Raw genomic sequence first — 202,577 nt, forward strand, 5'->3', positions numbered from 1 at the left:
CAGCCCCGCGGTACCGGGGGCTGCGGAGCCCCTCCACGGCACGGCACAGCCACTGGGACTCACTGGGAGCTGCTCCCTGTGCGCGGCATCTCTGCCCAAAGCATCCCAAAGTGCCGCCCGGAGGTCCCCCCACGTCCCCAGTCACTGAACATCCCCGTCCCCACCGGGGTGTCCCCAACTGAACATCTCTATCCCCACCGGGGTGTCCCCAGCTAAACGTCCCCATCCCCACCGGGGTGTCCCCAGCTGAACATCCCTATCCCCACCGGGGTGTCCCCAACCGAGCGTCCCCATCCCCACCCGGGTGTCCCGTACTCACTCCGCGACCCTCCTGCGCCAGCGCTTGTTCTCGCTGGGGTGGTGGCGGTAGGTGCCGTAGTCGAACAGGGAGTCCATGGGGGCTTTCTTGGGCGCGGGGACCACGGGGGACTCGTAGATGGTGGCCTCCAGCAGCTCCATGGGCTTCGGGGCGCCTTTCCGAAAGGCCCCGTGGAATTTCATGCGGAGGTTTTGCTTTCCATCGCCGGCGCCGGGGGGACCCCGGGCTGCCTCGGCGGGGCTTGGGGTGTCCTCGCTCTCGAACAGGTTGGCCAGAGAGGAGAGCGGGAAGGATTCGTTCTGGAGGGAGCCGTCCTCCCCCGCGCCCTCGCCGGCATCGCGCGGGGCGTCCTCGCCGTCTGCCATGGTCCCTGCGCGGAGGGACGGGCACGACTGACCTGCCTGGCTGGCTGTGACCCCCGGCTCCTTCCACGAGAGCAGGAGACCTGGCGGAGGAAAACCCCGTGTCACCCCCGAAAATACCCTCCCCATCCGAGCCCCGAGCCCCGCGGCGGGACAGGTTCCACACCCACCCTGGCGGAGGTTGGAACCCGCTGTAGCTCAGTCACCCGGATGGTCCTGCCTTGTCCCGGCTCTCCTCGGCACCCACCCACCCTCTGCGGGGACCCCTCACGTCTGCGGGGGCCCCTCTGGCTGCGGCGCTGCCGTGCTGGGCGAGGGCGAGCCCGGCCCCGCTGCGGTCAGCCGGGGTGCAGCCCAGGACAGGGCACAGAGCAGACCCTGTGCGCTGCGATCTGCCGCCCAAGGAAAGAAAACATTCTTGGGATACTCCCCACATCCAAGGAAGCGGCCAGGGAAGCGCCCAGAGGCAGCAGGAGCTGCCACCGCAGCAGGGCTGGGAGCGGGGCCAGGGCTGCTCCTGATGCTCCACAAGCCAGGGGGGCTCGGTGGGACGCGGGTCTGGGCACCGGGAAGGGACGGGCGCGGCACGGCGCGGGGCAGACACAGCGGCTGGGAAGAAATTACGGGTTTAGGTTACCCAGAGGGACGTGGAGATGAAGGAGAGACGTGCCACCAGCGCGGCCAGCAGAGCGCTGTACCGTGTCACCGCGTCCTGCCCGCCACGCCCGGGACACGGACAAGTGACCGACCCCAGGCACTCCCCCAGCCCCGCTTTCCACCAAAACCCCCCGGTGAAACCCAGCAGCGTTAGGGCTCAGCACGGCTCCCGCCCGCGGGGAGCTCAGCCCTCCCGGGACGGAAAAGGCAGCGGGAAACGTGTCATTTTGTGCTGGGCTGAAACTCTGTGCGACAAGGCACAGCGGCAGGCTCGGCCCTGTCGGGAGCGCAGCCTGGCCGGGGAAAGGGCTCGAATGAGGCAGAGGGTGCTGGCAGCCACACGGTGCTCCCGTGGGCACGGGGGATGAGGGTGGCAAACGGCCCCAAACCCTGCAGCAATAGAGAGGGGGCTCAGGCAGTGGTCCTCCTCCCTGCCACACTTGGGGACACCCAGCGGGGCTGGTGCAGCCCTGGGGGACACCCAGAAAGGACAGTGCTGCCCTGGGGGACACAGAGCTGACAGTTTCTCCTCTTTGCTGACTTTCTTGCCATCCCCACCTCTGCAAGAAATTCCACAAGCACCTGCCAAAGCCCGCAGGTCCCACATCCTAACCCCATGCAAACAGGGGCCCTCGCATGGCCGGTTTGACCTTGGACAAGGGAATTGCCGAGCACACGGACCCTGCGGGCTGGTAATGGGGATGGAGCACCTGACCTGCCCAAACTGCTGGGACCCGAAAAAATGCAGTTTTAGGGAAAACCCGGACACAGTACTGGCTGTCCCACACCTGCTGTCACCGGCCTTGAAGCTTGAAGTTTGTGTGGGGAATGAGGGACTCAGGGCTGGTGCCGTCAGCCCGGATGCTGCCAGGAAAGGTGCTGTCACAGGGGTTTGATTTGGCCCCTTGGTTATTTGGGTTTGGATTTTTCAAACTTCCTCACCTCATGGAGTAACTGAGTCAAGGCACAGCTCTTGCATCCAACACAAACCCCACGTGTGCTCCCACCTCTTCCCAGCATCCTAACCTCCCAGCTGGACCAGTGTCCCCAGTCAGTGCCCACTCCTGCCCACCACGGGGGCACGGACGCTGTCACCAACACCGGGATGTGCGGGGACATCATGGGTGGGCGGCAGGGAGGGTGTCCCATGACATTAAAGGGTGATTAAGGGTGGGAGTGAAGCACTGAAACCACAGCGAGTTCTAGTCGGAAATCCTCATCCCGAGTGATGCAGCTGCTCCCCAGAATCATCCTCACTGCCGGGCCCGTGCTCACCTCGGCAACAGCCAGGAGCTGGTGTGGGCAGCATGGGGGGTTCGGAGCCCCCTCCTCAAAGCTCGCCTGGGAACCCACCCGGCACCTCAATCTCGGATCACGAGTCCCCAGGCTGTCCAGACAGTGCCGGGGCATCCATGAGGGTCCACCTGGCCCTGCCCAGCTCAGCCCTCGACCCCGGCCTCACCTGGGGTCTCCATCCTGCCCCGCTCGCCCTGTGCTGCCCGGAGAGCCCCATCCTGCCCCAGTTTCCGTGTCCCCGCACCGGAGGCTCCATCCAGCCCCGGTGCCCGTGTCCCGGCCCGTCCCACTCCCGGTGGTGGCCCCCGCTGCCCGCTCCCCCGGTTCCGTACCGCCAAAGGTCCCGTGGAAAGTCCCGTAGGCTCCGGCGCCGCCGAGTCGCCCGGGGCCGGTCCCCAGAGCGGCCCCTCCCCGCCCCGGCCCCGGCTCCAGCGGCGGAGGCGCCACCGGGACCCGCCCTCGGGATCGGCCCCCGCCCGCCCCCGGGCAGTCTCCCGGGAACACCGGCCACAAAACAGCCCAGAAGGAACAACCCCAAAATACCCTGCAAAAAATAAGCCCCCCAGGAAAAACGTCTCTGGCACAGGACTCCCAAAGAACAGCTCCAAAAACCCTCCCATAAACAGCTCTCCTAGGACACAGCTTCAAAACAGCCTCCCAGGAACAGCTCCAAAACATCCTCCTGAAAACAGCTCCCCTAGGAAAAAAAAACCCGAATTTCCCTACCCAAAACAGCCCTGCCCCAAAAGAGTCTCCCCAAACACCCTTTGGGGCTGACCCAACCCCAAATGAGGCTCCCAGGCCATGGGTACTGTCAGTTTTTATTAATTGCTGCTCCTGGGGCTCAGGAGGCAGGGGGGCTCATAAGGCACCGCAAACACCACGGGGACAGTCCCTGGTTTCTGAATCCCAGCACAGGGGCTTGATCCCAGGCCAGCACTGGAGGAATTGGGATCACCCAGGGAAGTCATCAGCTCCTCCTCCATGGGCATCATTCCGGACAATCCAGTGCCAATCAACACGAGGTGCCCGTCGGTGGGTTCCAGGCACAGCCCGAGTGCCACTTCATTCATCAGCAGGACACTTCATTCCCTGCCCCACTGGAGACAGGAATCCAGGGGTTGGGACTAGAAACACTTGTTCTTCCTCTTGGGAAATCCAAGGGTGACACCCACAATTGTTTTATTGCCTATTCTTAATAGAATATTAAGAATGTTATTTTTTTGGTTAGAAAAGACATTATCCACTGCAGATCCAGAGAGGAATCGAAGTCACCAGAGAGCAGGGAGCCGCCCCAGCTGCCTCAGCGATGAAGACATAGGTAACACCCAGCACACGTTATTTAATCTGTGCCAATCCTGTGCCAGCTTTAGGCTTTGTAGCTCAGCTCAGCGTTCATCTTCGTGTACATCTCATAAATTGCATCCAGGATTGGAGTGACCCTGGTGAGAAACTGGTGGATTTTTTCTATGCTTTCCTCTTCCTTGACTTCTTTACCCTTCTCCAAGGCCTTCAGCAAATCGGATTTGTAGGGAAGAGCATAGACTGAGCCCTGTAAAACAGGGAGAGGGTGTTTGACTCCCACAAACCCAACAGAGACCATGGGTTGGGTTGTTCTATGAGTCAGTGCTGCGGCTCTCTGGACACTTGTCAGTGCACGGGAACAGCTTTAGGGATGGTGGTTGGGTGCTTGGAGAGGGAGGGGATGCTCACCGTGAAGAGCTTCTGCAGCATCCAGCCGTGGTATTTCTTCAGCGCGATCTCGTAAGCCTTCAAGGCGTTCACTCGGATGAGGTTGGGATGCTCCTCATCCCTCTCACCGTCAGAGATGCTCTGCAGCAACACCAGAATGAATTTCAGACCCCTGGGAGAAGAGCAGAGATGTTGGGCTCAGGGAAGTGGGTGCTGCTTCCCAGCTTCCAGCCTGGTGTTTCCAAGTGCCTGCCCCTGTCCCTGTGTGTCCATCCAGGGAAGAGAGAGAGAGAGAAGGGCTGTATGGAGCCCCCAGGGCAGCATGGAACCCCCAGGTGAGGCCAGGGCTGAGGGCTGAGCTGGGCAGGGTCAGGTGCAGTCCCATGGATCCTCCAGGCACTGCCCTGTCTGATTTGTGGGCTCATGCTCTGAGGTTGAATTCCCCTGTGCATTCCCAGAGAGGAGATTTGAGGAGGGGGTTCCCAACAGCTGTGCTCCCAAAACACAGCACCCCACTTCCAGCTGCCCAGCCCCAGCCCACAGGGCCCAGCCCAGCACAGGCAGCCTCCACTTGGAGCTCTCCAGCTCCCCACATGCCGGGACAGAGCCACAGCAGCTCCCGACGCCGTGAGTCACCTTTTCAACCACATCAGCGCCAGCGTCGCGCCTGTCTTGGGCCAGGCCGAGCCGTGCAGCTCCTTCTCCACCTCCAGGATGTTCTGCAGAGTTTTGAACTTGGCAGGGTTGGAGTCATAAACCGCCCGGATTTTCTGAGGGCAGAAAAGGGGATTGGCACCCAGGAGCAGGGACTTTGAGCAGGAGCTCTGGGAATAAACTGTGACTGGGTGAGCCACTGCTAAGCCAAGTCCCCGTGGGAAGAAAAGCCTTTTGAAACACCTCCAGTCACTCAGCATCTCTCCCCAGGGATTCTCCTCTCTCAGCCCTCTGAGTCCCTTCCTACCTTGATATTTCCAGTCAGGTCTGCTTTGACCGGCGAGTAGACGATGGGAGTCCCCAGGCAATCTGTGGAGACAGGGAGGGAGGACAATTAGACATTGGTGACACAGGGGACACCATACACTTCCCAAAACCAACGGGTTTCACTTTAAGCACAGCCCAGGCACTGAACTCAAAAAGGGATCTCTGAGCTTCATACACGGCTGTTGGCCCTTGGGACAGCCCTGCCATCTACTGCGGCCCCACCAGTGACCTCCAATCCCCGTGGCTCCGGGACACAGCCCTGGCAGAACATCCTGGAACAGCCTGACCGGCACCGGACACTGCCCGTCCGCAGGCAGGCAGGCAGCCCCACGTCCTGCCCTTCCGGGGCTGCCACCGAGCCGCCACACAATAGCTGACATTGTGGAGGGCAGCGGGCACACTGTGCCACGAGGGCGGCCACGCCGACACCCACCCGTGTCCCGACACGGGGTGGGATCCACGGCTGGGATGGCAGCGCCTGCCTCGGGCGATGCCTCTGCATGGGGTGCTCCAGGACGCTTCCCAACGGGGCTGCTCGGCGGGTTTGACAGGATCGTGATGCAACCCCGGTCCTGGCAGAGCAGCCAAGCCCGGCGTGAGCCCTGGATCAGGTAGGGGGGTCACCACCCAGAACCGGTGAGGGGGCACGCGGAGCGGCTGAGCCCGCAGCAGGCCTGGTCCCAGCCCGCATCTCCCAGCCCCGGCTACCCCGGTCTCACCGAAGAACGGCGGCAGGTGCGCCACGGCCTCCAGGAAGGGCAAAGTCTCGATCTGCTTATCAGCCGGCAGCGGCTTGAACTCGTGTTCCAGCAGCAGCGCCATGACCGGCACAGCGCTCCCGCTTTCCCCCTCACCGCTCCCCGGCTGAGGGGGCTCTGAGGCAGCGGGGGCCGACCCGGCAGCGCGCCCACGCCACGCTCCGCCCCCCGCCGCTCCGACCAATGGCTGCGCACCTCCCGTACGGCCGATGCGCAGCCATTGGTCAGGGCGGCGGGGGACGGGACTTTCATTGCAAAGAGGAAACCACGCCCCCATCGCCCCCTCAGATCGGGGCCTGGCCGTGCCCGGGGCCGTGCGCTGCCCCGGCCGCGTTCTGAGCGCCAGGCGGGCCGGCGTTAATTATTCACGGGTGCTAAATATTTTATAGGGAACAGATGGAAAACAAACCTCAACGCGCGGCAGTGATGACACACCTCAGTGAGGGGTTGGGTGGGAAAATGACACCGAGCGGGGACACGGAGAGGTGAAGAAGAGGTGGGAGCGGAGGGAGGCTCAGCTCGCCCTCTGCGTGGGGAGCGGACCTGCCGGTGCCAGGGCCCCACATACGGTGTTTTTACCGGTTATTCTGGAAAAACAGGTCGTGGGGCGATAGCGATCGGTGCCTGGCAGGGCGGGTGCGGATACAAGGCGGGTGCGGGGAGCTGCGGGTCACCGGCGGGGGCTGCCGGCTGGTGCCGCCTCCCTCCCCGCTGCCAGACTCCCGTGCTGCCCGGAGCCCCTCCCGGGACTCTTGAAGCCCTTCCTGGGGTGCCAGGAGCCAGTTCCGCGGTGCCTGCGGTACCCTGAGCCCACCCCAGGGTGCTCGGAGCTTGTCCTGGGATATCCAGCGCTCACTTCGAGATGCCCGGAGTCCCTCTCGGGATGCCCGCAGCCCCTCCGGCGCTGCCCAGGCTGTCCTGGCTCACTCAGCGGCCGGTCCGTTTGGGTTCGCTGCGGGCGCCGCCGCGCTGGTGCCCTGCCAAGGCGGGCAGAAACAGAAACCTTTAACCCCTGAGATATTCACAGGGCCACAAACCCCGCGGTGCTGCGCGCTCCGAGCCGGCACAGCGGCACCACGCCCGGCCCGGGCTGTACCCGCACACCCAGCGAGCGCTCGGGACGCGGCAGCACCGCCGGGCCGGGTCGGAGCGAACCGATCCCACGCTGCCGCTCCATCTCCCGTCCGTCCCTCTCTCCCCGCCTCCCTCCGTCGGTCCCCGCCTCCCTCCGTGCTCGCGGAGCCCGTCTCGCCGTGTCCCTCGGCGGGAGCCGTCGCGGGCGGGCGCGTTGCGATGTCGCTGTGGCTGCGGCGGGGCCGCGGCCCGGAGCGCTGGGCGGCCGAGCGGCGGGAGCTGCAGGAGCGCAGCCGGCAGCAGTGGGAGAGCACCAGCCGCGCCTTCGCCCGCGCCGCCGCCGCCTGCTCCCTGCAGGCGCGGTGGAGCGAGCCCCGCGTCCCCCCGCCCAGGTACGGCCGCGGTCGGTGCGGCGGGTCCCGGGGCGGTGCGGGGATCGCGCTCACCGCCGGTGTGTGCGGCAGCGCGGCGGCGGCGCGGCGGGACGCGGAGGAGGCGGCGGCGCGGCTGGAGCGGCGGCGGGAGCGGCTGCGGCGGCTGCTGGGCGAGGAGCGGGAGGCGCTGGCGGCGGAGCTGCGGGAGCGGCGGCGGGGCGGGATGCGGAGCCAGGAGCTGCGGGACGGCCCCGGAGAGTGCGGGAGGAAGGTGAGGGAGCGGCCCGGCCCTGCTCGTCCCGTGCTTCAGCTGTACCAGCGGGACTTGCTGGAGTTGCCAGCCCTGAACCCCTGTCAGCCTCGGCGGGGTTTGGGATGCTGAGCAATCCCGTATCCTGACCTGACCCATCTCTGTATTCCCAGTTTGCTGAGCCGCCGCTGCAGGAGCGCTGGAACAAACACAACGCGGAGGCTCCGAGAGGTGATGTTGCTTTCTCTTGAGTCCCTGCTGCCTTGTATTTATTAAACTGGTTTTTAACTTGAAAGTCATCATATCTCTACTGTGGTCGCTCATCTTACATCACAGCAACTGCCCCAAGTTCTGATAAACAAAAGGCAAAGAAGTGAAAGGGTTTAAGTTCAAATAGTTTTAAGAAGTTCTCTCAAAGCTGTATTTTTAAAAGTCAGAAATCTGTTCAGACTCTGAGCAAATTTCCAGAACTCACAATGTAAATATCTCAGGCACATAAAATATAAATAATACAAAAAATATAAATCTTAATATCTCAGCTGTACCTGCCATGCTGTGGTGCTTCCTCATTCTTTATTCCACCCACATGCTGCTCCAACATTACAGTCCTGTATCACTGTCACTGTGGTGTTTCCCAGGTGACAATGACCCTCAGGACCTGGTGGGCACCTTGGACACTCAGATGAGCCCACCTCTGCAGAGGCAGATACTCCTGGGATTTCAGGTGCTGCTCCAGAGAGTCTGGAAGGTCCTGGGGGACAGAACCTCTGGCACTGATGGCCCTGTTACATCTGTTGTGTCTCCAGGCAGAGTCTGAGCTGCACAGGAAGCACATGAGGGAGGCTTGGAGGGATCAGCTAACACAAGAAAACAAGGTATGGGGGCTGCCCTGGTGTTCTGGTCACTGGGAGGACTCTGAAATGTGCGTGGGTGGAGGGTGACACTTAGGCCATGGGAGCTGCTGCCAGGAAGGGCACTGTTAACAAAGCCATCCAGCTTGCTCTGTGGATTTTCTGAGCCAGAAGTTGTCTCTTTGTGTCAGGCTAACCTGAAATGCTGTTTTCTTTTCTTTGGGAAAGGAAGAGGGGACCAAGCTTGTAGAGAAGAAACGTTACGAAAACAGGTACGAAACGGCAGGAGGGGAAGCGCTGGAAGGAATGAGACAAGAGGAAGAGAAGCCTCAGCTGGAGAAGACCTTGCTTCAGCAGATAGAAGAACTGAAACTGCAGGAGACAAAGGTAATCTTGACTTTCTCCTCATAGGAGAGAGGAATTTGTTGCTTCACTTGGAAATACAGCAAGGCTGACCTGACCTCTCCATGTTTGCACTGCAGGGAGGGTTTTCCCTGCCTGCAGAGGAGCAGAGCAGGGTACAAACTCTGGTCAAGCATGCTCTCTGGGATGTTGTACTCTCTCTTGGTGCTTGTGTTTTCCTTTTTAGGCATCAAAGCTGAAAAAGGAACAAGAGAATTTATTAAAGCAGCAGTGGGAGCTGGAGAATTTGGAAGAAGAAAGGAAACAAATGGAAGAGCACCGGAGGAAGAAAGAGCTTGGGTAGGACATCAAGTAGAGCTTGTTCTGGATAGAATCTGTTCCTGTGCCCACACCACTACTTGGGGCACAAGGAGATATTCCAGGTAGCAGTGGTAGGATGTAAATATCTGGGTTTTGGTGGACTTGCCCACAGCAGCCTAGGAGCAGAGGCACTGGTGCTGTTACTGCTTTTTGTTTCTGGTAGCAGGTTCCTCATTGTCACAGATGTACCTCCCCAGGTGCTGCTCTACAATGATGTGCTGCTTTAGAGTCAGTGTGAATGTTTTTGGTTTTTTTTTTTTTAATTTTGCTTTTTTTCCTCCTTCAGTCGCTTTTTGAAGCATCAGTGTGATGTCCAGTTAAGGAGACGAGCGCAGCTGGTACAGGAGGAGCTGGTAAGAGATTAATTTATACTTTATAGATGCTGTGTGGTGAAAAACTTGTTGTGTGTGGTTTGTGTCTGCCTCTGATTCCTACAGATCAGGAGGCCCCTTCCAGCTTGTGCATAGGGCTGGAGCACAGAGCTCACAGGGAAGCAGCAGATGGAGCATCTTGCTGAGCACACCCTTGACACTGTCACCAGTAATGCCTAGAGGAGCCCTGCACACAGGCTGGAAGGCTGTTGGATAGTTGTTAATCCATGGTTTTTTCTCCAGGAGACAGACAGGCAAATCTTATCAGTCCTCCTGGAGAAAGAAGAGGAGGATCAGAGCTGGCAGAGTGCGCAGCGGGGACGCGCGGTGGCAGACGTGGCCTGGATGAAGAAGGTCATTGAGGAACAACTCCAGCTGGAAAAGGAGAGGGAAGCAGAGCTTGAGACTATCTTCAGGTGAGTCTGTCCACCTCTGAACCTCACCTGAAGACTCCATGTGTGCTGAGTGTTCCAGGTCAGGGGGGTCACTGAGAGGTACAGGTGGGATAGACACACCAACAGGCAGGGAACAAACCTGAAGAGAAACCCAAGGTCTCCTCTAAAGCACAGGATAGCTTGTCTGTGCCTGTGGGGTATACAGGGGGGTTAACCTCAGAGATAATTCCTCCTCTCTCCTTTAGGGAAGAAGCAAAAAAAATGTGGGAGAAGAGGGAAGAAGAATGGGAAAGAGAGAAGGTGGCCAGAGATCGCCTGATGAGTGAGGTGATGACCTCTCTTGATGATGTGTCCCCCTTGGCTCAGTGAAACCATCATTCCACTGGTAACCCACCACCCTCTGGAGAGCTAGAGCCTTCCATACCAGGGTGGAATTTTTTTGCTTGTCTGGTGTGTTTCCTGGGAGCTGTTTCACCATCTCCTCCCTTTGCACAGGTCCTTGCAGGCAGGCAGCGCCAGATCCAAGAGAAGATGGAGCTAAACAGGAGGGCCCAAGCAGAGTCCATTAAATATCGAGAGCAGCTGATCAAAGAACTGGAGGAGGCCAAGGAAGGGACTCATCGGAAGCAGGAGCAGGAGGAGGAGCAGCAGAGAGCCCACAGGAGGGAGCTGCAGGCACAGGTAGGCTGAGCTCCCTAATACACACCTGGCTGCTGAGGCTGCCCCATCTCACCCCATTTCCCCTGCACAGGGGACAGAGCTCAGCCTGGGAGAGGAGGAGCAGCAGCAGGAGGGATCAGCCCGGCAGCACCTGGAGGCCAGGCAGGGCTGGCACAGCAGGGTAAGGTCACACCCTGGCACAGGGGTCACCCCAACACAGGAGCCCATCTTGGAGAGTGACACCATCATTGTCTCTGCTCTGCACTTTAGACAGCACAGTGCTAGGGCACTTCCCCTCACAGAACTCTACACTTCTCTCTTTTCTTTTTTTGATGTTATTTATATATTAGGCCTTAATTTTTAAAGAATTTTTGAGGCAGATGTGTTGCTAATGCCTCAAATCTTGCTCTGTGCTGAAAAGGATTTATTTTAAGTGCATTAGAGCAGTTGGTATAGTGCAACTTCCCTGCTCAGTGTCTTTGCTGACTGTCCTGCTTTGCCTGGCTCTAAAATCAAATTTGAGTAACCCTACCTAAAGCCCCTGCCCAGCCCATCAGCTCCTGTGCATGCTCAAGAGTTTGTGTGGATTAATTCCAGAGCCCCTAAACCTGTGCTAATCTTTGTTTTGACCCCATTAGTTCTACAGTTACCCAAGAGCAGCTTGGACCTGAGGAATGAGCATGAGATGCAGCTCCAGACTACAGAAAGAAAACTCTGAGGACTCAAGGAACTCCTGAAATATTGATGCCTCTGGAACAGCCTACTGTGAGATCAAGACTTGACTCGGTAGATTTCTGAAAACATTTAGTTGTGGCCAAGCTGAAGAGAAGTTCTACTGTCTTCAGGAATGTGGAGGTGTGAGCACCTTCAGAGAAGTGAACTGCTTCACTTTGCATTCTGGAGTTGTGCTCATGTATTTCAGTATGTGAGAGGCTGAAGCAATCCAGCAAAAAAAAAAAAAAAAAAAAGGGCCCTGTGGACCTGAGCCACAAAAGAATCTGTGTCTCCCCAGGAAGAGGAGCTGTGGGGCTGTGTCACTCCCACCTTGGAGAATCAGGCTGTGCCTGGCTTCCCACTGGACTGTGAGGAGTTAATTAATAATGTATATGCAGATCAGCCAGATCGTGTGTGCTGTGGCAGCAGTGCTTGGCCACTTCCTCTCCAGAAGGTGCTGGAGATTTAAACATTGTTTTTCACTTGTTTCATAAATAATGAATAATTGAAACCTGAACAAGGATTTGGTTTTGTTACATGAGCAAACTACAGCAGCAACAGGAGAGGAGGCTGAGTTGATTATTGCAGCTCATTCCTTGCTGTTACCATCCACAACTGCAGCTTGACATCAGTCCTGTCACAGTGCACAAGGAGCTGTTACAAAGGCTGGCAGCACTTTACTCAAGAGTAGAAACCTTTCCAGAGATCTTTAGAGAACCAGCAGTGAAATAAGCCCACATTATTTCACACACTCAAAGGGTTTTAGCATTTTATAGTAATACTGTAAACAAAAGATTAAAAGTCAAAATATTGTACAGACAGAATGACACTGATAAATACAAGGTTTGGAAAAAGGCAAAAAAAGCTTTTCCTTTCCTCTGCAGCATTTTGTAAAGGAAGAGCAAGTTTGTTTACAGGGGAACAAGAGATCTAGTCCTAAAAGAAAAACACACCTTTGTTACTTGAGGTGCTACAAACTCTGTGACTGCAGTGCTGTGAGTGGAGGGTTCATGAACTTGCTGCTGGGGGTTCCTGTGGGGTGTGGACCACTCTGATTTCAGTGTAGCTGGAGCAGGGGCTGGCAGTTACTGAAGTGTCCCCTTGGTTTTGGATCAAAGGCAGGTTTAAATAAGTGATAAATTACACCATAGCTCAGTGTCACCCTGCTTTGGAAAGCAGGTAAGATATGTTAAAGAACAGCACACAGTGGTGTCCTGGGAGACTGAAAAATACCATCTGCTGCCTTTCAGCCATTTTTTAAGGAAAAGTTCCTAGAAGATTCTCAATGTGCTTAATTAATTGCCAGTTGCATGATTTTGAAGTAGGTTTCACAAAGGTCATTTGCAGTTTTAATCCCAGCCTGCCTCTGCTGTCAGCCTAGAGCTGCTTCTGGGGTTCAGAAGGGCAGAAAGGAAATAAAACACCACAGTGAAGAACATTAATTTACTGGGCTGTCATCTCCTCTCTCCATTCCTTCCCTCCCTCAGCCTCTGGGAGCCAGACAGCACCAGGAATCCAGCAGTGCTGTGGCACTTGTGCTTGGAGATATCCACACAAACACACCATGGCTGGCTCCTGGGCAGGGACAACACAATTCCAAATGGGACATCGGCAAAAATCAGTGATTTCCTGCACCACCTAAAATTCAGACTCCCAAAATTATTCTCAATTTTTAAATTATGGACTGACACACTCCTGTGAACTGTTATGGATGAAGAAACCTGGAGCACACATGGCCACTGGGGCCAGGCAGCCTGGCAGGGGTTACTCAGCAAGTTGTCAAATTTTGAAAGATTTGCATAAAAAACTTAGAGGAGATAAGAGAAACGTTTTCACATTTGGATATGTTGAGGTACAGAGGTTATGTGCTGTGGCAGACACAGCTGCTTTTGCACTGGCACTCTTCTAACTTCCTTTTTTTTTTAATAAGCACAGAAATCTTTAGTGAAATTGCATCTGGAGTTACTGAGAAATGCTGCTGCAAACAAGACTTCAAAGATGACAGGAAAATTCTGCAGGAAACTTAACAATGAATTACTAACTCAGAAACAAAGGATAATATTTTAACCACTAATGCCCTAAAATAACATCAAACATATATTAATGGCATAGTGACAACTAAAAGAAATAACTATTAAGTTTCAAATTCCTTCCAAAACATAAAGTGACAAAGACCTTGTAGAGCTACACGTAACAAGCTTGGATGCCCACAACTACTACTGGTTTAGCAGACTAAAAAAAAAAAAAACAAAAAACAAACATATTGCACAACAGTTGATATGGGAACAGAGAACGTCGGGCTCGCACCCCGTTACCAGGACAAACCTTCTTCCTGCTGGGAGCAGTCCTGGAGCCTGGGGAGCCTCAGCCAGCAGGATCCCAGCATGGGGAGGGCTCCAGAGGGATGGAAATGCTGCTCTGCCATCCGTGCAGTGGTGTCAGAGCAGTTCCACCAGCAGGATCTGAAAGCAGAACGTGGCCCCAAGGAAACATCTACAGCGCTGGGACATGAGAGTGGCTCAACAGCTACTTGCAACATGCTATTATCCATAACTACACTGGCAACACAGGCACAAAATAAGGCAGTGGGTTAAATTAATCATAAAATTGTTAGAAAACATGCAAAAAATAATACTGAGTTTAAAAAAAAAAAAAAGTTTCTTGCCCCTTGAATTTTTTTCTCCTCGTAAAAATGCGCATAGTTCCACACCTAGATGTTGAAATCCAACCTTTAAAAAAAAAAAAAAACCAAAAACCCCAGAGTAAAAAGCCTCGAGTGGCTCAGTTGTTGTTCTCTTTGGTTGTGATGGTGACCAGCTGCTTGGCAGCCTTGGCGATGTCGTAGGCGCACTGGATGACCTGCTGTGTCACCAGCTGCATGTCGGGCGCGGCGCTGGGCTCGGCGGGCAGCGCCTTCCTGCACTCCGACTGCAGCCTGTAGGCGCTGGAGGTCAGCAGCCGCAGGGAAGTCCTCACCAGCTCCGACTTGGGCTTCTGGGAAGGGAAAAAACAGACGCTGCGACAGGCAGAACAACACAACCTTTTAATTAGCGTGCTCACAAGGGCTCTTTGATGCGGCCGAGCCCTGATTCCCCTCGTGGCAGCGGGCGGAATTTCTCCCTCCTCTCGGGAGATCCCCAAGGGCTGCCAGGCAGCAGGCAGGGATTTTGCTCCGTGCCCTTCCTTAGGAAGTTACTCATGGACATTTCTGGCGGCTGTTTACTGTCCCAGCCCACGTCCTGGCTGGCAGGAGGGGACAGCATGTCCAGGGTGATGGGTGCAGGCGGGACAGCAGCCTTGGCTCTTTCCTTGCAGTTTTTGAGAAGTGGGTAAAGACTTTACAAGAACTTGGTCATGGGGATTTCAGTCCCTAAATCCCCATGACCAAGTTCTTGTACAGTCTTTACCCACCTCTCCAAACAGATCACTTTGATGGGTGGGTGGATAACAGATCTAAACGTGGCTGCCAGGAAAGAAATCCAGGTGATGGCACTCAGATGGAAAAGGGGGTGATGAGTCTGGTGAAATCCCCATATAACCACACAACTCTTCATGCCAGATCCAGTTTTGTACAATTCTTAAAGAGTTTTACATTCGAGAGTACAATTAAAGGCCTGGACTCCCACTTCAGCCTTTCCCAGTTGCCATGCTAATAAATACAAAGGTGCATCATAAAACCCCATCATTTCTCCCTACTGTTTTCATTTTGAAGAGAGAAAATTTTTGATTTTCATTCTGAAGGGGAATTACACATAAAGATTGAGGCCAAAACTGATGGTGGCAGGTACTTACTTTTGGGAACAAGGCTGCCATCTCTGTCACTGCCACATGTATTCTCTCGGAGCACGGTATATAGCTGCAGAAAGATGCCCTGGGTTATTCATTGTGTACAGACCCCCCCTTCCCTCCTCCACTTCACTGCTCAGTGATTGTTATTCTAAAAACAACCATGTGACTTCAGAAAAAGCGACAACTTAACCAAAAGTGCAAAATTATTGCTTAGATTTTCATTGTTTTTCGGAGTTGGTTTGAAGGAATAATTTTCCATACTTTTTTTATATAAAAAAAACTTTGTTAGGAAAGTCTCCATTTGTGTGCAACTCCAGAACACCAAGATGCCTTCTTGGATTAATTAACACCCAGTAAACAGACAAGGCAAATTCTTACACACATGCATCCCCAAACTACCAACTGCACTCACAGTCTGTGAATTCTAAATATTCACTAATTCTGATGAGTTATTTAATAAAATAAAACAGATTCCATGAATCCTCACAGATTTCACTTCTGATTTATATACAAAATGAAAACTGGTCTGTTCAAAATAGAACTATTTCCCATGAACTGCTGTGAATAGTGAAGTGTTAGTGTGCTCTCTCACAAATCTCATTTCAAAAGACTCACTTTTAATGCTTCAAAAACTCAATTTTAGCATAAGTTAGTTCACATGAGAATCTCAAAACTCACAAAGCATTCAAGAAGACTATTCAGCATGTGTGGGTTATGGTAGGCCAGTGCCCTTTCAAGCAAAAAGAGCCCCCAAACCCCCCCCCCCCCCCCCAGTCATTATTTGTTTGATCTTCTTGCAACACCAAAGGTGCAAAAAAATCATTCACTTGCAAATGCACTGAGAGAAAAGCAACACACTGGGGTCATTTTGGCAATGCAGGAAAATTGCTTCAAAAGGAGTATTGCCATGTGTCTCGAGTCACATGAGTTCTCCCAAATAAACTAAAAGTGGAGAGAGGTCTTCCCAAGTTCACCACAATTCCCCTTCTGCTGTGGAGTTAATGATTAATCTGCTCCCGGCAGTCACAGTGACCAGCACCCTACCTCATTAAAAAGTCAATTTACTGATTAAACCCTTCACTAACAAGGCAGAGAAAGCCCTGAGAATAACCTGAATGAGACACTCAGGTGAATAACGTTTCACTGTATGTTCTCTAGGTCAGCTGCTAAATTTCCAGTGTAGCCTGGAGGAATGGCTTTAGTTTAATGTCTAAACACTCACTGTGAGATGCTCTGACACTGTGTTGGGTTTACACACACTCCAGTGAGACATCAGGAAGATATTCAAGTAGTGACAGCTTGGGAAAGGAATCCCTCATTAGCAGTAAATTGTGTTAATCTCTTCCTCCAATCCTGACATTTGTTGGCTGGGGTTTGAACCTGGGCAGTTCTTTTTAAAGAGCCTCTCATGCAGATGTCACTTTTATTTTAGGCACTAACAATGGTTCAGTCAGGTTGGAAGATACCATAAACAAACATTTTTTTTCATGGATTTGGGATACAAATGATCTCATTTGACCCCCAGTTGTATAAACACTCCAAGGGCCTCAGCTGTCAGGTGTGAATGTTCCACTTTGGAAATGTGAAACTCCTGCTACTTTTGCAATGGTGCTAAGAAGCAGCAACCACGTGTTTTGTTCATAAAATCATGGAATGGTTTGGGTTGGAAGGGACCCTTAAAACCTCAAAGATTTCTTCCTAAAGGAAGAAATTCTTCCCTATGAGGGTGAGGAGGCCCTGGCACAGAGAAGGTGTGGCTGTCCCATCCCTGGAAGTGTCCAAGACCAGGCTGGGTGGGGCTTGGAGCAGCCTGGGACAGTGGAAGGTGTCCCTGCCCATGGAGGAGTTGGAACAAGGTGGTCTCCAAGGTCCCTTCTAACCCCAACTATTCTGTGACTCCACAAACCAACCAAGTTGTAATTGAATTTATCTTGACAGGCAATAAAAACCAAATCAGAGCCAGGAGAATACACCAGAGCCAGCTGCAGCTCCAGGCTGTGGTTCTGTTCCCCACTGACACCTACTGGGAGCTGAAGGGGCTGTGCCACACCCCCCTGGCCGGGAGGGGCTGCCTGCAGCTCCCTCATCCCCTGCAGCATTTCATGCATCGCCTTCCACGACCCCTGTGCAGCCAGAGAGGGAGGGAAAGAGGCAGCAGAGAGAAGGAGAAAGGACACTGTGCCTGGGAGGCAGGGACAGAGGCCAGAGTACCAGGAGGCAGGGCCGGGCTGCTGGCTGCTCTGAGGCTGCAGGGGCACTCGCTCAGGGCCGAGGCTGGGTCTGAGCTGGGATGGGCCCCCACGCTCCAAGGGCCTGCTGAGCCCATGGAGCACAGGGAGAGGGATGGGAGAGAGTGGGAAACAAAAGGAAGAAGGGGTTTCATTAATAGATGATACTCTTGCATTGTATTTTTTTTTTTACTCTCCAGTTAGGTATGCAGCATGTGATTTTTCTCTATGCTCCCAGCATGAACTTGGAGGATGTGTTATTACATCCTCAAGTGTCTCATTTTGGTAAGGAAGCATTCTCCTGTGTTAAGGAAACCAGGGAAGAGGAAAACAAACAACAGCAGCTTCCTAGTCCAGTGTTTTGCAAGACAACACTCATCTAAGCATAGGCAAACACCTCACTCCACGTGTGGTACAGAAAACAAAAATGCAGCATAACAGGCTTTTAAAAAACCTGATCAATTCAGCAACAAAAGCCAGTTATGCTGCCTTGTTTCCTTCAATGATTAAAAAAAATCACAACTTTATAGTGTGATGTACATAAAAACTACACTCATTTAAAGTTTCTCCATGTGAAACAAGCACCAAGAGACTGCACTGAAAAGGTTACACCAAGGGCAAAGAGCTCAGCACAAACACGGCAGAAGTCGTCACTTGGGTGAGAAGGAGAGGCCACGCCAGCCCTGCTAAAAATAGCAAAGTACAAGAAGGAAAAAACACAGAACAAAAGTGGCCCCATTGTTGTTCACTTCTCTGAGCGAGGCAGGAAGTGAGGGCTCAACACAAACCTCTGCTGCTCCTCCCAGGCACAGAGGGCACCGAGCTGGGGCCACAGCACAGCCAGACCCAGCAGCCTGCAGGGCCAGGTTTGTGGAGCCCAGAGTGTTCCAGCCCCAAAATGTGCTCACACCTTTAATTTACAGCCTTCTAAAAGAGCTGTGTGGGGAGCAGCACCTGATGATCAGCAAGGGTAGATCACTTTTAGTCAGCCACAGCTATTCTGGAAATTGTTCAGGTGGGCCAGAATTTCCCAGAGGGAGCTGAAGCTGCTGCAGCCTGATGGGCTCAGTCAGCGTTCTGCTTACTCAGCTGGCTCTGTATCTAAAACCAATAGCTCAAAATGCTTTTGCTGCTACAAAATTTGTACTAATACCTCAATAGGAAAACCAAATTCTCTCTTTTTCACAATTTGCTCCTGAAGCAAGGCTTGGTGTTACTATCACACTCTGCAGGGTGTAATTACCTATGGACATAGAGAGTGAAGACCCAAGAAAAACTTGCAGTGAGTTTTCTACAACACATTTGATTTGTGCCTATTACAACCCTGGTTTTGCAGGACTCAAGGGCAGGGCAGGCAGCACTGCAGCCAGAACCCCCTCACAAGGGGCTGGTCACTTGTCCCCAACTTGCCCTGTGGCACTAAGGACACCAGGGAACACCACAGACCTACACATTTTACAGGTGTGAAATAGAGGAGCTGTATTTCACGTTCACCTGTGCTACAGGTGAAAACACCTGAAGAATTCCCTTTGTTTCCTCCCCAACTCCAGAGCTTTTCCAGCCCTCCCTCCTTACCTGTCATGTTTGTTCTCCTGTGCTGCTCGCAGCAGCTCCTGGATGTTCTTGGTGATCTGCTCTGTTTTCCTGATCACATCTTCTGTACTGGGCAGGCTGGAGCTGGGGGCTGGGTCAGTGTCCTCAGGAATGGAGCCCTCCCCCTGCCACACCACGCTGCGCTGCCTGCCCTTCCTGCCCGACCTGCAGGGAGCAAAGCAGGGCTTGGAATGGGGACACAGCAGTGCCCTGTCACCCCCCAGCTGTGTCACAGCACCTACCCTGGCTCCTCCAGCTCCACGGGGGTGGTGGGGTTGTCATAGTCGCTCTCAGACACGCTGCTCTGCTTCTCCAGCTTGGAGGCCTGCAAGGAACAGATTTACTTCAGCCTGTGAAGGAAAGAGCAGCTCTGGGCTGGGCCAGAGCCATGTGCTGTGCACGGGGGTTTGCTCCTTGTACAACAGCTCTGGCATTACCCTGGAGCTGCTGTGCCCCTCTCCCCATGCCAGGCTGCTGCTCAGCTTGTACCCAAAGTCCTGGGCACTGCCAGCACAGCCCCACCAGCCCCTGGACACCCAGCACAGCAGGACAGACAGACAGACAGAGCACAGCATCCTTCCCTGCCACTGAAACTGCCCCAGGGACACACTCTGAGAGGCCACCAGGAGCTGAGGCCAAATGGAGAAGCAGCACCATGAAACAGGAGCCTGATCAATGAGTAAGAGCCACTGGAGAGGGAGAGAACCCCAGAGAGAAAGAGGCCAGACCAAGAGAGCAGAGCAGAGGCCAGAGACCATGGTGGGGAGGCTGAATGCAGAGTGGGAAGGCCACTGCAAAATGGGAGCCCAAAACAAGGGCTGAAGACTGTGGCAATGGGAAAGCCCAAATAAAGACAGGAGACAGAGATGGGGGAGCCCAAACTGCAGGTGGAAGAATGAGGGCATGTATGGAACTGATGAGACCTGGAGCTCATCACAATTTGGGGCCAGAGGGGTTAAAGCCCATTGCAAAGTGAAGCCCAAAACAGGGTGGGAGGCCAAAGTGTGAGGAACTGAGGCCCACTGAATGCTTAATGCTGGTACAGCGCTGGAAGACCAAAGTGAGAGTTCTGGATGCAACAAGGGCAGGAGGCCAACCAGGAGAGTAGAGGGCCACAGAAGAAGAGTGTCAAAAGGAGGAGAGGGGCCAATTCCAAAGTGGAAGCTGAAATGAGAGCAGGAGGAATGCAGGAAAGCAGAGGCTGGATTGAGCTCTGTAGGCCCACTGCAAAGTGGGAGGCTGATCCCAGAAAAAAGGCTGAATGAAGAAAAGGATATCAAAATGAGCTTGGAGGGCAAATCCTCAGCCAGGCCCCAGGATCACCACACATCTGCTTCCTCAAGTCTTCTAAAAACTGCAAATCTTCACCCAGGTGCCCAGCACAGTGTGACTGGTGTCAAATACACCATGCTGGTGTCACTCTGATCCCAGAGCAGCCCCAAAAACCAGCCCTGAGGCTCTTACAGAAACCCTGAAGTCATCATGAGGGAGTCTCCAGGGTTAATCTGTAAGGGACACCTCCAATCTGCTGATCAAATAATATTTCTGCCTCAAGGACAGACCAAAAATGTGACCAGGAACTGGTTTTCACTGACTGAGATTCAGAACATTTGTTAAGCACTCATCTGATGTTAAACCCATCAATTCTTAAGTGAAGCACTTGGAGTTAGGAACCCCTTTTCAATTTTAAAGTTACTCTGCACAGGAGGAAAAACTAGCATTTTTTCAACACTCTTCTTTGAGGACAGCTGGTAAAGATCAGTTGTAAAAGTGAAATGTATTTTGAAGGTAAGAAACTATTTTATGTAGAGTCTGACCTTTGTCTGACCTTTCCCCACTCCCAGGTGTACAGAGACAACAATCCTAATAAGTGGCAAAGCTCGACCATCTGGTCAGAAATACAAACAACAGTGATGAATTATAAGAAGAAACTACTATGGAATCACTAATATAGAATCAGTGTAGAATAAAAACAATCAACTAAAACCTGTGCAAGTTTCCAGTACCAGACAGCCAAGCCCAGATTTCCATTTGGCCAAGCTGGATATTCCGTTGAAAGTTTTTTTCTTCTATCCCTACTTGCAAATCTAATATTTTCTGAACTAACATGTCCAAATATGGCACAGTCAAAATAAAATGGGGACAGAAGGAATTAAAAAGCAGGATCTGTATCCTGGCAGAGAGAGACCAGAGTAAACATTTAAACCCCCAAATTTGTTATCTGTAAGGCAAACAGTCAATCGGGACCACCTGGATTGGTGCAAGCCACTGGCCCCCAAGGAAAGCAGCTTTGAAGCTGGGCCTCATGCAGTGCTTTTAGTCAGCAGCAGAGTTGTACATTGGCATAGAAACATCAGTGAGAGCCTGGAAAATCAGTGTCCAAACAGCAGCCAGCTTGTCTCAGGGCTGTTTTGCAGCTGAAGGAGTGACCTGGAGAACCGTGCGCGGTGTTAAAGGCTGAAGATGTGAAGTTAGAGAGAGGCGAGAGCCCGGAGCTGGGGGCAGCAGGAATGGAAGGGAGGAAATTCTGCTCCATGCAGGCTGGAAGGCCAGGCAGTGAGAGGGGGAAGAGAGAGGATGTGCTTCTGGGGAGATTGGCACCTCCTCCAGGGAGAAGATCGATGGGGAAGGTACTTAACCCTTCGTGTGCTCTCATCCCTCGACCAGGAAAGCGTGGAGGGGAAGGAAGGTAGAGATGAAGAGGAGGTCACAAACGCACTCCTCCCGATCTAAAAATGGTAAAGACAAAAACCAAAACCAAAACACAAACAAACTCTTAACTGAAATCAAAGGAACATGCTTAAAACCATGGAGATGACATAAAGCAAGAATGATGTTGAGAATCTGGCTTAGGCTGAGGGGACTTAATTCTTTCAAAGTATACAATTGAATTCATGCCCATTCTAATACTGAGATTCCAGAGGTGCCAAATTCCATGGAGAACAAAAAAAATTCGCCACATGTCAAATTAACTAACTCCACAAAACAAATCAATGCTTCAGAACTGCCACTGCTATCCAAATTTCCACCCAAATGACCAAAGGACCTATACAAAGCACTGTCACATTTTGCACACACTGTCACACACAAATGAATTCTGACATTTCTTGCTGCCAGAATGGCCATCATATCAACATGACAATATAATTTAAAATTATCCATATTTCATAGCTTAAATTGATTTAATTGATGGTGGGGATTGATTCCCTTAGTGCATTCAACTGTCTTCTGTGGAATGTGCATGGAATATTTGCCCTCCCTCATGCCAAAGGTACTTCAAAATACATTTTAAAGGTCTTAATGATTTGACTAGAAGGAAATAAAAGACAGTGCTACTAAGAGGGAAAGATATTGTCAAAAATTCACATATTTTCAATGCGTGTTTAAAAGATACTGTCCTGTATTCCAGCCCACAGGACAATCTAAGAAGGCGAAACAAAAAATTAACTGTGCTAATTAATTAAATGCACTTGTTAATTAAATGCACTAGTATGTGTTGGGTCACTTCTGTAAAGCGTGAACACTTCAGTGCAAAATCCCTCTGGTCAACAGAGAACTCCCTCCCCACATCACACAGGAAAATACTAAACCAGAAGAATCTGCTTGACTGGCAGATCTAAACCATCTCCAGCCTCCAGTTCTAAATTCAGAATAAGAAACTGGTAGTCTGGAGAAAATTTTTCAATTTTATTTTATTTTTCTAAGGTGGTTATCAAGTTCCACAAATTGATACCTGCATGTTTATCTCCAGAAAAACACATGAGTTTTACCTACCTTCTTGGAATACTATTTCTCCCTCCCTTCCTGGTTTTCAGACAATCACATATTGATATTTTTTATATATATATTGATATGTAGATATACACACACTGCTTTTCAAACCATCAGGCTCCTGCAGACATGTTAATACAGCAAACATGAACGATTCTCAGAGTTTTATCCCCCGTTTTTTTTTTTTTTCCCCTCTGAGGCAGAAGCTGAGTGAACGAGCGGCGTCGGAAGAGACAGCAAAGCTGAACATGAGAGGCAGTGCAGAAGCAGCAGCGCTTTTACTCACGTGTGGAGGGAAGGGCTGCAGCCTGGTGATGTTTTCCTCTGGGTAGGTGACCTCCCCCATGGGCAGGTAGGGCTTCTGCCCCGAGCCAGTCTCGTACATGGACATGGGCCTGCTGCCCCGGGCCGACGGGCGCCGCTTTAGGGAGGAATTGCTGCTGGGGTCTGGGTACTCAGAACCACTTTGCACCTGATAGATATTGGTTGTGGCCTGTCTTCTGAGGTTGGTATTTTCACTCTGGAGAGTTTGGAGCTGAAAGAAATGTTTAGCAGTGGGATTTGGTTTCCTAAGAGCAAGTGCCAAAAGCAAAGTGACCACGCGACACTCGCTTGTCAGCCGTACCAGAAAATCCAGGTACTGCTGCCTGGGGGTTCATTTCGTTTTCAAAATCCACTTGACTTGCTTGGTACAAGCATAGAAAACACCTTTGTTCCAGATCTGGAAATATTTAGGTGCTGATTTCCAGCAGCCTCTGGGATGTAAACTAAAGTTAGATGTTAAAATTGGCTGCTGTAGTTCAGAAACACACGACCCATTCCCTCCAGCCTGCTCTACTGGCACAGGAATCCTGGGATAGAATGAGGCTGTGGGGGAAGGACTGCCAACACAACAGTTTTCCAAGCAAAGGGATCCATTGCAGCAGCCAATATAAGGACTTAGAAGACTTTAACATAAGGCCAGTGAAATCTGACAATGCCAGAACTGCAGCACAGACACCAGAGGCAGCACAAAGGAACTTGAGCTTGCTCTGCAAAGCAAGGAGAGAGTTCAGCTTATGAAAATTAGGCATCAGCTATTGCTATCTAAGAAGCCAACAAGAAAGCATTTTAAAGCTTTTTATTATCATGTATTTATTTGATAGTGAAAATGTACCAATTCTGATTGTTTTGTGGACTTGGAGTAAGTTTGCTATATTAACACATCGGAAAGAAAAGATGAAGTGAAGAAAAACTGCAGGACAGCAAGAATTTCCCTTCTGCTACACCATGAAAATATCCTAAAGCCTCATTAATTCATAGGCCCCAAAGGTTTTTTTTTTACCCTAAATGATTGTACGTGTCTAAAGAAACCCAATCTAAGTGAAAAATGAATTCAATTGATGCAAGAGAAATGCTGAAACCAGTACAAGCTGTTGAAAGACCAAGGAAACACCCTGAGATCTCCCAGCGTTCACCATTCCAACAGAACAGAAGAGAATTGGCACTTTGAACAGACAGGGATATTCCAATTAATCTGAGGGTAAGCAGCCAGCCCTTTCTAGCCAGCCAGACAGGATAGTGAACTCAGATATAAACTGTCCTTTACCCCACAAAAATACAGGTAAGTGCACACACACAGGGTGTGCTGGCACTTGATTCCTCATTGTTTAAAGCTGCTTACATTGAAGCAAGACAGCAAAAACACCCAAGACTTGCAACAACTGTCCTGTCACTTGGAAAACTGATGTTAAATTTTGACATAAGTCAAATCATTCTCATGATTTGCAGGGCTGGGTCACCACCAGCACCATGAAAAAACAAGATTTAAAACCTGTGTTGCACATAAATATTTATAGTCTCATGTCTGATCCCAAAGCAGCTCCACTTTAAAATGAGTTTTCTCACTATCCTAATACTGGATTATTTCATCCTCAGTTCCAGCAGTTTTATTCTGACAATTTCAGACACTCCAAGAGCTGGAGAGAGGGGCTCCTCTGTTACCTTTTTCTGCATAATCCTCAGCTCATCACTCAGGTTGATGTTCACTTTCATTAACTGCTGAATCTTCACCTCAGAAGCCACCAAGGCATTTTTAACCTGCATATATTCCTGGGCTGTCACTGGTCCATCTGACAAATCTGAATCCAAGCTCTAGGAAAAAGGAAGAGAAAAATACTTACACCATTAAGAAGAAGAAAACAAGAAAATGAGATTTCAACGGCTTTTCATGTACTTACTTTAAAGGCATCACAGTTCAAATAAGGTTGAAATTAATAAGAGCCATTAACCAGAATCATTTGAAGTCCTCTAGAAAAGTAACCTGATGCCAATCAGCTCTTAGCTCCTCTAAAAATATTTGCATCAGAATTTCAGTGATAAAATACTGTTTTATAAGGGTTTTTAAAAATATGCAATAAAGAACCGCAAAGTTATGAAAGACAGACTGCTAAATACCCAGTGTGCATTTCCAGGGAAGATTAAAGTAGAACCACCAGGTTTTTCTGCCCTTTGATGCCATTCTGCATTATCCCAGGAATGGTTTGACTCACTTGGACACCATTGGTCTGCTGTGAGTATTTCTCCAGTAAGAAGCAGTAAATGTTTTTGAAATACCATGGAATCACTGATTTAGAGCTTTCTGGCAGATCCAATTATTTCATCTATGCAATTAAATCTGTAGCTTATCTCCAGCCATACACATTACTTTTCTAGAGAGGCTTTTTTTTTTACAATAAAAAAATCCTTAAGCGACAACATTTCATTTAAGAAAGTTCACAGACTGAGACATGATTACAAAATTAATTAAAATATTAATTTTCTGATAATTTATGCAAATTACCTTTATGAATAACACTTGGGGTAAGTATCAATATTTCAATCCTACCTTCTGCCTGCTTGATTTAGCTGCATTTGTTTCCAGATCTGTATCTTCATCTGAAGCAACACTGTCATAATCAGGCTGGTCATTGTCCTGACTTTCACTGCTGTGCTGATTGCTGATTGATTTCAGGATCAGCTCCACATTTTCTGCAGATCAACACATAAAACACATACTAGTAAGTCTGGAGAAGAAACAGAAGTTCATAATTTGGAAAAAATTTAATTTAGATCCACCTAGGAGGAATGAAGGATTAGTGTCTAAAACTTCAAAGTATTATGGTTTTGTCTTTTTATTTCTTCTAAGTTAAAATAAGTGGTGAGAATCCTTCAGCAGCTTAATAAAATTCATATAAATTAAAAAAACCCCAACAGACTACATTGGATAAATGGATGTCAGCATGCAAATGAAAAATATAGGGAAATACTAAAAGTTAGAAAAGATTTTTTTGGTATTTTGTCTGCAGAGAGAAAAGCATATATGAAAACAATATATAGATCTCTTCCATAACTCAGCTCTGCTGAGGGGCTCTGGGAGTGATTGAACTACTGAAGAAGTGCCTGCAAAGGAGCTGGCAAGAAAAGCTCACTCACCTTTGGAACCAGTGAGAGAATTCCCCTGTTGTCTTCGTTTGGCATCACTTAAAATGTCTATAACCAGTGTAGCAAACTCGTGGGCATTGAATCGAGCCAGTTTCTGCCTTCCCTAAATACAGAATAAAGCAGAGGAAAGAAAAGTACATCCTATATCAGAAGAACAGCAGAGTCCCCAGGAAAAACTAAAACTACACACTTGGAGTTGACTGTTCAACTACATTTATTGCAAAAAGGGTGATTTAAAGGGGAGATGTGAATTCACTTAACCTCTTTCCAAGTAGATGCAATTCTTCTACAATAATGAAGTGCAGTAAAGCAATATTACTTAGGCCTACTTAGTTACCTGGGCTGTTATATTATTTTTTACTTTATTAAGATTTCATACCTGATTCCTGGTTGAGGAGTATTCAGGATTTACAGGAAGAAAAGGGACCACAGTGGTCTCTGTCACCAGTGTGCTGTGGTTCTGAGTAGCAAGCCAAACTGCTCCAGAGGAAAAAAAAAAAGAAGAGGGAATAACCTTCCTGTACTGCTTGACAGAATTTCTTTGTCAAATAAAAGACTGCAATTTCAAACACAAACACAATCAATTCCGAGGAAAGCTTTTCCCCAGAGGGTTCTCTGCTCTGTGAAAAACACAAGATTCTTTTCAATTAACATCCCCTTCAGGCAATGCAAGACAAAGAAACTCCCCTCAGCAGTAATTGCTGAATACAGAAGCACTTGAACAGAACATGTGCTTGGATTGGAATTTTGTAGGTGAAGTGACAATCCAGACTTGTTTTATTTCATTCCACAAAGTCTCACCTGCATCTGTTTCCCTTCTGTCAACTTCATCATAAACATCCATGGCAAGTTCTTCAAATAAGTGGTTGCTTAGCTAAGGGTAAAGGAGAATAATTACAGTTTGAAAAGAAATGAAACCCAGTAAGATCTCTGATAACAGAAAATAACTGAGAAAATATAAGAGCACAACTCTGCTCTTTTCTCCAGCCTCTGTAATGCATAGAAATGCTCCTTTCTCAGCCTGCACAGGCAGCAGACATGCATGACCACCCCATTTCTAGGTACAGAAACAACCATCCTGTTCTACACTCCTCCTTTCCTGTTTAATAGATTTATTTTTTCCTCTCCCATCTGATCACAAAAAGACCTTTTGTGTTTGGGGTGAGGCAGAGGGAATGTGGGAATGAGGTACCAAAATGGCACTGGAGATGTGAACTCCAATGAACAGTGAGGATCACAAAATATTTGTGTGTTTCAAGCTGCTCCTACAGCAGATGGGTCAAGAGACACTTGTGCTAGGAGCCTGAGAGATGAGAGTTTGCCACATCTAGAAAAGGAGTTTTACTTACAGACTGAAGCTTCTTCTTGGCTGCTTTTGCCAGTTCTGATACATCCAGACTGCTATGAAAACAAGAAGTGATCATTACATCTACAGCATTTCATGGCTTCTACATATCCAAATTCTATATTTTGGTAACTCAGTGATTAAAATGTCACTTTTACCTTAACCCCCCTAATATTTCAGTATTTTTATCATTGTTTTTAACACACTGATGTTATTAATATTGCTACTATAACATCACAATTAGCATATTCTTAAGCATTCTTTTTAAATTTTAAATGAAATAATACAAAAAATTCTTTGGAATATGAATACCCACAGGTTTTTTACCCACACAATTTTTAAGTTACTGAAGTTTTTCACAGAAGTTTTGCAAGCAGGAGGTTGGACAGTGGTTTACTTACAGCCGTCTTATTTCCAATTGCACAGCAATAAAAGAGGAACAGGAACTTAAAATTAGTACTTGATACTTCTTATACAAATCTGATTTCATTGATCACAAGTTAAAAGCATTAAAAAATCAGGAAAATACTCAATTGGTCCTTAAATTATTTCCACAATCTGTTTCTTAGGAATTCCCTCTGTGTTTCCCTTCCCAGAAATGTCTCACCTTCTCCCTGCATTTTAACAAATACAATCAGCTTCTGTAATTTTCTAATTTTGCTGATATTCCAATATTCTTTCTATGAAAAAAAAGCTTTCAAGACTAATAAAGGCACACATAAAAAAGTTAGAATAGCCACAAGCTTAAAAGGTGTTTCAGAAAGGAAAGAAAACTTAATTATTAGGGGTTTTTAACTCTGATGTTTTCAGACATGTGATGGAATCAGCAACTTACCTGTCTGCCATCTGAGGTATAACAAAGTGCTGCCCATTTTTGTGCTCTAGAGTTGAAAACAAATTGTACTTTACTAGGATGGTACTGGCCAGCAGTTTTCAATAATAAGAATCAGGGAACAGTAAATAATTTATCTTGCATGTAACTACTCAATTAAGGCTTATTAGTTGTATTGAAATTCCGTTAAAAAAAAAAGAAAATTAAGTTCTAGCACAGGTACCTTTATGGTTAAAAATCTGTAAGTGTCCTTGTGTTCAAAAAGCACCCACTTAACAGAACACTCCCCTGCTGTTGCACTTCAATTAGAAGAAACTACTTGGAAGAGTTTCTACAGCACATAAAGAACATGTATTTGTGGAAAACCAGGAAGGAATTTTGTTTTTAATTTATTTCTATTTAAAACCTTGCTATTTTATCCTAATTTTAAATGCATCATCCCTAATCATGCATCTTATACTTTCTTTGGTTATGCGTAATTTATTTGACTATTTTGGAAGGGATACAAAAAATGCAGCGCACAAATATGACACAGCAGAGTCTGAATGTCCTGTAAGTGTCAGTGACAGGTCTGAGGGTGCAGGTGTGGAGCTCACCTGGTTTCCTGCCACAGAGGTAGAAAGCCAACCTGTCTGTGAGCTCGTACTGGATCTCCACCAGCCTCTCTGCCAGCTCGTGGTGCCCCCCTTGCCTGCTCACACACAGGGACAGGGGGCAGTCAGTGACACTCAGAAATGGTCAGACAAACACATTTAGTACAAGCCACCACTGCACTGTTTGGTGCATCAACCCATCACAGACTCACAGCCCAGTTCCACCCCCGGGCCTCGATCCATCTCTGCAGCTGGGACATTCCTACAGCAATTCCTGAGCTAACCCTCCTGGAGTTAGCTCAGGAATTGGGCAGAACTGGAGACTCCTGGAGCCTGAACTTGCAGAAACTCTTCTCTAATTAATTTCCTGTGAGCTGCTAGATTGGCACAGCCTGTGTCATTGGCATCATAGCTGATGTCTCAGGCACACAGAACACAGGCTGTGATCTGATGAAAATACTTATTCCTCATTTTTATTCATTCTTTCTTTCTGGAAAAAGTATTATTAGCATTTAGCAGACAAATTATTTCAGGACAGAAACGTAACTTAGCAGGTCTATTGTGTGATTTATGGATATCAGAGACTCCTACCTTGCATAATCAACTGGAGTTTTCCCATTGGAATCTTGTGTACCAGGATCAGCACCATAAACTGCCAACAGTTCTGCTTGCAAAGTCTGTCCTGCCTTAGCAGCAACGTGCAGAGGGGTGTTTCCTTTCTCCTGCAAGAGATTAAGGAAAAATATCTACTTAACCTACAGGTCTGAGTAGGACACTGAAATACAACATGAATCAGTTGAAATGAGTGTAAATAATATTAATTGGAATTGATTGTATATCATCAAAATAATGAAAAAAGTGTTCCTACAGGATGGAAGAAGTTGGCTTGAGCTCCTAAGGAGAGCAGTCGCAAACAGGTCTCCAGGTTCCCTGTCCTCACACTGGAATGGAGTTGCTGAAAAAGAAGCAGAATTATATTTAACACAGCAGCAGCAACGATGATTTAGCAGTTGTTTCTCAGCCATGCTTTGAGAAATAAGAGTATGCAGAGCTCTTACTACAGGTCTTTTGTGTAAAAGTTCTTCTCCAAAGTTCACCTCAATTAATGCCTCTCAATCATCACCTCCAGTGATACCCACAAAAAAGGGGCTTCAAGTTGAAGTCAAGCTTTATTTATTTATGTGATAGTGCAGAAAACCAGAAACAGTTAAGCCAAAAGCCAGCAAGGGAAGTCAGTGAGATCTGCCTGTGCTGTCCCAGGAGGCACTGACCTTGCTGAGATCCTTGGCAGTGACACTGTCGTCCTCCCGGCACGGCAGGCGATGCACAAACGCTAACATTTGATATTTAGCTCTGATGAACTCTGCTTTGTTGGGACTGCAAAGAGCAATCCAGGCAACAAGAAGGGAAAGGAAAGAAATATCAGTGTTTTTATAAGTAATACAGACGCTCCAGAAAAAGAAAAAATTTACAAGTGAGCATTGAATCCGAGATTTGTGTGTTGCTGATGGCAAAGTTAGGCATGGAAAAATATTTTCATTAAAAAACAACCCAGTGCAGATTGTCTGACTGTATAGAGAAAAAGTCTGTTACAACCATCAAATATCTGCAGACTGTAACATGTGGTGTCTGTTTCTTAAAAGAAATACAGACTTTAAAATCATGACAACTTAGAATCTATGCTTACTCTACACAGTTATTACATTTTAAAATGAAGCACCATAGTCAGGGACAAAAATCTGTGAACTTTTATTTAATTCCTCAACCAAACTCCATTTTGTTGGCAGCATTCAGATAACTGAAGCATATGACAAAGAAAAGTCCTTTGACTAAGGTGCAAGCAGAGCTCCTCACTATTCAACAGGAATCAATAATTCAGATAATTCAAGCACTGTATTCCTATTTCTGCTATAAATTAAAAAAAAAACAAAACAACAACTTGGAAATAAAAGAAAAAAATAATGACCAAACACACACCGGTTCCTGCGTGTTGTCCTGTCACTGCTGGATAAAATAATCCCACTTCTGTAAGATAACAATTCTGCATTTCCCACTTACTGCACTTTATCCTGCGGGCTGGCCTTGCGCCGCCCGCTCATCACAGAGGCAGGGTCCAGCAGGGAGTGCTCCCAGATGGAATTAGCACCATTGTTGTACAGAGTTTCCACCATCTGAAAGCCAGAACACACAGATATTTTGCTTCTGGCTGGATTAATCAACTATCTGTAATAATTTTCAAGCAACAGATTCCCACTTTGTGTGCCAGCATCTGTAACCTGCTGGGATATCATAACTGGGCACATGTTTAGGATGTTATGATGTGGAATTTAGTGAGAACCCCCTTAAAATTCTCTGCTCTTCCCAACAGCACCTACAGTGAAAAGAAAAATCAGGTTAAAGCAGATGTGCAGTGGAATTTCTTTCACAGATGTACTGTGAAAGAAAAGTTGAAGTGACCTTCCAAAGCAAAGGTATCAAATTCAAAATGCAAAGATAATTCTGACCTTAGTGGCCCACCACAAGAAAAGAAGAGAAACAAAATGAAAATAACTTAAAAAAAACAAAGCTTAAAAGGACCATCCCTCTCAAAAAAAAAAAAGGTTTAGTGATTTAAATGACATTTTAAAAATCTGGTTTTAATGAAGGAAACCAGCTTTCCTCTGTACCTGCAGCAGTGTTGGAGGCCACGGGGTGTGTTTGAGATGCCTCACTTGGGAGATGTGACGGCCCAGGCTCCTGTGCACACTGCAGCACTCATCACAGATCAGGATCCCCCTGTTTATGGATGCCCAGCAAGGATCTGCAAAAGAAGCCATCCATTATAAGACAGGAAGCAGCACGACCTTGGATTGCAAAAGCAGAGTCTAAAATGAGCATTTTAACCTTCCCTGCTCAGCCACTGTGTGAGCCTGGGAACGTCACAGCCTTGCTGGGGGCTCTGGATGCTGGGAAAATGGGAAACACCAGTCCTGGCACTCATGGGGGATGTGGGATTCCCAGGACAGTGAGAAGATTTGCAGTGGAAATTTGGAGAAAGGCCCCACTGCTTGCAGTTCTCCTTGTGAAAATACATTCCTTTCTAAACATAACAAAACATTGAATTTATGACCACCTTGAAGTGCTTTACTTGTTATTCTGTGGACTCCCACAGAAGTATTCCTAACAACAGTGCCTACTTGCTCTTTGAAAAAAACTCTGGTTTTTTGGGATTTTTTTTAAACTTCTCAAAAAATACTTTTTAAAAACACAAGATCTATACGTAAAGTTGCCACAGCACCAGCCTTTCCCCCTACTACTCAGTTTTCAGTTCCATAGTATAACAACATCTTTTAAATTTCCACTTTAAATAATAACAACACACAAGAGTGTCATAATAAAAAGGGATACATGTATGCCAAGTCAAAGGCTCAATAAAATCCAAAATTCTCAAGCAAAATAACTTCATCTCACAGCAGATCTGAACTGAACCATCTTATAAGCAGCCCAGAAAGAAAACTGATGGGAAGTGAAGTAGTAAATAATATATATGAGCTACAAACATCAAAAGGCATAAAATCAAGTAGGAATGGTAGATTAGGCTAAAACAATAAATGCCCACAGGACACCAAACAGGTCCTCAGCAGCTCAGAGCTCAGTCTCCAGAAGAAATTCCAATTTCTGTCAGTGACACGTGAAACTCAACGTGCCAGAACCCTGCAGGAACAGGCAACTGAGCAGCCAGACAGAGCTTCAGACCTGGCACCTCCCAGGAGAACAAAAAAGGAAATCAAGATCTCTTTTATTTTGGAAAAATCTTAATTTCAAATGCAGAGATGGGTCTGAGGCCAAATAAGCGAGCACAAGGCGAGCCTGGTATTTGATGAGAGAACTTCTGAGTCCTGTCAGAACACATCTGAGCACTGGTGCATCATATGGAAAAGTCTCCTCTGACCCACACAAATGGACTGAATCCCTGCAAATGAGATGTGACTTCCCAGGTTTCTGAGCAGAGTTGGTGATCTGGGTGTGCTGCAGGCAATGCAGGCAAACCTGTCTGAGCCATGAGGGACAGCAGCATCTCCTGACCCACCAGAACCAGCCCGGAGCCAAATTAAAGCAGGTGAGACAAAAAAAAAATCAATTTATTAAACAACAAATTACAACAAGCACATTGAACTCCTTGTTAAATCATTCTGTTATTTAAAAACTTTGATTTCCAAGAAGAAAAAGAACAGCAATGGAGTGAAGATGATTTCATGGCAACCTAATGACCCAAACTGAGGCAGCCTTCCAGATTAATGAGCCTGGTCCCTTCTTGTTAGAGACAACCTCATCACACATGGATGGGATCCTTAAGGATCCTTTCCCTTGCCCATTCCCTGCCTGTTTGTGAGCACTGCTCTGCATTATCAACAGTCAGCACTGGGGGTTTTCTTTATCTCCACCTCAACACCCAACGGCCCTGGATATTTCAGGTTTAAATTTAGTGTAATGAAGTATCTGTCCTGGAATTTGAGTAATTTTTAAGACAGACCTAATTATGGACTCAATCAGAATATGTTTAAGCCAGTACCAAAATACATAGAAACCCACAATCACTGAGGTTGGAAAAGACCTCCAAGACTGAGCCCAACCTTAGACTGACCATCCCCACCTTGTCACCAGCCCAGAGCACTGAGTGCCACATCCAGGAATTCCTTGGACACCTCCAGGGGTGGGGAATCCAAACTTCCCTGAGCAAGCCCTGAGCACCCTTTCCACGAGGAAATTCCTCCTGGTGTCCAGCCTGACCCTCCCCTGGCACAGTTTGATGCAGTTCCCTCTCCTCCTGTCCCTGTTCCCTGGGAGCAGAGCCTGACACCCCCGGCTGTCCCCTCCTGCCAGGAGCTGTGCAGAGCCACAAGGTCCCCCCTGAGCCTCCTTTTCCCCAGGCTGAGCCCCTTTCCCAGCTCCCTCAGCTGCTCCAGCCCCTTCCCAGCTCCATTCCCTTTCCAGGACATCCTCCACGTCTGTCTGGAGCGAGGGGCCCAGAGCTGGACAAAGCAACTGAGGGGCCTCAGTGTCCAGCTCAGGGCTGGTCCCAGCCTGGCCCTGCTGCCCACGCTGGTTTTGATACAAAGGACAATTGGGGAGAAGCTGCAGGGTTGGGCTGGCGCTTTCAGGAACCTGCAGGGTGGTTCAAAACAGGAAGTGTGAGATGGAGACAAACCCGGCCCTGGGTCTGAGAACTGAGCTCCTGCCTCGGGATAGGAAGTGCAGCACAAGAGCTGCTCTAAGATCACCCCCAGTCAAAGAAAACCCTCCACACACTCTGCCTTTGCAGAGACAAAGGGGGCATTGATGAGCTTCCAAGGGAAGCAATAATTAATGCAGGTGCTGGGCACACCCACAGTGATGCAAAGGCTGCAGCCCCCAGGTCTCCTGGCACAACCCCCCTGCACCCAGGGAAAAATTCTCTGGTTTAGCTAAAGGAAGGGGTTGATTTGTTTTATTTACAAAAAGATTAAATTAAGATTTCTTTCTATATCTGGATAAGCCAGCAGATTTCTAGTAAATAAGTAAAGATTTCTTTCTATATGTGGATAAGCCAGCAGATTTCTAGTAAATAAGTAAAAAGCTGGCAGTGCTCTAATGTCACGATAAAAGGCAGGGTTACAGGATTACCAGACAGTGATTCTGATACCCCCAGGAGCTTAAGGAACACAATTCACACAGCTTTATCTCCGAGCCACAACACCCCTGAGGTGTGCAAGAATAGATAGGCTGCCCTGTGTGATAGGGAAAATTGCCTGCCTGAGAGATGCCAGCTCCATTGAGTGTAAAACCAAACTTCTACAGGGGTTCAAGTAGAATCCAGGCTAGTTTGGGTTGGAGGGAGCTTAAAGCTCACCCAGTTCCAATCCCTACCATGGGCAGGGACACCACCCATCATCCCAAGCCCCGCCCAATCTGGCCTTGGATGCTTCCAGGGATGGGACAACCTTCTCAGGGCAGCCTGTGCCAGGTCCTCACGACCCTCGTAGGGAAGAATTCCTTTTGTAGAAAGAAGAAAGTAACTTTCTAGAAGTCAATTTAGAATTTTTATCATTTTTTTTTGAAACATAACTCAGATTTAACAAAAGTTGTCCTCCCTTCTTGCACATCCTATCTTCTGCCAATTCAAGCGTTATCGACATTACACAGACATTTACAATACACATGTAATAATAATGTATTATTACATTAGTGTTTTAATTCATTTCAGTACGTGCATAATTAATCAATTGTATTGGAAGAACCTGCCCAGAACACAAACAGCAAAAACTAAAGAGACAGAAAAGACACAGACAGAGCTGATGAAATAAAGCAGGACAGTTTTAGATACAAGAGCAGCAGAACTACAGATGGTCAGGAGATGCAACAGCCTTCCTAAAGACAAGATCTGTTTCCACACGCTCCCAAACTGGTCTGCAGTGGGATATGTGTCAGCCCAGAGCAGACACTGAGCGTCTCAGACACCTCAGTACAACTTTCCTTGGAAGTCTGGGACACCTACACCCATATCGGGCCGTGGGACAACTCCCAGCTTACCTGGGAAGATGAAGAGGGAATGGATGAAGAGCTCCGAGCCCAGCCCCGCTCCCCCAAAGCAGCCCCGTCCCTTCAGTGACACATTCCCAACCCACGCCCTCCTCCCGCCTTTCAGCCGGTGCATTTCTGTCGGCTTTTCTCCTTCCTAAACTGGGGAGCTCCGCGTTTCCTCCACACCGGAGATCTCCAGGATATCCCGGAGCTCTGCGTGCCCCGGGCTCGGGAGGGGCGGCGGTGCCGGCGGGACCCGGACGCTCGGACACGGAGTTATATCCGACCCCTGCGAGTGTCCCAGCCCGGGCTGCTGGAAGCTGTCCTGCCCATGGGCTTTAGGTCCCTTTCCACCCGAACCCTCCCGCTCCATCACAGGTGCAGCAGCGGCCGCTCCGGGGCGGTGACACCCCCGGGCCAGCGGCGCCCCCGCGGCCCCCGGCCCGAGAGGGGTCGGCGGGACGAGCCCGCGCGGTGCCGGTGGCGGTGCCATGCCTACCCTGGGCGCTGCAGTCGGCGCACACCTCGCTGCTCCTCAGGCGCTTCGCCATCGCGGGACCGGCGGCAGCGGCGGCAGCGGGGCCGGTAACGGGCCCCGCCAGCCCCGGGCCGGCCCCGCGCATGCGCACCGAGCCGCTCTGTGCCGCTCCGCATGTCGCCCGTACCGCCATCTTTACTGCTGGCATGGGCCTGACTTTAACTGAGCTCTTATTCAGCGGCGCAGCACTGAGCGCTCCCGCTCGGGGGTGCGGCCGCCCGCCCGCTGCGCCCTCTCAGCGGGGTGACGGGAGAGACGGGGCTTCGGAAGGCTGGTGGAAGAGGCCGCTGTGCAGCAAGCTCTGCCCTCACCCGCCATGGCGGGCGGGCGAGCGAAACCAAGGCCGGGCGAAGGCGGGGTGAGAGGAGCGCTCCCCCCCCCCGCGCGGAAGGCAATGGGACAGCTGCGGGCGGGACGTTCCATCTGTCCGCTCGCAGAGGGGGAGGAGGAGCGGCTTCCGCTTTCCGTGCGGTTGTCGGTGGCGGTAGAGTGCGGGGGACAGCGAGGAGCCCCCCCCCCTGCTCCGGCCGCGCTGTGGTTCGTCCCAGCCGTCCCCGGAGGGACAGGGAAGAGGGACGGGGACGGCTGAGGGGGCGAGAGCTGGGAGACCCCCGGGAGCGGCGCTGAGGGGGCTCCGGGAGGAAACCCTCGGGAGTGGGGGGCTGCCAGGGGCACCAGGAGCAGGGGAGACCCCCGGTAGCGGCGCTGAGGGGCTCCGGGAGAACATTCTCGGGAGCGGGGGGCTGCCAGGGGCACCAGGAGCAGGGGAGACCTCCGCGGTGGGGTTTGCATGGGGCTCCCTTTGGAGAGGGGTGAACGGTTCCTAGAGCGTTGTGGCTCTCACACACACACACACACACACAACACCTGGGCCAGGTGGGTGCCAGCAGAGAGCAGAAGCTGAAGGGGTCAGGGCTTGAGTAACCTGGGGTCTGCAGCACCCAGAGAGGGAAGAGTGAGGGGCCCTGGCTGCCCCTCCGCAGGTGTGTGCCGGGATGAGCTCCCCTGGCGGGGCCAGCAGCGCCTTCCCCCTGCACGTCCTGGTGTGGAATAACGACTACAGGCGGCTGGACGAGGAGCTGCAGGAGCAGGTAACGGGGGATCGGGGGCTGCTGGCCCTCGCTGTGCCAGGGGGAAGCACCCTGGTGGTACTGCCAGGAGCTTGAGGGATCCCTGCGTTTCGTTACCCGTTTATTTGTGGTGTGGGATTGATGTAAGAAGGTGGAGGAATATATTTTTATGTCAGATATTAAACGTTGGCTTCCCATCTGTAAAGCTTTGCTGTGAGCATTCCAGCTGCAGAGTAGCTCTTTGGGGGAGTCGCTCAAGGAGAGCAGCTGTGATGGACGTCAATTTATTTATTAAAGCAATAAATAGTGTTTATCTTAATGGGAAGTCAACGTGCAGCAAAAGTGGCTGCTGCTGCTGGACATCAAACCAGCCCCCACCTTGCTGAGCACCATCAGTTCTCATAGATTTGTTGCTGCCCAAGGTTGAGGGCAGAGTTTTTATATTGGTTGGAATGTTTTCAGTATCTCTGCTTAAAAAAAAAAAAAAAAAAAAAAAGGATCATTGTTCCGTGCTGGAGAGTAGAAAACACAAAGCTGTCCCCTCTCTGGGACATGATGACGTAAGGAAATGGCCTGAAAGCTGCAGCAGAGCTTGAGCAGCAAAAATCCTTCTGGCTGAGCTGCTGTGGAAAAGCTCTGACAAGGGCTAGAGTGAGGTACAGTTAATAAGCAGAGCTGATTAATTAATTATACCTGACACCACAAGTACGTGAGCCCAACACCAGCTGTGCCACCTCCTGACTGTCACCTGCAGCTCTAACGGTGCACCTGACTTACTAATTCCTGCTCAGAGCATGTTCCTGCCCTGGTTTGGGAGAATCTTTGGAATGCAGTCACTTCTTATCTAATTCATGTCACCTTCTGCATTAACCAAAATCTTTAACCTCACTGGCACGTTGCTCCTGTGTGTTTATTTCTGACACCTGTGAGAGTCTGTGGTTAAATAGGGATCACTCAGCAGCTCCCACCTGTGGAATGCTGCTTCCTCCCTCCATTCCCTGTGGAAACCAGCAGTGTGTGAAGATGGACTGTGTCTCTTACTTCCTTTACCTGCTTTTAAACACGTTTTTTTTTTTTTTTTTCTCTTTTTAAGTATTCCAAAGATCTATTTCCCCCTGCTTCTTCGGGACAAGCTTCCTGCTGCTGGAGGGACGCGGGAAGGGATCAAAGGCACCTCCCAGCTGCAGCTGGGGTGGCAAACAGGGTTGGGCATGTGGGGGGCAGGGAACAGCAGCAACCACAGTGGGGAGGGACACTTGGAGCTCTTTGGTGCTGCAGTCTTGGAGCTGCAGGAGGTGGGAAAGCAAATTGATTAATGTTCCACCCCAGAAGTGAAGAGAAGATGCTTTAAAGCGAAGCTTTCCCACTCTCTGTGAGATAGTCTGACTCGAAGCTGTCAGATAACGCTGTTAACATGCATAATAACCTTCCTTTCTCATTCTGCTATTGACTTTCCCCTTTTCCTTTAGTTATAGATGCTCTTCTGTTTCAAATCTCTAAGCTAATAGTGAAAAATGTGTAAGGTATGAGTATGTTGTGCTTGCATGTTTTGGATATTTGTGCCTGTGTAGTTTATTTTTTATTTTAGTGACTTGTAGAGAATGCCCTCACTCCTCATTGTGCTGTGTGTGCTTTGTGAAACACCATCTGCTTCTGTCCTTTCCAAAAGTGCTGTCCAAAAGCTGTGTTGTGTGCTCTGTTACCTTTTTTTCCTGTTTTCCCCCCATTTTGTTGTACAGTTCAAGCCCTCTGTGGGGTCTCAGGCTCTTGGCTGTCCGTGGGGTGATGCACACGGATGAGATTCCCCCCATCTCCTCCTGAGCCTTCTGGGGGGAGCCAGAGGGGAAATAATGACAGAAAAAGAACTGAAAAGCATCAACAGGAACTCCTGTCCTACAGATTTTGTGTCGTTTCTTGGGCCCCGTTCTGCCTCTCCTTTTATTCACGCGGGGAAGCGAGCCAGCCCTGCAGAGGGGCGGTGCAGGAGAGTTTGGGAGCAGGTCCATGGGAATGGCAGGGAATGTTGACTCCTGGATTAGCTCTGTTTGTGCAGGCTCTGATGAGCTCTGTTCCTTCTCTCCTGGACACTGGCAGGACGTTGACCAGCGGGATCCACGGGGCAGGACCTTGCTGCACTTGGCTGTTTCCTTGGGTTACATCGAGTCTGCCAAGGTCCTCCTGCAGCACAAGGCAGATGTGACCAAGGAGAATGCACAAGGATGGACGGGTAAGGACAGCCTGGGGTGTCTTTCTTTCAGTAGCAGATGTTCTGTGTTTTTATGGGGAATTTTGGTCAGCAAGCAAAGTGACACGAGGCTGTGGTTGGGTTTATTTCAGTTTTGCACGAGGCTGTCAGCACAGGGGATCCAGAGATGGTCCAGCTGATCCTGCAGCATCGGGACTACCAGCAGACCTCCATGACCCTCGGAGGAGTTCCTGAGTTACTGCAGAAAATTAATGAGGTAATGATTTATTGAAGTGTAAACTCTCACTGCAGACCGAAATCACTGCTTGAATTCTCATTCAATTGAATCTCATTCAAGCAGTTCAGTTAAGTGAACTATTGCAATTAGCTGGGCAATTGTGTTTTGTTCCAACCTGCATATTCCATAGTGCTGAGGGACATGGAGGCTTTTCCTTGACTTTATTTAAATCCTTGGTTATGTACTCCAACATTGGAGGCTGAATCTTGAAGGCAGTACTGCTCCTCCAGTAGAACAAGGAAGAACAGCTCCCCAGAAAGCAGCAGGGGCAGGGCAGTGCCTGTTGTTGCTACTTTCAATTTCAGTTTTAGCATTGGCTAATCATTTCTCCAGTTCTGCTCTCCTTTTTTTTTTTTCCCTTTATCTAAAATGTTCACAGGAAATGCTGCAATGAATGTCAAACTATTTCATGAGGTACTCATCAGATATTTTCCTTCTGCAGACTCCTGACTTTTATGTGGAAATGAAATGGGAATTCACTAGCTGGGGTAAGAATCCTGCTCCTTGTTACCAATTCCAAGCTGTAAAAATGAGTTTCAAATGTCCCACAGCACAGGCAGGGAAATATCTGCTCCCCAGAATCCTCCTCTCCTCCATCTCTAAATGACCTCTTGTGCTTTTGTTGCACAATTATTCTTTGTTTCCTGTGTGGTTGGTTGGTTAGTTTTTGGTAGTGGAGAATTTAGCTGTTGTTGCAGTTGCTGAAGACTTTTCTTGGGGTTTTTTACCTATCCCTGGCCATCTGATCATGTGTTATCTATGGATGCACTGGTTGTTTGGGAAGTACCTGCTTTTCCCTGAAAGGAATGAACACTAGGCCTCACAGCTGATTAAATATTTCAAATATAAAACTATTAGACCACCAGGCATGGGATTTATGCCATTTCACACCCTTCAGTCTGAACAAATATCTTCTTCCTTTTCACATTCCTCTTTAAATTAGGCCAGTTTTGCCCTAAGCTGGTTGTTCTTAAATCTAGAGAGGATCAGCATCTCACCCCCTCTGGAATGACATTCCCAGGAGTGAGCAATCCCTGTGCTGGATTTCATTTCCTCTGTGCTGCACCTGTTGCACATTTTCCCTTTGCATTTCTCCCTTTCTCCCAGTGCCCCTGGTTTCCAGGGTGTGCCCGAGCGACGTGTGCCGCATCTGGAAGAGCCGGGCCAAGCTGCGTGTGGACATCACCTTGCTGGGCTTTGAGAACATGAGCTGGGAGAGGGGCAGGAGGACTGTCATCTTCAAGGGAGAAGGTAAAGAGTTCACCTGTCTGCACCACTGACCCCCAAACACTGTGTGAGCACAGTGAGAAATCCTGATTTTACACCTAAAAGGCCTCTTGTGTTTTATGAAGGTTTTATGCTTGTTTGTGTCTTAAAGAGATACTGTTTTATGATGGCTTAACTTCTTTGCTTTGAGTGAATCTGAGGTAAAAATTTGGTGATGGGGTAAAATGTCAATATTTTTCTGTTTCCCTCCTTTTCTGCTGCCCTACCTATAAAAAATAACTTTAGTTCCATCTCCAAGCTTGATCCCATCTGAGTGCAGAAACACCCGGGTTTGATACACGATACACCCCCAGCTTTTCACCCCGGAACACTTGCTGAGTTTTTTAACTTGAAATGTTCCTTTTCTTCCACCAGACACTGGTGGCTGGGCAGAGCTCATTGAGATCAACCACGATGACAAGTTTGTTACAACAGAGAGGTTTGAGATCTCCCAGCACATGAAACGTTTGACTTTGGGATCGATGACGCCCAAGAGGAAAGATGTGGAGAGGCGCCTCACATCCCCAATCATCAGCACGTGCCTTGATACCAAAAACATTGCTTTTGAAAGGTAAGACAGAGAGCTTCTCTTAGCAAATAAGCATTTTGACGTTAGCTTTAATGACAAACTCACAAAAGTTTTGGTAATTAAAACTTTTAGGGCTAGGTCTGAAATTAATTTAAGCTTCATGAATCGATAGATGAAGAGATTTGGGTTGGTCAAATTGCCACCGTTGCTTGGCAAAAAGGTTCCAATTGAAAGAAATCAGTGGCAGAAAACTTCCAGTTTATCACATTAGTGGAATGGAATCATTAAGGTTGGAAAAGGCCTCCAGGATTGACTCAATTGCTCACTCAAATCTGCATTTCACACAAATCCATGTGCTGGAACCGATGGACAAGAACTTGGATTTGGTACCAAATAAGTCAACTCTCACATGAATACTTTAAATAAATGTGTACAGTGTGTCTTTTAACAGACACATTTGTCTTACTTCATGACCACACCTATTTATCCAGGTATCTGGGATTAATAACCTGTCAAATGTTCTTTAAAATGAGATTTAGAAAAACCAGCTGGGGGTTGTATAAAAATGCAGCTGTGTAGACGTTTGTGGTGTTCCCTTTTTGTCAGAACCACATCTGGATTCTGGGTATGGAGGACAGAAAAATCAGAAGGTGTCAATGGTTATGAAGCCAAGGTAAAGCCTGTTCTGTTCTTCTGACAGATCTTGCAGCAAATTGAAGTCTGATTGTGCTTTTTCTGTATTCCTGACTATTTCAGGTCTCAAAATTCCTATTGGGACATTGATTGTGTTGCCAGCAGAATTGGGCTGGAGTGAGGAACCTCCAGGCTTGTGGGAGGGATGGAGCCCATGTGCAGCAATGTCCCCAGGGGGATCAAAGAGGGGAGAGGAGGGACAGAAGATTCAGCAGAGCTGCCTGCAGTCCTTCCCTTCCAAAGGCTGGCACTTAACTCACGTTTGAACACTGCCATTGTTTCAGTGGGTGGAAGTTGAGGAACCTGCTGATAATAGCAGCACTGCAAGGCACCAGCAGCCATGAGTGGCATCTTGAATTCATGAACTGCACCTGGGTCACAGCTGCTTAGAATGGTTCCTCCTGACACTGGTTCTGACCTCTATTTCACCTCGGTGAAATATTTTTCAAGGTGGTTTTGCAGCCTTACTGTGGTCAGGAATTTAGGTTCAGAATCACAAGATTTAATTTCCCTGATTCGTGTTTACTCCAGGTTTGGGAATTGGTGCAATAAATTACATTTTGTAATTTAATTCACCAGAAGAGTAAGTCCTGAATAGCTTTTACATTTATCTGAAGGTTTTTCCTGATAAGACTGCAGGGCTGTTCAGCTGGACAGAGGGTTCATTAGTGTTCCCCAACTGTTACTAAATATAATTTCTGAGGTCTTATAACTAATTTCTGATTAGAAATAGTATTCCCTGGCTTTCCTTTTCCATTCCCTCTTAAAATCTCTTGGAAATGCCTGTCTGGTGTTGAGGTTGGTTCAGTTAGTTTTGTGTACATGATGTTTTACTGGGGAACTCCTTTTTTAACTTGTGATGTTGCTTGGTTTTTGTCTCTGTGTTTTTGTAAGGTCTACACGGCGAACAACGTGAACGTGATCACGCGGATCAGAACAGAGCATTTAACAGAAGAGGAGAAGAGAAGATATAAAGGTATCTTCCCCATAGGAAAATTGGGAATAAATACAACCCTTTGGCTGTCTGACACCTCCTTTGTGTCTGAAGAACTGGGCAGACAAACAAGGAAATTCTCTTCTTGCTGACTTTGCCCTGATTTTCTTTGACGTGTTCTGTGTCTGAGGCAGCTCATTATTTCACTCTTAACCTACAAATGAACCTGGTTTTATCCCAGCTGTATTTAGAGGAAATAAAAACCCTTCAAGCCTGTTGAAAGTTTGCTGACAGTTTAAAAGGCTGCACTTCTCTGCTCAGGAATGTATTCCTGCCCTTACTTCACTTTGGCCATGGATACGAGATTCACAGAGGCTTTGTTTGCTTGGAATTTTTGTTTTGCTCTACTAATATCTTCTGGTATTTGAATTAGAGTAAAGGGTGACCAGCCAGTAACTTTATATAGAAATTCTCCTACCCTGAGGCCACTGAGGAACTGGGACTCATAAAGGTGTCTGCTAATCATAGAAACCACTGAAAATCTGTGCTCTATTCTGTGTGTTGTACCTGTTTTATACCATCAGCTGTAGGTCCTGGGCTTGCCTGGTAAAGCTCACAGGAGATCTGAACAGCTTCCCTTTGGGTTGGAAGCCTGGCCTGAGTGCCAGTTTTACTGCTAATTAATGCTAATGGCTGTTTTTGTTTTCCCTCCTGTTACCTGAAGCTGATAGGAGCCCTCTGGAATCATTCCTGGGGACAGTGGAGCATGAATGTGGTGCTCAGGTGAGTGTCTGATGTCAGCACAGGTCACTGTAGGAGGAATTCCTGGTGTGTGGAGTCACCTCTTGTTTCCTTAGCTTGGCAGCAGTTTTCATTATGAGGTTTTCATTTGCCCTGAGGGTGTTTTTGTTTGGTTGGAAATAGGTGAACTTTGAGATCCCTTCCAACCCAAACCATTCCATGATTCCACCTGGCATTAGAAGTTCCCTTGCTTCTAAACTGTGAAAGAACAGTGGATAATGGATTTGCTGGTTCTCTGTCAGGATGGCATTGCACATTTACAGGGATTTTGGGTTCAAATCCTCCATCCAAGTTTTGACTTTAGTAAAGGATTTGGAGCCTGGAAATGCTGGGGCTCATGTGTGTATTTCTAGTTGGTTTCCATCTTTAAAGTGTCTTAAGATTTTTTCTGTCTCTAAAAATTTGGAGATTTTTAACCTCAGTAAAACAGAACAAAACCTCAGTCTAATAACAGCCGGTGTTTATGGCTGGGTGTCACTGTGTCTGAAATAGGGAAGGAGTTACTTCACAAAGGGTAAATTAAAAGTTTCTTGTTGTAACCACTGTTCATTATTTTTTGGGTTGCTTTTTTTCCCTCTCTTTCCTTCTAGAGTACATCCAGGACTACAGAATATGCTGCAACCAACAATCCCACTGCTATTACTCTGGAGGAATACTTCAACCCAGAATTTGATTTGAAAGGCAGAGACATAGGAAGACCAAAGGAAGTCACTGTTAGAACACAGAAGTGAGAAATACCATTTTAACTATTTCTAGTTTGTCTCTTCCCAGTTATCTAATCCCTGAAAACCATTTTTACAAATATCCAGTGTGGTTTTTTCCCCCCAAGTTTTCACAATTAATTAGATGAGAGATCTTGAAGTATACAGCTATAATCTATTTTTAATTCCACTGAGTCAAAGCAAACATTTGGGCTGGTGCTGTAACTTGTTAGTAACCTCCTGTCACTGCCCAACTGCCTGTTTTGCTTTGCATCTGTTCCTAAACTGTGAATTTAGGATGTTTTTTATCCTACTTTGTCTTTAAGATTTAAAGCAACCTTATGGATGAGTGAAGAGTTCCCCTTGTCTCTTATGGAGCAAGTCACTCCAATCATTGACCTGATGGCCAGAACCAGTGCTCATTTTGCCAGACTTAGGGATTTCATCACTCTGGAATTTCCACCAGGATTTCCTGTCAAAATCGGTAATATTTAGCAATTTTTATAGTAACATCTTGTCCATTTTTCCCCCTTTGGTTTCACAATATATTATTTAAAAAAAAAAAAACAAACACATTGGCCTTTTAGTTTTCTCACTGCTACCTGAAACATTGTTTTGTACATCTGGAGTCAATCCAGAAATATCATTTTAAAGACAATGTCATTAGTGTGAGCATGAGCTGCTGTCAGCCCCTTTCCTCTTAGCTTCAGTGCCTCAAATTTGGCAAATCTTATTTTAAAACAAGAGATTTAGAGAGAGATTGAGCTAAATAAATAATAATTAAAAAAATAAAAATTAAATGAATAATAATAAATAACTAAAGCCACCTTATTGGTGAGTTTAGTTCCTCTGTGCTTTGTCATTATAGGAGGCTGTTGTGGAAGCAAACATTTGTTCTCATGTTGGCAGAAATCTTGTTCTCTTACAGAAATTCCCCTGTTTCACGTGCTGAATGCTCGAATTACCTTTGAAAATGTCAACAGCTGCAGGACAGCTGAGAGAACCTCTCCTGGAGGTGCACAGAGTGATGCAGGTAAGGGATCTCCCCTTTTTACATCCCTGTCCCTGCAATGCACAGAGGAGGGAGAAGCAGGGAATGGAGCAGGGGGAGCTGCAAGGTGTAACTGCAAAACCATTCATCAGAATATATTCTGTTACAGCTTGTTACAAACAGGGCACAGCGTGGTTTTAGCTTTATTTGCCTTCTGTAGGTGCTAATTTCGAGGTTGACCAGTCGGTGTTTGAGATCCCCAAATCCTACCACATCCAGGATGATGGCAGGAACATCCTCGTGCAGGATGAGGACAATGAGATCATGCAGTTTGCCATCCAGCAGAGCTTGTTGGAATCTGGTGCAAATAAAGTAAGTGCTGGGGTCTGTACAGTGGCAGCCTGGGCAAGGACTGTGCAGCAAGAGCTGAAGGAAACCAGTGTAGGATCACTTTTTCTACTTTAGACTTTAGAAGATAAAAATAATGCATTTCAAAGAAGAAATAAAGGTGGTTTCAGGGTGACTTTCAGTGAGTTACTCTGCAGATCTGATAACTGCTGTGGAATTGTCTCTTTGCCCATCTCTAGGAGCTGGAGATGCTTTCCAACGGAGCAGTTGCATATTCCTCAGACTTCAACATGCAGTATCAGAAGTAAGTTTTTTTTTTTCACATCAAACCTTGCAAAAATACCCCCAGCAGTACCACGAAGCAATTTGGCTTTTTTTTTTTTTTAATATATATGAGCAAATGCACAAAACTCGAGATTTCTTGTTTTGCTTCTTCCAACTTTTCTAAGAAACAGGAACTCCAAACTGGGCCTCCCTGGTTTATGTTGTGTAGCTCTTTCCAGCTGTGGGGCTGGTCTGTGCACACAGCAGATTCTTTACCCAACATACAAACCCAGTCCTTCTCTTCTGCTCTTAAAACTCTGAATTTCCCTCTGCATTGCATCTTTGGTTATTAGAGGCTGCACACTTCAAGGCAGATCTTATTTCTTTTCAAAATTCTTATGTAATCCTTAAAAACATGGATTTAATGGACACTTAAAAATGGGCTCTGGTGTCTGTGGAGTCTTCCTGCAGTTAAGTGCAAAGAAACCAAGAACTGGATCTTCTGGGTTCTTCTATCATGAAAAATCCTTTAAACCAGGTGAGGATACTTTTAGAGGGCCCATTGAAAATATAACTGCTGGTATCTGTGAATGATTCAAAGGAATCCTTGTTTGTCATAGGGAATTTTACACGTGTTGGAACAGCTGCTCTCATATCCTCAAACTGTTTTCTCCCCTCTGGGAGAGATTTTCAGGTTTCTGAGCCTAAAACAGTTGCCAGGAAGGATCATTGCAAAGAATATGAGACAGGCTCTGTCTCTTTTACTTCTCAGAGTTGTTCTTTTCCATCAGGGCACTTCAGGAGAGCTTTCTGTCAAGATCAGGGAACTCCCACAGCAGCAGCTCCAGTGAAGCCTCCAGCTTTGAGAAGGACTTGCAGCTTGCCATGGAATTGTCAGTGAGGGAGCAGGAGGAGCAGGAGAAGCAGCGTCAGGAAAAGGAAGATGCAGAGCTCCAGCAAGTCTTACAGCTCTCTCTTGTGGAAAAATAACTCCTAAGTGACCTCCTGAAGCAGGGATGACCAAATCTGTGTAAAACTGGAGATTGTCAGAGCTGTCAGTCTGAAGACCACTCCTGGATTGCTTAAGGAAACATTTTACTGCCTTCTAAGTTGGCATCAGCTGCAAAAACCTGATTTATTTTTGTTTGGAGGAGTTGTAGATCACAGGACTCCACATCTGGCTCCCCAACCATGCAGTCTTAGCTTTGAAGGAAATGTTTTTATCTAAACTTATTTATTGAAGAGCAGATGGAAATTTTGCTTTGCATCAGGATGTAGGATTGCAGTAAAGCTTGAAAGCCTGATTTATGGGGAGTTCAGGAGGAAAACTTCATTACTTACCAAAGAAAAACTCATCTGCTTCATTATTTCTTAATAATTCAATGCCATTGCCTGTTTTTCCAGCTGTTCCATGGGAGAGCATCTCCCTGCCTATACACACAGAATAGTTCTTCATGCTGACAGATGTTTTCTGTTAGTTTTGTTTAGATATGGTTATCTCTCCTCTAGTTATTGAGATTTTTGGCTTAAGAGGGATAATTTTATACTTGAACAGCTCATCCAAGCTCCAGATTAAACTAGTGCTTTCTGAAAAAGGACAAAACAAGTAGCCAGTAATATTTTAGATGCTGAAATGGGACCATCTGTCCAGTACAGCAGCAGTTTCTGCAGTGATTCCAAACCAGCTCTTTCCCCTGCTCAGAGGGCAGCAAGAAATTAAGGGATAGATACAGGTGCTTCTTTGGGATCTCTTGGTGTGCATGGCTGAGTGTGGGTGCTAAATGCAGCCAGGAAAAGAATTCAGGGGAGATTTTCACGTGTCCTTATTGGAAGAGAAGTTTAATTCTGCAAGGGAAACGTGTGTTGCTTTTTAAAACCCCAGCGGCTTGTCCTTCATGTGAATGCATCTATTTTTTTACCTGAATATTTTTATTGATTTTTAAACCAAACCACTAGGCCTACACTCATCAAACTGGTCTTGTAACGATTCCTAGGTCTGTTTTAACCAGCTTTCCTCAGGTTTTTTGGCCATACAGGATCTTTGTAGCTCTTTTATCTGCACTCCTCTCGGTGTTTACAGTACTCACACTGTGACTCTCAAGTGCACTCCACAGGTACACGATGAACAGCCACAGGAAAGCCTTACACTTGTTAAATGTGAGCAATATCCCTCTGCTCTGCCTGGCAGGGCTGGAGGAACCTTTGGTACAGCTGCTCTTGAGCTTGCTCCTAACGTTGTTCCTGTTCCTCAGGCTGAACAGGGCAGTTCTGGGTGACCAACTATTAATTAACCAATGTAAAATCACTCTAAAATGGACTTGATCAGAACCAGTGGGGCAGTTTTAAAACCCTATTTTAAACCAATAATCCATTGTTTTGCATAGGAAATGATTACAATTCCTTCAGTGTACACTAGGACCGGCCTCTCCACACTGGGTTTGTTGTTCCCTGGCACAACTTGCATCCCTGAAAACAGCTGCTGGAAATGGGGACTGTCCTGCACAGGGGCAGTGGGCTGGGTTGGGATTTCTTTCTTTGCAAAAGGGGATTCCTGTGGCTGTCACAGGTGGGAGAGGGAAGAGGCCTCGTGTTGAGCTCCTGACAGGGTGGGAGGCAGGAGATGGAGCTGTGGGCATTCCTCCAGTGGGAATAAAGAGTGCTGTTGCCTTTACAAACCCGCCTGCCTGGCATTGCCTGTCTTCTGCTAAGCTTTTCAAAGGTTACAAGAGGGGTAAAAATAGCATTTTTCAAGCTGACTTGTTCTGGTTTTATATTTAAACTAAAGAACATTGAGCACTTTCAGTTAGAGTTCTGTTACGCTCCTGCTTCTTAGTCTGGGACTGTAAAATAAATTGGATTAGCTTTGGGTTTTTTTTTTTTTGCTTTCTTTGGCATTTGTATGATTCCAGCTAAAACTAGAAGGCCCTGCTTCCCTCAGCCAGGTGCTGCTTCTCTTAAAGCCTGACTTAACCCTTTCAGTGTAAGATGGACATGCTCTGTGTGCTGGAAGAAAAACCAAAGGTACTGCACATTACACCACACACAGGTATTTTTTTCTCACACTGTATTTGGAGTCTTTTTTTTTTCTTTTATGAATTATCTGTCTTTTTGTATATTAAAGTGACATTATCATCTGAAATTCTCCCAAGGTAGTTCTGGCTTTTGGACGTTTTCAGCCAAATTTTGAGTCTCCCTGTCTTGGAGAATCAGTACAACACAGAAGTTAAGGCAGTGAAAAGCAGGAAACCCTATTATTTTCTCTCTGCAGCTTCTTGTAAGAGAGGAGAGAGGGTTCTGAGTGGGTTTAATATTAAGGCCAAGATTGTTGTGTAAACAGAGTCCAACCTCTCTCTGAGGCAGCTTGAGGCTGATGTAGGAAAGAGAAGCTCAGAGTTACAAACAGCTGTAGCTTCTTCTAAAAAGTTCTTTAAGTTGATGCTGCTAGCTCCTGAAAGCAAGACTATGTGCTTTTTTTTTGTGCTCTTGACCCCATTTCAAGGCTTTTTACATCAGCAATTCATGATTTTGTTTATTTGGAAACCCTTCTTACACTGCTTTGGCTGAGTTTTGATTCATAGCTGAGCTGCTGGAAACTGCACAGCCGTTGTAGGATGTGCTTCCATTGTGCTGTTAAATGGTTCCTTGTTGACCAACATCCATGGAAACATTGTCCCAGCACTGCCATCCTCTTCCCTGGCTTCCCCCAGCACTGCCATCCCACTAAAAACAAGGTAGGAGCCATGAGGGGACCAGAGGTGGGGATCAGGACAGCCTCACCCCTTTCCAGCCCAGTTAATAACAAACAGCACAGCCATGAATAAATAAGAGCCTGGATTGTTTACTGAGCGTTTTATTTGTACAAAGAGGCATAGCAGGGAGTGAGGAATGAGAGCAAACAGGAATTCTGCTCCTGGGAATGCAGAGCTGGGGCTGGGAGCTTCACCATCCACCCCCACGAGCAGCACAGGCTGCAGGCCAGGCTTCACAGCGATGAAGGAGCAAGGAAAATCAGGAACCAGTGAGCAAAAGGAGGAGCAGAAAGCAATAGAAAGAACACTCTTGGATTAACAACTCCATCTGTTCGAGGCCAGGCTCACTCTGTCATTTCTCAAAACAAAGAAAATGCCTTTTCAATGCCAGCACTCAGTGTCCTTGAAACAGAACAGAAAACACCTCAGATGCAGCACGAGGGCTTGAGAACAGGTCAACAACAATTAGTCTGGAAGTTACATTTTTAAAACTCTAAATAAATTACTAAGCAAAACACCCCTATGTTAAATATTAAAGTAATAATTAGTAAAATCCAGTTACTACTTGTAGCAGTGCAAAACAAAATAGCAGCATTCGTATGGAAGTGGGATTCAGTGTAAACACTTGTTACTGAAACTGCATAAAATGGATCTGGCTGGAGCTCAAACTCTTCCAGAGCATCTGCCTGGCTTGCAGACCTTTGGAGGCTCCTGCTTGCAGGAGGACAGTGAGCAGCACATGCTGGAACCCCTCAGCTGCACCCCGGTGCCCAACAGGTTCAGCAGGGCTGGTTTGATGGGAGGTTATTTGGGGCTTTTTAGCCAGGAGTTAAAGCAAATAACGTTGGGAATGAGAAGCCTGGCTTGGGGAAAACTACACCAGGATCAGGTCATGCATCAGTGTTTCTGCTCACAGGCAGGAATGGACCAAACCCTCCACCCACTGCTGGCTGGCTCACTGAGCTTTTACCTTTGGAATATTTTTGAATGGGACCTTAAAGCTCATCCTGTTGCACCCCTGCCCTGACAGGGCCACCCCCCACTACCCCAGGTTGCTCCAAGCCCTGTCCAACTCCCAGAACTCGGCGTTCAAACAAGGACCTGAATTAATCAGAAAGCAAAAAGCAGACGTGGCGTGACCGAGCACGTGGAGCTGCTCCTCGGACAATGTCCCCAATCTCGTCCCGTCCTTGTGCCAACCGAGGCCCCGGCTGCCTGCACAGCCCGGGGATGCTCTGGAGCACACGGGGTCGGATCAGCCTCTCCAAAACGCGGGGATTTGGGAGGCGCTGCTCAGCCCCTGCTCCGAGCCAGGCGGGATCGCTGCGAACACGCCCCAGGAGCTCCAGGAGTCTGTTTGCTGAGGAAGAGGAGGATGATTTCCAGCACCCGGCCAGAGCACCGCTGGAAGCCACATCACGATGGAGCCACGGGATACAGCACGGGCAGAGATGGGGGGAAAGCCACGCTCGCATCCTCAGCGCATCCCCAGCAGCTGCCGGGAGCGGACGGGAGAACCGGGCGGGACCGGAGCAGCGGCGGCACGGTGGGTACCGGAGGGGAGAACCTGCTGGGTCCGGAGCAGCAGTGCCGGGACGGTGGGTACCAGACGGGAGAACCGGCAGGGCTGAAGCGATGCTGGGATGGCGGATTCCAGGTGGGAGAACCGGGTAGGATGCAGCATTCTCTCGATGCCCCGGCGGGTCCCGCTCCGCTACCGCCGCCGGACGGGCCGGTAGACACAGATGGCCATGAGGATGATGGTGAGCAGCAGAGCGCTGAGGATGCTGCCCAGCAGCACTACGGCGGCAAGAGAAAGAACATTAATTCAACACTCCCTGAGCATCTCCCGAGCCCCCGGCCGGGTCGTGGCGGGGCTATCCCCGGTGCCCCCCGCTCCTCACCCAGGTTCTGATGCTGCAGAACAGCGTAGGGCCGGCTGCGCTCCACCGGGCCCGGCGACAGCGGGGACAGCGCCCAGCCCCGCGCCGCCGCCAGCCCCATCGCGCCGCGACACCACGGACCCCGCCGGGCTTTGTGCGCCGGGCCCGGCCCTGCCACTTCCTGCCGCCCGCCCCGCCCCGGCACCGGCCTTCCGGGGGAGCGGGGCGATGGAACGGCACCGGGAACGGCTCAGGGAGCGGCACCGGGAGCGGCACCGGGAGCGCTGCGCCCCGCGCCCGCCCGGGACAGACCCCCGCGTCCATAGCGCGTCCCTGCACCCCCGTGGGCACCCTCTGCCCCTCAGCCCTGTGTGTCCCCCCCAAGTCCCGTGTGTCCCCCCTAAGCCCCGTGTGTCCCCTCAAGCCCCCGCTGTCACGAACGTGGGTCCTTCCCGGTGTTTTAAGGTCCCCAAACACTGAGGGACGGTGATGCTGCTCTGGGAGCGATGGGAATAAGAAGCCGCGGCGGGCATGGCTGACACCGGTCCAGGGATGCCTCACCCCGACCCAGGGTTTGGGTTTAAAATGAGATATATTAGGGGTTTTCCCCTCTTTAAATGCCTATTCCCTGCATCCCCCGGGATGGGGCGGCAGGAGGCACCGACCTGCCCGGATTCAGCAGTACCTGGGACCCACCCCCGGGCTCGGGCGAGTCCTCCGCCGGATTTTGGATCTTTTTAGCAGGATAAAGTGTGTCTGGACAGCGACAGCACCCCTGTCCCCCATCCCAGCCCGGGCTCTGAGCCCCGCACGGCGCTCCATGAACACAGCACTGCCAGCTCCGGCTCCTCTCCCTCCCCTCAGCTCCGAGCATCAGCATCAGCTTTATTTTCCAAACACTCACGGCACAGCTACAGACACGCACGGGGGGGAGCCTTGGAGCGAGGCAATTCCTCCATCTGCTCCGGGAGCTGGGCTTCTCCCCCAGCCCCGGCTGTTGGTCCCGCAGGGGCCGCAGCGCTGCTCCCGTTCTCCCCTGCCGTGCTTTCCTCCCTGCCAGCAGCGAGAACGGGCTCCGCTCCGCCGGGATGTGCCCTCGGTGATGCTCGTGGAGATGCCAGGTCCGGTCTGTGCTGAGGAGCTGCCCCATCGCTGTGCCAAGAGGGAGCCCGAGCAGTGCCCGCGTCCCCCGCGCTACAGGACCGGGGCCATGCCCACCCCCTCTGCCTGGGGGGCTCGCATCAGCTTTTCGGGCCGAATGCAGACGGCGAGGCGCTGATGGAGAGATAAAACACAGCGCGTCTCCTCCCTGCGCTCCCCCGAGCCCTCCCCAGGGCATTAAATCCCGGTGGGGTTTAATTGCCGCTCAACAAAGATGCTGAGGATGTGTCGCAGACATCTTTTATGAAAAATCCTTTCTTTAGGATTTTTCCTCCTGAGAAGCTGAGAGGCCTCAGGAACAAAATTTGATTATCTGCTGCTGTGGAATGCAACCGGTGGATCTTTGATTAGCCCATGTTGGTTGTTTCTAATTAATGGCCAATCACAGCCCAGCTGGCTCGGACAGAGAGTCCGAGATGAAGCCTTCGTTATCATTTCCTTCTTATTCTATTCTTAGCTAGCTTTCTGATGAAATCCTTTCTTCTATTCTTTTAGTATAGTTTTAATATAATATATATCATAAAATAATAAATCAAGCCTTCTGAAACATGGAGTCAGATCCTCGTCTCTTCCCTCATCCTCAGACCCCTGTGAACACGGTCACATGGATGCATCAACCAGCCTGGCTTCCCAAGGGGGGGTCCCTGCCCACCCCAGCCCACCCAGGAGCCCTGGGATTGTCAGTCCTGACCTGCTTGAGGGACCCTGGTGTCCAGACGAGCTTGTACACCATGTACAGGGGGATGCAGATGAAGGAGGATGCCCCGATGAGGAATCCCACGGAGATGCTCCACTCAGGGTACTGGTACTCAAAGAGGGTCAGGGGAGGCTGCTCCAGGAGGGAGCTGATGACAATGAACTGTAACGAGCAGAGCCACAGGGGCCTCCAGTCCTGTGAGCAGTTTGGGCTCCTCACACCAAGACAGACATGGAGAGGCTGGAGCGTGGCCAGAGAAGGGAACAGAGCTGGGGAAGGGGCTGGGAAAGGGGCTCAGCCTGGGGAAAAGGAGGCTCAGGGAGGATTTTCTGTCTCCCCACAACTCCCTGATAGGAGGGTGCAGCCAGATGGGAGTTGGGCTCTGCTTCCAGGGAACAAGGGACAGAACCAGAGGAAATGGCCTCGGGTTGTGCCAGGTTATGTTGGACATCTGGGAAAATTTCCTCACCAAAAGGGCTGTCCAGCCCAGGGCAGTGGTGGAGTCCCCATCCCTGGAGGGCTTTAATATCCCCCTGGATGTGGGCCTTGGGGACATGGCTTAGCGGTGGCCTTGGCAGTGCTGGGTAATGCTTGAACTCTTTGATCTTAGAGGGCTTTTCCAACCCAAACAATTCCCTGATCTCCCCAGCTCACCCCACAGGTTATCAGGGTGCAGGGATGGAACCAGATGATCTTTAAGGTCCCTTCCAACCCAAACCATTCTGCAATTCCATGATTCTATGAGCACCCTCCACGTCCTGCTGCTCCCCCTGTCATCCCAAATCCCAGGCAGCATGGGCATCACAGGGGCACCTCCCAGGCTGCCACCCTGGCTGGGTGAGGGCTGGGAGGCTCTGTTTGACAATCCCTGTGAGCTGCTGGCCTGCCAGGGCTGCTCAGCCCCGTGCTGAAACAAAACCCTCTGCTGCGTGTGCTTTGATGATAATACTCCTCTCTTAATAACCAGGGCAAAGTGCTTAGAGCCATAATTAATCCTCACAAGGCCTCTTCTCCTGCAGATCCAGTGAGATTAGGCCCCTGTGCCCACGGCAGCCTTTGAAGTGCCGTGGGAGCTGGCGTTTCAAAGGGATGGATCCAGCCCAGCACAGGGGACAGGGACCCGTGGCCAGCCCTGCCAGGGATGCTGAGTGCTGGGAGGATGAGGCAAAGCTGAGCTGGCACCCGTGTGAGCACCCAGCTTTGCCCTGGAGCTGTGGAAAAGGCTGGAAAATGAACTTCCAGCTCCCTTTCTCGGCGAGGTCCTGGGGATGTGGGCACTGTGGCTGGAGCAGCAGCATGGGGAGGGCTGGTGTGAGGTCCCACAGCCCTGTCTGCTCTCCTGGTCACCTCGTGTGGGTGAGAGGGGAGTGATCCATGGCACAGGGAGCTGGGCAGCAGAGGGGAGTGGCTGCAGGGTGTCCAGAGGGACAGCAATGACCTTGTGCATAATTTGGCCATGGACACTCACCGCCAGCAGGGCTGGGCTGATGGCGACCCAGCACAGCTTCCAGAAGAGCCCTGGGGTGAAGCCCAGCATGGCTTTGAGATCGTGGGAGAACCTCTGGATCCCTGCCAGAGGAGAGAGCCCTCAGAGCCCTGGGATCCTGCTGGGGATGTGGGGTCAGGGATATCCCCACGGACACAACGGCCTCTGCCCCCATCCCAGCCCTCTGCTCCCATCCCAGCCCTCTGCTCCCATCCCAGCCTGGCCAGGAGCCCCACACAGGATCCAGTGCCTGGGATTTACTCACCTGTGCAGGGTCACTCACCTGTGTAGGTGCCCCCAGAGTGTTTTCCACGACAGAGGCAGTTTCTTACCATAAAACCAGGAGACAGCGATGGTTTCCAGCAGCACCACTGCCAGGATGGAGCAGCCAGCACCAAACTCCTCCAGCAGCTTCACCACATAGGCTCCCCCCTGGAGCAGCAGGGGGAGGCTGCAGACCCCACGGGGTGCAGGAGGGGATGTGGGGGGCCAGGGCAGGGTGGTGCCAGTGGAACTCACGTAGGTGAGGGTGCTGAGGGAGCCCAGGAAGCAGACTGTGATGAGGCCGAGGACAAAGAGCTCCCGTCGCCCTGCCAGGACCTGGGGGTACTCGTCCATCACGGCCGTGATCACGGCCTCCAAGCCTCCAAACTGCAAAGAAATGCTGGTGAGGGGTGGAGAAATGGGGTGTGGGGACAGCCCTGCTCTCCAAGAAAATCTGCATGGCAGAGCGGGGATGCCCCATCCCATCCCATCCCATCCCATCCCATCCCATCCCATCCCATCCCATCCCAGCCCATCCCATCCCATCCCAGCCCATCCCTCCCCTTGTCACCCCACTTTCAGCCATGGGACATGGCCACCCCCGGTCCCTGCTGGGGACACAGCTGGGCTGTCCCCTCCTACCGTGCTGTCCAGCCCCAGGGTGATCATCATCAGGAAGAAAATGATGGCGAAGAAGGTGGATCCCACCATGTTGGCAATTGCTTCAGGGTAGGTGATGAAGAGGAGGCTGGGCCCTGGGAGGGGACACTGGCTTGGTTGGCTGTTCCCTGGCACAGCCCTGGGGGTGGGAAGAGGCTGCTGGAGGGAGGAGAACCTTTATCTCTGGCGACATCCTCCACCTCCACGTCCCTCATCTCAGCCATGTAGCCCAGCACGGTGAAGATAACGAAGCCTGAGAGGAAGCTGGTGAGGCAGTTCACAGCACTGGTGACCAGGGCATCCCTGGAGGGCAGAAAAGAGGCAGAGACCCCACTCCAGGTCAGCCCTCACCCTGCTCCAGCTGCCCTGGCCTTGCCCCACTCCAGTTCCCTCTCCTGGCCCATCACACCAAAACCATCAGTGAAATGGGGAAAGATGCCCAGGCTGCAGCCAGGGGGACCAGGGATGTGGCAGTGGGCACCAGGAGCTGTTGGGATGTGGCAGTGGGCACCAGGAGCTGTTGGGATGTGGCAGAGGGGACCAGGAGCTGTTGGGATGTGGCAGAGGGCACCAGGATCTGTTGGGATGTGGCAGTGGGCACCAGGAGCTGTTGGGATGTGGCAGTGGGCACCAGGATCTGTTGGGATGTGACAGAGGGCACCAGGAGCTGTTGGGATGTGGCAGTGGGCACCAGGATCTGTTGGGATGTGGCAGAGGGCACCAGGATCTGTTGGGATGTGCCTCCACTGCAGCTGTGCCCACTGGGATGGACCCTCACCTGTAGCAGTTGTTGTGGAAATGGTTGTAACTGGCCAGAGCAAGGAGGACTCCAAATCCAGGGCCCAAGGAGAAGAAAATCTGTGCAGCAGCATCCACCCAGACCTGGAGGGAGAAACAACAGGAGGATGGGCAGGGCAGGAGGTCCTTGGGGCTGGGATGGGGCTGGGAGGTGCCCCACAGTAGCAATGGCATGGACACCCCCTGGCACAGGGCTGGGGCTGTGCTGAGAGTGTCCAGAGAAAAGGGTCCAGAGCTCCTCTCCTGCCTGCCCTGTGCCCCCAGGAGATGTCCTGGGGGCTGAGGAGCTGCTGTGGCATGGAATGAGCTAATTTCCACCCTGGACACTCAGCAGTGTCACCCTTGGAGCAGGGATGGATGGAGGGGAGCCCCGAGCCTGCCGTGCCCGCTCCTGCCTGGCACATTCAGTGCTGGCAGCCCTCATTACCTTTAATGAGAATTCTCAAGTGCTGCCTGGTAATTACCCACAGGAAGCCCATTGTCAGCCCAGGGGGGAGCACAGCACAAACAAAACCGGCCAGAATGAGATGGGTGATTCAATTATGGATTTCCATTTCCAAGAGCCTGTCCAGGGCACCGTTTCTGTGGGAACAAGGGCCCCATTGCCCTGTGGTGGGGCCAGGCCCGTGGGCAGGGTTGGGTGGGTGCCCTGGGGAGGGGTTTTGGGTGCTGCCCTGACCAGATGGGTGGGTGGGTGTGTGACAGTGTTCACAGGGGTCTTAGGATGAGGGAAGAGACGAGGATCTGACTCCATGTTTCAGAAGGCTGATTTATTATTTTATTATATATATTATATTAAAACTATACTGAAAGAATAGAAGAAAGGATTTCATCAGAAGGCTGGCTAAGAATAGAATAGGAAAGAAATTATAACAAAGGTTTGGCTCAGACTCTCTGTCCAAGCCAGCTCACTGTGATTGGCCATTAATTAGAAACAACCAACATGGGCCAATCAAAGATCTACTTGTTGCATTGCACAGCAGCAGATAATCAATATTTACATTTTGTTCCTGAGGTCTCTCAGCTTCTCAGGAGGAAAAATCTTAAAGAAAGGAATTTTCATAAAAGATGTGTCTGTGACAGGTGTGCTCTGGAGGGCTCTGGGTGCTGCCATGCCCTGGGCAGGGGGTCCCACCCTCACTCACCGAGGTGCTCAGCAGCTTGCCCCAGTCTGGGCGCAGGTAGAAGACAACTCCTCTCCAGGCTCCAGGCAGGGTGGCCCCTCGGATGAGCAGGATGAGCAGGACCACGTAGGGCAGCGTGGCTGTCACCCACACCACCTGGGGGGGGAGGCACTGTCACCCTGTGTCACCACCCAGCACCCAAACCCTGCGCTGGGCCCGCCCAGGGTGGCCTCGGGGACAGGGGTGAGGAGGAGGAGGTGACATTCCCTCTCGGGGGTGGCAAGATCCTACCAGGTGAGGGGTTCCTCCTGCCCTGGCAGGGCAGTGCTGGAGCTCCCCTCACCTTCCCAGAGGTTTTCACCCCTTTCCACAGGCTGAAGTAGACGATGGTGAAGATGAGGAAGAGGCAGAGGAGCAGCTGCCAGCGGATGCCCCCGATGTCATACAGACCCCCAGATTTCTGGATCTCCAGCACCTTCCTCCTGCAGGATGGGATCCCCAGGGCTGGGAGCAGCCTCAGCCCCAGGCAGGCAGTCCCTGAGCTCCTCAGGAGCATTCCCACCCCAGAGCCCCTGAGGGATGTGCCCAGCTCACACCACCCACATCCTTGCACTCACGTGTAAAACTCCTCGGCGGGGGACCTGGAGAAGTTGGTCCAGGTCACGTTGCTCTTCCCAAAGTAGTTGGTGCAGTCAGGGGTGTTCCAGGGGTTGTCACAGCTTGCCCAGGGCAGGGTGGCCGAGAAGGATGAGTAGAAGTAGTAGAGAGCCCAGGCAATGATGGTGTTGTAGTAGAAGGAGACGTAGAGGCCGATGATGCAGATGGCAAAGCCGATGCCTGGGAAAAGCAGGATCGGGATCAGCTTTGGGACATGACTTTGGGGACCTGCTGGGGGTCAGGGTGTCACCCCAGCTGGGGCCTCTCACCTTTAAAGATGGGGCAGATGCGCTTCCAGATGGGGATGGCACCTGTCCTGTGGAACTGCCCCAGGGCCAGCTCCATGTAGAAGAGGGGCACCCCCCCAAAAACAGCCATCAGCGTGTAGGGGATGAGGAAGGCTCCTGCAGCGGGGGGGAGCAGAGCAGGGTGAACACCAGGGGACCATGGCATTGTCACCTCCCTCCCTCCCGGCACTGCCCCAGCAGGTCTGGATGCGTTTGTGGGAAGCTTTGGAGATTGTCTGGTCAGAGGAGCTCAGAGATGTGAGACCCTGCTTGGTGCTCCAGCAGCCCTGCTGGGGTCCCAGCCCTTGCTGGGGAGGCACCATTTGGCCAGGCTGGAACAAAGAACCACATAAACCATTGGGACACAGGGGAGGGGACACCCAGCACCCCTCAGGTCTGGAAGAGTTTTGGAGGAAAATCTGACTGAATATGCACAGCCACCCCAAGACACATAATTAGCGCTGTAATCTGCATTATTCATTACATCCTCATTTTTACTGGGGCTACACTTGTACCCCATGGAGCTTTTGGGAGTGGAACTGCTCTCTGAGTTCTGCTGGGATTAGTTAATTTAACCCCCACAGCTCCTCCCTCTGACAGATGTGAGTGTGGTGCACCCCAACATTCCCAGTACCCCCAGAACCCTCAGCACCTCCAGCATCTCCAAAACCCCCAGTATCTCCAATATCCCTGAAACCTCCAGTATCCCAAATATCCCAAACACCCTCCTGCAGCACCCCTGGCTGCCTGGCAGGGCTGGCCCAACAGGACCAAGTGTTTCCAGTGTTTTCCTTCCAGGCAGAGCCTGAATTGTGGGTGAGTCCAGCGCTGCCCATCCCCATGCTCCCCCTCCGTGGGGCTGTGCTCCCCCAGAGCTGCTCCCTGAACTCCTCACCCTCCCATGTGTGTGGGGCAGGTGGAAACCTCCCACCCGAACCACAGGCACGCAGAGGGGCTCAGCTCTGCTCCCAGTCCCAGAGGAGCATCTCACAAATAACTCTGTTTCAACGTGGGCACCTGGGATCCACAGTTTTGCCTTGAGTATGGAACTAATTACCTCTTTCTAATTTTCCCAAGCAGTGGAGGATGCTCCCTGAAAGCCAACTTTGGCAATTAAATCCGCTGCGCTTTCCCAAACAGCACAAAATTCTCATCCCTCCTTTTTCATTTCCATGTGAGGGGGGTTTCTATCCTGCTCCATTCCCAGCAATTTATTTAGTTGTCATTTACTGAAGGTTTTTTTTCCCTTTGTGGTGTTTTTTCTGTGTCTTTGCTTCCCATTGATCCCTCAAAACTGGGGCTGCTCGTGATGTCCAGCACTGCCAGCCAGGATCCACAGCAGGAGGATGGGATGCTCATGAGGATGATTTTAAACCAGGGGCAGCTTCCCAGAGTCTCAAAATCATGAATTGTGTGAACCTCCCAGCCCAAATTTACAGATCTTTATCCTTTTTTGCAATTTGGACCGTGCTAATTTTCCCTTTGTGATCCTAGAGCTGCTAACGCACCTCTAACCCCACTGGGGAAGAAGACCAGGAACGGAGGGAAAGACCAGGAAATGAGGAAAGGACCCCAGGGAAGGAGGATGGAGGGAGTGGAGGAGGATTTTGAATGAAGAAAGACACAAACAGGAAAGAGACAGATGTCGGGAGAAGTTGGGTCGGTCTTTAAACCGCCCTGTCTGAAGTGGAGCAGCTGGAAACAAAGAAGGAGAAGAAACAGTGAATTCTTCAGGGTGGGAAAGATAGAAAACGAGGAAAAAGGCATCATTTCTCCAAAAGAAGACTTAAATAAGCCCAGTGGTGTCCTTACCCCCTCCGTTCTGGTAGCAGATGTAAGGGAACCGCCAGACGTTGCCCAGATCGACGGCGAATCCGACGACGGAGAGGAGGAAATCCATCTTTTTGCTCCACTTGTCCCTGGGGTGGCTCTGGGGGTTTGGGGCTGCAGGGCTGGCGGGGGGACCCAGGCAGGGCTGCTCTGCCATCCTGCCACCCCGGCAAATCCTGCAGGATTCAGGCTGGGTAACTTGGGGAGGATTTCTGTGCGGCTGATGACAGATCCGAGGAGGGGAGGGTCAGGCTGAGCGCGCTTCCCCACCTCCCGCTGGAAACCCACGGCACGGAGAGCAGGGAAACAGAGCCGTGCTCTGATCAAAGGCAGCTGGGGAGGGCGGCCCCCGAGCCTGGGGACCAGCCTGACCCTGCAGGGATCAGCATCACCTCATGGGGACCAGCCTGACCCTGCAGGGACTGGCATCACCTCATGGGGACCCTGCAGGGACCGGCATCACCTCATGGGGACCCTGCAGGGACCAGCATCACCTCATGGGGACCAGCCTGACCCTGCAGGGATCAGCATCACCTCATGGGGACCAGCCTGACCCTGCAGGGACCAGCATCACCTCATGGGGACCCTGCAGGGACTGGCATCACCTCATGGGGACCAGCCTGACCCTGCAGGGACCAGCATCACCTCATGGGGACCCTGCAGGGACCAGCATCACCTCATGGGGACCCTGCAGGGACTGGCATCATCCCACAGGGACCAGCCTGACCCTGCAGGGACCAGCATCACCTCATGGGGACCAGCCTGACCCTGCAGGGAGCGGCATCACCTCATGGGGACCAGCCTGACCCTGCAGGGACCAGCATCACCTCATGGGACCCTGCAGGGACTGGCATCATCCCACAGGGACAAGCCTGACCCTGCAGGAACCGGCATCACCTCATGGGGACCAGCCTGACCCTGCAGGGACCAGCATCACCTCACCTTGTGTGAATAAGCATCACCCCGTGGGTCCCACCCAGGGGAGGGGATTCCAGCTCAGTTTTTGGGGCTGAGGTGGTAAAATGGGATTGTGTTTCCTCCTGACAGATCCTTATTTCTCTCTCCATGGTGTGTTTTGCTAAGGAGGTGACACTGATGCTTGCAGGGGAAATTCGGGAATCATGGGGTGGTTTGGGAATGGAAGGGACCTTTAAAGGTCATCTCATCCATCTGGGCTCGACAGGTCTCTCTGGGGTGTGAATTGCTGGGGAAAAAGCCACACGAAAGTGGAACAACTTCCACAGCTGAGCTGTGACCAGGAGGGGATGGCAGCGTCCCCAAAGCCCCCGCTCTGCCCTGTGACAGTTCCACAGCAAAATTCACTGCGGTGAAACGCGTGCGTGCAGGGCTTGCACAGACCTGGGGTCACCGGGCTCTCCCGGGGCTCTGGGGGCCTTTCACAGCCTTTCCCATCTTTAATTAAAAGAAGCTCCAGGAGAGCCGGAGCCGGAGCCGCGGCTCCAGGGCCATGGCGAGCGGGTTGCTGTGACGACGGTGACATCGTGACGCAGCTGCCGGGCACGGGAAGCCTCTGGACACTGTTAATCCCTCAGGCACACACACGGGGACCCGTCAGAAACCTCCAGTTAAAAGCACATTTATGTGGTTTTTTGTTTTGTTTTGTTTGTGTCCGGCCCTGGCTGCTTTGGCTGTCATAGGATGGAATCACAGAATCGTGGAAGTGTTTTGTTACAGACATGTTTTATGAAAAATATTTTCTTTAAGATTTTTTTCTCTTAAAGCTGAGAAGCTTCAAGAACAAAATGTAAACAATAATTATTTGCTGCTGTAGAATGCAACAAGTAGATCTGTGATTGGTCTCATGTGGTTGTTTCTAATTAATGGCCAATCACAGTCAGCTGGCTTAGACTTTCTGAAAGGAACTTTTGTTATTATTCTTTTTCTATTCTTTGCTAGCCTTCTGATGAAATCCTTTCTTCTATTCTTTTAGTACAGTTTTAATACATCATTTTAATATAATATATATCATAAAATAATAAATTAGCCTTCTAAAACATAGAGTCAGATCCTCATCTCTTCCCTCATCCTGAGACCCCTGTAAACACCACCACAATTAGCAACCCCAAGTGACGAAAAATTCCCACATTGTTTAGGTTGGAAAGACCTAAAAGTGGGTCCAGTCCTGTCAGTCCCTCCACGGGGTGGACTGCACTCCCTCTGCACTGTGGAACCAGAAATTATTGTTGCTTTAAGGTGAAATAATCGCTCTTTGAACACCTCTCCTGTCAAACACAGCAGTTTTCTGCTGGTGGGGTTATGTGGATTTTCCCCCAGTGAAGGGGTTGGGTGGAGGGGGGGCTCAGGGTGGTCCCTGGGCTGGGGGGGGAGCGAGCCGAGATTGGGGGGGTCCCAGCACAGCCCCTCCTTCAGCCCCTGCTCCTAAACCCGGCGTGGCTCCCCCCGGGCCCAGCCCCAGCACACAGGTGAGGGGGAGTTAATCTGCTGTGGTTTATGCGGGATTTGTGCCCCTCCTGGCACTTCCCAGAGCCGTGCATCCCAATCCTTCAGAGCTGGAGTGGAGATGGAAGCCGAGGCTGTGGGGGCTGCCAGTGGGGCTGCCCTTGTGCCGGGATTTGGGAGGAAGGGGAGAGAATTCCCTGCTGGGGAGTGGGGTTTAACCCCCCTGACCAAAGACCATCTCCAGGTGTAAATAACAGAACTGAGGCAGCTGGAGCCCTAACAACTGTGAAAAATAATAGATCACAGAGAATAGATAATAGAGAACAGCTCTTTCTCTGCTGCTGGCCCTTCTTTTCTCCAGGTGGTTTGCATGGAACGGCTCGGTGGGACAAGTGGGAGACCTCCCTGTGCCCACGTCCTGCCCCTGCTCAGGAGGGCTCAGCAGATGGGCTCAGGCACTGCCAGGGGTCTCAGGGGTCTGTGGGAAGCAGGGACAGCCCCCAGCATCCCTTGAACACTGAACAGTGACCCCTTTCCCAGTGTGGAGCAGCGGCTCTCCAAGCTCTGGCATCCATTTAAAACTAAGCTCCTTTCTCTCCTGAAGAGTCTCTTGTTTCCCTCACACCGAGCTATTGAATCACGCTCGGGGGGGCAGAGCTGGGCCTGCAGGAATGTCCGTGGCCGGGCCGTGCCGGGTTGGCAGCGCAGGGATGCTCCCGCTGCTCTCCGGGAGCTCAGGCACGGACCGAGCACGGTGGATGCCCCGCTCCAGCCCAGGGCTGAGCCGAGCCGTCAGTTCGGTACCTCCATGGCTGACAGAGCCCCCGGGCCGGCTGGGGAATGAGCCGTGAACGCTGCCGGTGCTGCCGTCCAGCCTGCGGGGCAGGGCAGCGCTGTCAGATCCATCAGCCGGGAGCTTTGACATCTCCGCTGCTTTGAGAAGCTTCAAGGCGGAAAGAGCTGCTGGACATGGGAGGAGGGCAGGGGGAGAGGGATCTCGGCGAGGTCATGGAATGGTTTGGGTTGGAAGGGACCTTAAAGGTCAGGCAGGGCCACCCCTGCCATGGGCAGGGACACCTTGCACTGTCCCAGCTGCTCCAAGCCCTGTCCAGCCTGGCCTGGGACACTTCCAGGGATGGAACAGCCACAGCTTCTCTGGGCACCCTGTGCCAAGGGCTCACTACTCACAGGGAGGAATTCCTTCCCAAAATTCTGTTTCTACACCTGAGACACTGTGGTCAGACAGTCTGTGCACTGTCTCACCCTGTAACTTCTGCTTTTTCCCGGTTATTTTCCTTATTCAAAGCACAAATCACTTCAGATTGAAAATGCAGAGTTTAAATCCAACTCCAATCAGATTTAAATTTGAATATCCCTTGCTTTAGAAGTTGTTTCTAAACACCAGGATGACTTGATTAGCAGAGTGCTTTTATCCCACCTGCTCAGCCATGCAGGGGAGTGAATTGTGGTCTTAAAACAACTATCCTGCTTAAGCCTCAGAGGCAGCAGTGGGAAGTTTAATTTAATTAGCATGATACTCGGAGATGTAACTTAATCACATTAAGTATAGATCAACGTGCTCTCATTTAAGCTCTCCAAGCTCCAGAAAACAGGGGCCAATCATCTCCCACCTGGCCTTAATCTGGGGAGAGGCAGAATTTTCCAAAGAAAAGGAACCAGCAAGACTTGAGGGGAGCTTGTCCCTGTGCTTTTTTCAGATTTTCTCCCAAAGATTCTGGGACCCATCTGGTCCAGCAATCGCATTCCCCTGAGTTGCACTTGTGCTAAATGGGTATTTAACAAGCAGACAAACAGTGAAAAGCAAACAGAGGACACGGAAATATGGGTACAGCCCAGGCTTCCACCTGGCCCTGGAAGGCACTGAAGGAGTGGAATTTGGATTAATCCCGAGGCCAGAGCTCCCTCCTGTTCTCCTGCCAGCTTGGGCAGTGGAGGGAACTGTTGGGGAAGAAGAAACAGGAAAGCCTCATAAATATGATTGCCTGGCAAAAGTTTTTGAGACTATGGAAATAAGAGAGATTGAAATGAAAGCAAGCTTTGAGATACCCCAGTTTCTGAACTACTGGAAAACAATGGTGTGGCTGGCTAAAGGTAATCCCCTTTTGATGAAACAACACCCTCTGCTTGCAGACAGGCCCAAGGGTCAGAGCAGACCCTGCCAGCTTGGCAGAAGGGGTCCAAAGAGGAGTTTTTAGGGTTTAAAATGTAACACAGTATGGTAATGTAACAATTCTTAAAGGCTGTATGTATAAATGCTATAGGATTTGTATATTGTACTCGATTGGTTAGTGAGAATGAGAATATTCAACACAGAAGAAGATTTATTGTATTGTAAGGGGAACCTCACTCTCTCACACTTTTGCTCTCTTACCCTTTTATGCTCTTACTCTTTTACTCTCTTACCCTCTCATCCTCTCTCCCCCTCTCTCCCCTCAGTCTTGCTCTGAGCTGAGGCTGGCAGCTCCCAGCTGGGCCCTGCACCCTTTGCAATGAACAGCAAGTTCCACAACCTTCCTTCAGGGATCTCTGTCCGTCTCTGTCCGTCCCGACGCTCCAACAGGGAACCATCGGGATGATGCTGGTCCCTGCTGTCACCAGAGCCACCGAGGAGGAGCAAAGCTCGGGGGCAGAGGATGCAGCCCGGCTCTGGGATCAGGCTGGGGGCTGCCGGGGGTGTCCCTGCCGGGATGGAGCCCCGGTGCAGCGGGGCCGTGCCGGTGGCCGCTGCCCTGGCACCGCCGCCGTTTGTAGTTATTGGAAACCGGACTGCGGAGGAGCCAGGATGCTGTTTCTATGGAAATGTCCTGGAACAGTAAACCAGGGAAGAGGAAAACAGAAGAGGTGGCGATGGAGCTGCAGGCAGGGCACGCTCTCCGAGGGGCTCTGGCGGTGTCATTTTCACAGGAGGCGTTGGGGGTCTCTGGTCCTTGTCACCTTCCCGCCGCGCTGGAGCTCGCCGGAGCGGGGCTGGATGGCTCACGCCTGAAAGGACGTGGCTGTTCCGCCCCTGTGAGGAACCCCAGAGCCCTGACCCCCCGTCCGAGGCCACACACTGCCCCAGCCATCCCCATGAGCGGCGACACCCCCAGGGCTCTCCCGTGCGGGGTCACCCAGCCCCGCCACCACCGTCCCCGGGCACCTCGGGGCTGGGATAACGGGGAGATAACCGGGGGTGCGGGGACCTGGCTGGGGGCGGGGGGCGCTGGAGGCGACACCGGGAGCCGCGGGACGGCTGTGACCGCACCGTGGGACCGGTCCCGGCTGCGACCCCGGCGAGAGCACCGGCCCAGAGCCGGTCGCCCCTCGGGCCGCCGCTGCCGGAGATGCCGGGGGTGTCGGGGGTACGGGGCGAGCCGGGGCTGCGGATGGGGGGAGTACCCGGGATACCGGTGCCATGAGTACCGGGGTACCGGAGCCGCGGGTGCCGGCGTACCGGGGTGCCGGTGCCAGGATTACCGGGGTGCCGGGAGTCCCGGGGTACCGTACCGGACCCATCAGTACCAGAGTACCGGGGTGCCGGTGCCATGAGTACTGGGGTGCCGGGAGTACCGGGGTACCGGAGCCACGGGTGCCGGCAGTACCGGGGTACCGGAGCTGCGAGTCCCGGGGTGCCGGGAGTATGGGGGTACCGGACCCATCAGTACCAGAGTACCGGAGCTGCGGGTGCCGGGAGTACCGGGGTACCGGACCCATCGGTACCGGAGCTGCGGGTGCCGGGAGTACGGGGGTACCGGACCCATCGGTACCGGAGTCCCGGGGTGCCGGTGCCGGTCGCGGATTGGCGGCGGCGCGGCCCCTCCCCGGCGGGGCGGGGGGCGGTGCGGGCCCGGCCCGGTGCCCGGCAGTCTGCGGGCGCTGCGGAGCGAGCGCGGCCATGGCGGCGGCCCCGGCGGGTACGGCGGGCGGGGACCGCGACCGGGCACCGGCACCGGGGGTAGCGGGGCAGGGCAGGGCAGCACTAACGGGTCTCTTCTCCTCATTTCTCCCCGCAGAGGCGGAGACCCGGCAGCGGCTGCTGCGCACCGTGAAGAAGGAGGTGGGTGCGGGACCCCCGGGAGCAGCCCCGGCCCGGTGCCCGCGGGGAGCGGCGGCTCTGCCCGGGGGGAGCCCCGGTTCCGCCCGCCCGCGGCATCCGCTGCTCCGGCTGCTGCTGCCGTGGGGTTCAGACCCCCCAAAAACCAACCCGGAGCGGGGCCCAGAGCCCGGCCGGGCGCGGTTGCGGGTCCCGGGCGGGCGGAGGAGCATCCCTGCAGCGCCAGTGCCTTGGAAAATCCTTGGGAAATCGCTTTTGGCTGGGGGCAGAGCGCGCCACAACTTGGGATTTTCCGCAGGGAAAAGGGGCGAGTCCCGGCGCTGCATCCTTCCCTGGGGAGCGGGGATGGGACGAGCCCTTCCCGCAGCTCCTGGGCAGGGCGGGGGGCAGCGGGTGCTGGGGAAAAGGGGGGGCCCAAATGTGTGTGCCCGGTGCGGGGGGATGGCGTTCCGCATCTCGCCGTGCTCCCCCTCCTCGGGCATCTTTAACTCTTATCAGTTTGTGCGCTGTTCTGTGCCTGGAGCTGCCCGTGTTTATCCCGTGTGTCACAGCCGAGCCCACGGTCCATCGAGTCCCGGAGCCGAGTCCTGCCCGGTGCCGGGGCACCGGGGGCTGTTGTCATGTCCTGCCCACGCTGTGTCCCCGCAGGTCACCTCCCGGGATGCCGGAGGGAGGGAGGAGGGTTTGTGTTTTGTTTCTGGCGTTACGAGCATCCCGCTATCCGGTTTACAGGGAGTGGGAGACGCTGCTTGGAGCCGTGGGTGGTGGGTCTGGGGAGGGTAACAGCGCTGCCCACCCCGACCACTTCCCACCTTTAATCCTATGCTGAGGAATACCACTGGTTGCCTCAGCAACGGCTATTAAGCCAGGAAAAGGGTATGACATTTATTTAGCGTTGTGGATAGAGCTGCCATCTCATTATTGCTGTCTGTGGCAGCTCCCGAGCGCAGAGACAGCTGCTGCAGGGTGGGAGCCTGGGCTGCTCCCGGCTTCCCCCAGAGCCCCTCCTGTGCTGGCCCTCAGTGCCCGGCTTTGCTGGCTCCCAGGGCTGGGGAAAGGGCAGCTGGTACCTCAGGGAGCAGAGCTGGGCTTGGTTCCTGCCCTTCTGCTGGTTTTGGGGGAGATAATGTGGGTTTGGTGAATGTGGGGAAAGCTTGAGGGAGGGAAGGGTGCCTGGGGAAAGCCCTCCTGCCCTGTGCAGAGCCACCACGGTGCTGTGAGCTGCGTTTGTCACTCTCTGGGCTCTGTCCAGCAGCCCCTTGGTGCTGACACAGAGCAGAGGCTTTTTGCTGGTGATCCCGTTGCTCAGGATGCTGGTGTGGGTTCCCTGCAGGCACCAGGTGGTTGCCATTGCCTTGGGATTTGCCGGCCACTCCCGCTGGAAGTGCTGGGCTCGGGCAGGGGCTGTGTCCAGCAATGGGGGCTGTGGGTGCCCAGCCACACAGGCGAGGGGGCTCCATGGAGTGGAATTCCCACTGTGCTCTGGTGGAAATGAAAAACCTGGGGAAACATGATCCTGTGGGTTATGGGGTTAATTATTCAGCACCATCCTGAAACCAGGAGCAGGTGGGGCATTCTGGTGCCCCTCTGCTCATGCTTTTGGTTTTCCTTCTTCTTCTTCTAGGCTGACCTCAGGTTAAGTCAGGAACTTGTGCAGACTCCAAGGAGCAGTAGAAAGGGCCGGGTGCAGAAATTTGGGGTTTTTTCCCCCCCACTCCCAGAATTTTAACCTTTCTAGAGCTGTATCATTCTCATTTCACCAGGCCACACCTGGTTTTGCTCCCTCAGTGCAGGTGAGCCCAGCTGAGAGCAGGGACAGTGCCTGGGGAGCTGTGCCACATCTGTCACCCCAGGGCCATAACTGAGAAGACAAACACTGGGAAGAAGGTCTGATCTGAGCAGGGACACAAACAATAAACTGGAATTAGCCAGGGCACTGAGCAGCCCTCACTATTTGGCTGTTGCCATGGTTAAGGACTGGGTTCTGGAGCAGTCCTGTGCTGCAGTGGATGTGCAGGTTGAGATGAGCTGTGTTATCTGTCACCATCTTCTTCCTCCCCCCGAGCCCATATGGCCATAATAAATCAAACCAAGCCTGGGAGCTGCAGGATTGACTGTTTGTCAGCAGGCTGCAAGGGAAGCAGTGGAGTCTGACTCTGTGAGGCATCCTCTGTGCTGCTATGCAGGATGAGCAGCATGACCAACACTCTCTGATTTTTTTAGGGCTTTTATCAGGTGGAATGAGGCTTTTTTACCAACCCAGAAATGCCCAGGTTTGGAGGGGTGAGGGTTTTCAAGTAGAAATATTCTTCTTGTAGCCTGTTCTCCTCCTTCTTTTGCGAGTTTTGTTCTGCCTGGGGAGTCCTGAGCTCTGTTTTCAGCCCCTCCAGGCAGCTGCATGGCACAGAGCAAGGGAAGCAGCTGTTACCTGTGCAATCCACCTGCACACGTGTCCCTGGAATGTGAGCTGAGAGAAAAGCTGGGTGGTGTGTGAAAGCAAACAGTCATCTTGGTCCTTCTTCTGCAAAAAAACCCCACCAAACTTAGTTTATGTTTAACTTGCCACTCAGGAAGCAGCTCTGAGTCTTTGCTCATCAGGAACTGTTGAACCTGCATTGAATATTTTGCTGCCTGTTCTTAGAGTTGTTTCAAATATTGGGGTTGACCACAGCCTGCTTGTCTTCTGCCAGATATATTGTTTATTTTTCAGTAGCTGGAATGGTTGTCACTGTGTAGCTGTTGACTAATTCCTTCATCATGTGTCATGGGAACAGCAGTCAGTCTCTTCCTCCCACCCTTTCAGAGGAGCCCCTGCTTTGCAGCCATGTTGCCTGGTTTGTGGCTAAATAACACAAATGACTGGTAAGAGCAGTGTTTTTGCAGCTTGGGTTTGTTTTTTTTTCTGTGTGCCTGCTATTCCAAAATATCAGATTGCAGGCATCGGTGCCAGCTATTTCATTCTGGATGGGTAGAAAATTGTAAATTAATTTAATGTTACTAAGGTTTGAAAAATTAATGTTGAGAGCTTTAAGTGTTCTCGAGGCCAGTTTATTAAAAAAAAAAAAAAAAGGGAAAAGGCCTTTGTTTAGCTGTCAAAAGTGTTCAGGCAAGATAAGGATGAGGATGATGAGTTTCAGGTTGGTAATGAAAGCTGCTGTTGGCAGAGGGGACCCTCTGATGTCTCTCAAGCACCCAGGGCAGCCTTTTTCAGATATTTCTGTACCAGGAGAGAACAGAGGGCCCTTAATGCAGCATTTCTCGATTGCCTGCATCGATCTGCTCTGAAGAGCAGCCCTGATCACTGGGGACCATTTCCTCTCCTCTCAGAGATAAAAGCAGGGCTGTGCACAAGAGCTCTCGTGCTCCAGGAACCCCTGCCTTGAGCCTCCATCCCCAGAGCAGCTTTTGTGTTGCTTTCCCCTTTCCTCACACCTTCCCTGGGCCAGGGGACCCTCTGTCCTCTGCTGCCAAAATTCCCTGCCCTCCTCCCTCCCTGCATCCTGGCTGTTGCCATGGAAATACCTGGGTTTGCACAGATTCAGGGCAGTTTGGGAGCTGGAAGTCGCCCTTGGTTTCAGCATCATCCTTTGCCACGTTCCAGTGAATCCAAAGAACTCCTCAGGGTGCCATCAGCAGCTTGGAAAAACAAGGAATTTGGGATGTGGTGAGAGCAGAGCCCAGCCTCGAGGCTGGGTGTGCTGGAAACACAGAAATGACTAAAGTTTGCCTCAAATGCTTCCTTAAATGTCTGCATTGAGCATTTACAGCGAGCAGTGCCCACAGATGGCGTGGAAATGTGCCTTTGACAAGCACAACAGGAATAGCACCAGCTAGAACGTGAGCTCAGGCAGCTTAAATTAGTGATGCAAGCAGGGGTTTTTTTGGCCAAAAGTTGATGCTCTGTGAGGAAAATCTGCTGCAAAACACTCTCAGCAAACACACGTGGCTGGGATCACCCCTGTGTCCCCCCAGGGTGCAATGTTGCATTATGGATCCTTCCATTAATGTATTTTAAATTCATTTTCCAGCAAACTGCACGAATATTCCGAGTTCTTCTCCTCCCTTATCCCCCCCCAGGAGCCTCACCCCAGTGCCCAGCTGTGAGCACAGGTGGTTCCTGGGGAAGGGCTGGCCTGGAATTCCCTCCTGTGTGTCACGTGGAGGATCCCTCAGCTGCAGGAGGTGCCATCTTTTATTCAGCAAGTGGTCATAAATAATGAAATAAGACTTTTTAGAAAAGCCAGAGGTCTCAGTGGGCTGCAGGGTGATCGATGTTCCTGAGGCAGCAAGAACAGGGAGCTGCCAAATGGCTCTCAAGGCAAGTGCCTGGTGCCACCAGAGCTGTCCCTGTGCTGTCCCCTCGTGCCAGGGGCCACCAAAATAAATCTGGGTGTAAATGGTGTCTGTGCCCTGCAGCTGGGGGGGTTTAACTGATCACAGCACAATTAATTGGGGTTTTGGGTGTGAATTCTGCCTGTGCCCTGCAGCTGGGGGGGTTTAACTGATCCCAGCACAATTAATTGGGGTTCTGGTGTGAATTCTGCCTGTGCCCTGCAGCTGGGGGGGTTTAACTGATCCCTGCACAATTAATTGGGGTTTTGGGTGTGAATTCTTCCTGTGCCCTGCAGCTGGAGGGGTTTAACTGATCCCAGAACAATTAATTGGGGTTCTGGTGTAAATTCTGCCTGTGCCCTGCAGCTGGGGGGGTTTAACTGATCCCTGCACAATTAATTGGGGTTTTTTTTGTAGTGGTCAGCCAGTGAACTCTTGGAGAAGTGGCAGAGCGTGGCTGCAGCTGGGGTGGTGCTGAACAGTGCCTGGCACCTGCTTTTGGGATCATCAGGGTGTTTGTTGCTGGCAAGATCAGGAAGGTGGTAAGGCACAAAAACCTGCAGCACCAAGTTTGAAATGTGAATTTCATCAACAAGGCTGCTGAAAAGGGGCATTGTAGCAACAAGACAGGCAACAGGCTGACATTTCATTTTCAAATGTGCAGATAAATCTGGTTGGTGAGAGGTTTCAGTCTGAGAAGTTCTGCTGTAGCTGGAAAAGTGGCTTTAGCTCCTGTGGTATTTTCTGGGACGAAGGGAGGGAAATGGTGAATCTGACTCCATGTTCTTAGAAGGCTAATTTATTATTTTATGATCCCTATTATATTAAAGAATGCTATATTAAACTATATTAAAGCATAGAGAAAGGATGCAGACAGAAGGCTAAAGGATAATAATGAAAAACTTGTGACTCCTTCCAGAGTCCTGACACAACCTGGCCCTGATTGGTCATTAAGTAAAAACAATTCACATGAAACCAATGAAACAATCACCTGTTGGATAAACAATCTCCAAACCACATTCCAAAGCAGCAAAACACAGGAGAAGTGAATCAGATAATTGTTGTTTTCATTTCTCTCTGAGGCTTCTCAGCTTCCCAGGAGAAGAATCCTGGGCAAAGAGGATTTTTCAGAAAATGTGATGGTGACAGACTCCAGCATAGGCAATGTGGTGAAATAGCCCAGGATTTCCATCCAGCATTCCCTGCACATTGCTGTGGGCACCAGAAGGACTTGGGGTTTGGAGAAATCCAATCCTGTGTCCTGGAGCTGAGCTGACTCTGCACTTGCTTTGCCTGGGACGCCTTTGGTACATCCAGCAGAACCAGGCCCACATTCCTGCTGGGAAATATCCCCCTGCAGTGCAGGGGAGGCTGGCTGTCCTTGCAGATACAGCCCTGCCGGGGGATGTCCTGTGTTGCATCTCAGTGATCTCCAGCCTTTTGTAGCACCTGAGAAGTGCTGCAGAGCTCCATGGGCAGCTGCTGCCTGGGGAGATTTCTGGGGAAAGAGACCTTGGTTGGGAGCAGCAGTTACAGGAGAGCTCAGACCACAGCAGGGAATGCCCACATTGCACCAAAACTGACAAGGAAAATGTTTTGGGTTTTTTTTTTTTTAAGTGCAAGGATTAACTTCAAACACATAATCAAAGCAGTGATGAGAACGCTGATGAGAACGAGAAAGCTCCAGCTTGGAAAAGAATTTGAAAAGCAAATGTACGAAAGCAAATCAAGTTTAAAGCCTCTTTCATCAGTGGATTGGGTGGTTTTGGGTTTTTTTAAATGATTTTGTTGTTTGTTTGTTGGCTTTTGAGGGCTTGCTGGTTCTCCTGGGCCAGGTGGATTGAACAGGAGCAGCGAACCTGGAAGTGCTGGGTGAATGGTTGGGCTCAGTGATCATGGAGGTCTCTTCCAACCTAAACAATTCCATGATTCTGTGATGAATTCCATGATTCTGAGGGGGTCCAGGCAGTGCAGCTTCCTGGCTCTGGTCCTGTAGCATCTCATCCACCTGATGTGACACCCTGTGTAGAGATGGATGTTCAGAGGGAGCAGGAGACATCTCCATCATCTCCATCATCTCCATCATCTCCATCATCTCCATCATCTCCATCATCTCCATCATCTCCATCATCTCCATCATCTCCATCATCTCCATCATCTCCATCATCTCCATCATCTCCATCATCTCCATCATCTCCATCATCTCCATTTTTAGCTGTAAATCCTTTGGGGGGGATGGGATGGGATAGGATGGAGGCTCTCCCACTGCTTTGGCTCCAGTGTGGAGCTGCTGTGCCACATTTTTTGCTCATCCAGGCATTTTTTGGTGCTGGTTATGGCAGCCAGGCCCATTCCTGGATCTGGTGGCCGGGAGCATCCCCACAGCTGCCCTCAGCCTGTGCCAACGTGAGCGAGCTTGACCCTGGAACAGGACTGGGAAAAGGATCTCCCTGGGGGCTCTGTTTGCATCTGGCTTGCTGTAAACAATTTCACAGAGTTATGAGCATGGCCAAATACACAGGAGGTGCTCTGCATCCACAGAAATGCCTTCATAGCCAGTGCAAGGCTGTGCAAGAGGCAGGAAAATACACTGCAAATGATCCAGGGTACAGGTTCTGCAGGGAAAAATCTGACCAGGTACAACAGTTGAGAGTGAATATTGCCTTGGGCTAATCAAACCTGCAGTTCTTGGTGTGCTCCTGGTCCCTGCACCTCGGTGGTGGCTGTGGCTGTGATAATATTTGGCTTGTTCCAGCAGTGTAAATGACAGCAGGGCTGGGTGACAGCAAAGCTGGGCTTTGGATGATGAATGTCCCTGGGAGTTTTGTAGCAGAGAGGTCTAAACCTTCATCCTTCATCCCTCGCTGGGGTTGTTGGACAGGTGAGGGTTTGATTTCCCTTTCCAGGGGGATTTGTCCTGTGCTCCCAGCTGGAGCCAGGGGGGCTGTTTGTGCTGTTGTGGAATACTTGATGATATTCCTCTCGAGTTTACCTACAGCTAAATTATTAGTTGCTGTTCTAATTTCCTTTCTAATAAAAGAAGAGCAAACATCTCATTTCTCTAGGCTGGCATGAGATCCAGAGTGGGCAGCTTCATCTGCTGGGATTGTTCTGGCTGCAGTCTGAGAATTAGCATTAAAATGCAGCACATTCAGAGGCTGTTCAAGGCTGCTCTGTGCAGGGAGCCAAGGGGTGTCACAAATCCCCTGGCAGATCCCAGCTGCCTGTGGGAGAGTCCTTTGGGGTCTGCAGGCAGCAGCACAGGAGATCTGTCAGGAGTTTTGGGCTTCTCTGGCTCTGAGCTGTCCTACAGGTGCCAGCTGTGTCTGTTTGGGCAAATTTAAGATGGTTTTGTTGGAAAACTTTCTTGGTAGGTAGATAAAGTTGGGATCTCTCGGCTCCATTGCCTGGAAGTGTTGATTCTGTTCCCTGGAAGTGCCCAAGGCCAGCTTGGATGCATCCTGAATTAGTGGAAACTGTCCCTGCCCATGGGATGAGATGGGATGAGCTTTTCCTTTCCCACCCAGCCCATTCCAGGATTCCAAGATCTCCCTTGTTCTGTGTTACAAGGCCGTGCCTGTCTGTCTGTGCTGGTGTTTGTGTTTGTCACACACCAGGTGAGTGCCCTTGCTGCCCTTTCCACTTCCAGTCCTTTAGACTTGGTTTATTTTTAGTGTTCCAACCTCAGTCAATGCAGTGCAAATTTTGTTTTTTTTTACCTTTAATGAGTAATTTTCCACTAAACTGTGTCTCTTGGAAGGTGTTTTGTTTGTGCCTCGAGCATGCAGGTGGTTTGTGCAGTGTTGGCACTGAAATGCCCACTCAGAGCTGTGTCCTGCTGTCCTGGATGGTCCCCAGGCCCTGGACAGACAGATGGTCACTGCCCCGCAGGCATTGTGTCAATGTACTGAAATTTCAACCAAATATTTGAATATACTCCTTATATTCCAGTATTTCCTGACTGGATCAGAAGCTGGTAAAGACATAACTCTGCAAATTGATTTTCAGGTGTATTTTGTGTGGGGGGTTTAAAATGCTGACACCACCAGTGCTGCCACGAGTGTACATTTAATATCTGTGTGTGAGAGAGAAGGGCTGAGTCCTGCTGGGTGAGGGTCAGGAGCCATCTGGACAAGGGTGGCTCAGCCAAATTTCAGGGAATCCCTGAGGGCCCCTGTGGTGGTGTTTGCAGGGGTCCCAGGACGAGGGAAGAGACGAGGATCTGACTCCATGTTTCAGAAGGCTGGTTTATTATTTTATGATATATATTATATTAAAACTGTACTAAAATAATAGAAGAAAGGATTTCATCAGAAGGCTTGCAAGGAATAGAAGAGGAAAGGAATAATAATAATAATATCTTGTGACTCTCAGAGTCTGAAACAGCTGGGCTGTGATTGGCCATTAATTAGAAACAACCACATGAGACCAATCCCAGATGCACCTGTTGCATTCCACAGCAGCAGATAACCATTGGTTACATTTTGTTCCTGAGGCCTCTCAGCTTCTCAGGAGGAAAAAATCCTAAGGAAAGGATTTTCCATAAAAGATGTGTCTGTGATGGCTCCTGGGCTGGGCAGGATGCCAGAATATCTCTGGTGGGAATCCCAGGTGGAGGGAGAGGGGCAGCACGTGGTGGACACATGGAGGTGTGTGCTGCTCCCCATCCCTGCTCCAAGGCCTGGGGATGTGTGGGGAGACAGAGGCTCCTCTGCTCTTGCTAGGGCTGCTCTGTCCCTGTTTCTGTTGCTGTAAAGTGTAAAATGAAATGGTGCTGGAGCAAGGAACCCTCAGTGAGGATGCAGCTGCCCCTTCCCTGGTGCCCAGGTGAGGCTCTGGGACCAGGGGGAAACTGAAGGTGGGAGATGAGGAGTGAAGGAGCACCAGGAGAAACCTGAAGGTGGGAGATGAGGAGTGAAGGAGCACCAGGAGGAGCCCTGACCAGGGGCAGCTGCAGTTTTAGGACACAGTAGAGCACTGAGGTGGAAGGTGGAGCTTTATCCTGGTCCTTGGGGTGTTCCTGCAGGTGGAATCACTGCCCTGAGCACAGGGCTGGGGTGTGGGAGGTGCAGGAGCTGGACCATGAGGAATCCCCCAGTGCTCTGAGGCACCTCCAGTCCCAAGCTCCACGTCTCAGTGACATTCCTTGCTGTGAGTTCCTGACTCAGTGCCAGCTCATCCTCAGCTGCTGGCATCCAGGGAAGTCTCAGGGCTCTGTTAGTCACCAGGCAGGGAGCAGTGCTGGGATCTCACCTGGTGCCTCTGACAGAGCAGCTCTTGGCTCACAGAGGCCTCTGCTCTTAATCCATGCTCAGGATTTCCTTTATGGAGCTGTCAGCCGTGCATAACTGCCCTTGATTACACCTTGCAGAGGAGTTTAATTCCCCAAATGATGCCATTAAAGGTCTCTCATTCATGCCAAGGTTTGCTTGGCCAAGTCTTGACCTGCTGTGTTCCCCTGTGCCCTCAGGGAGAGCACCTTGCTCAGCAGAGCTTCCTTCACACCCTCAGCTCTGTGCTCTCTGTGCTGGCAACACTTCCCCCTGTGTTTTCCAAAACCAAGATGTTGCAGAGGCACTGGAAGATGACATCCAGGCATGCTGGCAGCTGTGTTTGAAGGGAAAAGTGGTTGGCAAGGGAATGTTTAAGGAGCAAAGATTGAGCTGGGCTCTGGCTGCCTGCAGCAGGATTAGGGAGGGTGACAGCTGGGGATGGAGGTCACCCCCCTGCTGCCAGACCCTGTCCTGCTGGCTCTGACCTCCTGTCTGCTCCCTGCAGCAATTCTGTGCGGGGTCCTGTTTGTTTTTGTCCCCCTAATGGTGGCCCTGGTGAGCACTAAGTGACAGCTCCCCCTGGGTCAGCTGAGTGCAGCTGTGAGTCAGGGAGGGCAGAGCTGCTGGCACTGCCCTGCAGATGGGATTCCTGGGCACAGCTGGCACCAGGTGATCACTGAGTTAGGCACTGATGGAGAGCTGCAGTCATTTGGGACAGCTGTGTCACAGGAAATTTGTCAAGCAGAATGAGAGAACAGAACAAGGCTGTAAAAACCTTAAATATGAGATTTAGGTACCTTTATTAGATGATTAGATTTATTTATCTAAGTGATGCTCAGTTCCCTCAGTTAATTCTTGGCTCTTCGTTTTCTTACTGTGAAGTTTCTCAGAAAATGAAACAATTCTTATTTATTCCTGACTTTTTGAAGTAGTGGTGATGCTCAGCAGGCAGAGCTGCACCAACCCTCTGTGAGCTCTCCTGTGCCATTGGGATAACCTGGGAGCAGAGGAGGCTCCTGTCCACCCACCCCACTGCAGGTCCATGGCTGAAATTCCATGTTTTCCCTGAGTGCCTCTGTCCTGCAGGTGAAGCAGATCATGGAGGAGGCTGTGACGAGGAAGTTTGTGCATGAGGACAGCAGCCACATCATCTCCTTTTGTGGTGAGTCTCCTGTGCTGGCCTGGACTGGGGGTTTTGGTGCTCTGCCACTCCTGGGAACCCACTCCAGCTCCAGGACCTTGGGCTGGGGGAATGGGGAATGCCAGAGGATGGATTGTTCTGGCAGAGGTCACAGTCCCTGAGGTCTTTGTGCTTAAAATATACAGGGATGTGTCAAAAGAGGGAGGGATGCTGGCAGTGAGGAAGGACTAGAAACAATGTTTTATTTTTAAATTCCCTTGAGAATTGATCCAGCTGAAAGTCTGTCAAGTCCAAATCTTTTCTTTGCTGTTATGGAATAGGGGTTTATGGAAAGGTGTGACTGTGTTCACAGGGGTCTCAGGACGAGGGAAGAGAAGAGATGAGGATCCGACTCCATGTTTCAGAAGGCTTGATTTATTATTTTATGATATATATTACATTAAAACTATACTAAAATAATAGAAGAAAGGATTTCATCACAAGGCTAGCTAAGAATAGAATAAGAAGGAATGATAACAAAGGTTTGTGGCTCGGACAGAAAGTCCGAGCCAGCTGGGCTGTGATTGGCCATTAATTAGAAACAACCACATGAGACCAATCCCAGATGCACCTGTTGCATTCCACAGCAGCAGATAACCATTGTTTACATTTTGTTCTTGAGGCCTCTCAGCTTCTCAGGAGGAAAAATCCTAAGGAAAGGATTTTTCAAGAAAGATGTCTGTGACAGAAAGGACAGTGGGCTTTCTCCTTTCCTGCTGGGCCCTCACATCAGACACCCAGGAGCCTGTTCCCAGCCCCTGGCCCCTGTGTGGCTTTGAAAGAGCAGAGCAGACCTCCAGGTGTGACTCATTCCCTGCTTTTCTGTGCAGCACGAGGCTCCTCAAACTGCCATTATTTATAGGCCCCTGTGGCAGGGAGCTGAGGCATGCAGGCACCAAGGGCTCCTTGCTTCCTTCTGGCCTCTTAAGGTGCTGCTGCATTTCCCTGCTTCCTGGTGTCCCCCTCCTGCTTTCCATCTGCTGGAATGGAGCATCTCCATCCTTCACCTTCCCCAGTGCTGTGGCTCTCCAGGAGCTGGGTGATAAATAACCTCTCATAAATAACCTCTTTCCCTGCCAAGCAGAGTGTGCTGCAAGCCTGGCTCTGGCTGCCAGAGCTGCCCTTTTCCCTGGAGACAGCTGCCTTGCCTTGCCTTCCCAGCAGAGCCCTCTGCACAGCACAAACCCCTGGGGATGGAGCCAGGGGTCTGGCAGGGGGGGGTTTGGAGCAGACAAACACGAGCTGGCATCTGTCACACCCAGGCTGCCCTGGGAGGCTGATGGGGAGCCCAGGGTTTGGTGCCCACGTCAGCCAGGGCTGCTCAGCCCCAGGGGTTTGGATCATGTCAGAGCTCTGGGCAGCTCAGGAATATTTTCAGTCTTTTGCCAGGAGTCAAAGCTTCCCCCTTAGCTGGGTGTAGCTGATGCACCATAGATTATATCCTGGATGTCCTGGCTCTGCTCTAAGTTATATCCTGAGGGGTGAGGAGAATCTCTTTGCAGTGCTGACAAAACTGAGCTCCAAAACTCATCCTAGTTAAAAATCCTGCCATCACCCCTGGATTTACTAGAGCATGGGGAGAGTTTTTCCTGTGGAAGCAGCACATTTCCCTGTAGTTTGCCAGCAGGAGAGGTGTTTTGCATGGGTTCAGATCTGGCACTGGGAACAGATGCTGCTGACAGCTCTGTCTTGGTGCTCTGTGCCAGAGGCCTGGCAGGAGCTGAGATTTCTCCCTGCCTGGCAGGAGCTGGGATGTGCTGCCTGTGACCTGAGCACAGTGAGGGAGCACCAGTGCTCCCATTTGTCTGCTGGGAATTTGGAATGGAACTGGTGGCACTGGGAGCTCCCTTTCTTGGGAGTGCAGCAGGAGCAGCCCTGGCTGCTCACCCCTCGTGGGTACCTGAGCTTTCAGCATCAGCCTGAGCTGGGCACTCCAAATGGGCACCCCTGGGTGCAGTCCCAGGCAGGTGGGGCTGTTTGTCACTTGCATTTCAGCCATGGAGCATAGGACACATGAGGGAGGTGTTGGCTTTTCTGGCAAAGCCATGGAGCAGTTGGGTTATTTGTGGGGTTTATTTTATTTGTGGCTGCACATAATCCTGGGGCAGATGAAGCCCTCTGGGCTTTGGGAGGGCTTGTGCAGGGGCTGGTTTCAAAGCCAGATGTCCGTGCAGTGGCTCTGCCTGGCTGCTGGGGGTCAGCAGGGCTGGGCTGGCCCAAATCTGTTGTTGTTCTCACCCCCCTCTGGGTGCTGCTGCTGGGCACTGAGCTCAGGCATGGATCAGGGCAGGATAATGAGCCTCTCCCAGCCTGGGAGCTGCTGAGATGGGGCTGCAGGAATGCCTTTTTCCATGTCTCCATGGAGTTGTTCAGCTGTAGGGAAGTGTGCCTTTCCAGGCAGGAGGGGAAGCAGCGTCCAGGCTCAGCTCAGCAGCGCTGGCTTCCCAGGGAGGAGGGAGCAGAACTCCTTCCTTGTCAGACCTGCATCAAGGGCCTGAGCACTGTGGGTCTGTGTGATTTTCCAGTGCTTTGATCAGCCTGTTTAATCAGCCTGTGTTTGGCACCAGATATCCATCCTGAGCCTTCCCAGGGGGCTTTGGGAACGAGCTGCTGGCTGAGCCTGTGTGTGTGTGTGTGCCTTTCTGTGGAGTCATGGCTGATTCCTGGCATCCCTGCTGCCCCTGGCAGGGCAGGGAAGGTGTCTGGGGCTGTCTGGGCACTCACTGGGGTTTGGTGAGTGCCTCTGGGCACAGTTCAGGACATGGAGTCAGGCACAGCCTTCCACAGGGGCTTAATGAGTCCCTGTGTCCCCGAGTGCCAGTGGAGTCCCCAAAGCCAGACTGAGCTGCTGGCACTGCCTGTGGTTTATCCCCAGGGTCTTTGTTCCTTTCAGCTTTTCAGGAAAATGTTTGTATGAACATTAAGGTTTTTTGGGGAAAGTTGCCCCATTTCCTGTGCTGCTTTAGAAACCTTCAGGGTGCCTGTCCTTGCTCCTGAGTTTTCTCCTCCTGATTTGCACCATCCCAGCACAGGGAGTGAAACCTCCTGTTCCAGCTGTGCCCATCTCTCAGACTGGGCTGAAGGGAAAACATCAGGGAGATGCCGGTTTCTCCACAATCCACAAGAAACCACAAAAAAAAAAAACAAAAAAAAACAAAAAACAAAAAACCACAAAAAGAAGAGTGTCAGCCTGTTTGCCCTCCTGCCTGGAGGAGCTGTAGTGCTTGTTGTTAATTCCCATGTGGGATAGGATTACAATTTCCTGAAGGCAAGGTGGGGATGTCTCTGCCTACTGTCTGATGAGTTTTAGGAGGTTCCATCCATGGAAGTGTTCAAGGACAGGCTGGATGTGGCTTAGAGCAACCTGGTCTAGTAGGAGGGCTCCTGATGAACAGTCCCTTTCTGGATTCCTTGTAATCCCCTCAGGTCCTGGGGGTTGCTGTGAGGTCTCCACACAATCTGCTCTTCCCCAAGCTGAACAGCCCCACCTCTCTCAGCCTGACTGCATAGAGAAGGTGCTCCAGTGATCCCAAGGTTGGCTCAGTTGCGTAGAGCATGGCACTACCAAAGCCAAGATTGCGTGGTGCTAAAACTGTGTGTTCCACAATCCCTCAAAGAGCTGGACTGGGTGATCCCTGTGGCTCCTTCCAGCTGGAAATATCCTGATCCTGAGGCCTGTGCTCTCTCAGCCTGGCTCCATAGGGAAGGTGCTGCAGAGACCCCGAGCTGGCTGAGTTGGGTAGAGCACGGTGCTACCAAAGCCAAGATTGCGTAGTGCTATAACTCTGTGTGTTCCACTGATGGGCCAATCCCTCAAAGAGCTGGACTGGGTGACCCCTGTGGCTCCTTCCAAGTGGGAATATCCTGATCCTGAGGCCCTGTGCTCTCCGCAGCCGCCGTGGAATGCTGTGTGCTGTTCGGGCTGAAGCGGAGGGCGGCCGGGTTCCTGCGCAGCAACAAGATCGCAGCGCTCTTCATGAAGGTGGGCAAGAGCTTCCCCCTGGCAGAGGAGCTCTGCAGGAAGGTGCAGGACCTGGAGCAGCTCATTGAGAACGCGTAAGGCACCAGCGTGGCTGCCAGTCCTCTCTGCTCACTCGGGTTTCGGGCTGGGAAGTGTGGTTTGGGTCCAACTCGAGCCTCGACAGCAGGAATTGCTCCTTCAGTCTTCTCTCCTGGGTTTTTTATATCTTGACCAAACTGGTTGATGTTCTAGGAGGCTGAGTTGTGGTTGTGGTTTAAGCAGGGGTGGACAAGTTTTAAGTCTCTCTGCCTCAGGTCTGGTGCTTCAGGCACAGCTGAGCATGCTGCTCCTGAGCTGTCACAGTTTATGGACCAGTTCACCAAGCTGGAACCACGTTTGGCCTGTCTCAGTGTGCAGGGCTGGAAGCTGCAGTAATTCAGCTGCTGTTTGGGAGAGGATTACTCATCCTTGGACAATTAGCAGGGAGATGGATGCAGCAGCTACCTGAGGGCAGGAATTTTAAGCTGTCCTAGATGAGCTGCTCTGCCTGTGAGCTCAGCCATGGAAATGTGTGTGGGCTGCAGGGCTGTGCTGAGGGAGAGCAGAGTTCTGGGATTGTCTTTACAGTGGGGAACTGATTTGGTGATGTGGTTTCAAATGCAGGTGTGGCCCCTCTGGAGCAGGGGATGGGATTTGGACAGGAAGAACCTCCAGAGCTCTGTCCCAGGAAATTCCCTGGGATCCCCCAGCCGACACAGTCAACACCCCCAAACCCCTGGTGGCAGGGGTGCCCTGGGCTCCCTCAGAGTTCAGGGGTGAGCCTGTGGTGTTGTTGTCTCTTGTCTTGTACCTCTAAAGGAGAAACCAAGCCCAGGGGGTCCCAGAGAATGTGCGCAAGGTGCCGAAGCTGCCCAACCTGTCTCCTCAGGCCATCCGGCACCTCTGGATCCGCACAGCCCTCTTCGAAAAGGTCCTGGATAAAATCGTGCACTACCTGGTGGAGAACAGCAGGTGAGCACTGGCACAGCCCACCCGTGTCCTGCCCATGGCGCTGGGGGTGTTGCTGGCTGGGGAACACCTGTGTCCACAGGGGCCAGGGAAGTCCCTGCATGGCACAGGCCAGGTGTGTCACTCAGCGGGACTCTGGTGGATGCCCTGCTGCTGGTGACCACTGTGCACTCCTTAAAATACAGACAGGCCACACTGGCCCTGGTGATGGCTGGGTTGTCAGGGCTGCGTTGTCCTTGTCTTCTGGGATCTGCATGCTCAGGTGTCTGTGCTGGGACAGGTTAGTTAGGAGATGGTGATGCTTGCAGTGTGCTGCAGGAGGGTTGCTGCTCCCCAGGAATTTCTCAGCCTGTTTAAGGCTTCTTGCCCTCTCCCCATCAAGGGGTGATACAGAAAGAGAAGGGCATGATGGGGATTTAAACCACTGTCTGTAACTTGGCAGTGCTCCAGCATTCTGCTGTCCTTTATTTCTTCCAGTAAGTACTATGAGAAGGAAGCTCTCCTGATGGATCCTGTGGATGGGCCAATTCTAGCATCTTTATTGGGTAACCCTTGCTTTATTTGCTTTCCCTCCTTGCTTTCCAAACCCATGCTCCCAAATCTGTGATCTGCAGATCTGGGAGGTGACCGCAGCCGTGGGATCAAGGATGGTTCCCTTATGTTTGGGGCGTTCCTCTCCACAGTGGGGCCCTGTGCACTGGAATACACCAAGATGAAGACTGCTGACCACTTCTGGACAGACCCCTCTGCAGATGAGCTGGTCCAGAGGCACAGGATCCACAGCTCCCACTGCCGCCAGGACTCGCCCACCAAACGCCCAGCGCTCTGTGTGAGTGGGGGAAAAACCTGTCTGCTCCTCCCACATCCACACATCTCGGCTCCCTTTGCTTGGCAAGGCCTCTGGAGCCCTCTGATGAGGGAAGTCTTTGAGGTAGAGGTGCTGGGAATGTGGCCCATGGAGAGCACTGGCATGCCAGTCCCCTCTTGGCACTGCATGCCAGGGTCTGTGTCCCTGGGATCATCGTGTATGAACCGAAAGCTGAATCTGCTCTGTGCATTGCAAACAAAATTCACTCCTGGGGCTTCTCTGAGCTTGGACAGAGTCAGGAATCCCCTTAAAGGACCCTGAGGGAAAGACTTCTAGTAGTGACTCTCATAAGTGAGGAGGGAGTGAGGTTCAAAGGAAGCTTTTGGGAAGCCAGAGTGTGTCTGTGCTCACCTCACATTTGTGAGTGTGTCTCTTGCAGATTCAGAAAAGACATTCCAGTGGCAGCATGGATGACAGGCCATCCCTGTCTGCCAGGGACTACGTGGAGTCCCTGCACCAGAATTCCCGAGCCACGCTCCTGTACGGCAAGAACAACGTCCTGGTGCAGCCGGTGAGTCCTGCTGGGCTTGGAAACTCTGCTCTGCCCAGCAGCACCTTGTTCTGTCCCAAACAGATGCAGAAAAGCACATTTTCCATCTGGGAGGGCAGTGAGTGGGCTGTGTTTGTGGAGGTTTTGGTGATGGAAGAGCTCTGCTCCAGCCTGGGTGGAAACACAGGCTCCTCTCCCTGCCTGTTCTTTGCCACCAAACTCCTCCTCCTGTCCCCTCCTGCTTCTTGTCGTCAAATAAATGAAGTGCAAACTGCTTTTAGTTAGAGCTATTAGGTTTTCCTTGCTGGGAAATTGCTCTCAGCCCTTTTCCAAGGCCTTGAGGTGTCCTGGAGTCTGTGCTAGGAGGTTTTCCAGGGACACAGTGGGTTCCTCCCTGGTTGTGGCTGGGTGGGCAGGGCTGTGTGAGGGGCCACAAATGGGCTCCGGGGCTTTGTGCTTGTTCCAGCTCAGTGTGTCACTGTGTTTCTCCTCCCAGCGAGATGACATGGAGGCAATCCCAGGGTACCTGTCCCTTCACCAGACTGCTGACATCATGGCACTGAAGTGGACCCCCAACCAGCTGATGAACGGCTCCGTGGGGGACCTGGACTATGAGAAGAGGTGACTGTGGGGGAAAGTGTTCCCCTGGGTCAGAGCTTGCATCTGGGATGCAAAGCCATCACTGTTTTCCCAGAGAAACACCATCACCCTTGAGCCTGTAATGGGAAGGAGGCAGGGAGAGGGTGGCAGGAGGTGGTGTGAGATGTGTCTGCTGGGAAGTGCTCAGAGAGGGAGTGGGGCTTGTTCCAAAGCACACAGAGTGGTTTTGTTTGTTGCCCTGGGGGATTTTTTTGAGGGGAATGCTCTCCCTCCCTCCTGGCACACTGTGCTCCCAGGTTTCTCCTGGCTCCAGGAAAGTGGGAGTGTTTAGGACGTTGATGCTTTAGACTAGAGATCTTCAGCAGAACTTGGTCTCAGTTTCATTCATTGTCAGCTGTAGTTTTTTGTTTACCTGTGTACTTTTCATCTCCCTTTTCTTCTTGGCCCCTGGGCCCTTCAGTTGAGCCTGGTACCCTCCCCTAAAATCTGTTTTCATCTCTACACTCCTTTTCTGAGTTCTTGCCTTGGGCATCAGCCTAAGCTCTAAAAATTCCCAGTGTCAAGACGTGACCAAGGAAGAGAGGAGGCAGATGGCACAGTGAGTATGACTGTACAGGGAGTCACTCTTGCACACCTTCCTGTCCTTCATGAGCTGTTTTTAATGCTATTTAAGCACTATTTTTACAAAGTGGCAGAAGCTGCTGCTGCTCAGAATCTGGAAATTTGCTTTGTTGCAAAGCAGTGGGATGTGATTGAGTGCTGACACCCTTGGACAGCAGTGCTGGGCTCTCCACAGGAATGAAACCCTTCCTCTCTGCTCTCTCTGGTGGCCACCAGCTCTCCAGCATGTTCTAGATCTGCTCAGACACCTCGAGGTGCCTGTGCTGAGACAGTTCTTGAACAGAAGCAGCTGAGACCAAATCTGTTGTGAGCTCTGAAAAACCCCACAAATTGTGAGGGTTTATTCCCCTCCCTGGGGCAGAGCAGCAGCCCAGGCTTGGACCTCACTGCACATTTCCTGAGGGATGCTTGGGATGCTCCTGAGGGATTCTTGGGATGCTCAGAGGAGAGTGCTCAGCTCTGCAGGGCTCCAGTCCCTCCCTGCAGTTGCCAGGATCCATGGGCACATTTCCTGTGTCTGGGAACAGTGTGAGGGCAGAGGAACCACCCAGGACAGGCAGGACAGGACTGGCCTGGCTGAGCTGAGGTGGCAGGGACAGTTCCTGGCTCTGGAGGCATGTTGTCACTCATCAGGCTGGCATCACTGCTCTGGGATCTCACCCTTTCTGTGGCTTTGGCTGCTGCCCAGGGGTGAGGAGCAGGGTTTGGTGCTGCTGTGAGCAGCAGCAGAGCCTCTCACACCCTGGAGGCTCACAGCTTCTCTGTCCCTCTGTTGCAGCGTGTACTGGGACTATGCCATGACCATTCGCCTGGAGGAGATCGTGTACCTGCACTGCCACCAGCAGGGTAAGGCCACACCTGGGGCTGCTGGGGGCTCTGTCACCTGGCACTTGATCCCTTACCTCTGGGACATAGTTCTGTTGTGGCTCCAGGGCAGTTCCCAGAGCTCTGGGTGGTCACTGTGATTTAAGTGCTTCTAGAAAAGTCTTTCCCCTGCTCCTGGCTGTGGTGTCACAGACATGTTTTATGAAAAATCCTTTCCTTAGGATTTTTTTCTCCTGAGAAGCCTCAGAAGCAAAATATAAACAATAATTATCTGCTGCTGTAAAATGCAACAGGTGCATCTGGGATTGGTCTCATGTGGTTGTTTCTAATTAATGGCCAATCACAGCCCAGCTGGCTCAGACAGAGAGTCTGAGCCACAAGCCTTTGTTATCATTCTTCCTTTTTCTATTCTTAGCTAGCCTTCTGAAGAAATCCTTTCTTCTATTCTTTTAGTATAGTTTTAATGTAATATATATCATAAAATAATAAATCAAGCCTTCTAAAACATGGAGTCAGATCCTCGTCTCTTCCCTCATCCTAAGACCCCTGCAAACACCACCACAGTGGTGCTTGGCTGGGAGTGCTCCAAGGGGGCGATCCCAGCAAGACTTTTCCAGGGTCTGTCTTATCATGGAGTTAGAGAAGAATCCACACCAAGGAGAAAGTCCTTATTTTCCATTCCCTGAGCTTTCTTGCCTGTGCTGTTTTGTGACCGTGTTCACAGGGGTCCGAGGATGAGGGAAGAGACGAGGATCTGACTCCATGTTTCAGAAGGCTTGATTTATTATTTTATGATATATATTACATTAAAACTATACTAAAAGAATAGAAGAAAGGATTTCCTCAGAAGGCTAGCTAAGAATAAAATAAGAAAGAATGATAACAGAGGCTTGTGGCTCAGACAGAGAGTCTGAGCCAGCTGGGCTGTGATTGGCCATTAATTAGAAACAACCACATGAGACCAATCACAGATGCACCTGTTGCATTGCACAGCAGCAGATAACCATTGTTCACATTTTGTTCCTGAGGCCTCTCAGCTTCTCAGGAGAAAAAAATCCTAAGGGAAGGATTTTTCAGAAAATATCATGGCTGCACCGTTTCCCTCACTGATGGCTGTGTCTGCTCTCGCTGTTGCCAGCAGTAGACAGTGGTGGCACGGTTGTCCTGGTGAGCCAGGATGGCATCCAGAGGCCACCTCTGCGCTTCCCCCGTGGAGGACACTTGCTGCAGTTCCTGTCCTGCCTGGAGAATGGCCTCCTGCCCCACGGGCAGCTGGACCCACCCCTCTGGTCACAGCGGGGAAAGGTGGGTGCCTCTTCCTGCTGGGACCCTCTGCCTGGCATTAGTGGCTGCTGTGTTTGAATTAATCCCCTCCCCATATTAATACATTCAATTAATTAATATTAAAACGTGGTGGTTGGGTTTAGCTCATGCCAAGCTAAACAGACCCTTCTGGAAAGCTGTGGGAGGGCTGCCCATGAGGGTTTGGCTCTCTGGGCTGTACTTACCCTGTGCCCAGTAGGGTTATGGAGTCACCTGCCACTGGAAACTTGATCCAGGGAATGTGCAGATATAGCAAAGCAGGTGGGGCAGGAGCTTGGGAAGGGAGTGGTTGGACCTGGGTGGCTGGTGAAGGGCAGGTTCTGCTCCCCAGGGAAAGGTGTTCCCCAAACTGAAGAAGAGAAGCCCCCAGGGCTCCTCTGAGTCCGCATCTGACAAGGAAGATGATGAAGCCACGGATTATGTCTTCAGGATCATCTACCCTGGGACTCAGACAGAGTTTGGTGAGTGCAGGGCAGCCTTTGGGGGGCTGGAGAAGCTGGGACATGGCACTGGTGGGCACAGGGCAAACTGGGAGGTGGTTCCAGGGGAAGGGCTCTGCTTGTGCCACTGCTGCCTGATTTCAATGTCATCATTTAAATCAGGCACCCTGGGACGGTGGGAGACCCTGGCACAGAGAGCAGCCAGATGTGGCTGTCCCATCCCTGGAAGGGTCCAAGGCCAGGCTGGATGGGGCTTGAGGCAATCTGGGATCATGGAAGGTGTCCCTGCCCATGGCAGGGAACTAAGTAATCTCCAAATTCCCTTCCAACCCAATCATTCCATGAGTCTATCTTTTGGTTTTGTGTTGTTGGTTTTTTTGTTTTGTTTTTGTTTTGTTTTTTCTTTTAACTTCCACTTGCTACCGAGTCCTTTGTTTCTGCAGCTGCACAACAGTGTTAATGGTCAGCAAAAACCCCTCTTAATAATACCCACATAATATCAGTAAAAAGATTCACTTCGGTCACTTGGGGGCCACCTTCTGCCATCACAAGCCCCCAGGGCTGATTCTTCTCTTGCTGCCCCCAGGCTGCACTAAATCCAGTGATGTTCCCTCAGTGTGGCTCCTGCAGCACAAAGGGGAGGTCCCAGCACCGTGCTCTGTCTTCAGTCCCTAACTCGAGGGAGGGGATGCTGCTGGATTGTCCAAAGCAGAAATGCATCTTCATGCCTGGTGGTGAATGATCTGAACCTGGATGAAATGTCTGTACATTTATCCTCACTCTTCTGTGAGATGCCAAAAACTGTTTCCTGACCTCTGGGGACATCATAGGTGACTTTAGAAGAGGGAGAGGATGAGTTTTAGATGGAAGACTTGTGGAGTGTTTTTTAAAAAAGCTCTGAAATCAGATGGAAACCTTTTTCCTACATTTTGGAGGCTATGAGGGAGAAATTACATCCACTGTGACTCCTCCATAACGTCAGCTGAGATTATACTTGGTTCTCCCTTCCTTCAGCTGACTAACACAATTCAGTGAGTCAGATAAAAACCTGATTGGAGCTAAAACAGCAGATAGAGATGTGCCTTTCTGTGGCTGCCTTTTGGTCTACCCCTTAAAATTCCATGCTGGGGGCCACATTTTCTGGGAAATGAATTGCTGCCACCTCCTCAGCTGGCATCATCACAGCCTGTGCTGTTCCTGTGCACCTCCTCAGCCAGGGGTGGAACTGCATCATTCTCTCTTCTCCACAGATTCTTCCTTTCTCCCCTTTCACTGGTGCCTTTGTCCTCTCTCTGTGTCTCTAGTTGCCATTAATGGTGCTTTTCACCCACTCCTTGCACCTGTGACTGCTGGGAGAGGGAAGATCATGAAGATTCCAGCTGGAAGCAAGATGGTGGTGATCCCCAAATGGTGCCTGAGTGTCCCTGGCAGATCCCGAGCTCTCCGTGCTGCTCTGGGCACCTCCTGGCATCAGTGTAATGAGCTCTTGGTTGGGTCTGGTGCTCAGCTCACCTGTGTTGTCACTTGAGAGCTCCTGCAGAGCTGTCCCTGTCATCACTGATTGTCACTGACCCATCAGCTCAGTGGGAGGGGAAGGGGCTTCTGTGGGAATAATTCAGTATTTTTCCTGCCAGTGTAATTTATTCCTTATCACAAGCAGGGAGAGCCAGTGAGACCAAGGGAGAGCCAGGGCACCTTTACCCAGCCAGAAGATGAAATTTCTACCACAATTTAATTTCCAAGGAGGAGTAAAAAGGATTATTCCTCATGGCCTGGGCTGTGTGTGGGTGGTACCTGGGCAGGACCCAAGGCCTTTGGAGTAGCACTTTGAGTTTAAGCAGGGATTAACAAGTGACAACATGCAGAGCTCCTGCTGTGCCTGTCAACCTCCTCATCCAAGTCTTCATCTCCTCTCTTGTGATTTGGATGCTCCCTTCTTTCCCTGAACTTTGGATGAGATCCTTTGAGGGATGGGCCTTTTCCCTTCCAGTGTTCCACTCTTCCTGGGACAGCAGCTGATTTCAATCCTGTTTTTCTCTCTGGAACCTCTGCGTTGGGTGTTGGGTTTCTGCCTTGGTCAGCACGAAGCAGTTTAAGATCAGCTTTCTGAATTAGCTGGTTAATTAGCAATGGTTCTCTCTCATCAGTGCTGTTTGTTCCCTTTCCTTTCTCCTGAGCTCACCAGTGCTGTGATTCCCTGTGGTGGCTCCTGCTTGGTTGCTGGAGCCTCCTTGGCAAGAGTGGGATGCTGCGTTTGCCAATGAAAGCTCTCTCTGTAGCTCCCTGACTGCAGGGCAGTGCCAGGCTGTAGCTGATGCTCCTCTCTGCCCTCCTGCAGTGCCCCAGGACCTGATGGACGCTCCAGGGGCTGTCCTGCCCCCCATATGGCAGCCCAGCACCCGCAAATCCTCCTGCTCCTCCTGCTCCCAGAGCGGCTCCTCCGACGGGGGCCCGGCCAATGGCTGCAGCCACGAGAGGTACAGGGGCACAGGGGCACAGCAGAGCCAGGGCTCGTGTCCAGGAGCCATGGCAGGGTCACTGGGATGTGGCTGAGGTGAGCCTTGTCCCTGCATCTGGGACATCTCAGCTGCTCCATAGCCTGGCAGCAGGAATTGCTGCTCTGAACCCGGGCAGCGTCCCTGCTGAATCCCTGCAGGCAAAGCTGGAGCAGTGGGATCAAAGCCAGGCTGAGGGGGTGCACAGGAGCATCTTCTCCTCTCACATCTTGTGTGTTTCTGTTGGCAGAGCTCCACTGAAGCTGCTGTGTGACAACATGAAGTACCAGATCCTGTCCCGGGCCTTCTACGGATGTGAGTACTTGTGACCCCCTGCTGCTGCCTTGGGATGTGTGACAGGATAAGGGATGAGGTCCTGGGCTGGGGGAGCTGGGACCAGCCTGCTGCACGTGCTCAGGGGTGGGGAACAAACAGCTGGGCTCTGCCTCTCAGCCTTGAGCCCCATGAGCAGCAGCACTGGGGGTACAAGGTGAGGGACCTGTCCTGGTACAATCCCTGCTCCAAGGGCTGGATGTGGCTGGGTAAAGGTGTCCTTGCTTTCTCCTGCTCTTCATCCTCGTGTTTCCTGGAGTTGCACAGCTGAAGGTGTGGTGTTCCTGCTGCAGGGTTGGCCTACTGCAGACACCTGTCCACGGTCAGGACTCACCTGTCGGCGCTGGTGAACCACAACATCGTGTCCCCTGATGTCCCCTGCAGCGCCAGCGCGGGGCTCACTGTGGACATCTGGCACAGATACCTGCAGGACAGCTCGGTAGGGCCATGCCCTGGGGACTCAGGGCAGTGCCACTGAAGTGGGTGTGGCACGGGGAGGTGGTGAAACACGTCAAGAAGCTCCTCAAGGAGGAAGTCAGCCAGGCTGTCCCATGCACAGAGCCTGAGGCTCCTAATCCTTGGCATGTGAGAGCTGAGGAGTGAGCACTGCTCTTCTTCAGGTGCTTCTGCTCAGAGCCAGCCTGCAGCAGTGTCTGTCACACAGGTGCTGCTGTCCTGAGTGGGGTCCTGATGTGCTGCCAGCTCAGGGGCACAGCAGCGGTGCTTTGGTGACTTTGTGGGCCACTCTTTGGTGTGGAGAGCCAAAATGTCCACCCACAGCCTATGGCTCTGCTTAAACCCAGGCAGGGATCTGAGGGATCATGGGCAGTGGGGCTGGGGGCTCTCTAACAAAGAGACTAGACAGAGTTAAAAATAAAGTAGGGATTTATTGGAAGGCCTCAATGGGTACACCTTGGGCAGCACAAGAGCCCAGCCAGGGCTACACCCAAGATGAACCCAAAATGCACGACTGGTCATGGGGTCTCTCACTTTTATCAGTTCTGCTCCATTTGCATATTGGAGTTAATTGTCCAATTCCAGCTTTAGCCCATGCAGTCCCATCCTGCTTGTTTTTCTCTCTTCAGTCCATGTTGTTTCTGCTCTTGGGCCTGAGATTTGGATCATTTGTCCTTGGTCCCCAGCTAGAGAAGGAATTGTTGTCTTCCTACTCTGTGAAGAGAGCTCACCATCCCCTAATATGAAGCTCAGAACACCAAAGCAGCTCAGAATCTGAAAAACACAAATGCTAAAACCTGCAGCATCACTTGTGGTGCTGATGGGTGGCACAGCCAGGCTGGGGACACCTGGCTGTGTCTGTGCCCTGACCCAGGCTCTTCCCACAGAGTTACGAGGACCAGGAGCTGCTGCGGCTCATCTACTACGGCGGGATCCAGCACGAGATCAGGAAGGCTGTGTGGCCCTTCCTGCTGGGCCATTACCAGTTTGGGATGACAGAGGCAGAGAGGAAGGAGGTTGGTGAGGGTGTGCCCTGCCCAGTGGAGGGGTCTGTGAGCAGAGGTCTGTTAGCTCCATGGAAGATGGTTTGAAGTAGGGGTGAGGAGGAAGAGCATGTTCCTGGCACTGAGGGGCTGTGAAGCAGGGCACTGGGCTTCCTGGCTCTGTTTTCCACCATGGAAGAAGCCTCAGCACACCCCTGTGAGCCCACTGGGCCTCATGTCCACTCTGGACTGGGCTGTAGGTAGGAGTGGGACAAACCCTTGGATCAGCAGGAATTGGTAGGGCCAAGCTTCTCACTGACCTGTGCAACTCCTCATGTTCAGTGCCTTGTGCACCTTGGGAGGGCAGGGAGGAGATGGGTGGGCATTTTTCCATCCAAATTTCGCCACATTTTGTGCAGGGTAAGTGTGGCTGTGATGTTCACCGCCCTGTGTGGGGCACAGGAGGGGCTGGTTTGGGGCTCTCCAGGGACAGCTATTGCACAGGAGGGGCTGGTTTGGGGCTCTCCAGGGACAGCCATTGCCAGCCCCTGTCCCCCTGTGTGCCAGGCTGACGAGCAGACCCGGGCATGCTACGAGCACACCATGGCAGAGTGGCTGGGCTGCGAGGCCATCGTCCGGCAGCGCGAGAAGGAGTCGCACGCTGCAGCCCTGGCCAAGTGCTCCTCGGGGGCCAGCCTGGACTCCCACATCCAGAGGATGATGCACAGGGACTCCACCATCAGCAACGAGGTGAGGGCTTGGGCAGTGCCCACCCAGAGTCCCTGTGGGGTGCAGACACAGGTCCTGCCCAGCCTCCTCCCCTGACCTGTGCCCGCCTGTGTGTCTTGCTGCTCACTGGAAGTCACTCAGGATTAGCTCCAGGGAAGATGGTCTGAAGTAGGGGTGAGGAGGAAAAGCATGGCACTAAGGGGCTGTGAAGCATGGCACTGGGCTTCCTGGCTTCCTTTTCCAGCATGGAAGGAGCCTCAGCTCACCCTCAGCACACTGTGTCATCCAGCACCTTGGGACTGGCTTTTAGCAATACAGTGAGGAATGAGGTCCACAGCCCAAACCGAAGGGTGTGGAGGGAAAAGCCTGTGAAAGGAAAGGCAGTCCTGGGAACAGAGTCCAGGGAGTGTTTCCATGAGAGTTTTGTCCTTGGAGGAGAAGAGCCCAGCATGGCAGAGCATTCCCTGACCTCAGGCTGCTGGCCCAGAGGGGAGGTGAGCGCTGGAGATTTGATCTGCTTCCCTCTGGGAAGTTTATGTGGGTGCTTTGGGAAAGAGATGAGCTCAGCCCCAGTCCTGCAGGCTCTCTGTGTGCCCAGAGAGGGAGAGATGCAGGGAAGGCAGGTCTGAGCCATGGGCAGAGTGAACTGGATGCTGAGCAGCTCTCAGAGGTGCTGCTCAGTTGGCTGAAGCCCTGGGAATCATTCCTATCCCCTCAGCATCTCCACTGTGGCTCTTCCTTTGGACCCACGTGTGGGAAGGGAGCTGGCAGAGTGAACACACGAAAAGTTCCCCTCTTTTCCCATCTCAACCTGAAATTTCCTGTTTTAAGTGCTCCCATGGTAATGGAGGAAAACTGTCGCCCTTCCTTTCCCCACCAGAGCCCTGCCCAGCAAACACCCACAATACAAGGGTGGAGACAACTGCTGTTCTGAATGTGCTGTATTTTCTTAAAATCCTATTGTTTGTGTGTGATGTCATGGCCATGCCTTGCACCTCTGCTCAGTTAAGAGGAGGACTTGCTCTCATTGTGGGCTGGTTGTTCAGAGGGGCCCCACAGAGCCAGGCTGGTGCCTGCAAAGCCCAGCCCTTCCCTCTGTGCTTCGACTGGAAGCCAGAACAGGGTGCTCGTGACTTTGAGAGGAGCTGCTTCCACTGAGTCTGGATTAAAACATCAATATTTGTCCTTGAAGAAAAGGAAAAAAGCATGAATATGCTTGGAGGGAGTGTTTTATAGCCTGACTTCATCGTTTATGTAAACGGAGCTGGGCTGAGCTGCATTGCTGCCAAATTAGGACAGAGATTTGTAGAAATTCTCACTCCAGGGAGGCAGCATGACCTCCATGCAGGCCAGAGGAAAGCAGCTCCTTCAGACCCAGCACACAGCACTTGAACAAAGTTGCTGTGTGCATTGACCTAACAAAGCTTTGCCTTTATCACCTCCCCAGCAGTGTCAGGGGCTGAGGCAGGACACTGTGCTGGGTGATGCAGCACCATGGGTGTGACAGGAAAATCATGGGTCAGATATTCACTGGGTGCATTTCTGCTTGTTCTTCACCTGCAGAAGTGCCAGAGCTCTGCTTGAGTTCCCTCACCCTGACCCCTTTGCTTTTCTTTTCTTTTCTTTCTCATTTTCCCCTGTCCCCTGCAGTCCTCGCAGAGCTGCAGCTCCGGCCGGCAGAACCACGCCCGGCTGCAGAGCGACTCCAGCTCCAGCACCCAGGTGAGCACCTTGTCCCTCCATTCCTTGTCCCCACGGCTCTGCCTTGGCTTGGGCTGACCCCTCACCACAACCACAGCGATTTCTGGCAAACAGAACCAGTGTTTGAAGAGGTGAATGAGTCCCCAACCCGCTTTGGAGTTACTAATGTCAGATCTGTGCTCTGCTTGGGGTGTTCAATGTTCACCTGCCAGCTCTGCCCTGTGGCCTCACACCTGAAGGTCCATGGCTGTTCATGCCCAGGTGTTTAATTTTAACACCTGTTGAAATTTCTGCCCAGCATATAATGCCAAGCAAAGTCCTTTGGAGCAGGGATTTGTGGGCTTGGAGTTGTGCAAATGACCAAGCACTGACTCAAGTCCAGGCAGAAGAAGATAAGGGGGGGTTTTCCTCCCTCTCTACTGCTGGGAACATGGGCACTATGAGTGCACAGCTCTTGGGGATGTAGTGCCCATATTCCCAACATTTACTGAATGCTTGGGATGTCTTCCCACTTTGCAGGTGTTTGAATCTGTGGATGAGGTGGAACAGACTGAAGTAGATTCTCAGCTGGAAGATGGCAAACAAAGCAAGATCCCCAATGGGACAGTCCCCAATGGCACGTGTTCCCCTGATTCTGGGCACCCTTCTTCCCAAAACTTCTCCATTACATCGGGGTTCTCGGAGCGCAGCTTCAGCAACGAGGACAGTGCCCTGGAAACCACCAAATCCTCATCCAGCTCCCAGGGAAAGGCTGCTGGTTCTGACCTGCCAGCCCCACCAGACACAGATGGTGTCCAGCAGGAGAAGCTGCAGGGCCAGGACAGCCTGGAAGGGGAATTTCCCACTGGTGGAAGCGTGGATTTTGTCCCCATGGGTGAGGGCTCGGCGGGGCTCCTGCGTGACAGTGACACTGTGGCCCTGACTGTGGTGGAGAGCTGGGCAGACAGCGAGGCTGAGAAGCAGAGCCTGGTGGAGAGTGAGGACAACCTCTCTGAGGAACCAGAGATGGAGAGTCTGTACCCACAGCTGGACTCTCTGACTGTGACTGATCTGACCAGCAGTGAACCAGCTGCTCTCTCCTCCACAGGTGTCACCTACTCTGTAAGTGCAGACCTGGCAAGGGGGGGTTCCTTCCTGGCTGCCCTCCAGGACCCCAGAGCAGTTGGGGTGGGAAGGGCCCTCTGGAGATCATCCCCTGCCAAGGGAGGGTCACCTGGGGTAGGTGACACAGGATTGTGTTCAGGTGGGTTTGGGATGGGTCCAGAGAGGGAGATTCCATGCACTCCCTGGACAGCTATTCCAGGGCTGTCACCTGGAAGGGAAGAAGTTTTCTTCCTGCCGCCCTGCATAGGAAGAAGTTTTTCCTCATGTTGTTGTGTTTCAGTTTATGGCCATTGCTCCTTGTCCTGTCACTTGGTACCACTGAAAAGGGTCTGGCACTCTCCTTTTGGCACATGATTTGAGATGTTTGTATGGATTTATGAGGTTTCCTCTCAGTCTTCTCTGGACTGACCAGGCCCAACTCCTGCAGTCTCTCCTCATCAGAGAGATACTTGAGACTCCAAATAATCTCTCTGGCAGCTCCTTGTCTTTCTTTATCTGTGGAGCCCAGAACTGAGTACCACACTCCAGATGTGCCTCACCAGGGCTGAGGGAGGGGCAGGATTTACCTGCATTTGCCCTGTGCTGATCCCGCAATTGGGCATAGAGGGGCTCCCACCTTCCACCCAAAGTCTGCCTTGTCTCTCCACTGCCCTTGCAGCTCTCTCCCTGCTTTTTACTAGTAAACAAATCAACTCTGTTCTTGTTTTGGGCAGCCAGAGCTGCTGGACATGTACACGGTGAACCTGCACCGCATTGAGAAGGACGTGCAGCGCTGTGACCGTAACTACTGGTACTTCACCCCCTGCCAACCTGGAGAAGCTCCGCAACGTCATGTGCAGGTGGGGGCTCTGGGGGCCTTCCTGGGATTCACCTGCCGGCTGGAGCCTCAAACTGTGGTGTGGTTATGGAGTTTTGCTCCTTGCCTTCCTCCCCTCATCACCCCAGCACTGGGGCCGCAGCTCGAAGGATGCGGCAGTTGCCAGACCAAGGTGTCTGGCTGTCCTTCCCCATCACTGCTGTGTCCTGGGGTTTTGGACAAGGCAGGGGCTCCCTGCTTCTTGGAGCATGCCTGGCAAATGTTTTAATGAGGATCAGCCCACAGAGCTGTAGTGCTAATGAGAGAGTGCCTGAAGCACCGGGATGGTTTGTGCCTGCCCAAAATCCCAGGAGAGAGCCAGACCTGGGTGCATTTCTGAGTCCTTGTGACTCAGAGCTTGCCTAGTGACACTCACAGGCTCAGACCAGCTCCAGCTCAGCTCCTGCTTCACAGGCAGTAAAGGCTAAAATATTATTACTCATCTTGCAAACATGAGGAGAAGCTGCTGTTCCATTGGTGCTGTCACTTCACCCGACAGCCAGAGCTGGAGATCTCTGCTGAGATTAGACCTTCAGCACAGCACATTTTGGAAAACCAGTGGGCAGGATGGGAAAGATCCTTCCCTTGTGCCAGCAGCAGATCTGAGTCCTCTCTGAACACATTTTGCCTTGCTACCAAAAAAGGGAAGATATCCCTGCAGGGCTGGGTGCTTCCTGGGACACTGGGAATGGGAAGGGGAGGCAGGCAGTGTCTGCAGGGAGAACCAAGGGGATGAATGGAGGGAGAAGGATGAGAATGAGAGATGAACAAGTTCTATCAGTCTCTGCCCTTTAACCAGTGACCCCGCTGTGCTGTGCTTTCCCATTTTGCTTTTCCCTGTGCTGATTTGCCCTGCAATGGCCGCAGCACAGCCCTGGAGTGACCCTGGATGTGGCCATGGCAGGGTGTTGATCCAGGACTGTGCCATGCATGCCTTATCTGGGGGGCACCACAAGAATTTAATCATTTGCAGCACAGGGATAACAGAATGAACAGATGTGATTTACCCCAGCATCCTGGGAAGGGAGACAGGGCATGGGCAAAGGAAGTGACAGGTGGTGGCACTCAGGTCCCAGGTCACCTCTCCTGCTCTCTCACACAGCTACATCTGGCAGCACATTGAGATTGGCTATGTGCAAGGCATGTGTGACCTGCTGGCCCCTCTCCTGGTCATCCTGGATGATGGTGAGTGCCTCTGCTCTGCCTTCCCTGTCTCTGTGTGGGAATCTGTGGGGGGATGTGCCAGGTGGGTGGTGGCCCTTTGCAGTGGAATGCCTGAGGTGTGGAGCAGGATCCCTTTTGTCCCAGGAACCCACCCTGGGGCCAGGCTGGACTTTCTGGAGGGACATTGCTGCTGCAGGAGCAGCAGGGCCCATGCAGCCCTGCAGTGATGTCTCTCCTCCCTGCACAGAGGCTCTGGCCTTCAGCTGCTTCACCGAGCTGATGAAGAGGATGAACCAGAACTTCCCCCACGGAGGAGCCATGGACACCCACTTTGCCAACATGAGGTCGCTGATCCAGGTGAGAGCTCCTGGCATGGGGATGGCAGCTCCTCACACCCAGGGGGGAAAGCTGGTCCTGGAGGGGCTGGGGAGCAGGAGGGACAGCAGGGACTGGAGCAGTGTGTGCCAGGAAAGGGAGGGAGGTGCTGGTGCAGTAGGAGAGCAGTGGGATGGAGGGAAGTAGGCAGAGGGATGGCTGGTGCCTTGTGTGTGCATTCCTGAATTTCCTTTTGCTTTTCTTGACAGATTCTGGACTCTGAGCTCTTTGAGCTGATGCACCAGAACGGGGATTACACTCATTTCTACTTCTGCTACCGATGGTTTCTCCTGGACTTCAAGAGAGGTGTGTGCTGAGACTACCCAAGGGTGGGGCAGGGTCTGCTTCCAGGCTCCTCAGCAGGTTTAAACTTTAATTCCTTTTCACTTTTCCTTGGTTAATGTCTGGCTGATTGTTCTGTCTAGATACAGAACCTGTTGTTCCAGAGCTGCTGCTGAGCTTTTCCATGAGTGTGTCCTGGGGCCTGTGTTACCTGCTGCTGGGCAGAATATTTCTCCCCACAGATGACTGACAGACTGCTTCCAGCTGGAGCAGGTTCCTGTGGGAAGGAAGCACCCAGTGTGTCTCCCCAGTGCTGCTGTGAGCTCTGTGAGCCAGGGTGGGGTGAGTGGAGGGGTAACTGCTGTTCTCTGCTCACAGAGCTGGTGTATGATGATGTCTTTGCTGTCTGGGAGACCATCTGGGCTGCTGCTCACGTCTCCTCTGCTCACTACGTGCTCTTCATAGCCCTGGCCCTGGTGGAGATGTACCGGGACATCATCCTGGAGAACAACATGGATTTTACAGACATCATCAAGTTTTTCAATGGTACAGCTCGTGCTCTGTTGGGCTGAGTTTGGGGCAGCTGCTCAGGTGTGGGAATGTTCAACAGCCAGAGCTCTGAGGGATCTGGTGGGGCTGGAATCCACCTGCCCTCCTCAGCAGTGGCCAACCTGGAGGTGTTGGAGGGAGCTGAGGTTTGGGCTGGTTCGGGATGGCTCTCCAGAGCCAGGTGTCCCTGCCAGGGGAGGTGGAGAATGTGGCAGCACAGGGATAACAGAATGAAGAGCTGGGGGCTGGGGGCTGCTCTGCTCTCACCTGTCTGGTTTGTGTTGCAGAAATGGCTGAGCGCCACAACACCAAGCAGATCCTGAAGCTGGCTCGGGACCTGGTCTATAAAGTGCAGACTCTGATTGAGAACAAATGAAGGACCTGGAGCAGACGAGGCACCCAAAGAGCCAGGACTCCCCTCCGAGGCTCCCTCCCTTCTCCTGTCTCTCCAAGTGCCACACCTGTGGGACTCAGGTGGTGGGACACGTGCTGCTAAGTGAGCTGGGAGTCCCCTGGGCTCAGCACAGGCCCAGGCTCAGACCTTCTGCAGTGACTCAACCAAAGATCCCTCCAGGTGTGTTCCTGTGCCTGGAGCAGGACCAGGCCGTGGCTTCCTGGCCTCGGAGCAGCTGCTGTGGCCACCAAAACTGCCCAGGCATTGCCACATCCCAGGGTGCAGCTCGGGGGCTGGGGGAGCAGAGCTTGGTGGCACAGAGGGGAAGCTGATTCCTTGGAAAGCTGCTTGATTCCTTGGAAAGCTGCTTCCTTGGGCAGCCCTTCCCTGTGGGGTGGGAAGGCAGCCAGCCCTGCGAGCCCAGGCAGCACAGGGATGCTGCCAGTGCTCAGCTTCTCACTGACACAACAAGGTTCTGCCAGTAATGGGGGGGACTTTGATCATAGAAATTCCTCTTTTGATCTTGTCCCTCAATGCATTGCTTCCCCTTCAGTATTTTCTTTTTTTAGGGCTCTGTTTTCTCCCTGGGATTTTACATTGTTCCTACAATATCTGAGCACACAAGAGGTTCATGTCTGGATGGATTTTCTGAACAGCTCCAAATTCAGCATTGGGGTTATTTTTCAAAGTCCAGCCTCTGTAATGTTCTCTGAACACTGGGAAATCTGGTCCTGACCTCCTCTGGGAACTCCAGGCTGGAGGTTTTCTTACCTGCCTTACTTTAGCTGCTTGTGGTAGGAGTCTGGTCTCTTGTTCCTCTGAGCTCTTGTGAGGGAAGGGCTCCTCAGAAGGCAAGTCAGAGCTCCTGATTATCCTGACTTTCCCTCTGACAGCTTCAGGACTGGCTGTTGAGTCCCCTAAACCCACTGAGCATCTCCAGTTAGGTCTTGGTGGGCTTTTCCCACAGGCCTGTGAGAGGAAAATAGCCCAAGGTCCCTGAGTGGGCTTTGCTTTGGGAAGATGCCCTTGTGTGGCCACTTTTCCCGCACAGCCTGGAGCCCAGTGCATGAAGTGCCTCTCCAGCTGCTGTGTCCCACACAGGCTGCCCCTGCAGAGGCTTCAGAGTAATTTTTCAACTCAGGTAAAAACAATGCAGGAAAAGGAGAGGGGTGGGTGGGTGGATGGAGGGTCCAGCCCAGCCAGGGAGGGCAGTGCTGAGGGTGCTGAGCTGGAGCTCTCTCTCTGAGGGTACTTTCTCTCAAGTTTTGCTGCAAACTTTTGTGTTCCCCTTGGTGCAATGTGTGCTGTGTGTGTGCTCTCCTCTGGCCCTGCTCCTGCCTTGCTGCTGGAGTGCTCCCACAGGAGGGGAAGGGGCCCTTCCTCCCTCCTCCTGTGGATCATCTGTCTGTGCTGGTTTGTGTTGGCTCGTGGCATGTGTCAGATGTTGCTGGCAGAAAAAAGGTGGTTGTCAGTCTGCACAGGAGAAAACTGCTGCTTCAGGGAAGGGCTGAGCAGCCTGGTGGAGTGGTTTGCTGTTTCTCAGCAAATCAGCAATTTCTGTATTCTGGGACATGGAGGTCATAGCTGGAAAAGGCAGTGGCACATCCTGAACCCTTTGGGGAACGGGCTGGGGCAGGGGGAGAGCGATGGGCAGCCCTTCACTCCTCATAATCCCAAGAGATGTGTGCAACAATCTGGGAAATTCCCTGAAGCAGTAAAACCCCAAAGGGTGCTGGACTGCGGTAGCACAGGAAACAAAGAGCTTGAGATCTGCCAGTTCCTGTGAGAATCTTTCATCTTTCCACCAAGCAGAGTGAAAAGCTCATGTCCTCCCTCCTTCCAGGCTGCTCCTGTTCCCTCAGGGCTCTAGGACAGATCTGTCACCTGTCTAGAGGGAATGGGAAGTATCTGTTCTCCCTTTCCTGAGGGCCAGGGTCACCTTAAACACCACCTGACCAAGCAACATTGCTGACGCTAAACCTTTCAAGCTTCTTTCCTTGGTTTTTAAACAAAAACAGCCAAGAAATTCTGCACAATATTTGCTGTCTGTATTAACTGAGAGTGTCTTTGGGCCGCTCAATAGCAGTGTTTTTTTTGAATAATTTCTGGAGGGGGAGGGAAAAAAAAGTATTTATTTATTGATTGTACCTGACTGTGTGTCCTTGTGTGCTGTGTGAGTGCGCGCTGTTGTGCAAATGGAGATAGAAATTTTCAATGTTATTTACGATATCTTGTAAATGTTTACCAGAGAATTGTGTCTATATATAATATATATACAGTATAGAGAGAAAATATGTCAACTAAGTGGGTTATTTTTTGAGGGGAGGGTGGGGTGAGAAATCTTTTGCTTCTAAGAACTGTGTGGTTTCTATAGCACCTATTCCATGATGTGCCAATCTGTCACTGTCCCTGTGCTGGGAGAGTTGTTCTGGTGGGGCAACAGGAAGCTCAGAGCAGAGCCACCCTCACAACCTCAGTTTGGCTTCATCTTGCTTCTGGCTTTAAGACTGGACAAGAGGAAAAAAAATTAAGGAAAAATAATTTTAAAAAGCTTTGTTTCAGCTGTGTTGCTGGGCAAGTTCTTGTGCTTGTGGGGACCCACAGTGAGACCCCACCAGGAGCTTGGGGCTCTCTTTAATGCTTAAAAGCTGCTAAGAAGCTGAAAAGCAAAGGTTTTGCTGTGCAGCTGTTTGTGGGTCTTCTCTGGGCTCAGCCTCTCCTGCCTGGCTCTGCCCCCCTGCAGGATCCCCATGAGATAAAGCCTTGTTCTGGAATTCTGACAGGGGCAGTCATGGTGCTGGGAGCCAGCAGGGATCTCTCCCAGCTGTGCAGCCCAGGATGGCCTGTTTTTCACGCAGGAGAGGCCTGTCACCAGGCTTGTCCATATACAGTAATCTTGTCTGGCCCCTTGGGGAAGAGGAATGTCTCATCCCAGCAGCTCTGTGCAGCTGAAATCCCCCCCACAATGGCACTGCCAGCCCAGGACTATTTTAGCCTGTGGGAACAGGGACTGGAGCTCTGTGCCTTAAACAGACAGAGGGCAGGGTTAGATTGGATTTTAGGGAGAAATTCTGCACTATAAGGCACTGGCACACCCTGGATCCCTGGAATTGTCCCAGGCCAGGTTGGACAGGGCTTGGAGCAACCTGGGATAGTGGAAGGTGTCCCTGCCCATGGCAGGGGGTGGAACTGGGTGATCTCTAAGTTTCCTTCCAACCCAAACCATTCCATAACTCCATACCTTCTGAGGAGATTGCTGCAAGGGTGGCATGAGCTGCCAGCCCACGTTCTCTGCTCCAGTCACTCTGAGCTGAGCCTGAGGAAGGAAGAAAGGATGGGCTCCATGGGCTGAGTTCGGCTCCCATCACACCCTCACTGAGCACCCACATTGCTGTGGGGTTTGTGCTGAGCTCAGGTAGTCTCAGTGTGTGTAAATCCACTGAGTGTTTGTGTCCTGGCCCTGTGTTCCTCAAATGGATTCTCTTCCTGCATTTGAGCTTTCTGCTCTTGCAACCTTCCAAGGAGCTCCCGGTACCCATCTCTTTTGGTGTCACCTGTGCAGATCCTTTAGAAGTTGTGTTTGTTCCTAAATGTGTGATTTTTCATAGTTTTTCTCTTGCTGTGTTGAGTCCCTGAATGGCTTTGCTGTGAATGTTTTTCACGAAGATTGAGAGGTTTGGTTTGTTTTTTTTTGTGGGGGAACTTCCTGCTGTGTCCCTGTCCTGCTCTCATCCAGCCCCTGGCATGGGGAACATCCCTTGACTCATCCAAATGCACCTGGTAGTGCAATGTGAGCCAGCAGTGGAACTGTAGGTGTCAGCCCTTGTCACTGACAGGTGGAAAAAAGGCTGAGAGATGGAACTATTGAAGAGATGGGTCCCAAAATCCCTGGAGACACAAGCCTTGTGACCAAGAGCAGTTTGTGGGATGAAGTTCTTATTATTCTTTGTTTTTTATTTATTTATTACTTATTTTGCCTGACTATTTCTCCTGTCTTTCTTGGATTTTCCTGAGGTTGGTCCCCTGCACTGGGAGCCACAGTAGCCAATGGGCCTCTGACCAGGAACTGGTACCAGTTTTGAGATCCTCATCCCCTAAGTTTCCTTTTGAAATATCTTACAATATCGAAATCACTTTAGTTTTGGGATTCTCATCCCCTAAGTTTGCTTTTGAAATATCTTCTGATATCTAAATCTCTTTTCTCCAGAGGAACAGTGGGAGCCTCTGAGCATTTGATCAGTAGGACCAAAATGATGGTCATGTCATCAAAACCTCTGTCTTATTTCTCATTCCATTTGGGAATTTCCCTGAGTACTGAGCAGTTCTGGGCTTGTCTTCAGCATTTTACTATCGTGTGAGCACAAACTGATAGAGCACAATGTGGAGATGGAGTTCCAGCCCTTCCTAGCACCATGGAAGGGTTGGAATTCACCAGAACCTGTGTCAGAAATTCCTGTAGAAGCTTTTTCAGATGCCCTGAAGTAGATCAAATGCCACTGATTGTTCCTGCTTTTCCACTCAAGGTCAGCATCCTCATTGCCCTGAATAAGCAATATTTCACCAATTAAGGCATCTAAACAGTTGTGGTTCTTAGTGTGACCACTTTTCTGTCCTCTGGTGGCCACGTGGGCCATGGCCACACATTCACACAGCTCAGTGTGTGGATTCCTTCCTTCCCAACTTTGCCTGAATCCCGAACTTCTGGAGAATGTACACAGTTTAGAATAGCCATGGAAGTCTTTTAATGTGTCTAATCTAATTTCTAATTTAATTTTGGATTGGTGCATATTCCACCTTAAATTCCTGTTTAGTAGTTTAATAGCTTCCTTTTATAGATGGGTTTTGCACATGGAGGCTGAGCAGAGCCTGTGGATGGTGCTGCAGGGAACAGTCCCTTCTCCACGGTGGCTCCTGAGCCATCAGCAGTGGGACATGACTGGGAGCAAGGGCATCTTGCATCAGTGCTTTGGTGAGGGGGGGAAAAGCACCATTTATCCTCTTTTTTTAAAATTTATTTTTTAACAAATTAATGCTAAAGATTAAACTATGCACAAGATCTTAAATACATGGAAGTTTTAGGAATGAGTATAGCTTTGCTGCTAAGGACAATAAAGAATTGAAAATCCTGATCGTGGATACTGAGAGACTGAAAATGTCATTGTTGTGGCTATGTAAGATTGACTTAAATTCTCAGAAATTCATTCTCTCTGGAGAGTAATTCCCAGAAGCCAGGGAAGAAATTGTTTTCCCAAACAGAATTAATGAAAAGCTTTGAAAATGCAACATGGATGTAACCTCAGACCCACGATTGTCACTTCCCTTGTTCAAGGAGTGTTCTGGAGAGCCTGGCAGGGCAGCAGGGTGTGACAGCCATCGTGGGGGCTCTGTGGGACAGGGAATTACCCCTCAGCACAGGGATTTGAATGTATCTGGTGTCCTGGCATTAGACTTTTCTGTTGCCCTACACAGAATTGCTGCTTTTCTCTGTTGGATGCCATTTTGGTCTCTGGGAGTTGCTCGATCTGAGCTTAATGAGCACTTACAGCTTTTAATCTATTTGTAGAAGTGCTGCTAATGTTCTTAGATTATCTGAATTCCACACTGTGGTATAATATCTGTTTTATATTATTTTATTCATGCTTTTGGTTTTTTTTTTAATGTAAACTGTTCCTTATTGTTGTTGAGAAAGAAAAATTAAAGCTCTATTCTCTATGGTTAATGTATTTTCAAATCAATCAGATCTTGGTGGTTCTTTCTGTCTGTGTGGTCCCTGGGAAGGCAGTGAATGGGGATACCCTGAGCAGGGAGTGCCCAAAATGCTCTGCATTTCCACACTGCTCATGGATTTCAGAGCCTCTTGTTGCTCATGGTGAGTGTCCCCTGTGCTGGGGAGGACCTGGGCTCCTTTTTGCACCCTCCTTGCCCTCATTGCCCTCACTTTTCCCCATCCCCTGCTCAGTCCAACTTTGCTGAGCTCTGGGCAGATGTGTGGCAGTGACACCTCCTTGGTTCTGCTGGCACTGTCACCTCTGTCCTTTTTCTTGCTGTACCCTCCTGTAACGTGGAGAATTTAAACTGATGGTGAAACAGAGTGATGGAAGAGGAGGAAGAGCACTGGGGAAGGGCTGGGCCGGGTCCTTGGTGCTGTGTGGAGTGAACTGCCCCAGACAGAGCAGATGGGGAGTGACAGAAGGTCCTGGTGTGTGACCGTGTTCTCAGGGGTCAGAGGATGAGGGAGGAGATGAGGATCTGACTCTGTATTTCAGAAGGCTTGATTTATTATTTTATGATATATATTACATTAAAACTATACTAAAAGAATAGAAGAAAAGGTTTCATCTCAGAAGGCTAGCTAAGCTAAGAATAGAAAGGAATGAATAACAAATGTTTGTGGCTTGGACAGAAAGTCTGAGCCAGCTGGGCTGTGATTGGCCATTAATTAGAAACATCCACATGAGACCAATCCCAGATGCACCTGTTGCATTCCACAGCAGCAGATAACCATTGTTTATATTTTGTTCCTGAGGCCTCTCAGCTTCTCAGGAGGAAAAAATCCTAAGGGAAGGATTTTCATAAAAAGATGTCTGCAACACTGGCATGGTGGCAGCCCAGAGCTGGGCCGTGGTGGTGATGGTTTGTACCTGTGTGTGGTCCTGTGCTGCCAGGTGAGCTGGGCAGGAGGTGAGGGAGTGCATTCTGCAACGGTGCTCAAAATGACCTTGGACTTGATGTCGTTCTTTTCCCTCAGTATTTCCTGGATCAGTCTCCAGACCTTTCAACTGGCACTGATAGGATGGGCTGTGATGCCTTTCTTGCAGGGAACAGGAGGGACAAGGTTTTCATCAAAAATGTGAGGAGGACAACTGCCTGTGCTCCCTGCTCAGGGCTGGCACTTGTCACCCCTCTGGACTCCACAAGATCCTTGGGTGCTTGTGGATCTTCCAGCTGTTCCATGGGGGGATGCCAGGCGTGGAAATAGGTAAGAGGTGCCCCCATCCTCCTTTCTGTGGTGTCAGTTCCTGCACTGCTGTTGGAGGGGTCCACATCACCCCAATGTTGTGTTTTAAGCAGCACAGAATTTAACTGCATTTCTAAAAATGGGAATGCAAGGAAAGCTGGATGCTCGCTCCAGATTCTTGCCTCTACCTACTTATGAGAAGAGGCTTAATTAAATAAATCCTGGTATTTAATTAATCCTTAATATGTTTGCTTCTTTAGGCATGTTTGCTCTAAAGGCCCAGCCCCAGTTTCCAGTGCAGGCTGAGGTTTGCAGGGAGCTCACAGCTCAGAACTTCAAAAGCTGATGAAGACACTCCCCAAACACGCAGAGTTTGCAAAATGCCAGGGTGGGATTCAACCAGCCCTTGCAAATGTGTTAATTACCTGATATTAATTGGCAACCTAACCACCAGAGGCCACATCCCCAAGGTGCCAAAGCAGGAATGCTCTGTGCTCTGAGCAGAGAGACTGGCAAAATTCCCGCCTTTCAGATGGAGGAAAGTAAATGATCCTAAAAGTGAATTTCATTAATTTTTAACTTGGGATAGTTTCTCACAAAAGCAGCTATCCTGAGGTTGTGCTTTGAAGTGCATGGAAATTTCCATCAGTTGCCACCTCCAAGCAGTGCAGGAGACAGCAGCTGGTGGAGCAGCTCTGTCCTGTGCAGGAAGAGAAACCATTCCAACCCCTCGACAACAACAAGGGCTCCTCAGGAGATGTTGAGGAGGGGTTGGATTATGGGAGCTCCTCCGAGGGGTGGTGGCAGCCCCAGGACTTTCCATGCTCTGTTTTGCTCCTCTGCTCCCGAGCCCAATCCTTTGGCTCCCAGGGGGCTGTGGCAGATGAACCAGGGGCAGATGAACCAGTTTGGCTGTGGCCCAGGGCTGGGTGTGATGGGGGGCACTGGGGGCTGTGCTGGTGAGCCCAGGTGCGAGTGCTCGTCCTCACACACCCTCCTGCCAGGCGCAGACACGTGGCACTGAAGGACCCAGAGTATTTATAGCCCTTGTTAACATGCATGAATGGACATGCTGAGTCCTGGCACAAACATCTGCCCAGGTGGGTGCTGTCCTGGCAACACCCTGAGCTCTCTCTGCTGCCTTAAGGTGCTCCAGCACCTATTTCACAGAGGCCTTTTGCAAAGGAAAACGAAGCTGAAAATTCAAAGGCTGATTCACAGCTGTAGCAATCCCTGGGTAAATCCTGCAGAGAGGCCCAGTTTGTACAGGCACCACCACCTGACTGATGCAGGGTAAAGGGCTGACAGCCTTGGGTCCCTACCCAGGCCTGCAGCACTGGGGGCTGGAGGACTGTACAGCAGGGATTTTGTTAGCCTGGGATTGGGAATGTCAGGGCAACACAAGGTTGTTTGGGATGGAAGAGACCTTAAAGTTTGTCTCACTCACAGAGGCACCTTCCACTATCCCAGGCTGCTCCAATTCCCATCTAACGTGGCCTTGGACACCTCCAGGGATGGGGCAGCCACAGCTTCTCTGGGCACCCTGTGCCAGGGCCTCAGCACCCTCACAAGGAAGCATTTCTTCCCAAACTCCAATCTAAACCTCACCTTTGTCAGTTTAAGTTCTCCTTTTGCTTGCTTTGAGTGCAATGACTGAGGTGAAGCAATCCATGCTCTGGCATTTCCAATGAGCTGTGGATGTACCTCACAGCCATGAAAAACGAGCTCAGATCCAGGAGACAACAGCACAGGGATGTGTTAAGCCAGTCCTTAAGCACAAGGAAGCATGGTGCTGTTTCCTGGAGCATTTCTCAGGAAGTGAAAGCATTTCTGCAAGGCTTTGGCAGCTCTGTTGGAACAACATGTGAGTGCTTAGGAGTTATCAGAGAGCTCTGTGATAGTGCAGCACCCAGATTATCTGTGCTGGTTCAGTGGATTTTTCTGAGTAGTTTCCAGGAGTGGAGAGGTTGTTGGGGAGGAAGATGCTGCCGTCACTGCACACAGCTTGGGGTTCAGTCTCTTGTTTAGTGACTGACCTGGCCCTTGGGTGGATGAGTTTGAGCTTTTTTTACTCCAGCAAATGGAACACAGATCCTCAGCTTTATCGCCGTGACTAAGGACGTGTTGTTGTTGGCTGAGTTACAGGAGTGCTCTGAAATCTGAGTCACTCTTCTGCTTGGCAAAACAAAAGCAGACTCCCAGGAAATCTGCATCCTTTTGTTCTCCCCACAGCCCCCCAAGCCTGCCATGTGCTGCTGGCTGATAGCACAGGGATCACTATGGGGCCATGTCCTCACCCAAACCAGTGCAGGCAAAACCACCAGGGATTATATAACTGGCAACAATCCCACACCCACTGGTTCTTCCCTCTGTTGCACTGAAACCTCCGTGACGGTGCAATCTAACAGCTCCTTCCTACTGGAGAGCATTATACATACAAATTTGACACTCAATTATCCTTGTTTTTTAGTCAAGGATTCCTTGGCTATGGCTGCTTTCAGCAGCTGAGGTTTAACAGCCTCTGCCTTCCCAAACTTCTCCTTTCTGGAGGAAGAAATATTGTGTGGACACCACAGTGTAATCCCACAGGCTCCACACCCCCTCAGAGGGGTGATGCCCTTTCCAGGGCCTGGCAGAGCTCAGCCTTCACAAGGACTGTGTGTTTAACAGACTATTCCCTTTAAAACAGGACTCTCTCTCCTGCCTTCCTCCTCCCAGCCCTGTTCCCGAGTCAAATTTGAGGATGGGAGAGGCAGCAACCCCGTGGCCAGTGAGGTTTTATTGGGAAGGCAGTGCCAGGGCTGTGCCCTCCCTGTGCTCTACTTGCTCTCTGTGTAGCTCTGCACTGATTTCCATGGTGGATGAGCAAGAAGAGGTGGGAAAGGAACTTTTAAGGATAGTTGCTGTGGTGGTGATAGAGAGTGGGAGGATTTCCTGTTTTCCTTTATGCAGATTATATGTAGTGGGCAGTGGAGCACCTTCCTGCAGTGCTCAGTGCCTGAGGTGTGTGTGGGGAGCCTGTTTCCTCCTGGGGCTCATCCTGAGCTGTCACCAACAGTTCTGAATGTGACCGTGTTCACAGGGGTCTTAGGATGAGGGAAGAGATGAGGATCTGACTCCATGTTTCAGAAGGCTTGATTTATTATTTTATGATAGATATTATATTAAAACTATACTAAAAGAATAGAAGAAAGGATTTCCTCAGAAGGCTGGCTAAGAATAGAAAAAGGAAGAATGATAACAAAGGCTTGTGTTATCACAACTCGGACTCTCTGTCCGAGCCAGTTGGGCTGTGATTGGCCATTAATTAGAAACAACCAACATGGGCCAATCCCAGATGCACCTGTTGCATTCCACAGCAGCAGATAACCATTGTTCACATTTCGTTCTGAGGCCTCTCAGCTTCTCAGGAGAAAAAATCCTAAGGAAAGGCTTTATCATAAAACGTGTCTGTGACATCTGAATTTTGTGGGAGCAGTTACCTGGTGGAAGGTTGCAAGGCAGGACACTGAAGTGCTTCCCTGCCGAGGACCAGAGCATTTCAATGCCACGTGGGCCTGGGAAGGATAGCAGGGAAGCACTGGAAAAATCAGTGTTCCCCTGACCCAGACAGGCAGTTTTTGCATACACCTCCACCTTTTCACATAACAGGAGCAACTGGCTCAGCAGGAAGAGACGGAGATTGTTCCTGGCTGGAACAAAGGAGGGGATTTTGTCGCACCCGCCAAAGTCAGGCAGGGGTGAGACAGGAATGAGACAGAGCAGGGGGTGGGGGGGTCTGCCTGGGCCCCCCAGGTGTTTTTTCCCTGCCCTCACTGTGCAGGTTTGTCATGGGCAGTGTCCATGTGCCATTTGCAATTAACCCATTTCTCCACTGCAGGGCACTGACAGGCTGTGTGAGAGGAGCTAAATCACCCGAGCAGCCCCACTGGAGCACAGAACATTCCCTGGTGCTCCCTGCTTTATGCCATTCTTAGCTCAGTTCTGAAGAAATCCAGCCTGGAAGTTAATTGTATGGTGGAGAGGAGAAACACTGGCATTACTCATCTGAGGAGTGGAGCCTTTTGTTTGAAAACCGTATCTGAAGAATGGAAACTTCATAGATAAGGGACCTGTCATTCTTTTCTGAGTGCAGGCACTCCTTCACTGTAGATTGCTGCTTGCCATCCCTCTGAGGGCTCCGGTGAAGTCATAAAACAGAGGGTCAAAGCTCAGATGTCTGCAAGATGGGTCTGGAAGCGTCTGTTCACTATTGCCATCCACACTGCAGGGTGGAATTACAGCCCTAATTCATATACATGGGGTGAGAGGCCAGGGCTCTGCATTTAACTCTGCCCCTTTTGGGGTCACCTCTGCTCTGCTAAATGCTGATAAATGCAGTGGGACAAAGATTCACACAGGGTCTCAGGTGGGGACAGAGCACACGGGAAGAACCTTTCCAGGAGCCAGGGCTCTGCCACCTGCCAGGTCCTGTCCTCACCCCCTGCTCACTGCAGGACACACACTGGGGTGTTAGAGTGTGTCCAGGGAAGGGAACAAGCTGGGAAAGGGTCTGGAGCACCAGGAGCAGCTGAGGGAGTTGGGGGGCTCAGGGGGGACCTTCTGGCTCTCCAAAACTCCTTGACAGGGGGGTGCAGCCAGGTGGGGATCTGGCTCTGCTCCCAGGGAACAAGGGACAAAACCAGAAGGAAATGGCTTCAGGCTGTGCCAGGGGAGGTTTAGATTGAATATTGTGGAAATTTCTTCAGAGAAAGGATTGTCAGGCACTGGAACAGTCTGCCCAGTGAGGTGGTGGAGTTCCATCCCTGAAGGGATTTAATGAAATGTCAATGTGGAGCTCGGGGACATGGGTGGCCTGGGTGGGGCTGGGGTTGGACTTGATAGTTTTAGAGGGCTTTTCCAACCCAAAGAATTCTGTGATTCTAAGGGAGCAGCAGCACTGGGGTGGCAGTGGGATGACAATTCTCCTTCCTGGTGCCAGAGCTGGGGTGCAAGGGCTGGGCTGTCACGGCCGGGGGGTTCTCATCTCCCCAGCGCAGCACCACCAGTCCCACAGTTCTGCGCTGGTCCTGCGCTCCATCCATTCCCTTTCTCACAGGTTCAGGGTGTCCCCAGGGCAAGAAGGGCTGGGTGAGGGTGAGGATCTGGCCCCTGAGGCCCCACAGGGTCGGGCCTGGGCCTGCTCCGTGCCCCTCAGCGCCGCCATCCCGCCGGCATTGCTCTGCCCCGGGCCTGCCGCAGCTCCAACCAGGCCGAGTTTCTGTGGCCACTTTGAAGCTCCCAGGTCTCATCTCCCGCGGCATTCACCAAGGCACACGCTGAGGCTGCTCCTCACACAGTGGGAAACAAGACAGCAGCTCCTTGGGAACAGGGCTGCTCTCTTGAAGTGTCCATTTGAATGCGGCTCCCAGGCTGTGAGGCCTCTGGAGCCTGGCGTGCCCAGTTCTCTGGCTCTGTCGCTGTGTAGGTGTTTTTGTGGAGGGAGCTGCCATTAAGTGGCTCCTGAATAACTGATCAGGCGCTTTTCTCGTTCCTTATGACTTTGCTGAGAGCCCCATGTGCTGGAGCAGGGGTTCCCAGCCATGGGTGGAACAAGAAGCGCTTCAAAGAGGTGTAAGAGGCAGGAACACCCTCCTGGCAGAGGCGCTGATCTGAGCCATGGATCGCCCTCATCTCTGCTGGAGCTGCAGGGAAGGTGCTGGCTGAGGGGATGGGTTATGGCTTGGCTTCTGGAAAAGTGAAAAGGCAAATGAGTCATGGAATTGGGATCCCTTGGTGTGGTGAAGATGAAAGGGTTGCTAAGGTAGGGAAAACACCTATATTATCCTGATTTGGGAGCAAGGGGGGAAGCTGTGGGAAAGCGATCTTAATTTAATTGGGATGTGGGTGGGAACAGAGGAGGCAAGGCAAGCTCCACATTCCTGCTGTTGTTACAGGGCTGGATGTTTTTGCTGCTGAAACTTTTCCTCTTGCTCCCATCCATGCACCTGCTAAGGGGCAGCTACAGAAACTCTGTCTGGCTACCTTGGAATGGATCACAGAGAGATCCAATGGCTCAGGAGCCCTGTGCCTGCAACAGAAGGAGATTTGAGCTGGTTAAAGGCAGATGAATGAGTTCCCCATGGAGAGCAGGGACACAGGACCTGCTGCCTGGTCTTTCCCTGCCGTGCCAAGAGGATGAGGACATGGAGATGCATTTTCCTTGTGCCATGGCATCACCCTGGCCCCTGGCCAGCCCATCATCCACACTCTCCTTCCTCCTGCCATGAGTCATGGCCTCGCCTCGAAGCCCAGCCGACTTTGGCCTCCTCGGCAGGGAGCCACACCTTTGGTAATGACAAAAAGCAGCACTTGGAGCTTTTGAACTGTGACAGCTGTGGCATGGAGAGGATGCCAGTGGGCAGATCCATGACTTGGGTGCCATTCCTGAGAAGGGGACTAAAGAGGAACACTCCCTGGTCGGAACAGAAATGTTTCCTTTCTGATTCTCTCTGCTCTGAGGCAATGTTCCTGGACTGGGCTCCAAAGCTTGCTGCCCTGAGGGTGACCAAGGGTGGCCACTGGTAGACACAAAATTGGATTTTTTACCTGGTGTGTGACAAGCCAGTAATGACACATTTGAGAGAGACATTGATTATTTATTTCAGGGTTGTGCAGCCTGGGTGCTCAGTGTATTCCACAAATCCAACACACCCCACCGAACTTTCCTGCTATTATTTATACACAGAAATTCAGAGTTAGTAACTTTCCAAGCACAATCCTTTTTTAGGATTTGTTAGTAATTTCCATCCAAGTTGCTTCTCCACATGCCCAGGGGAAGGGTCTTCACCTGGGCAGGGTCTTTCTGACCTGTAGGTGTGATTTTTATTATTGTAACAAACATAGTTCAGCTATAGAATGTACTGGCTTTGAAAGTTACCAATGTTTACATAAACATACATCAGCTTTTAATTCATGTCCTTAAAGCTTGTAGTTTTCAAGGGTGTCCTTGACTAAGGGATGCAGCTGTTGCCTGTTCCACTGATTAGAATCAAAGAATCCCAGAGCAGTTGTGGTGTGAAGGGCCCTCTGGAGATCATCCAGTCCAACAAGGCAGGGTCACCTGGAGCAGGTGGCACAGGATTGCATCCAGGTGGGTTTGGAACGTGTCCAGAAAGGGAGACTCCTCCCTGGGCAGCTGTCCCAGGGCTCAGCCACCCTCCATGGAAAGAGCTTCTTCTTCATACTGAGGTGGATCTCGTGTTTACTGCTCCTTATCACTGGGCACCACTGAACAGAGCCTGGCACCACCCTCTTGGCACACGATTTGAGATGTTTGTATGGATTAGTGAGATTCCTTCCAGACTGACCAGGCCCAGCCCCTGCAGCCTCTCCTCATCACAAAAATGCTCCAGATTTAGATAGATAATTACATTATCCTTGTGGCCTCTGCTGGACCCTGTCCAGTATCTCCTATTTTAATTTATCCTTGTCCAGAAGTGGACACAGTAAGATAATCTTGACGCACCCCACATTTCCCAGCCCTACCCACGCCCAGCCGCTGTCCCTCGGGACGGCGGTGCCGGGACTCGAACCCGCGGCCCGCGCGGAGCAGGTGGAGCGGGGCGGAGCCAATCGCGGCCGCGCTGCGCGGGGGAAGCCCCGCCCACGGCCCGCACCGCGCGGTCACCATGGCAACAGCGGCGCTTCCCGCGGGGCCCCGCGGCCGCCGGGGCGAAGGGGCCGGACCGGCACCGGGGCGGGACATTCCCGCCTCCCGCCGCCCTCCCGCCGCCTTCCCGCAGCCCCTCGCTCCGGGGAAGCGCCGAGGGACGGCCCCCTGCCCGCCCCGCCCCCGGCCGTGCCCGGCCGCCGCTCGCCGCCCGCCGCCGCCGCCGCGGGGGAAAGGCCGCTGCGCGCCCAACTTCACTTCAAGCAACTTCCCCGGTGCGGCGGAGCCGGCGCCCTGTTTTGCGGAGCGAGCAGCCGGTGCTTCGGCTGGGTGAGTGCTGCTGGGTGGGACAAAGGCGGGCAGTGCTCGCTCAGCCGTAGGGTCGGCACGGCAATCGCTTCCCCGCTTCCCCCGGGGGTGCCTCGCCCTCCTCGCCGGCTCCGGGGCACCGGGCAGGGGGTCCCGTGTCCCGGGGTGCGCTCGCCGCTCCCGCATGGCCCCGAGCCCCGCTGCCGGACCTCCTGGCTGCTCCTTCCTCACTGCGTCAGAACAAGGGCTGGTGTCCTCGTGGGTTAAAAAGAAAAGAAAAGCCCCCCTCCAAAAAATCCCGTTCTGTGGTTCCAATTCGGCGGCCGGAGGTGGGATGGGGTTGTAGGTGGTTTTTGGTGGATGGTGGTGTTGCTCGTGGTTCTGAGGATTAGAGCGTAATTTTGTGATCCACGCGGGTTGCAATTATCTGTTCCTCGCTGGATTAGGGATGGTAATGTGCTTGGAGGTCTTAAATGGACAAATAAAGATGCTCCCCCTTTCTCCCCCCCTGGTTTACAGCCGGGCGACGGCTCCTTGGGCAGAGCAGGAGGGATTCAGGCTTTCCCGAGAGTGGTATGTGACTCCTTAATGCCTTGGATTTCGGGAAATATATTATCAGCTCGTTAAAATTACTTCGAAGTGCCAGTTTAAAGTCATCACGCTTCTTTTTGATTGAAGATGCACATAGCTTTGTTTGTTGGCCTCGTGTGGCGTAGAATCTCAGTATAGTTTGGGTTGGAGAGGATCTTAAAGCTCATCTCATTCCAACCCCCCTGCTAGGGGCATATATTTTTGTTTTGGAAGCGCTTGGGCGGACAGATAGGTGTTGTTCTGGTGATACGCAGATCATTTGTTAATTTTTTCCTCCTAACTCCAAATCCAAGCGGTTTATATGTGCACGGAGAGACCTGAAGCGCTGCTTCTGGGTGGAAATAGCTGCTCCAAAAGATCACGTGGAGGTCAGTTCCTTGAATTTGCACGAAGTTGTGCGCTCGGATTTGGGAGGGAGCAGCACTGGGATTGTGGATGGGTGAAGCTAATCAGTGAAATCCCAGAATTTCCTGTGTGGTGCTGCACGGAGCCGGGTGGAAAGCTTTGCCTTCCTGAGCCTGCCTGCAGCATTGTTGCTGTTCTTGCCTTTCTCCCGTCTGGAGGTGGGAGATTAATCCCGTGGATTCAGGTATTGACTTGACTTCTATTTCTGTGGAGTAATCCGGGCGATTCTGATTTGTGTGTGAGGAATGGGATTAGGGGAAATTGCACTTGGCAGATGGCAGAGCTCTTCTGTGCCATTAGGAGATATTGTAACCTTTGATTTTACCTGCAGGTCTGGTAATAGAGCTCAGGCTCTTTGGGGTTTGGTAATAGAATTCCATTCCAGATCAAATATTGCTCATGATAAATTACTGGGATCACATTAAAGGAGCTGCAGCAAACAGAAACTGATGTTATGTCCAGACTGGTGCTTTACTCCGGGGTGGTAATTGCAGGCAATTTTCCCTGTCTGCTGAGGGGTAAACTCTGTTTCCAGGGTAACTGCGAAGTTGTTCAGCTGCTTCTGAGGTACTTTTTTGCCAGAGCTGAAGGTTGTTGGCATTTTCTTTTCCTTGTCTCTCCTCCACAAACCAGAAGGATTTGCATCTTTCTAACGACCACATAAAAATGGGAGTTTTCTTTGTTTTCCTGTGACGTTTGCAGGGTGTGTAGAGAAGCAGACAGTTGTGTGGCAGAAATGCTAATAAAGCTGCCTGGCAGCTTAATCCAGGTAAAGACTTTCTCAGAGAAAAAAAAAAAATCTTTCAAAAATTTATAAACTTTTCCCTCTTTTGTTTTTTGGCTAGGATTTTCCTTGCAATGTGCTCTGCCTTTCCTGTAAGAATTATCAAGGATATTTATTAGTAAGTAAAGCTATAAAGCCTTTGTGCTTCAGAGTAGTTAAGGAGGTTGGAATCCTATTTAAATAGATGTTGTAGCCTGTAATTCCCTTTTGATAGGTGTAGAGTTTATTGAAAATGGGTGTGTAAACTTTCCCTCTGTTTCAGACAATGCCCTGAGCTAATTCTAAGCTAAATGTTTCTTTCCCAATGTATAGAAGGCACAGAACCAAGTCCCTCTGGACTGTCACGGTATGGAAAGTCCCTAAAAGGAGGCAAAGTCTAGGACTGTTTCCAACTTGAATACTTTGGTTTGTCATTTTTTGCTGTCTCATTTTATATGTGGCAGTAAAGGACGTGCATGGCCCCAGCCCCAGGGTTGTGCTCACGCTGCAGTTCTGGAGCTGCTGCTCTTATGGCAGGAGAAAGGGCACAGTCCCCATCTGTGCTGCTCCTGACGAGATAACCAGGGATTCAGAAAATTTCCATGGCTGATGATGAAGCAGTTTTTCCCTCTGCCATACTCAGGCTTTGTCTAGCTGCAGGATTTCTTTTTGGTTTTTTTTTTTTTTTTTTTTTTTTTTTTTAATTCCATTTTCAGCCATGTGCAGCACCATCACCTTGGGTGTTAATTGAGCCCCTTAAGTGTGCAGACTCCATTGTGGCAGTGGTAATAAGCTTCCCGAATGCCTGATTTCTTCCAAAGTGGAAAAAAACCAGAGTTACAATGTGAAAATAGGGCTTTACTGAAAGCAGGAATTTCAGACTTGGTGTTTCATAAGTTTACCAGCCCTTCCTGCCCCATGTGCTCAAGGTGACATTCAGACCACATGTGAAAGAAGCAAGTCCTGACCAGCAGGTCCCAGGTGGATGGAGAGCTGAGGTATTCCTGCTCCTGGGATTCTTTGCACAGCTCTGTGATTTCGCTTGGGTGTTGTCCTGGACTCTGCTCCATTCAGCACTCATGTTTCTCTGGCTGTTAGATAATTTTGAAACCAGTCCTGTCACCTGCCCTCTCTTTGGCACGTGTTTGGTTACTGCAGAGTGAAAAAGGAGCTCAGTCTCTGTGGTAATGAATGTGTTGCTCTTCACCCTCTGGTCCTTGTCCTGGAGTTATTCCCTGTTTGGTTGTTGCTCGTGGAGCTTCCTCCCTTCTGGCAGATTTTCCAAGTAACATGTGAATCAAATTGATAGGATTTCTGTGTCCTTGAGTTTGTAAATGGAGACAAGAAAACTTCCCACAGTCCTGAAAATTCTGGTGTAGCTTTGCTTGTGGGGAGTGCTGTGCAGATCAGGGACAGGGCTCAGGATCACATTGGAGAGGATTTCCCTGAGTGTCAGCTAGGGACACCTTACAGGTGTGACTTCCTCTCCTAGCTGCTCATGTGTTTAAAAATCATGGGGAGTTTCACAGATCAAGGTATTTCTCTAAGCCTTGGTGTGTTTTCTCAAATTGATACTCCACAGAAGTTGGTAGCTTGGCACTGTCCCTGTCCAGGGAAGTGTCCTTTGGCAGTGCATTGGTCATGCTGGGTAGTTAGTGAAAAATTTGACTAGTAAGAGGGTGTGTCTAAATGCACATTGGAGTGTTCTGCGTCCGTTTGTGTGTAATGTTGCTGTTCTTTCCTTATTTTCAAGCTGTTTATTTTAATTGCATGTTGTCTTGCATGAGGTTTGAAGTCTTTCACTTCCCAAGCTGGGGGAATGTCCATGATGCTGTTGATCACAGGAAGGTGTGCAGTGCTGCAGCCTTTCTGCTCACTGATTTTATAAATTTATTTATTTATTAGGGTAAGTGCAGCTTGTTCAATTCTCAAGTAGGAGGCAGCACTTGGGGAGGAAGGGACCATTCCAGTGAATCCTTTATGGAGCAGGAGATCCTGCTGTGTGCTGTGGGCTGCTTGGAAAAGTGAGACTGAAATAAATGCTCAATCCTGCAAGCCCAGGCATGAGGCTTGTGGTGATGCTGTGAGCCCAGTCTGTATCACTGGTTTGTGTTTGGTGCACAGGGGTGACTGGAACCTGGGAATGTTGCAATGTTTTTAGGTGTGTTTTTAGTTTTGTGTGTAAGAATTGCCCAAAGGCATTGTAGGGCAAAAGCCACAGATTTTTTGCTTTTGCTTCAGAAATCTCTTTAAATGAAGAGTCCCTGGCTGTGGTAGTAGGGTTTGCAGTGTAAACCACTGTGTGGTTGTCTGGAGCTTGCAGCCAAAGAGACTGGAATAATAGCATCAGGAGAGCTGAGGAATTCTCTCCGCAGCAACCAGTCTTGAATCCTAATCATGGCCCTTGGAGTGACTACAGGCTTGGTAGGTTTAACAGCTTAACTGGATCCATGCATGCTTGACAAACTCAAGATGCACCTGCTCTAGGTAGGTGGATGTGCAGACTTCTCCTAAAAATGTCCAGGAATTGGCTCTTGGGTTGCCTGGATATGTGTTTCCAGTGAGATGTGACTGCTGATTCTGAGGAGATGCTCTTCTTGCTAGGTTAGAAGAAGTGAAGTTGGTTCTCTGTTCTCTTGTCCTTCATTGACTCTCAGTGAGATTGAAGGACATCCATGAACTTCTGAACTCTCAGGCCATTCCTTTCAAGCTGTGTTCCAGGAATAATTAAAATATTTACAAGTAACCGAGCCAGAGCAAGTCAATTGCTTTTTGCCTTGAGAGGGCTTCTGTAGGTGAAGAGGACTTCCCATGTGTTGAGTTCTGTTAACTGGCAGGAAAACCAAATTCTTATGAAAACCTGGATATTGAGTGTTGCCAAAACACGCTAAATTTAGTGTGGTGACTGTTTTATCTATTTTCAGCTATTGCTTAAAAAAACTCCCTAATGTTTCCCTTTTATTCTCGTGATTGGTATGACCTGAACATCTGATCACAAAAGGATATTTAAGTCTACTGGGTGATGATTTTCCTCAGGCCTAGGCTTAAAGAATTCAGACTCTTAAAATTAAGCTGTTTAGGGGAGCACACTTTATCTTTAGATTCTTTTCTCAAATCAAGGAGGTTTATTTTCTTTGTTCCCACTGTCTTTGTTCTGGGAATATGTAATGCTGAAACTTCTCCAAACGAAGACACTTTCAAGCAGCTTGGGGATATTTTTCAGTGCGTCTGTATAAATAGGAGATCATTAATACATTTTTTTGCAGTTCCTGAATGCCTTACACTTACGTTGAGACAGTGGGAGTTGAGTTTTCTTTTTATGCTCTTCATCTCTACAAAATATGCTTGAGGAGAGGAAATGAATGTTTTCTGAGGGTTGTGTGATTGTGGTGATACAGCTTGGGCAGTCCAGGGCACAGAGAGGGTTATTATCCAGAACACTGCTTGTTTGTGGTTGAGTCATGTCCAATGAGCATACACTTAAACACTGGGGGTGGGGGGATCTGGGCTCTTCTAAAGCCACTTACAGAGCTGTTCATTAAAAGTTCTTATTAGAATTAAGTGCCAAAACTTCCAGTTTTGGCCTAGAGTAAAGCCTCTGCTTGCCTGAAAGGAGATAGTGTTGATCTTGGAGCAGTGTGAGAACTGAAAGCATCTTACTATTGTAGTAATTACGAGTCAGGATGGTCATTGGGCTGGTGTAACGAGCAGGAAAAGATAACAATTCAGTTGCTGGAGGTTTGGTGTCTCCCCAGTTTTCACTTGGAGGGCAGAAGCGTGTGCGCTCCAGCAGCTCCTCCAAAGAGCGATGCCGCAGCTTTGGAGTAAGGCTTGTCCTACTGTTCGCAGTTAGATGGGCTTTAATGTGGGCAGGGAGGAGATCTGAGCCTTATTTCCAGGTCAAAACACCCCTTTCATTCGGCTGGGGGCTGGGAATCGCCAGGAGCCGAGTGGGCTGTTAACTCCAGCTCCGGGCTTGACCCAGTTCCTGCACAGAGCTCGGGCAATTCCGGCTCTGCCTCAGGGAGATGGATGGCAAAGAGGAAAAAGGACTTAGCTGCATTCTGTTCTTTAAATCTAAACTATGTGGATGGCAGAGAGGAAAAAGGACTTAGCTGCATTTGGTCGTTTAAATCGAAACTATGTGGGTTTAGTGCGTTGGGGAGGAGGTGAAGAAGTGAAGGCGCTCGGCCTGTACTTTGTTAGTTTTTCTTTGATTTTGGTAGTTACCCTTCATAACCCTTCCTACCCCTTTCCAGGGGTAGGAAGCTGCCAGTGTTTTAGTGAAATGCATGAAAATAAGAGGATTTGTGTGCTTTTAGTGCTGCAACATTGTTGCCATACACAGCAGCCTCTTCTGTTTATATTTTCATAGTGACTGTTTTTGTAATCACAGTATTGGTTAAATATGTGCTTTCAGTGCATTTCAACAAGTGATGTTAATAAATGTCAACTTCTAAAACTGCTTATTCCTGCTGTTGTAAAACGAGGACCCATTATTATTTTACAGTTTGAAAGGCACAAACAGGAGCGGAATTTTAAGTTTGTCTTTATTTTGCTCTTTTAACGAGCTCAGCCTTGAGCCTGTGCTGGGCTTGGCTGTCTCAGTGCAGCCGTAGCACCGGCGGCTCCTCGCAGGGAGGGAGTTGTGCCAGCATTTAGGAGGGATGTTTATCTGCTGGGACTATGTTCAACCATACAAGGCTTTCCATGGACAAAGCTGCCTCATCCATAACGAGCCCAGCAAACCAGGATTTAAAACAGAGTTGGAATTTCTGGCCACTGTAACTGTTTGATATTTCATGAGAACACTGGGAATTCTTCATTGACCCAAAGGAGCACAACAGGCCTTTCTGCTGGAGCTGAGCAGCACGGCTGGCTCGCTCCCTAACTCAGGGACCTTACAGAAATGTCACTGTTGTTATTGTTGTCAAACAGTGTCTTACTGTATTGGCACTATTGATGTCAAATATTAGTGTAATCTGTCATTAGAATGTTTTCAGCAACATGATGGCTGCAGAGTTATCTAAATACCATCCTGTTCCTGCTGCAGACACGATGCAGTGTGGGTTTTTTGCATGTTTGAGCAGCAGTAGCAGTTCTGTCCAAGAGAAGCTGTGGCTGCCCCATCCTTGGAAGTGTTCAAGACCAGGTTGGACAGGGCTTGGCCGAGGGGATGGAACGAGATCAGCTTTAAGGTCCCTTCTGTTCTTCTATAATACATATATTCATTTATCCAAGTATTATTAGATATTTCTAAAATGTATGGATTTATGTATCATAATTCTTACAAGTCATCCTAATGTTCAGTTAATGTTCTTCACAAAATGAATATTTAAAAAAATAATTAAATCACTGCAGCTCTGTGGCTGCTGTCTACTAAGGAGAGATTAAATGAATCACTCTGATTACAGCAGAGTTTCCAGTACAACTTCAGGTCTTTGTTACTCTCCTAAGCACAGTTTTAGTCACTGTTCCTGTGTAGATGTGTGAAGCTGCTGGAGAGGTCTCCACGTGTCTCACCTGCTCTCACTGGACAGGGCAGTGATGTTTCCTTGCCTCCTTCCCCAGCTGGGTGAATCACAGCACCCATTGGAAATGCTCATCAATAGTTGCAGGTCAGCATTTCAAGAAGGTCAGGGAGGCTGCTTCTGCTTTCTGCCTCGTGAGCATTATGCTAATTCAGGCGTTAAACATATTGGAATTGTGCTTCCTTTTGCTTCTGCAGTGCTTGCAGATTCCACGGGAGCCCTTTTCCCTGTGCTCGGAGCACAGAGGGTTAGTTTTGGGCAGGGAGAGGTTTTCTTGTAGCCTGTGTTGTAGTCACACACAGGAGGTGTGTTCTGTAGATCTCAGTGTGGATCTGTACTTCACGTGAAATATTTGCTTGAATAGTGTCACTCTCATGTTGGTGCTCATGCATGAGGAGGAAGTCGAAGGGAGATGATGGAAACCTTAAGATGAAATACATATTTTCCTCTCCCAAAGGCACTTCACTGAAGCACCTGTGTAACTTAGGCCCCAGTAGTGACACTTCTGAGGAACCATATTGAGCCTTTTCTCTCTTATTTGTTCTTAAACACTGGGAATGTGTTTGTGGAAGGTGCCCATGGCAGGGGGTGGAATGAGATGAGCTTTAAGGTCGCTTCTAACACTTCTGTTCTTCTATAATACATATATTCATTTATCCAAGTAGTATTAGATATTTCTAAAATGTATGGATTTATGTATCATAATTCTTACAAGTTATCATAGTGTTCAGTTAATGTTCTTCACAAAATGAATATTTTAAAAAATAGTATTGCTTCCACACCAGCACGTGTAGAATCTTCAGAGATTTTGTGCTATGTGTGTGATCTATGTGTAAAGTAATGATCACACAGAGCATTGTCTTTGTTGATATTGGACTGTTGCACACAATGTACTAAGCAATTGATCTGGAATTCAGGTTTGCTCTGCTGTAGGTTTATGGCTGGCTAAGATGGTGCTTTTACAAGCTTGGCTCTGTAGGGAGCAGGTTCATATATTTTTCAAATTGTCTCCAAAATTTTTGTTTCACTTCCGTTGAGTTTATTTTATTTTTAAATTAACAGCTTTCATGTCAGATTTTCATGCTTCAGAAATGCTGAAAATGGTTACTTTAAGGTTAAAGCTTTTTCCATCTTTGTTTATTTTGACTGTAGAAGTGGTTGTATTCTCTTCTCTGTCATGTCTTGTCAATAACCCTGGAAAGCTGGGCTTGAACTGAGCTCCCAAAACCCAGGGTTGGAGCTGCTCACAGAGAGAATCAGCACCACAATTTGTCAGATCTAATGGCTCTGCTCCTGCTCACATCTGGACTGAAGGCTGGAGTGTAAAACTTGTTAAGGCATGAGTGTATATTTTAAAATATATAATTAACAGAAGGTTGTTTATAACTGTTTACCAATGTGCAAGACAGTGTTTGTAGTAGGTTGGACTGGCTTTTATTAGACTTCACAATCTGTGGCGTTTATCACTTTGCTGCAGAGCAAGCAGGCCACACACTGCCTGAGCACTGGGCAGGTTTGGTCAGGCACAGCTCTTCCAGCCTGTCTGGCTGCTTTTGGTTAATGCTGATTTTTGAACTCTTTGGCTCTTGAACCTGATGACTTTGGGGAGGGGAACTCATCAGGCTGACCAGGGCAGCTCCTGGGCAGAGTTTGTGTCCGGTAGTTCACGCGGATTTTTTTGTCCGTGGTTTGCTGGTTGATTCATATGTGATGAAACAAAATGAAAAAATTGCCCAATCTTCTTCACTGAGCAGGTGTCTCTTGTTGGCTCATCAAGTCTCAAAGCTGCAGATTACTAGAAAATGAAAAGAAATTAGATTTTGTGCTTAAGTCACTTCTGAAGCATCCTTCACCAGCTGCTGTCTCATGAAAGATGTTAGGACATGTGGATCTTTAATTTCCTTTCCAACTTTGCCACTTATTCAGTTCCTTGGATTAGTGTGTCTCCTGCTCTATAACTGATTTTGCTCAGGTGAGATTCCTCCTTCAGAAATTCTTGATGCAGTGCCAGTTGTCTGTTTTTATGACAACTTTATGCCGCCCTTTGAACTTGCAGATCTGTACCAAAAAGGCCAGCGAGGGAGTTGGCTCAGCAGATTTCTCAGCAGCTGCAGGACTTGCTGTGCTTCTTGAGGCTGGTGACTGTCTCTGCCTTCCAGAGGCCTCCAGTGGTGTTAACAGTGATCACAGTGGGATCAGTGGGTCATGCTTCACTGTGGGGCTCTGTGGGGACAGGCACGAACAGAGGTGAGGAGCTGGGAGAACTCGGTGTATCCTGGTTTGCTTTTGAGTCAAATTTCAGTGCAAGGATCCTTCTTTGTAATAACTTCAGAAGGGTGTTTCTAAATTCACTGTGAGATCGTTTTCAGGTTATTAAATCCCTTCCTTGGATATGCTCTGAGAAGCTGGGATCAGGTGCCAGGGCTGCTGTAATTGTGGTGTGAGTGTGGCTGGGTGGGGGTGATTTGAGGGAAGCTTCATGGTCTGGCTGCTCATGGCAAGTGAGTGCTCATGCTGAGGCACTTAGGTCTGGATGAACTGGTGAGGACAAACCTGTGATCTTTCACTCCTCCTAATTTTTGTGAGCTGCAAAATATGCCTGTGTCAGCTATTCATTATTACCCTGCCTTAAAATGTAAGTGATCTCTACATTGGACCATCAGTTTCAAGTGCTTCCCAAAAAGTTAAAAAGCCCCCAGGGTTCACTTGTGGTTAAAAATTCCCTTCTGTGCCAAAGCTGTGAGTGTGGTTTGAGCAGCCCTGGGGTTCCCTGGGCCTCCCTGTCCATGTGCTGGGGATGTTCCACACCAGTGCTTGTGCACATCCAGGCACTCCCAGTGCCACCGTTTGGATTTCAGAGCTGCTTTTTTCCAACTCCAGCTATTTGTTTTTCTTTCACCCCCCCCCTCAATAAATACATTAATGTTTTTGGTGTCTGAGCTGTTGTCTTTCAATTAATAGGCATTTTTTCCCTTTCTGTGCTTTCTCAAGCATGTAGGGAAGTGGAGGAGATTGTTAAGTACTTACAAAGCTTTTGGATAGTGTACGTGTTATCAATAATTCATTACAGGCCTTGATTTTGCTGAATAATGTTGTGTTTCTGAAGAACAAGGTAGTGTACAATGCATGTGCAGGCTTGTTGCTGTCAGAGTTCTTGGCTTAAACATCCTTTTGTTCAGAAATGAGGAGAAATGCAGCATCACAGCTCTGGCTCACACACGACCCTCTGTGTTCTGTTCCATTCCTGGGGCTTTAGGGGAAGAGGAAGCTCCTTTGTGGATTGCTGGTAACAATGCCCTGCTCACAGGCAAGCAAAGGAACACTTGTACAAGCTGGCAGTACCCAGCCAGTGATTCTGAGGTGGGCATTTGCATTAATGTGGGGGAAAAAACCCCTATTTCCTGCATATGTGAAAAGCCAGATGTGCCCACTGAAGGAAGAAGAGGAGCCTTATCATCAAGGCAGCAGCAGTAGCTCCTCTGGCACAACGTCAGGCTTTGTTGACAGAGCAGGTTTGTTCTGGGTGTGCAGCTCAGGGCAGTTTATTGATGGCTGGCAGGAGGCAGCACCCTGCTGCAGCACCGTATCCTACCTGACTTAATGCCAGGTTCAGTACACAAGGAAGAGATCAAAGAGCTGTTGGAACACTGGGAACAACCTGAAAGGCAAAAGGATTTCATGTGTCAGTGTGTTTAGGGCAGAGGGTGACATAAGGGATTTTGGCTCAGGGAATGATATATGCCGCCAAGTATTTGGCTTTTATAAAAATATTTTATTTGATTCAGAATAGATCCACCCATCTCTACTTAGTCCAATGCTTTTTTCACTATCTGTGAGACAGGAGTGGAAATGGTAAATCTGAGGGTCATGTCATTTGATCTGAATGAATTTTAATGGCTCCATCAGTATCCTGAAAGACATAACTGGAGTAAAATTAATCCAATTTAATACTGTTAATAATTTTCCTGTTCCAAGTTGGGTCATCTTTTCTGTGAAGTGCTTGAATTGCTGCTGTAGAGCAGAGGATGGAGGTGCTGCCTGGGAGATGGAGCTGTGTTGTTTATTAATGCCAGCTCTGCCAGTCTTTTGTCACAGTGCTTGTCTCCCGCAGCACTCCCAGGGAGATCTCCTTATCTGCAGCTTTGCAGGCTTCATCTTCAGAGCAGAGGTTGTTGTGACTCAGGGGAGCAGGCTTTGGAATTGTTCATTTGTTCAAGAACAGAATCATCTGTTCCTGGGAAGCACCTGGTCCAGCCCCCTGTTTGTCAGTGTCTTGCTGCCGTGCAGCTGCAGCTCATTTCCAGAGCAGTGCCTGGTACGAGTATTTTGGGCTCGAGTGTATTTGCTTGTTGAGTGAACTTGACTACGTGCTTATGCTCTGACTAATCAAATATCTGAAAGGTGGAATGATGGACTGAGTGGAGAAATTGCTGTGACACAGTGTTGGCACTCTGTTTTGATAGAAAATGTGTCATTAGCAGCCAAATCAAAAGCTGTTGAACACAGTGCTTTTTGCATATGATTTTTTTAAGATCACAAGTAGCAAACCAGCCATCAGAGAAGACATCTGAAGGCAGAGCTGTGAGAGCTGAAGCAGTACATAAATATTCGTACCAAGAATGTGCAGTGACAGTTTTCCCCAGATCTCCCAGAGAGGCTGTGGAGTCTCCCTCAGTGGAGTTATTCCAGAGCCATGTGCCACGTGCTCTGAAATGACCCTGCTTGAGCAGGAAGATGGGACCAGATGACCTTCTGTGGTCCCTTCCAGCCTGAGCCCGTCATCATGTGATTTCTTTTAGTCCAGGTGAAAGCTTAGGAGCAGTGTAATCTATTGCAGCATCTCTGCTCTGGGTGTTTTATCAGTAGCTGCCACGTGCTCTTTGTGAATGAGTCTTTGCTGGCGACTGTGCAGCTTCCAAATGTGTCTGTCAGGAAAAGTACAGGTATAAAAATAATGCACTGTAAACCTGCTTTCTTGTTTTTGCAGAAGCAAAGGAATGTTAATTCTTAGCCCTTGGATACATGTTAGTCACCATAGCTATGTATACACATATATCATTTTTAATATCATGATTTTGGTCTTCTAGCCCACCACTCTCTTTCTTTTGTCCTCTGGTTTTATGGGTTTGAATTTGCTCCAGATGCTTAAACTGTTGAAGTGATCTCTCAGTGTGTTCAAGGTCGTGCTCCAAGGCCAGTAACCTTAATTTTTCTGGATGAAACCACTTTTTTTTCTCTCCATATGGCAATACCTTAATTAATTTTTCAGCACTCAGATGAATGTATAAAGGCTCAGTATTTATAAATTCGTCCTGGTGACCCCACATCAATCACACCACAGCTTGAGCTGGTTGTACTCTCTGAAGGTGGTTTACTGTGCCAGGCCACAAATGCGTTTTCCAGCGCTGGAAATCCATTAGAATTTGAGGAGGCAGATCAGAGGATTAGGGGCTTTGTCCTTCTGACACAAAAGCACCTGCTGTGCGTGAAGGCAAGCAGGAAATGTCTTCTCACCTCATGCTATTTCTGTGTTGCAGTGACCTTCAGAGGCTGGGTTTGTGTGAAGAGATCCTTCCCCTGATTCCTGCCTGGGAGCACAGGGCCATGGGTCAGCTTTATTTCTGAAGGCTTCAAAGTGCTGTGGAGGCACTTGCCTATTTTTGTAACAAGTAGGTGGATTTTTTCAATAAACCAAAGCCCACGGATCTGCTTCACTCAATCCTTTGACTTGAATTCCTCAGCAGGTCAGCCAAGCCCTGTCTCCCACAGGAGTGCTGCACCTCCCACAGTCCACATAAGCTTTGGTGTCCCCACGCTGGCTGCCAGGCTTAGCTAGGTGCTGCAGGGCTATTTTACTGCACCTTTGCTCATCAAGGAGTCCCAATGTCGGTGTCCAAGTAGCCTCCACCACTGTTTTAGGAGGAAAATGTCCCAATTATATCATTGCCGCTTTTAAAAGCATTTGCAGCAGCTGGTGGCTCTGAAGGCAGTGAATAAAACAAAGTCCAGTGGTGATATATCCATGTCCTGTCAGCTCTGAGATCAAACAGTTGTCCTTCCTCTTCCCTTGTTGCCAAGAGGATGAGAAATATGCACAGTTACAGTAAATATTTCCAGGTGTGGGTGGTCTCTAAGCTCCTTTTACTGCTGGAACATGGTACGGAGCGTGGTGTTGTGGAGGGGAGTATCAAATGGAAGAATGCCAAAGTTGTTTTTCAGTCCCATATTTCTGTCTGTGCTGCAGCTGGTTCATCCATCTCCTTGCACTCCTTCAGCTGTGTCCATGGTGTGCCTGCCAAACGAGAGCATTCCCACCCAAAGCTGGAGCCTCTGGAGAAACACAGCCCTGCCTCAGTTCTGGGGCTTTGGAAAGTGCTGCCTGCTCGAGGTCAGAGGGATCAGTAGCTGCCTGATGTATTTCTGAAACTATAATGAGCCAAATTTCACCTTTTTAAAGCAAGGTCATGGAGAAAATACACTCAAAGGACGCATAAATAAATTAGATTTTGATTAATTCCATCATATTCAGGATGTGTAGCATAAGATATGAAAAGGAGAGTCAGGGATTTAACCCATTCCTTCAGGATCTGTGCAGAAAAACTGAACTCTAGCCAAAATTTATTTTAAATACAGTTAAAAGTGAAGTTAAGCTTCCTTCAACAAGAAGACTATGTTGCAATTAGCCAGAAGGAAGTTCCATGAGGATTCTGAAAAGTTATGAGGAGAAACTTGCCAAATTGCAAATTCAAGTACCCACCCTCTGATGTGTCCAGGACATGACCCCTTTGACCTTTGGGAGCTACAGATAGAATAAAATCCTCCCTGAAACAACCAAACATCTTTCTGGAAGAGCCTTAATTTGACTTATTAATCTTTTTTCAGTTCCATAGGCAGTTTTTCTTGCTTGTAGCCAAACCTGATTATTAATATTTTATCTGGCACGCAATGCAGTTGTTTCTGGAATGTCTTTTTTTTTCCCCTGCTAAACTGCATGGGGAGGTTATTTGCAGGTCTTGATTGTGGTTTAAAAGCATTTGCAAGGATGAAACCTAAAAGAACATTAGCAGGAGTTGAAGCTGACCACAAAAGCAAAGGTTTGATGAGAGAAGCAAACAGAACAGCATTCTGCTGGGAATACCCACCTTCTGCACACACACACTTTTAGCCTCACTTCAGCCTTATCCCATAATTCATGTTTTGCTGCAGAATGTCATCCTTAGCTGGCAGAAATCAGGATTTTGCTTTTATTCCCTATTTCAACTGCCAAAAGAATTGGACTTTCTGAAAATACCCACCCAGTAATGAGCTGGGTGGAATCCCTTGTGTGGAATGCTGGAAGTAAAAGGTGATTCACACAGGAGGGTGAGGATATGCAGCTTCTGCTACCAAAAAATGGTGATTCACCAACATTTAATGTAATTTTCATTTGGCTGGGGTTTTTTTTCTACCTGAGACTCGAGGGAGTTTCAAAACAAATCAAGCCTACTGTGAATCTGGAAAGGGAAGAGAGTTTCCTCTGAAACTGTCAATGAGAGGGTTGGGGAGAAGGAAATTGTGGAAGATTGGGGTGTGATGAGGCAGTTGTGCAGGTCAGAGGAAATGCCAAGCATGTTCTGTCAGTCCCTGTGCTCTTGAGGGATCTCTTGAGTAGAACACAATGTACAAAGAGGAAAATCTCCAGCCAAGACCTGGCTTGGACAAAGTTGATCTTGACCAAGGTGTTCGCCTGAATTATTTGTAGAGCAATGGTCATTGCCCCCAAAACCCAGTGCAGAAATCTTTGGAGCTGAATACCCAAAAATGGGTACTTGATACTAAATCTATGGTAGCAAATGGTTCCTTTCTAAAGGATGGTATTCTGAAGCTGTTTTCTAGAAAGAATTGGAGCAATCTGCCCTTTTTGTACATTAATCCTGGTGGGTTATGTTTTATATATGACACACGTTGTTATGAAAATAGCACAGACTGACAGCTATGGAAACAGATTATTACATGTAATTTTTTACCCAAATCATTCTCTCCAGACACATCTGTCTCATAAATTCAAGGAAATTTGGAGGATGACTCCCTGTGCCCCACAGCCATCATGATGCATTCTGTCCTGGTTACACACAGTAGCATTTGGCTGTTGAATCCTACTCTACCATAAATTAATCACAGAATCCCAAAGTGATTTATGTTGGGAGGGTCAGGGATAGCTTCCACTAGCCCAGGTTGTTCCAAGCTGTGTCCAGCCTGGCCTTGGACACTTCCAGGGATGGGGCAACCTGTGCCAGGGCCTTCCCCACGCTCATGGTGTTTTCCTGAATCTCTGTTTCAGCTGATTGTCCTGCTCCATCAAGAATGAGATTTAAATTCATACTTACCATTCCAGTGTATTTAACATCGAATTTTTGCTTTACTAAATAACTATTACAGCCTCTATGGGGCCAGCTTGAATTACTGTAACTGCTGTTCTATAACTTGTTACCATTTTAACCAATCTTCGCAGCATGGAGATCGAAATACAAGGTGTAAAGTTCTCACCGTGGGACTGAGATGGCAGCACTTAATGGAAAGGGTGGTTGGAAATGTTGCAGCTCTTGAGTGCAGCTGCATGGGGGTGAAGCTCTGGCAGGTGATGATCGTTATGCAATTGTACTGGCAGGAGCAATTAGAGATTTACAAGTGCTTGTAAATGCTGCTATTTATAGGATGGACACTTTATTTAACAAAATGCTAATCTTTTCTGCAGTGGGAGGAAATGTCAGAGTGGTGTCTTTCATCCTTGGGTTGGGACTGGACCGGCATGTCCAAAAGAACAGCACTTAGTTCTTTTTGTAAAAGAGAAGAACTAGAGGTTTCCAAGAAACTTGGACATGGGAAATGGAGGAAGGATATTTTGAATTTTGCAATGCTTTGGAATTCTAATATTAGTGGTCTGTGGGGTTTTGCAGATCTATCTGGCTTGTGAGATTTGGAATATGTAGTTTTAATTCTCAGCATTCTAGTTTTCATTATTGAGAAGCAGAACTGAGTTATTGTGAATTCGGGAGAAGAGAATTTAAATGCATTTTATTAGCTGTTTTTACTTTGTGAATAAACTTAGCCTGGCAAATTAAAAATTAGAGCCATTATGAAAGTATTTTTGATAATCTCTCCCTTTAAGAGACCCTGAATGTCCTCTTAAATACTACTGATGGATCCCACTGCAGTGAATAATAACCTGAATCAGGCTTAAACCCAAAAATAGAAAAAGCCTGCTTTTTACTGAATTAGTTTCATGATCTGCTTGCTTATGAAAGTTTCAGAATAAGGTTTTTTTGTGTTTTTTTTGTGGCGCTGTAGTAAGTTATGTTCCTGTCAGCACTCACACTTGTACGTGCACAGCAAGTGATGGGATCTGCTCTGTTAATTCTTATTTAATCCAATCAGCACCTCTCCAAGTGCAGGAAGGAGCAGAAGGAGGATTTCTGGGGAGAACAGACAGGGATTGCTGCAGACTGACCCCAGGGTTCGGTCAGTGAGGACAGGAAGGAGAAAGGAGAGAGGAAAAATGTTTGTAAAGGCTGAATCATTTTAGACAGTAGGGCAACTTTTGTAGGAGGGATGAAATAAATCTTGGTTTATGGTCATTGCTCCCAGTAGCTCCTGTGGCTTGTTGGGCCAGGGGAATGTACAGAATCATGGAATCCCAGACTGGTTTGGGGTGGAAGAGTCCTTAGACATCACCCAGTCCCAACCTCCCAGTCATGGACAAAGCCATGTTTTCAGGAGCTGCTAATATATGTTGTTAACAAAATTCTTTGTGTATCTACATAATAAGGGAGTAAAATTTTTATACTGGAAGCAGATTTGCTGATAAAGTTGTATATAAAGAAGAAAAACTTCATGTTTATTAGGTGATTTTTCTAGGGCGTATTTTCAGTGGGTATTTGCTGCTGGAGCCAGGCTTTCTGCTTGATTTCCATGTCATAAACATATTTGGTTTTGTTTTTTGTTTGTTTGGGTTTTTTAATAGCAGAGACATTTTCTCAGTGGAATTTTTATGCTTTCCACCCTTAGAGAAGACAGATGGACTTGTTTATCTGCTGCGAGGTTCAGGGCCAGATTATAGATAATTTTGCTTTGTGTCATTTAAAACATTCTTGTTTCTGAGCAAGGAAGTTGGCAATAGTCACGTGATTCACGGTGGAAAAATTATCTGCAGGCTGTTGCTGTTGCCTTAATAGGCTTAAAGGAATTAGCAGTGATGTAAATAATAGTTGTGTGTGTGTGGTGGGTGGGCAAGTGCCAAAGCGAGGGCGTGTTTGGGGTGAAGCCCTTCCCAAATGATCTTCTGCAAAAAATAACCCTATGAAGTGAATAATCCATTTTGGTTCCTTACAAGGAAAATTGTTGACAATTTTTGTAATGATCTTTAATTAAAAATGCAGGCAACACCTGAGGGCATTAAGATTTGAAGGGGCCTGGAGCAGTGTTTGCATTTGCGTCTCCGTGACACCCTGTGGCGGCTCAGCTTGGCCCAGGAAAAATAAAAAAATCCCAGTCACAGGTGTTTGGAAGCTGAGGAAGAGGAGCAGCAGGGAAGAGCCAGGCCTTCATATGCCAGCCTTTCTGATAAAAGCAGGAGAATTTCAAGAGACACTTCAGTGCCATTTATAATTTCATTTGTTTGCAGAATGTGCCTGCCACAGCCAAGGGGAGCGTGGGCACTGCTTGGGAGGCAGGGAGAGAAACAGTGCCCAGAAATGGGGGTAAGGTGCCCAAAAATGGGGACAAGGTGGCTTTGAGGCTCTGCCACACAGGATGGGGACATGAAGGGGCATCGTGGGCAGCTTGGCTGACTGTCCCTGGGCAGAGGAGGTCAGGAGGCAATGACATGATGTAGCTGATGGTGAGGGATTTACAACTGTAGTAGTACGATTACAGTAGAATTACTAAATATTAATAGCATTTGAAATCCTCCTGCAGTACAATTTACAGTTGATCTTTATAAATTGCCCCAAATTTTGTACGTTGACAACTGGACTAGAGGTATTTTATTATGAAAGAAGCAGGTTTATCTAAAACAAGATATGTTTCAAAATTGAGACACAGAGTCTGGTGTATGTTACACTTGGCATTGATGGCATGATCCCTCTTTATCAAGTGTAATTGTATCAAGGAGCTTTATCATTTTCAAACTTGGGTGATTATTTTTTCCACTAGATTTTTGTTCTTTTTCAAACATTTGTCTGTTTGGGGCCATGTATCTGTTGTAGGGTGTCTGAATTTAAAACATGAAAACTGACTTGGGTAGATTATGTAGGGGAAAATGGAGTCCTGTAAAGCTGGAGTGTAAAGAAACTGAGGAAGGGGTAAATATTGTGTTAGGAATATTGGCTGGAGAACCAAGTTGTACTCTGTTACCAGGGATTAGGCCCCACATTGTAAATTCACTGCCCTGCGTTCCACTGAGGATCAAGTTTTAGTCCATTTAAGAAGCTCTGTGCCCCCTTCTTCTTTTCCAGAGAATTTATTCTCAGCTACTGCAAGACCCATGCTATTTTCACAGCTGAATTTTTCCCTTTGCAATGCTGCCTGTGAGCATCAGCTTCATTCCAGCAAGTTTCCTTTTACAGCACCTCCCAAACCTTTGCATCCTTGGAATGTGAGAGCATTTTAATCGGATTTTGGTGGCTGTTTCTTAGAGCCAGGAGTGGGAGAGGGAGGAAGATTTCATGGAGATCTGTGAGATGGTGGAAGGGGCAGCTTGATGTGGATAAGCTGATTGGGTTAGTGGCTATTTTGGAAGGACGAGGTCGTGGACTTGGGAGGAGGGGGATGGCATCAGGGATAAGTGGTTGAGACAGAACTCCAAGTGGATTGGAAGATGAAGGGGAACGGACAAGGTGAGTGGAGTTCATTCTCCTGCCTGAGAGAGGGAGCACAAGCAGGGACAAAAATAAATCCCTGCAACTTCAGTGCCAGTGTGGGCTAAGTCTGGTCAAGGGAAGCTGAAGGTGAAATAACCACTTCTCCAGACTGCAGACTCAGGAAGGCAAGATCCTGAAAACCCTGGTTGGGTTTTTTTTAATAATCACAAGCAGGAAGCTCCATATTCCACAGAATCTACAAATAAGTTTATTTGCATGGTAAATTCACACCAATATAGGGTCCAGTGAGGGGAGTCCAAAACTGCCCCTTCAAGGCTGCCCAGAAGAGACAAGAGGGTGGCAACACCAATTTGGGCCCCTGGTTATGAAGTACAGTGTGAGTTTTCTAAAAATGAAGAGTATGACAGCTTTTGAAGGAAAAAAATAATCTAACCTTACATAGCTGCCTGCATCTGCTACGAGTTTAAATATACTTCTGTTAGGAAGGATTCAGGTTACTTCTTGTAGCTGAAATTCTAATTACTGCTGGTTTTCCCACTTCTCTGCAGTAAGAATATAATTAAAGCCAAAGCTCTTCTCCTGCCTTTGCTAGCGAGATACAAAACTGCTTTGTCATGGTAAAAGTTCCATTTTGATGGAAAATCAGCCGTTTGCAGGTCAGCTGCTCAGGTAGCACTTCACAGACTGCTGCCCCAGAAAAGAGCTTTACAATAGAAAGTAAATTACAGTAATTGAGATTACAGTAATGCAAAGCTCTGTGTTTAACCAGTGATTGACAACACTTGAATATGCAACAGTCTTACCTAAATGTGGTTTTAACAGCACAGATTTGGTGTGTCTGTTGTGCAGTCTGAGTTATTCCCCCTCCACCTTTCAATTACACCTTTAAGTGGTAATTTCTGGATTCTTTAATGGCTGTTTGAAAAATTAACATTCTTCTGCTTTTTACAGTTGCATGAGGTCACTTTTGCTTGGGAACCAGCTTTTTCTCCTTAGAATGCTCTGGATTTTTGTCCCACATGGCATTGTCTGGGTATGTGCCACACCTGAATTGGAATATTTTGTTTATTTGCAGCTGAAGTCTGGGCAGTCTCTCTGGAGTGATCACATTCCCTGTCCTTAATGTGCCCTTGGTGACCAAGTTCTTGTTGTCACTATGAGAAAGAATTCAGGCCCTATGGATTGGTTGCAGCAGCAAATTATGGTAAGTGGGAATGTGGAAATTTGTAGGATATGTTCATTTCCATTGTATTTGGTTGTTGGGCCAAGTCAGTAAATAATGGTGCTTCTTTCTTTTTGGAGAAGGAACACTATGTCTTTCAGTGTGATAAACTCTGGGATCAGCATATCTGAAAGGCACCTTAATCTGAGTTTGCTTCCTTGTGAATTTATGTGAGAATGATGTTATTTGATGTTCATGCTGACTCTACATCAATACTTGCATTTTTCTCCTTTTTTTTTTTTTTTTTTTTTTTGCAGATTCTTTTTCCTTGCTGGAGTTTTTCACTTCTGTTGAATGTGTAATTCCAACTATGGCAACAAGAGTAGAAATAAATTCTACTTTGGCGTCTTTGACGGCAGTCCCTGACCTAGCTGAGCTCAGGGCTGAGGAGAAGGCACAGCGCGTGTATGTCAGCGTGCTTTCAGATGCCAGCAACAAGGCAAAGGAGGCCTCAGCATCCCTGACTCTCGAGGAGAACAAGAAATTTGGGAATTCCTTGAGATCTGCAACGATGCCCTCGCTGGGATCAAGGCCCAGACTTTTCCCAAAGCCTTTTTGTAAGGAGAAATCCTCGGATACTTTTGCAAACGTCAAACCGCCCGTCCCAGCGTTCAGATCCAGCAGCATGGTGAGAAAGGCCACTGAGGAAACGTCCTCTGTGAAGGTGTTGAGTGGGAATGTCCCTCCCTTAGTGGATCAGAAAGCCATTGACGCTGGAAATCAGGCTGGCAGTGACATGGTGACAAATGTGACTTTCTACACGGGGCCCAGTGCCAACACAGTAATTCTGTTTGAGCCAGGGGGCCCTGAGCAGACCAAGGTCCAGGAGAAAAGGGCTCAGGAGCGCAGGGGATTCTCTGCTCTGCAAAGCAAGGACCTCCAGGGCTCTGTGAAACCAGCAGAGACACCCAGGAATCCTGAGGGGGCTCTCCATAGGCATATGTCATTTTCCTCCAGTCTCAGACCAGAATCCTGGAACTCCCTCAAAACTGGTGAAAAGAAAGATGCTCGTGAAGTTCATCCGGGGGAGAAGAACAATGATGATGCAAATAATCTCAACAATAAAGTTGATTTCTGTGTTGATGTCCAGCAAAGGGCAAAACATAGACCAGTGTCTGCTATTTTTCTGGAGTCATTACGAGATCAAAAGCATCATGCTGTGGAAACTTCTGAGGAAAAATCTCCTACAGAGAAATCTGGGGTTAGAAAACCAAGGCCTTTGTCCATGGACCTGACAGCTAAGTTTGAACATAAAGATCTTTCTTCTTGCAAGAAGGCTGGTTCATCCCATGAAAGCAAGGAGAATGTATCCATAATTGCTTTTACTGATGTGGGTAGTCATGATCAGTCTGAAACAGGGCCAAAACATGAAGAAGCTGAATTGAATAAAAGCAGTTCTTCTAAAACAAATCTGAAATGCAGTAGTCAGGAAATTGGCATCTTAAATAATGGGAAATACACATGGGAAACTAAACTTAAATCTAAAAGTGAACAAATTGAGACAAAACCAGAAATAATAATTAACTTGCATGGTCCTGAAAGAAGCCCTGAAACAACCAGTGAAAGCAGAGCTACTAAGGGGGGGAAGAGACCAGATCAGAAGGAAACGTACACGTTCCTGGGCTGTGAAAGTCCTGCAGCTTCCTCAGAAAAAGAGAATAATATCTTAAGAGGTAGTGTTAAAAAACACATTAGTTTGTTTACTTCAGAAAATCCCAGTGCCACAGTGGATCCAGAGCTTCTCCCAGAGAAGGAAAACAGGTGTGTGACCATCCAGCAGAGGATCAAGGAGCTGACAACAGAAAATCCTGAGGTTAAGGGAGGAAATCTGCGCCGCTCACTGCAGTCACGGCCACTCTCTGCAGACTTAACCAAGATGTAGGTTACAGAGAAATTCTCTTTAATCCTCTTGGCTTCGTGTTGTTCAGTAAAACTTGCTCTCTCAGTCCAGTAAAAAAAGCTTGATCATTTTGCTTCCACTTTGTGTAATTTTTTTTAGTATTATTCTTAAGCTCCTTTCCTGCCTTTTTTAATCTGAAGAAGAGAAAATTAAATGTATTCTGACAACAGCTGAAAAAATGAAGCTGTCAATATTGTGACCTTTGCATGTAAGTGTAACTGTCAGTGAGAGATATTATAGCTTGTTATGCATATCTAACTCCTTTATTAACAATTAAGATGCATAATTAACAATAGTATTTATAGTAACAATAATTTATATTAATAAATAATATGTTAATATTTTGGGAATCCCTTTGGTCTAGATACAATTTAACCACCAAATACAGTCATTTACTATGAAATAGTGATATTTCTTCTTTAGGAAATGTAATTGGATGGATAATTTCTACCGGCCTACTTTGGTATGAAGCCACCCTGCTCATTGACCAGCTGGATTAAAGAAATAACACCAATCCTTTGTTTTAGGTTTTCAAGTCCAACATCAGGGGGTGAAGCAAAGCCTGAGAAACCTGGGGAGGCTGGAGCTGACTCAATCCATGACCTGCAGGAAAATCCGAAAGTAAGGAACTGGCAGCAGCTGCCTCTGCAAGGTCCTGTTGTGTGTGGCTTTATCAATCAGTGACTTTTCAATGGGTATGGAGGTTATTAGGGCTGACACAACCCCAGTGGATTTGCTGGTGTGAGTTTGTCTTTAGGATGTGCAGAGGAAAGTTCAGGAGCGTTGTGTCAGCCGAGTTTGTCCAGCTCTGTGTGCACACTGCTCAGTGTAGGAGTGGTAGAGAGGAAAGAATATTTTGTGCCCTGTTTTTAAGGGATTTCTGATGCATGAAACCCCAGTGAACTGCCTGTGGCTGTAGTGGGTTTGTGCAGTGATTATTCTTTATTTTCTCCAAGCAGAGCATTAAGACTGTGCTTTTCTGCATCCATTTCACAGCTCTTGATAAATCCCAGCCTGGACCTTGGTCAGTCTCCTCAGCAACATTTACCTGAGCAGTTTGGACAACAAAGTGTTCCAGGGAAAATGGGGATTTGCTGTGGAAGCTTTAGGCTCTCTCTGTTTCTAAGCAACACTTCAGTGTTGCAAAACAGAACTTCTCTGGTGACAGTTCTTGGTAGAGGAGATTTAATGTAATTTAAGGGTGTTTCTAGTGAGTTCTTATGGCTTTTTTCCTGTCCAAGATAGGAATATGTGGTAAGGAAAAGCTACAGGTGCAAAGTTTCTGTAGTTCAGCGTTATTTTCAAGGAGAACAATTTGTTTCAAAAGGAAAATCTTTCATTAATGGAAGTGCTGTTTTCAGAATCTGACAATAATGTAGGATTAAAGAAATTCCCTGAAGAATATAGTTCAGACTTAAAAATCTTCATTTATAAATACATTTAAAGTTAATTTTCTGATGTTCTTTAGCTTTTTTTTAAGACAATCTTAAGTCAACTCTTGAGGGAATTTAAATTTTAAATTGTAAGACTTGAGTAAAAGATTGAACTCCTGTAAGACCTCTTGTATTCTGGTTCCCTTTATTATTTGCACTATGTGCTTTTTCAGCAAGTGCTATTAAAAATACCATCTTTTAGGATGCTGCTTGTATTTCCTGTGAGTAGATAATAGTGAAGGATTGGTAAAAAATATTAATTTCCCTCTTTCCTTTTTTACTTCATCTCAGCTTAATATTTCTCATAGCTGAGCATCTCCAGCTGTGATATTTACTCAGATCTTCATGTTCCTTGCAGTTTGACCATGTAACTGGTTATAAGACAGATAATTCTGTTAAAATCAAGATTCAGGAGCTGGAGCTACACATTCCCTTAGGTTACCTTGGTCTCAGTGGAGTTTGTGTTCAGGGAATGTGGATGTGTTTGTCTTGTACAAGCTCTGTTGCACAAAGTAGGTGCAAGTAAGTTTTAAAAGAAATGTTATTACACATTTTAAAAATAAACTCAAGATAACTGTTGGATTTTGTTGTTCCAGAGCAAGGAGCTGAAGCTCACCCATGGCACAGATTTCACTGAGGCATTTGCTCCTGGGAAGCCTTGGAAATCCCGTCAGGTTTTAAAGATAACCAATAAACCTGATCAGCTGGAGAGGAAAGGGAGCTTCCTGGGAGATGGTCAGCATTTCTCCCAGCAGAGTGAGAGTTCTGTCTCATTCACAAGCAACTTTGAGAAAAAATTAAACCCAGCTCTTCTGGAAAAGCCCTTCATTAAAACTGTCCGGGCCACCCTGTTTGAGCACAATGTGCAGAAGCACAACGTTGTTGCTGAGCATTCTGGGGCTGATCCTGCACCAAAAAGGAACCAGGAGCCCGAGGCAAAGCAGGACCTGGTGCTTTCAGGGCACAGCAGACGCTCGTGGCTGGGAGAAGGGGAGGAAAGCACCACTGCAAAGGAGCATCACAAGCAGCCTGATCCATCAAAACATCCAGCACATGTAGAGAAAAGTCCAAAACCAGCTTCTTCAAGTGAAGACAAGAAAATGAGTCTGGGAATTGTCTTAGAAAAATTTTTCGTTGAGAAGACTGAAAAACCTCCTCCCAAAAATGCAGAAGATTCTCAAATTTACCAAAGAATAGAGCCCAGGTATGAAATCTTTCAGACATATGGTGAAAGGGCTCTTAGTGAAACCATCACAATGGCTCCTGAGAAAAAGGCCATGACACTCAGAACTAGAAAATCATCTGTGAAAGAGAATAAAACTGATGAGGACATTGTACCTACAGGGCAGTCAGTTAAGACAAGTAGTCACACTCTTTACTTGAAAGAAGAAAATGTTACTTCAGAAGCCAGAGAGGCAAAAGTTCTCACAAGTAAGGCTGTGTTGAGAGAACCTGCTGGTTTTCTCTCCAGTGAATGCACTTTACCTGAACAGAAAAGAGACTCTGATAAAACTGATCCTGAGCCACTGTTCATAGCTGAGAAAATACCTTATTCCACAAACAAAAGTAAAGGTTTGGGAATGAGTGAAAAGGTCAGCAAGCTACATGCTGAAATTAAAGGTGATAAGAGTGAAGTCTCTTCTGTAGATAAATCAGAGAGGATTAATGTTGTGAAATGTTCCTCTGAGAAAAGGAGTTTCAGGGCAGCTGGGACTGACATCCATGAATTCCGAACCAACTTGGATCGTGACGTGACTTCCACAAGTGTCAATAAACACGGGGCTCAGGCTTCAGTGCTTGCAAGTGGGCAATATTTTAAATCTTCCAGTAGCCACCCCCCTGATACAAAAGGACTGAATGTTACTAAAGAGGAATCTGGGGCCTTTGGGTTGAGGAAAAGTCTGGACTTAAATTGCAAAGAGCAAGACTTCAGCTTGGCTTGTACAGCTCCTGAAAACAACGAGAAACTCCGAGGAGCAGATCCAGAAGAGAAGGTCAGGAGAAGCAGAAGTAGCGTTTCTGACTTGAAGATTTCTGAAAGGTGGAGGAGGAGGACCTTGCCTCAGGAGTCACTCAAGGTGGAAGAAGTTGTGTGGCTCAATCCTGAAAATATCAAGAAGCTGAGCCGGACAGATTCATTGCAATTGAATGAAAATTTACTTAAAAAGAGAAGCAAAAATATCAAAGATGGGATAGAGGGGAGTGAGGCTAACCAAGCTGTTCTTGGCAGTCCTGATGATTACATGAAACATCAGAGTTCTGTCTTTGAGCCAAAGGCAACTTATTTTGCAGTGACTTATCAGATTCCTGGTATCAAAAAAGAGAAAAGCTTTGTTGGTGCTCCCAGTGCAAGTGAAATTAATACAGTTTCTGGTTCAAACGAGGCAGCAGCAATTAATCTGGACCCTGGTTTTCCTGGAAGGTCCAAACCTTTATTGCAGCAACCAAATAAAAATGTGACAAGTTCAACTTGTAGAGAAGACTCCTGGGAAGTGCGTATTAGCAAGGATTGGGTCAAAGAAGATGAAAAAGATGCCGTTTTCTCCAAAAATGTTGCATTTGGTAATTTTCACGTGTCTAAGAAAGATAACCAACAGCATCATGAAAAAGGTCTGGATCATTCTAAAGAGAAAATTATAGATGTTGATGCTTTCATGTTAAAACATGATGTGGAAAGTACAGCTCAAGGTGATTTCAAGAGTGGCAGAAGGAAAATCTCTTACCATGAGCCCCGGTCCCCGCCGCATTCTGCGCAGGTGCGTAAGGACAGTGAGCTGGGCCCCCAGAAAAGGAGCGACAATAATTCTGATCTGCCTGGAAGGAAGGCTGAGGATAGGTACAGATCCCAAATTCTTGATATTGATGCACTTATGGCAGAATATAAAGAAGAATCAGCAAAGGCCAGTAAAGTTCAGGAGAAGTTTTCTGAAGATCTCGGCTCACTGAGTTGGGAGAGATCAAAGAACAAAAGAAATGTGTCAGAGAAAATGACTCTTACCTACAGCTGGAACGAGTGGAAGAGTGGACCAGACCACTATTCAGTTAATAACAAACCAGGTGAACGTGCAGAAGAGCAGCACAGGCCAGAGAAACTAATCCTAAATGAAAAGGGCAAAGAGAAACTGGAACTACGGAGCCCTGAATTTGATAAACAGAAGTCCAAAGACAGAAAGGTCAGCCCTCCTTACTGGGGAAACCCCAGCAGCATTTTTCCAGAGAAGTTTGTAAATTCACCTGTGGAATTTGCTAGGAAGAAAACTTTCATTGTTGATGAGGATGAGGAAGTGAACTTGACCTCCAGAAACCAGGGTGCAAAATTTGTAATTGAAAAGGTACAGCCCATAAATGCAGTGAGTACAGAGCAGAGGCTGGAAGTCAATCTGGCCTCCAAGCTGTCCCTAAAGGCTGACGATGGGCTCTTGCAGAAGAAGTTGGTGACAAAAGAACAATTCTTGGAGGTGGCTCCAGAGGGCGATTGGAGCAAAAACATCGTGAGGAGCTCTACACTGAGAAGCAAAGACAGCTCAAGTAAAATGTGTGAGGGTGACTCTTTCAAAAGTAAGACTGATTGGAAGGGCTACATGTCTGGGTTTGGGACTGTCCCTGCGGACCTCAGGCGATCCTACTCGGAAAAATGCCGCCAAGGGAGGGACAGCCTGCCCCTCATGCAGGATCTGAGGGCAAGGAAGGACCTGCATCGATCCAGGCCCAGCTTCCCCTTGGAAGGTGTGGATAACTCGTGGAAACACAAGGTGTCAGCTCAGTCAGAACCCTTCTTCCATGAGGATAAAAAGGTATTTTCAAATGGTAGCCAAGTCTGTCATGTAGCTGTAACTGAACTTTTCTTTATTATGGATTTTGTTGTGTCCTTGCAGCACTTCTCAGCACTCTGCAGCAAGGCAGCAGATCCAGACATTTCACTGGAGTTCATTTCTTTTTGGGTTCTCTTTTCTTGAGCAATGGCTATTGCACTAGATGACCTCATTTTTGCTTCAAGTCTAGAAATACTGATTGATGTTTTTGTGGAGAGCTTGAAAAAGCTTTAAAAAGCGTGGTTATTGTTTTTGTAATGCTGTGAACCTGGAGGTTCAATTGTTAACTCTGCAATTTTATATTTACTTGAAAAGAAGTAATTTTGGGTTTATTTTATGAGTTGTCAGCAGTGATCTTTTTAGACCTCTCTTTGTTTTTTGTCTTTATCTGAAGGAAGCAAATTTTATTTTTATTTTTACTGCGAATGGCCTTCATTTGTCTGTGAAACTCCACTGCTTTCCTGACTTTGGTGAGAGGCAAGAGATTCCCTTCATACAGTGACGTGTGAATGAGATCCAGGGGTTGGATTTAGTTGGAAAAGACCTTAATGGTCCTATAATTTTATGATTAAAGTGTAGGATGTTCATGGCTATTATGTTTTTCCATTTTGTGTTTTCAGCTTTGAGTTTCCTCTGGTTTTGGGCTTTTTTCCCCTAAAAGGCATTTTATATATATATAAAATATGTATATATGTATGTGCATATGCATGTATATTTAATCACATTCATAACTGTATTTTACAGGCTTCTAGGAAAGAGTGGAGCAAGCAGAGCTCAGACAAAACAGAAGGAACAGACTTTGCCTCAGTGTCTGCACAGAGGAGCCACCACAGTTTCTACAAGGAGAGGAGATCAGATTTTGGTTTGGTATGTGACCCTGGAGGAGGGTTTGGGGTGGGATCAGTGAGCTTGCAGCTCTGTTTTCTTTTTTCACAAAGGGCTGTGCTAGAAGGATGTGTCTGCCAAGCAGAGAAGCATTTCCTGGGGGTTGAACTGGTGAGGCTGCCCCTCCCTGGGATCCCACCCCACTGCTCCCTGCCAGAGCTTCCAACACCAAAGCTTCAGCCTTGCAGCTTGTTCAGTTTCCTTTCTGAGTGAAGAATTTTCATCCTGAACTCAAGATGGCTCTAGAGCATTACAGTTTTTGTTGTTTTCTCAGCTTGTGCAGACAAATAGAACTGTGTCTCTGAGAAATGATGGGTTTAATTGTCTTTCTGTCAGCAACACACAGAGAAGTGTTTCTGTGAAAGATCACAGCTGACATTTTGGGTGGTTTGATTTGTCTCTAACACACAAATTGTTGAGGTGAATTCCTGCTTGATGTTGTTGAGTGCTGTTTTCCTCAGTTTCAGAAGGATATCCTGACTTTAGCTCTCAGAGAAATTTTATGTTATGAAATAGCTGCCTACATCCAGCTGTTCTGAAATGCGAAACAAAGGTCTGGATGTTCCAAAAGATGTGCAATAAATGAAATATCAGTGTTTCCTGAGGGAAGTAAAGGATTTGGAAAGTGGAGACTGAAGGATGTTGTCCCCATGGACTGTCCCAAGGTCACACCTCCCCTGTCCTGTGTCTGCCAGCACACTCTGCAGTGAGCTGCTGCACTGCCCTGTTCTGTCATGGCTCACTCTACTGTATGCAGCTCTTCAGCAGAGAGCACAAAAATATAGAAAAGAAAAGAAACTCAGTGGTTTCTTTCCTTCTAGCAAAGAAAAAGAGAACACTTAAACCTATAAGGATTTTATAAACAAATTTCCTAATTGGAGCTTTGCAGGTGGGCTCAGATTGTTCTTCAGTTCCAGCCTTTAAGCTTCATGGAAGGTATCCAAGGGCTAATGTCCCTTTTTCTTTCCCATTCTTAGCATGGTTCACCTTAGGGAATTTATGTTATTGACAGAATGGGCATTTATCCAATCCCTAAATGTTATGTGCCATCAGCTTATAGTGCAAATATATAAAGGTGGTGTTGGCCAGGTAGGAAATGTGGGACAGAAGTAGTGCTGGGATAGCTGAACTGTTCAGGTGCTGTACTCAGATAAATACGAATGTTGCTCTCCAACTTCATTGTTGACTGGGAGCTTACTCAGGATAATCCTTCAGCTTCACCAAATGTAGCCTGAGACAGGAAGGGAAGGTGGGAAAGGGAGACTCATCTCCATGAAAAGAGAAAGCTGACCTGTGTGGAATTCAGGAGGATCCAAGTGCTTTGCTCCTTTGTGTTGCTTTGGGAAGGCTCCTCGGGCTGTGATTGTGCAGTGCTGGGGAGCCAAAGGGCAGCCTGCTTGTCCTGGGTGTAAAGTGTGAGTGAGTGCATGGAAAGGGCTTTGACTTGCATTTGGGAGGTGGAAAGCTCACCACACTGATGTTTTCCAAAGCCCCACAGAGGTACTGCAGAAGATTATGTAAAACCCAACCATTTCTTCTGCAGCAAGGTTATGCCTTTGTTTTCCTTGGAGAAAACAGAAATTTTGGGTGCGGAGCTGCAGTTCCCAGTTCTGTCAGCACGTTCCAACACCCCCCTCTGCTGGAGACACATCCCAGCTGGACAGTGTGAGCTGGACAGACACGAGGGGTCAGGAAAGAGCCACAGGAGTCACAGTTAAATCCCCTATTTCCCTGGAATCCCAAGGCAGGCTGAATTTCCCTTGAAAGGGGGATTAGATGGAAATGTGAAATCGTGCTGCTGTTTGCTTTGTGCAATTTCTGGTCTGTGTGGTTGGGAAGTTACTTATTTTTCCTTGTGGCTTAGTGACAAAATATATTCTCCAGTCCATATTGCTGGTCAGTGAGGGTATGTTGGTATTGCTCTAGTGAGACTGAGTGCTCAAAGTGACAAGTCTTGTTGTAGGATAAACAATTCTATTTGGTTCACATTCACCACTAAAGCAGTGAAGAACTCATATTGATACCCTTTTATACTTGCCAAATGAATTTGCAAGAATCAATTTGTTGCATTATTCCACATCTGTCTGTGATAGTAAACAACTGCTTGAATGGCATTTTCCAGGACAGCTGATGAGCTAGGTTCTTATGGATAAGCACAATTCCAAATGGAAGCAAGGTTCAGTAGCATAATTTACCTCTGGAGAGGTAATTTCTTTGTGATTATATTCCAGAGAATCTGCTTGTAATTAGGCTTTTAGAACATTACATAGGATGACTTTGAAATCGACCATTGCAAAATACCAAAGTGGTAATATGGGATTGGTGCTTGAAATTGCAAAGGAGGATACTTTGGAGATTTAACACTCATCTAGATCACACTGTTCATCTATTTTAAGTTTGTATTGATTAAAAAACAGAGGAAAGCTTTTATAAAGATTCAGCATCACTGCTAGGCTGTCATCATCTGTGCTTTTACTATGGCTGGTACTTCCCTCTCTTTTAGCCCTGCTGCAGCACAGAGTAGGTATAAAAATTAAGTTCTGTGCTTTGGACAGTGAGGGGTTTCTCTCACCAACTCAGCTGCAAATCTCAGAGCCTGGGCCTTGTAGGTTCCTTTGGACCTGGAATGCAGGTGAAGGGACAGGTGTGAGCACTGAGCACTCAAACCCTCTCTGGGCTGGCACCTGTGGTTGGATGTGGGGCTGTTCCCTCTCAGTGCCCTACCTGCACATCCAGGGGCAGCCACAGAGCTCGGGAGGTGTTGCCATAAATTGTGTGATGCCATCAGAGCTGACGTTCAGTCACAAGCCTGGATTCCTGATTGAGTCATCCGGACTGATAAGAGTGTTGGGAATGAAAACCTGAGGAATGTGTGCTGGGACTCATCCTCCAAATAAAGGAACTGCAGTTGTGTTTGGGGCTGGAGGAATTGCACCTTCAGCTGGGGATGGAGCAGCTTTAGTGCAGCTTTGGGTTATAACCCAAACTGCTTTGGGGAGTTAGAACAGAGCACTGCTACTAGGATTGGTGTAGGCAGGAGTTATTTTGAAGTCTCTCAACATATTATTTATTTATTTTATATTAAAGTCTGGGTTTTTTTGTCATTTAGGGAGGAAAATCTCTCTAATGGTCTCCATAGAAAGATGCATTTATATGAGACTGAGATGTGTGGGTGGAGAAGGATTTGTTGAAGAAAATCATGAGCTGACTCCTAAAATATCTTGGAAATGAAGTGCAAGGGAGAGAAGATAAATATTTTATAAACATGTGCAGATGAATTTATGGTTTGGCTTGTCACAGTTCACCAGTTGTTTTCAGTTCTGCCCATGACAGGTCTGTCTCCTGCCCACTGAAAACCACACCTTCTCTTTTTCTGCATTGTGTAAAGCCTCTGATACTGGAGCTTTGTTCCTTCTGAACCCCATCTTGAGTTGTTCTGTTACCCCAAAAACTGACGCAACCTGGAAGAAAATCAAAATACTTTGGTTGAACTCTACAGGAATTCATAGGTGATGATTAGGAAAGGGAGAGGTAGTTTCCTTGAAGTATTAAAATTTCAAGCAGCATCTTGGAGGCTGTTTTGTATCACCTCAACCTTGTCCCTCCCTGGGAAGGGTGAGAGCGGGAGCAGTGCTGGGAGGGGACAGGCTGCCCTCCCTGGATGGGCTCCTGTCACTTATCTTTCCCCTTCCTATCAAAAAAGGATGTAAGTAAAAAAGAAACAGTGTTACAATTCCCATTTTTACTCTTCACAAACCACCCACTGCTGATGTCCAACAACTCCACCACTCTCTATTTTAGACCCAGCCCGAGGAGGACGACCCGGGGGTGGGTAAAGCTCTGCCTGGGCTTTCTTCCTTTTTTGGCAGTTTTCGTTCCCTGGGAACATTCCAGGGTTGTATAAAAAGTTACTTGGTTGTGTCTATTTCTTCTCCTTCACAAAAGACATTTTTATATTCAAAGAACATAAAAACAGCAGCTCCTCTTGTTACATGTGTGGGTTTTTGTCTTTCCTGTGCATCACCCAAAACAAGGTCAGCGAGCGACCCCTCCGCTGTTCAGAGCGTTTCATAACTGAGAGGTTTTAGAGCTTCCCTTTCCTCCTGCAGGGCCTTTACTGCAAAACCCAAAGTCCTGTCACTAATTCCAGCCTGAGCCACTCCGGATTACGGAGTTGGGAGCAGTGGGCTGCTCAATAACAAGTGGTTAAGTCACGTGCTGCCGCCAGTAGCTCAGCGACTGCTCCTGAGGAGCCTCAGCTCCTGGTGGTGGTGGTGACGTGGGGCCAGACACACTCAGAACATTATTACATTATTCATGCTGCTTTTAATTGCTCCACTCTGCTTTTAACTGGTGCTGGAGGCGGGGAGAGCCCGGGAGCTGCCTGTAACAGGGATGGGTTGGCGTTAACTCGGAGCTGTGGAAAATGGAGTATTATTACTGTCCACGTCTGCTGAAGTTCCTGCAGTATCTGTGGGTAAGTGTGCTCCCAGAGCTGGCTGTTTCCACTCTTTTCAGAAATCCTGGGAGTGCTCCTATGTGCTGAAGCTTTCCTCAGCAGCTCCTTTTTGAGCACTAACATGAAACTCAGGATTTATTTTGGGTGAGAAAGGCTGTTTTATCTCTAATACTTAAAACTGTCACCTACCCGAATGTGCCTTGGAAAACCCTTTCAGGAATCGACGTTTCTTCCTTGTTTATGCAGAACCATGGGAGTTGTGGTTTAGTTTAGGTGTGTGTTAGGAATATTCTTCCCTCTTTGTGTAAAAGCTCTGCCTGGCTCTGGGGTTGCTGCCCTAGAACCCTCCTGCCCTGCTGCTGGTACAGCCACTGCTATTCCAGGAAAACAGCTTTAAGAATGTGTCATTTTACAGTTCCTTTCTTGTTTTTAATTTGACTCTTCACGGCTTTCGATGTCTCAGTGAGCACTTCCTCTTCCAACACTCCTCAGGGCTGTCTGTCACGAAAAGCTCTTTTTAGCAGGCTCTGACTGTGCTGCCCTGCCAGCTTTGCACAGGGGCTGCTGTGTGTCTGAAACTTTCACATTTATAAAACATGAATTTGAGCTGAAAAGCCTTTATGAATAAATACTGTACTGCTTTGAACTAATTAATGTTTTAATTTCTCCCGTACTCATCAAAGTTCAGGTTTCATTTGCTTGTTGTAGTTTGCATTGATCTTCATTTTTTCAGCTGTTAATTCAGCGTGTGATCAGCACCAAACCTTTTCATGTTGGCTGTTTGCTGCTACATTTTAAAACTGTAGCAAAGGGTTTCCTTCTCTCATTTGAGTTTTGCAATCCTTGCCTGTATGTCCTTTGATCAGCTGTGAGGTGAGATTGCCCACTGTGAATTTCTTGTAGCTGGGAGAGAAAACTGTGCTTGAAGAATTCGGGATTTTATTGAAAACCTTTTCCTGCTGGAGATTGTAGTAGCATAGAACATGGAAGTGCTTGGACATTAATTCAGTTTTTTTATTTGACCAGATGTATTTTTAAGAGAAAAGCCTCCTTTAAATTGCAAACTAAAAAATTAGTCATTAGTGTGAGGAGAGGGTGGATGTTTTTCATGGTTTGTCAGTGTGAGAAGTGTGTAAAGAGCTCTGTCCCTGCTCTTGCTTTGACATGGGATTTTCCATAAGGCCAGGGGAAAAATCTCAAACCAACCCAAACTTTGGATCAGTCCGGAAGGTGCCTGGGATAGTGGGCTCCAGTATTGTGCAGTTCTAGGCTGTAACAGAACAGGGTGTTGTATTTTCTTGGTGTATGTTCTCTTTTAGGGGCCGTGGAGCATTCCTTACTCACTTTCATTCATGCATACTCCCTGATTTACTGCAAGAAAATATTAGAATGACAGTTCTGATATTCATGATGTTAAAAAAGAAATTTAAGGGACATGCACAATTGTGCCTTCTGTCACTTTCTGTGCTGCTGTTGCAGCTGGAGGCTACTGAGGAGATACTTATCTGTTCTCTCTACTTACAGTCAGGAGTAACCAGAGATGCTGGGGTTGGTTGTCAAGTGTTATTTAATCTGTCTTGGGGAGCTAAGATGCTTTATTCATTAGGCAGACATACCTGAAGAAGCTACAACTCTTAATTAAAAAAATACTATAACAAAAATCTGCTTTTAAAGCTGCTCTATGGAGTTACTGTTGGGTTCCCTCTCCTCTGCTTTGTCTTTGCTTTACTCCTGCAGTGGTGCAATTGTGGGACATCACTGGACCCACTCAGTGCCAGCTCTTTGCTAATTCCTTGCTGATTGCTCTCCTGATCTCTGGGCAGGATGTGTCTGGCTGTGACCAACAGCATTTTCTGAGCACAGCAGGGTCTGTGGTCTGCCCCAGTCTGTTTGCAATGGTGTGACCATCACACATCTGCATTCTGTGGGTGGGTGACACCTCTGGGTTTCTGAGAAATGTCTTTGTGTCCAGTGAAACGTTTTTTTTTTTTTTTTCCCATGGCTTGTAAACATTTGAATATTTTCCATTGTGCATGGGGTATCCATCACCCCTTTTCCAGCTGGTGAGGAGCTCTGCTGCAGTTGGTACAAGGCATCTTTAGGTCTGGCTTGCACAGGAAGCCCTGTAGGTGCAGCTCCATGGTCTGACATCAGTCACAGGGTCAGACTGGTCATGCCAGTGTGCAGCCACAGCTCTGGGGTTTCCTGTTCCAATGCCCTTTGTCCAAGAACCAGGTTTTTTTGGCTTCCTGGTGGACACAGCATCTACTGGACTGCTCTGGTGGTTCTGTTCCTGCCCTTGGCTTTCTCAGTTGTCAGCAATTCTTGCTCTGCTTCACTGCTCAGTTTTGGCTTTCTGGAATGGATGTGGTGGTGGATCTCCTGCCCATGCTGGTACCAGTCCTGATGGACTGGTTTTTTCCCCTGTCTGGCACTTGTCATTTTATAAAACAGCAAAGAAATGCTAATCCTGAAAGCACTCAAAGCAAATGCTTGTTTTAAATAAAACGTTCCTCTGCAGCACTGTGATGGTTTCAAAAGACCTTGTTCTTTATTGATAGTCATGAATTGAACAATTGCAAAATCAAAAGAAAATTGGGGTTTTTAAGGAAGAATTAAGATTTAGAGTTTGTTTTGACAAGATTTTGGTTGCTACCTTTACAGAGTAGTTTTGATGTGTTTTGTCAGGTGACTCTGAAGGAAGCAGCAGCTGGTTAATAACCACTGTCCTGATGTGTCACTGTGAGAGGAGGTGGGTTGGTGATGGAAGGAAACTGAAATCATTGTCTGGAGCCAGGGGTGATGCTCATCCTGCTCTCAAGGGGGTTATCCCTGCTCTGAGGGAAGGAAGGGGCTCTGTACAGATGTGCTGTGCCTTCCCTCTTTCTGCACTTCTGCAAAGCTCCTGTGGACTGTGCTGCTCTACTCTTGTGGGATTTGCTTTTGGTGGTGGGGATGTTTCTTCCAAAGAGTTAAAAACCCCTCCCACCCAGGTGTGAGCTGTCCTGGTGCCAGCAGGAGCAGATAACCTGGCTTCCCTCTCAATAACCTGGGTAAATGACGCCCTTGCACAGGAAAATCTGGAAAGGCATTTCCCCAATTCCTGGCTGCTGCTGTAGAAGGGGAATTGTGGTGTCTGTGGCATTGCTGAGAGCAGGCAGACAGGTCAGCCTGGCTGAGGAGCCCCATTCCCAGTGGGAACACGAGGGAGTGCTGTTCCACCACGCAGTGCTGCTGGCCCACAGCCACATCCCTGCTCCTGTGCTCAGGGCACAGCAGTTTGTTCTAATGAGGTGTGGCATTAAGTTTAATTTACCATGAAATGCTCACATGGAATAGCACATTCTAGGTTGACTTGTTGCAATAAGGGTTTCATTGAGTAAGATGTAATCATTTATAGACCTGGTCGTTTTTTTGTAGTGACTGTGCTTGTTCCAGGTTCAGAGTAGCTGGAAGTGGGGCTGACTGTGCCTGCCCTTGCTCCCCTTATTTTAGATCTGGAATTGTGGATATACTTCTGAAAAAGTTCTTCCCTGTGAGGTGGTGAGGCTCTGGCACAGGGTGCCCAGAGCAGCTGTGGCTGCCCCATCCCTGGAAGAGTCCAAGGCCAGGTTGGACAGGGCTTGGAGCAACCTGGGATAGTGGAAGGTGTCCCTGCCCATGACAGGGGTGGCACTGAACAATCTTTAAGGTCTTTTCCAACCCAAACCATTCTGTAACACGAGGCTAAAGAGAATTGTTAAACCTCATTTACACACACAAAGCAGAGGTAACTTCACTGCCTCCCTTGTAATATTTTGATCTAAAATTGTTTTGACTCAGTTCCTGCTTTCCCAAGCTGTTGTCCATGTTGCTGATGCTGGGAGACAGCCAAGTTCCCACTATTGTTCCCGTCCCTTCAGCAGTGGTCAGTTGTTCATGCAGCCAGTGTGTGTTTACTGTGCTGAAAGGAAATGGTGATTTTAGGGAGCTGCTTGAGCACAGGGAAAGTAGCTCTTTGTAGAGGACTTTCCTCAGGATACCACAGGATTTGTACTGCAGGACACAGGTGTTCTTAAAGTGAAACTTCAGGGAAATCTGGAGTCTTGGGAAAATGTAAAGTTTGGTTTAGTGATTCATGGTGGAGGGCAATAAATCCATGGCATCTAAGGGGAGGCAGAATGGGTTGAGGGCTGTCCATGTCCTGGGGAATGTGGCAACATGGGGTTGTTGTGCTGGGTCTGGGAGGAGGAGGCAGTAAGAGCAGAGAGACCTGGAAGTAAAGGAAGGTGTGTGCACTTAGGGTTATACAGCCATCTCAAATAAATCCTCTGCTCTCATTATCAAATGGGTTAAAATGGGTGAAGGAATTATTGTATTAACTTAGGGCTGGTGTTTGCTCAATTTACTGCCATCAAGCAGTGCCTGATTCCACATGGAATGGTGATTTTTAGGGAGAAGATGGAGGAGCAGTGTTCAGACAGGCCTTGGGCAGTGTGTGATCACACCAGGAGCAGCTGGAATGGGTTCAGAAGCAGCTCTTTGTTACTGAAGACACATGGAATGGTGTTTTTTAGGGAGAAGATGGAGGAGCAGTGTTCAGACAGGCCTTGGGCAGTGTGTGATCACACCAGGAGCAGCTGGAATGGGTTCAGAAGCAGCTCTTTGTTACTGATCTTTGAAGAAGGAAATCCCTTGCATGAAAAAAAAAAAAGCTCTTCCTTCAGAGGGTTCTGTGAATTTTGTGAGTCAGATCTGAGCCTTCAGTAGTTGGAGATTTCCTGAGCACCCTCAGTGAATGCTCTGACATCTCCTCAGGCAGGTGGTGTGGAGCAGCAGCAGCAGCGTGTTCTCCTGCTTGATTCTGTGCACTCCACTCACCCTGTGTGCCCTGGGAGAAAAGTTCAGCAGGTGAAGGTATTTTAGACCTTGTTCTGTGCCCAAGAACTCTCTTTTGAAGATGTTTTGTGGTTATCTGTGCTTAACATGTCCATTGGTTGGACTGCTCCATGTTGGACTTGGCCAGGAGAGCCCTGGCTATGGCATTACTTTGTTTTTTCCCTCCCTGGTGTAGGGAGATCCTTTGCAGACATCTTCATCCTGGGTTTTTGTTTGTACAAATTAAAAACAACCTGTAACCATCCATCTTTTGCTTGGCTTGATCCCTTGGACATAAACAAATGTAAAGAAAATTGTTTTAGTCCTTTCCAGTGCTGTAGGAATTTCCTGTTTCTGTTTTTTCAGTTTTTCCTTCTCCATTGAGTTAGAAGGGAAGTGCTGCAGGATTATGGACATGGGCTTGCAAACAACCTTGTGTATTTTTAGCTGGTTTCCTCAGCTTTAACATTGATAGCTTTGTTTTACACTGAAACAATTCAAGGCACAAAAGCTGTGTATGTTCAGGATGTTTAACTGGGCCTTGCTTAGGTTCAGGAGAAATGGAGTTTGGAGGACCAAACAATTGGCATTTTCTGAAATACTGTTGTACTTTAGTTGTTGCAATTATGACTGGTAGTTGCATTAAAATTGTTTAAAAACTTGGAGTAAAAATTTTATTTCACGATTACCCTTATTTACAGATTCTTATTAATTTGAAATAATGACATGCTACTGCAAAAGTGCCCAGAATCCTGGGCAGAGAAAGGATGGTTGACTTTCTGATTGCAAATAAAATGGGAAAGTTCATTTCTTTTGCTGATGCTGTCAAGGATCACTGTGGCAGTAGAATGGAAAAATTACTCTCAGGTATAAACAAGTATATGGAGCATTCATTCAGTCATGAAAACTATTAATGTGTTTTCTTTATCACAAGGGTACTTCTGTAAGGAAAATAAGGAATGCAGATTTAAATTTTTTAAAACTTTTTATCTCTGTTTAAAAAAATGACTTTTTAAAGTAGCCATTGATGGGCTCTTTTATGAAATGTTTTTGCACCTTTCTTTAAAAACCTCTCATATCAGTGTGTGCTTGTCTAAACGTTCCTAGTATTGATACAGAACCTGTTGCTTTCACAGCCTCTCGGTATTCACTGGTTTGTGAGGCCTCTGGGGGCTTTTAAAATTACCTAGCAGAAGGAAAAAGTATGGAATTTCAGCCTCTTGTAGATGGTATGTGCAAGGGGAACACCTTTAATAAAAAGGTTTCTCTGCAACTTGTCCAAGATTGTGAATAACCTTTAATTTAATTAGAACTGTAGCAATGAGTGTAACTTGCTTAATTTCAGTAGAAAACAAAAGTAAGAATAAAAAACAAATATTTGGTGTAAATATTGAGATACCTGGGGTTTCAGGTTACAAAAGAGATTTCTCTGTATGGACACTGTCCAAAGTCCTTGTGTTCGAACACTCCATCCATTCCACTCTTTTTCCTTTCTCTTGGCTTTTTTCCCTTATTCCTTTGACTGTGGAGTGCCTTTCTACAGGTGAGGCTGTTTGGGCATCTCAGTGAATTGCATTATTATATCACCATGAAAATTTAAAAAAACTCCACAAAACAGAACAGATAGCACAGCCAAAGACAGAATGTCTTGGTGGTTTTAAGTGTCATGGGAATTCCTGGATTGGAATGGTGGCAAGCTGGGTATCTGTCATGGAGCAGCTCCTCTGCTCCAGCTCTTGAGCTTTGCTCTCTCTCTGCCAGAGGTGCAGCCAAGCATTTATTTTGGACATTAAATGAGAACTGGAAGGTGATATGGTAAAATCTTCATGATGGGGGTGTTGCATGTACTAGTAAGGAATGCTTGCTGCTCCTTCTTGGAATGTGACAATTCCATTGGCAAAACGCAGAAAACAGAGGCAAAAATAAGGAGCCCATAAAGCCATGAGTTGTTTGTGATGTCTGAGGAGCCCAAGAGTAATTTAGTCTGGAGCCGTGCAACCGAGCCCAGCCCAGTGCTGCATCTTTAAATAGTCCATCCTGCCAAGCACAAGAGGTTAAATTAAGTTCTCTTACTAATGAAGCAGAAGGAGAGTTGGTGTGGAATGCAGGGCTGGGACAGCCTTACAAGGGCAGGCTCTGCTCTTGAGGGTGTCACAAGGTGGGACTGGAGCTGCTGTGGTCCTCACAAGTGCTGGGTGCTGCTGTTTGTAGGTGGGATGATGGCTCAGAAAGTCCTTTGGAAATGCCTGAATTAATGCTAATTGCTAATTGGAGTGACTGGGGGAGGGGGTGATATGAGGAACCCATCAGAGAGTGAATTCCTGACTGAGGTTGCACAAGGGAAGAGCAGAAACTGTTGTCACACTTAGTCCAGACTAAGGTTGCCCATCCTTCTGTCCCATCTGCTTTGCTGGCAAAGGATCCTTCAGGGGACCCAGCTGAGGTGAAAACTACTCCCAGGTGTTCTGGTGGGTCTTCAGCTGGATTTCCTTCCCCATTCCAGCTGGATTTCCTTCCCCATTCCATGGTGCTGGGGTGGAGCTGGTGGCAGGGGAACCCCATGGGCTGGAAGGACTCACACCCATAGGGAGGCTGCAAGTTCCCCCTGTCCCTCCTGGGCTGTGTGTGCTGTGCTCTGCTGCTTTCAGGCCTTCTTTAGATTGACCTTGCAATCCCACAGAGTCATTAACATAATTACATGTATTTGAGAGCAGGTGAGGCTCCAAATGAGCTGTAAGAGGCTTTTGGAAAATATAATGTAACCATGGAATTTTGTTTTCTACTGAATAAGGGGAGAAACAAGGGTTGTTAGGCCTTTGTGCAGGGTTGTGGTTTTGAGCTGTAGGTGGAATAGATGTTAATAATGGAAGTATCCAGCAATGTTTGAATAACGAGGTCCCATTTATACTGAGGTAATTAGTCATGCAGTTTGGGTAGCTGTGTGTATGTGCTCTGTTTTCTGTAGCTGCAGATCCCTGACAGCCCCAGAGTGAGATAATCACTTGAATTTGTCAAGGGCAGAAGATCATCTTGTGCTGTTCTTGTTCAGGAACAAACCCTCACTCAGCCAGGACTGCTGGGCTGGGGGCCAGTTAGAGAATCCTCCCCTGGGAGGGTGGTGAGGCCCTGGCTCAGGGTGCCCAGAGAAGCTGTGGCTGCTCCTGGATCCCTGCAAGTGTCCAAGGCCAGGGAAGTTGGATGGGGCTTGGAGCAGCCTGGGATAGTGGGAGGTGCCTCCAAGGGAAAGGACTTAAAAGCTCATCTTGTTTTACTCCCCTGCAAGTTTAGCTGAAGTGCTGGAAAAATCTCTTGACTATTTGAATTTGATGGTGAAGGTTCATCTGGATTATTCTCCAAAGCATTTTGCCCTGATGTTAATTGAGGTGTAAATCTAAGCAGTAATTTACATGCTTCAATACCCAGCAGTGTGTTCACATGGTGCCAGAAGATCCTAAATTTAGTATTGCAGAAAGACTCAAGTCAGCAGTTTTCCAATCTTCTGAGGACAAAATTTGTATATTTGGTATAACATTCTTTTTCAGGAGAGGTATAATAAAAAAGTAGAATATATTCTCTAGAGCATTTTCAGATCCTTCAAGTTCCATGCACGTGTGAGGAGTCCTTGCAGCGAGCTGCAGGAACGTTTTGCTCTCTGCGTCCTGGGTGAAATCTGGCTCTGCCTCTCCGCCTGTTTGCCCCAGGTGATATTCCAGATGGGGAGTTAAATTTATGTTCTGCTCTGCCCATCCTGGTGAGGTGAAGGAACTGCTGACTAACTCACATGGCAGCTCCAGGCAGAGCTCTTGGGCTGCTATTTCAGGGGCTCCTGCATCAGATGGAGCCTGAAACCCTCTGGAATGGCAGAGTGCCCCGTGCACAATCCCTGCACTGCAGCAGGCACAGAGCTGCACTTGCAAAGGCACAGATGTTTGAAATTTCACACTTAAATTTAACAGCATGAAAATGTGCACCAAGTCTTAAATTCCAGCCTTGGGTGCAGGATCTCCATAGTTTGTGAAGGATTATCTATAACTCTGGTAGATAAATTTATTTTTTTCCTATTTCTTTACAAATCTAAGAAACACCCTGCTCTTGGGGAATCTGGTCAAAACTATCTCTTTCCATTTCCATACAAAAATAACCCTGCAACTCTTTAAGAGAAGAGCTGTGTGAGGCAGGAGAGAAAAAAGGATTTTCTCTGTTGGCTGGATTTCCTTTGATTACTGAGGGCTTTTATAAGGCTGCTAATTCACACACATTCAAAACAAATACATTCAGAAATGAGCATAAGTTAGAGAATGCTACATAGTTGTCAGTGAAGTTTTTCCTGGAGATAAGTTACAAGTTGGAGCTGAGCTCCTAAAAACAAGGATTAAAAGGGAAGGCACCCTGTTTGCTCAGGGTATCTTGGGTTCATGCGTGTCTGCAAGGCACATTTCTGATACAATGAACCTTACGCAAGAACCATTGCATCAAATGTTATCTAGAAATTTTTTCTTCCATTGAATCTCTTCCTGGATAGTTCAGAGGAGCAGAGGGTGATGCAAGTTCATGGTACTTTGTATGGCAAATTAAGCAACAGCCACAAACCCCCTTGAACAAACAAGAGAGCGAGCAGCTCCCAACGTGCCTGTCTTGCCTCTTTCCCCTTGGTCCTGAACTAGTCACAGCTTGACTTTGGACTTTAAAGTCCAAGCTTACGTCATTAAATCAATAAATCTCAGTTTAACTCAAAGCTTTTATTCCTGCTGTCCTCTCAAGTGGGCTGTTCCCAGGATTCCATGGCTGGTGACACTTGGGGGTCCTCTCGTTACCCTCAATCATTTTGGGTTTGTGGTACCAACCCTGTGGTCTCCCAGCAGCTGGGGAGGGAGCAGAGCTTAGGAAAGACATGGAGCCATTCCTCATAACAGGGAATGGTGCAGAAAAGTGGAAAAAAACCAGCTTCCAATGGTCACACCTGTTCAGCTTTGGTTTGAGCCTCTGGCTTAATCATTATCCTGTGCTGATAGCAGTCACTGGCTGGGACATGTCCTCTTGGAGGCCATGAATGGCACAGTGAACCAGGTACAGGTGCTGGCACTGCCCAGGTGCCCACTGAGCAGCAGGACAAGGGTGTAGGTGTAGGATTCCCAGTGGGAATCCTCTGGTGTGGGTGTGAGACCTTCCCTGGCAGAGCCACATTCCCCAGGAAGGGTTAAAATCAGTAAGTCCACGTGACGTATGCAAACTATGAATCATTCCAATAGATCTGTGCAACTCCTGCCTGCTCCGGAGCCAGCAGATGCTGTTCCCTGCGTTGCCATGGGAACCCTGCCTGTACTATAATAAAGCCCAGCCCAGATCCTTCCTTGGGCAGACCTCTGCGGCTGGTCACCTCCTCATTGTTTCCTCCCCGGAGCACAGGGACACAGAGGAGGGCTCAGCATTCCAGAGGCGGCAGCAGCAGCAGCAGCGTTCTCCTGCTGGTAACCTCGTGTGCCTTAGCAGAGCCAGCCTGGGAGGCAGCCGTGCTGCAAACAGCTGTGCATCCAGAGCCATGTGAGCACAGGAGGAGTGGGGACAGTCCCTGTGTTTGTCCCCCCACCTTGGAAGCAGAGGAGCTGATGTCATCCAGCAGCTCTTTTGGCAGGCTCTGAGCAGCCCCGCGGGGAGGGCTGGACGCGTTTCCCTGCGCTCCGCTCCGCAGTTCTGCCCGGGAGAGCTCCAGGATGGCTCCGGAGGCAGCCAGGATGGTGGTGAGGAGGGGATTCTGCTGCTGACAGCCTGCTGCAGAGTTTTCTGAGGAGGAGCTGGATTTATTGTTTAGAAGATCTAATCGATTTGCTGCTAAATGGATTGTATAGGAGCACCAGAACTTTGGTCAGTGTACTCTCACCTGTCGAGTGGCCGAGCCAGGAGAATAAGATTTGTTTTATCCTTCTGATATTTACAGCAGAAGAAAAACTTGGCTTAAAAAGGGAGTTGCTTTTCCTGCTCTGAAATGAGAGAGTGAAAACCTAATTCTCTGCTTGCAAATGGACTCGTTTCAAGTGACTGTGTCAGGATTTAAACATTGATTTATCTCTTTAACATGGCTGAATTAAACATATTTTGATGGAACTCTGCAAAGCCGATTGTAAGTAGGAAAAGTCTTTTATTTTTTCCTACTTGACAAATACCAATCTCCCACCTCACATCTTTGGTTATTTAATTTTAGGAATATGCTGAGGGTGATAGTGCAATACTGTTTACCTTAGCTGGAAATATTTTATACACGGAATCGCTTTTCGCAAAATAAATCAGGGTTGTTAAGGAGAATATATTTTAATTGCTACTGAATATTGATATTTCATCTCTGCTGGAAAAAAAAAATTTAAAAAATGGATTACCTTGGAGACAAACTGACAGTGGCACAAACTCACATGACCCAGTGGATGGGCACAGTGCGGAGATCCTTGCAGGAAGCACTAAATTTAGTCACTACTGCGGTGGCTCATGAGCGGAGTGGAGGGGAAGGTGGCACCAGGACTCCTTTCAAGAGAACCTCTTCCTTCAGGCACTTTGCATCCCGGAGCAGAGAGTCCTTCCGAAGGTTTTCAGTGCGGAGTCAGCAGAGGTTTTCCTCTCTGAGGAAGAGGCAGCCCAGCTCAGAGCCCCCCGAGCTTGTAAGCACCTTTTTGAGACCCTCAAGGGAAAAAAAAATCAGTGCAAACCCTCGGGTTTGTTGCAGCATTTAATCTCCTAACAAAACCTCCCTCCTGTCTGCTTTCCTATCTAAAAACAGCCCCCAAAACACCTCCAGATAGTGCTGTCTGTCTGTCTGCTCCCAGCTGCTTTCTTCCTGCAGCACAGGTGGATGTTTCCATTTCAAGGTTTGGGGAATGGGAAAAATGTGGTTGATTTTGAAGCAAGACTGTAAGGTAGGACACTTACTGGTCTGAAATTAGAAAGTTAGGCTGAAAGTGGGCTGGTGATGGTCAGTTCCCCAGCTGGCCAGCATGGCTTTGGGCGTGCTTCAGTATTTGTGATTTTCTGGTAAAAAATGCCTGAAGCTAAATTTGTAAGAAGAGTGAAGTGCTCTCACTGTGCAGGTGATGTAATTGATTGTTATTTCCTTCTTTTATTGAAAAATAGGTGTTTTCTTCTCAGAATGCTTCCTATTTCCATGCCATAGAAGCAGTAGGGTCAATGTGGCTTGTGAAGGCTGTGGCATGGCAAACAGGGTGCATTTCCTGGGAGCTAAGGAAAGGTGAAGAGCTCTTGGTTTTCCAGAGCTCTGTGCCACACAGAGCCTTTTCCCCTCCCTTTTCCATTGGTCTCCAGGTTATTTTCAGGAAGGACTGTTTGTGTTCCATGGCATGGCAAAGAGGTGGAGGAGAGGCTGATTTCTTGAGGCTGCAGCTGCCATGAGTTTCCTGGTCACTGCTGACACCCCCAATTCTAGTTCTGGCACATCCTGCAAAGCAGCAAAGGTTTGAGGTGATAGGGAGTGAAAGGGAAGCAAATCTGGTTTATTCTGTTTATTTCATGGAGAGGAGCTGAAACCAGTGGTTTGAGTTGTACCTGAAACTGATGATTTAAACCCAGTGTTTGACCAGTGGCTGTGGTTGAGTTGTGTGGAAAGGGGCCCCAAGCCTTGGTGCCAACATGTGGGTAAATCCAAACTCTCTGAAGTGGCTAAAATGTTTTTTGTTTCTTTTTTTTATTATTAAACAAAACAGTTACTCACTGTGAAGTGTAAACACAGGCAGCTCTGGCGGGGTTTGCTCAGGGAATGAGCGCAGGTGACGCTGCATTCCTTGGGCAGGTGTGGTGTTTGAATATGGCACTTTCCACTGCTCTCTATCAGCACTGGGTAGAGCATTTCTGTCCCAGCTTGCTATCCATGTCCTGTTTGGACAGACTGGGAAAGAAAATAGTGTCAAGTAAGCACAAAAGAATGAAGAAGAAAATATTTGGTAACCACTGTTACAGTGGTAGCATGGTGAAGTTCTCTTGTTGTTGTTTTTTTTTAAGCTGGTGGTTTAGATTTATTGGAATCACGTGAATGAACAACTCGTGTAGAAGAAGGCTGAAAAATGGGAATGTGAAACCTGCAGAGGACAAATGTTCTGCTGTCCTACCCAGCACTGCTTACAGAGCAGAAATTAGGAGACACAGGGTGACCTTTTCACTTAAGTCACGGTGAAAGTGCTGGAGCTGCTGTTCCTCTGTTTCAGCAGGAATTCTGCTTGTGCTTGGCTTTATATGGGAATTTGGTTTCACTTGGGCTCAAACTTAAGGTCTGAGCACTCCAAGAAGTTTGTGGTTGGTGCCATTGTGTCTGTGGTAAACAACTGCTGAATACAGACCTGGAGCTGGTATTTTTTACCTGATTGCAACAGGGTCCTGTCTTAGTCCCTGGAACTACTGACATTGTGCTACAAGTAACTATGGAAGAGTAAAAAGTGTGTAATTCATGTAAACTGATTTCTGTGCTGCTTTGGGGCTGTAGTGTAGAGCAGACACTCGGGGCCGATGGAGTTTTTAAAGAAGGAGCAGCCATGCCCATGAACTCCTGCCTGACACAGCCAAGGGCTTCCACCTCCCTTCCCTGCTGCCACTGGTGGAGAACTTGGCATCATACAAAGCACAGAAAGCTCTCCAAATTCAACTCAGGCAGCACAATTTAAGTCACTGAGTAAACTTCTTCGCCCTCACATCTGCGAATCCATAGCTGAGCTTGCAGAAGCTTTTGCTTTGCAGTGAGACCTTTTAAATAGAAGCTGATTTTTCTTTCAGGTATTTTGATGGAGTTAATTGTCCATTTTCATCTCACGTCATCAGCTTGGTGTCTTTGTAAGAGGAGCAGAGATACATGCATTAAACATGGCCTCAGATTTAATCAGGGTCTGTCGGTCATGGTTCTATTATAGGTGTGAGATCTGGTTTCACAGCCAGCACTGTTCTAGGTCTCGAGGTTTGTTGCCATACAATAAAACCAGGGCAAGCTGTTTGATTCCCTTGGCTCCACTTACACTGCTAAAAAAAGTCATGGAAAACCTCAGAGGTGTTTCACAAAGAACAGCAAAGATGAATTCTGGGGCTGAGTGTGGTCGATGTTCTTTACCTAAATTGCTCTGATACATGCTAAAAATAACACCTAAGTGCATTTAGCAGTGGTTTGCTTTTGGTGTACTGGGCAGTCTAAGAAAATGTTGTTTTCATTCAAAATTCATCTGGTACTTAGTTTGGATTCAGTTTTTAATTCCAAAATAAAGGTGGAAGTGGAGTGATTTGTTTGATACGTGTGTCCCAGATGTGCTGGGAGGCCACTTAGTCCTTTTGAGGGTTTTTGCTGCATCCCACAGCCCTTTTCCTGCTAGAGGCTGAAATTCCCATCCTAGTTTTTATTCATCTTCCCAGATGCTTTATTCTAAGCCTGTACAGCTTGTTGCTGGGGAAAGCTGGTGGACTCTGCCTTTTCCTATCAAACAGGATCTCTTTCTGGAGCAGGGCAGGGTCCTGGTTTGAGTTCCACACCTGCATTCACCTGGGCTGTGTCTCTGCTTATAAAAGAGCTTTGATCTGCAGTGCCTGTTACATTGTACCCTAATCTATCTGCAAAAAGTTTGTCCTTTGTGGTGAACATCCTTCAGCAAATGATTTGTAAGAGAAATTACTACAAGTTGGCACTTTGATTCTGAACTTGGAATAGGTACAGGCCCTACGGTGAATAGTTGCTGAATTGTTCTGCCCTAATATTCGCTGAGAACACAGTGAGTTGTTCTCAAAAATAATATTTTGGTACTATCAGTAAATGGAATTTTAATCTTTAAATTTAATCTTTAAATTCCCAGGGAGCTGTTGGGGTAAGGGGAAGCAAGTTTGCAGCAAGCAGGCTTTAAAAATGAGTTGTTTGTCTTGTTTGGAGCTGGGGGAGGAGTGAAGCTGTTCAGTTTAATTAATGAAGATACAAGGGCCAGTGCTGAAACAGTTCCTGCTTTTTCATTCTTAATAACTCCTCTTTGGTTTAACAGGCCATGAACGTAGCTGGCAGATAAATCTGGGCCAGAAACCCATAGTGATGGGCATTTGGTGGCTGCCTTTGTTGTTCTCTCATTATTTTGGCAGGAATAATTATTTAAACGACTTTACTCTGTGATTTCACTTATGCTGACTGCAAGGAGTTGATTTTTACCATACTCTTAAACAAGAAGAAAATAGCATAAATGGATTTAGAGCTGATATTTTCTGCTCATCCACCTTGCTGCCTTTTTTTTTTTAAGCTGTAAGTGACAGCTTTCAGGGGAAATAAATTGTATCATACAAAAACTTCTCTGAATGCAAGCCTTAGAATCATAGACTCCCAGAAGAATTTGGGTTGAAAGGGGGCTTAAAATGACCCAGTCCCACCCTCTGCCATGGGCTGGGACACCTTGCAGTATTCCAGGTTTTTCCAGCCTGGCCTTGGACACTTCCAGGGATCCAGGGGCAGCCACAGCTTCTCTGGGCACCCTGTGCCAGGGCCTCCCAGCCTCCCTATCCTGGCAATCCATTTTTATTGAAATTGGTAATATTGTGAAAGTTTTGGGAAGCACTCCTGGCGTTCACTGGGGGGTGACTGTGTGTGTGTTTTGACTGCTGTCTCCTAAAACATCTCCTGAGCCGTGTGTTGAGCAAGTTTGTTATTCACTTGTTGTCAGGAAATCCTATCACTTTCTCTACATCTTTAATTCCAGGCTTTAAGCTAGGGAGGGCTTTTTTTTCCCAGGAATGTTTGTTTGAAGTTTAACTCGTGTCTCATGTGGAGAGACGTTAGCTGTGTAGAAGAGCTGTGAAATGCAGCATTTGGAGTAGGAGGTGTTGATTTCAACTATGCAGCTTTTCAAAAAAAGCAAATCTCTCCCCTCCTTGGCATCCCAGAATGAAATTGCCTTGTTCTGGCTTGTGCCTCCTGCAGTGTTGAAGTCGAGGGATCCTGTTCCAGGTTTTATTAACTCTGATGGGAGTTACACGTGCCCTGGGCAGAGCCTGGATTCCTTCTCACTGCTCAGGATCTTCCTGACCCAGCCTCTGGCTCCTTCCTGCTGCCTTGGCTTTCTTAGGGCTTCATTCCTTATCAGCCTGGCTGCCTCAGGCTGAAAAGGAAATTTGATCTGATGACATAGGAGAGGTTTTAAAGATGTTCCCAGCTAGTTCCTCTGCTGTGCTGTGGTGTTGTACACTCCCACCTCTCAGAGGAAGTGCTGTTGTGGCTCACTCAGCCCTAGCAGGGCTTATATTTAGAATTAGATTTTCGTCTGCTTTTTTGCACATTGGGTCAGCCTCTGCTCCATCTTCAGCCTTGCCCTGAACCACCTGACCTGTGTGTGGTGACCTGACCTGTGTGTGGTGAGTGTTCACAGCCAGGCAGAGCAGCTCGATTTTCAGAGTAGAAAAAAAATGACAAACTCTCAGATGTCTTTGAAATCCTCTGTGGGATGAGGAGGAGAACAGCACCAGGAGTCACGGCAGGAGCAGGGAGCTGATGTCCCTGCATGGTTGTAACCAGATCCCTGGCAAAACCAACTTCATCTGCATTCCTCTGCCCATGTCTCTGCTGTGGCCAGAATCCATGCAGGGTGGACTTTGGATCTCTCTTTGGTGCTGCAGCCTGTGCCAGGGCTTCACCACCATCACAGGCAAGAATTTCTTCCTAATATCTGATCTAAACCTGCCCTGTGCTAGTTTAAAACCATTCCCCTCCACATCCTTGTCCAAAGTCCCTCTCTCCTTTAGTACATCTGTAATTTTTGCTGTGCCTTTCCAGGGAGAAGGGGTTGGGATTCAGTCCTGTGCAGCAATGGGAAGCAATGGAAATGTGGAGAATTAGACCAGTCACCCTCTAAAAACAACTCCTGTTTCGTAAGGGAAATGCTGTCAGGCTTTAGCAGCAGGGATGTAATTGGTGGTTGGGTATCATATCCCTGTGGAAGAGGCAGGCAAAACTCACATGGAAAGGCAGCCCAGGGTTGCATAGCAACAGGGAGGCTGTCAGGCCTGATGGCATTTATGAGATGCTTGGTACTGTGGGACTGGAACGTACTCCACTGCCCATGGGAGAGGGAAACATCCATTATTTAAAGGATTTTTGAGCAGAGCAGTGGAGCTCCTTAGGATCTGAGAGAGCTGAATGTGCTGTGTGAGTGCTCACAGTCACATGGGGCACACGTGTGTTTCTCCAGGCACTGTTTGTGCATTCAGCAGCAGCTCCAGTTTTTTCACATAAAACCAGCAGCTTGTGCTGCCCAGCCCAGGACGCACCGGGGCCAGAGGGATCATGGAATGGTCTGGGTTGGGAGGGACCTTAAAGCTCATCCCATTCCAGCCCCTGACAGGGGCAGGGACACCTTCCACTATCCCAGGCTGCTCCAAGCCCTGCCCAGCCTGGCCTTGGACGTTTCCAGGGATGGGCAGGGAAGCATTTCTTCCTGACATGGATCTGAACCTGCTCTCTGTCAGTGGGAAGCCATTCCCCCTTGTCCAAAGTCCCTCTCCAGCTCTCTTGGAGCCCCTTTAGATACTGCAAGGCCATAGTAAGGTACCTCTGGAGCCTTCTCTTCTCCAGGCTGAACAACCCCAGTTCTCAGCCTTTCTTATGGGAGAGGTGCTCCATCCCTCTGGTCATCTCCACAGCCTCCTCTGGACTCACTCCAACATCTCCACACCCCCCCTGTGCTGGGACCCCAGAGCTGATGCTCCACCTGAGCAGACTCCACAGCCCCTCACTGCCATCTCCTTACCTGCTGACCTCCTTACCTGGCTGGGTCAGGCTGAAAAGCCCTGGAGGTTCTGAGATGGATTCATTCCCTTAATTCTGTCCCTGCTCTTGGGGCTAGTCTCCAGGGATGGGGCAGTGCTGTCCTGTTTAGGGGTGTTGGGGGGGGTTGGGGAGCCTTCCCTCATGCTGGAGGTCTGGAACTCGTCCCTGGGCTCAGCTGGGCAGTTCCTGGAACTCTTTATCTGGGGCTGCAGCAGGGAGGGTGGGGGCAGAAGGTGCTGCCTCAGCCTGGAGCGTTCCCCCAGGCGCTGACTCCATTCAGCAATTAATGAAAGCAGGAGTTGGCTGATCTCACCAGTCTGAATCCCACCTGATTGCTGGGAATTAAGAGGAGCTGGAGCCATGACTTACTCCTTATGGGCAGCATTCATTGGATGGATAGTAAGTACAGATGGAAATCCTGGGATCCTCTTCCCACTTGCTGTCTTGGCATTTGGGTACTTCCAAATTAAAATCCGTGGGCTGTGACCCTTAAGCTCTCTTATTGTAATGGGGTTTTCAGTGTTGGTTGGTTTCAATCTGATGTTATGTCCTGATAATTCTGTTAGTGCTCTAAAGTATATAATTCATCTCTTAGTCCTTCGAATTCTTAGAGTAATTGTAGAATAATTTGGGTTATAAAGGACTTCTTGTGCTCATCAAGCCCAGCATCTCATTCAAAGCAGTCAACTACAAAATAATATCCTAAGATATGAATTGGTGGAGGTCTGTTGCTCTCTTCCTGGCATGCTGCAGGGGAACAGCTGGAATACTTTTTGGGATTTGTAAGGACTTGTGAGCTCTGCTAAAATGCAGTGTCACACTTAAGGGGCTATTTGACCACATTTTTTGCTTCTTTAATTAAAGTAAGCAGAGGGAAAAATGGAAAAAAAAAAAAGAAAAAGCAGCCCTTTTCAAGAAATCAGCACCATTTTTTCTCTGAGTTGTATATTAACAAGGCAGATGGTCAAAACTTCCTTCCATTGTGCAGTTCCTCTTCATACCCAACCCATGCCAGTGGAATTTAGCTCTGAACATTCACACTCAAGCTGTGGGCTGTCACTTTGGCTGGCTGATGTCTCGGGCTCCTTGGCAAACAAAGATATTTTTGAAACTGTCTGTGCAGCTTCTGACTCAGGAGATCTCTCAGAGCTCTGGTTCCTCCTGTGCCAGGTCTTCATTTCCCATCAGTGCAGGAGGGTTTTGCACATAAATGTCTGCATTGACCCAGAGTTAGGGGTAATTTTGGGGCTGGTGGGACCAATGTTGTGTGTGCATCATTTTCAGGAACGGGAAATTGCAGGAGTAATCAGCCCTGGAGTGTAGCCAAGCCCAGCTTAATTCCAAGGGAAGACTGAAAGAGGCATAATCATAATGGCTCATTTTAGAAGAACCAGAGGCAAAGCAGGACACAGCTCAGCTGCTTAATTTTATAGAAAAATTAAGTAGATTTTTATCCCTAGTTCCTGGTGTAAGAATTGGGAAGTTAAACATCAAAGCTTGGATAATTACAGCATTTGAAACCTGAATCAGGCATGGGTTTTATTTGATTTGGGAGATTTTTCTGTCATCGTAAAATAGAAAAGTTCTAATTTGGGTTTATTTTGTGTGCTAAAAAGACACCAGACCCCTCTTTACTGCTTTTTCCTTTGGGATTATTGGTTTTCCAGTTTCCTGAGTATTCTGTTTATGGAGGAAACGTCTGTACCTTGCCTGGCTTTGTGTGTTGACTGCCTTGAGTCTTTCAGGAGTGTCATGACAATAATAGAAAAGAGATCTTCAAAAGAAAAGCTAAAACTCTTCATTCTTGCTAATGATCACCTTCTGGCAAGGAAAATCTTCCTGGTTTGTTGTCACTTCCTTCCTCAGCACCCCCTCTCCTCTGAGCTGCTGCACAGGCTATAAATTGCTTTTCTGCACTGCTCTCAGTGCCCCCAGCCAACACCTCCTCCACCAGCCAAGGAGAGGATCAGCTCCTCTTCCCACTCCTTATTTTTCTGCTTGGTACCTAGAGAGCATTTATTTTTTCCAATTAATCATTTGGCACCTTAAAAAATACGTGTTGAAAGGGCCTGTCAGGGACACAATCATCTTGAAATAAGCAACTTCCTCCAGGAGCAAAATGAAATAATGATTCTGAATGTAACAAAGCCTTCAGAACACAGAGAACTCTAGATTTCCTAGAGTTTGCAGTGTTTTATTCCTGACATTTAGACTTTGTTTGTTGTATTGAACTTAACTTCACAGCGCCTTCAGAAGCAGTAATTTTATTTCTTTTTCAGGCTTGTTTTGGGTTTAGCACCCAGAAATAGCTCTGCTAATGGTGTCATTCTGGGCAGCAGTGTAAAATGTTGTTAGGTATTACTGAGCCTTCACAGGAGCGGTGTCTTTGCATCTAAACTTGACCCCTGTGGCTGCTGAGCCGTTGTTATCTGGGCCATCCACACCCCTCCTGCACAGCTCCCAGGGCCCTGATAACTCACTGCTGTGTAAACAAGGGCTCCCCACTGCAGCACAACAAAAGCTGCTCCTCTGCTCCTGCTTCTAAGCTTTTTAGTCTAATTTCTAGCAGAAACAGCATGAGTGATTGCAAATGAAACGGTGCCGTGTGTAGAGGTAACGGGCTTTAGTTGTAACCGGTGGAAAAGCACCGTACACGTTGATTATGAGAATAGGGTAACTCATGATGTGGGATTGGCATTGAAAAAAATTTATAAAAAGCATCAAGGTGGAAAAAAAAAAACCCTGAATGAGCATTGGGAGGGAAGTGAGAAGAGCCACTGGTATTTGTTAGTGCCTTTCCTAGAAGGGCAGCCACCAGCCAAAGGGGCTGTGGCCACTGGGTGAGAGCTGAGCCCAGGAGTCCCTGGAGCAAATCATGGGACTGGGAAGCTGCAGAGGGAGTTTGTGGAAGGCAAAACATACAGCCAAGCCAAGCAGGAGGAAATGCCCTGTGGTTTCTAGGAAATACCAGACTGTCTCCTGTGTTGGAAGCAGTGTGTGCCTGGCTCACATTTGCAATCTTGTACCTGGCATGGACTGGGAAATGTAAGAGCTTAACTTGCCTCCAGGCATTCATGTACTTGTCTCTATTTAGATATCTGTGTAGGATAGGTTGGACTCCATCTTTTTGAGGTTTTTTCCCAACCTTAAAGATCCTATGATTGCATAAAGTGTAAGAACCAGTGAATTCTGGGGCTGCAGAAACATCTGGAGTATGAAAAGCAGGAAACATCTGTTCCATGTAACTCACAAACTGAGCCCGTTTTACTTGAGTGTTGCAAACAGAATTTAACTTGGTCTTTAACTTTGAGGTGCATGGTGATAGTTGGAGTAAATGGTGGAGCCTTTTGTATTCTCCTTGCATTAAAACACAAACAACTTTGTCAGCAGCAAAGAGCATGACAGGGATGGAAAGTGGCTGTGGCCACTGGGAAATAAGAACTGGTTATGAGAACTGGAAGTGCTGTGGGACTTCTTCAGTAGCCAGGTGTCAGCACTGCTGAATTATTCTTAATGGTTTTGTAGTCTTAAGGCAGCATTCTTTAGGTGTGCAAAATTAAGGAAACAAGTAAACATGCAATCTCTTTTTCCCCCCAATAATATGAAGGAATTCTACATATTAAGTATGGTATTTCTTAGTTATTGTTTCTTTGTTCATGCTGCCTGAAGAGGAAGAGTTGTGTTCTAGTCCAGCAACGTGTTCTGCTCAGTGAGTTGGAGGCAGAGGGTACTTGCAAAGGGAGAAAAATCCTTGCATTTTTCCAAGGGCAGGTGGAAAACCATGTAATTTGCTGGCAGATAAAATCTTGATAAGCAAAACTGATCTGGATCTGAAAGCCATGCTTGTATTTGTTCAGGGTAATGAAGGTGAAAGAGACCAACAGTTAATTATCTGCTCCCAGTGTAGGATTTCAGGAGCTCTTGAAGCTCCTTGAATAGCTCTGCACAACTGCAGGGCTGGGTTGACATTGGTGTGCTGCAAATCTGGGGTGCCAGCACTGACCCACTTCTCTCCCTGGAATGCTGAGAGCCTGGGATCCACTCTTTCCTTCTTAGGAAAGCAGCAGATCCATGGAATAACAGCAGTCAGGAAAGGAGAGGTCAGAGTAAAACAAAGCAAACCCACTGTGGTCTGTCCTGGGTTGGGTTTGGATGTTACATCTGTTTGGAGAAGGCTTTTTGTGTCTGGCCCTGTGGTTATTTATTTATTTATGTATTTATGCATTTTATTTTGAATGTCTTCCAAAGAAAGCTTGCAAAAAAAAAAAAAAAAGGATCATCTTATTAAACTCAGGAAAAGAGCAGTGGAGTTGATGTTTGCCTGCTGTGCTTGAGGAGATGAAATATCATTCCCAGCACAATTCCTTGTGCTTGCATAGGTGCTTTGAGAAGCTCTGTGCAACCTGAGATAAGAACAATATTAAAGCAGCGTGGAGTTCCTGAAACCAGGGAGACATCTCCAACCTCTGGGATCCTTTATTTGCCCAGGAAAACAATTACTGTAATTATTGTTCAGAGAATTACTGCACAGAGAATTGTCGCTCCGACTCCACAGCAGTTCTTCGTGTTTAAGTTCATTTCCCAGCCGAGTTTAACTGTCAGATTCCAAGCCACTATTGCCAGTAAAACCTGTTAATCCCTCAGCCAGGGGCTGGAGCACTGACTGGAGGTGTTTTTTGCAGGACCAGCTGAGAAAATGCTTCTCCAGGCAGCCGCCGGGGGCGAAGGACACGGACACGCTGGTGCAGGAGCCCGACAGCCAGTACGGCACCTGGAACGAGCAGCGGCACAGCAGCGACAGGTGAGGGAGGGGGAAGGCTGCCATCCCACCAGCCTACAGTGCTTTCATGCTGGAATGGCCTTAAAGATCTTCTCATTCCAGTCCTCAGCCTTGGGACACCTTCTGCTAGAGCAGGGTGCTCCAAGCCCTGTTCTTGGACACTTCTGTTGGTGAACTACAATCATTAAATTAAAATCACAAACACAGAATTATGCATATAACAACATCTCTTGCTTGCAAAGTTTGAGATTTCTTTTTCCAGTAAACCTGTTTAAATTCATCTTCTTGCACTCAAAGTCTAATTTTCAAAGTTCCGTTTGCTTTTGCCAAAGCATCCTCTTATCAAATCTCTTATGTTAACCAAGTCCAAAATCCATCATCTGTCTTGTGTCCCCCAACATTCTAACACACTCCTATTTGTTTTTAAGTCTGATTTTCTGTCATTGCCTTTCCTTTAAAAATACTACCAGGTTGGGTGAATGGCAAAATCCCTCTGGGGCTCAGGTGGGGTGACTCAGGGTGCATCTCTCCATGCCCACATCTCAGACTCTCAAGTGTTTTATTGGTGGTGAAGTGGAGGATGAAATGGAATATCAGCTGAGTGAAACTGATATTGAGTATTGCTGATGCTTTTCTGTTCTTAGAATGATTTAGTGAAATAAACCTAGAGCAGCAAAGTGTGAGGTTTTTTATAGTTCACACCTGTTGTGTAAATTGCAGCTTGATCTACCCTGAACTTGTATCATGTCTGCTCAGTGTGGTATGAAAATAGCATTTTATCTGGTTTCTAATGCTATACTTGTTGGGATTTTACAGCAGACATTAATGTCAATTACGTTTGGTTTGTTCTGCACTTGAGAACTGTGTGCTCTGAATATTTTTATTGCTTATGAAATCAGGGTAAGGACCAGCTCGAGGTTCGGCAGCCAAGTGAGTGCCAACAGTGACAGCCAGGCTGCTGTAAAATTAACTTGGATTCCAGGATGGTACAGACATTTCTGAGATCAGTTTCTTAACAAAGGTGCTTGTCTCAGCTTCACAGCAGACAGCACTGGAGAGTTATTTCAATCCATCCATCCTGATTAGAACAGCTCCACCTAAACATTCCGGTTCACTGGAGGATTGGACTCAATCCCATGTGCTGGAATTTTGTTTGCACTGCAAGAAGTGTTTAGATTTTGCCTTTTTTAAAGTATAATGGTGACAGTGTAGAGACTCTTCAGCATTTTGCCACCCCATTGCTCTGCTTTATTTTGACTTAACAGCTCATTGCAGGGGAATTACTGCTATATTAATTCAGGCACTTGAAGAGAAATGAGATTAATGTACTTCTAAATAATGGAAGTCTTCCTGGAATGTATTGAACGTGCATTTTGTCTGCAGTTTATTTTGGATAAGTCCCTGCCAGGAGCAGTGCAGACATTCTCCTCCCGTTGCTGTGGGTGCTCTGAGCAGGGCTCTGCCTTTGGTGCCTCCTCCTCACCCCAGCTGGAGGCAGGAGCTCTCAGGAGATGTTGATGGCTCAGTTTTCCTGTTTGGCCTGGCTGCCTTCCCTGGGAGAGCATTTCCTCAGCCAGCCCCACAAGGGTGTCACATCCTGCAGGGACCAAAGGGTGTCACAGCCTCCTGCTGTGCTGGGGGAACCTCCAGCCTGGGGCATTTCCCACTATTGCAGCCATGCAGGGATTATTTTAGGAGTGTTCCATTAGTGCTTCTGTGAATGACCTCATCTTCATGGAATCACAGAGTGCTTAAGGGTGGAAAAGACCTCCAAGATCTCTGAGTCCAACCTTCACCTGAGTCCCACTGTGGCCATTAAACCAGGCAGTGCCACCTCTGCTTGGCATTTGGACACTTCCAGGGATGGTGACTCCACTGCTTCTCTGGGAGAGGAAGGGAATTCTGAAATCAAAAGCCAGAACTTCATGGCAACAGGATGAACACTGTCCTTTTCCTAGATGAGCTTTTGGAAGGTGAAGGAAGAAGTATTTTCCTCTAGAACTGAGTCACTGCTGGAATTAGCATAAGGACCTCCTCCAGTGGGCTTTGGCCAGTAACTCCTTGGGATGGACAGGGATGAAAGCATCTTCTCCCATTTGGAGGCATTAATTGGATTTTTCTTAGTTTATCTAAAAGATTTTAATTTTTTCAAGTGCTTGAATAAGTTTTTCTGAGTTGGCACTGTAGAAAACTCTTTTAGGTTAGAACAATCTTCATAAGGAAAATTATTGTTTTTTACAGGAAAGGAATTGGTTTTAGATGGTGGAGCCATACAGCTCTGACTCCTCATTTCACAGGCTGAAGCATCACCTTTTTATTCCCTCTATACACTGTCTTGCAAGAACTAATTAAATTTAATTGCGGTTGGAAGTGAGGATTGCTGTCAGTTTATTTTCCATTGTGATAACCATCCTGCTGGGTTTGTGTGCTCCACGTGAGGCATGATTTCTCAGAGAAGTGTCTGTAAATGTACCTGTGGAGCATCAGGGGCAGCTCATGGATATGCTCGCAAACCCTAAAATCTTAATGAAGTAATAGAAAGAGGTGCATGATACATCTCAGTAATGAGAACTGAAAATATGTTTTCAGTTTCATTTCTCTGAAGGGAATTTTCCCCCTAATTAGCTGTTCTGGAAAGAATTCACTGCACATAACTGCGTTTGGACTTCAGGAATCCTTCCCACATTTGGGGATGAGCTGTGCCATGGGGGTTGGTGTATGGGGCTGTAATTGTGCAGAAACTCCAAAGGAAAATTCTCTTGGAAGGTTTGGGAATGAGGAACCACCAATCAATGTTAATTCAGCTGGATTTCTATCACATCTTGCTCTCAGATATTTCAGTTTTAAAAACCTCAGTGAATTGTATCAGCTGCAGCCCTGGGATGTAGCAGGGAAGAGACTTTTTGGAGATATTCAAATCCAACAGGATCCTTTCAACACACACTTTAATTTCCATGAAAGGTCCTGCAGATTGTCCCTCCTCTCTCCATTCTTCCATGCTGCAGTGGCTCTAAAGCCTAATGCTGCAGATACCAAATGCCATTTGAAGCAAAAACCCTAGACAAAAACTTTCCCCCAGAGCTCATTAGTGCCATTCTTAATTATCCTGGGGCCCACTGGTGAGGGAGGGAAGCAGCATTCCCTCTGCTTGTGTGCTGGAAACCCTCTGGGCAGGGTCTGCTCTGCCAGACTGGACATTGTGCCATGTGCTGGTGCTGATGGAATGCTGTTATCCAGCAGAGAACTCCTAAGTGGTTTTCTCCTGGGATTGCTGTACCAAATACTGAGGTTTATTGCTTAAAAGATGTACATATGTTGATATATACACGGGGTTTTTAGGTTTAGAACAGTTTTCCTAGATATGTGCCCAAGAAATGCTGCTTAGTGGCAAATCACGTCTATCAAGAGGAGAAAAAAAAATCAGAGCTAAATGCTTTAAGTTTTGGGTTTTTTTCAAGCTGGGAGTTAGAAGCAAGGCAGCCCAATTTTTACTGACAGTAGTCTTCCTGTTTCAAGGAAAGGCAGACAACTGTGTCCAGCTTTCAGACCTGACCCTGCAGCTCGTTCCTGTCAGTCCAGGCCACGGGAGGAATTTTAGGAACACACTGGGAGCATCCCAGCAGTGGGGAGCAGGGGCTGCTGCCCTCCTTGGTGAGGCAGGAAAAGCTTTGCCCATGGAGCCCTGCCTTAGGCTGCCACCTGGTGCCCAGCTCTCTTCAGCTCCAGCATTCCTGAAGGAAAAACTCCTCTGGCTGGGTGGAATCCACCCCAGTCCCCAAGACACCATGAATCCAAGGGGTGAGGGCTTGTGGTGGTGTTCACAGGGGTCTTAGGATGAGGGAAGAGATGAGGATCTGACTCCATGTTTCAGAAGGCTTGATTTATTATTTTATGATATATATTACATTAAAACTATACTAAAAGAACAGAAGAAAGGATTTCATCAGAAGGCTGGCTAAGAATAGAAAAAGAAAGAATGAATAACAAAAGCTTGTGGCTCGGACAGAGAGTCCGAGCCAGCTGGGCTGTGATTGGCCATTAATTAGAAACAACCACATGAGCCCAATCCCAGATGCACCTGTTGCATTCCACAGCAGCAGATAACCATTGTTCACATTTTGTTCCTGAGACCTCTCAGCTTCTCACGAGAAAAAATGCTAAGGGAAGGATTTTTCATAAAACATATCTGTGACAAGGGTTGCGCCTGCAGAAGGGATGCACTCCAACTTTCTGTTCCACTTTTATTTAACCCCTGCTGACCATGTGTGATCCAGCCTGGCCTTGCAGGTCTCTGTTTGCCCTGAACTCTCACAGATCCCATTTGCTCCACTTGCAGCTTTGTGGGAGAATCTCCCTCCCTGGACAATGAGGTGGTGTCGGGGCGGAAGCAGCCCGCGGGCAGCCACCCGTCCTCGCTGTCCTCGCAGACAGAGCCTCCCTCCCTGCCTGAGCACCATGACTTCTCCAAAGAGCAAAGGAGCACCAGCCTGGACCGTTCCAGCACGGACATGGACTCTACTGATGGCACTGATGTGCCTCCTGCAGGGGACACGCTCCCTGAGGACAAGAGTTATTTCTCCTTCATTGATGTAAGTTGCCATCATGTGTTCCCTCAGCTAAGCCCTCCCCAGTTCCTTCTGGAAACTTTGCAACCAGTTTTGCCCTGCCTTTTCCACTCTGAATTTTGCCAGATGTTTTCCTGGCTGAAAAGTTTAGGATCAAAACTACAGAGTTCTTCTAAGTCTCTGTGGTGTTTAGGTTCTGAGAGATTCCATAAAGCTGCTGGCCTTGGATAATCAATCATGGAATCCCAGACTGATTTGGATTGGAAGGGATCTTAAAGCTCATCCAGTTCCACCCTCATCCACACTTTCCTCTAGAACAGATTTTCTCCAAGCCCCATCCAACCTGGTCTTGGACACTTCCAGAGATGAATATTGGAAGCATAATTAAATAACACAAACAAGTCAGTGACTGCTGTGCTGTCAGCCATGCAGATTTAATGCTGTAAGGACCTTCACTAATACTTTTCTTATTTACAATTGGTTTCCATAATAGCTCACAGTTGCATTTTAAAGGATTTTTTTTATGTTGAAGAATCTTGCAGTTGGTGTAAAACCAGGAGTTCCTGGCCATACACAGTTAATGATGTCTAGTGCTGCAAGAAATTAGTTTGGAAAATCTCTCTAAGATCATTGAATCCAACTGTTCCCCCAGCACTGCCAAAACCACCACCATGTCCCCAAGTGCCACATCCACATGGTGTTTTAACACTTGCAGAAGGTTTTGTTTTGTCCCTGGACCACTAAAGGTGTCTCTGTAAAACATTAGTAGCTCTGAGTGCAGCTGGCAAATGCTGTGTGAAAAGTATCTTATTCCTGACCTGAAATCTTTTGAAAAAAGGAACAAACCCACATCTTTTGGAGAAGGGGAGGCTCAGGGATATTTGGTGGTTACAGGCAAATCTGTAAAAGCACATTGCTTTAAGCAAGTAAATAAATTACAGCTCCTTATTTTGCTCTATAAATGTTACTGTTTATTGGATGTCTTGGAAATGACTGAGCACAGAAGGTTTCTGAAGGCTGGGACACTAAACTTAGAGTGTCCTTGTTGCTGGTGAGTGGCTTTGAGTGTTTGTGGCTGGCAGGGAAGTTGCAGCTCTGCTCTCCAGGGGAATTTTGTGTAGTTGTTCTTTTTAGATCCCAGTCTTGGGATTTGCCTTCAGCTGCTACCAGCTAGCAAGGCCTGTGTTCATAAAACACTATAGGAACTAAACTCCTGATTATTGCAGTTATTTTTATATTAATTTGGTGCAAATTATTCATGCAACACAGGTATCCACAGCCTAGAGAGATCAAAGGATTACACCCAGTTAGTCACCAAGTGCCATGTCCTCATCATACACTCTCTTTACTATGATTTTAAGTGACCACAATAATAATAATCAGACAAATACCCATTTTAATTGGTGAATGCAATCGAGTGGGTTGGGATTCCACTGTGGAGGAGCTGGGGCTCATTCCCAGGTGTGTGTTTGTGCAGCACACAGATGTCCTGGACTCCAGTGCTCTGAAGACTCGGGTGCAGCTGAGCAAGAAGCGCCGGTGCCGGGCGCCTGCGTCGCACTCGCTGCGCAGGAGCAGAGGGCTGGACCTGGAGAACAGGTTCTCCTTGACAGAAGAGTCAGATAATGGCTGGATGTTCAAAGATTCCACAGGTAACCCCTCAGCTACCTGGAGTAATTGGTTGTGGTCAGCTTGGGTGTGAAGCCAGGAGTTGGTAAAATGTGTTTTTTAAATATTGCCCTTCATTCCTGGTTGAGCGCAGGAAGAGATGTTGGACGAGGCAAAGATGAAAAGCCAGCTCATGGTTTCCCCCTCTGCTTTTTTTTTTTTTTTTTTTAAACAATAAATTAGAAGAGAAGAAAACTATGCAACAGGAAGATTCTGAGGAGGAAGACAAGATCCAGCACACTCCGAGGTCATCTTCTGTGCAAGCCCAGAGACTGCCTGTGTTCCCAGGGATGGATCACTCTGTTCTCAAGGTGAGCTCAGGCAGAGCCCAGTAGGTGGGAGGTAAACCAGTTCAGTACCTGCAGGTGCTTAATAAGGAATCCTCACCAATTCAGTACCTGCAGGTGTTCTATAAGGAATCCCCTCACTCATTTCAGGGAATTTTTTGGTTTTATAAATCTGGAGTGATCTGTGCTGCATTCCAAAAAAAAAAAAAAGCCTGGATGCTGGCTTAAAAGGCTTTCTTTATTTTTATATTTAGGCCCAGCTGAGGAAAAGACAGGAGTCTGAGAGCACTGGTGACAGCAGCTCTGCTCAGCTCTTCAAATCCCCCAAAGCACAGCTCGGCACTCCCGGCAGCAGAGTGCTGCCCTCCAGTGTGGAAAAGGAGGACAGGTGAGAGAATCCCAGCTCTTCTTGGTGGAAGGAAAAAATAATGCAACAAGCTGTACATTCCTTTTTTGTTGGTGTTGTTGTTGTTTCTGTTGGGAGTTTTCATAATGAAAGAATAAAGAGGTTTTGGTTTTTTTGTTTTTTTAATATCTTAGGTCAGAAGAAAAGTCTCCTCAGTGGCTGAAGGAGCTGAAATCAAAGAAGAGACAGAGCCATTATGAGAATCAGGTTTGAAAAGGTACTTGGGTAGGAAGGGGGGCTTTGCTGGGTGCAGGTGTGCAGTGACAAACTCACATTTCCTGTGCTGTGTTGGTGTCACCCCTCTGGCCCCACCAACACTGTCCTTACCCTGCCCTGTGCACCAGGGATGACAGGGACTGCTGCCCCTCCACTCCCAGTCACAGTTCCACCGATTCTCTGCACTTAATTTGATTTCCATAACCCTCGCTCTGTTGGAATTTCAAAGTTTGAAAACTTTGTGTGGTTTCAGCACAATTCTGGGTGGCTCTTAAGCATTTAATGCATTAAATAGACACAACCAAGGTGGCACAACAACAGAAAACACATTTTAAAGTTTTCCTGTTCCAGCTAACCATATCACACCCTTCCTTCTGTTTTCCTTTCCAGACAGTGATTCTAACTAGGAGAAGATAAAGAAGTTTAACAGAAGCCTTAACTCATCTGAACCTAAACCCCCATGTCATGTTGCTGCTGTTTGCTTCCTGCCTCAACTGCTCTGTGCATGGTGCCTTCCTGTTTTGTGGAGAAAAGCTGCTTCAATTCATAGTCAAATACAAAGCTGTGTCTGTCAGGTCAGGGGGGACAGTGGCACTTCAGAGCTGCCTGCCAGGAGAACCCCCCTGGGTCACGGTTAGCACTTCAGAAGGTCTTGGAAAACAGATATTTGGGAGTGCTGTGATCCAGGGAACTCCCCTTGCTAGGTGTTCACCTCTGGGAGTTGCGTCTGGCTGGGCTTTGTGTTTGTTTATGAAAATAATAATTTTAATCAATTTTTTTTTTTTTTTTTTTTTTTGGTGAACAAATAGTAAGCTCCTATTTAGAATGAAATTTGTGGAAGGTGAGAGTGGAAGAACAAATCATGTTTACTGCCATATTGAAAAAGGAAACTTGATTATTTTTTGTAAAATGTATTTTTGATTGGCTTGTATTTACATGTGATCTGCTGACCTGGCAGATGGAGATAATTTTTAGATGAACAAAATGTTAACTTTTGTCACTCTTGAAGTGGTATATTCTGTGTTTTGTCAGCATGTGGATAATTGCTTCATTGGAATGTCTTTCCTAAAAAGGATCAAGCAATAATGTCAACCAGTTCTCTTTAAAAAAAAAAAAAGTAAAAATATGTAAATACTGTTTTTATAACAAAAAAGGAAGGGAAGAGGGAGGATGTTACACTCATATCAGGGTTCCAGTTAATTGTTGAATGTCACTTTAATAGCAGTTCAGATAGTCCCACTTCATATTTTTATTTGTTAATCTGTAAATACCAGGTTTAAGTTTTTATTTTTATGCTGATTTTGTGGCATAACCTAAATGTGATCTTCAGTTTCTCAGATGATTTCCTGTCTTTCCTTTGGCAAGATGTGCTGATAGCAGAGTAGAGATCTCCTGGACCACACGGGTGTTTGGGTATCCCTAATTCTCAGATATTCCCTGTCTCTGGACACTCATTCTGAACCACCAACCACCATGGCCATGGAGGACAGACTCGATTCTTGCCCCAGATAAGTGCTCTTTCAGTAAATAACCTTTAAAAGTGCGGTAGCCCAGGGAGGGAGGTGACTCCAGGTGTTCCTCAGGCTGAACCAGGAAAATATGGAAGAGGGAAAAGCAGAGCGGAGAGCTCTCCTCACCTGGCAGAGCTCCTTGGGCTGCACTCCCTACGTCCTGCTGAGGGGCCTCCTCTGGATACAAACCATAAAGCACCAGCACTTCAGCTCCTTTTCCTTTTTGTCTTTTTTTTTTTTTTTTCCCAATCAGCGTTTCGGGAGCGCGGCTCCCATGGGGCCTGCCCAGGCCAATGTCTGTCAGGCTTGGAGCTGCCAAAACCATGTGCCAATTCACCTCATGGAGGAGTCACAGGGGGGGATTTGCAGTCCCAGTCTGCAGGAAATAGCAGCAGGATGAAATAGCAGCAGGATGGCAGGAGACAAGTCCCATCTGCACATCTCTCGCTCCCGGATTTATTCCGGTGGCAGCTCCTGTGCTCCCTGGAGATGAGATGGAGACGTCTGTCTGATGTAAAAGTCTTCTTCCCCCTGTTGCTTTGCTCTGTTTCTCATGGCAGCCCCTCTGCTCCCCACAGAGCAGTGATGCCCAGGATTCTGATGGAATTTTTGGGATGGGCCGTGTCGGTGCAGCCACCACCATTGCCCAGCTCCTTTTAAAACCTTGCACAGATTTCCTTCCCTCTCCTTTAGGTGATGGTGGAAAAGGTGACTCTTGGTGTGTTTTTTTGGGGTATATTCCTGTGGCAGCACCCAAGGGTTCCACGGTGTGTGACACTCACCTGGGGCAGCCTGAGCAGCAGGTGCAGGTGAGGAGGAGGATGGTGGCTGTTCTCACTCACATCAGGTAGGGCCTCCCATGTCCAGAAATCAGTCCCTGCTCACAGGAACATCCCCACAGGCTGCACTTTCCACTTCCACAGGTGACAGTCTTGTGTTCCCAGCAGTTGGAGGATTTACTGGTTCTTGGTCTAGGCCAGAAATTCTGTAACTGTTTGTGTTGAGGAAACTGAGGGGATTGACACGAGGTTTCCACACAGCCCTTGAATGTGTTTGCATTTCCACATCTGCTTGGACAATGCACTGAAATTACTGTATTGAGTAGTTTAACCTACTACTGAGAAGTGTTTAATGCTTAAATGTCTAATTAAAGAGCATCTTTAGAATGTTGTTGAATGGGAAAGTGTTTTTTTCTGCTCTGTTATTTCTTTATATTGTACATGGATTAAATATCGACTTCCTTCTCTTCGGGTTATCGCTCTGTAATAAAAGATATATAAATATGTTATTACTTCTTAAATGATAGAACAGACTGTAATACACTTTATATAATTCTATTTTAATTCCAAATAATGCTTCTTGGAATTTTTTGTGCTTTCACTTTTGTTGCCATGTGCTTTTTCCTGCTGTTTATTGGAGATGGAAGTGAGCTCCAAGGTTCCTTCGGATGTGCCGCTTCCTCCACTCCTGGATCCTGCCCTGGAGCAGGTTCAGCTCTTGTCCAAAAAGTGGTGCTGAAGGTGATGGAGGTCCTGTAATTTCCTTTATCTCTCCCCTCACAGCTCCTCAGCTGTTTCTGCTTGCTTAAAAAGCCACATCAATATTGGGTTTTAAAGGTGGGGTGATGTGTTTTGTGGAATTCGGGAACACTTTCTGACTGCCCTGCCTCTCGTGATCCCCAGCAGTCCCTGCTCCAGGTGTTGTGTCAGGGACTTGCACAGCTACTCCACTGCTTTTTATTGGAATTACCAATTGTGGATTTCTCCCTTTTTATTTTTCTGTTTGCAAATTCACCTTTTTAACATCTGCGAATCTTCAGTTTGTTCCTCATCCACCAGAGCCTTTCGCTTCCTGCAGAGAAAGGAGCAATGCTTGGTTTTCCAACCTTTGACATCCCCAAACTTTATTCCATAGGACTTAACCCCCACACACCATCCCCTTTCCACTCCCACAGAAGTTTGTTTCACTCTGTTCCTTGTTTGCAAACTGAAACGCACGTGGGGCAGATTTGGGAATACAAAGTGTGACCTGTAGCAGGTTTGGAGCAGCAAATCCCAGATTTCTGCAGGGATGGTGTGTTTCAGGGGCAGGTGGGCAGTTCTGGGGTGCTGCTCTGCCTCACGAGGTGTATCCAGGTACAGAACCTCTGGGGTGAGTTCCCAGAGCTGTCACTGCTGTCCCCAAGCCAGCTCTGGGGGTAAAACAAACTATTCCAGTGAAATCCAGAGCTGTCACCATAACTGCTCCCTGTCAGCACCTCCCTGAAGGACACTGGAGCAAGAGCAGCTGCAGCCAAGTGAGGGAAGTGTTGGATCCATCCCTTCAGCCCAGTGCTGAGAAGGAAAAACAGGTATTTTCTTTAATTCCTTTTAAAAATGGACTTTCAGGAGGTGTGAAGGCTTTTGAGGCCAGGTTGGACAGGGTTTGTAGCAACCTGGTCTAGTGGAAGGCTGGAGGAGCAGGGAGGCAGAATGAGATGAGCTTTGAGGTCCCTTCCAACCCAAATAATCCTGTGATTCTATGAAACCACTTCTATGGAGCTTTAAAGGGATTTAGGGGGTTCTGGCAAGGGCTGCAGAGTCCAGGCTCACCCTGGGAGTGGAGAGAGTGGAGGGTGGGGATCCTTCCCCAGCTGGTGGTGAGCTGTTCCATAGCTGTCCTCTTCACTCAAATATAAATGTATTGCAAAAATATAATCTGGAATAACTTCTGGTGGGGTTGGTAGAGGAGGAAAGCCAAGGTCTGGTGGTTTATGTTTTTTTCTCATTCCATATTAAATAAAATGGTATCAAATCTGGTTTTGAAGGAGCTCTTGTGGAGATAAAGCTTTTATGTTGCTCCACATAGCCCTATAGAGTCTGTCAATCTGGGTCCCAATAAATACATAGATAGAAATCACATAGATAAGTGTGATAGAAATCCTGTATTTTGTGTTAGACAGTTTCCTAGGGAATAAAGATACTCTGGCTGCTCTATTTTGTTCTGCACCATTACAGTTCCAATTTAGCTTTGCCAGGTATTAACAAAAAGAAAAAAAATTATTTTCCAGCAGTCATTTTTCAAAGGGATTTAAGAGGCTGACAGTGAGAGGAAATTGAGGTCTGTTTGGGAGAGGCATCAAGGAGATCCAGTGCCCCTTCTGTCATGTTTTTGGAATTGCCTTGACAGCGTGGAGAGCTGGGAGAGGCAGATCCAGGGCCCTGAGGCTGTGGCAGAGCTCGGTGAATGGGGCTGCTGGGAAGGAAGGGACCGGCACAGGAAATTCTGTGTTTCTGATTTGTTGGGGGCAGCTGATGTTGTGTTTGGTGAGACAGAAATGAATCCATTCCTCCTCAGACTGTGCCTGTTGGAGCTGTGGCACAGCTCTGATGGGGACAGCAAATCTTCATCAGGAGCCACAGATGGGCAGAGTGAGGAAGAGTCAGTTGGAGACACCTGGGTCATCCCTGTCACACCAGGCCTGGAGCATCACCCAGCAAGGCCAGGGATGGGGTGGGGCTGAGGGGCCTCATTCTAACACATACAATAGGACAGGTTTCCATCCCTCTCCCATTCAGTTGGTGGATTCACTTTTCTGGCAATTTCAGTTAAGATTTAGCAGGTAGTTGTTGGTTTCAAGATGAGCCACACTCAGAGCAGGTTGGAAAACCTGCAAGGGCCGTAGTAAATGGGGATATGTGCAGCTGAATAAAATGCTCCCTGAGGAATCAGGATGGTTTGGGTCTGAGGGGACTCTCAGAGGTGAAGAGGGAATCAGGCCTGCTACCAGCAGAGTGAAATGTTCCCAGTTTGGTGTCTGGTGTGAAGTGCTCCCAGTTTGATGCCTTACATCACCCTGTGCATGTGAAGATGCACAAACCCTTGTGCCAGGCTCCAGAAATGCCTCATCACACACCCCAGGATGTGTTCCCACCCTGTTCCTGGGAAACGCTGGGCAGGGAGCCAGACTGGGGGCAGACAAAGAAATGGAACTCTATGGAGAGAACCTGCTTAGGGCCAAAGTTCCAGCAAGAACACCACTCTGGAAATGCTGAGCTGACCCCAGCATTGCATCACACCTTGCACGGAGCCCTCACAAACAGACATTTTAACTGGGTTTTGCTTCGTGCTGCTCTCAGTTTCCAGGCTAAACCTTCCCCAGGTGTGTTTGTAGGTTGGGATTCAGCTCAGCCCTCCCCAGGTGTGTTTGTAGGTTGGGATTCAGCTCGTTTGGTTGAAGGTAAATCAGCTGGAGAGGGTGCAATAGGTGCAGAGCTTCCCACAAAGCAATGGGTGCAGAGTTTTCTGGACAGGGAAGGCTGGAGGTGGGAGCAGATCCTGCCAGTGGGAGAGGAGTGCCAGGAGCTGGGGCTGTTTATTGCAGAGGCTCCTGAGGAACCTGGATGTCCCACCTTGCATGGAGCCCTCACAAATGGGGCCATTTTGCCCGGTTTTTGTTTCGTGCTGCTCTCAGTTTCCAGGCTAAAACTTTCCCAGGGGTGTTTTGTAGGTTGTGATTCAGCTCAGCCCTCCCCGGGTGTGCTTGTAGGTTGGGGTTCAGCTCAACCCTCCCCGGGTGTGCTTGTAGGTTGGGGTTCAGCTTGGTTGGTTGCTTGAAGGTAAATCAGCTGGGCAGGATGTGGTGGGTGCAGAGCTTCCCACAAAGCTGCTCCTGGATAAGGGAGGCTGGAGATCCTGCCAGTGGGAGAGGGCTGCTAGGAGCTGGGGCTGTTGATTGCTTTGGGGTGCACAGAGGCTCCTGAGGAACCTGGGTGTCCCACCTTGCGCGGAGCCCTCACGACTGGGGCCGTTTTGCCCGGTTTTTGCTTCGTGCTGCGCTCCGTTTCCAGGCTAAACCCTCCCTGGCGAACTGCTGATGGCAGAGTTTTCCAGAGAAGCTGGCAAGAAGCAGCGTGAACGTGCTGATGTGAGTTTGGCCGCTAATCTGCTGTAAACCGGGCGGCCCGTGTGCGAGGGATGGCCGGGAGAGATCGGGGTGGCGTTTCCATGGCCCGCCCGCGCTCCCCGCGCTATTGAGCCGGGATCTCATGGCTGGAATTCCGTGGACGCAGCTGCTGCATCAGCGCCCGCCCGGCGAATTCTGCTGCTCTGGTCAGAAGCAACCCCATAAATAGCGGGGCCGCCCGCGCCGCCCGGCACAGCGGAACCACACGGACAGGTTAGCACTGCTGGGACTGCAAAGGGGCCTCCACAAAGAGTTGGTGTTGTCTGAGTCTGAGTCAGACGCACGGGGTTTGGCGAGAAGTGAAGCTGCAGGGTTTGATTCAGGATGTTATCAAGCTCCTTTATTCGTCTCTTAAGCCCCTTGTTGGCGTGGCGTGTTCCAATGTTGGAGCAGAGTTTCATGGATGTTCCTGGAGAGTGAAGAGGGGGCTCTCACTGCCATCCCCTCCCCGGCCAAGGCAGCACAGCAGCTCCAGCTGCCGGGCTTGGTGTCCCCTGGGATGCTGGAGCAAGGGAGAGGTGTCAGGTTTATGTTGTGGGGAAAGATGTCAGCAGCTGGAAGCTGAGAAATTCCTGCTGGGGACAAAGGCGGGGCTGTGAGATGGGAGTTCAGTGGCAACTGGGTGAGCTGCCCTGGGCAGAGGGCTCTGTGTCCCTTGGGATGTGGCTCAGTCCAGTCCTTTGGGTGCCTGGGTGAGGATTTGTGTGCAGGAGGGAGAGGAGGATGGATAACAGAGCTTGGACATCCCTGGGGATTTATGCACTGGGGTCTGTGCTAACCCCTGCTGCCTGTTCTGTGCCAGCTTCGTCCTCTGTGTTTCATTATCAGCTGTAAATCCTGGTCCCTCCCGCCTTAACCTCCTGCAATTTGGGTTTTCCAGGCACAATGACCGAGCAGCAAAGTCCCCCCGAGCAGATGGCGACTGGGGAGGGTGCTGGCGAGCGAGGTGGCACCTACAAGGTATACTGGGCTATACTGGGGACAACTGGATGTTGGGTGGAGCTATGGGATGCCAGGCTGGAACCAGTGCTGGGGACAGGAGTGGCCTCCAGCTCTCCCACAGCAGCAGTGGGTGGTGGCCCTGCTCTGGTGTTGAGCCTGGGGAGCTGCAGGCTGGGAAGCAGCTGGGGCTGGGGATCTGCTGCTGCTGCTACTGCTCCCTGCCTGCGTGGCTGCCAAGGACATTGGCTGGCCAGGCTGCTGTGCAGCTGCCCAGGGGTTTAATCCAGGAGATGAAGCATCCCCACACAGCAGGATCAGCTGTGGGCCCAGGCACTGAAACTCCCCAGGTGTATTTGTAGGTTGGGGTTCAGCTCAGCCCTCCCCAGGTGTGTTTGTAGGTAGGGATTCAGCTCAGCCCTCCCCAGGTGTGTTTGTAGGTTGGGATTCAGCTCAGCCCTCCCCAGGTGTGTTTGCAGGTTGGGGTTCAGCTCATAGGTTGGTTGAAGGTAAATCAGCTGGGCAGGATGTGGTGGGTGCAGAGCTTCCCACAAAGCTGCTCCTGGATAAGGGAAGGCTGGAGGTGGGAGCAGATCCTGCCAGTGGGAGAGGAGTGCCAGGAGCTGGGGCTGTTGATTGCTTTGGGGTGCACAGAGGCTCCTGAGGAAGCTGGATGTCACCTCTGTCCCTTGAGCCCCCCATTATGTGATGTGTGTAGGAGGCTCTGCCCTTGTCCCAGACTCAGGTGTTGCAGCTGGGACCCCTTTGGGGCAGTGACAGGGGGTGCCTGGTCACCCCACTGACCCAACTGGTCCCTGAATGGTGCTGGGCACCCTGGCCCTGCCCCATGCCATGCTCTGGCCACTGGGATTGGCTCCAGCCCATCCTGCAGCTCAGCTGAGAGCAGGGCAGCCTGGGGAGGCACTGGGGTCTCTGCACCTGGCAGGGCTCAGAAGGAAACACTGAACAAAGAGCTCGTGCCAGGCCAGGGCAAGGGGATGGTTGGATCTGGAGGGAGCAGTGAAAAGGAAATGATAATGAGCAATGACCAGCCTGGGGGTAGGAGAGGCAGCCCATGGCTCAGGAATTCTCTTAGCCCAAACCTTTCAAGTTTCCAGTGCTGTGTTTGAGCTGTTTTTCAGCCTGTCATGGACAGAATTCCAGCTTGTGCTGGAACACACACCCTTGGCTGGAGCTCTGTCAGAGGCACTGGCAGGACCCAGCTCTGCCGGGCAAGGAGTGACATTGGCACAGGATGGCCGGGATGGAGGGACACTGCCAGAGCCCTTTGATCACTGCTGCCCCCATTTCCTAGGGTGTTCCCCCACTGTGGTGGCTGACAGGGTCTCTCCCCACCTTAGATTACAATCTACGAGCTGGAGAATTTCCAGGGGAAAAGATGTGAGCTGACAGAGGAGCTGCCCAACATCACCGAGAAGGAGATGGAGAAGGTGGGCTCCATCCAGGTGGAGTCTGGCCCGTAAGTCTGGGGTGGGGAAGGTGGAGCAGCCCCGGGGGCTGGCAGGGAGAGCACCCCCCTGACCCTGGGCTCCTGCAGGTGGCTGGGCTTCGAGCGCCAGGCCTATGCTGGGGAGCAGTTCGTGCTGGAGAAGGGCGACTACCCCCGCTGGGACTCGTGGTCCAACAGCCACAGCAGCGACAGCCTGATGTCCATCCGGCCCCTCCAGATTGTGAGTGGGGCTGTGCTGGGGTGGCCACAGTGCTGGGGACCACCAGGGGACAGCCCCTGAGCCGCCCTTTCCCCCAGGACAGCGCTGACCACAAGATCCACCTGTTTGAGAACGCGGGCTACACCGGGCGCAAGATGGAGATCGTGGATGACGACGTGCCCAGCCTGTGGGCCCACGGCTTCCAGGACCGGGTGGCCAGCGTCAAGGCCCTGAATGGAACGTAAGGATGGGCACACAGGGGGCACCCCAACAGCTTCCTGCCCCTGGCACTGTGGTTGGTCTCCCCAGGGTGGTGGCAGGGGCCATGGTTCTGCTCCCATGGTGCTGCTCGTGCCCATCGTGTCCCTTGTCCCCTCCCTGCTGCCACCTTTTCCCTGGCCCACAAGGAGTAACAGGCACCATGGCAATGTCGCTGGGGCTGGATGATGGCTCCCTGCCCTAACCCACCACCCGAGCTGTGGTGCCTTCTCCATGAACTCTCCATCCCCTCCTGGCACACAGCATTTCCCACCTGGGCACTGCAGCCTGTGCTGTGGCACTTGGTGACACAGGAGTGGCCTTGGGCAGCATCACCTGGCTGTGGCAGGCAGGGATGGGGACACTGGGATGGGAGCACTGGGATGGGGACAGGGGCACTGGGATGGGGACAGGGGCACTGGGATGGGGATGGGGACACTGGGATGGGGACACTGGGATGGGGGCATGGGGATGGGGACACTGGGATGGGGATGGGAGCGCTGAGACAGGGACGGGGATGAGGACACTGGGACGGGAGCACTGAGACGGGGATAGGGATGGGGACACTGGAATGGGGACACTGGGATGGGGATGGGGACACTGGGATGGGGGCACTGGGACGGGGATGGGGACACTGGGATGGGGATGGGGACACTAAGACAGGGATGGGGGCAGTGGGACAGGGATGGGGACACTGGGACAGGGATGGGGACGCTGCCCCTGCTCCGGGGGCTGTGTGGGTGTGGGGTGGGCACTGCTGAGCACTGCCCTGATCCCCACAGGTGGGTGGGCTACGAGTACCCCGGGTACCGGGGCCGCCAGCACGTCTTTGAGAAGGGCGAGTACCGGCACTGGAACGAGTGGGACGCCAACCAGCCCCTGATCCAGTCTGTGCGCCGCGTGCGGGACCAGCAGTGGCACCAGCGGGGCTCCTTCGAGAACAGCTGAGGGGGCCCGAGCCCGCCGGGGCCGCTCCAGGGCTCCCCCCGCTGCTGCTGCCGTGACCGTGGTGTTCTCTTTGTGCAAAAACCTCAATAAAGCTCTGAGCTGGAGCCTGCCGGGGCCTGCCTGGTCCTGGGGCTGAGGGAGGGGATGGGGATGGGGATGGGGACGGGGATGAGGATGGGGATGGGGCTGGGGCCGTCCCAGCAAACCCCGCACAGGGCAGAGCGGGGAGTGCCAGTGTTTGCAGTGTTACATAAAGGCTGCAGCTTTCCTAAAACAACCCCTGGTGCTGCCGTGTCAGGGTTTTTCCAGCACCTCTGTCCCTTTTCACAGCGTCTCCTGTCCGCTCCCAGGGCTGCTGGCCAGTCCCAGGGCAGGGAGGGCGCCGGGGGGGATGTGGAGTTGCCATCCCTGGGTGGTGCCAGGCCCTGTGCTCATCCCGTGGTGGGATGGCTGTGCCCAACCTCAGCGTCCTGCAGGGGCTCCAGCCTGTCCCCAAGGAAGTTTCCCACAGTCCTGGGGTGGTTTCTCCCACGGGAATGAGCTCTGCCATGGGGGGGCTGTCCTAGGGGCAGAGGTAGGGGGTTCAGGGCTGCCACAGGGTGCTGGTGGGACACTGAGCTGCCCTGGCACTGCCCTTCCCCAGGGGCCACACTTGGGGACACACTGGGCTGAGAGGAGATGGGAGATGAGCTTGAGTCCCCCTGAGGGCTTTGTGCAGGTCCCTGAGCAACCTCCCAGGAGCTTTTCCCTTTGGAGAGGGGTTGGTGGCTGTGGAAGGCAAGGGCCTGGCCCCCAGAGGCAGAGGTTGCTTCCAGAACAGTCCCTGGGGCTGCCACAGCCAGGGCTGGGGTGAGCTAAACCAGCCCAGCCAAGGGAGGGGATCACTGGGGCCGTGCTGAGCTGCTGAGGGGATGGGATGTGGCTGCAGGGCTGCACTGGGACCTGGGACAGATCCATGAGGGTCCAGGGCTCGGGATTGACTGAATGGATTAAGCCAGGAGATGGGGAGGGCAGTGCTGGGTCCATCTGTGGGGCTGCAGCAGGAGACACAGGCAAGAAAGGAGGACTCCAGGGCTGGGAATGCTGGAAACTCTGGATCACACCGTGGCCTGTCCATGGCCTGATGGGTTCCTTGCAGAGCTGCAAGGTCACCTTGGCCCCTCTGGCCCTGGAGACTCCATCACCTGGAGCTGGGGCAGCTGCAGAGCCCAGGGATTGGCCCCACACACGTCACTGCCAGGGTGGGCTCTGGTGACAACACCCTGGGGGTGACTCTGTGCAGCCATCCTGGGCTAGGCCATGGGGCAGGGGTGACCCTGGGGGGCTGCAGCCCCTCCCCTGCCGTGGGACCCTCGGGAGGTGCTGTGTGGGGCAGGTGTGGGGTCTGTTCATGCTGGGTGACACTTGCTGGGGTGACAGGGGGGACCCAGCTCCTCTGTGGGGTGAAGGGGGCTGCGGGTGCTGCACAGCAGCAGTGCCCCCTCTCTGTGAAGCCTCCTTTGCTGCAGCCCCCAGCCCCGTGCAGCCCCTGGCTCAGCTGCTGGGACAATGCCAGCACAGGGGGCTTGCGCTGCTGCCCTCACCCCCAGCCCTGTGCTGCCCATCCAGCCACATCCCACGGGGACGTGTGAGCCCTTTGTGACCTCAGCTTTGTCCTGGAGTCACCGAGGGACCCCTGGGGTGCTTCTCCTTCTCCCAAAGGAGCCCAACACCCAACCCTGAGCTGCCCCACTGCAGGTGATGGAGTATCCAGGGCCAGAGGGGCCAAGGTGACCCCGCAGCTTTGCAAGGCAGAGCAGCCCCAGCCCCTGCCTGTCCCCGGCGCCCCGGGCCGGTGTCGGGAAGGGGCTCCCGCGGTGCCCCCGGTGCTGGCACAGCCCCGGGCCGCTGCAGACGGGCAGAGCCAGACGCTGCCCAGCGCTTTGGGGCGTTTTATCTCGCATGGAAAGAGCCGAGCTCAGCAGCCCCGCTGGCGGCTGCCGGGCTGGCGGGGGGATCAGGGCCCTGGCCCCGGAGCGGGGCTGGCGGGGCTTTGTTGGCCCGGCCCGCCCCGGCTCTTGGCACGCGTTCGGCTGATGCTTGCAAAGTCCAAATCTCCTCGCCACCAAGCCGACAAAGCGGGTGACTCGAATGTGACAGGTAATGAAATAACTCGGGCTTGGTGCTCGGGCAGACAAAGGCTGCGGCGGATCAGCTGACCCTGGTTTTCATTGGGGTTTAATCCAGCATTCTCGCTTTGAATCGGGCTTTAACTATTTTGTAAATAGTTTTGGCACCTCTCTGCTGCGGCTCGGTATAAATTCCACCTCCCGGCCCCGGCCCGTCACTGGCTCAAGCGGGTACTGGTATAACTGGTAAGACTTTGCTATTTATTGTCCTCTCTTTTGCCGTAGCCTCCTGCCGACCCCCGGGGCCGGGATCCCTTCCCGGTGCCCGAGCCGGGGACAGCCCCGTCCCCGCAGCCCAAAGCAGGGCATCCCACCCGGCCACGGCTCCGGTTCTTTGTGTCAGGAATGAGTTTTCACCCGATTTGGAGCTGCTCAGATACTGAGGGTCCCTCTGGGCTTGAGGACGGGGCTCCTTCCCGGGAGTGGCAGTGCCAGGCTGGGGCAGGAGGGCTCGGCACAGGCTCCTGGGGCTGGGGCTGGCTCTGGGGTGCTTCTCTCCATCACCCCTTCCAGCACACACCTGGGACCAGGACGCCCATCTGGGCAGGGACAGCCGGGAATGCTCGGCCACAGGGCCTGGGCTCCACTGGGAATGATTTAGGAATTGCCTGGGCTCACAGTTCCCTGTGCTGGAGACCCCGGGCAGGTCCCAAGGAGCATTGCCTGTGCTCTGGGCCTGGGGAGGTTTGGGGTGCTGAGCAGCCCTCAGCAGAGTTTGTCCCTGGCACCCCCAGGCTGAGCCCATCCTGCTGCAAGCCCTGGTCCCACCACCCTCTTCCCTGGGCAAGCTGCAGGGTAAGGATGGGGGGCATGGACACAGGGCTCTGAGCAGGGTCCCCAGCGTGTCCTCACAGGGCATTTAACAGATTTTAACCTGCTGAGCTTCCCTCCCAAGGCAGCAGACACCCCAGCTGATGATGGCTTCCGAGCACCAAATGCCAGCCTCCAAGCAGCAGCAAGCCAGCTCCAAGGTCAGTGGGACACTGCCCAGCCCTGCGGGGGGACCAGGGCACCCTCAGCCTCTCCGGGTGCCCAAATCATACCCGGAGGCACTGCTGGGAGCAGCTGGTGCCAAGCACGGCCGGCAGCGCTGCTGAGCCTTTGCAGCAGCACCCGGGGATGGGGAATGGGAATTTTTTGGCGTCCCGCAGCCTCGGGGCAGGTGGAACAGCTGGGAACAGATCAAGTGCTGATCTCCCACCACCGCTGCAGAAACAACAGATCTGTCCCCAGCGCCGCTGATCCCTGAGATCTGTGCTGGGCTGGTGGCCCCGGTGCTGTCCCCGAGCTGTCCCCGGGTGTCTGGGTCGCCGTGTCCCTCTGGTGGCTGCGGTGCTCCAGCCACAGCCCGAGCCCCTGAGCTGTTTGCTGCCCGCTGTGAGCGTGGCCATCCTTCGGCCAGGGGCACCGGGGCACTGGGACAGAGCTGTCAGGGCCTCCTGGGCACCCGTGAGTGAGACCTGCATCCTCAGGGGGATGGCTTGCACCTGCAGGCTCCGTAAAAGCCTCTGGGGTGCAGTTTTGGGAGAGGGAGAGGTCTGGGCTGCTGCAGATGTGCTGCCCAGTGGTGGGGACAGCGTGTGGCCCCCGTAGCGGTGGCAGGAGCAGGTGACAGCCGTGCTGAGGTGCTGCTCCCTTCCAGATTGCCATCTTCGAGCAGGAGAACTTCCAGGGCCGCTGCCATGAGCTCAGCGGGGCCTGCCCCAACCTGAAGGAAGCCGGCGTGGACAAAGTGGGCTCCATCCTGGTGCACTCCGGACCGTACGTGAGGGCCCTGGGGGGAGGGAGGGAGGGAGGGGCTGGCGAGGAGGGGTCTCCCCGCTGCCACACCCGCATTGCAGCGCGGATTTCCCGCGGCCATCGCCGCCGAGCCGCTCGCCCAGCCCGCCCCAGAGAGTGCCCGGTGCCGGCAGGTGAGCGGGGGGACCCAGAGGGTGACCAGGGGGTGGCACTGTCACCTGGACAGGAGAGTGGAGGGGTGTGGGTATGGGTGTGGGCAGAGACCACAGCGTTACCCGCAGTTTGGTTTCCCTCCCTCTGGGCGCAGGGACAGGTGAGACTGGGACCTGTTTGTGCCCTCTCCCCACCTGCTGGTCCCCGTGGGTGCTCTCCGGGCAAGGGAGAGCCCTGAAAAACCCCTGGAGAGTTCCCAGTGCTGCTCCCAGAACCACGAGGCAGCTGGTGGGAGCACAACCCCAGCTGGGACATTCGGGTGATCCCGCGAGTGCCCAAGGATGGGCGGCCACCACAGCGGGAAGCCCTGAGATGCCACTGCTGGCCGGAGGCACCGCAGCCCCGCCTGGCACCTCCCTGGCACCTCTCCCGTCCCGGCAGGGAGAAGGGGGCACGGCTGGGGCTCGGCCCGGCCTATCCCCGCTCCTCTGCCCCCTCTAAAGCGCGTCCCCTGCTCTCTTCCAGCTGGGTGGGCTACGAGCAGGCAAGCTGCAAAGGGGAGCAGTTTGTGTTTGAGAAGGGGGAGTACCCCCGCTGGGACTCCTGGACCAACAGCCGGAGAAGCGACAGCATCACTTCCCTGAGACCCATCAAAGTGGTGAGAGCACCCAGACAGCCACTACCCACCCGCCAGACCAAGGTCTGCAGCCAGAAGTCTTCCCCAGCCTTCCCCCGCCCTCCCCAGCCCCGCGGGCGGAGGGGCACCCCCTCCTGCCACCCTCGCCCCAGCCCTCGGGGCCCGGGGAGCCGTGGGGGGGTCGGAGGGGGCGCGGGGACGGGGGCGGTGGCAGGTGACCCCAGAGCCGAGGACGTCTGCTGGTAAGTCTGGCAGTGCCCGCAGGCAGCGGCTCTGTGAGCCCGACGGATGGATGGATGGATGGATGGATGGATGGATGGATGGATGGATGGATGGATGGATGGATGGATGGATGGATGGATGGATGGATGGACGGACGGACGGAGGGATGCGGAGCACCCCCGGCACGGTGCCCGCCCTGGCCTCGGGTTCCCCACAGCCCTGGGCTCTGCCCCCCCTGCCCAGCCCCGCGGGGCCGGCGGCGGCTGAGCCCCGTCTCTGCTCTCCCGGCTGCAGGACAGCCAGGAGCACAAGATCGTGCTGTACGAAAACCCCAGCTTCACCGGCAAGAAGATCGAAATCATAGACGACGATGTGCCCAGCTTCCACGCACACGGCTACCAGGAGAAGGTCTCGTCCGTGCGGGTGCAGAGCGGAACGTGAGTACCGGGGCCGGCGGGGGCGGTGCCCGAGCATCCCCGCGGGCGATGCCTGGGGCGCGTGTGTTGTACGACCCCTCTCCTCGTTTGCCTTGCCAGGTGGGTGGGATACCAGTACCCTGGCTACCGGGGCTACCAGTACCTGTTTGAAAAGGGGGACTACAAGGACAGCTCAGACTTCGGCGCTCAGCACCCCCAGATCCAGTCGGTCAGGCGCATCCGGGACATGCAGTGGCACCAGCGCGGTGCCTACCACCCCACCAACTAAAGCCCCCGGCCCGTGCCGGGGCGCGGGGAGCGGAGCAAGCGTTCCCCCGGCCGCCGCTGTGCCCCCGCGGCCTCGCCTCCCGCCTCCCCCCGTGTGATGCCCGCGCTGCCGAAGCAACTCAATAAAGCTTGGAGTTTCAAAGTCCCAGCTCTGCCCTTTGATCCGCGGCGTGCGGAGGGACCCCGCTGGCGGGATGGGATGCCCGCCCTGCCCTCCCGTGCTCCTGGCTGGGGAGGGGGCCAGGATGCTCTCGGTGCCACCCAGCGCCGGTACCATCGGTGCTGGCGGGTCACCCGAGTGTCCGGGTGAGGGAGGTGACCTGGGGGCTCTGGAGCTCAGCCCTGTCCCGGGTGACATCCTGCTGCGGGGACAAAGGTGTCCCCCGAGCACCGGGGCAGGTGCCACAGATGCCGGGGGGCCTCGGGAAGGAATTTCCCTCTCGGTCGGGGCACTTCCAAGGCGAATAATGGCACTCGTTAATAGGCTCTGAAAGCTCTAATTAGTAACAACGCTTTAATTTAGCAGTCACGGTGCTAGAGGATGCCTTTGTCATGTCATAAACCGGGCAAAGGAAGCGGGGGAGCGCAGCCGCACCTGCGTGGCCGGGGCTCCGTGCGGTGACAGAGGCGGTGACAGAGGCGGTGGCGCTCGGTCCCCTCCGGCAGCGGGACGTGGCCGTGGCAGCCGCTCAGTGTCACTGCGGCTGTGTGGGCACAGGTGAGGGGCACCTGACGGGGCACCCCGGGCACCCCGCGGCTCCTGGCGCTCTCCCGGCCCTGCAGGGACCCTCCTGGCTGCGGGGTTTGGGTGTGAATCTCGGCAAACCCGGGATGCTCAGGGAGTCAGGGATGCACAGCGTCCTCCTCGTCAGCTCCTGCACCCATCCTCTCAGAGTGGGAGGGTTTGCCCCCGAATCCTCCGTGTTCCAGAGGCTTTTCCCGGAGGAAAAGCTGAGCCCCAGGGGAACCCCCCGGCCGGCACAGCCCAGCCCAGCCCAAGGGCAGTGGCCAGCCCGAGCCATCGCTCGCCACACGCTGCTGTGAAATGCCAGCTCCTCGGCGAGGCTGTGCGGAAAGATGCGCCTTTCCCTCCCCAGGGAGGATTCAGGATCATCCCAGACCCGGAGGTTTTAGTGAAAAATGGGATTTTAGCGGTAGCAGCGGCGGTGCTCAGTGCGTGCCGGGAGGGAAACGGCGGCTGCTGGGGGGCAAAGTGCTGAAAGAGCAGCGGGGTGGGGAGCAGAGACCCCAAATCACGGAGCCAGAGATTCCCAGGCCGTGGAACCCTGGAATGATTTGGGTTGGAAGGGAATTTAAAGCTCATCTCGTTCGGCTATCCAGCCGTGGGCAGGGCCGCCTTCCACCTGCCCAGGTCGCCCCAAGCCCTCTCCAACCCGACAGTCGGGGGCCGGGGCAGCTCCCGCGGGGACGGCTCTGGGTGGGCTGGGAGAATTCTGGGGGAAAAAACCACCGAAAGCAGAAGTGGAAAATGTGAACGAGCCCAGAGCATCTCCTGTGGGACCCGCTGGGGGAAATTCCTCCTCTGGTGGCTGGGTGCACCCAGGTGGGCGCCCTCGGGTCACCTGGAAGCAGCTTCAGCTCTGCCGAGGAGGGTTTTTCCCTCGCTGGCTCTGGGGAAATGTGCTGAGAGAATAATTTGTTTTTTAAAATTTTTTATTCAAAAGCAGAAGATCGCCTCCGTCCCACGCCCGCTCCGAGCTGCCATCTGGCTCGCTGCTGCCGCGCTCGTCGCCTCGGCAGCTCGGAGCCCCCCGGCCACCCCAGCCGTGTCCCTGTCCCTGTCCCCTCCCTCCCGCTGGCCACCGTGTCCCGCTGCTGCCGGGGCTGGGGCGATGTCAGCGGTGCCACGGCGCTGCTCTGCCCGCTGGGTGGGTGGTTTTGCCATCGTGCCAGCAGCTAAAGCTGTTCTCCGGGCTGCGGAAGGGATTTTTTTTTAATTTTTTTTTTTTTTTTTCACCCAGCCAAAAGAAGAGGGGGGGATCAGCCCTGACCCAGCCCATGCTGGCTCCGTCCCCCGGATCCTGCGGCCCCCGCGACCCCCGGCAGGTGAACCCCGCAGGGGAGGGGCTGCCCGCAGGGGTAATTAATGAATTAATTAATTGCCGCGGGATAATTAATGAAAGAGTAAGACTGGTGCAAACCCTGGTAAATCCCACACTGAGGTGTCTTTTCCTTCCTTTCCTTCTTTTCCAACTGGAGCAGCAGCCGCTGTCTCTCCTCGGGAAGTGCCTCCATCAGGACCGTGGGTGATGTGGGATGGGCTGGTGAGGAAGGGGAGGAGGAGGAGGAGGCAAAAGCGGTGAAGAGATGAAGATGTGCCCGTCGGCTCCCACTGGCTTTGCTTTGCCTTTGCCAGCGGCAGCCGGGTGAATCCCCCCCTCGGGACACCCCAGGTTGGAGAATCACGGGCCAAAAAACAACAGTCTTGAAAAATATGGATTGTTTTTTACTTAAATACATCAGGCTGAGATCGGTCGCGCCCGCAGCCTGGGTGCTTTGGGCACCTAATGTGCCTTGCCAGCTGTGAAACTCCAGCTTCACTGTGGGTTTCACAGATTTTTATCTTCTGAAAATCATTGTTATGTTTAATTCTCCATCTTCAGGAGCCACGTGATTACATGAGATTCTTAGCTTCAATTTTTCTTCTCTTCTTCTTTGCATTAAATGGAGCCTCCAGCCTCGTGTTTGTGCCTCCACGCACAGACCCAGCCACAAACTCTGGAGGTTTAAGGAAGGAAGGAAAACCAAGCAGGAACCCAGCATGAATTATTAAAGCCTTGTGGTTTTCAGGGCAGATTTGTGATTTATCAATGTTCAGCTTTGGCATGTGGAAAAGTAATCTCTGCTCTGATTAATGCGAGGGCTGAGGCAGGAGTGAAATATCCCGGAGAGAGAGAGAGGGAGAGAGAGAGGAGCTTTGGCTCGGGCTGTCCCTGAGAATGGGCGTTCTTGTCCTCAGTGCCAGGCTCCCATTTGCTTTCTGCTCCTTGTTTTCTGTTCCTGACATCGGTGTGATGAGGCAGAGAAAGGAAGCAATGAAAAACCTCCACAGCTCCTTACAGCCGGTAAAATCCCTGTCCGGTTGAAGAGCTAATTAAGAAACATCACCTCTTCAGCGGCCAGAATTGGAAGCAGCCTCGTGGAGACATAATGGGATTAGCGGGGATCAGGGGATTGCAGCCGGCCGGGACAACGACGATGATGAAACCCTCAGGACCAACCCACAACTCTTCACTGAGGAGTTTTGGGTTGGTGTGTGACCGTGTTCACAGGGGTCTCAGGATGAGGGAAGAGACGAGGATCTGACTCCATGTTTCAGAAGGCTTGGTTTATTATTTTATGATATACATTACATTAAAACTATACTAAAAGAATAGAATTAAGGATTTCATCAGAAGGCTAGCTAAGAATAGAATAAGAAAGAATTTTTGTCTCTATTATTGGCTCTCTGTCAGAGCCAGCTGGGCTGTGATTGGCCATTAATTAGAAACAACCACATGAGACCAATCCCAGATGCACCTGTTGCATTCCACAGCAGCAGATAACCATTGTTCACATTTTGTTCCTGAGGCCTCTCAGCTTCTCAGGTGGAAAAGTCCTCAGAAAGGGATTTTTCATAAAAGATGTGTCCGTGACAAAGAGGATGTGCTGGGAATGGGTTCCATGGGGCTCCCTCTGCATCCAACACCTTTCCCCAAACAAATGGAAAAAAAGCAAATATTGCATTTCCCTCCGAGTGAGCAGCCAGGGCAGCCCCGATTGCTCCAGGTGCACCCTCGGGGACAGCCAGCAGTGGCACTGTGACCCCTCCACGGGGACACCACGGCTGGAGGGCAGCAGCTCCAGGTGAGGAGCTGGCGCAGGAGCAGCCAGCGCTGTCACATCCTGCAAACCCAGCAGCAGGGAGTTCTGTCAGTGCCAGCAGAGGCCGGGGAATGCTGTCCGAGCTGGAAACCCCTGGGCAGCACAAGTGGCAATTAGGAAACATCTGTTCCTCGCAGCGCATGGCAACGTAATGGGATTAAAATGTATCACCGGATTAGGGCAGCGCTGCACAGATCAGCTGCCGTGGATGTTCTTGGGGGGGAAAAATAGGGAAAAGCAAATTTCTCTCTTCAGCATGGACATAACCTTTATGTTTCTTTTTTTATTTGTACCTTGTGCGCGGCGCAGAGCTGGAGCCAGAGCTTCTCTCTGCACGGTTCAGTTCATCTCAAAGGAAACTGGGGCTGAGTTTAAGCGATTTTAGATGAAATGGCTGCTGTGAGCAGCCAGTCCCTGGTGCTGCCACCAAGGCTGGAGAAGTGGTTTTAGCTGGGAGCCTGGGGTATGACCTGGTGGCCTGTCCCCTCTGTCACCTCTGCAGGTGTTGGGAAGTGTTTCATGAGCTGGGTTTGGTCCCTTTGGGTGGTGGGAGGATGGTGCAGGAAGCAGGGCTGGAATTTGCCCTAATTGCCTCATGGAGCACCCCTGGAGCTCTTCCCCTCAAGAGAAACACCCAGACTGCAGGAAAACCCTGAGAGAAGCATCAGGAAAGAAGTATGAGGCAGGAACAACAGAGGGGCCTGCATTTATTGTTCCCCGTGGCTCTTGTTAGAAAGGCACAGCCCGCTCACCCCATCCTGGCCATGGGGCCACCCCGGGCACAGCAGGGCTGCTTTGGGGCTCTCCATCCCTTTGTACCCAACGCCTCAAACCCCGGAGGGCCGTGCCAGGCATGGGCACAGCAGCCCTGCAGACAATGGGGACATTCTTGGGCAAAGCAAAGCAATAACGCCGAGAGCCGCCCGCTATTTTGGGAGCTCATATGCTCCGAGGCAAATGTCATTTGTGTGTAAGATCCATTTAGGGAGCCGCGTAATGAAGTCGTGCATCATGAGGAGGGACCAGCTCACTTAGCAACCTTCCCGCGGGTGACGTCTGGTGCTCCTCTGCAGGACGGGATTGCTCCTTCGGCAGCCGCAGAGAGCAAAACGCTGCGAGCAGCTGCCGGGAGAGGCGCTTTGGGCTGCGAGCAGCTCCCAGCTGCTGAGATGCCCCTGTGCTGGGCAGGGTTTGGGAAAAAGCAGCTCCCAGCCGCTGAGATGGGCTTGTGCCCCTGTTCTGTGCAGGATTTGGGTTCTTGTGCCCCTGTTCTGTGCAGGATTTGGGGGCTTGTGCCCCTGTTCTGTGCAGGATTTGGGTGTTTGTGCCCCTGTTCTGTGCAGGATTTGGGTGCTTGTGCCCCTGTTCTGGGCAGGATTTGGGTGCTGTGAGCAGCTCCCAGCCACTGAGATGGGCTTGTGCCCCTGTTCTGTGCAGGATTTGGGTGTTTGTGCCCCTGTTCTGTGCAGGATTTGGGTGCTTGTGCCCCTGTTCTGGGCAGGATTTGGGTGCTGTGAGCAGCTCCCAGCCACTGAGATGGACTTGTGCCCCTGTTCTGTGCAGGATTTGGGTGCTTGTGCCCCTGTGCTGTGCAGGGTTTGGGTGCTGCGAGCAGCTCCCAGCTGCTGAGATGCCTCTGTGCTGGGCAGGGTTTGGGTAAGAGCAGCTCCCAGCCGCTGAGGTGGGCTTGTGCCCCTTTTCTGTGCAGATTTGGATGCTTGTGCCCCTTTTCCGTGCAGGATTTGGGCGCTGCAAGCTGCCCCTGCCCGCGGAGCCTCGGCTCTTTTAGGGGTGCAAGAAGCTGGGGGGACAGAGCCCTTAGGTTGTGGTGGATGAAAGGGAGAGAGCCGCGGTCTCATTTCCCATCTGGAGATCCCCCTGGATGGGGTGTCCTGATGTGCTGGATGTCCTGGGGGCTCTGGGCACAGCCTGGCAGCAGGAGCAGGGCAGGGAGGGAGAGGATGGCGGTCTTGGCTGGCTGGCACGGCGCGGGAATGTCCGTCCGGGTTCTCTCCAGGTTTCCGGATGATGAGCAATTACGGGAGAGATTTACAGCAGATTAAGTCAGAAGGCAGAGTCCATTATCTGCCCAGATGAGCTGCAAAGGCAGAGGCCGTGTGGAACTGGAAGTGGGGCGCTTTAACCCTCGTCCCCCTGGACACTGCCGGCTCTCTGGGGACAGTGCCCACTCCAGGCATGGTGGCATCAGGACCGCAGCAGGCCCCTGAAATCGTGGGATTTTGGTGCTGGAATCTGCCCTAATTCCCTCATGGAGCACATGGCACTGGCTGTGGTAGGAGACCGGCTACGCCCTCCCGTTGGAGGTGCCTGTTCCCAGCCGCAGGGCCCAGCAGAGCTGCAGATGCTGAGGCCGTGGGGATGCATTTTAGCAGCAAGATGCTTTCGAGGTCACTGAGGGTTTATTCACTGTGCTCTCTGACGTGTAAATCTCTCTGAGAATAGTCTCTGTTCCCTCGGGAAGGCTGTCCTGGCGGGGCTTCAGCCACCCGTGGGGATGTGCCCACTGCCCCACTCCGGAGAGCCCCTGTGGTCACTGCCCCGGGCTGCTCCCTCAGCTGTGAAATTAAGGCAATTTACTGCTGTGCTTTACAAGGGCACCGAGAGGGAAGATGAATTGTTTGAGGCATATGGGGCTGCAGACAGGGTGGGTTATGACCCTCAAATCCTCCTGTTTTGCTGTTTGCCAGGCACTGCTGGAGTGCGGCTCCGCTGGGATCGTGGGCTCCTTTCCCCAGCCTCACGCCAGACCAGGTGGCCACGGATTTAGCACAAGGGCAGGTCCAGCAGCCTGGGGACAGCATGGCTGGGGGCCCTGGTGACCTCAGGCCTGACATGCAAAGGGCAGCTCGGTCCCCAGCACCTGCGTGCGGGGCGGTGACGCAGCTGGAGGCACCGGCTGCCACACGGAGCTGCAGAGTCGGGATTAAACTTGACACTCAGAGCCCGAAAATCTGCTTAAGGGAAAGCTGACACAAACCTCAGCGCTGCCAGGACCTGTGCTGTGGAGCAGGGTCAGAGCTCTCCCTGCACTGCGGTGTCCCAGTGGGTGTTACCCACAGCTGTGATCCACACACCCCACAGCCCTCGAGTGGGAATTCCTGGTGTGGGATAATCAGGGATTGCAGCACGTGTCCCAGCCATGCCAGCCCACCTACAGCTCCCAGCCCTTCCCCACAGCAGGGGTGTCCCCTCTTCACTCCCCGGGGATGCAGGACCAGAGCCCCATCCAAACCCTGCTCCCTCATCCTCCCAGCCCTGCTCCCTGCTGGCTCCTTCCCAGTGCAGTGAATTCCCACACATCCCTGTGCCCTGCCACCAGCACCAGCCTCTTGGCATCCATGCAGGAAGCTGTGGCCCCCCTGCAGCTTGCTGGGGTGCTCCTTGCACTGGTTCTGTGCCAGTCCTGGAGATTTTTGCTGCAGCATCAGGAATTCTGTGGGAGAGGTGGCACCCAGCACCCTTGCCCCTGCTTCTGGGCAGAGCACAGCTCCTCTGGGACCTGGGTGCTACTGATACCGAAGTGAGTTGTCAGTGTCACCTCCCAGCGAGCTGCAGAAGGCAGTAATGAAGGCTGCTGAGCACGCACTTCTGCCTAAATTACCTCATTTATTCAGGGAATCAGATGCCGCAGTCTTTCATGGTTCCTTGTGAGGCTCGGATCTTGTGGGATGCAAGGCTATTAATAGGACCCAATCTTTCCCCTTCTTCTTCTCCAGGCTAAAGGCAGAAGAATTCAAACAAGGGCCCCTTTGATGTGACAGAAGTACAAATAAACCCCGTGCCATTTCACTCCCAGTGCATTCCCATGTTTCTGCTGGCTTTGCCTGGCTCAGGGCTGGGCCAGCAGCTCTGGGGCCAGGCAGCCACGCTGGAGGAGCAGCCTGTGGTGCCCCTTTCAGCTGTCACTGCCCCTGTCTGTGGTGACATCAGGAGCTCTGAGACCAGACGGGTGAGATGGGACGCGGGTGAATGATCAGCCAGGGCAGCAAATGCCAATTTGTGTGTAAACAGGCTTGGAGAGCCAGGGAAGAGAAATAACTAGAAAGCATTTCCCACACAGCCAGACTTGTTTCCAAGGAGCAGAGACAGCCTCTCCAGAGCTCTGGGGGGACTTCAGCCCTGCATCCTCTGGCTGCTGACCCCCTCTCCCTGTGCCTGGTGTGGCACTGCTGGGGCTGGAGTGAGCTCTGAGCCCTTCCCAGCACCTCCAGCACTGACCCTGTCCTGATCCACCCAGCAGAACCTCCCAGGGGAGAAAGGCTCTCGTTTCCAGCACTGCACGGTTTACCTTTCATAGATGCTGTCACAGAATCTGAATTACCTTTTAGTGCTTCAATATCTGCACAGTTGTTGGTTTTTCTCCCTCTGTCCCTCAGAATTTATAGCCAAATTAGGTGATTATTGATTTTTTTTTTCCCTTTATCAAGTTACATTCAAGCCAGCCCGTGGAACAGCAAATGCTCAATGGGTCCCTCTTGACATCTGTTTGTCTGATCAATCTGTGCAGGGAAAATGCTCCTGCAGTGTCTGATCCTACCACAGTGCTGAACAGGGACACTTTGACTCTTTGTGGGGCTCTGAGACATTTGCTGTTCCAGTTGTCATTGGGTTTATTTGCTTTAGCTTGTAACAACACACTCTAGTGTTTTTAAATCCGGGAGTTCTTGGGGATGGGTCAGTTCTGAGCCTGGCATGGGGTGTCACAGGCTGGGGGACACGGGGAAGGTGCCCTGTGACCCAGGAGGGGTGGGGTGGGGTCTGTGAGGGTCAGTGCCCCACTGCCCTTGGTTCTCAGGCCCCTCTAATCCCCCTGAGCAGGGCTGGAACGAGCTCCTCCAGCAAGGAGCGAGCCAGACGCCATGTCCATGTCATGACTGACCTGTAAGGACAACCACAGGTGGAAATTCATGTGTGAAAATGGCTCAAACTTCCCTGCCCCGTGAGAGTCCCTGCAGAGGAGCCCAGGTGGGTGCAGTGGGATGTCCCAGGTGATGCTGTTTAAGGAGCAGAACCAGGGCTGGGTGTTGATGCAGATCCCTGGCTCTCCCTCCTGCAGTGAGAGTTCCATCTCTCCAGTGCCACCCCCGTGTCACCCAGGATGGTTTTGGTGTGGCAGTGCTGGCTCTGCCACCCAGCTTTGTGCTGATGCTGCTCCTTTCAAAGCTTGCCCTGGCCAGGTGAGGGGGTGATGCTCCTTTATTTATCAGGAGGGAGGGAGGGAAGCTGTGCCATCAGGAATGTCCCTGTGTCTGCTGCCCAGGGGTCACAGTGAGGGCTCCAGGCTGCAGCTGGCAAGGCACAGCCTGGGGTGGGAGGCAGCACCAGGACATTGCTGTGTGCCATGCCAGGGGAAGAAAATGTGCAGAGGAAAATGTCAGTGAGGTATTTTTATTACATGGTGAGAGGGGTGGTGTGATGCAATTGCAAACGGGAGGCCCCGGTCTTCTCGTGCCTGTGTTTTCTCATGCAAGTCTTTATAGATGCTGCATGACTTTCAACTCTGCTCTTATCTCTGCCCCCAGAGGACATAATTATTGCTAGTCTGACTATGCCAGTACAAATGTTTGATGGTGAATAATATTTTTGAGAACTGAATTGCCACTTGTTTCCTAATTAAAACCCAACCTCCTCATCATGTCAGCTATTTGCAAAAGGGAACATGATGATGATAAGCTACACTGAGGCTTTACCTGCCTGAGGTGGCTGAAGTGGCTTTGTTAAAAGTATTCAGGAGCAAGCAGGAGGGATCCACAGAGATGCAAAAGAGCCACCCTGCTTCTCTGAGGAGCTCCC

At 49.9% G+C, this 202,577-nt stretch overlaps 10 protein-coding genes and 1 pseudogene across 21 annotated transcripts in view; 6 read left to right on the plus strand and 5 right to left on the minus strand.

Moving 5' to 3' along the window:
* TRPV4 (transient receptor potential cation channel subfamily V member 4) overlaps positions 1-684 on the minus strand; it is a 6,128-nt gene extending 5,444 nt beyond the window's left edge. Inside the window, exon 1 of the mRNA XM_036393302.1 lies at positions 320-684. Within this exon, the coding sequence (XP_036249195.1) occupies positions 320-684 (365 nt within the window). The remainder of the gene's footprint in view (positions 1-319) is intronic.
* Positions 685-3,437: 2,753 nt separating this feature from the next.
* GLTP (glycolipid transfer protein) lies at positions 3,438-6,227 on the minus strand. The gene is made up of 5 exons (XM_036393631.2): positions 6,027-6,227; positions 5,288-5,349; positions 4,963-5,096; positions 4,348-4,498; positions 3,438-4,186 (listed from the first exon to the last, which is right to left on the minus strand). The coding sequence occupies exons 1-5, from the start codon at positions 6,127-6,129 to the stop codon at positions 4,004-4,006; spliced, it is 633 nt and encodes a 210-aa protein (XP_036249524.1). The 5' UTR covers positions 6,130-6,227; the 3' UTR covers positions 3,438-4,003.
* Positions 6,228-7,353: 1,126 nt separating this feature from the next.
* TCHP (trichoplein keratin filament binding) lies at positions 7,354-12,000 on the plus strand. The gene is made up of 11 exons (XM_036393191.2): positions 7,354-7,784; positions 7,937-7,999; positions 8,576-8,638; positions 8,843-9,001; positions 9,204-9,316; positions 9,624-9,690; positions 9,952-10,124; positions 10,349-10,430; positions 10,599-10,784; positions 10,855-10,944; positions 11,402-12,000. The coding sequence occupies exons 1-11, from the start codon at positions 7,359-7,361 to the stop codon at positions 11,432-11,434; spliced, it is 1,455 nt and encodes a 484-aa protein (XP_036249084.2). The 5' UTR covers positions 7,354-7,358; the 3' UTR covers positions 11,435-12,000.
* A 232-nt stretch (positions 12,001-12,232) lies between these two features.
* On the minus strand, positions 12,233-36,251 carry GIT2 (GIT ArfGAP 2). 6 transcript variants are annotated; one of them, XM_036393187.2, is made up of 21 exons: positions 36,130-36,251; positions 31,757-31,890; positions 31,149-31,261; positions 30,362-30,467; positions 29,959-30,045; positions 29,682-29,812; positions 29,094-29,188; positions 28,501-28,546; positions 27,670-27,721; positions 27,122-27,194; positions 26,700-26,797; positions 26,312-26,423; positions 25,725-25,867; positions 24,842-24,991; positions 23,145-23,393; positions 21,727-21,816; positions 19,330-19,412; positions 19,070-19,252; positions 17,478-17,579; positions 15,270-15,333; positions 12,233-14,471 (listed from the first exon to the last, which is right to left on the minus strand). In XM_036393187.2, exons 1-21 carry the CDS (start codon positions 36,179-36,181, stop codon positions 14,259-14,261), a joined length of 2,376 nt encoding a protein of 791 aa, XP_036249080.1. In that variant the 5' UTR covers positions 36,182-36,251; the 3' UTR covers positions 12,233-14,258. The 6 variants fall into 6 exon arrangements, with proteins under 6 accessions (XP_036249080.1, XP_036249082.1, XP_054372724.1 ...); XM_036393189.2 differs by lacking the exon at positions 17,478-17,579 and having other exon boundaries at positions 36,130-36,250; XM_054516749.1 differs by lacking the exons at positions 17,478-17,579; positions 23,145-23,393.
* A 410-nt stretch (positions 36,252-36,661) lies between these two features.
* On the plus strand, positions 36,662-49,119 carry ANKRD13A (ankyrin repeat domain 13A). 3 transcript variants are annotated; one of them, XM_036393163.1, is made up of 16 exons: positions 37,180-37,259; positions 38,708-38,761; positions 39,333-39,465; positions 39,576-39,700; positions 40,164-40,209; positions 40,829-40,972; positions 41,363-41,558; positions 42,123-42,189; positions 43,104-43,185; positions 43,868-43,926; positions 44,535-44,671; positions 44,972-45,129; positions 45,574-45,678; positions 45,857-46,008; positions 46,224-46,288; positions 47,040-49,119. In XM_036393163.1, the coding sequence occupies exons 2-16, from the start codon at positions 38,753-38,755 to the stop codon at positions 47,236-47,238; spliced, it is 1,677 nt and encodes a 558-aa protein (XP_036249056.1). In that variant the 5' UTR covers positions 37,180-37,259; positions 38,708-38,752; the 3' UTR covers positions 47,239-49,119. The 3 variants fall into 3 exon arrangements, with proteins under 3 accessions (XP_036249054.1, XP_036249056.1, XP_036249055.1); XM_036393161.2 differs by lacking the exon at positions 38,708-38,761 and having other exon boundaries at positions 36,662-37,259; XM_036393162.1 differs by having other exon boundaries at positions 38,708-39,465.
* A 963-nt stretch (positions 49,120-50,082) lies between these two features.
* Positions 50,083-52,042, minus strand: C18H12orf76 (chromosome 18 C12orf76 homolog). The gene is made up of 2 exons (XM_054516745.1): positions 51,902-52,042; positions 50,083-51,797 (listed from the first exon to the last, which is right to left on the minus strand). The coding sequence occupies exons 1-2, from the start codon at positions 51,999-52,001 to the stop codon at positions 51,712-51,714; spliced, it is 186 nt and encodes a 61-aa protein (XP_054372720.1). The 5' UTR covers positions 52,002-52,042; the 3' UTR covers positions 50,083-51,711.
* A 2,692-nt stretch (positions 52,043-54,734) lies between these two features.
* LOC118693093 (sodium-dependent serotonin transporter-like) lies at positions 54,735-61,001 on the minus strand (annotated as a pseudogene).
* A 6,130-nt stretch (positions 61,002-67,131) lies between these two features.
* Positions 67,132-105,396, plus strand: SGSM1 (small G protein signaling modulator 1). The gene is given in 26 exon segments (XM_036393061.2): positions 67,132-67,179; positions 67,279-67,322; positions 78,011-78,086; positions 81,998-82,160; positions 82,924-83,076; positions 83,551-83,618; positions 83,757-83,902; positions 84,321-84,452; positions 84,928-85,052; positions 86,431-86,498; positions 87,619-87,782; positions 88,132-88,261; positions 90,579-90,717; positions 90,986-91,050; positions 91,362-91,507; positions 92,412-92,540; positions 93,075-93,257; positions 94,887-94,958; positions 95,457-96,038; positions 96,755-96,841; positions 96,843-96,880; positions 98,000-98,082; positions 98,309-98,418; positions 98,646-98,742; positions 99,097-99,264; positions 99,555-105,396. Coding segments are annotated over 26 exon segments (3,276 nt in total). The 5' UTR covers positions 67,132-67,160; the 3' UTR covers positions 99,644-105,396.
* A 9,027-nt stretch (positions 105,397-114,423) lies between these two features.
* KIAA1671 (KIAA1671 ortholog) lies at positions 114,424-179,837 on the plus strand. 4 transcript variants are annotated; one of them, XM_036393168.2, is made up of 13 exons: positions 114,424-114,600; positions 134,803-134,931; positions 135,207-136,827; positions 137,377-137,470; positions 138,879-142,076; positions 142,839-142,961; positions 169,744-169,862; positions 174,178-174,430; positions 175,884-176,058; positions 176,258-176,385; positions 176,616-176,749; positions 176,902-176,984; positions 177,374-179,837. In XM_036393168.2, the coding sequence occupies exons 3-12, from the start codon at positions 135,260-135,262 to the stop codon at positions 176,978-176,980; spliced, it is 5,871 nt and encodes a 1,956-aa protein (XP_036249061.1). In that variant the 5' UTR covers positions 114,424-114,600; positions 134,803-134,931; positions 135,207-135,259; the 3' UTR covers positions 176,981-176,984; positions 177,374-179,837. The 4 variants fall into 4 exon arrangements, with proteins under 4 accessions (XP_036249061.1, XP_036249064.1, XP_036249063.1 ...); XM_036393171.2 differs by lacking the exons at positions 114,424-114,600; positions 134,803-134,931; positions 135,207-136,827; ... (1 more) ...; positions 138,879-142,076; positions 142,839-142,961 and adding an exon at positions 147,303-147,456; XM_036393170.2 differs by lacking the exons at positions 114,424-114,600; positions 134,803-134,931; positions 135,207-136,827; ... (1 more) ...; positions 138,879-142,076; positions 142,839-142,961 and adding an exon at positions 157,633-158,942.
* Positions 179,838-181,830: 1,993 nt separating this feature from the next.
* Positions 181,831-187,358, plus strand: CRYBB3 (crystallin beta B3). Its single transcript, XM_036393628.1, has 6 exons — positions 181,831-183,652; positions 184,320-184,399; positions 185,740-185,858; positions 185,937-186,069; positions 186,147-186,289; positions 187,089-187,358. Exons 2-6 carry the CDS (start codon positions 184,325-184,327, stop codon positions 187,252-187,254), a joined length of 636 nt encoding a protein of 211 aa, XP_036249521.1. The 5' UTR covers positions 181,831-183,652; positions 184,320-184,324; the 3' UTR covers positions 187,255-187,358.
* A 2,964-nt stretch (positions 187,359-190,322) lies between these two features.
* Positions 190,323-193,020, plus strand: CRYBB2 (crystallin beta B2). 2 transcript variants are annotated; one of them, XM_036393626.1, is made up of 5 exons: positions 190,323-190,393; positions 191,065-191,183; positions 191,841-192,015; positions 192,469-192,611; positions 192,711-193,020. In XM_036393626.1, exons 1-5 carry the CDS (start codon positions 190,337-190,339, stop codon positions 192,877-192,879), a joined length of 663 nt encoding a protein of 220 aa, XP_036249519.1. In that variant the 5' UTR covers positions 190,323-190,336; the 3' UTR covers positions 192,880-193,020. The 2 variants fall into 2 exon arrangements, with proteins under 2 accessions (XP_036249519.1, XP_036249520.1); XM_036393627.1 differs by having other exon boundaries at positions 191,841-191,973.
* The last annotated feature ends 9,557 nt before the right edge of the window (positions 193,021-202,577 follow it).

This window comes from Molothrus ater, chromosome 18 (assembly GCF_012460135.2).
Source record: "Molothrus ater isolate BHLD 08-10-18 breed brown headed cowbird chromosome 18, BPBGC_Mater_1.1, whole genome shotgun sequence".
Taxonomy (NCBI): Eukaryota; Metazoa; Chordata; class Aves; order Passeriformes; family Icteridae; genus Molothrus; species Molothrus ater.

Excerpts from the sequence above, each read along its gene's own strand:
- CRYBB2 (XM_036393626.1), top strand. The coding sequence starts at position 190,337 with ATGATGGCTTCCGAGCACCAAATGCCAGCCTCCAAGCAGCAGCAAGCC. Across the intron at positions 191,184-191,840 it reads ATCCTGGTGCACTCCGGACC|CTGGGTGGGCTACGAGCAGG; the intron begins GTACGTGAGGGC and ends GCTCTCTTCCAG. Across the intron at positions 192,016-192,468 it reads TACCCACCCGCCAGACCAAG|GACAGCCAGGAGCACAAGAT; the intron begins GTCTGCAGCCAG and ends TCCCGGCTGCAG.
- TCHP (XM_036393191.2), top strand. The coding sequence starts at position 7,359 with ATGTCGCTGTGGCTGCGGCGGGGCCGCGGCCCGGAGCGCTGGGCGGCC. Across the intron at positions 10,431-10,598 it reads GAGATCGCCTGATGAGTGAG|GTCCTTGCAGGCAGGCAGCG; the intron begins GTGATGACCTCT and ends CCCTTTGCACAG. Across the intron at positions 10,785-10,854 it reads GGAGGGAGCTGCAGGCACAG|GGGACAGAGCTCAGCCTGGG; the intron begins GTAGGCTGAGCT and ends TCCCCTGCACAG.
- GLTP (XM_036393631.2), bottom strand. The coding sequence starts at position 6,129 with ATGGCGCTGCTGCTGGAACACGAGTTCAAGCCGCTGCCGGCTGATAAG. Across the intron at positions 5,097-5,287 it reads ACCTGACTGGAAATATCAAG|AAAATCCGGGCGGTTTATGA; the intron begins GTAGGAAGGGAC and ends TTCTGCCCTCAG. Across the intron at positions 4,187-4,347 it reads TGCTGCAGAAGCTCTTCACG|GGCTCAGTCTATGCTCTTCC; the intron begins GTGAGCATCCCC and ends CCTGTTTTACAG.
- C18H12orf76 (XM_054516745.1), bottom strand. The coding sequence starts at position 52,001 with ATGGGGCTGGCGGCGGCGCGGGGCTGGGCGCTGTCCCCGCTGTCGCCG. Across the intron at positions 51,798-51,901 it reads TCTGCAGCATCAGAACCTGG|TGCTGCTGGGCAGCATCCTC; the intron begins GTGAGGAGCGGG and ends TTGCCGCCGTAG.
- ANKRD13A (XM_036393161.2), top strand. The coding sequence starts at position 37,164 with ATGAGCTCCCCTGGCGGGGCCAGCAGCGCCTTCCCCCTGCACGTCCTG. Across the intron at positions 43,186-43,867 it reads GGAGAAGAGAAGATATAAAG|CTGATAGGAGCCCTCTGGAA; the intron begins GTATCTTCCCCA and ends TGTTACCTGAAG. Across the intron at positions 44,672-44,971 it reads GTCACTGTTAGAACACAGAA|ATTTAAAGCAACCTTATGGA; the intron begins GTGAGAAATACC and ends TTTGTCTTTAAG.
- GIT2 (XM_036393187.2), bottom strand. The coding sequence starts at position 36,181 with ATGGCGAAGCGCCTGAGGAGCAGCGAGGTGTGCGCCGACTGCAGCGCC. Across the intron at positions 30,468-31,148 it reads AGCCCGCAGGATAAAGTGCA|TCCCAACAAAGCAGAGTTCA; the intron begins GTAAGTGGGAAA and ends TGCTCTTTGCAG. Across the intron at positions 19,253-19,329 it reads GTGGAGCTGGAGGAGCCAGG|GTCGGGCAGGAAGGGCAGGC; the intron begins GTAGGTGCTGTG and ends TGCTCCCTGCAG.
- KIAA1671 (XM_036393168.2), top strand. The coding sequence starts at position 135,260 with ATGGCAACAAGAGTAGAAATAAATTCTACTTTGGCGTCTTTGACGGCA. Across the intron at positions 136,828-137,376 it reads TCTGCAGACTTAACCAAGAT|GTTTTCAAGTCCAACATCAG; the intron begins GTAGGTTACAGA and ends CCTTTGTTTTAG. Across the intron at positions 142,077-142,838 it reads TCTTCCATGAGGATAAAAAG|GCTTCTAGGAAAGAGTGGAG; the intron begins GTATTTTCAAAT and ends TGTATTTTACAG.
- CRYBB3 (XM_036393628.1), top strand. The coding sequence starts at position 184,325 with ATGACCGAGCAGCAAAGTCCCCCCGAGCAGATGGCGACTGGGGAGGGT. Across the intron at positions 185,859-185,936 it reads ATCCAGGTGGAGTCTGGCCC|GTGGCTGGGCTTCGAGCGCC; the intron begins GTAAGTCTGGGG and ends GGGCTCCTGCAG. Across the intron at positions 186,290-187,088 it reads GTCAAGGCCCTGAATGGAAC|GTGGGTGGGCTACGAGTACC; the intron begins GTAAGGATGGGC and ends TGATCCCCACAG.